At 40.6% G+C, this 288,358-nt stretch overlaps 1 protein-coding gene across 2 annotated transcripts; it reads right to left on the bottom strand.

The window, feature by feature from the left end:
• Nucleotides 1-74,808: 74,808 nt before the first annotated feature.
• ca10a (carbonic anhydrase Xa) lies at nt 74,809-273,769 on the bottom strand. 2 transcript variants are annotated; one of them, XM_056255503.1, is made up of 10 exons: nt 273,687-273,769; nt 272,964-273,360; nt 249,679-249,753; nt 179,212-179,354; nt 99,218-99,403; nt 94,330-94,425; nt 85,751-85,823; nt 82,897-83,051; nt 81,805-81,979; nt 74,809-75,611 (listed from the first exon to the last, which is right to left on the bottom strand). In XM_056255503.1, exons 2-10 carry the CDS (start codon nt 273,022-273,024, stop codon nt 75,589-75,591), a joined length of 987 nt encoding a protein of 328 aa, XP_056111478.1. In that variant the 5' UTR covers nt 273,025-273,360; nt 273,687-273,769; the 3' UTR covers nt 74,809-75,588. The 2 variants fall into 2 exon arrangements, with proteins under 2 accessions (XP_056111478.1, XP_056111477.1); XM_056255502.1 differs by lacking the exon at nt 273,687-273,769 and having other exon boundaries at nt 272,964-273,509.
• Nucleotides 273,770-288,358: the final 14,589 nt, after the last annotated feature.

Below are 288,358 nucleotides of genomic sequence, written 5' to 3'. Positions count from 1 at the left end.
AATTGTCATACAATTTATTAAGTAGGCATCCTATTCAGAAGTAATATGAGAAGTTTGGCAGATTTTGATATGAATTCAACCTCTAAGAAACACATAAAAAGAACAAGTATGTGCGTTATAGCTTCCTGCCACATCACAAATGGTGAATCTATAATTTCTTTCTTTATATTTAAAAAAATTCAGACCTTTTTTTCTAAAATAATTGAATGGATCCTATCTTTTGAACTCTTGGCATGAAAACAAACAGGTTTCTACCCTTCTTTCATGATTTTTCATGTTCATCACGAAATAAAGGTCTAAACACGCCTTAGGAGTATGAAAATATTATTGTTGCAAATTGATAAATTACGGCTCCTCTGTAATTTATTTTGAAAATCAATCACCAAATATGGAAACTAGAGATTGTAAGCTTTCAAATGATATATAGTTTGTCAAGATTAGTTTAGGTTTAATATAGGATATTACTGTTTTAAAAATGTAATGGATTTGGGCCCACCGGTGGGCCGGTGACACTTAAGAGTTTGTGGTTAAGAATCGTGTAGAAAAAAAATCCCTTATTTTGGAAATGGATTCCGGGAAATCTCCCTTATTTTCAATGTTCAATGTTGACAGCTATGGCGTACGCACGCTTGTAGGCCCCACTGCCCAGGTCTCTATAGCATTTTTCGACAAGTTAGCACGTTTCGATAGAGCAGGGTGCAGCGGGTGCACAGCTTTGTATTACAGAGGACAAATTACGGATGTGGACATGGGATGGAGTTCAATTGTCTGATTGACTTAAATATATGAGAATGATAGTCAAAATACCATAAAAGCGCATGATTTTATGTAAATTAATATGAAAAAAGTCTCAGCTGTGTTGGGGGCCCTGTCAAGATTCTTTTCATGGGGCCCAAAATCCTTAGCAGCGCCCCTGGTCACACAGGTCAGGCACAAATACAAAGTTCTGTCATGAAACTCAAGATGGTGGAGGCTAATAGGTCCTTAATTCAAACTGGTTGCAGTCGTATAATTCTCTATAGGGCACAACTGATTGGTTCCTGCTGTATGAGTAGCCAATGAACTCGTAGGCTCAACCTTCAAATACTTAGCATTTGCCTTAGCAGTGCAGCGCACTCTCAGAAACCCTCCACCTTCCCTAGTTCCACCTGTATAGACTTCCTATGGGTAATTCATGTAGGGCTGCACGATTAATCGAATTTTAATCACGATCACGATCACGATTTTGGCTTCCAACAATCAAATTCGCGTGATCGATCGATATTTAAAATGTGTCATTCCATTCACAGAACGCTCTGTATCAAAGTTTTTTTTTTTTCAAAGCCAATCTAGCGCTCCGTAAACCACTGTCTGATCACGTGCCTCCACGAGCCCCAGTGCACGAGAGAGACCGAGTGTGTCTGCGCGCGAGCGACAGAGCACGAGAGAGACCGAGTGTCCAAGAGCGCACTCGAAAGTGCGCGAGAGATACCGAGTGTGTCTGCGTGCGAGCGACAGCGCGCGAGAGATACCGATTGTGTCTGGGCGCGAGAGAGACCGAGTGACAGTGTGCGTGAGAGACCGAGTGTGAGCATTAGTAAATTGGTACATACTACATAGTAATATATAATTACTATATAAGAGGCATGAAAGTTCGATTAATGGACTCCAATAATCAGTACTACAGGGTTCCCGCGGATCCTTAAAAAGTCTTAAAAAGTCTTAAATTAGATTTTTAAAATTTAAGGCCATAAAAAGTCTTATAAAGTCTTATTTTTACTTATGAAAGGTCTTAAATTTTAGATGACACTTTGACTTAGACATATCTAAAAGCTTTCCAAATTAAAACCATCTAATTAGCGTACGTATTTTTATTTATTTATTATTCTATCTTTGTGGATTTGCTAGTTCACGTGACATTTCGCGTCACTCTCGAGTCGCGGCAGCATAACTGTCTCCTGCACGCGAGGGGAGAGAAGGAGAAGAAAGGTCGTAAATGTCAGTTCAGTTGTAAGTTCATTCTTTATGTGCGTATGGTGTGCGATGTGTATTGTCTTTTATGATATTGTAATCATTGTTTTAACAATGTAAGAGGCACTGCGAGCTGACATCGCATTTGTCTCTCGTGCTTTCACTGCGTGATGTGTGCAGTGTAACTGTTATGTCCCCAAGTTAGTTTTTGTCTTATATTTATATCATATTATGTTCTTATTAGAATATCACATCAGAAAGAGTGCCGTTTTCTCGTGCACGATTCCAAGTGTGATATTTATGTTATACAACAGTTAAATTAACAATACGTTAACATTGAGTTACTTTTTAGACACAATATTGTCAATATTGTTTGTTTTCCCTTTATTTCGCCGACTATAATTTCAAAATGAAACCGTAGCAGAGTCTCAATGCAACCGATAGCGATTATTTCTTGACTGAAATCCGCGTTTTGAACGAATCACTTGCTTCTTTCCCGAATGAATCAGCCGTTTGAACGAATCGGTTGAATGAATGACTCCCTCAACTCACTTATTAAGACAGTGATTTGCCGCTGCGGTTTCATATTTAAAGTACCCTTTAAATAAAATGTTAAAATTAGAAATCATTTCATATTTAAATATTGAATATTGATTTAAAAATATATATCTCATAGCTTTATTTATGCAGTTGTAAATGGAGTGTAAATAAATTAATGCCACTTCTGATGCCGCTTCTGTCACCTCTGCACTGCAAAGATGGATTTTGATTGAATGATTTAATTTGACTGTAACAGTGGTACTGTATGATTATTATATAATTAAATATTATTGTATAATTACTGTATAATTTAATTTGAATGATAGTATTTGACATTAAAGGTGATGCATAACTCTAAATAAGTTTAGAAAAAATTTCCATATATAGGTGAAAATGCCCCTGAAAAAATCATTTTAAGGTGGTAAATATTGCCCCTTAATTAAAATATTAATTTCTGTCACTGCTGTGAACTGACCACTGCATAGAATATGAAAAATATGAATATCTTTGTGAGTCAGCTGTCAACAACAGACCCCAACAGACCTAGACCTAAACAGACCAAACCTATAACACAATCAGTAAAATATCATCTAATTATTATCAACAAAACGTTGAAAATGTCAAGATATATTTTTGTCAATACTGCACAGCCCTAATGTACGGTATTAATTTTGATTTCTTCAGGTCTTAAAAAGGTCTTAAAAAGCCTTAAATTTGACTTTCAAAAGTGTGCAGGAACCCTGTACTACAAATGTCTTGTTTTGTTTAATAAATAGAAATAATTCGAGCACATAAACTTTCATATGGAGGATTAAATAGATAAAATTTATGCAGTAAGACTTCACAACTAATCACTAACACTGTACCACAACATTTTACATTTCTTAAGCGTCAAATAACAATGACTCTGAATTTCATCCATTAATCAAACTTCCATAGTGCATAGTTCTGCCTTGAAATGTTCTCATTTGGTTACATTTCTGTTATGGAATATTTGTTTTTTTATTGATTGTATATTTTGTGCGTTTTATTCACATCCATTATGCAGGTACAATGCAAGTTTATATTTTGCTTCCTAAAATATATTTACACAATGTAAAATAGTGCCCTGTTGAGTTTTGCAACATTTTCTTTATTGTTTTCTTTATTTTTCTTTATTCTTTAGGGAGATGCACTGAATTTTGGTGAATAAGAGGACCTGTTTTATTTTGATACACATAGTTGTACATTAGCAGGAATGTAGCACAATATGGATGGACAATTATAATTAGCCTTTGTGACAATAACATTTGTTTTGGTTAAAATCAACAAATAATCGTGATAATTAATCGTGATCTCAATATTGATCAAAATAATCGTGATTATCATTTTGGCCCAAATCGTGCAGCCCTAAATTCATGTATGCTATATTGTACAGCAGCAGCATTACTTGCTCACAGCAGCATGTCGTGTATTGGCAGTTGCAAGTCAGCAGTAGGAGCGTAGCAGATCTCTTCTGCCGAAACCAAATATATCACCATTGTCATATCCATCACCATGCGAAACACTGAGTTTTGGACAGAAATAAAATTTGTAATTGATGCGGTTTCAAGACAGGCTCCAGATCTTTTGGATTCACATTGAGAACATTTCTGTTGCTGCTAAAAGCAAGGTGACATGTAATAAAGCTTTCTATTCGCCAGCGTTTTTCAACGCGTTTTTTATGTTCACACCCAAGCGATTTTCGCTGACGTTGAGCCGAGTGAACATGCAAATTCATTCCCTGACATTAGATGGCGCTTAATGTAAAACAGAAATAGTCCTATTTTGTAGTTGCTGTCGCGTTTGTCATATGTCCCTCCAGAAAAACGTGATTATGCGATCGCTGAATTCAATGCATAATCAGCCAAAGTCCGCATATTTATGCAGGGGTCGCATTTTTTCAAATACTCCGCGCTGATTTCCGCGCAAAATATGCGGGGCTTGCATGATTTCATAATCCCCGCATTTTCTTCGCAAAAAAGTCACATATATCTTAGCAGAAAGTTGGAAAATGTTTTTCACACAAATGTTGTTGTTTTTTTTGCTTCACACAAGAGCAGCCACTTCCCCCTGTTGCCATATGGAGCTAATAATATGACAAAATGATTTGAATTTGAATTGTGTAAATTTGAATTATTTGCAAGTGTAATCTAACAAAATTGAATTTTAGGTGGTAGTTTAAATAGTTCTGAATTTGATTTTTTTAAACGAATATTGAACATTTGAAATTTAACAAATTGAAAGGTTTTTATGGCTGAATTTTATAGACATGTATTTTCAAACAGCTAGTTTTTTTGTTCTGAATTCAAATACTGCAAATATTCAGTTTAAAAAAATACAGATTCAAGTTTTCAAGATGAAGAAATTCGGAACTTCAAATTCAGTTTTCTAAAATTCAATCTCAAAAATTCAAACTCAAAAATTCAGGTCTTACAGAAAGTAGGTCACAGGTCATCCACAGGGAAGAGTAGATGATCTCAGAAAAGTCGAACAGAGCATTTTGGTCCATTAGGGACTGCAGAAGGTTTCTTAAACATGAATGATTTTGTGTTTGTTAGGTAGCGTTCTCATCACGTGAGACATTTGTCTAAGCAGTCTCTGGTGTTTGTTTTAAAGTATATTTTGAGTAAAATTGATTAGAACGCCACAGTGTCACCTACACAGACAAGACGCGAGCGGCGCGGCGCAGCGCGACGCAACACAGTGCTTGAAGCGACTGTTGCAAAGAGCTGAGACTAGGTCACAAATAGGATGGGGAATCCGTGTGCTGTTGGGGATTTCACGGGTCGCGTCGCTCCGCTCGCGTCCGGTCTAGACTGCATCGTACATGTAAGCATACGGTACGAGAGGGTGTGCTGTATCGTGAATACGACGCGAACCGGAGTGCTTGCAACCCCTTCACTGCCGTTTCACACCGCATGCGTGAGCAGCGCGTATTTTTTCGGCGTGCATGTTAATCAATGAGTGCATTCACAACGGGAGCAGGAGCAGCGCGTGAGCAGCGGTAAAGCGGGGGTTTCGGCGTCGAATCTGTTTTTGCTGCTCTTCTCCATGCTCAATTAAAGTGAATACACTTTTGATGGACAAAATTTCACACAAAAAGTGCCCAAAATGCACAGAATAAGCATGTCTAGTGAGTTTTAACAAGAACTTGAGTTGGCAAAAAAAGAAAGAAAATGAAGACTAAAAAATAGTTAGGCCTATAGAAGATTAGGCTACCCGTTTAAACTTGTTTTTAATTATTCAGTTTGGGTGAATATATATTATATAAATATATATTATATTTAAAATAAATATAATGGTGTATTATATTTATTATATATATATATATATATATATATATATATATATATATATATATATATATATATATATATATATATATATATTAATGGTGTATTATATAAAACTAGTGTTAACTAGCCAGAAAATATTATATATAATTTAAACTTTCTTTTAGTTTATGTAACACAGACAGCTAACCCAAATTAAACCCAAGTGTGCGGTTTTGTGTGTGCGTGTGTGTTTTGTAGTCTTGTAAACATATCGAAAGTATGACTGAAAAGAATATTGGAGCTGTTTTCTGGGTTGTTTTGTTGTTTAACATTTATATGTGAATGTTGTACACCTCCCCATAACAAACTTTCAAGACTATCAATTTTATAAATTACCAACTTCTAAAACTTCTTTATAAAGAATTGCTCGCTTATATATGTAGCTTTGGAGCCGAGCTGCTGTGACTGTACAAAAGCTTCCAGCGAGAATACTCTCGCGCGTCTGCGGCGATGTAGTTACGCTGACGCGCTGCTCAAGTGCCGCTCACGCATGCGGTGTGAAACGGCCGTGAAGGGGTTGCAAGCACTCCGGTTCGCGTCGTATTCACGATACAGCACACCCTCTCGTACCGTATGCTTACATGTACGATGCAGTCTAGACCGGACGCGAGCGGAGCGACGCGACCCGTGAAATCCCCAACAGCACACGGATTCCCCATCCTATTTGTGACGTGACCTAGTCTCAGCTCTTTGCAACAGTCGCTTCAAGCACTGTGTTGCGTCGCGCTGCGCCGCGCCGCTCGCGTCTTGTCTGTGTAGGTGACACTGTGGAGTTCTAATCAATTTTACACAAAATATACTTTAAAACAAACACCAGAGACTGCTTAGACAAATGTCTCACGTGATGAGAACGCTACCTAACAAACACAAAATCATTCATGTTTAAGAAACCTTCTGCAGTCCCTAATGGACCAAAATGCTCTGTTCGACTTTTCTGAGATCATCTACTCTTCCCTGTGGATGACCTGTGACCTACTTTCTGTAAGACCTGAATTTTTTAGTTTGAATTTTTGAGATTGAATTTTAGAAAAATTCGAATTTCTTCATCTTGAAAACTTGAATCTGTATTTTTTTAAACTGAATATTTGCAGTATTTGAATTCAGAACAAAAAAACTAGCTGTTTGAAAATACATGTCTATAAAATTCAGCCATAAAAACCTTTCAATTTGTTAAATTTCAAATGTTCAATATTCGTTTAAAAAAAATCAAATTCAGAACTATTTAAACTACCACCTAAAATTAAATTTTGTTAGATTACACTTGCAAATAATTCAAATTTACACAATTCAAATTCAAATCATTTTGTCATATTATTAGCTCCATATTGCCATGGGAACATTATGAAGTGACGTAATTACGCGACGTGAACATCATCGAAAAGCTGTAAAACAGGAGCACACTTTATTTTTAAATAATTTAATTTATTCATTTTTACTGAAGTTGTAGCATATTTCTCTAGTAAAGCTACAGAACTTGTTTGACTCATCAATGTTTTGTAAGTTTGATGTGTTTATTAAGGTCTTGTAACGCGTCGTGTCGGGAAGAAAAATAGGCATAGGTCACAGCTGAAGTTATTGCAGAGGCCAGACAGACTCACAGAAGCCCCTTTCACACAGAGATTCCGGAAAATACACGGATAAAGCGACCCGGGATTTGACCCGGGTTTGTTTGATTTTGCTTCATTCACACTGCCAGTGATTTGCCGGAATCAGAGAGCGCGTTCACACACAACCCGTGTATGTTCCGGAAAGACACGTGACATCGATGTGACATGTAATGTCTCAGCAACATATAGTTTGCTTATGAGCTGCGATTTCTCTCTGGAGAAACCACGCTTGTGCATTTTTTTCTCTGACTCGATCATAAACTAGCGCATTACGTACCGTTTCACTAGCCTGCTTTCACTTCACTTCAGCGTCATCATTACGACACGGCATTGGTTACGGCTTTTGTTCACACAGCGCGCGTTCCGGGTCTGAACACGGCAATGTTACTAGGTCCCCAATCCGGCATCGATCCCGGCATCAGTCCCGGGTCGTGTTTGCGTTCACACAGAAGGCACTCTGGCAATTTGCCGGCAATTTGCCGGGTTCAAAGCGCTGTGTGAAAGGGGCTAGAGGTGATTGGCATCTCACAACTCGCACTTTATTCCCAAATCGAACTCGTATAACTGTCTGTCACACGTTCTACCGTCCACATCGTTACTTAATAAACTAAATAAGATAAAAGAAGTAGCATCAAACAGAAATTACCCGCACACATGGGTTGTTCGAGGTGCTTGGCAGCTCTTAAAGGGGCCACACCTTATTTCCACTCATTACAGTCTGAAATAAAACAAGATGAGAAATTAAATATTTCCAGCACTTTCTGTGATGTAGTATGCTTGCTTATCATAGGAAGTAATAAGAAATGACACTCTACATTAAGGTAGTAGCCTAGTGTGAACAGTGTGTTGGGGGAATCACTTTTTTTTTCTCTTTTACATCAAACCGCAGTTTTTGCAAGTTCCCGCAATTTCATCGCATAAAATTGCATAAATATCCCGCATATTCCATCGCATTTTTAAAGAAAACGGGCCGCATAATCAAGGATTTTTGCCCGCAACAATCACAAAAAAACTCTGCGTTTTTCTGGAAGGACTACTTTATGTTCCGACACCAACGAGACCAGCAGCTCTACATTCATCTTGCCTCACATCTTCCTCGTCTTATTTCTTCCCGGCAGTGTAGACGCTACTTGGCGCATCTTCTTCGCCGTTACGTATGTGTGCTCGGCTAGACCGTTTTGTGTTTGAGCGCCCCCAAGTTGTGTTTTACTGTAACTTCAGAAGCTCCAGACACGTGAGCAAAAGCGCCAATCTCATTGGTCGGATAGTTTTTGACGCGGCGCGTCAAACCAAAAAAATGAACCCGAGGCGTTTTTTTTTTAAATGACGCTTTTACGAGTGCCGTTTTTCACGTCGGTGTGCACACTCACATTGGCGCCCTTTGTTTAGTCACGAGGCGTTAAACGTCGGCGAATATCGCGCGCGAAATTCCTCCCGGTGTGAACATGCCTTTAGGCTGAACCTAACAGCTTCTTGCAGTGGTGTAAAGTTTTTGAGTAAATGTAATTAGTCACTGTACTTAAGTATCTTTGTGGCTACGTACTTTGTAGTTTGACCGAGTATCAAAGATATTAGCAATTTTTACTCTCTACTAAACTACATTTTTGAATAAGTATACTGTACTCTTTACTCTAATATATTTGTGATGATGACTAGGGGTGTGACGATACCCTTAGCTCACGAGACAAAACACGATATTGTGTTCACGAGACAAGATGATATTTTAACACTATTTCTAAGAAATCTTTAATGACGAAATATATGACTGGAAAAAGTCTGTATTTGGCTGAAAGTCACGAAATGCAAAACAACGCAGGTGCATTTTGAAATGTTTTAACTAATCTAGGGCTGTCACTAATGATTATTTTGGTAATCGAGTAATTGATCGATTATTTTGATTGAGTAATCGGATAATATTTCTTTGTGGTAATAAAAATAGACCTAAGTGAACAACAGCGTTTAAAGTGATCTAAAAATATTTCACGAGTTTACATGTTAATGAAATCAGATGTAATATTATAATGCGTATTTGGCTTGCTGTCCGGGGGGAGGGCTCCGAGCTCAGAATTCGGCCCGACCCCAGAGTACTCCCCCCATAACCTTAGAGATCATAGGTAACTATGAGCGGACCCAGCCGAATGTGGGGTGAAGGGGTGGTGGTGGGATGCTGAGAAATTAGTCATGAGACAGGAGGTAAGGGAAGGCTTTATTTATACTGGCTTCTTCTTGCGCTGATTGGATGATTACCTGAACATGCTCCTCCCGAACTTTGTTTACATAAAACTTCATTTCACGAGTTTACATGTTAATGAAATCAGATGTAATATTATAATGCGTATTTGGCTTGCTGTCCGGGGGGAGGGCTCCGAGCTCAGAATTCGGCCTGACCCCAGAGTACTCCCCAAAATGCCAGATAAACGAAGGACAGCGAGCGTAGAATTTAACCCCCCAAAAAGTGAAGGGTATGTATTTACCAAGGAACGAGCTTGCCTGTTCGACTGGGAAGGCTCTCGCAACGACCGACGGGAACTTGGATGCTCACGGCATCGGACGGATAAGCCCATTCTGCAGTTGAACTGACAGCTCGCTGACGCAAGAATTATGCGAGCGTGAATTTGTGGACGAGTTTAACCGTTCACCCGGGAGGGCTCTCGCAGCGTCCGACGGGAACTTATATGCTCACGGCATCGGACGGGTAAGCCTCGCCAGGTTGGACGGAGGGCGCCCGCTGGACTCGGTCGGGAGGGCTCGACCGGCGCTTCGAAGGGGGGCTGGGGCACGGGAAAGACCCCTCACGTCCCGACGAATGGGGAGCCCGCCTGGCGACACGAGCGCGGTCGTCCGGCGACGACTAAGACGGGCAGACTCTCACTGCAATTCGAACGGGAGGTTCAACCAGCGTTTGGAAGGGGGACGGAACCCGGCCTTCGAACGGGTGAGTCATCGCTGCGTGCGAACGGGGGAGTCTGCATATGATTGAAAAACGTGCACTATGAATATTAAGCGAGCGTGCAAGCGGCGAGCCCAGATGTAATCGGAAGGTTTGGTGTAAACGGATGTAACTGAAATGAGGCGCAGCAGGTGATAATTATCATTAATTAATTAGTTAGGGCTTGGTGAGCATTTCTTATGAAAAACCGGCTAGACCTAATATAGGTTTTGAAGGCATTCGATGACCAGCGACCGAGGGTTTTGATTTGTTGTTGGGAGAGACCTTTTTGAGCGGCTGTGGTAGCTGCTCCGATGCGGAATGAGTGGCTAGAGAAATGCTCTGCTGAGACGCCGGATTTGATGAGGACTGCTTTAAGATGCTTTTGGAACCAGAATCTCGTCGCTGGATGATTGGAGTCGTTAGTGAAAAGAGGGTCGAGTGGGGATTTGGACGAGGAAAGTTTATACTGCAGGCAATTAAAAAGCGCATGGTACGGTTGGATGGGAGTTTGTAGATTGAAAATATAAACGAAGTGACCTCTTTTATCTCTGTCCGTTTTGCTTTGTTTAATGAAAAATGACATGGTTTCATTATCTACGATCTGGAGGTCTGAAATGGAGGGATGGATATTTGGGTCGAATAAGGAAGTAATGGTCAGTTCGGAACAGCGGAGGAAACCGAAGAATGCTAGGATGAACATAGCTTCTAATGTATATGCGGTGTTGATGGAGTGGTATCCAAGACGGAGTGATGAGATGCATCTGGTGAGTATATCGATTGTGATTGGTTGTCTGGTATCTGGGCGCGTGGGGCGGGATCTTTGGATTCCTTTAACTAGAAGGGACGTTTGGGAGTTATTTATTGCAGGTGTAGGTTTACCGTGGATTAATTTATGGAAGAATTGAATGCCGCTTAGATAGCTTTTAATGGATCCGGCTTGGAGACCTTTAATACTATGAAGATGAGATATGAATGAAGTAACTGTTAAAAGAGAAAATTCGGGAAACGACAGGTTGTGAGAGAGGTGGAATGATTTGAACGATTTCCATGCGGTGTAATAAGTTTGCAGGGTTCTGGGAGAGACGGCTTGGAGGATGGATTCGATGGACGTGTCCAGGAGGGATTTTAGCGGATGGTTTATGGGAAGATCAGCTGAAAATAAGGAGGTACTGGAGTTGGAGTGGGGTCTGCTTCTGGTGCCAGCATCCTGAACTTCTGAAAAGAGAAACGGGAGAGAGAGTCAGCGATTTGATTTTGAGCCCCTGGAACGTGATTTGCAGTTATTAAGAACTGGTCGCATGCGGAGATCCATATGAGGCGTCTGAGGAGTGGCATAAGCGCAGGTGAGCGAGAACGACCTTTGTTGATACAGTGTACAGTTGCTTCGTTGTCGCAATGGATTTGGATGCTTTTGGTTGACCATTCTTTCCCCCATAGGGAAGCTGCGACGACGATTGGGTAGAGCTCGAAAAGGGCAGAGGAGGCTGAAGCCTGGGGTGTGTCCAGGAGCTGAGGGGGCCAGGGAGACGCGAACCAGCGTCCTTGGTAATAGCCGCCGAAGCCGATCGAGGGAGCTGCGTCTGTGAACAGTTTGATATCGAGGGGGAGAGAGATAAAGTCGTCGTAAAAAAAAGTTAAGCCGTTCCACTGATTGAGGAAATTAATCCATAATTTTAGCTCGTTTTTTGACTCGTCGGAAAGGATGATCCGATCTTCCAGCCCATGAACAGATGAAGAGAGGGCTAGGAGATGCGCGATAAAGGGTCGGCCCTGTGGAATAGTGCGCATCGCATAATTTAGGTGGCCCAGCAGCGAGAGAAGTTCGCGTTTTGAACAATCTGTGCTGTCTGTAAAATTGGATGCGATTAAAATGATGCGATCGATTTTTTCCTTAGGCAGTGAGGCCTGGAATTTTGCTGAGTCCAGATTGATGCCCAAGAACTCGATGGATGTAGTTGGACCCGATGTTTTCTCGTGGGCTAACGGAATCCCTAGTTCGGCGAAAACTTTTTTCACTATGAGGAGGTGAGCCTCGGGGATGATGTCGTGAGGTGAAATTATTAGGAAATCGTCGAGCAGATGGAGAAAATGAGGAATTGCATAATTATTGGAAAGGATCCAACATATGGCTTCAGAGAGAGTGTCAAAGATTTTTGGGCTGCTTTTGCAGCCGAAAGTTAAGCGCACGGTGAAATAATACTTTTTCTGCCAGTTTACGCCGAATAAGTGCCATGAATCGGGGTGGATTGGCATTACTTTAAAAGCAGAGGAGATATCTACTTTTGCAAGCCATGCGCCTCGTCCAGCTATTTTAATCATGGTTATGGCTTGTTCGATATCATGATAGTTAAGAGAATACTCTTCGAGGGGGATGAGACTATTGATGCTCGGATATGGAGAATTATGGGGGGCTGAAAGGTCGATTATCAGCCGCTTTTTTCCGGAGAATTTCCTGGTAGCCACGCCTATGGGGCTGATGCGAAATTTGTCGAACGGGGGGGCCTCGAATGGACCGATCATGAAACCGGATTCAATTTCTTTTTTAATTAGCTTATCTACTACTCCGGGCTCTGCTAAGGCGGACTGAAGGTTAGCGCAGATAATATTTTGCGTGGGATGGCTTTCTACACCGGGTTTAAAGCCTTGATTGAGACCTGGCAGTAAATAATTAGTGAAGTTGGCATCTGGGTGGTGTGATAATTCTTCGGCTAGACGGAAAACATTCACAGGAGTCGAGAGATAGTTTTTAGCATTTTTATTGAAAGATTTTTTGACTGGGCATATCACGCGGGCGTGTGCGCCGCCGCAGAAATCGCAGACGTGGAGAAAACGCCAGCGTTGTCTTGGGCATCTCCCTTCGTTGAAGTTCCTACAAACTTGTCTATCGGGTGCCGAGTATGGTGCTCTGATTGAAAAATCTTCTCTTGCGTGACGCGGAACGTAACTTGTGGATTTTATGGCATTCTGCTCTGGGCAGGGAGGGATCGACGGGTTAATTTGTGGGCATGCCGTGGTGGCATGGATTGTGGATCTGCAGATTGCGCAGGAGATATTTCTGCACCCGAGGAAGACTCGGTTATGGAGATCGGTGTCCAACGCTCCCCAATAGGGACACTGATTCCATTGGGAAACGCGGACGGCGCATTTTGTGGAAAACAGCTTGTGGTACGTATAAAAATGACTACCCCCGTAAGACAACGCGAGCTCCGCTATGATAGACAGATAGTCGTTCAGCTCGCGCCGTCTATGGGGAAAAGACGAGCATATGATTTCTGTATAACGGCTGAAGGCAATACAGAATTCGGCTAGTGACAATGAACGTGATGTAACCTGTGAGTTATTTTTTAGAGTGACTGAAATGTCGCCGCAGTCTACTTGGCGATTGGACTCAGCCGGAGGAAACAAGAACAGGAGAGAACCCAAATCAACATCTGCACCTGCTAGGATTTGAGCTCTGATGTTGTTCGTCACTGGAGGAGGTTCAGATGCTACTGCATTCGGAGGGGCTGGTTGAGGAGTGGCTGAGAAGAGAGAGAAAGGAGAACGCACTTGGAGAGGGTTAAAGGGATGGGAAATCGGGGCTGTGGCCGTTTGCGGAGGCATCCTCACGCGGAGATCGGCCCCCGGGTTAGGTGGAGGAGGAGGAATAGGAAGAGCATAGTGTGGAAGGGGAAAGAAATGCGCCGGCGATTGACCGGCTAACGGAGGCATCCTCACGTTAGGGTAAGCACCTGACGCTTGGGAAGGAGGAAAACTGAAAGAAGTAGAAGGGAAGAAAAACGTTTGGGGATCGTGTAAGAAAGTAGAACTGCCGGGATCTAGAGTGTGAGATACCACGATGGGAGGGGCTGAGGAAGGGATTTGACCTGGAGGAGATTGGCGCCCATCCGTGACTGGTTCCGGGGCGCGGCCCAGGCTAGCGGAAGGTCTGTGACGCCGTGGCGCGGGGGCGGAGCCTAGCGCTGCCAGTGAGGAAGGAGGTACTGCGGGACGAGCGATCGGGGCCCGGCGAGCCTTGCTCGTTCGAGCCGAAGGAATTGGAGCTGAAACAGAAAGGTGAGAAGATTGTAAGGTGACATATAAATTAAATAATTCTGCTTTTTTCATCCTGCGGGAGAAATTTGCATCAGAATTAATTAGGGCTTGTCTTAGCCCCTTAACTGTCCACTTCCCTATGGGAGGGATGTTAGGGGGAGCTGGAAGGTGGGAAGGCGCGGAGGAAGACGATGATGAAGATGATGAGTTCCTCGCTGGCGGTGGTGAGGGGAGTCTTCGACGCCTTGGAGTATGTGGAGAGGATCTGGAGGGCCGACGTCCCCTGGTTGAGGATGGAGGCTCGATGTTGTCGTTGGCTGCTGGAGAAGGAAGGGTTGCTGGATCTGCGTTTTGCGGTTGAGATGACTCCGAGATGAAAGATTCATCGTCGGAGGGGAAGAGCTCTAACTCGGACATGACTGCACGGAGGCGGAGTCAGATGCTGAGAAATTAGTCATGAGACAGGAGGTAAGGTAAGGCTTTATTTATACTGGCTTCTTCTTGCGCTGATTGGATGATTACCTGAACATGCTCCTCCCGAACTTTGTTTACATAAAACTTCATATATAGAATAACAATGAAGCAAAAATAATTGGTTCAAATAAAGTATCAAAAGCAAGTAATTATATGGTTCTCTTACGAGAGGTTCTCTCGTATTGCGTAAGCTAGCTTACGCTAGAGTTGGGTCCGAGTCCACCTTTGTCGAGTCCGAGTCAAGTCCAAGTCCTTAACAATCGAGTCCAAGTCCGAGTCCAAAGAGGGCCGAGTCGGACTTGAGTCCGAGTCCTTATTATCCGAGTCCGAGTCGAGTCCGGCCGAGTCCACAAAGATTTAAATGATTTGAAATTGACCTTTCACAAAGATCCGCCCCTCTTAGTTACTGTTGCTACGTCCGATAAGCCATTCCGCTCTCACTTCACATGTTCTCACACAGTGAAAAATATATTGCGGAGCAAAGAGGACACTGAATATGCGCCAACATACAAGACAGAGCAGCCTACTTTTGGTATGAAATAAAAGTTAAATTATTTTAATAATAAACATTTTTTAAAAATTATTATGAAATTCAAACAATAAATACTGTTTTGTGGTGCTTTAATGTGTAGGCCTCAGTTCAAGCAGCACATGAACTGATAATCTCGTCTAGTTATAGCACAAATTAAACATGAATGAAAATCAGAACTGCAAAAAGAAATCAATACACACCATTTTTTGGTGGTCCACTGACTTTAATCTACTAACTGGTTTGGTTTGTTTGTCGGACAAAAACGGCGGGTGTCTGCATTATAATTGGTCAGATCGCCTGTCAATCAAAGTCCGGCAAAAGGTCTCACCACTGAGCTCTTAAATTAATATTTTAAACCTTATAAAATTATTGCAATGTATAGTCACAGTGATACGTTTACCTATTGTACATCTTTCAGAATCTGCAATGTAATACTCAAGAATGCAACACGATGCATTAAGAGCCAGGGGGTACAATTTTAGCAAGATGATGTGATGATTAAATTTTTCTAATATTGTTTTACATGCTATATCTTTTTTAGCCTCTGAAGGGCAGGACTAAATTCATTAATTTTTAAACAAAGTAAGAACAATTTACACCAATTTACATTGTTCAAAAGTTTACATCCCCTGGCTCTTAACAGATGCTTCCTTCTTGAGCATCACTAAATGTTTGCAGGGTTTGTAATAGTGTGTGAGTCCCTCAGTTGTCACCAGTGTGAAAAGATGGATCTCACAATCATAGCCACTGCTAGTAAGGAGTCAAATATGAAGAAGATGCTGGAAAAGCAAAGAATGTGCAGGAGCTGGAGGATTTTTCCTCATGAACAACCATTACAAAAACAAAAAAACACACACAAAAAAAAAAGAGTTGTGGATCATTCAGGTAATGACACACAATATAAAAATCAAGTAATTTGTCTTGTATTTTGTGTTTGTATTTTGTCTTGTGGACTAGGCTATTAAACATCTGTTATGTGAAAAAGCTTTTTCAGTGCAGTACTAAACAGAAACAATGTTTTTATGATCCTTTCTTATAAATAAATAAAAATTACACTTTGGAGATTCTGAAAGGTGTATGTAAACTAAAGTGTAAATGTAACAAAAATCATAAAACTATTAGAAGCCAAAATGTTGCTATGGTTACTATGTCAATCATCGCAACTTCATGACTCACATGACTAAAATTTTGCGGATTCACTCCCACATTTAAATACATTTATCACTCTTTATTATGTACTGTGTGAACGTAACCACTGGTCCTCTAGAAGCACGAAAAACAAAACTATTATTTAGATTGTCAATAGCGCTCCCTTTAAGCCATCACTTACTTACCGCGTTCTGCACTCTCCCTAAAACTCTCGTCATAAACACTGAAGTTGTCCGCACTGCACAGTGAATCTCTCATTTATATCGCGTCTAGACTTTGCGAAAGGATAAAGCTCGTGCTGATTCTGAACATACATTTTGAGCGAATTCTCCGCATGTTGACTAAAACGCCTCTAATTTGCCACTGTGTTCATGCGCTTAATATACATGTCTGTGATTGGCTACAATGCTCAACGCGGAAACAACACAAGTAGTTTCGTTTCGTTTTTGAATAATATTGTGTCCTCCAGTGCCCGGACTGGACTGGACATTTTTCCGAGTCTAAAATGTCCGAGTCCGTGTCAAGTCCGAGTACAAATTCATCCAAGTGCGTGACAAGTCCGAGTTCATTCAAAATTGGACTCGAGTCCGAGTTCGAGTACCCCAACTCTAGGAAAGATTCATCTTTTCTGAGAAATTGAAGCCAAAAAATTATCCTATAATTTTGTATACATTGTCAACGCAGTTCAGCTGCAGCAGACCATGAGCGGGCTAGCTAGCAGCTCATTGGTTCGCTCACAGAGAACGGCTTAAGCCTATGAGGAGACGCGAATGAACTCTCGGCCAATGAGAGTCTGACATGCTCTCATTGCGTCAGAGCCCGCCGAAACGGGCGTGGTCAGAGAGTATAAATTCGCCTCTCAGGCTGTAAACACCGATTTTCATCTCTTCAGCGAGGCTACACGCATCTGCTGATCCTGAGAGAAGCCGCCGTCGTCGAAAAGGCAACTCTAGCGAGCATCTGGGAGACTGAGGAAGCCGGCCGTCTTCGCCACCTTCAGCCGTCCTGCGAGCTAGCGCCATCCGACGGATTTGTATCCTTTTTACGAAAAAGCTTCCTGTATTGTATTGTATCTAAAAGAGCCGAGCGTCTTTGTAAAGATGTCTCGTAAATCTTCCTGCGGTTCTTGCCGCGCTCCCCTCGAGACTGGAGACCGCCACGTCATCTGCGCTCTCTGCCTCGTATTGGAGCACGCCGAGCTCGCCCTCGCCGATGGCGGCTGCGTTCTCTGCGAGGAGATGCCGTTGTCGACCCTGCGGGCTCGACTTCAGGCCACTAAAGTTGCTTCCGCGCCGCCTCTGACTTTGCCGCGGAAGAAGAAACGCTGCTCTCAGAGGCCGCCGGAACCCCAGCTGGAAGCGTTCATCCCGCCGGAGCCTGTCGCCTCCCGCTCTCCTTCTCCGCCGCTTCCGGACGTACAGTTGCCGCCGAGTGGCCGCTCTGTCGCCTCCGATGACGCCGCGGACATCAAGGAAACCTGTTCGCTTCTCGCTTCAGACAGTGAGGAATGGTCCGGTTCTCACGCCTCCTCGGCCCGAGAATCCTCTGGGACCCGCGCTGGAATCGAGGAGGAGTTAGTGCGCCTCCTCTCACAGGCCGTCGAACGCCTCGGGCTCGATTGGTCCCCTCCCCCGAGCAGACCATCAACCGTATGGACGGCAGCTACTTCCGCCAGCGCTCGACTACCGTCACTAAACGGGCCGCGCCCTTCCTGCCTGAACTGCTCGTGGAACTCACGAAGTCCTCGAATGCCCCGCTCTCTGCCAGAACTCGCTCTGACTCTTCCGCCCCGCTTCGCGTTGTGGACGGAGCCGCAGAAAAGGGCTATCTCTCCATTCCCCCTGTAGAGGACCTGGTCGCCGCACATTTATGCCCGCCTTCCACGAGATGGCGGTCATCACCTGTGCTTCCCTCTAAAGCCTGCAGAGCGATTTCGAGCTTTCACGCCCGCGCTTACTCAGCCGCCGGCCAAGCAGCCTCTGCACTCCACTCCATGTCCGTCCTTCAGATTCTACAGGGCGATTTACTTCGTGAATGGGACGAGAGCGGAAAAAAAATCCCCCCTCAGTCGCGGATTTGAGGAGCGCCACGGACATTGCCCTTCGCGCTACAAAATCTGCTGCTCAAGCCCTGGGGAAATGCATGGCCGCCATTTGTGTGTCTGAAAGACATTTGTGGCTCACACTCGCCGACATGGGAGATTCTGAGCGCGCCGCCTTTCTCAACGCCCCGCTCTCTCCATCCGGCCTCTTCGGATCTGCTGTCACGGGTATCGTTGACCATTTCTCCGAAGTGCAGAAAGCCTCCCAGGCCATGAATCTTTTTCTGCCTCGTCGCGCTAGCTCCTCTGCAGGCCGCTCACGTGACCAGCCTCCTGCACGAGCCCCGCCCCAGCGCCCAGCTCAGCACAGTCAGACTTCTCAGCGACGCCATGGCGGCCGCCCTCGTTCTCGCTCTGACAGCCGCCACAGACCGCCGCCTCCCCGGGGGCCTCGGCCCAGGATCACGCTGAAACCTGATCACTCGAAGTCTGCCTAGCACAGCTGAGGAAAAGACGGCGCTCTCCCGCCGCGGCCGGACCGCAGTCAAAGTTTCGCCCTTTGTTAGTCCCCGCTCACGCGGCTACTACAGCAGTGTACCCCGCCATTACCAAGCCAGTCCCCTTTCCCGCTTGCATGAGCACAAACGCCGTTTTCACGGCGACCCAGAGAAATCTCAAAAAGAGCATAAAAGCCTCATGTGTAGAAAATGTGCCCACAACACTGTGTTCACTCATACACAAAAGCATTTCAGTTCCCGTGTGTCTCACAGAACCCACTCTCATAAAGCGGTTCCAACCCGCTCGAGTTTCAGAGTGCATAAGCGCGCCCACGAGTCCGTGTGCGCGTCCCACCTCTGCTCACTCTGTTACACGGCCCTTAAACTCCTCTCTGAGTGCAAGTCCCGCTGTCATAAACACTATGAGCGCGCCCGCACAGCCTGCTATGTGCAGCAACGGGGACCATGTAGCCATTCACCCCTTAGCGTTACGCTTCAAAGCGTGGGAAGCTATTCCGGGAATTTCCCAGTGGGTGCTAAACACAATAAGGCTAGGCTATCGCTTACAGTTTCACCGCCGCCCTCCACGTTTCCGAGCGCGGCTAGAAACTATTGTGAACCCAGAAGCAGTGACTCTGCTCCGTTCAGAGATAGCAAAACTATTGCGCAAAAGGGCTATAGAGAGAGTTCCTCTATCTATGAGCGAGTCGGGGTTTTACGGCCGTTATTTTCTGGTTCCAAAGAAAGACGGCGGCCTCAGACCAATCTTAGACCTCAGATTTCTGAACAAAGTTCTCATGAAGAGACCGTTCAAAATGCTCACTATCAGAAAACTCCTCGTGCACGTGCGCCAGGGGGACTGGTTCATTTCACTAGATCTGAAAGATGCTTACTTTCAGATTCAGATAAATCCCCTTCACAGGCCATTCTTACGTTTCACCTTCGAAGGCCAGGTTTATCAATACACCGTCCTCCCGTTCGGCTTATCCCTAGCACCCCGCCCGTTCACGAAGTGCATGGATGCGGCGCTCGCCCCCCTGCGGAGTCAGGGGCTGCGAATACTGAACTATTTGGACGACTGGCTGATTTTGGCACAATCATAGAGAGAGCTACTGTCTCATCGTACAGTTCTCCTCGACTATCTGAAAGCTTTGGGCCTCTCTGTCAACTGGACAAAGAGCGCACTACAACCCAGTCAGACTATCTCCTTCTTGGGTATAGAGCTAGACTCGGTCACGATGACGGCTCGTCTGTCAACACAGCGCGCGCGCCGTGTTCAGCGTCTCGCCGCATCTTTTCGGATGAACAGACTCACACCTCTGAAAACTTTTCAGAAGGCATTGGGTTACATGGCCTCAGCCTCCGCGGTGCTCCAGCTGGGGTTACTGCGCATGCGCCCGCTTCAGCTCTGGTTGAAGAGCTGTGTGTCTCACCGCGCGTGGACCACGGGCCGCCAGCTGATAAAGGTAACGCAGACCTGTATCACAGCTCTGCAGCCATGGACCGTGGCAGAATGGTTTCAGCGGTGCGTTTCCATGGGGACCTTTTCTTGGGAGGGTCAGACTTGGTTTCCGGAGCTCACTCAGCTGTCACAGACAGCCCCGTGGCCCATTCCAGTCAGTCAGAGCAGATCTCCTCTCCCAAGCTCGCGGCACGATCTGGCATCCCCACCCAGAGCGCTGGGCGCTACATGCGTGGGTGATCAACGACTACCCGTCGGTTTGCCAGAGGGAGTGTTAAACACAATCACGCAGGGTAGGGCGGCTTCTACTAGAAGGCTCTATGCGTCTAAATGGTCTGTGTTCTCTAAATGGTGCACCGACAGAAATTTGGACCCACGGTCATGCGAGGTCCCTCCCTTGCTAGTTTTTCTCCAAGAGATGTTGGACAAGGGCAGGTCCCCGTCCACTCTCAAGGTGTATGTGGCAGCCGTCGCAGCGTTCGTTGAACCCCGGCGCGGCCAGTCACTGGGCAAAGAGGGCTTGGTCATCCGCTTCATCAGGGGAGCTAGAAGGATGAACCCCCCGCGCCCCCCTTCGGTGCCGATTTGGGACCTTTCCATAGTTCTCGAAGCTATGAAAGCCCCCCCATTCGAACCGCTAAACACCGTGGACCTCAAATACCTTTCGCTCAAAACCGTTTTTCTTCTCGCGCTCGCGTCAGTAAAACGTGTGGGAGACCTTCACGCGCTGTCCAGTAGCGCTTCCTGTCTCGAATTTGGGCCCAATGACTCCTTAGTCGTTCTCAAACCTAGACATGGTTATGTCCCAAAAGCGATTGGTACCCCGTTCAGGGCACAAGTTATTTCCCTATCGGCTCTGCCTGCTTCCGATAGCGAATCTGACTCTAATCTCCTGTGTCCGGTCAGGGCCCTGAGATTATACATTACTCGCACTGCTCCGGTCAGACGATCTGAGCAGCTTTTCGTTTCGTTCGGTGGGCGCACCAAGGGGTTGGCCGCCTCGAAACAGACTCTATCCAGATGGATAGTTGATGCCATTGCAGCCGCATACGCATCAAAAGACCTGCCATGCCCTCTGGGCATCAGGGCTCATTCCACTAGAGGCATGGCCTCATCGTGGGCATGGTCCAGCGGAATTTCCATTCATGACATTTGTGTGGCAGCGGGATGGGCTTCCCCCTCCACCTTTGTCAGATTTTACAATCTGGAAGTTCCCGCCTTGCAGGCTAAACTACTAGCAGTCTAGTAGGTTACAGCTCTTCTGGTTGAGCTGCACTATAGGGAATTATTCACTCAGACCGGTTTCGCTCTTTCGCTCTCTATCATGTGCTTATGTACTACACAATCTCCGGCCCGTTCTGCTGGCCTTTGTCACAGGTACATATATTTATTCCCACTCATAAGGGTTCCCCGGGGTCTCCCCTGGGACTCATAGTGGATGCTTAGCACGCACGGCGTTGACCAGGTGTTCCCGTAGCGTAAGCTAGCTTACGCAATACGAGAGAACCTCTCGTAAGAGAACGAATTCGTTACCTAACGTAACCTCGGTTCTCTCTAGATGAGGGAACGAGTATTGCGTTCCTGGCCGTGCTTGTGCTACTAGCGTTCTCGCTTCATTCTATGAAAACCAGTGTTTACAACCTGAGAGGCGAATTTATACTCTCTGACCACGCCCGTTTTGGCGGGCTCTGACACAATGAGAGCATGTCAGACTCTCATTGGCCGAGAGTTCATTCGCGTCTCCTCATAGGCTTAAGCAGTTCTCTGTGAGCGAACCAATGAGCTGCTAGCTAGCCCGCTCATGGTCTGCTGCAGCTGAACTGCGTTGACAATGTATACAAAATTATAGGATAATTTTTTGGCTTCAATTTCTCAGAAAAGATGAATCTTTCCCGTAGCGTAAGCTAGCTTACACAATACTCGTTCCCTCATCTAGAAAGAACCGAGGTTACGTTAGGTAACCGATTCGTTTTATTGAACAACACAGTTAAAATGGATAATTTATTATACATAAAACATAATCAACTTATGTAGTACATTACATATTATAATGAATGCCTGCATAGGGCGCCAACGGCCTGGTGATTTGCGGCCTTTATGATAGAAATGCTACTAGAATAATGAAAATGCTGTACTTATTCAAAGAACCAGTTTTTTATTTACCCTTGCACCACAAACAAGCAGAGACGGTCCCAAATTGTGCAGCAGTTCATTCACGATTGTGGCTTGAGGAGCTACTGTATGAGGTTTTGCTGACAGTTTGAGGATCCACTTGTTTAGTCACAAGCTGTAGTATAAAGCTATTTAGTATAAAGTTCTATTCAAGTTCTGGTATAAAGTATAGGCCAACAAGAAAGAAAAAAATACCACTTAGTAACATAATTTTTGAACAATCAAACCGTTTTCAGTAACCTGTATGAGAGGACATGGCTGCAGCTGAAACCAGCACATCCAGTGCAACTAGGCTTTGACTATTTATTTTAATGACTATTTTATTTATCTGTTATATTGAAGAGAACTTTTTGATAGATATTGGTTTACTTATGGCCTTTTTGAGCACTTGAGCTTAACTTATGCTTTAGTGTTTGTATATTCAGAGAAAAAATAACTATTGTCAAATAAAAATAAAGAAAATAAGAACAAATAATCAAACTACAAGCAGCAGCTCAAATAAATAGAGCAAAGATTCAAATAAAATAAACAGTGCTTTTCAGGTTTTTCAGGTATCAGTAGTTTTCAGGTACAGAAATTGAATAAAATATAATCAAATATAAAATAGCATTGCATATAATCTTCACTGTATACATTAAATAAATATGAATCATTATTGAAGTTACAAAAGTGATTCAGTTTAGAGCAGTGAGTCATTTTCTTGTCTTTTGTTGTTTGATTAATATTAAAAACACAGACAGCAGGAATATAGGCTTTATTCCCTTTAAGACAATGGGCCTCATTCATTAAACTTTTGTAAATATACGAGTAAATTCTGAGTAATTTGAGCGTAAAATGGACCTTCCTGAAAACTCTCTTCCGGATTCATAAATGCTTTGTAAACGTCCGATTTGATAGTTAAACGTGTGTTAGTGAATTCCGATCATTCATAAATAGGGCGCACGTGCAAGCTCATTCACAATTAGCATAATCCCCGCCCTTGAGTTACAACTACGTAAATTACGTGTCCAGGAACACTGTGGAATCTTCTGGACTCGCTTATCATGTTTGGCTCCAGTATATTGCATTAATGCTAAAGAGACTAATTGGCTATATGCCTAACAAAAAATATTCAATTAACGTGTGTCCAAAAATGCCAGATGCTCTTCTGAAAACGGCCAGCTGGTGGCACTTGAGAGCGCTTTGGAGGCTTAGCGTTTTTTCAGCTAAGACGCTTTTGTGATATGGAATATGCCTACGACAGCCATCTCTATCATGTGTCTTTAATGCGTGGTGACCAAGCGGCAACATTCTAATCTGAAAAATGAAGCCTACCCGGAAGTGCGAAAAACTGCAATACATCGAAAATCCGCTAGAGGGAGGTCCCAAAAGGGAGCAAATGTCCATAGACCCCATGTTAAAATGTCCGTTTTCACAGGATAAATTAATGTTTTTACAGGTTGGTCCCATGGACTTTTATTGTATTTTTCGATAGGTTCCGAGTGCCTGACAACTGTGAGGGGGGTGAATTTTTTTGTAACTCGTTAGTTTAGATCGTATTTAGATATAAAATGTATGACAAATAAGGGTGTGGTTAACTTTGATTGACAGCTTGATTGACAGCTGATAACGGGCTGCGGCGAGTGGAATTCCTGAAATTTGACGTCTCGGCCATGATCTGACACAACACATCATACCACCTCTGTATCCTTTCTGAACATTTGTATTGAAATATCGTACATAAAATGGGTTGCTCTGCTATAAACTGCACTAACCGACACTGTAGGAGTACTTCGCTCCATTTTTACGGTAAGTGACATTCCACTACTATTTCACGTAGTTAGCATTAAATCGCCTCAGATAAGTTAGCGTCCGAGGTAGGGACAGGTGGGGTTTTGGGGGGCTAATACAATGCTAAATCATAAATCAGATGTACCTATGTACAATAACATACCGATGTCCAGCAATCGATTTAAATAGTACATTGTGTTTAATTTGTCGTTTAATGAGATCTAATATGTCGTTGTTGGTGAGAATTTTCACGTGAAGAAATACATAAATCCGACAATTACATGTATGCACTTTAATGGTCCAGTGGCAGAACTTTTGCCAAGCGTGTCAGAGGTTCTGGGTTCTAATCCCCACTCATATAGTTTTTTGTTTTTTTCTCTCATTAAAATCTATTATGTTTATCAGTGGTTGTATATCAAGCAGGGACACGTTTGTGTGCATTTTACTTTGTGATTTCACCGGAACGGATAGAGAGTCTCCACAACGGATTAAAGCGCGCGTCCTTTTACCCATATATGGATTGGCCAGAAGGTAGGCGGGGTTAGGATTTCCCAAGATTTTCAGAAGATGGCGCCGCCCATACCCCCCATAAACGGCCTCAAAACCGTTATTCAGAAAGTCTATGGGTGATGTCACAGACGCTTTGTCCATTTTTTTTTTTTTACAGTCTATGGTGGTGACTCATTTGAAAAACAATTCAACAGCAGGGGTGTGCGATGAATCAAATTTTAGTTTCGGTTTCGATTTTGGCTTCCAACGGTTATGAAACCGTGATAATCAAAATAAAATGATAATTGTGGCGCATGCCGTTCCTTTCCTTTAAAGCGGTGTGCTTTCGCCCGTCCTTAAAAGCCTAAACTTAATGGCCAAATCATGTAACGTGAGTGACTGTCATAAGATGTAGTCTACTGCGGGACATGATTTATTTTAAAAGGAGTTATTAAAAAGCTCATTAAACTGCGAAAGAGACCAAAATATCAACACGCGCTTTCTGTGTGTGCACTGTGAGACGGAGTGGAACACGGATGAGCAAAGTATACTTGGGGTTTCAGGTACTCGCCTAAACTGTCAAATATACACAAAAATATGTCCGTCTTGGCGAGTATTTACATAAAGTCATTCTGTTATGTCTTAAGTAAATAGTTGGAAAATAAATTTTATCCGTTTCATTATATTAGACCCATGCATTCAGTCTTAAAGCCTAATGCCGAAAATAACCTAAAATCACACGTGAGGCGAGTTCTCGTGCGAGGCTAGATTTACAGTATTCCTGTTAAAAATGGTAGCCTGCAAGAAGCTTGCGATCCAAGATGTCTGTGAGAGAATGATTGCTTGCGAAAGCCATACTTGCTGATGAGTCGCATGCTAAATATCTCATAGGCATCGGCAAGACATGGGCACTTCTGTCAGATCGCGTCTTCACTTACTTGAATGAGCACTAATTTGCCTCTGATTTCGGGCATTTGTCTGCGATTTCCACAAAACTGTCTGTGAAAATCCGGGTGTTCGTTTACTCGCATAACTTGATTGTTTGAATCAGTTCAAACTTTTTCTTATTCAGTTCTTTTTGAATTGTATATGACCGAAAAGCTGATTTTCAACTCTGCCTGCAGGTGGTACTTCAGATGTGCATCTTGTGCCATCAACCCAGAACTAAAGTTTGATTCTGTGAAAAGTCTTGGCCGGATACTGGCTTAAAAGAACGATTTAAGAATCAAACATTACTATTAATTAGCAAAGAGTAAGTGTGACATCATTAATAATGACAGTCTTATATTGTTGAACCAATGTGCTTCAATTAACGGAGGTGTTACCATATTACTACGGTTTTTGAAAAGAGTTATTAGTAATTTTTTTCTAATGACCCATCACTATGTGGTTAAGCAGCAGATTTGTACATTAAATGCACGCCAGAGCCGTCTAAGCCCAGAAGGCAGGGTAGCTTTTAGCTTAATGTAGAGTAGTTAGAGGCTTAGCATGTTACATTAGAGTTGATTGACCAATGCTCCATTCCATAGGTTGCACTGGCTGTCTTGTCCAAGGGGAGAAATCCATACTGTCTATATTTACTGATGCTGTTGAGGCCCTTTGAAATAAAATTTGAAGCACATTTGATCTGAAACTTATGAAGGTAAGATGTGCGAGCAGCACTGCATGTGAAGTATTTGTGGCTCTGGTATGTTTTGTGCATTGCCCTTACTTCCCCTGGCTACTTTTTAATTGGATCTCCCTAGACATGTAAACATCACATTGAGTATGCAACAATGAACAACAGATAGGGGAAAATAAAGAGGGAGTGAGTTGCTTTGTTAGTGCATCAATTAGTTGGGACTCTCATTTATAAGGGCGGTCCACAGAGACACTCAGGAGTTTGTGCTAATATGTCTAAAGGAAATCAAGACATTTTTGTTAACAACAATTAGTAAGCTTTGCCCGTGGCCGTGAAGTTAGACACAGGTAAATGTGGCAGTAGACAGTTTGGCATTTTTCTGGTAGCATTTGACAGGTTTTCAAGGGGAATGTTTGCAGGGTTTCAGTTTTGCCACGTAAATTGACAGCATTTGAGAGCCTATTATAATATCACAACAAGCCAGTAGTATAAACATGGACAATATGTTAAGAAAGTGTTTTAATATCTTGTATGACCCACTAGCAGTTAGTCAAGGGGCAGTCAGTCTCACTTTTCGGTATCAAATTAGACCAATCTATGTTTTTTTTGTTACTGACTCAAAAAAAAGGTTGACTAACTTGTAAGACTAGTCTTGGTGGTTTTGGCTACCAGCCCCAGTGGCCATACTTGAAGCTCTGACCAACCTAATATGAATGACCTACACTCTGCTGTATAACAAAGGCCTGAATATTTATCAGATACCTGAGGAAAATGTCTGGCCTTTGAAAAATGGGCCAGCAACGGGCCTTTACTCAACAGTTAATTAATATTTATCATTTCACAGCATAGTTGAAAGAAAGATGTTTGTGTCCTCAGGAACTTCTTTTTTTGCTGACTATAGACTTTAAAGGCCAAACAATATTAGGGAAAAGTGAGGTGTTGCAGATAGTAGGTTGTCATGTTCTCCTAATTTTTATGAAGTTTGCATTTTTTATTCTGTCAGCAGCAGGTAGTTATACTTTTCAGAAAATGGCATATGGGTCAATGATGTATATGAATGTCAATGATAAAGAAAAATCTTTAAAAGTCTAGTTTAAAACGTGCGAAGTTAGAAATGTACTTTTTGAATTCATATTGGTTTCATATGGTTGAGTTTTTTTTATTATTTTTTATAAGAAAAGCTTCAATTTATGGTGTAAAACATAAATGAAACATATTAGATATAATGTTTGTGTGTGTAATATATATATATATATATATATGTATTACACACACACACACAGGGCCATAGCTAGGGAATTCTGGGTCCCCTGAAAAAACATTGATGTGGGCCCCCACCGCCCTCCACTCGTATCGTATAAGATATGGGCATAGAGACCCACATCTGGTGCCATGTAACCTAATAGGGATTTCTTACAAAATTACAAAACAGATAAACAAATAAATCAATGCAAATAAAGGTTTTTATTGGACAACATTGCTTTTGCCTGTCTTATATACAAAGTTGATATGATCAAAATGGCATTAAGTGATTAAGCAATCATCCAAGACAAACTAATAAAATAACAACAAAAGACAAGAAATTAATAAAATAACCCCCTTTTTAAAAAAAGTAGACATACCATCAAAATAATATAAAGGCCTGGTTTCACAAACCGGACTTAGATTAAGCCAGGATGAGCCATTAGTTCAATTAGGACATTTAAGTAGCTTTTTATAAACATTACTGGTGTGCATCTTGAGACAAAGCAATGGCACTGACATATTTTAAGATATGTTGCTTTCAGTTAAAACACCTCAAACATGCTGTTGTTACGGGTGTGGTGCAGGTTGAAGGAGAAGCAGCAGTCAACAGGTCCAATTCAAATATACTTTACTCAATATAACAAAACAAGGATCACGGGGGACAGTAACACACCATACACAAACGAGAACCGACAAGGAGTGAAGGAGAACACAGGGTTTACATACACAGAGAACAGATAGGGGAAACAAGGCACAGCTGGGGCAAATTAACTAGACACAGGTGAAGGAACTGAACACAAACGAGGAGCAGGAAAACGAACACAGGACTAAACCAAATACACAATGAACGGGGGGAAACTCAGGACACACATGTAACATAACGCCCCCTCCAAAAAGGCGCGTCCTCGCGCCGTATAACTTCAATAGGGGTGGGGGGGCGGGCGCCCTGGAGGCTGACGAGGGCGTGGCCTACCCTGAGCAGGAAGCCTCCAGGGCGGAGCAGGCTGGTCAGGGGACCATGGCGGAGTAGGAGACCACCCCTCGGGCAGTCCTAGCGGAGAATCCCCTTCGGGCGGCCATGGCGGAGAATCCCCTTCGGGCGGCCATGGCGGAGAATCCCCTTCGGGCGGCCATGGCGGAGAAACCCCTTCGGGCGGCCATGGCGGAGACGCACCTTCGGGCGGCCATGGCGGAGACGCACCTTCGGGCGGCCATGGCGGAGACGCACCTTCGGGCGGCCATGGCGGAGACGCACCTTCGGGCGGCCATGGCGGAGACGCACCTTCGGGCGGCCATGGCGGAGACGCACCTTCAGGTGGCCTATATCCCCCCCCCCCCCAAAACTTTCTTGGGGGGAATCACAGGCTCTGGGACAGGCTCTGGGACGTGGACAGTCTCTGGGTGGGCAGACGGGACTTGGAAAGTCTCTGGCTGGGCTAGCGGTGAAGGCCCGGCTATGCTGGATGGAACCGGTGGTGAAGGCTCAGAAGGGCTGGACGGCACCAGCGGTGAAGGCTCAGAAGGGCTGGACGGGACCAGCGGAGAAGGCTCTGAAGGGCTGGACGGGACCAGCGGAGAAGGCTCTGGCTCGGCCGGCGTGACGCGAAGCTCTGGCCCGGCAGGCGTGACGAGAAACTCTGGCTCGGCAGGCGTGCAGGTAAGCTCAGGCTCGGCAGGCGTGCAGGGAAGCTCAGGCTCGGCAGGCGTGCAGGGAAGCTCAGGCTCGGCAGGCGTGCAGGGAAGCTCAGGCTCGGCAGGCGTGCAGGGAAGCTCAGGCTCGGCAGGCGTGCAGGGAAGCTCAGGCTCGGCAGGCGTGCAGGGAAGCTCAGGCTCGGCAGGCGTGCAGGGAAGCTCAGGCTCGGCAGGCGTGCAGGGAAGCTCAGGCTCGGCAGGCGTGCAGGGAAGCTCAGGCTCGGCAGGCGTGCAGGGAAGCTCAGGCTCGGCAGGCGTGCAGGGAAGCTCAGGCTCGGCAGGGCTGCAGGGAAGCTCAGGCTCGGCAGGGCTGCAGGGAAGCTCAGGCTCGGCAGGGCTGCAGGGAAGCTCAGGCTCGGCAGGGCTGCAGGGAAGCTCAGGCTCGGCAGGGCTGCAGGGAAGCTCAGGCTCGGCAGGGCTGGACGGAACCAGCGGTGAAGGCTCTGTGGGACAAGACCCAGGCATGATGGTCTTCTTGGCCCTCCGCGTCGACATGAGCGGTGGGTCCATCACACTGGACATTAGTCTTGGGTGCCCCGAGACCGATCCGGTGATAGGCCTGATGGCTGCCGTGACTTGAAGCTCTGGCTGGACGTGGCTGACGTGAAGCTCTGGCTGGACGTGGCTGACGTGAAGCTCTGGCTGGACGTGGCTGACGTGAAGCTCTGGCTGGACGGTCTCTGGCTGGACGGTCTCTGGCTGGACGGTCTCTGGCTGGACGGTCTCTGGCTCGGTGGGGCCCACTGTGAGCGGCGATCCACAAGCCACCAGCACCCACTCTATGTACGCCGCGAAGTTCCCTCGAGGCCCATCTCCGGGCAGGCATGCTTTGGTCTCAGCGTTTAACGGAGGACTAAACCAAATACACAATGAACGGGGGGAAACTCAGGACACACATGTAACAGCTGTCACAAATGGTTGCAGGAAACAGACGATGACGATGAAAATCAGGTTTAAAGTCTTTAATAATCCACTCAGAAGGTTATTGAAAACAAGGCAAGAAAACGAACACAACCCCCATGTGTAAACGTGACCGGACAAATGGACACTGAAAGTACTTCAACTTAAATACACATGCAAACAAGGATAATTAATCACACACAGAATGAATAATCATCAGTAACCATTGTGACTGAAAATAAACAAACTAACCCCTGTTTTCACAGACAAGGCTTAGGCCTAGTTCCAGACTAAAATGCATGTTTGTTTTGTCTCAAGAGGCACACCAGTAATGCTTTTTTGTAAGACCCGTTTATAAAAGCAACTTAAATGCTCTAATTGAACTAAGGTCTAATCTTGGCTTAATCTAAGCCCTGTCTGTGAAACCGGGCCTAAAAGTCCAAACATAACATAACTGTGAAACAGTATTTTAGGGACTAGCTTAAGCCTTGTCTGTAAAACCAGGGAAAATGTCTTTCCAGTCAGTCTGGTGTCTAACAGCTGAGGTAAACATTCAGAAATTAAAAAGAATGCAGTCAAGAGTAAAATAAAACACTTAAATTTCTCATTGTCTTAATTATTGGTGAATATTAATGCTATTGCATAATATTTTATTAAATAAAGCTAATAATATATCTATCAAGAGCAGTGAAAAATATTCGAGTTTCCTTAACAGTATTGTTATCTTAAACATATCACATCAGCAAAAATGCTTGTGACACCCATATCCATTTTTCTGCATGTTATACAAACCAACAAACTACATAACGCAAAAAGATGGGGGCTTTGAGTGCGTAATCGTTTGGGCGGTGCGCGCTGCGCCGGTATACAGTAATGAGATGTACCGGCAGCAGGAAGGCGCGGGCGGCAGCTTAGATGTCCTATTCCTGTGAAAGTAAATCGGGCAGCAAAATAATCAGGGCACGGCATCTCTACACTGCACTAACCTGTCTTGTTAAAGAATGTTTTGATAAACTGATTAAGTAGTTCTCCTGGCCTCCCTTTCCTTCTTTTCATGATGTTACTGGTACCCAGATTTGTTTTCCTGTCATTTTTGGTCAGACTCACTTCCACAGTAACTTTACTTCTAACTTCAACTGTTCTCGGAGCAGCCTCAACTCTGATTGGTTCTGTTCACTAGCTGGGGGTGGGGTGGGGACTTGCGTTGGATGTTTGTGGTTAATTGGGCTTAAATAATAAATAACCATCAGACTAAACCATTTTTATGATATATAAATATTTAACAAATATATATAAATTTGGAAAACTTATTTAACTAAAGTGCATGTTTTTGTGGTTTTCATTTAAACTCTCAGCTGATGCTGTAATTGACTATAATGATTCACAAGAGCAGGGGGATATATAGGCCTATCACAACTACTGGATTTAGTGGGCCCCCAGGGCAGTCACCACCTTTCACCCCACTAGAGACATCTGTGCGCACACACACACACACACATATATCGAATATCACTTTTTTTGAATTTATGTATATTGATGAAAATAATTTTGTTTTTTTGACAAATGAATAGAAAGAAGTTGGTACAGTGGCACTCTCAGTGCAGTTATGTGTACATCGTTTCCCCTGTGCCATTTCACGCCATTCCTTTCCTGACATCACCTGAGATGAAGACTGAAATGGGACCTAAACAACTGTGACATTGATGGCAAACCTCAAACTTCCTCGAGTTGACCTCAATCATGTCCCCATTTACTAGTTTCAGCTTGATTCCTCTGGCTCAATCTCGTGAAGAGGTACTTTACCTGGATTTTGGCCAGCATCAATATTCTAATGGGCTGCAAGGGGATTATGCATGTGGATTAAACCTGGGCCAGATTATTCAGGTGAGTTATGTCTTTGCAAACCTGTATCACTTTAGAGAATTACAATAACAGGACAAAGAGCATCCCACTACAGGCCAAAATGGCAAGCATTTATGCAAATGCATCTTTATTTGTTTCTTTTTTGAGGCACATTAGTCACAATAAGAGCAGAGTCTCTGTGAGCTCAAGCAAAATGTTCTGCGTGGTTAGCTTGACTGGATTTGTGATGAAATGAAAGCTGTTCATGCGGACAGCTCTTGGATCAGAATTGACCTTTAATGGAGGAGTCAAACTAACCCAACTCAGAGACAGGCTTATTCTCTGTTTACTTGGCAGAAAAAAAAAACCTAACTTTTATTTAGACAAAGAATAAGGTAGGCTATTATTTTCTGTGCTGCAGTGGGGGTACACTCACCTTGAAATTATTTTTCACAGGTCCAATTGCATTGCAGGATAGAAATGGACTGAAGAACCTGAGCTCATTAGACACATGCACGCACGCACGCACACACGCAAAAGAATAGTTCAAACCCTAGAATTAAAATTATCATTATTATTGTCATTTATTTATTCACCCTCATGTTGTTTCGTGCTGTTATTTAATTTATTCACCCTCGTGTTGTTTTGTGCTGTTATTTTATTTATTCACCCTCATGTTGTTTCCTGTGTTGAATGATCCAAACGACGAAATGGCAAGGCACATAACTCCCGATTGCTCCCCCAAATGGCTGTGCTCGGCTCCAGTTGTGTGCACGGTTTGCAGTGTGTATGTGTTCACTACTCAGTGCTCCATGTGTGTGCACTAACTTGGATAGGTTAAATGCAGAGGACAAATTCTAAATATGGGTTATCAAACTTGGCCTTCCCATTTCGCTTTCACAGTTCTTGTAGTTCTTGCAGTCTCAGGAACACTGTAGTAACGGACTAGTTGTTCATATTAAACTGTAATTTTTAAAAAAAGATATGTGTATGTATGCTGCTTTTAAAAACACTGGAAAAAAAACTTTTAAATGTTTGTGAAATCCTTTCATGTAGTGTGTAACATAGCTCTAAGTGAATGAAAACATCCTGCAAAGTTTTAAATCTGAAAGTGCACCGTTTATAAAGTTATTGTCTTTCAAAAGTAAGAGTCGACTCTGAGTCAATGAAATTAATCGTTTTTCAAACGAGTCAGAAGCCGTTTCGTCGTGACGTCACAGATGAAACATTAGCATATTGCCCGCCCACGTATTGCGCACGCAGACACCAGGGAAAACTTGAACCTCAAACCGGCAGCTGATTCCTGTTGATACTGGACAGCATCATGTCGAAAAGAAGCTGTGCTGTACAATGTGACGGTAAAGACAGTATTTTTTTTCACTGACCAAGGACGAGCATGTGAAGAATCAGTGGTTAAAATGAATCTTTACCATGATATCACAGCAGTATAATCCTAAACTTTTGCGGTGTTCCCTTTATTTTACGATAATACTTATTAGACGACTGCTTCTCAAATCTCGGAGTTCAATGGAGGATTCGCAAACCGCTTGTTCTTGAAAGATGGTGTTCAAATACTTAGTTTTGAGTTTGATATTGTGTAACTTAGGTCTCCTGCTAACTGGCTAACTCACGTTTTCACTGTCTTACTGAAATTCTTCTACTCAGTTGTGGGCCACTATTACCTAAAACTGTGTCTATTAATGCAGATTGTCTGTCGTTCTCACTACTTTGAGGAAAGATTAAGCATGGAGCAAGATTTGTTTTACCAACGTTTGTTACATCAGTCATTCACGCTAGAGCTCGGCTAATGTATACATTGCATACATGCACTGTTATTGATACAGTTTCCACGTGTTCACCGCAATATATTAGAAAAATACTCTGTAAATAAATAAGTACAAGTAAAATAATCGGTTTGTTGATGGACATGCACTTGTTAATGCTGAGGATTAGGAATTACAGTTGCAATGTCACAGCGTACCTCAAACTGAGTTGCGTATCACTGAGAAACGTCATGCTCGAGTTGTCCTTGCGATGGAGGTTCGGGTTTAATGAATAGTTCTTCCAATGTTTCATCATCGGACTCGCGCTCGCATTGAAATGGTACAATCGACGTCATTGTTCGTTAGTCTGTTTAGTTTACGGTGTAGGAAGCCTCAGGACAAGCAGAGCTGATGTTCTTATGGCAATGGCCGTTTTTGTTTTCGGCGCACTGTGCGCAGTAAACCAATCACAACAGACTGAGCTGTCTGGCCAATCAGAGCAGAGTATTTTGCGGAAAGGTGGGATTTAGAGAGATTTATTCATCTGACGAGTCGTTTGAGAATCATTGGAAATGTGGTGATGTGCAAATGTATATTATGAGGAAATCACCTGAGACCCGCAGTGACAGCTGCTGTCAGACTCGCTAAAATGGAGAGCGACTGGAGTGACGCAAGTAGCTTTGCAACAGAGCGGTCATTTGAAGTCGGGGACTTTTTTCCCCCACCTTCACCTGAAGTGGAGGATGTTGAATTGTCTGTACAGCGACTGGCCGCCTCGTTTTAGATGGGCACCCGCTCACCTCTGAAAACTTTTCAGAGGATGCTGGGTTACATGGCCTCAGCCTCCGCTGTGCTTCAGCTGGGCCTTCTGCACATGCGTCCGCTTCAGCTTTGGTTAAACAGCCGTGTACCCCACCGCGCGTGGAACACGGGCCGCCAGCTGATCAGAGTTACGCAGACATGTCTCACAGCGCTGCAGCCATGGACAGTAGCAGAATGGTTTCGACAGGGCGTCACGATGGGGACCTTTTCCCGCCGAAAGGTCATCTCGACAGATGCATCCAACACGGGTTGGGGTGCAGTCTGCGAGGGCTCACCGGCCTTCGGCCATTGGTCGACACAGGAAAGCCCCCTACACATAAACTGTCTGGAAATGCTTGCGGTCGAGAACGCGCTTTCGCGCTTCCTCCCGCTCATTCGGGGACACCACGTCCTGATCCGCTCGGACAACATGGCTGTGGTCTCCTATCTCAACCGTCAGGGCGGTGTCAGGTCCAGGAATCTCTTCCTACTGACACACCGCATTTTAGTTTGGTCTCAGAGCCGCCTGCTCTCGCTCAGAGCGACGCATGTGCCGGGCCATCTGAACGACGGTCCAGACATACTGTCCAGAAACCTCATCTCCTCAGGAGAATGGTCCCTGAACACACAAACGGTCCAAATACTGTGGCGGCTATTCGGCAGAGCAGAGGTGGACCTCTTCGCGTCAGAAGAGAACGCTCACTGCCCAATATTTTTCTCAAGGAGCGAGGACGCGCTAGCCCAGGAATGGCCTCGCCGCCCTCTCTATGCATTCCCTCCGATCGCTCTGCTACCACAGGTAATTCAGAGGATCAGGGACACACGCCACTCGGTGCTCCTCATAGCCCCGCGTTGGGAGAGTCAGAATTGGGTTCCGGAGCTCACTCAGCTGTCGCAGACAGCCCCGTGGCCCATCCCAGTCAGAGCAGATCTCCTCTCTCAAGCTCGCGGCACGATCTGGCACCCCCATCCACGGCGCTGGGCGCTACATGCATGGGTGATCAACGACTATTCGTCGATTTGCCAGAAGGAGTAAGAAACACTATCATACAGGCTAGAGCACCTTCCACGAGAAGGCTCTATGCGTCTAAATGGTCTGTGTTCTCAAAATGGTGCACCGACAAACATCTGGACCCACGGTCATGCGAGGTGCCGTCTTTGCTTGTTTTCCTTCAAGAGATGCTGGACAAGGGCAGGTCCCCCTCCACTCTCAAGGTTTACGTGGCAGCCGTCGCGGCGTTCTCTGAACCCCGACGCGCTCAGTCCCTGGGCAAAGACGAGTTAGTCATCCGCTTCCTCAGGGGAGCTAAGAGGATGAACCCTCCGCGCCCCCCTTCGGTTCCTATCTGGGATCTTTCTATAGTTCTCAAAGCTATGAAAGCACCCCCGTTCGAACCGCTCGAGTCTGTGGACCTAAAATACCTCTCGCTCAAAACCGTTTTTCTGACGGCTCTGTCCTCAGTAAAACGCGTGGGGGATCTTCACGCGCTCTCATCCAGCGCCGCGTGTCTCGAGTTTGGTCCGAATGATTCTGTTGTCATTCTCAAACCTAGACATGGCTATGTCCCGAAGGCGATTGGTACCCCGTTCAGGGCTCAGATTATTTCCCTATCGGCTCTGCCTTCATCCGATAGTGAGCGCGACGCCAATCTCCTCTGCCCTGTGCGGGCTCTGAGATTGTACACTACGCGCGCTGCCGCGTTCAGACGCGCTTACGACGCTTACAGACGCAGCCTCTAAACAGACACTGTCTAGATGGATAGTAGACGCTATCGCCTCTGCTTACGCATCTAAATGCCTGCCCTGCCCTCTGGGCATCAGGGCGCACTCCACTAGAGGCATGGCCTCATCGTGGGCATGGTCCTGTGGAATTTCCATTCATGACATTTGTGTGGCCGCGGGATGGCCTCCCCGTCCACTTTTGTCAGATTTTACAACTTGGAAGTTCCCGCCTTGCAGGCAAAATTACTAGCTGTCTAACGACCAGCTCCCTAAGAAGCTGCATTACTGGGAGTCCCTCACACAACCGGTTCGCCCCTTGTGCTCTCCTTAAATGCTTATACACTTCATGTGCCCGCTCTGCCGGCCTCATAGATGCTTATGTATACACTTCATGTGCCCGCTCTGCCGGCCTCATAATACATTCACTCCACGTTAAAAATCCCCCGGTATCACCCTGGGATTCATGAGTGGATTCATAGCGCGCACGGCGTTGACCAGGTGTTCCCGCAGCGTAAGCTAGCTTACGCAATACGAGAGAACCTCTCGTAAGAGAACGAATCGGTTACCTAACGTAACCTCGGTTCTCTCTAGAAGAGGGAACGAGTATTGCGTTCCCGGCCGTGCTTGCGCTACTAGCGTTTCGCTTCACGCTGAAATAAATCAACATATAAGCCTGGGAGAGACTGTTATATACACCATAGCCACGCCCATTCTGGCGGGCCATGACGCAATGAGCGCGCGGGCGCCTCTCATTGGAAGCGGGTTCAGCCCCGCTCTCCCATAGGCTTAAGCAGTTCTCTCTGAGCGAACCAATGAGCTGCTAGCTAGCCTGCTCTAGGTCTGCCGCAGAGGAACTGCGTTGTCAATGGATACAAATTATGAAATAATTTTTTGGCTTCAATATCTCAGCAAAGATGAATCTTTCCCGCAGCGTAAGCTAGCTTACGCAATACTCGTTCCCTCTCCTAGAGAGAACCGAGGTTACGTTAGGTAACCGATTCGTTTTGACGGAACCAGATGCTTTTATACCAGGGGCTGCCAAGGGTGTGGTGAGCTCGCACCAAGGGCGTGACCTTTTACAGTCTATGGGCGTGACAGAGTGACGTCAGAGAGTACCCTACGTCACAGAGTACCCCTACTTCAGGAGCTTTCCGTTTAACCTGAAGAGGGCAGCACTCAGACGTTTTGTACACCATATATTTGAAAATTAAAACACTTTATACCCAAATGTCAAAAAATTTACTCGAATCAATTAACGGCATTTATGAAGCTCCATTCCTACAGATTATTAACTAAAAAAAGTTGTTTTAGTATTTAGTTAGTATTTAGTTAGTATTTAGGATCCTATTCCTAATCTTCACACAGGTTGGTTGCACTTATTTTACACTTTACACTTTTGCACTTACAGTGTACTTAGCCCCAATTTGTTTTCATTAACTGAAATAAAATAGAAATTTCAAAATAAATGAAAAGCTAAAACTAAACTAAAAGATGTCAGCTGAGGGAGTAGGGCATGGGTGATTAAGTTTTAAGTGGCTATTCAGACAGAATGCATTTTTGCATAAAAAAAAAGTCGAGGCAATAATTGGGAAATAATGCCAAGGTTATGAGACGCAAGTTAAACTTATATCTTGAGCGCTGCGTTTTTAGAATGGCGTTTCATGCATGAGACCCGTCTGTGAAGTGCATGTTATTGTTTACATAGAAAAATTTAATGTTTGCATGATGGTGACAGGCTGAAAAGTGCTGTTATTGTCTTTTTAATCAATATGATTATTATTATTATTATTATTATCCATGTGGATTCATTTCTCCAAAGTGTAGAAAGAAACTGTTTCTTGATTTACCAGTGGTCACACTGCTACATTGTACAGCTGTAAAAAAGTAAACTAGGCAAGTGAGTATAAATTAATAATTTTTCATTTTATACTTTTAAGTTGCATTTGTTTGGATCTTTTTCAATCACAAACAATTATTTAGTTTTTTTTATTAAGATGTTTTTACAAGAGTTAACTGTAAACTGTGCAAACATGAAACTTTTCTGAAATTAAATGTCTTTTTGGTTAACCCTGCTAAACTATAATTACTCAAACTGAAACTAAATATATAAAACCTAAATAGAAACTAAACTTAAACTAACAAAACTAACTCAAACGAAACTGAAATGCATAGGAAATTTGAAACCGATATTAAAATAAAGTAATTTTAAAAATGCAAAACTATAATCACCTTGTAAGTCAATAAGTGCTCCTCTGCTTTCATCTACTGGTTATTGTGGTAATTTCAAGTCTTTAAATAAAAGTGCTTGTTTGCCACAGTGTTAGGGGGCTTTTACACTGGGCTCGTTTGCTGCGGCCCGAGCGTTTTTGTTTTCGGCGCCCCCCGCAGCGTTGGTCTGGTTTCACACTCAACTTGATTCTATCGAACCCTGGTGCGTTTGCGTGCATCTTACGCCATCGCAAACGTGCACGGCGCATGATAGAAAACAGAACGCGGGTCAATATTGTGTTTTTTATTAATTCGCTGCTATTATGCGCAGTTTATTGAACAATACAGGTTTACTGTGCGTGTGTCACATAAGGTGGCCCACTGCTGCTTGCAAACGGACTCTTTTGAGGAGACAGAGGATTTCCAAATTTGGTGCCCTGATTTCACGCGCAATGCACGAATACACTGCAGGCTCACTCTCGCTCGTATCCAAGGTAAATCATCAAAACTATCATCCCTTACAAGTGTTTTATTTAACTGAATTCATCACAATAAGCTAAAACGCATGCGCAGGTCACTTTACTTCCTGAACAAGTGCGCACCCGAGTCCGTGCTGCTTTCACATTCACGCGAACCGCGGCACGGTTCGGGAGCAACCAAACTCAGACCACCTCCTCCAGGTAGTCTCGGGTTCGGTACCCCAGTGCGCACCTGGGTCCCATGACAGCGTTCACATTAGCGATTTTTCATGCGAACCGTGCCCCGTTCCGAACTAAACTGCCAGTGTGAAAGCCCCCTTAGTTTACCTACATCTTTAAACCAACACCAAGTAACTTTTCCTCTGCGGTCGCCCTACAGGTTGGAAGCGGAATTGTCTATTACCGCTGTCGTAAATAATTTAGCCTACCGCAGCCTATACTGTCGCACCGCACGCTCGTTGTTTATCCAGCACCGGCTTTGGAATGAACGATGTCCACAGACAAGGTAGAGTATGTTGCATGATTTCATGAAAGTATGATGTATTGCGAGTTGCGACATCAGAAACGAAGAAAAACAAAATTACTATTGTAACGCTTGATGTAAAGCAAGTCAAATTTGTAGTTTTCTTATGTCTCATTAGAACTACAGAAACTCAACCCGATCAGGCAATCTTACATAGTGTGGTTATAGCAGATATAGGACCGGAAAGCGGAGGCATAAGTGCCTTTCACCCTGTTACGACTTGATGAACCACTGAAACGATTTTGGAAACATTATTTTAAGGTAAAAAATCTTACTTAGTGTTGCTTTAAACCTTTTAGTTTTACAAATCATTAAAAATAACATTAAAATTGGATGGTATTTAGAGCTTTGAAGTGCTGGAAAAAGTGTGAAGCAATTGAAAGCCCTTTAAAAGTGCTGTATGAAAGGTTGTACAAAACCTGAGACGTATAATGTAAAACTCCATTCGACTATATGTAGCCACAATATCATGGTTACAGTTAGCGTTGCTACATTAAATCCATGGTGAATGTTGGATGAAAAACGGTCCGCACAGCTCAAACAAGTAGCGCGGTTTCATTCCACTTTCGTTTAATTTGCCATTTGATGTTTCTCATATGCAACAGAAATGGCAGCTCTTATCAGCTGGCCAATGTGGTAGTGGCACTAGTGCGACCTCTAACAAAATTTACACACACTGGCAGGAAAAAAGGTCGCAAAATGCAACCAAGTCTTGCAGGTTAAGTACCTTTCCCATTAGTTGTAATTAATCTTAAGTATAGTATGTACATTCGAAACAAGACTATGGAAAATATCTGTGGGTAGCACTTTACAAAGTGTTCATAGGCTTTCAGACTCCAAAACTGCTAAAATTCTCTATAATAGCATCTTAAAAGTAAAGATTATCAGTGAATAACGTCTGCTATCGTATGACTTCAGAAGGCTTGGAATACAGTATATGAGTCATAGACTTTTATTGTGCATTTTTTATGCCTTTTTTATTTTGAGCCTATATGGTTACTATGAATTGTTATTTTATAGAAAAGACATGTGAAGATGTTTAAAACTAGCCTGGTCCCACCAGACTCTCGTACATTTTATTTGTACAGAGAGTCTGGCCTCGCTCCATTGACAAGCATTAACTTCCTTGAAGGCGGGTAATCTGGGCAACTAGATCCAATAGTTTTAAACTTCAACAGAGCCACTCTGGATCTGCCATAACCAATCGCTGACGTTTGGTCATGACATATGACGACTCAAACCACTCAAACTAGCGCACAACATCAACGTCATTGTTCTCAGCCACTCCCTCTATTCGCTGATTGGACCGGTAAAAAATTGAGTACCGCCACAGTTGAGTAAAAAAATATAATTCTGTAAGTCATAATAATGAGAAAGTTTCTCATAATTATGACTTAGTTTCTCATTATATTGAGTAATTTTCTCATAGTAATGACTTAACATCTCATAATAATGAGACACTTTCTCGTAATAATGACTTAAAGGTCCCCTGACATGAAATTTTCACTTTCTGAGGTTTTTTTAACATTAATATTAGTTCCCCTAGCCTGTATTTGGTCCCCTCGTGTCTAGAATTTTCAATCGGTGTAAACCGAGCTTTGGCTATTTTTCACTTCTCTGCAGCTCAGACGCGCTGATCTTGAATCTCCTCGTTATGACGTCATAACAAGGAAAGGTTACCTCCCCTTTCTCTGCTTTGCCCGCCCGGAGAATATTTGGCCCGCCCATGAGAAAACGAGCTAGGAACAGGAAGTACGAACGTGCCGGCGCAATTTTTTGTTTTTCCTAGAGAAATAGCTTTGAGATTTGAGTTTTTCCTCGAGAGATATCATGGCTTGCAAACGAGCGAAGCATTGGCAGTTGATCAGTGTTCGGATGTACAAATGAACACAAAAGTATTTTTTAGTTCCTTCATCCGAGCCTCTGAAGAAACAATGGGTTAATTTTATTTTCTCTGGAAATGCGCCGACACAACTTCCCAAAGTTTTGTATGGTCCAAACATTTCACCGACGACTGTTTCCTCAACTTGGGCCAATACAGAGCTGGCCTCGATGAACGTCTGAAAATAAATCGATCGAGCTAACAAGCAACAATTTCTGATGTGTAGCCTAATTGTTGAAGTTCAGACAGGTAAGTTAATCTTTCTCTCAAAATCGTTCAATACTGTTTATGCATCAGTAAGTCAAGCCAGTGACTAAAATATCAACTTCACATCGTTTCTTTTAGTAGGATGAAAATAATCTTATTTAAATTCTGAGCAAATTATACAGAAAGCGATCAAAGAACAATCTTTCCACACAGCGCGAGTTTATCTGGACAACTCGTTATGAAATCAATGACGCACGTTACACTGCTCAACGAAGCTCTTACTGTATGTACATCATCGTGTTTGCATTGGTGAAAGCATTAGAGAGAGCAGAAACTGCGTTGCAAAGATAAGATCTTCATTCTCGCGATCAACAGACTGTCATCTGCTTGCTCAATGCTCATCACGGCAACATTTTATGTGATGGGAATAGATCTAAATACTTTAAAAACTTTTCACGATTCGTTAATCTCGATAGCTGTAATAGTAAAAACGTATAATAGCTGTAGTAAAAGTATTCAAGAGAGTTTCACATGTAATACATAGCTATTTCATATGCAAGCATGTCAGCCAATCACATCAGTGGCTGGCTACACTGAATCCCACAGCAGACACGCCCCTTCAAACAGAGAGTTCAAATCAGAGGCTAAAATCAGGCTAGGAAAAATGCCTTTTATTTCTAAATTGACTGTTTTTGATCTAAAAAACATACTAACATTATAAGGGCAACCCAGGAAACATTATAAAATAATAAAATAACCCCATGTCAGGGGACCTTTAACATCTCATAATAATGAGACACTTTCTCATAATAATGACTTAACATCTCATAATAATGAGACACTTTCTCATAATAATGACTTAACATCTCATAATAATGAGAAACTTTTTCATAATAATGACTTAACATCTCATAATAATGAGACACTTTCTCGTAATTATGACTTAGTATTTCATAATAATGAGAAACTTTCTCATAATAATGACTTAACATCTCATAATAATGAGAAACTTTCTCATAATAATGACTTAACATCTCATAATAATGAGACACTTTCTCATAATAATGACTTAACATCTCATAATAATGAAACACTTTCTCGTAATAATGACTTAACATCTCATAAGAATGAGAAATTTTCTCGTAATAATGACTTAACATCTCGTAATAATGGTTACTCGTAATAACTGTGGCGGAAACTGGCTTCCATAGATTTGTGCTTTTTGGAGTGCAATAAGAGAAACGCATCACTAACCTAAACGATTTCTTTACTGTCCAGATTTACAGCCCTTCCTGCTGCCTACTTCGATAGTTTTAATGTCATTGTGCTCTTGAACACCAGGCTTAACCTCATTTCCTCAAGGTGCACTGTAGTATGACTGGCGTTGTGCTCTGACCTCTCTCATGGTGTGTGGCTGTGCATGTTCAGGTACAAATCAAACCTCGCTCACTGTGATTAAATAAGTGACGTTAAACATCGTTTAAAGTTTAAAGGGGTCATATAATGGTACATGCACTTTTACAAGTTGATTGTACTGAAATGTGTGTTGGCAGTGCCTGTACACAACCATCATAAAATGATAAAAATCCATCCAGTGTTTTTGTTTTAATCTCCTTATGTTTTCCCCTGTCTCAAATCGAGCCGTTCGACCATGTGACGTCACACGGTCGGAAGCCCCTCCCACGATTGTTGATTGACAGCAGCGTTTCAACAGAGACCCGCCCTCGCTCGTGAGCGAGCTGTCAATCATAGTCTGCGCGGACCGGCGCGGTCATTGTTGATATGCTGGAGCACTGTCTATGAGCAGAATGGCGTCTAAGCGATTGTGGTGTTCTGTTCTTGGGTGTAATAACGAACACAGCAGTCATTTTAATGTTCCTAAATTCGAACCGCTGAAGACGCAGTCAGAGCCGTCGCAATGGGGTAGGCAAGGTAGGCAGCTGCCTAGGGCCCCCAGCTAAAGGGGGCCCCCGATGGCCGCAAGGTCGTTTGGGTTGTATCTGCCCTCGTCAAACAGTATCAACCACTGTAAACAAACCACCACTGTGAGACAGCGCTATCACTCTCCAGTACTGCTCCGTGAGTGAGAGGGCCCCCCAAACTAAAGGGATTCCCCCTATGCAACGACAAACACTATGAGAGCCCTAATCACTGTAATGTTGAAGTGACATCAACCGTCGCGCACCCCCCATCAGGTCCCCCACTAGCTGTCAGTGGAAGAGAAACCCCGCGTTTCCATTACCCTTCAAATTGCGCAAATTGAAATTGCGAATTGAAAATACGCTCAATGGAAACACGTCCATTTCGCAAAACCCCCCGTTTATCGCAAAAAAGTTTTTACACTCGCATGAGGAGGTTTTTCAGGCAATTCGAAAAAGGAATATTTCGCAAAACTGCAATGGAAACAGGTTTTGCGCATTTACAGTCACCTAACTTAGAAGACACGGTGTGTTTGGGGTCCGTGGTATACGCAAATAATAATAATAATTATCATCATTATTATAATAACATTTAGGCTATTAGGCTACATGTAGAAGACGCTTTTATCCAAAAAAGGAACAAAGCAATTCGTCACATCTCATTCATAATACAGGGCTAAGATTATCACAAATAAACAAGATTTTGACCCAGATCCAAGTGTTTCTGCGGAGAGTGGAGCGCGCACTGCATGGCAGGGGGGCGCGGGCGCGAACACTTGCATTTTCCTATCAACACTGGAAACAACTTAAAATACTAATTTCTGGTCATACAGAAAATAATAATACATTATTCGCAACTACTTTTTTTTTTTTACTTTCATGGTCTCTGTGAACTGAAGCGCAAGAACTGAAACAAAATATAGCCTAGCTAAAGCTTGAAATGTCCACTTTAAAACGAACAAATTCGAATCGAAAGCTAATACCTTCTGATTATGTAATCCGTATGAGAGGTGCATTTCTTTTCAAAGGTGCATCCTTACAGCGGAGATGGAGATGTTTTAGCCGACACCCATTTTTTATAATATTTTAATAAACTATTAAAATGCCTTGTTATTTTTTCAGACACATTTATGAATTATTATAGCCTATAACTCACCTCTAAATCACCTTTCTGTAGGCTGTGGTTATATGGCTCTTCTCATTCAGCACTGCGGGAAAAATATAATTTCCAGGTTCTAATTTAAATGTTTAATAAAGGGGCAAAAAGTCATAAACAAAAATCTGAAAATTCGGCGATATTTATTTTTTTGCGCAGCATTTGGTGTGTAGGTAGCCTACAGTTCAAATTAAAATTTTGGTGTTTAACTTTGCGTTTTAAAAATACAAACGTTCATTTTTCGTTTTGCAATTAGGCTACGGGTTAAATAAGGAAAAACGAATGGACACAAAAGTACACTGACCGTTTGGACATAATACGAGACAGAGTTATTTATTAAATTCATAAAAGAAACAATAATTACAGGAATACTGGATTCTAAACCTCAAAGAAATGCCACAATCAAGACTTCGGAGCAGAAATTAGGTATAAACACCCAGAAACTCCTGGGTATATGTGCCGTTCGCAGTATCTTTCCCTGCCAAGCTTGGATAACACACCACGTCTCCTTCCATTAATAATAATAATGTCTAGAGCGGTGGCTGTGATATAGGCTATAAACCTACCAACATCCGTTACCATGATTTTTGGAATGACTTATCGCGAGAGGAAAAAAAGACATTTTAGTCGCATAACATCGGTTAATGGAAACGCCGTTATTTCGAAATAGTTTTTTATCGACATTTTGAAAAAATCGCAAAAGTTTTGCGCAAATCTGTAATGGAAACGCGCAGCGCTACGCGGGCATTTACATTTAAAAATGCCATCATGATGAAGCACTCATTTCCTTCAGGATTGTCCAAAAGACAGAGAAAGAAAGAAGAAGAGGAAAAACGCCAAAGACACAGCGACAAGTAAACCATTATTATCTCCAAATACAACTGTCTGACGTTTTTTCACATCTCTGCGAACATAAACCTTGACATCAGTGACCAAACACAACGGTAGATGTGAGCGTTGTTAGAGGGTGAAAAAGTTCATCTAATTATTAGTCATACACAACTTTGTTCTGTTTGCAGAATTTAAGCATAACATACACACTAGACAACTTCTCGCCCCTTCTCTGTTGTTGTAGCTACAGCGTTCGAAAACTTCCTTTGAGCTAAATCCTCTTGATGCACGAGCCCAGATTACATCGCATGAGATTTTTTGCCATGCTAATGATAATAGAATAATAATAATAATATTATAATTATACTTTTTTTTTTACCTTGTTTTTGCCTTGTTGACAAAAATAAACATTAATCAAAATGTGTCATTCCCATCAACAATGCCTCATTGAAGACAATGTGACCTTTATGGTGGCCACTTTGTGTAGCGACTCTTAAAATGCACCAGAATACAAGAAATCCCATCTGAATTTTAAAATTTTTCCTGAGGGATGGGACCTCACTTCACTCTTGCCTAGGGCCCCCAAATATCTTGAAACGGCCCTGGACGCAGTGGCTGAGTTTGTTTTCGAAGGGAATATTCCCCACGAGCAACGTCAATGCTTTCATGTTTGCGCAATCATTTCTCACCAGACTGCTTTATAAACGAGGGTCAGTATAAAGCTGGTTTTGCTAAGAAGCTGCTCCTGAATAAAGGATCGGTACCAGCTATTCGTGTTCCTGCTGAACCTCTAGAACAACTGAAGTGAGTGTAACGTTTTATTAAACTTTATATTAATATTTATATTAATCTTTGCAAATCGCTAGCTTCACAATGAATGCGTCTAAGGTTTACACTTAGGGTACATTACGGCATGTTTTCTATGTATGATGTTCTCAATATAATTCATAATCCCACGTTTATACTGAACAATGCGTTATGGTTATTGTGTTATTGTGTTACAAACGGTGTACGCACAGAACAGAGAGGCGGGGTGAGCAAAGCTCATTATCATTTAAAGTCATATGCACTGAAACGGCGTGCTGAAAACAGAGCTGTTTTTGACCAAGTAAAATAAGTGTTTTCTTACAATACTAATGAGAATTTTTAATTAAAGTATATTACAAACTTTTAATTTAGACCCTAAAGAATCATACTAGCTTGTACAAAAATGTCATTATATGACCCCTTTAAATACTCCTATTTGATAGATGATTCATCCATGTAAAATTACTGTAATGATGGGGCAGGGTCAGAGGGCCAGATTCCATTTTCTGGAATTATAATTGTTTAATTCCTGCATCAGGTCAATCTGAGATTTGTTCAAAAAGCAGAGGGCTCTGGCTTAAAGCGTCTGTTCCAAACACTTGGATTAAGGTATTATTCTCGAACCAGTGCCTGTGGCCTCATTAGTAGATCAGGTAGGGTGTCAAAGCTTGCTTGCCCTTTGCTTTGAATAACACCTCATTCCTGGGTGTGAAGTTTTGGTCTGTGAAGTGTTGCTCTTCCAATAATTAAGAAATGTTCATTCAGTTTATAATGGATAATGAGCAACGTTCACTGTTCGAAATATTGTCTTGTCTGATGAATTGTGAGCACACTATTAATTAAATGAAGCTAAGAAATGTACTCTGCATAGGATTTCAAAGTCTCTGGGTTACAACCCAATATGAGTCGACCTGACCTAGAAATTTAAATTGCTAGTGATATATAAGAATAAACATGTTCATGTACAAATTCTAATAATGTATCTGGACACAGATGTTAATGGAAAGATCTGGTGTACAGAAGGCAGTGCATTTATTTGCCTGTTTAAAACAACAACAAAAAAAACAGATGGATAAGTAAATGAACATTTCTTGTCTCAAGGCTTGTGCTAGTCAGCTATGTGTACCTCTTGCTTTTGCTGTTGTTACTCTGCTGTTACTAAGCAACCATCTGCAAGAGAGCTACTGTCACTAGATGTGAATCTTATTAGTTTATTATAGTACTTTTTCTTTTTTTTAAGATCAAGGTCATAAATAAGCATTTACATTTCTGCATTTTTAAAGTGTGAACAAAAGTTCTTGGCCAGAACTAAAAGCGGAAGAGCGTAAAGCAGTAAGCAGCATAAATACACAGCTCAGTAAAGCTACAATGTTAGGCAGCCCGTGTGTTATTACAAGGTTCACATTTTATAGTGCGTTTAAAATAAGCTCAGCTGATTTCAAAGTTATTTTGATTTGGTACTGTAGCTTTACAAAAAGATCTCATTAGTTAAACAATTGTACTGCTACATTGATAATGCTAATGAATTATTTATTAATCATGGTTAACATTAATAAAAATACAATTGTTCATTGTTAGCTCATGTCAGCTGAGGTCCATTAAATAATATGAACAGATACAACTTTTGATTAATGATGTCAATGTTGAAATTAACATTTAAAGGGTTCATCCAAAAATGAAAATTGTCATAATTTACTCGCCTTCATATCATTCCAAACCCGTAAGACTTTTGTTTATCTTCGGAGCACAAATGACGATCTTTTAATGAAATCTGAGATATTTCTGTCCCTCCATGTCTATGCAACTACCACTTTGACACTTCAAATAGAGATTATAAAACTAATCCATATGAATCGAGCGGTTTAGTCCAAATTTTCTAAAGAGACATGATCACTTTATTTGATGAACAGATTTAATTTAGGGTTTTATTCACATAAGGTGCATTCACTGCACAACTGTACTGTAAAAAGCATTCACGTGCTTGTAGAACTTGTAATTCCAACATGTAAACTCGTAATTTTCTGAGAGCTGTACCACGTGGCCGCTGTACCACCTGACCACTGCAGATTTATGGTGTGTTGGATTGAAGTGCCGTTGTGCAGACCGATTGGTGTATGACATCAAAGCACAGCAAGAGCGATTCAAAAGCATATGGAGCTTTTTTCACGGTAATTACGACATGGCGTGAATGCAACACACACATCAGTTGTGCTAAACGGATGCTTAATCATGCTTGCTTGATGTGCAAGATCCAATGAGGTTCATTCTCGAGTTACGCAGCACATTTGAGCTTCCGCAAGAACCAATGAGGTTTTTGAAGAAAACCAATTGAGCGTCTTTTTATGTTAACTGATCAATGTTTATGTGAATAAAAGCCTTAATTCAATATGTTTATCATATAAAGCAAGTATGTCCCTTCAGAAAAATTGGACTAAACTGTAAAACTAATCCAGATGACGTATTGAGCAATCTCTTTATGAACTTATTGAAGCGTCAAAGTGGTAGTTTTGTGGACTGTCAATCGAGGGACATGAGGGTGAGTAAATGATGACAATCTTCATTTTTGGGTGAATTAACCCTTAATAAATGCTTTAGGACATGTTAACTAGTGTAGTTTAATAGTGTTATCAAATGGAATATTAGTGTAAAGTAAACTGTTGCCTGTAATATTATAATTGTAACTTCCAAATGTATACTTGTTTCTACATTTACTTAGGCTTGTGTATATAGTTAAGTAAATGCATAGTCAGTGTGACAAGAGGCTGGCCATTGTGACCAGGAGGTCATTGTTTAGCTAGTCTGAGCATCAGAGGTCACGGCCACAAACACCCACACACTGAACATAAGAGATGTTTTCACATGTTTACCTATGAGATTTCTGAGTAAAGTATTTGTTGTATGTTCTTTCAAATCTATACTGGAAGATTGTAAATACAGGTGAAGTACCTCACTGAAAATGAAATATCTGCAGCATATGCGGGAAAATAAAGCCACTCTGACATTGTAGCTGGCCAAATAATTATTAGATTCTGATAGCCAGAATTGCTTATAGGCACTTAAAAGTGAAGAGACGTGCTCCAAACAGATGTACTGTACACTGGGAGCGTCTGATTGAAATGGAAGTGCACAAATGCTTATTTGTTTAAGATGAATTAAAATTCTGAAAACAAATTTTACAGACATCTACAACTAATTTCTTAAGTGTTTTAATGTAGATTGTTGCACTGCTCTTTGTTTTAACTTATGCCAATCTTGAATGAATGACGTGTGGTTGTATGCTGGTCTGTTATTGTAGCGACATTTTCCCATCCCTAAACATGACATTAAACAAAACAAACTGGTATTGATCACTTTGCATGTCAGTCAGACGACCTCTTCATATGTAAATTCAATTGGCGGCTTTTGGGCAGTTGAAGCTGCTATCTGCTTCAATCAAGTTGTGGCCCAAGGAATACTGTTTCTAGGTCCAGGACATTGTATCGTGGAATTTACTTTATAACTGTCATGCTGCCAGTCCATGTGGTCTGTGATATTCCTGTGACTTTTATACTGTACTACTGCAAACATACATTTTATACTTGTATCGTTGGAGAATACTATCTCTGCAGCCATTTGTGAGCACCTTTTGCATGTACATTTATTCATTTAGCAGATGCTTTTATCCAAAGCGACTTACAAATGAGAACAATACTTTTATTATCACATATAAGACAAGCTTTTAAAAACTTGTGGTGTACACTATTAGGGATGGGAATTTTTCGAAAATTTTGTATTTGAATTTTTTGGCTCATAAAAATAGAATATTCGTATATTTAAATGACGTTTAACGAGAAAAAAGTCTAAATTTAAGTTTGTCACCATTTCTGAACATGTTTACGATTAGGCAATATACACAACAAGCTTACCTTATATCTTAAGGTTTTCTTTTAGTTGAAAACATTAAACGTGTAAATAAAACAATATAAAGAACAAAAGCATTTAAGCTCAAGCAGCGCAAACGGAAAAAAAGCGCTAATAAAGCAGACTGCGCCAATTATCGTATAGAACGTAGATATACACTCGAGTCAGGAAAATGTTATCATGTAGGCCTATATTGTTTCATGTTCATGTTGAGAAAAACAATCTCCACATGCTTGAGTGAGAACACGCTGCTCTGACAGACGTTGCAGAGACAGATAACGGTGTGCTAAGTGAAGTTTCTAACAGCGTTTTCTGTTCTTAAACCTGTCTCTCTCTCTACGAAAATTTAAAGAAAGCATATGTCTCAAAATCATATTTGCTATCTGATAAGGTAATGTATTATCTCGGATCACTCGTGGTACAGCTGCGCTTACCTACAGTCATGAATGCAGTGATGGACAGCTGTCTTTTCTCATTCGCCTTGTGTTTAGATTTCATGTGATTTCTAATTGTGGTGGTGATATTATGATAACTCAGTTTCATTCATTCATTTGATTAAAAGTAATTCCATTTTGTAATTTAACTCATAATCATTTTCATCTAAGTAATTCCAAACTTTGCGATGCAGACGACGACATTATGTGATCAAATACAATCCACTTGTTAATCCACCGGCACCGTCCAGTGCATTTAATTATAACTGCGAGTTAGTGCTTGGGATTTATCATGGATTCACTGCATTTATGGCCGTGAGTGTATTTAGCACCGTTTGTTTAGTTTTGGCACCTGCGTTTGGAGCCGGAGACAGTGTGATTTCAGACTTAAGCAGATAGAGCAGGCCTTATGCCGTCATTCAGGTCTGACTACACAAGACTAACAGACTTAGCCCCTGCTGGTAGATGGTGTAGTTACAACATGTGCAAAAAGCACTGCATGGCCATTCAAGATTAACCATATTTTCTGGCTAATTTTACTTGCAACATGACGCATTCTATAGCATATCATTTTTTCGTTGCCACTTTTTCCATTGGTGGAAAAAACAAACAAATTAACTGGCCAAATAATGTAAGAAAAGATTATTTACTCAACTGTATTGAACTTGTATAAATCCAGTATCATGCTCAGAAATGTGCTGTTGGATTAGAATATTCAGTAGCAATCTTACTCATGTCATGTTTATTTATGGTTTGTTCCTTTTAATCTAAAGATTTTCTACCTGGACACACACACAATATAGTGCACCGTCAGATGATAATCGTCATGTTCATGGGCACAATGACATTTCAATCTGCAGTGTGTGAATCACAGGATAGACTTGAATCATGTTCCAGATCTGGAAAATGACAAAATGGCTTTTGATTAGTTTACTACAGAAAAACAAATGTCTTTCTGTATGTGGAATCAAATATGTCAATTGCTCAGAGACTCTTCACTTTCATCCCAGATTCATTTAGTCACGTGCATGTTGTGCTGCTAAGATTAGAGACTTCAATGTGACCACCTAAATTGTAAATACAAATTTTCCTGTAGTGTGAAATCCAGGTGAGGGATCTGAGCTCTTACCCTGTAGTCTACTATGAACTTCCCAGTGAGACTAGAAGTGGGGCAGTTGGCAGGAGTGAAAACCTAATTAGGCAAAAATGACATGTTTCCACCACCCTCCCTCTGCATTATAACTTTTTCATTTGTCTGTCTGGGCAAAGGTTGCCCATTTCCTGGGGGCACATTCATCTTAAAAGCGATGCTAGGGGATTCTGAAGACACTCATTCTTTTTGAGTGCTGTGGAATTCACTTTATAACTGTCATGCTGCCAGTCCATCTGTGGTCTGTGGTATTCCTGTGGCTTTTATACTGTACTACTGCAAACATACATTTTATATTTCTTACAATATGTGTCATTTACAGATTTACACTCATTCCATTCAAACAATCGGTGTCATTCCTACTGCACAGTACATTTTTATATCACGTATTTCATATCACGAGTCTTAATTTATCAATCTATTTTTAAAGAATTCATATTACTTAGTTTTAATTTATCACAATAATGCAAGTCTGGATATTATAATTACCTTTAGTTTCAGTGGACGTCAGCCTTGTCTCCTGATTGTGAACGAATGTAAAGCTGCATTTTATATTTTTTATTGGTTAATTTTTTGTTTCTCTTATCAAAATGATTCAGTGTATAGTTTTAGCCCCCAGTTTTCAATTACATTTTCCATCCTGATAATCTTTTGTACGGATCCCCTAAAGGGACATAGGACAGAAAAAATATATTTCAGTGCTTTTGCATTTAAAGTGATCATGAACATTTTTTAACGATGTTTCCTGAGGTGCACTTATAATGTTAGTATAAGTGCACCTTAATCAAAAATGGTCATAATTTAGAAATAAAATGTGACAAAAGCTGTATTGGATACAGTCAAATTAGTTAATAATTCCCAAACTTCCTTACAAACAAGCACAAGTTTTTAACTCTTACAGTTAACATGATGCATTTCTGGTCTCAAATTGTAGCTTTTTTTTTTACTTAGAATTTATAATTTTTGAAATTTCTGTCATGATGCTTTTTCATAACATTGAATGTGGCAATAAAGAGTTGGTAATGCTTTTAACTTTATCCGTATGATGGGGAAAAATCACTTTGATAAAGCAAAGATACCTTGTACATATAGTAACAACATACAGTTACGTGACAAAAGAACTAACGACTCAAACCCGAAGACTCGAGAGGTAAACTAATCATTTCTTTATCCGGTACCGACTGCATATACAGTAGCTTCAGCCTATGGGGCTGTGACGTGATGAACGAACGACTCGGGAGATTAACTAATCAATTCTGTATCTGGTACCGACATCATTTCTGTTTCTCATAATTTGGCCTTGGTCTTGGATTGCTTTTTTTTTTTCTTACTCTAAATGTGATCAATGTCGTGTAAGTTGATGTGTTGGGGAATTTGGCTATTAACGTAACATTTTAATTAGATTCTGCTGAAATGAACGAAATGACTTGATAAAAGATTCACTCATTTTGATGAACGAGATTCAAAGATTCGAGTAAAATGATTGCCGCGATGGGCATTGTAGCCGATAACATCATGTCTGTTGAGCGCATGAATACAGTGACCTCATCATTGCAACTCGATTTCTGCGCTCTCTCGAATGCTTTATAGCTAACAGTGCAAACACAATGTAAATAAGGGATTCATTGTACAGTGTAGATATTAGACATTCATTATAATGGGAGTTTTGGCGAGAGTCCAGAATTCAGTCACTATTAAACTAGTGTTGTGTTATTGACAGTTCCAGCGATTATAAAGAGAGGGCTCTTTAATTGCTTTCTGTAGGCTATTGTATTTAATTTAATCACAATTTTCATGCTACTAAGAGAAACAATGTGAGGTTGACCATTTAGTCACTGGTTTGATTTACTGATGCATAAACAGCAACAAACGGGTTTGAGACAAAGAACGTCTGACTGTACACAAATCATTACATATCAGTAATCACTGATCACAGATTAGGCATTAGAATTAACAGTTACTTACATGTTGTGGCATTACTGTTGGGTCCATATCTTACAGTAAAAGTCTGTTTGCAAATCCTGCGCAAAATTTTTGACTTTTACCAAAGAATAATGCTCTACTGAGACATACACATAGTTGAAAAATAAATTACCTTCCAAAGGATCCTAATGCTAAGATAGTGGTTGTAGCGACCCAGGCAGGCTATTCCAGTCTGAAGGGGCTTTAAATTTAAAGGCACGTCTACCAGTCTCTTTGAAGATGTTTGGCCCAGTGAAGGAGGGATATTCAGTGTGTCTCAATCTATAGCTGGGTCTATATGGAATTAAATATTTCTTCAGGTAAGGAGGATAATCATGATACACACATTTAAAAATGACCTGATATCAGTGATACTGTCTTCTGGCTTTTGGTGATAATAAGTTCAGTGAGTCATACATTACACAGTGGTGAGTAATAAAAGGACATCTCTGCACAAATCTACATATATTATTGAAAGCAACATTTAATGCTTTCAAATTTGATTCTGATGTGTGTTTGATAGATAACATCCGCATAGTCTAATATGGGAAATATTCACTGTGACACAATTCTTGACCTAATCAGTTGAGTGAAAAAGTTCAGAATTGATATGACACCTAAAGGAGAGTTGTGAGTCAAGCCAAAGGCCCAAATATATAAGTTCATCAACTTGCAAGTGGAGTATTGTCTAGAAATTTGAGTGAAAGATTTTTATCTTGATTCAATGTGCTGATCTGGTGGGGAACAAAATGCTATATGACTTTTTCTTATTTAATAGAAGATGGTTGGATTGGAACCAAAGTTGAATAGCATTAAAGTTAGGTTGCAATGAGGATTGAATCTTAGAAACAGACACATTAGATGTGTAGATCACGGTGTCATCTGCATATAGATGAATACAACAGTCTGAGCAAATTAGAGGAAGATCATTGATAAATAAAGAAAATAGAAGAGGCCCTAAGGAAGAGCCTTGAGGGTCACCTTTCTCCATTATTAAGGACTGTGATACACACAACCATGAAAAGAGACACGCTGACGTCTACAGTGGAGATACGAATTAAACCAGAGAAGAGTGTGTTTAGAAAGGCCTATCACATATATAATTTGTCAAGAAGCATATAATGATCGACCATATCGAAGGCCTTAGTGAGATCTATAAATATTGCACCAGTCGACATGTTATTGTCTAGGGAAGATGAAACATCATTGGTAAATTTTAGAAGAGCAGTAGTTGTAGAAAAGTTTGGTCTGAAACCAGATAAATCATTAATATATTTGAATAATTGTTTACATATTAGTTTTTCAAACACTTTTGCTATACTACTGATGATGGAAATAGGTCTGTAGTTGTTGAGATCAAGTGCATCGCCACCCTTATGTATTGGTGTAACTCTGGCAGACTTCCACATTAATGGAACCACACATGTGAATAACGATAAATTAAATAAATCTGATAAAGGAAATGCCAGTACATGAGACTCTTAATAAACTTAATCTCCAGGCCATCAGGATCAGTACCATTACCTGACTTTAGTTCAGAGATTGCCTGCTGAACGTCAGTAGGATACAGATTTATTGTTGCAAATGAAAAGGTCATCTGCCAGACTAGAGTAGGAGAAATTAGAAAATTGTGAACTACAAATAGAGGAAAAGTGTTGGTTAAAAGCATTGGCAACCACGGAAGGATCTCTGATAATATCACTGTTAACTTTGATTTTGGTAGCAATGCTTTTAGTAGAATTGTTGAATAAAGAATTTATTTTTTTTCCCCAAACTTCTTAGGATTATTGAAGTTATTAGACTTATATCGAATTTTGATAACAATTCGATTCGGCATTTCTTGTTTTAGTAATACACACATTTCTTAATTGTTTATATACAGCCCCGTCTGCTGAGTCCTTTGACAGGCGGTACTTTTCCCATGCCTTATCTTTATTTAAAAATATGTATTAAATCAGCATCAATCTATGGTAAATGTCGGCCCTTAACCTTAACTGATATCCAAGGGGCATGTTTATCAATTACTTTAAGAACTTGCGTATAGAGAAAATTCCAAGCATCTTCAACAAAAGGAATAAGGTGAAACCTATTCCAATTTATGTCTAATAAATCTGGGATAAAAAACTCTGGGAGTTAAGATGCCTTTACCTCGCCTACCACCCAAGGTGATCAAGGGTATCTAATTTTCCATACACAGAAAACCATGGAATGATCACTAAAGCAATCGGGTAGAACACCAGATTCAGTAATTCTGTTAGAATGGGTGACCAAGATCCAGTCCAACAAAGATTTGGATCTGTGGTCAACCCGGGTAGGTTCTCTAATTGAGTCAGATTTAAGCTTTCAAAGACATTTCTGTCATTTAGAGATCAACGATCTAACCAGTTAATGTTAAAGTCAGCAAGGATAATCATCTCGTTTGAGCTACCCACAGATTTAATAGTAGTGTATCTATGCAGTGTATTGACTCTGTAGGGGAGTTTGGAGGTCTGTAGATGTTCCCTATAGTTATTTATGTGAAAACTAATTTTAACAAAAAGACATTCAAAGTATACAGGGTTTTCCTTAGGGGCTATAAACACAGATAATATAAAAACTTCCTCCACGAGTACCCCTATCAGCTCTATACAAAACATAACCACCCAGTCTGATTTCCTCATCTGATATATTATTGTTCAACCAGGTCTCAGACTGTGTGATAACACTAGGTTTATTATAGACAAGCCAGGCCCTTAAAAGGTCAATTTTATGTGGCAAGCTCCTAATGTTGAGGTGGATGAAAAATAAGCCTTTACCCATGTTGACTATTCAGGGACATGGAAGAAAAGGTTGACGGGGGTGAAGAGGGAGAGAGAGCAGCATACTCGCACGCACACGCGAGCACGCAAGCACGCACAATCACATACTGGCTAGGCCAAAACATAACAGAATAAAGATACCGTCTGCTAAGTTTCTCACTGGAATTGCTAACTATTACCCTAACATTGACCCTAGTCACCCTATTCTCAATTCGTGTGGCTTTTCATTTTTCCTCATGGATCTATGACAGACTGCCCTCACGCTGACCTCTCCTGTCACCTTGTCTTTCATTGACACTGTTAGGGAGAAAGATGAACATACATTTTGAAACTGTTTTATTTAGTAAAAAAGTCAAACATTTGTAAAAAAAAAAAAAAAAAAAAATTGTATATATATATCTATCTATATATCAAAAAATGAGATGCCTACTCTCAGATAAATGAGGCCTATGGTTAGTTAGAAGCAAAAATAAATATAAAACCAGTCCTAATTCAAAGAGAACAAGTTGACAAAAAGATTGACAAAAATAATGGCATTTTTTAATGTATCAGATTTGTCTAAATTTAAATAAACACAAATGAATAGAGATGAAAAATTAATATAGTAAGAAAAATAATTTTGCTATGGTTAAATAAATGTTCAGTGATATCTTACAACGATTTCTGAATTTTGGCGCATTTTTTTTCTCTATATAGTGCTGATATGACAACTAGTAAATACACTAAGTTTCGTCCATAGACAGTAAAAGAGGTTTCGTCATGCTGGCATGTGTGGAAGTATTTAAAACAAGTGTGTTACAACTAGCCCCACGTTACGTTGTGCCCCGCTCTCCCCTACGAAAATTGTCAAATTTTCATTTCATTTCAATTTCTCGCAAAAACATTTGAGAAGTAGTTATACCCTTTGTAAACAAAGTCGCTAAGTTTCAGTCCAATGCGATAACATTAACTAATTAAAATTTTCACCGGGTCAAAATGACCTACACAACCTGAGGGGTTAATATAGTAAGTACTTTAGCTACTTACCCTCATAATTGTCGATATAGCTCCCGATGTACATTTTAAATCCCTTTTCCCGCTTGCTGTTGGGAGCAGCACATGATTTTTTAATGAGTCGGTCTACATCATTTACCGTCAGACGAGGTAAGTCCTGAAGACAACGACTATAAAAGAGAGCCAAATCTGACTGTGTATAAACAGGAAGTTGAACCGGAAGTTGATAGCCTAGTACACGCGAACCCGGAACTGCGACGTGCATAGAGCCTATTGGCGCTGGGTCAAAAAAAAATGCGGGGGACAGAATCACCTGTTTCTAAAAGTGCGGGGGACGTGTCCCCCCCGTTCCCCCCCGGTTGCTACGCCCCTGCACGCAGAGAAAACCATCTCTCAGAGAGCGTGCGAGTACTGGATAGTTTAAAATTGAATAAGCTTGAATTTTAAACTGATAAGACTTGAAAGACGTGAAAATTATAAACTTTAGTTACGATGCACTGCTGGCCCGATTGTGGGACAATCCCGTAATTTCCTTACTCCCGAAACGCGTTAGTCTAGTATCGCACACTCACGCGGTTTGTGAAATTGCTTCTTGGAGAAAGTTTTAATATTATTGATTTTATTTTATTATCTGTGTGGATTCATTTAGGCTACTCATACAATCTACATGCTAAAGTGAATCAATGTTTGTGGGGGAATTTCCCGCATTATAAGTGGGAGACCTGCAGGAATAATTCACCTGCAACCTTGTGCCGAAATTCGAGCCCTGTGCTAGTATCTCTTCCTCGCTTACCTTCATAGCCTGGTTGTATTCGACAGTGTGTTTTTGCTTCAAGTTTCCACCTTTAGCGGTAACAGTTGTCTTGCATATTTTGCTAAATATTGTGCTTTGTTGGAGGTCTGACCTCTTGTAACCAAACCACTTCCATACTATTGAAGTAGCTCCCTTTTTAGGTACTAAATCGTCATCGGAGGCTGACATCCTGCTCTTTACTCTGACAGATGTTGTTGTTGTGCGCGCTAGGGAACGTAAATGCGCCATACGTAATTGCGTCACTATATCATTAATATTGTGATATGACACTTTTTTTTATAATGGAAAAATGTATACCGGTGTAATCGTGCACGGTATGATATGGCACACCCCTAAGGTACAGGTAACATGGAGAAAAGTACACATACTATCAACATTGTAAAAATACAAAGGTGTAAAAATCTCCAAACTTGCCCTTTAAATTACTGTAACATGTAAGCATATTCATTTTGTAACCGTTACAGAGTTCATAAAGTGCTGCATGTCAGCATTGACCCAGCACTGACCAGCACAGCCCTTTTTGAAGTAAATTTTAACTAGAGGTGAAATCGACTGCACAACCTCTCTTGATTCAGATCACACTCTCTTGTCAAACACTGTAGTATGGTTCTGATGTGTGCTCCATGTTGCCAGTAAGCATTATGGATCCAGCGTTTCCTGGGCAGTAGATGTTAATGTCTGCGTGTGGTGAGCTGACGTGTTGGGGCTGCGTTTCTTTAGAGAGGCTCCAGATGAATATGACCAGGATCAGCACATCTGGCAGAGCTGCGCCTTTCCCCCTGTTTAATATGTGCAGGAACCCGCATGGATCTGGTGTAAAAACTGGAATGAATAATTGATGTGCCGTGGTGCCACAAAGCACTTTCTTTCAGCTAATTGGATTTAAATAGAGAGGGATAAAATATTATCATTCAGCCTGTGTGCACTGAAATGGTCGGAGAGGTAGAGAATAATAGCATCTGCATCTCGCTCATTAATCCAGGTTGCCAACTTGTTAGAGGCTGAGTATTTGATGTTTTAAGGGGCACTGGCACAGTACATTCTGGCATAGATGTGAAACTCTGATGATTCTCTCACCACTGACCTCCTTTACATTTAGCTGCATCTTATTTTCTCAAACTCATGACTAATGCTGCATGTTTCCCAGTGATTTGTGTCACTCTCGGAGAGACATTGCGGTTTTGACGAGGAATCCGATGAGCAATGATCTCCAGAACATGGACAAAGCACTCATGTGTAATTCTTGGGAATTAAGTTTGTAACTATAATCACCCTAAAGAGGAGTACATCTCCACATAATCACATTTTGTTCGGACTGATTTGGCTAGAGTGGTGCAGTCTGGGTAAAATAATGAGACGCACAAAACAGAGGGATGTAAGTGGGTGGAGAGAGGGGGGAGATGGGAGAGTGTCAGAGGAAGCCAAAATGAGAGGAGAAACTCTGATATACAGCCCGACGGGCATCTTGTTTTTTCTATACGTTGAGGAGATAAACAGGCGAGCATACATTGTGAGCTCTGCTGGGCTGTGAAAATAAAATCCCAGCGGACAGGAGAGAACAATTTGCAGCTATGCTCTTGTGAAAGGTTTCTTCAACATATACTGGCAGGCAGGAGCATTCCATCTGTTGGCTAATAAAAAAGAAGGGCGAATAAGAATAGGACAACAGAGACATACCACACTAATAACACAGTATTACATCATGCATATTTTAGTTTAACTGTAAAACCCCTGTAAATTGGGTTTTAAGCAGTGGCGTTCATTCATAAAGATGTTTTTTTTTTTTTTTCATGCTCAGAAGCCCAGGAATTTTTAATCACTGCGTGAAGGCTCCTCTGATTAGTAAATTGACCAATCAGAATGGATATTAGAATGATGCGAATTGATTACACATGTTTCGTTCCTCCCTAATCCCCTTTTACGTTTAACACAAACACAACTCTAGCAGATGTCGTGATAATGGCTAGTATGGCAGTGCCACTTAATACGAGCCTGCACATATTCAGGACTTTTCAGCGACAGTATCAAAAACGGCCATGTCCATAACATCGGGAAGTTTTATCACAATTGACAGCGTGTTATTAAATAAACAAGTCCAATCGAGGTGTTAATTCATCCATCAGATATTTTAAACAACCAACAAGGAATTTAAAGGCAACCGAGTGCAGAAAGTACGTTTGAGCCGCACAGCTCACACTCACAGCCGCTGCAGCTTTGGAGGGTCTGCGGATGAACGTAATCATTTCTCCGTCTCCATGAGTAAACTAAACCTGTCATGATTATACAGTTCAGTGTGGCTCTCACATTATATGATGTGGTACTGGGGCAGACATCTAGTCCAGTGCGGTTCTGTTCATTCAGTGTGGGTTTGTTGAGCATGCGGTTGTAAGTCCTGAAAATGCGCAGGTGTCAGTTCGGTTATAGAATGGGGTTGTCACGCTCAAAAAACAATTGATTGCGTCAATGCGTCGTTCAAGTCCTGGATGCAATGACCAAAAAAAGATATAAAATTAACAAATCATTGTCAGGTGTAACCTTTCAAACCAATTAGCTTTCAGTATCACATTAGTGTGTCATCAAGCCTGCTTGTGGCTAAAAGGGTTAGTTCACCCAAAAATAAAATTTCTGTCATTAATTACTCACCCTTATGTCGTTCCAAACCCGTAAGACTTTCGTTCATCTTTAGAGCACAAATGAAGATCTTTCTGATGAAATCTGAGAGCTCTCTGTCCCTCTATAAACGGCCACGCAACTGACACTGACACTTCAATAAGTTAATAAAGAGATCGTAAAACTAATCCATATGAATTGAGCGGTTTAGTCCAGATTTTTTGAAGAGACATGATCACTTTACATGATGAACAGATACAATTTAGGCTTTTATTCAAATATAAACAATGATCAGCGAACATAAACAGAAGCTCAACCGAACCTGCTTGGCGGGTGAGACAACAAACCTCATTGGTTCTTGCAGAAGCTCAAACGTGCTGCATAACATGAGAACAAACCTCATTGGTTCTTGTGGAAGCTCAAACGTGCTGCGTAACACGAGAACAAACCTCATTGGTTCTTGTGGAAGCTCAAACGTGCTGCGTAACACGAGAACAAACCTCATTGGTTCTTGCGGAAGCTCAAACGTGCTGCGTAACACGAGAACAAACCTCATTGGTTCTTGCGGAAGCTCAAACGTGCTGCGTAACACGAGAACAAACCTCATTGGTTCTTGCGGAAGCTCAAACGTGCTGCGTAACACGAGAACAAACCTCATTGGTTCTTGTGGAAGCTCAAACGTGCTGCGTAACACGAGAACAAACCTCATTGTTTCTGGTGGAAGCTCAAACGTGCTGCGTAACACGAGAACAAACCTCATTGGTTCTGCAGGAAGCTCAAACGTGCTGCATAACATGAGAACAAACCTCATTGGTTCTTGTGGAAGCTCAAACGTGCTGCGTAACACGAGAACAAACCTCATTGGTTCTTGTGGAAGCTCAAACGTGCTGCGTAACACGAGAACAAACCTCATTTGTTCTTGCGGAAGCTCAAACGTGCTGCGTAACACGAGAACAAACCTCATTGGTTCATGCGGAAGCTCAAACGTGCTGCGTAACACGAGAACAAACCTCATTGGTTCTTGCAGAAGCTCAAACGTGCTGCGTAACACGAGAACAAACCTCATTGGTTCTTGTGGAAGCTCAAACGTGCTGCGTAACACGAGAACAAACCTCATTGGTTCTGGTGGAAGCTCAAACGTGCTGCGTAACACGAGAACAAACCTCATTGGTTCTTGTGGAAGCTCAAACGTGCTGCATAACATGAGAACAAACCTCATTGGTTCTTGTGGAAGCTCAAACGTGCTGCGTAACACGAGAACAAACCTCATTGGTTCTTGTGGAAGCTCAAACGTGCTGCGTAACACGAGAACAAACCTCATTGGTTCTTGCGGAAGCTCAAACGTGCTGCGTAACACGAGAACAAACCTCATTGGTTCTTGCGGAAGCTCAAACGTGCAACGTAACACGAGAACAAACCTCATTGGTTCTGCAGGAAGCTCAAACGTGCTGCGTAACACGAGAACAAACCTCATTGGTTCTTGTGGAAGCTCAAACGTGCTGCGTAACACGAGAACAAACCTCATTGGTTCTGGTGGAAGCTCAAACGTGCTGCGTAACACGAGAACAAACCTCATTGGTTCTTGCAGAAGCTCAAACGTGCTGCGTAACACGAGAACAAACCTCATTGGTTCTGCAGGAAGCTCAAACGTGCTGCATAACATGAGAACAAACCTCATTGGTTCTGGTGGAAGCGCAAACGTGCTGCGTAACACGAGAACAAACCTCATTGGTTCTTGCGGAAGCTCAAACGTGCTGCATAACATGAGAACAAACCTCATTGGTTCTTGCAGAAGCTCAAACGTGCTGCGTAACACGAGAACAAACCTCATTGGTTCTTGCGGAAGCTCAAACGTGCTGCGTAACACGGGAACAAATCTCATTGGTTCTTGCGGAAGCTCAAACGTGCTGCGTAACATGAGAACAAACCTCATTGGTTCTTGCGGAAGCTCAAACGTGCTGCGTAACACGAGAACAAACCTCATTGGTTCTTGCAGAAGCTCAAACGTGCTGCATAACACGAGAACAAACCTCATTGGTTCTTGCAGAAGCTCAAACGTGCTGCATAACACGAGAACAAACCTCATTGGTTCTTGCAGAAGCTCAAACGTGCTGCGTAACACGAGAACAAACCTCATTGGTTCTTGCAGAAGCTCAAACGTGCTGCGTAACACGAGAACAAACCTCATTGGTTCTTGCAGAAGCTCAAACGTGCTGCATAACACGAGAACAAACCTCATTGGTTCTTGCGGAAGCTCAAACGTGCTGCATAACACGAGAACAAACCTCATTGGTTCTTGCGGAAGCTCAAACGTGCTGCGTAACACGAGAACAAACCTCATTGGTTCTTGCGGAAGCTCAAACGTGCTGCGTAACACGAGAACAAACCTCATTGGTTCTTGCAGAAGCTCAAACGTGCTGCATAACACGGGAACAAACGTACTCGGTTACTAACGTAACCTCGGTTCTCTCTAGAGAGGGAACGAGTACTGCGTAATAGCTTTACGCTAGGGGAAAAACTCTTTTCCGCGAGATATTGAAGCCAAAAATTATCCTTTAATTTTTTATTAATGCAAAACGCTTTGCAGCAGCAAGCAAACATAGGCGAAACAGCTCGCGCGCCTATTGGTTGCTCTGCAGCAAATGCAGCAGCCTATCGAGAGAGACTCTGCGTGACGTAATGACCAATGGGGGCAATTCGCGCCCATATCGTCACGTCCCGCCAGAAGGGGCGTGGTCTCGCCCTATAAATATGCTCGTTAGGCTGATACAAGCTGGTTTTTATCGCTGAAGCGAACCAGAGCGTATTCCACGCACCACGGCAAGATACGCAGTACTCGTTCCCTCTCTAGAGAGAACCGAGGTTACGTTAGTAACCGAGTACGTTCTCTTACGAGAGTATCTCTCGTACTGCGTAATAGCTTTACGCTAGGGGAACACAATGCAACACGCCGTGCGTAAAGGGATCCAACACCAAAGTTCCAGGGGCCGAAGCCCAGGGCTCATGTAGTGCATAATCACCATAAACTCACATAGAGTAAAGGAAGAGAGGCTGGAAGCGTCATTCCCTATAAAAAAAGCACCCAGCGGGGCTATTATATGACCATCAAACGCGCAGCCAGGGTGAAAGCATTCAGCCTGATCTGGGCGGCCATACGTGAGTCAACACTCATGGGGCTGCAGTAAACTCAGCATCTGGGCCGCAGAGCGGGGCAGATAGCACTGAATTTAGACCGCCAAAAGCTTAGCTTGTAAGGCGGGTACCTCCAGGTTATAGTATTTTATAAATGTAGACGGCGAGGCCCAGCCTGCGGCCGTACAGATATCTTGCAGGGAAACCCCGCTAGACCATGCCCACGAAGAGGCCACGCCTCTCGTGGAATGCGCCCTGACACCCAAGGGGCACTGTAAGCCCTTCGCAGAGTAAGCGAGCGCGATGGCATCCACTATCCATCTGGATAGGCTCTGTTTTGAGGCGGCGAGTCCCTTGGAACGCCCGCCGAACAAAACAAAAAGCTGCTCCGTCTGTCTGAAAACAGACGAGCGTGCCACATAAGCTCTCAATGCCCTGACGGGGCAGAGGAGACTTGCATCCTCCTCCTCACTGAGAACCGGAAGGGCAGACAGGGAAATGACCTGGGCCCTGAACGGCGTGTTGAGGGATTTCGGGACATACCCGTGTTTCGGTTTGAGAATGACCTTTGAGTCATTAGGCCCAAACTCCATACACGACGCGCTTACTGAAAGCGTCTGTAGGTCCCCTATGCGCTTCACTGAAGCGAGAGCCATGAGAAACACTGTCTTGAACGACAGGTGTTTCATGTCCACCAGCTGGATTGGCTCGAACGGGGCGCCTTTCATGGCCTCCAAGACCGTGGAAAGGTCCCACGTCGGGACTGAAGGGGGCCTTGGAGGGTTCAGCCTCCGAGCTCCCCTAAGGAAACGCACGACTAAGTCGTTTTTCCCAAGCGACTGGCCAGACACCGGTTTTGCAAACGTTGCTATGGCCGCCACATATACTTTGAGCGTGGATGGGGTCCTGCCCTTATCCAGTAGCTCTTGAAGGAAGGAAAGCACTTCCGCAACCCCGCACTCCACAGGTGAAAGGCTCTGGGCCTGACACCATGTAGAGAAAACAGACCATTTCGAGGAGTAGAGCCGCCTGGTAGACGGAGCTCTAGCCTGCGCGATCGTGTTTAACACTCCCTCTGGGAGGCTAGCGGGTACCCGTTGATGGCCCATGCGTGCAGGGACCATAACTCCGGGCGAGGGTGCCAGATCGAGCCCTCCGCCTGAGAGAGGAGGTCTCTCCTCAATGGTACAGGCCATGGGGCAGTGCTGGTCAGCTGCATCAGGGCAGGGAACCACGTCTGGTTCGTCCAGAGCGGGGCTACAAGCAGCACTGGGCATCCGTTTTCCCTGATTCGTTCCAACACCTGAGGCAGGAGCGAGACAGGAGGAAAAGCATACAGGGGGCAGCGGGGCCAAACATGAGCCAGCGCGTCCTTGCTTTTCGAGAAAAACTCCGGGCAATGAGCGTTTTCTTGGGACGCGAATAGGTCCACCTGAGCTCTGCCGAACGTCTTCCACAGCAGCTGGACCGTCTGCGGGTGCAGCGACCATTCCCCTGCTGGAACGTTGTTCCTGGACAGTCTGTCTGGTCCCACGTTCAGGTGACCAGGCACGTGCGCCGCTCTCAGTGAGAGCAGGTTGTGCTGAGCCCAAACCAGGAGGCGTTCCGTCAACCTGTAAAGGTTTCGTGACCTGACGCCGCCCTGGCGATTTATGTATGCCACCACCGACATGTTGTCCGACCGGACCAAGACGTGGTGGCCTGTTATCTGGGGACAAAAACGCCGTAGCGCTTTGTCGACTGCTATCATCTCCAAGCAGTTTATGTGAAGGAGCTTTTCCCGTTCTGACCACAGGCCAGCTAGCGGTCTGCCCTCGAGCAGCGCTCCCCACCCCGAGGTGGAGGCGTCCGTAGACACCACCTTCACGCTCGAAGCGGTCCCCAGACTTACACCTGACTGATACCAGTCGGTTTCTCCCCAAGGTTTCAGAGCTGAAACGCACTGAAGGTCGACCCTGAGGCGAAACAGACCCGCTGTCCATGCCCTGGGTGGAACCCGCGTCTTCAGCCACATCTGCAGTGGGCGCATGCGGAGCAGGCCCAACTGGAGTACAGAGGCTGCTGAGGCCATCAGCCCCAGCATTTTCTGAAACCTTTTGAGCGGGACTATCGCGCCGTGGCGGAAGGATTTCACGCCGCGCTGAATATTTAGCACGCGCTCTGGTGACAGGCGTGCTGTCATGGACAGCGAGTCCAACACGGTTCCCAGAAAGGAAATTTTCTGACTGGGAGACAGTGAGCTCTTCGCCCAATTGACTGTGAGGCCCAGCTTCTCGAGGTGCTCGAGCAATGCGGCCCTGTGTTCTATGAGCTCCGATCGTGATCGAGCTAGAATCAGCCAATCGTCCAAGTAGTTCAGAACTCGCATGCCCTGAAGTCTCAGGGGCGCGAGCGCCGCGTCCATGCACTTCGTAAATGTACGAGGCGCTAGGGACAGGCCGAACGGCAGGACTGTGTATTGATATGCCTGGCCCTCGAAGGCGAATCTCAAAAATCGCCTGTGATGGGACGCTATTTGTATTTGGAAATAGGCGTCTTTCAGATCTATCGACATAAACCAGTCCCCGAAGCGCACCTGCGCGAGGATTTTCCTGGTCGTAAGCATTCTGAACTGGCGCTTCACAAGCACTCTGTTCAGCTGCCGCAGATCTAAAATGGGTCTGAGACCCCCATCCTTTTTCGGTACCAGAAAATATCTGCTGTATAGGCCCCCTTCGCTCTGAGCCTGAGATAAAGGTTCTATAGCCCCTTTGCTCAGTAGTTTCGCTATTTCGGCATGAAGTAGATGAGATACTTCGTTTTTCACCGTAGTTTCGACGCGCGCCGTATAACGGCGCGGGCGTCGAGCGAATTGTAGCGAATAGCCTCTCTTTATAGTGTTCAGCACCCATTCTGAAACCCCGGGAAGCTTTGACCACGCATCTGCGTGAATAGCTAGAGGCAGAATGAAATCCGGGCTCTGGCCGCGACAAAACGGCAGCTCGAGAGCCTGGGCATACTGGGAACACAACACCGTGTTTACAGCGTTCGAGGCGGGGGGCGCGCTGATCACAGCGGGCGACCTGGCCGCGCTCAGCTTTTTTATGGCAGATTGTGCAGAAAAAGCGAGCGGGGGAGATCCCGTGGGAATCGGCGTGTCTGTGAGAAAATGTGGGCGCGGGGCTGCGGGCACATTTAATACACTGAAAACACTGTCGTTCATGGCCGACTGAATGTGTGTTGGTTTCGTTTTTACAGAAACCAAGGGACACGCAGCATGTAGTGTGAGCGGGCATGGTGACATGGGCGCGTTTACTACATTGTTTGCACAATCGACCTGAGTCGAGTTTATTTGTGCTAGCCCTGCACCGTGGCAGGCTGTGTCTGGGTGTGGGAATGGGCACTGGGTGGGCATTCTTACAACACTCATAACACCATCGGCCGTGGCCGGATTGTTTGTGCGAGCCCTGCATTTTTGCGGGCTGTGTTTGTGTGTAGAAATGAGCCCTGGGTTGTAGGCATTTTCAATACACTCATAACACCATCGGCTGTGGCCGGAATATGAGAAAATACACCATTTATGTGATTTATCTGGGTCGCCGTGGGAACAGCATTAGTGTGCAGGCAAGCGGGCATGGTACTGGCTTGCTTACTGCAAAATACACTGGAACAGTCACATTTTCTGGAACTGAACGAGCGAAAATTTCAGTGGAAGTCTGGCCACGGCGAGACTGAAACACAGTCAATTTCCTAGGAGGCTAGGAAGACTTGTGTTGGTTTCGTTTTACAGAAACCGTGGTAGTGTATGTGGGCACTGGGTTGTGGGCACATTCACTACATTTAATGCACAATTGTGCGAGCACTGTACCGTGGCGGGCTGTGTTTGTGTGTAGAAATGAACACTGGGCTGTGAGCATTTTATTACACTTATAACACCATCGGCTGTGGCCGGAAAACCAGAAATACAATGATTTTTCTGGGTCGCCATGGAAACGGCCTTTATGTGCAGGCAAGCGGGCCGTGGTACCAGCTTGTTTACTGCAAAATACACTGGAACAGTCGCATTATCTGGAACTGAACGAGCGAAAAGTTTCGGTGGAAGTCTGGCCGCGGCGAGACTAAATTTTTATCTGCTGCGAGAGCCGGGATCGAACACGGGTCTCCCGCGTGAAAGCTTCAGGTTCCGCCACTGGGCCACAGGGAGAACTACACTAGCGCAAGCAGATAAGAGAGCGTCATCACAGTTTTGTGTGTGTCGGCGTTTGTATGCAGGTGTGCGTGTTATACAACAGGCTCATTGCTGCAATAATGACATTTTCAGCCGCTCAAACTAGGAGCTGAGAAATGTTTGAGAAATGGAGATTAATCCGGCCTCGGCGGGGACTAAAACACACTCTTTTCTCATTTGCCGGTGACGCACGCCCATAGAATGCTGGCCCGTTTCCTTGACGACTCGCGGACAGAAGGCGGAGGTCCACAGAGCTCGCCTGTTGCGCGGCGGTTGCGCGGGCGCTTCCCAATCGAGGCCGATGCTATCCACGGCCTGAGAGAGCAGACGCATCAGCCCAGTCTCAATGCCGGCTCTCTTACCAGTGGTCTGGCGGGAAACGCTAGCGGAGGGGAGGTCCACGGAGCTCGCCCAATCCTCGCTATCGGATGCCAGAAGAGAACACACCTCGGTGGGTTCGTCAAACTCGTGGATGGACGCGGCGGCAGGCGGCGGCCGTTGTCCGTCAGTGAGCGACTCGAGCGAAGCCGGCGAAGCAGGCGGGCGAACCGGCGAGCTTTGGCGGGCTGGAGATAGCTCGGGAGCGCGCTGGGCGCGGCGCTTTTTACGGCGCGGCGTCACGGCGGGCTGTGGTGAAGGCTCGGAGAATGATGCCAGGCGCGTCCTCAGAGTCACCATGGGCAAAAGCTCGCAATGAGGGCATCCGCCGTCAGCGAGCGCGATAGCCGCGTGATCCTCACCCAGACAGGAAACACAGATGAAGTGTCGATCTCCATCGCTGAGCGGGGCGCGGCACGAGCCACAGGAAGGCATCTTTAAAAAGACGCTGCTCTTTTTGTGAGAGAAGTGTAAGTCGCGTCAAGTAAGCGAACAAACACTTCTCAACAGAGAAATACACACAGAGTATTTGAAAGGATATATAACGCCGGAAAGCGCAGCAGGTACGGCAGATGAAGGCGGCGAGGCCAGCGACTCCAGAGCTCGTCCCGCTGAAAGGCTTGCTTCGACGGCGCGGCTTCTCACTCCGGATCCAGCGATGCGTGTGCTTCGCTGAAGAGGTAAAAATCAGCTTGTATCAGCCTAACGAGCATATTTATAGGGCGAGACCACGCCCCTTCTGGCGGGACGTGACGATATGGGCGCGAATTGCCCCCATTGGTCATTACGTCACGCAGAGTCTCTCTCGATAGGCTGCTGCATTTGCTGCAGAGCAACCAATAGGCGCGCGAGCTGTTTCGCCTATGTTTGCTTGCTGCTGCAAAGCGTTTTGCATTAATAAAAAATTAAAGGATAATTTTTGGCTTCAATATCTCGCGGAAAAGAGTTTTTCCCCTAGCGTAAAGCTATTACGCAGTACGAGAGATACTCTCGTAAGAGAACCTCATTGGTTCTTGCAGAAGCTCAAACGTGCTGCATAACACGAGAACAAACCTCATTGGTTCTTGCAGAAGCTCAAACGTGCTGCGTAACACGAGAACAAACCTCATTGGTTCTTGCAGAAGTTCAAACGTGCTGCGTAACACGAGAACAAACCTCTTTGGTTCTTGCAGAAGCTCAAAGGTGCTGCGTAATACGTGAACAAACCTCATTGGTTCTTGCGGAAGCTCAAACGTGCTGCGTAACACGAGAACAAACCTCATTGGTTCTTGCGGAAGATCAAACGTGCTGCATAACACGAGAACAAACCTCATTGGTTCTTGCAGAAGCTCAAACGTGCTGCGTAACACGAGAACAAACCTCATTGGTTCTTGCAGAAGCTCAAACGTGCTGCGTAACACGAGAACAAACCTCATTGGTTCTTGCAGAAGCTCAAACGTGCTGCATAACACGAGAACAAACCTCATTGGTTCTTGCAGAAGTTCAAAGTGCTGCGTAACACGAGAACAAACCTCATTGGTTCTTGCGGAAGCTTAAACGTGCTGCGTAACACGAGAACAAACCTCATTGGTTCTTTTTGAAGCTCAAACGTGCTGCGTAACACGAGAACAAACCTCATTGGTTCTTGCAGAAGCTTAAACGTGCTGCGTAACACGAGAACAAACCTCATTGGTTCTTGCGGAAGCTCAAACGTGCTGCGTAACACGAGAACAAACCTCATTGGTTCTTGCAGAAGCTCAAACGTGCTGCGTAACACGAGAACAAACCTCATTGGTTCTTGCAGAAGCTCAAACGTGCTGCGTAACACGAGAACAAACCTCATTGGTTCTTGCAGAAGCTCAAACGTGCTGCGTAACACGAGAACAACCCTCATTGGTTCTTGCAGAAGCTCAAACGTGCTGCGTAACACGAGAACAAACCTCATTGGTTCTTGCGGATGCTCAAACGTGCTGCGTAACACGAGAACAAACCTCATTGGTTCTTGCAGAAGCTCAAACGTGCTGCATAACACGAGAACAAACCTCATTGGTTCTTGCAGAAGCTCAAACGTGCTGCATAACACGAGAACAAACCTCATTGGTTCTTGCAGAAGCTCAAACGTGCTGCGTAACACGAGAACAAACCTCATTGGTTCTTGCAGAAGCTCAAACGTGCTGCGTAACACGAGAACAAACCTCATTGGTTCTTTTTGAAGCTCAAACGTGCTGCATAACACGAGAACAAACCTCATTGGTTCTTGCGGAAGCTCAAACGTGCTGCGTAACACGAGAACAAACCTCATTGGTTCTTTTTGAAGCTCAAACGTGCTGCGTAACACGAGAACAAACCTCATTGGTTCTTGCAGAAGCTCAAACGTGCTGCGTAACACGAGAACAAACCTCATTGGTTCTTGCAGAAGCTCAAACGTGCTGCGTAACACGAGAACAAACCTCATTGGTTCTTGCGGAAGCTCAAACGTGCTGCATAACACGAGAACAAACCTCATTGGTTCTTGCAGAAGCTCAAACGTGCTGCGTAACACGAGAACAAACCTCATTGGTTCTTGCGGAAGCTCAAACGTGCTGCGTAACACGAGAACAAACCTCATTGGTTCTTGCGGAAGCTCAAACGTGCTGCGTAACACGAGAACAAACCTCATTGGTTCTTGCGGAAGCTCAAACGTGCTGCGTAACACGAGAACAAACCTCATTGGTTCTTGCGGAAGCTCAAACGTGCTGCGTAACACGAGAACAAACCTCATTGGTTCTTGCAGAAGTTCAAAGTGCTGCGTAACACGAGAACAAACCTCATTGGTTCTTGCGGAAGCTCAAACTTGCTGCGTAACACGAGAACAAACCTCATTGGTTCTTGCGGAAGCTCAAACGTGCTGCGTAACACGAGAACAAACCTCATTGGTTCTTGCAGAAGTTCAAAGTGCTGCGTAACATGAGAACAAACCTCATTGGTTCTTGCGGAAGCTCAAACGTGATTCTCTGACATCAAGTGAACATGCTTGAGCTTCAGTTTACCACAACTGATGAATAAAAGCCTAAATTCAATCTGTTCATCTTGTAAAGCAATCGTTTCTTCAGAAAATTCAATTCATATGGGTTAGTTTTACGATCTCTTTATGAAGTGTCAAAGTGCTAGTTGCGTAGCTGTCTATGGAGGGACCGAAATCTCTCAGATTGTAGTAATTAATAACAGAATTTTTATTTTTGGGTGAACTAACCCTTTAATGCAGAAGGTGGAAAAATAAGAATAATAAAAATGACAAACAATGTTATAATATGCATAAATTAGTTATAAAGATAAAGAACAAGCAAAGGGTAGTTACTAAAGTTATGACAAAAGGCGTTTTCTTGTTTATGTTGATCATAGGCTGTAAACCACCAGTCGGCAACCATATGGGATGTGGAGGGATAATCACAGAAGCGTGCACCTCTAGTTTTGCGAACAATTGGTTGAATCTGCATGCTAACGCAGGCTAAATTCTCAGACTTTAATAGTATTTATTGCACCTATCTCAATAAAACAGGCTTGCCTCAAAATGTACATCCGTATGCAAGTTTGAGGGACTTTATTTAAATGAAGTACACCTCTTTAGCTGTTGTCACATGGCAGTTGATTATCCCTCTGTGTGCCATAGGTTGCCGACCCCTGCTGTAGACAAATTCTTGATATGTTGGGTTGGTGACTGGAAAGGTTACACCACAATGTTAATAATCTCAACTTTTTTAAATATATCAGGAAGAAATATCTGCCTTCCTGGGACAATTCCCTTACAGATCGCTAGTGTTAGATAAAAAGAGATTTAACAACAGAATAAAGGGCAGGGGCCACGAAAACAATCTGTTTGAACCTTCTTGACCATTAGCAAGAGAGGCAAAGAAATGCCCATGAAGCTCTTTAGAGCCAAACCTTTCAAGTTACTCTAATGCTATAGTACCAAAATGAAATTGTCAGGCAACACTTTTACATATTTATGAGGGGGAATGGCTGTGACTTTCTTGACCCTAATGCTTGTTTTCATTGGATTACAAAGCAGGGATGACTAGAAAAGTTTGTCTTCAGGTGAAGTTGAATGGCAACCATGAAGAGAGCACATTCTCTGAAAGACTGACAGATTTCAAAGAGTTTACCAGTCACCTGCAGGCTGTGGGAATCACAATGAGAATCTGGATGTCTTTTAGGATGAGATAAAACAAAAAGGAAGGAAAGGAAAGGGAGCACACAAAACAGCAAGAGTCACATAGAGGAATAAAATCATGACTGAATTACAGAAGAAAAACATACTTACTGGGTGAAAATCTCATAAGCACGTTCAGGTCACATTTAACTCAAACTAAAAAAAGATCAAAAATAAATTACATTTCCATGAAGTCAATTAAGCCTGTTTTGAAATGTGACGATGTTCCCACACATTCTCATTATTTTATTATTATTATTATTGTGAATCCCATTGGTAATTATTACATTTACATTACATTCTCATTACTGTAATATAATTTTATTGCACTATAAATAATGGAAGGATTTTCATATAATTAAATACACAAAAAGGCAGTACAAAATGCTAATGTATTTTATCATATAAAATATATAATTTTATAATTAATGTTTTGGATTACAATAAGAAGAATTCGATTTTTTTTCACATTAAAGTAATATGGATTGGGAGGCAAAGTCAACATCTAATAAAATATTGAAAAGGATTTTAATTTAAGCTTAAAAGGATCAAAATTTAAGCTTGATTTTATTTATCAAAAATATTTTTGTGTGTTCATGATTTTTGTGACTTAGATGTGCTATTGACAGGTTTTGTGTGATCCTAGGTGGACCTACCACGGTCAACCTACCACGGCTAGAACGAAAAAAAAAAAAAAAAACCTGGTTTCTTGTAGGCTGTCAACTTACGAAAGATCTAAAGTTTCTTAAGATGACCGTTATTGACATTCAAAGTGATTGTTATGGGTCGAGACTCGGAATAGATGTTTGTTGAGGAAATGCCGTCTGACCATAGCACTGAGCACATTCACCGTTCATTACGCATTCGAGCATCTGGACATCTTTGTCTCCCTGGACTTTTAATAAAAGTCTTACATCATTTCATGCTGCAGCTGCTGCACTTAAATTCCCTGAGAGCCAGAGACCTTTTCATTTCTTTATTAACGTAATATCATTAATATCCTCTGAACATCTGAGTGCCTCCTTTTCAGTTTTGGGATATTTATAGTCCTTAGCAGGAGCAGGTAGGTATCACAGAGAGGAAAAGTGAGTGTGCTCCACTGAGATATACTTTAGGCCGGGGGTGATTATTTGTCAGGAGTAAAACAGAGGGAGTATTTATCTATCAAAAGGTTCAATTCTGTTTCTTCCTCTCCAGGCCTGATAGAAAAATGGCCACAATAACCATGAGCGCTTGCTGTTGGAACTTTCTGCCTCTCGTTATCTTTTTATTAGCCATCTGTGAGGTACCAAGATAAAATACTAGAATCACAGGCTGTGTTTTTCTTCACACCAGGGTTAAAACAAGAGGTATGCTTCATTGATTGAGATATAATTAAACCAAAAGGTGGTGTGGGGAGGATCAATGGGGCTTTCACTCGCTGACGGCAACGAAGTCCACAGCAAATCAACACTGCAGTGTTCCTCGAACCGGCGTCAGCCTCATTAAACACGCATTAGAAATCATCTCGCCGACAAAAATGGGATGAGTTTTAAATCAGCTGATTCCAGTCAAAAATACAACCACACGCTCCACACCAAACGCTGATTAAATGTAAACATTTTTGAAAAGTTATCTGCTTGTGTAAAAGTGAAGACATTAAAAAATATTTACAAAAATTAACTTTCCAAACACATTTATTGGGCCAATAACATTACTCAAACACAGTGTATGACCATTGTAAACAATGAAACAGAAAAAAGGCATCAGCTCTGCTCCAGAAAGTGCGCCAAGCGTAAAATATTCAACTTTTTTCCCCCATTTATTTTCCCTCTGATATTACTTTTTTTAAATGTTTATTTGTATCTTTACATATTCATTTTCAGCATGAATAATTATATTTACAAGGCCAAGACACTTTTTTTTTTTTTACAGACAACATCACCCCATAGTCTTCTTTATGATGGTTTTTGTCTTGACAATAAACTTGCAAGGCTGCCTCTCCCTCCTCTCCACAGCGTGAACGAGAATAAAGATTGAGAATGCAGTTATGTTTCAAGGATGTCTTTGTATTGGTAGGGTGGTTCAATGTCCTGTCCCTTTTTCCAAGATTGTTAGCAAGTTGTCCATATGTACAAAGGCTAAAAACATTCAGTTCCATTTGTGAAGAGCCTATGAAATATATGTTGTTTTTTATAGTGTTTTCCCAAAAAAAGGTATCAAAACATTTGTGTAGTTATAACTGTATGTCACTAGCTTTGATTGGATGTATGAAATTGGATCGCTTTGCCAACAGTGCAAAGTCTCTTCTTGCTGGGGTTTTTCTTTTTTTTTCTTTACAATGCCATGACTTTATCTGGCAAGACACATGTCAGTCTTCATTCTGTACTTATCCATGAGCATTTCTCTTCATTCTCCTCCACGTAGTTAGTGTTCTTGGGCTGGTCCACATGCTGGATCTATTTCAGTAGCCATTCATTCACTGTATAGGGGAAAATAATAATTATTATGATATTCTTCACTCTTGATGATCACCCTTCATGTATAAGTCATCATAAAATCACATATTTTTCAAATAGCCCATATAAAGTGCCCTGTATTGTGTGAAATGACCTTTTCTGAACCTACAAGACACTCTTGGTTTGTGAAAGACATTTTACAAATAAAACATTATTATTATCTCTTTTCCCATCATTGATGGAAATTCCTGTCATTTGCGAGACCACGCTTCCGTCATTGACAGAAAATTCTGGCTTTCTATGTTTTCACTGTTATACGGTAGGGGGCGCTATTACTCATCTTCTGAAAGAGTACTGAATCTCCTGATCTCAAAACAGGTGAAGCAGGAGCAGAAACGAGCGATATGTACGTAGATGTAAAATGACGCAATCATCAACATTAAACATCATATAAATCAAAACTGCTTAATGTTACTGAATGAAATGTCGGCCCAGGACGAGCTAGGACTGTGCAAGCTTTAGGGGAGTTGATGGACTATCTAACCCATCTATGTTTTGATCAACAATCTGAATTCAATCTAGATCTAGTCTTTGACAAAAATGTGTTTTTCTCAGCTTTTTGTTATAAACGTTGCTTATTTTAAGGAACTTACCCACATTCAAGTGTTGATCAAAAAGGATGCATGCAGCTTGAATAAAATGTTGTTGTTTTTTTGGTTGTTTAAAAGCAAGAGGGTCTGTTGTTTCTTTTTATATATTGCATATATTTAGATATGCATACAACCAAATATGTTGTAATTCTGAGGGCCATGAAACCTTTGTGAAAATGATCAAATCTGCCAGTGGCTGGCAACTTAAAAAAAAAAAAAAACGCTGGCGGGGAAAGAATTCATATTTAACTAAATATATCATGTAGCCACTCTGAGTAACAACTCAATACGTTTTGAGCATGCAAAGAAAACCTTAAGGGCTATCAAAATAAATAGTGTAAATATATTTATTTAGACTATCACGATGAGCGCATCCGGGATCGTGGTTGATCAGTGATCCATTCGGACCAGACGCAACGGTTCGAAACGTAGGTGATTCGCTGATTATTTGTAAAGTTGAACCAATATACAGTAGAGTGAAAGTTTATTCGCGCAAGTCCTGTCAGTTCAAACATTCAAGTGAGGTTAAAGCATTCAAGTGCCAGAAGATGCGAAAGAGTACTCAATTCTGAACTTGTGCTTTCTGCACAGACAGAATGCAAACACTGAATTCAGTTCTCTTTCTCATCTTTCTGTGCTTGAACAGACGTACATGCAAAATGATGTCACAATGCCCTTCTCGGCCAGTATTGTTGTAAACACTGTCTTAAGTAAATGTAAAAAAAAAAAACAGATGCGCATAGATCCGTGCATTAAGTCTTAAAGTGACAACAGCCTATAAACCTGCTGCCGTGTGTCATTTATTTTAATCAAACAAAAGAAAAAGACAGTCACTTTTGTAGCTTTATCAACGATTAATTATATTTAATTTATACAGTTCAGACTTTGCAGTCTTATTTTACATAATTACATTTCTGTTAGACTTGAACAAAAACAGTGCTTTGTTTTTCAGGTATTTAACTATATACTTGTAATTTGATAATTTTCTATGCAGAGTCACTCTCCTACAAAATCACCCTAATTATTCTAGAATGGTTAATTTAGCAAAGAATAGAGTTATTCAATTCATCTGGTGAAATCGCAGAAAAACTAAATATCACGTTTTTTTCCAATATCATGCACCCAACAAAAAAGGCTAAACAATTGCTTTTTAATGAAATTAAAATCACTAAATAATGTTAACTGGTAAGAACACATTCACTAACCTGAACATTGTCCATTACATAGTCCCTTTACAGTTACTGCTCTCAAAAAATAAATGACATGTAGAGTTTTAAACCAATATATTTACACCGTACTGTTGGACTATATTTAATAACCACCATTAAATGTTTTAGCAAAATGTATATTTTAGTGATAATTATTATGCGTTCGTTCACTGAAGTCTGGTAAGTTTACAGGAGACTCGCTTGCTGTCAGCACAAGCCTTAATGCAGAATATAAATTCTTTCTGGCATTCACAAATAAGGATATAAGCGTAAGATGTAAGTTATGCGCCATGAAAACATCTCAATTGCACTGACAGGGCAAGATGTGTGCATTTTTTATGAGTTGGTTTGAAGCGGTTAATACAAAGCATATCTCACTTTTCCCTCTGCATCCTATTTTTTATGCAACAGTTTCAAACAGTGTTGTCTCGTCTTACATCGCATTTGAAAATATTCTCGATACTGTATCTTATGAAGTCAATATAACATCCAGGCACAACTGTCACAGTCCTGCAAATAGTCACTGATTAATATTAATAACTAAAGGTATGTGAAATTTTGAACAGAATCATTCAATTCAGTTATTTTGTCTTGTGGAATAAAGGTAAATGTTGTGCAGTACTAAACAACTTACAAAATGTCTTGCTATTTTTTCTAGTTCTAGCTCCTGTTCCGTAAGACTCCATAACATTGTGTGGTTTCCCAGAATGACAATTTTCTCTTGCACTCTGAATATCACCACCGTAAGCTAAAATTTAACATTCAATTAGCCTGCAGACACTTCACTGTGCGAGCTACAAAATATGTCTCCCTGGTTAAGATACATGACCTCAGATGCCTAACCAACACTAATTAAATGCTCCTCCAAGATATTTACATCTTTTAACAACTCAAATGTAATAAATGCAAGGAACCTTTTTTTGTATTGCTCATTTACCCACCGGGGAGGTAAATTCAACCTCTCAAACAAGTGCCGTACGACTCCGATTTATCAGTTCACTGCTGTATCAAGTAGCCTCATATTCTAGTCAGAATGTGAGTCTGATACTGCTCCATAGAGCTTTGATTATGAGGCGTGTCTTAACCGAACCAGGAAAAAAACAAAACTCTGCACTCAATTGGACAGACCTACAACCAATCAGAGCAACGCAGTAAGTGTTTTTTTTTATGAGCTACGCAAAGTTGTCAACAGAACCGAACAGAACTCAACTACACGCACGCTGGAAGAAGTAGTAAAATAGTGAGTGTTGATTCTTTTACTTGGTCCTCCATGAGTGCGACCAAAGGAAAAACCACACCGACCACAGGGTTTTCATTGCGTCCCATCTTCTTAGCGACCATCGGAGCCAGCTGATAAAATAAACTTTTGCCGAATCCCGTAGGAAGGACGGCAAACACATCTTTCCGATCGACAAATGCCTTGATTGCAGTTCTCTGTTCGTCTTTTAAAATTAATGCGCTGTCGATTTCTTTTACAACAGACGCGATAGCGGAATCTCTACATCTCAGTTCTCCAGCTGCAGTCATCTCTGAGGGAAACCAGTTCAACCCAAGCGCTCTTTGATAACGAGATGATTACGTAACTGCAGATCATCTGTCCATCATCGTATAAAGCCCGCCCTGGCAATTTGATTGGCCCAACTAATTCCGAACCGATCATAATTACTCCTCAATGGATCGAGTCCAGACCGAGCTTCCCGACCAAACAATGTTGTGGCATCCAGGCTAGTATCAAGAGTACAAGAGAATTCTCCATAGTGAAAGTTTGAGATAAGAGCAGGCTCAATAAAGATACTTTTTCTTTTTCTTGTTCATGATGCTTTAGTTCTGAAACAATATGCAAAACTATCTGGTAACGCTTCCTTTTACAGTACAGTACTTACTTGTACTTACAGTGTACTTACCTAGAAAGTACTGGCTAATATAAGGTAAGTACATGGGTTAGGGGTAGGTTCAGGGTTAGTACCTAGTTATTACCCAGTAATTATAGTTACTATAATAAGTACATAGTAAGTACATGGGTAACAGGACTGTAAAAGGAAGCGTTACCAACTATCTAAGGCATTCTGGTAGAAGCACAAAGACATCTTAAGATGCCTCTCCGAGCAGACTTGTGCTTTACTGAGACTTCTAAACCTCTTAAACAAGCTCAGTCAATAAATGATGCATGGTCAAGAGGAGATTGTCAGTAATTATCTGAACACTTTCAACAGGAGGACGGAGCAACCGGCGAGTTTATTTTATATATAACACACATTTTCTGTATACATGACACATTTAAGGAAATGCGTAATTATACGGTTGTTTTGAGGGTAAATATTTGCTTGTAAGCTACTGAATAATTCATTTCACTCATCTAATATCTTCAGAATGCTCGTTTATGTGCATGTGCTCATGTTTCTGAGTGTTGTATAACAACAAAACATACCTGAATCACACATTAGATTATTATTAAACCTGTTTGAGCTATGTGGTTGCCTACTAACAGCTTTATGAAGTAGTGTTCATTTTGACAGCTAATTTTTATTTAGTTTGTCAGTCTTTTTTTGACTAAAATGCCTTTTAGCTTTAGTCATATTTTAGTCATCTGAATTGTTTTACTTTTAGTCGACTAAAATCTAATGGGTTTATAAATTGTAATGCATCAATTAAGTATTTTTCTAAAATTTCCAATCTCATTATATAATCCTGGAGAAACATCTATTAGACTGTTAATATTAATGGTATTAAGGTTTAAACATGCAATAGACACAGCTTTAACTGCTGTGACATAAGATGTCTTTTTAAATCTTTTTTAAAATTAAATAAAACCACTTCTCATAAAGAAACAAGCACAGGGTCTTCTTTTTAATTAATGATATATGCATTCTTTATAACAACTTGCAACATTATTAATTCTTTCAAGCAGACATACCGGTATTTATTTGTATAAATTGAATAGAGATTAATCCTTATTGAAGCTATTAAAGTTATTCAGTCAAGAGCATTGAGGGACTTTCTCTATTTCTGTTTGATTAACATTAGGGACAGCAGCAGGTTTGTTAGACCGCTGTAACTTTAAGGCTGAATGCACATATCCAATACACTGATCCACTGACCCCTCGAAAACGAGATGTTTCATCTCAAGGGGTTATTCTCAACAATAAAATTCAAATTCAAATAAACTCCCAACTGTTTACATGAATACTTGCCAAAATGGACATTTTGACTTAATTTTGTGTATTTGTCCATTCAAGCATGGAAAGATGTAAAAGAATGATGGGTACTTTCCTGTTATCTGGACCCCACCATATAAAATTTCAAATACGTGCCAAAATCACTGTTTTCAACTCCCACCTAATTACTACCAACTAGCCATTCAACATGCAAAACCACCGTCATCTCAGACAGCTGGAGGGGCTACAAGACGCAGGAGCTCGAGGCGGCCGGGTTCGAGCATTTCAAGGTGAACCATCGCTACAACTTCGTGGATCCGGATACTGACGCGCACACCCAAACCGTAGAGAGAATATGGGGATCGGCCAAGTGGAGGAACAAGAAACACCGGGGCACTGATAGGCACTTCCTCAAGTCATACCTGGCGGAATTCATGTGGAGGAGCTCAATTGGAGAAGAGGACCCCTTCGATGCTATCCTGGAAGAAGTGAAGATCCATTGGCCACCACAAGTATTGTCATCTCACACTTTTTCAGTTTTATCCAAATGTCTCTTTTTTTTTTTATCCAAATGTCTCTTTTCTCTTTCTCCCAGACATTTACATTTTTGAATGTTTTATGAGACATGCAGCAAGACAAGCGTATGCCAACTTATGTCCTGGCGGATTGATAAGGCTGTTACAATTTAAATGTGCTCATCTACTACGCAGGACATCAGTTCTGACTGGATCTCTTTCCAAATTGTAACTCCCTCACATTTTTTTAAACGGAAATGTCAATGGATTTTGTCATTCAAAATGTTTTTTTATTTAGTTACTTATCGTCTCATTTTCATCAGGGAAAATGATGACAAATTATTCGTCAACAAAATGAACACTGTAATGAAGGTGTTGCAATTGTCTTTTAAATAAACAAACATATCTACTGCCTTTACCAACACAAAATGTCACAAATGTTTAAAGTGAGGTAATAACTGAGGAAAAGTCACTTCTGTTTGATGCACCTTTTCAATAGTGACCTGGAAACTAAACTAACTATTACCTTATAACTTTAATGAACTTGTTCATTATGACCAAAAATGTTTCTCTGCTTTGGAGTCGGTGTTGTTTTGGAGAAGTGATGAAATCTGTAGAAACGCTTTTAGTTTAGGGTCTAATTCAAAGCGCATTGAGAGATCACAAAGAGAAGCACAGAGACACTGACCTCGATACTGCAGCTTCTGTGCCCTGTTGTTGGGGCAGTCCTTGCCCTGCATGCTGAAGTTGATGTTGGTGCGGATACAGCGGTTGTTCAGAGGCTGTACTGGGCGTACATTGTCACTCATGCTGAGGAATATCTGCGAGGGCTGGTTCTGACTTAGCAGTCGCATGGAGTGCATCTGTAAGGATGACACAGACAGAGTACACGTTTTATTTCTACTCACTGATGGCAGGTCACACAATTATCAGTCAATCCAATCCCAACAGACCCGCATCAAAAAGCAACTAGGGAGCTACGTGAGAGTGTCATTCAAGAACAGATTATATTACATATCATCAAAACAGTGTATGTGCAGTGTCAAAAGTGACACATTCTGCCTTTAGGAAGCATGGCGTTAGCTGAGTCCTTAAAAAAAATATTTATATATTTATAGATCAAGTAAATAAGATTTACTTGATTATATTTTTGTTTACTTGCTATTTTGAAGTTCTGAGGACTTTTAGTAACTCAGCTAATGCATCTTGTTGCAACTTTTCTATTATAATAATCTGCTTTTTTTTAAGTCAAGAAGACTATAAGAGCCATGGATGACATGAATTAATGCTTTTTTATTTATTTAAATAAGCTTTACAGTGAAAAATGGTTTTCTTGTTAGGTCTCATTCGCCCTCTTCCCAGCATCCATTTGGACATGAATAATTAATGTTGCATTGTGTGATTGTTTGCCAGTTTTATTTACACTGTTGTTGTTTTGTGATGTCAAGATGAGTTTGTTCCTTTACTTAATGATCAGGTAGTTGTTACTTTTGTTGTGTTCCAAGTCTTGTATGTGTGGCATTTTAAGCTAAGTTTAAGAAAACACTTGATTTCTCTTGGAAAACATTAGATATTAGTTAGATTAGACATATTGAACAACCACGAAAAACTGAAATACTTCATACAACTTCTTAGAATGACTTGATCTAAATAGGTCATTGTTACGGTATGGCAGCAAAAGACATTCAGTCAAATTCTTAAATTTTTTCCTTCAAGTTTAACAAACACGATTTTAATGCCTCTTTTTTGTTTGTTTTTTTGACAGTGTATGTTGATTTACCTGCATCTTTGTGACGTAAATCGGCTTGTTCATCAGTATCCATGTTGCAGTCTCGTAGCACGGTGGGATTGTCATAGACCCTTCGTAAGTGATAAAACTAGCTGTCTCTGGATAGACCTCCTCGATGTTTAGCCCCGAGAGAAGGTATGCATCATCTACTCGCACACAAAGAAGGAACACATGCTAAAGTAGGCTATTGTTTCTTATCGATTAAAACCCATAGAGAGCCAATTCATAAACATGAATTTGTCATTTTAATAATATAAATGGTAAACTTTCCAGCCAAGTCTTCATCCAAACCTAAGATTCAATATATTAAGAAACAAAATAATGTCTTGAAATTGTCCAAACAACTAAAGCAAAGCATAAAGCAACAATGGTAACCAAAAAGTCTTTATCTTTGCTTGTCAACAATTCGTTTTAGTATTTATGCTTTGCCTTTGATTTGTTGGATGAATGGTGACAGCGCATGTTATTTTGACTTCACAATAGTGGGCCGACATGAGATAATGCGGCACTGAATTTATGACGAACAGCAATATTGAGCCCACCTTCCACTGACAACAGACAAGTAATAGGTTCCGACTCACGTCAGCCAGAGGAAATCATTCGTTATTCTCCCTCCATCCCATTGATTACCACTCTATCTCTTATCTCCCTACATGTTTGCAATTCCGCCAGCATCATTGCGCAGAACTTTGATAGCTTTGGTGGCATAAATAATTCCTTTTGGCTGTGGAGGAGGGGGATACGTTTGAAAAATACATGTGCTAGCTTCACAGCGAGGGCTGGTAGTAGTGCGTTTCCAAAGATTCAACGGGGAACGGAGCGGGAGAGTGGGGAGCTCTGACAGCTGTCAAAGCCCACGCTCCTCTGCCCTCCCCCGGCAGTGCTGTCGAGTCCTCCCTGAGTTCATGCGCCGCTGCGGCCTGGGAGACACGCACCAGCCACCAGGGGTCAGAACATTTTATCTATTCATCCGCTCTTTCCTCACCTCTATTAATTCAATTATGAAGGCCTTTTTTCAAAAGTCCCTCTGGTGAGTTAAAGGATAATGCCACGGAACATTTCCACTACACTGCAAGTCAGCATCGGCCATGAAATATTCCCAAACTAGAAAGTGGTCTGTGTTTTCGAGGCTGAATACATTTGTCTTGTGCCTTTAAACTGCTGCCGTCAATCAATAATTGGCATGAGGTTTTAGCATGAATCACAATTTCTAGAACAGTAGGCAAATAATCTCATGACTAAATTTCCAGGTACAAGCTATTTGTCTGTCCACAACACAGCCAAAATCACAGAAGAGTTTCTCTCCATTTGCACTTTCTTTCAGAATGAGCTACAGCTGAACAGCATAAAACTAAGAATGCATCTTATATTTTCTAACGTGAAAATATAACGTGATGCTTCACCAGGCAATGTGATTTTTATGGTTTTTCTAGAGGAATTTCTGGGATTTGTTAATTTGCGATTTAAAATATCAACAAACGAGTAATGAGGAATTATGTATCTTTAGCCCTATTTAAACGACATTTGAGTTACAATTCTTATCACTCGACGTCTGTGATTTTCATGTACCAATTTGGACGGGTTTAACATCTCTGTTTATTACAGAGGTGGTCGTGAGTGTTTTCTAGATTACAGAAGCTCAACTGCTGTGTTTGCATGACGTTATATGTCTTTTTAATTCATTATTTATTGATATCGTTTTAATTTATTATAAAAACCCTATTTAAGTAAATTTCACAAGTTTATATAATTGATGTTTATAATAAATTTGTTCAGACGGGCAGCAAAAGGTACTTTTTTTGGTGGATCGGACTCAAATGAGTTTATTTTTTGCAGTCTGAAGTTCTGCAAAAAAAAGATGTTTACAAATGCACCACTGCTCAGAAGTTTGTGGCAAGTTTTTTTTCTTTTCTATTAATACTTTTATTCAGCAAGGATGCATTAAATTGATCGAAAGTAACAGACTAAAGACTTATATTGCTTTAAAAAAATTCTCATTTTTAAATAAATGCTGTTTTTTTTTTTTTTTTTTTTTACTTTCTATTCAAAGAATCCTTGCATTTATCAAGGTTTCCAAAAAAAAAATATTAAGATGCTTTTTTCATACCAATAATACATGTAATAAAGGATCATGTGACAATGAAGACTTGAGGAATGATACTGAAAATTCAGCTTTGCCATCACAGGAATAAATAAAACTTTAAAAAACATTAAAATAGAAAGTTATTTTAAATTGCATTAATATTTCATAATATTACTGTTTCTGTATTTCTGATCAAATAAATACAGTCTGGTGAGCATAAGAGGCTTCGTTCAAAATCCAATCGACTCTAAACTTTTGATTGGTAGTGTATATGTGGTTTAAAATCAGATTATAATTGGTATTAGTCTGAATGGTCAGATCTAATTTTCAAGTACGGATGTGACATGAATGTAGCATCTGTGCACAAAATTGTGGCTGAATACATTAAAATGAACTCGTTCATTCCTATGTAATATTCACTGTGTAGCGAATAGCAAATAAGTCAGCAGTGTTGGGCACAGTATATGCATGAATGCGTAACATGCCTTTGTCGTTTATTGTCTCATGCGTCTCATGATTCAGCACCGCTGAAAGATGTCATGATAAACATAAGCAGAAGCAAAATCTCCAGGTTTCCCCACTGACATCTACTCTCAGATCACATGGTGATGCTTACATCATAACTCCAGCAACTGATAAAGATACACCTGATATTGACTACACTGCCTGAACAAACAAATTTGATTTCATCACTTGCAAAATGTCAGTACCATCGATCGGATTTAGTGTCAAATGGTCAACAAAATAATTTTTCCCACTTACTCTTATATGTTATTCTTGTAATGGTGTCTCTGTTCAACATCCGATTCAGAAATGAATTTGAAGTCTCTGATATCTGAAATGGAACAAATATCAAGAGAGGAAAGGGCAGAACAGTGAAAACAGATGAGAAGGACAGAGTGATGGACAGGAGAGGGGGAAAGTAAAGGGAAACATCATTAGTGACAACTTTATTTCCAAAGTGCAGACAACATGACACTTATTTCTAAACAAAGATCTCAGGGGAAGTGAATCTTCCAGTCGTTCAGTTTATAATGTAAAAGACTGAGGTGTTTGCATCACGTCTCTTGAAATTTACTCGATCCATTAAGGTGCTGAAACAGTTTTTACTGCATTCAAATGCATCAGGATGAACCCAACCGTGTTCTGTAATTAAATGACACCTGATAGAATCACTTATTACCAACTGACGTGTTTGCAATAAAACTACAGATGAGTTCTTCAAAAACTAAGAGCATCAACGGAGCCAACAAGAAACATGGTTACCATGCTTTTCTTTGACTCCACTTCAGTTGCTAATTTGAAATGCTTTCAATCTGAATGATTACAAGAAATGTGCCACAAATTGCTTCTCTTTTGACCTCCTCATTGAGTGAACAGCGAAGATTGAGGTTTAAAAGTCTTTGGCGCATCATTTCTAGACTTTCTGTGATATAACCTGGGGCTGGAGCTAGCCATTATCTCTTCCGAGAAATAATTAGGGTTGCCTACACAGCGTCTGGAGGAAGAAAAAAAGAATAGCTTTTGGGATCCCTCACGATGAATGTTTTTGCCTTGCTAGAGAATACTGCATTTGCTAACAACTTCACAATCCATACAAATAGCTGTTTATACCACAAGCAAAATGGCTGGCCTCTCCTCAGCCTCCTCCATTTTGTGTCTGTCCCTCCAAATGAAGTGTATTTTCTTGGGATTCTTTGCTTCAAACTATTAAGACTCATATGGGAGACCTTCCTGGAGGTGTGACGACAGAACAGGGAACACAGCATGGGGTACCTCAGAAAATGGCTTTGGGAATGACTCGCGTCACAGAGAAAATAGGAGTGAAGTCTTAATGTTCTCAGTCAGATCACTGAAAGCGGAGGACAATGACCGCAGTAGTGTATCTGAACTGCATTCAAGAGCTAGAAATATATATATAGTAACCATATTTTCCACCAAAATACCATACAATTATTATTATTATTTTTAACAATTGATGATAATCACTTAAACAAAACTCAAGCTTCTGCTGGCTTCATATATGGTTCATATCCCATATACATTTATCAGGGTTTTACTGAGTAACAATAACTTTAGAGATGCTACAGTATATTACCACAAAGATTTAAACTCTAACACTTTAATATGACAGATAATACCAATTCTTAAAACAAACATTTCATTTCCAAAACAATATTCATAAAAATGAACTTATAAATAAAAGGATAAACAAAAATATACATATCTTTAAATGAAATCTCTTTAAACGTATATAACGTCCTGACAGAATGAGAAAAATGTTCCTCTTTAATGGTTACACTACTGTATCTTTACTTTTTGTTAACACCATCAGGCAATCGTCTTCCAAATTGTGAAGAATGTATTTGAGGGTTTCATTTAACATAGTTATTAGCTACAAACACCAGCAAACCAAACATGTTTGGTATGCAAAAATATGGTTATTTTGACAACACTGTTAGCTGTTTTCTTCAATAGATAGAGCTGATAGTTAGTTTGAATGTGTTCTCAATTCATTCTTAATCCAAGTCAAATTTGTCATATCTATATTTTACATGACAGTAGGCCTACACAATTATTATTATTCTTTTTTTTTTGTATGTTCAGTTTTGGCATATAGTGTGTGATCCCAACACTAATGCATAATTGTATGTCCTCTACAATTATAAATATAATGCAATAAGTTATAATATATAATATAATTAATTCACAACATCTTACTGTTTCTGATTAGTATATAGAGACTGCCCATGTTGGTTTTTGATGTGGAGACTGTGTAGTATTCCTATAGAGTGAGTCAGTGAGCATAGGCACCAAACAGAAGAGGTGAGTGGACCCGGATCACGTCCAGGGCAGAGCAGACTAAGCCTGAGAGTGACTGGATGGGTTAATTATCTTAGCTTGAATTCTTGTCCTGAGGGAAAACGTCTCTGGTTACTGGTGTAACCTATGTTCTCTGAATAGGGAACGAGACGCTGCGTAGCTTAGGACGCAGTGGGAACGCCCTCTGGGTGTGCCGATTGTCTGAAGCCCTTATAGAATCACGCCAATTCATTGGCTGATGGCGCGCCCTGTCGTCACATTATATTACTGCGCGCGCGCCATCTGCTCCTCAGATTTCTCTGCCGAAAAAGGAGCTTGTCGGCAGCGCAAGGAGCTTGGCAGCGAACGCAGTGTCTCGTTCCCTATTCAGAGAACATAGGTTACACCAGTAACCAGAGACGTTCTATTTCATAGGTTCACTCAACGCTGCGTAGCTTAGGACGCAGTGGGAACGAAATACCAAACTCGCCAAGCTAAGCGCTGCCGTAACTAGTACAAAGACCAGATAACTCACACGACTGGTTCAAGCAGATAAAACTTGGGAACCTGGAGTCATGTCAAGATCCAAACTATAGAATCTGACAAAAGTGTGCGGAGAGGACCAGCCTGCCGCTACACAAATGTCTTCCAGGAGGGCACCTCTAAAAAGTGCTTGAGAGGAAGCCACGCCTCTGGTGGAATGTGCCCTGATGCTAAGAGGTGAAGGCAGACCGCGCACCTCATATGCCAGTGAAATAGCCTCTGTAACCCAGTGGGAAATTCTCTGCTTTGATGCGGCAAGCCCGCGGCGGCCAGCACCAAAACATACCAAGAGCTGGTTGGATTTTCTCCAACCGCCAGAGCGATCCACGTATAACTTCAATGCTCGGACAGGGCAGAGCAAATTAAGCTTCTTGTCCTCCTCAGAGACAAAAGGAGGAGGATGGAAAGAGTGAAGGTTAATAACCTGAGACCGGAATGCTGTTGACAATACTTTGGGCACATATTCCGGTTTCGGTCTCAAAGTCACCCTGACAAGACCAGGAGCGAAGTCTATACAAGTCTTGCTAACAGAAAGAGCTTGTAAATCCCCCACCCGCTTCAAAGAAGCCAAGGCTAACAAAAGAGTAACCTTGAGAGTCAGAATCCGCTCTGGAGCTGACTCTAAGGGCTCAAAGGGAGCTTCCGTTAAGCCCTCCAGGATGACCGACAGGTCCCAAGAGGGAATTCCAGGGGAGCGTACTGGTTTCAGGCGCCTAACCCCACGCATAAATGCTGAGACTAACCTCAATTTACCTAGGGGGATCTCATCCGACTCCCTATGAGCGGCAATAGCAGCAACATATACTCTCAGAGTAGTAGCGGCCGCTCCAGAAGCAAACTTCTCCTGTAGGAATTCCAGCACTGAACCGACTGGGCAGCTGACTGGGTCCGTAGCGTGTGTCGAACACCACGACTCAAAAACCCTCCACTTGGAGGAATATAACCTTCTCGTGGAAGGGGCTCGTCAGCGGGAAGACCAAAGCTCAAAGCTAGCGGCCTCTGATGGGCCATACGCATAACTTCCAAATTTCGGGGCGAGGATGCCATATCCTGCCCTGAAGCTGGGACAGCAGATCCTCCCTGACCGGAATCTCCCAAGGGGGAAGTTCCAGAAGAGGAACCAGCTCCGAGAACCACGGCTGGGAGGGCCAGAATGGGGCTATAAGTAGGAGACGGGCTCCGCTCTCCCTCACTCTGGACAGAACTGCCTGGATCAACTTGACAGGCGGGAATGCATAAAGTTTCTGCATTGGCCATGGGTGGGTGAACGCATCTATCCCCAATGGTGCTGGGGGGCTCAGGGAGAACCAAAGTGGGCATTGGGACGACTCCTGTGATGCAAAGAGGTCCACCTCTGCTTTTCCGAACACTTCCCAAATCAGGGCAACTGTTCGGCGGTTCAACATCCATTCCCCCGACCTGAGCTTCTGCCTCGACAGAAAATCTGCTGCGAGGTTCAGGATCCCAGGAACATGGACTGCCCTCAGTGAAAGGAACTTGCCCTGAGACCACAGGAGAAGGTGGCGCGCATGCCTGTCCAGGGTGCGCGACCGTGAACCCCCCTGTCGGTTTACATGAGACACCACCGCCATATTGTCTGTTCTGACAATGACATGGTGTCCTTCGAGAAAGGGGAGAAAGTGAAGAAGGGCCAGGGAAACAGCTCTCAGCTCCAAGCTGTTTATGTGCCAAGAGAGAGTCTCTCCAGTCCAGACCCCACATGCTGGCCTGCCCTCGAAAACCGCACCCCAGCCGGTCAGAGAGGCGTCCGTCGTAACCATTTGGCGACGGAAAACTGCACCCATGTCGACCCCTTTCCGAAGGAAGAGAGGGTCCCGCCAAATTGAAAGGGCGCGGAAGCAACTGCGCGACACCTTCAACAGGCGAAGAGCCGGTCCTGTGGACCAGGCACCTGAGAGTTTCATCCACCACAGAAACGGTCTCATGTGGAGCAACCCTAGGGGAAGCACAGGGGATGCTGCGGCCATGAGACCCAGAAGCCTGCGGCAAGTGCCCACAGAAACACGATGGCCGAGCGTGAAGCGAGCCAAACATGTCAAAAGACTGGAAATCCGGGCAGGAGCCAAACGGGCCTGCATCAGAACGGAATCCAGGCGCACCCCTAAGAAAACTGTGCTTTGAGTTGGGGTAAGAACACTCTTCTCCGTGTTCAACCTCAAGCCGAGAGACTGAATGTGACGGAGGACAATGTCCCTGTGGTGAGTCACTAATTACCTGGATTGGGCTAAAAGGAGCCAATCGTCCAGGTAGTTGAGTATACGGATGCCCTGGAGCCGCAACGGGGCCAGAGCAGCATCCATACACTTTGTGAACGTTCTCGGCGCTAGAACGAGACCAAAGGGAAGGACCCTGTACTGGTACGCCCTCTCTCCAAAGGCAAACCTGAGGAACCTCCTGTGTCGCCGTACGACCTGAATATGAAAATATGCATCCTTCAAGTCTACTGTCACGAACCAGTCCCCTGCTCGAATTTGAGATATGATAGCTTTCAGCGTCAGCATCTTGAATTTCCCTTTGTAAAGGGAGAAATTTAGCCGGCGCAGGTCCAGTATTGGTCGCAGACCTCCGCCCTTTTTCGGGACCAAGAAGTAACGGCTGAAGAAGCCTTGCTCGACTTCCTTCGGAGGAACCTCTTCTATTGCTCCCTTGAGGAGAAGGGACGAAATCTCCTGCTGTAGTACAGAAGCCTCTGAGGCGCTGTTGACTACAGTTGGAAAGACTCCGTTGAAGCAAGGGGGCGGGCGACAGAACTGAAGTGTGTAGCCGAGCCGAACCGTGCGGAGGATCCAAGGCGATACCCCTTGCAGACGCCTCCATTCTTGAAAGAAATGAGAGAGAGGAAGAGGAGTGTTGCAATGTGGCGGACATACCTGAGTTAGGGTGACGCGCTGACTCCTGTGGGGTGGCGTGGTCCAACGTGAAGGAGGGCACTTGACGTCCTGACACGTAGCGGGAGGTACCACTGCCTGTTTGATCAAGATCATAGGGTCTGCCTGCTCCTGAGAAAAACCGAAAGTGTCTCCGAGGACGCGAGCAGCAGGTATCAAACGCGTCGGAGGCAAGGGGAGAAAGCTGAACGCGTCTCCGTCCTCCTGCGCCGGACGGTTTGAACGAGGTCGAGTAGTAACTGCACTTCGAAACACGCCGGGTGGCGAAAGTGACAGGTTTAGAGAAGGAGAGCGAGTTAGAGGTGGGCAGAAACGCTTTCGCGGTCTGTCCCAACCTCGTAAATCGGGGGAAGCTCTCCTCTTTCTGACCTGCGGGTCAGGAACGATTCGAGGAGGCTGGAGCGAAGGGTTTGTTAGACCGCTTCAGCTCCAGACGCTTATGAGGTCGCTGGCGGGGGAACGGGCGACCGCGGGCTCCCCAAACCGTAGCAGGTGGGGGATGAACCGAGTCACTTCTCCTAGCAGCAAATTCCGGCCTATGAGACGAACGTTCTCTGGGTTGAGCCGGGGAGGGGTTAGAGGATTCCCTAGCCCTCATGGGCATAAACTGCCTGAGGGCAGCTGACTGGGATTTTGCGGCCCGAAACTTGTCAACCACAGTGTTGACCGCCTCCCCAAACAGTCCAGATTGAGAAACTGGGGCGTCCAAGAGGAAAACCTTCTCTTTGTCACGGATCTCCGTGAGATTAAGCCATAGGTGGCGCTCTGCAGCAATCGCCGCTGCCATAGAACGACCTATAGCGCGTGCGGTGTGTTTGGTGGCTCTTAAGGCCAGATCCGTGGCCTTACGAAGCTCTTTGACAGCTTCTGGCGTAATTCCTGTTCCCTCGTCCATCTCCTTCAAGACATCCGCCTGGTAGGCTTGGAGGATGGCCATAGTATGTAGGGCCATGCCTGCCTGACCAGCTGCCATGTAGGACTTTCCGATAAGGGCGGAAGTAGTCCTGTACGGTTTAGAGGGAAGGAGGGGGCGAGATTTCCACGACGGAGCAGACGACGGAAAAAGTTGAGTAGCCAACGTGTCCTCAACTGCTGGAATGGCGGAATAGCCCTGCTCCACAGAACCAACGAGGTTGGTGAAGTCAGCGGCTGCCGCGTTTGTTAGACGCGCGGAAAAAGGCTGCTTCCAGGATCTGGAGATCTCGTGATGCAGATCACTGAAGAAGGGCAGCTTTCTCCGCTCAGGCCTAGAATTAGGGCCACTTAAAAATCTCTCGTCGAGTTTAGACGATTGTGACTCGCGGGGCTCGTCGGGCCAGTCGATAGAGAGCTTCTCCGTAGCGCGCGAAAGCACGTCGATAAGCTCCGTGTAGGCCGCAGTAGGCCGCGCCTCCTGGCCGCTAGGCGGGAGACCGTCAGTAGCTAAAACAGGCCCGAAATCCTCAGAGTCGGACGCTGTAGTGTAAATAATATCTTCCAGGCCGAAAGAAACCGTCTCGCGCGCTCTCGGGCTGGGGCATAAATAATCATGCGAAAACTCGACTGGCCGAACACCGCGTGCGTGCTCGGGAGAGGGAGGGAGAGAAAGGGCCTGGCCCGTCTGCTCGTACTCTATATCCTCGAGCTCTACATCCGAACCCCAGGTCGCGGATTCCAACGAGGCCTCGGCAGCCTCGGGAGCGCGACGGGGGGGAACGAATGACTCCTTCTCAAAAACCGCGAGCCGAGAGCGGAGGGTTTTGAGAAGCAGGTTGTCACAAAACTTGCATTTAGACAAGCCTAAAACAGCCTCGCGCGCATGCGAAAAACCCATACATTTAACACACTTACTGTGAGGGTCGTCGTTCGCAATAAAGCGAACGCATGGCGGCGGGCAACGACGAAACTCCATGGCACTTCACCGCAAGGAGAACTGAGTTCCACTATTCGCAGTCGCTGAAGTGCAGATGAAGAATGCTGATGATAAATCCGAATTATTTGGGCCAGAAAAACCGAGACCGAAGGGCTAAGATGGCCGCTTTGTGAAGGCAGAGAAATCTGAGGAGCAGATGGCGCGCGCGCACTAATATAATGTGACGACGCAAGAGCGTCGGGGCGGCGCCCGCGCCATCAGCCAATGAATTGGCGTGATTCTATAAGGGCTTCAGACAATCGGCACACCCAGAGGGCGTTCCCACTGCGTCCTAAGCTACGCAGCGTTGAGTGAACCTATGAAAGAGAACATTAGATAAGGGTCTCCCCACAGTCCTCTGATAGAGCAGGGGAAAGTTATTTCATAACCTTGTCCTTCCAGAATGACTGGGAGATGCACACTTAGTTTGCCTGTTGTCTTCTAATTGCATGGCTAATTGACTCTCTTCCCTATCCATTCCTCCAACCGGCCATCCATCCATCAATTAAATGAATGTGCTGACTCAAATTGAGCAACAAATTGAGAAACAAATGCTGTTCTTTTGAACTTTCTATACATCAAAGAAACCTTAAAAAAGCATCACAGTTTCCACAAAAATATTAAGCAGCACAAATGTTCTGACAATTTTTTAAGATGAAAAAATGTTTCTTGAGCACTAAATCAGAATATTATAATGATTTCTGAAGGATCATATGTGACACTGAAGACTGGAGTAATGATGCTGAAAATTCAGCTTTGATCACATGAATAAATGACTTTTTCAAATATATTACAATAAAAAGCAGTTATTATAAATTGTAGTAATATTTCACAATATACTGTTTTACCATATCTTTGATTAAATAAATGCAGTCTGTGGGAGACCTCTTTCAAAAACGTAAAAAAAATCAAAAAGAATTTTTTTTAAACAATTGTATATATTATTATTATTATAAGCATCCTTAAAACAGAATAAATTGTGTATATAATTGTGCAAATATAGTGATTTGGATTTATTTATATTTGCTGTAATAAATAAAAAAAGTACTGAACCAAACATGTCGGTCTGTGTGTTCCAACTGTTGTGCGGTGGATAGTATGGAGATCAGCTGAGATTATGCAATGAAAATATTTAAGTTTAAAATACTTCAATTCTGTGCTTTAATTTGAGTGTTAAATGTATGATCATTACTCACCTTCATAAATATAGACACTATCACCAAGCCATTCGGACTCTTAGCAGCTTCTGTGTAGTTTGTGTACAGTTCATGGTTGTAATGTATAAGCTGCACCTGTATAATTAAAAGAAGACAAAATGGGCAATTATAAGGTTTTGATTGTTCATTGAAAGAAATGCTTCTCTATTTGCTCACTATGAAGGACAAAAGAGTGTCAGCATTAATACATGGCAAAAGGAAAGTACTGTTTTTTTGCTATTTTTCCCCCACAAAAAAATTTAATAAATAAAACAATTGTGTCCATGTCAACAGTCAGTGTCAGCTATGCAGGTCTTTAGTCCAACTTTCTCTTGGGTTTTATGAAATTAGAAGGCATTATTAGGAATAATTACTGATTGATAATACTTTGGATGGTAATTACTGAAAATCTAGTTTTCATAGTGCTGATTTAATCGTACAACCTATTTTCACCTCAAATAAATATGTGACAGTTTGAATGAGCTGAGAGTCCAAAAGTTTTTGACATTACAGATTGCTCTGAATCACAATCACAGGTAAACAGCTGCTTCGGTCTATGTTTGAACAATTTAAATTTGAATTCATTGTGAAGCACGGCTAATCTTCCACCGGTGAATCGCTTGAACGCACACTGTCCCTGTGAAAGAGCTTTAAAACTTAGGGAGTTTAGATTGGTGAAGAGGACACAATTTCTTCTCCGTGAACACCACAGAAAGGTAGCAGAGCCAACAAATGTAGAGATTACCTTGAGCAGAGAACAATGATTGTAAAATAACTTTTTCTAAATGGAAAAAATGGTCCCCTCCAAGGTCTTATTTAACTACAGAACACTGTAAACAATTTGAGGACCGTTTCTGGGAACAGCTTCGTACATCAGAAAAGTGATCAATTCTTTACCTGTTTAGCCTGCTGTGTGTTTTTTAAAGAAATAAATTAAAAACTGTGGCAGATAGTAATTATGAAATATGCAAAAGGGGGAGCCAGGGAGTGACAGATCGTCTATAAACGTAATCAAGTGTGGAGGAACACGATTACAGAATGAATGTTAATTTGATTCGATTTTTTTGGAGGTGGTTGGGGGGGGGGGGGGGGGGCTAGTTTAAAGGCTAGTCTGTTTAAAGAGTTTAAAGGCTAGTCTGAAGCGATTGAACGCCAAACTTTTATACACAGTCAGATGACATTATAGCCTTTCTAAGAAGTCCCATTATATGTGTGAAAAGCTGAGGTGCTCATCTCACTGCATCCGTTGGTTCTGTGAAATCTGCAGATGGTGGAGAGGTGTCGAACATTAGCAGGAAATGTTCAGTGCGTCTTTGCACACAGACGGATCTGTCAGAGCGAGAGAGGAGAGGTGTGTCTGCTTCGATGGGAGACAGCTTATGCCTCTGGTGGGCCCCCTGACAAGCTCTTTATTGTCTGATAGCTAGCTTAGGCCTACCATGGGCGAAATATGAAGACAGCAAGTCGATAGCAAAAAGAGGGGTGGACAGCGCTAACAGGGCAAATGAAAAGCAGTCGTCTAGAACCGCCATCCAATAGTGGATGCTCTCAAAGCAAATAAAAAACGGAAAGCCTGGCAGTACGGAGAACAATCCTTATTTAAGTACATTAAGATGTCCTGTGAAAGGAGCATGTAGCTGGTGAAACCTGACAGACTGGAGCTCAGCTAACTTTACCGGTAGCAATGTAGTGTTTTAGCATGGATTTTAATAGGATGGGAGGGACAGAGAGGGCCGTTATGCAATACAGTGAAATTAGTTTTGGTGGAAGTTTGATGGTTTCCAATTTTATGCGGCACTATTTAGATGGCCCTTTGCTATATTTAGGACATATGAAAATGCGATTTTAATGAGCAAATATACGGTGGCATCTAAGCACTGAACAGTGATGGTAATTTGTTATTTTGCTACCATTGATAATTAGAAATTAATGAAAGGGTGAGAGGGGGATCTAAAACAGAAGTCTGGGCTATTAGACAATTCTGCAAATCACCAAATATGGTGTTTGTTTATTAGCTCAATACAATACTATGTGGTAATAAAATGTATTACTGCATAATGTTATTTTATGCAATTGTGATGTATTTGGGAAGTTCACCCCAAAATTGAAATTTTCTCATAATTTACTAACCTGAAAGTAAGTGGGGTCCAAAACCATATCGGACTTCATTGGCTTTATTTTTTGTATCGACGCAAAAACACTGAGGCATTTTTCAAAATATCCACGTTTGTCTTCCACAGAAAATGAAACGGTTTGGAACAACATGAGAGTGAGTAAATGATGACAAAATAAAAATTTTTGGGTGAACTATCGATTTAATATATCTAAATGATGGCTAAAATGCTGAACACATGAATTCCCCCAGAATGATTACATGGTTTATTGAGAGTCACTGAAGCATGTGAAATGGAAACAGACAAACATTAAATCTTTGTGGAAAGCTTTCCAGTTGTTTGCATGCTAGTAAGTGTCTCTAAAATGCAGTACAAAACAAGTTGTTTTGTTTTTTCCAAGGGGAAATAAAGAATGGAGGGAAACAACCTATGCAGGTTTTTTTTTTAAGTGAAGTTTCTGAGCAACACCTTGAATATTTTAACACTCATTTCATCACTGGTGTTTCATTTTCAGCTTGTGAGTAAGACTGGCCATATTGGATCTGGGAGAATGAGGCATGTATTAACTCAAAGGTGTTGCAATGCATCTGCAGAGAAGCAACTTCCTTGTAGCTGCTGTGAGCATCAGTCAAACATAATCTTTTATTACTATAGAACAAATGAGAGAAGAGGAAGGCAGACGTGTTGAATGTTACAGAGACAGACATCCAAATAAAGCTTAAAATCTTGGCTGCATTTGAATGCAAAACAGTCACTGCTTGGGAAGGTGTTTGTCATTTTAAGATTCTTCCTCTCCATTCTCTTTTCAAGAACAGGCACGGGCTCATTTGGTTTAATTTACAATGTCAGACAGGTTTTTTTTTTTTAAACAGAGCTATTCCTAAGCATGAAGAAGAGTGTTCCCGAAGGCTCTTTCATAAACATGTCATTTTCTTGAGAATTTTTGTACACAACAACTACAAACCAAGCTGCACATTGAGAATGCTTGTTAAATTTCATTTCAATTTGAATTGTGGCAACAAACAGGGTCCGTGTACCTTCTGGTAATTTGATTTTCTACATGAAAAGAAATAAAGAGAAATGAGAAACAGTTTTTTTTTTTTTCGTTTTGTTTAAGAAACGGAAAAACGAGACTTAAGAGGTTTTTCGAATTTTTGGTTCATGGGTAAAACAATGTGTGTTTATGCTTTAATATTTGTTTCAAATTTGTAGGCAGCCCTGAAACGCTCCCCAGTCTTCTGTACTAGGCCTACATGGTATACGCAAGCGAGCCAAGCTTGTTCACGAGATTTCTGTGGCTTTGTCGTGTACAACTGCTAGCGCCACTTACAAGACAAAAAATCTAGATTTTCAAGGATGATGCATGTTATTGACAAATCGGTTTACTTTATTCATAACCAATAAAATGGCATTTGGCTTTATGCGATTAAAACAATATTGAGGAAAAATGTATTCGTTTTATTTTCAAAAGGCCTATTTAAGAAAAACCTCAGATCCAACATGTTTTCACTTGCTATTACAAACAGAATTAATATTTTTGAATAATAACTGTGTTTCATGGGAAAAACCCAACCCCACATAAAAATAACTAATATTATTCATAATAAAACTTTACTTAAGTTTTCATCGTAATAATTTGTCTACTGCAGTGTCTTAAAGCTAGCCTGGTTAAAACCAGACCATTCTCAGTTGTAACTGAGTTATGGTCTGGCAAAGCGTCATAGACAAATCATTTCCAGAGGGGCGGATGTCACCAACGGATGTCGCGGATAGACCTAAAACCAATCAGAGCGATGAAGGAGATGACGTATGCAGAGCGGTGGAGAAACATCTCCGAGTGTTGTTCTTTGCTCAGTTTTTAACAAAAAGGAAACGTTCAAATCGCTTAAAACAGACGCGATAGCTGATTCGAACGAGTGATGTTCGACGGCGGCATCCATCTTTGTAATGTAGGCTACAAAATCTGCTTCAAAATCCCAGCGCTGTCGTCATCGTGTAAAGCCCGCCCCAACGTTTCTGATTGGTTCCGATTTCGACGGATTGGAAATGGGCTTGAATGAGCTCTTTGCCAGACTAACTTTCAGAGCAAATCTAAATTTGCCGGAAGTTGTCTGGGTTTTCCCAGGCTATCTTAAGGCCCAATTGGGCTGTACTTTGAAATTATAATCATTAATTACTGAGGATTTGCCTGTCAAGCTCACTCTTAGTTTGTTGCCACACAAATCGTTGGTCTTATTACCCTCAAAGGGAAATGTCAGGACTTCACTGACGGGTGACTTTATCAAATGATGGAGGCCGCAGTGCAGTGCATGTTAAATGTACACAGCACGCGTAATTGAGATGCTTTTTTCCGTTGTTATGGCTCTGTTAATGGGAGACTAGTTATTGGAGAATGAGAACAGTAAGTCATCAGCAATACAGTTAGGACTATTTCTGCCAAAAATATTGATGTTTTTTAGTATGTTAAGATATATTGTTCAGCAGGGTGCAAACATTACTGTATCATAATCTGATGCAAACCATGTTAAACATTTCATGAAATGCGTGCTCCGAGGCACTCTTAACTATTTGTCGATGCATAAAAACCTACGCCATAGACTTTTGCTTTCAGCGTACACCCGCTGTTGACCTATGAGGCCTTCTGTCTTTACACGTTGCTCTTAGATTGTGACCTTAAAAGATCAATAGACTGCCAAATACTAGCAGCTACTGGCGCTTTACAGATGATCTGTATCCCACTCATGACGTAAGACACACAGAATTCAGAAGCTCACCTCCCCAGAGAAAGCCTGGCCGTTGAGGAGATGCTCAGAGCCCTGTCCATCCTCACTGCCAAAGTGCAACCTGATCTCCTCCAGACGATGGCTGTACGTCATTGGTCCACCCGAGATGTTCACCAGGTGCTCTTTGTCCAATCGGAGAGATACATGGCGACCAGTGTTGTACATCGTCCCTCCCACCTTTAGAAAAAAACAGATTCCAAAGAATTAAACCGAGAACTACTTATCAAATAAATGAAAAGAAAAGACCAATGTCATGTCCAGATTTTTTACTGAGGCTACGTGTCGTGTGGGGCACAGACTTATTCAAGGGTGGCTTCTCTGATTTATAATGTGCTTGTCTTAGAAAAGGTTATGTGCTAAATGAGCTAGAAAGGGTGCTAAGTTAAAGCCAGATGGCAACCAGCTGCACATTAACTGCTATTTGTTGGCTTTAGAAAAAATAATAACAACATGCTTTCCACTCTAATTAAACCAAAAAGACTGTATCTGGTTTAGGTCTGAAGGCCCAGCCTCTGATTTGGGAGATGGGATAAATTTAGGGAGAACCTGAGTTTGCTAATCAAATTTTAGGAGTGGCTAGAGCCCAGAATACCCATGAGGACACTTTACTAAGATTTCTGATACATATCCCAGGTGTTGATTTTTTATTAAAACTAACAGATTTCAACTATTTGTTATAAGAAGGGAACATTAAAATGTCTTAAACTTTTTATATATTTTTACACTATTTTTGATTTTTGACTGTATATACCCTTGTCCTAGACCCAGACATTCATTTTCAAAGTGCCTCTATTATGGATTTTTGAAAATGACCTTCCATGTAGTGTGTAACATAGCTCTAAGTGAATGAAAAAATCCTGCAAAGTTTTAAATCTGAAAGTGCACCGTATATAAAGTTATTGTCTTTCAAAAGTAAGAGTCGACTGAGTTTTTCAAATGAGTCATAAGCCGTTTCGTCGTGACGTCACAGATGAAACATTAGCACATTGCCCGCCCACTTATTGCGCACGCAGACACCAGGGAAAACTTGAACCTCAAACCGGCAGCTGATTCCTGTTGATACTGGACAGCATCATGTCGAGAAGACGCTGTGCTCTACAATGTGACGGTAAAGACAGTATTTTTTTTCACTGCCCAAGGACGAGCATGTGAAGAATTAGTGGTTAAAATGAATCTTTACCATGATATCACAGCAGTATAATCCTAAACTTTTGCTGTGTTCCCTTTATTTTACGATAATACTTATTAGACGACTGCTTCTCAAATCTCGGAGTTCAATGGAGGATTCGCAAACCGCTTGTTCTTGAAAGATGGTGTTCAAATACTTAGTTTTGAGTTTGATATTGTGTAACTTAGGTCTCCTGCTAACTGGCTAACTCACGTTTTCACTGTCTTACTGAAATTCTTCTACTCAGTTGTGGGCCACTATTACCTAAAACTGTGTCTATTAGTGCAGATTGTCTGTCGTTCTCACTACTTTGAGGAAAGATTAAGCATGGAGCAAGATTTGTTTTACCAACGTTTGTTACATCAGTCATTCACGCTAGAGCTCGGCTAATGTATACATTGCATACATGCACTGTTATTGATACAGTTTCCACGTGTTCACCGCAATATATTAGAAAAATACTCTGTAAATAAATAAGTACAATAGGGATGCACGATATATCGACCACATATCGATATCGGCCGATAAATGATCTTTTTTGATCTTATCGTTAACATCATATCAAAGCCGATAGATAGATTATTTACTTCAGTTGAGAGATGCGCGCTGTTCGCCATGATGGACCTGAATGATTGGATTCACTTCGAAAAGGAAGATACAGTTCAGTGCAACATGTGCAGCACAAATCTGTCACATAGGCTTCATAACATTATAATAAAAACACGCAAAAGAATGTTGTGAATTGTTGTTCGCCAGTGTTTCAGCGCGAAGAGTGCTTTGTGGCGGAAAGAGCGCGTCTATGGAGTTTAGCCTTCATGACAAGCACAGTCAAGTTCTCTTGAGCATTCGCAGCATTCTGCGCCATTGTAAGTTGTAATATGTTTATTTTGTGTATTTATATCTGATTAATCTAATATAGGATGCGTTTGGTTGAGTTAATGAATGATGCAGTAGCGCTTCATTGTACCGGTGATCATCTTTGCTGTGATCATCTTTGACCATTTTAGCGTTGCGCAGCTCAAACAGCAATGCACATTTATAACTATAATTGGGACTGTCATATACATGCCATTATAATGACAACACTATTGTAATAAAACGTTGTGAATTCTCTGTTTAGTTGCTGTTTCAGCGCGTTGTTGTGAGAATAGCGCGTCCAGAACAGGGATTAGCCTACACATTATGACCAGCACAAGTTCGATTATGCATTCACGTCATTTTGCGCAGATAAGTCGTAATATAAAGTTGATGTAATATAAATATCTGATTAATCTCACATATGATGCGTTTCGTTCGTGGATTTAAACAACCTGCTAGAAAAGTTCTTCAGTTTTTGCCGGTGCTCGTTCTCTTTAGCTTCAGCGCGCGCAGATTAAACAACAATGCAAAACATTAAAAGCTATGATTGGGATTGTCATGCAATTATAATTGTTTTCACTATTGTAATACATTTGTAAATTCTTTGGGTTTGCATTCTTCAGCAACCGTTGAGTTGAATAACCTTCTAGCAATCAACCTTCTCTTCAGCTTCAGCGTGCGCAGCTCACACAGCAATGTCATTTTGAAACAGTAACTAAGCTATTAAAGATGTTTACTATCAATGTAATATTAAAAATGTTTAATTTTTTTTAAAAACATTGCGTTATAATTAATAACTAACATTATGTTGTTCTCGTATTATTTTTATCAACGATATGGTTTGATTAAAATATTTTTTTCTTATTGTCCGTGCAGAGGCGATTCCATTTTATTGATCCATGGGACATGCATTTGGTTTCTTTATATGCAGCCCAATGTTATCCAATGACTTGTTTGCATTATTTATGTATTTTATTTTTTGTTAGGCAATAGATTTTTTGATAACACTTTACAATGAGGTCTCATTTGTTAATGCATTAACTAACAGAGAGCAATAGCCTTTGTTATTGTTAGTTAATAAAATATGTGCGTTCATGTTAGTTCACAGTGCACTGACTAATGTTAACAGATACAACTTTCTTAAAAATGTTTTATAAAATTGTTGGGTCATGCTAACTAATGCTAACAAAATTAAACCTTAATATAAAGTACCATTTTTGAATAAAGAAAGTTGTCCATATGAGTGTAAAATAAATTTTAAAAGATAAGGAATCTTACACTGGTTCAAACTAGGCTATACTGTATTGTATAGGTTTGATTTATGTTAAAAGTGTTTGAGACCAGGCTTTTAATGGTGAGCCTTTTGTTATACAGGCTATCAAAGTATATAAACATTTCAATTTAGATTTATCGGCCAATATATCGGTTATCGGCTTTCAAATGTAAAGAATTATCGGTTATCGGTATCGGCCAAAATGTTCATATCGGTGCATCCCTAAAGTACAAGTAAAATAATCGGTTTGTTGATGGACATGCACTTGTTAAAACTGATGGTGAGGAATTACAGTTGCAACATCTCATAATGTAATAATAATAATCTCAAACTGAGTAGTGTATCACTGAGAAACTTCCTTGGACGAGGCAGAGGACCGTGAGAGAGCGGCGCGAGGCCGGTGGCGCGATTAATGATGACCAACAATTTTGCCCATAAATCTTTCCCACAAAAGTTTGTTTACCCTTTTATGAAGCTAAATCATACTAATATTTTATTGTGTGTCATTTACAATTAACCTGTAGTGACAAAGTGAAAATATTATTTAATTGTGCATTTAAGATATAAAATGCAAGCTTTAAAGCTGCAGTCCGGCATTTTTCCTCTTTGTCGCCATCTCTGTTTGAAATCTGTAATTGCAGTTATTCGCAGAATTATTAACTTTGCGTGAGTTGCACATCGGCATGAAACAGCGCGGATGAACACAATGTTTTGAGACTGCGAGTCTGTCAGTCACCGCGCCGATGTGGAAACTGGCATTCAGAATCACACATTCTACTTTTGGAAGTAGGCCTACAGTATGACCATGACAACATACGAATTTTCATCGGAAAATGTCATCTGAACAAGTAAGTAACATCCACATCAACTAAGGGGGGAAAGCCTTGCAGTAAATCGTGCTGATTAAATATAACGATCGCGTCAAACCTTTCAAATTATACTTTGTTCTCAAATTATCAACATCAGCATTGTGACTACATTTAATGTGTATTATGATTACCCTGTAGTTCAGTTTCTATTTCTGTGCAGTCTAATTTCTAATTGTCATACCAATAAATTAATGTTTCTTTACTGGTTTTCTTTGAGAAAAAAGAAAAGAAAAAAAAACACGTATCTGTAATCCGATGCATATTTAAAACTATATATAATTTCGGAGGAGGCCGGTTTGGTTTGCTTGGAGTAGAGGTGAATTGCTCCCTCTCATAGCTAGCACAAAATATTTACCATAATAGCTAAACGAATAAAGACAGGAAACTCCGTAACTGTGTGAATTAAGCGAACAAGTGTGCTACTGTTACACGATTGAACTATTGAAATGTCTTACCTGTCCTAAAAGAAAAAAAGCCGTCTCTGCGTCCGTTTTGAACCAATGTGTATCCTTGTTTTCGCGTGGGCCAGTTGCAGTCTCTTTTTTCTCTAACGTTACCCACTCCGAAGTCCGAATTATTTGGGGTTTTACAAGTGGTGAATGTCCAGTTGTCACTGGTGATTGTCGTTTGAACCTTTCTGGATCCGCCATAAGTTTAATTATTTAATGCTGTGAGAAAAGGCTAAAAATGTCCACCTCCAACATCCTCACGCAATATAGCCGACTAGCCGGGACGCCTTCTTTATGTGTACAGATGTGACGTAATGACGTAATGACGCAAAGACATGCTCGAATTTCCCGCGGAAATCCACCAGTACCACTGGAATTAAAATCATTATTACAAGCTAACCGTTTTGAATCGGGCAAAAGCAAGCAGATATTTTTGAACACTGGCTGGTTATGTTTTTTTTAATTATTATTATTTTGGATAATTTTTAACCCAAAAAAGTTACGGACAGCAGCTTTAAAAATTGTAGTGTATAAGACAAATGAGTCTTCCATTTTATCCTACAAAGACATTTAAAATGTAATTTCCATCACATCATTTCCACTCCAGAATGCTAATGAAAGCATAAGTGTGTTTTAAGAGAAAAGTCTACAGGGCCAACAGTGCCTATAGCTGAAGAAACACCTCTACATCGAATCGTTTTACTGAAAAACAGATAGTGGTCTGTAATTAAATTATATTCTCGATGATACTGTAACATGTAAAAACTCAAGTGGAAGGAAAGAAGCTGGTGTGACAGAGGGAAGAAAGAAAACAAAAGAAGTGTGTCCTCAGAGCCGAAGAGAGTGAGAATCTTCTTGGAATCGATTAGATCTGAGGCCTTAAGAAGAGAGCATGGAGATACAACAACCACGGATCGTAATCTTTATCAGCGTATCTGCTTCTTTTTTTTTATATTCAGGAGTTGTTCCAAAGTGAGCCATTGCAATTCCAAACACAATGCTAGAAAGGCTTACATGGCTCTTCCCTTTTCCTTTTTGCCTCTCTCTTCCTCTTTCTTTCTTTCTTTCTGTCCGTCTCTTTTTCCTCACACGACTTTGCCTTCAAAATAATTTTCCCTCGCCAAATTCCCAAAGAAAGAGGCCTGCCCACACATCGTAAATATTTTATAGAACCTCTGAAAAATCAATGATTTGTGTAGGGTAGAAAGAAGAGGTGAGGAAGGAAGAGAGAGAGATAGAGAGAGTGTGGGGAAGGGGGGGGGGGGAACTGGGGAAAAAAAGAGTGGGAATGGGAGGAGCAAAGACCATACTTGAGAAAAAGGTGAGTAAAGACAGTATAGCCGCACTCAAAGAATCTGCACAGTTACCTCTGGGTGCTGTACTCGTCTGAGAAAAGGGCAAGACATTTGAAAAACCCTGAAGAGGTCATTTCTCAATGATTATTCATGAGCTAGAGATGGCAAAGGGAGAAGAACTAAAAAAAAAAAAAAACTCATTGTGCAGCTTCACTGAAAAAAATCCCTGCCTGTCGTACATGGCGAACTGAGATGTTTCTGCTACTATTTTTGTTCCCCCAAAATGGAACATTTGTCCATTATTGATGGCCAGTCTATGCTGACCATCTTTGTAACGCTATGAATATGGACGTTATATTTGCGAGATATATATGTGGGGGTTTATTTACTTCTTGCAATGTACTACCCAAATGATTGGAAATATCAGATGGAAAAACACTACACAGCTCCCATAGCAAGTCCAGTACAGATGTTACCGGAGGGTATAAAGATCCTCACATGGAACACGTACTCGACTTTCTTGACTTCATGCACTGCGATTCTCATAAACAGTAGTCTGTGTATTGTTTCATCTCGGCATTTTAATTTTCCCAAATGCATTGAGCTGTTTCACCTCATAATTTGTATTAATGTATTCAAAATCATGCTAGTAAATGCTCTGCTGCACTTTAATTTGTTGATCCGACAATTCTAGGAATGACACATCACATTGCTCTGACAACAACTGCAAAACACCACAGCATTTTGAATTAAACTTCAGTGGCATTATACCTGACAACCGTAGAAGTACCAACACAGGAATTAATTATATTTCAAAATGTATCAACATAGAAAACAGTACCTCTGTGTAATATTTTCATTTTACATTTATTAGTGTTTTTAATCAAATAAATGCAGTCTTGCTGAGCACGAGAAACTTCTTTCAAAATCTTACCAGTCTATGCGCGTGTGTACTGTATGCAAATATCAAATGACATAACAGCTCTAAAGCTTTCCTTCCTTCTGGACTGCTCTGCAGCAATAATTAACTATTCCAGGATGCTTATGTAAAGATCACGTAAGCATGGGTTGAATCTATGAAACATCGTTTCCAATAGCTTAAAGCCAAAAGGCCAGTTTTTAGATGCTGCTAATACTCTCTGGTCAGGTAATCATGATTGCATGCTTTGAAATTAAAATCATGAACACTATTATAATGTGCCAGTGAGACAGCAATGAAATAAAGAAATTAGAAAAGCACATGCTCTGTCAAGGGGATTGGCATTATGAGATTCTGTAAGGATTTGAAAGGCTGATATCAGGATGAAAAGGATGTAAACCAATTTATTTCACGGTCTCCAATGTACTGTACTGTTTGGTCAGTATAAGTGATCCTCATTGAACATTATACACCACTCAGTTCACTCAGGAGAAAATTGTCTTTCAGCAACACTGTAGAAATTACAGCATTAAAGGGAAGATATTTTAGCTATATTTTAATGACTTTATAAGTCTGGTAAAATTCTGTGTTTATTAATAATCATCTACTTTTTAATAAACCGTGAATTTTAACAAAATATTTGAACCATTTTAATTTGATTGTTTAATACTTATAAAAGGTAATAGAGGTATACCATAACATTTTTGGAATAATAATGAATTATCTAATGAATTATTATTTTTATTTTCATATTTTCTAATGCCAGTATTATGCCAGAAATAAACGCCCATAGTCACAAATGAAATCCTTGATCCAATCATTGGATGAACTCAAAATCCAACAAACCTCTTGAAGGCCATGAATCACGGTGTGAACCAAAAAAACAAGCTAACCACAACCTACTCAATTTCAAACAGTCACTACAGTAACAAAGTTACACTGAAAGTTAGCTACACAAGTTAATAATTCTAAAGTAGCTAACTATTTTACACTAACGATTCTGAATGATGAAATGAACACACATTTTGACAGACCTGCATTTTGATTCAGCCAAAACAAAATTCAATAAAATGAATTGGATGTCTCAATTCTATAAAGGTTAAAACAACACACATACTGTCAATAAGTGAGAGAGTAACATTCTAGAGTTTGTTTTCTCTCTTTTTATGTCGGCCCTTTATTTTGAACTTCTTGTTTTTAGCCCAGGGCTGTGTCCAAAACCTAAGCCAGCTACCTTTCTGCCCAGTCAGTCAATGCCTAACCAGACAGCTTCTAGACCAGCTTTACACGATAACATCATGTCTAATGATCTAGAACAATTTCAAGTGAGTGTTAATTACCAAGTGGACATTTAGTGGCTACAATGCTGCACTCCAGAAGTGGAGTCATAAGTGGATTTTTTTCTGTTGACATTTCTATATACATTTTCTCCTTTCTTCAGACACTGTTTTAATTGATTCCACCAATCAAGCATGCACAGGATTGTGGGATATCACAGGCAGCACACATTACATTCAAAACAGACCAGATAACAAGCACTGAATTCAGACAAGTCTTGTTGCCTTCCTACCGCAAGATACGCCAATGTCATGTGTAACGTTCACTGATCACTTGTTTAATCATTCGCTCTTTGTGTATTTCTACCCTCTCAGGGTTCTCTCGTCTAGCATAGCTTCACAATGTGTTCTGAGAGTTTTGGTGCCATTAGTCTTGCTTTGAATTCTTATCTGATTGTGTATCTTAGTATTATCTTGTGTTGGATCTAAATTTAGTACTGCAATCGGGTCCTTCCTCACAAGGTCACTCCCTGCACTGGATTGTTGTAAACTCCCAGCAGCTCTTGTGGTTTCAGTTGTAATGAGCAAATTGTAATGCTGTTTCTGGCACCCTGTGAAGAAAATCAGGCTAAAACCATAATGCATTTATTAAATGACAAGATTCTTTTCCCTTCATTAAGGTGAAAGACGCTATGCTGATAAAAAGAGGAAAAATATTACATATTTGAAAAAGAAAAATAAGTGCATTGTCAAATTAATCTCAACAGAACCTTTTAGTCAAATCAGTGAAGATGCTGTTTAGTGACACCACACTTTTGAAGCCTTTAAAAAAAAAAAAGGAGCACAGATTAAGGCAATAAAAGTTACACTGAGCCAGCTAAAAAACAACTATCATGAATATTTGCGAAAATAAGGGGCCTGTCTCAGTCTACTCTCTAGTTTAATAGTGAACTTGTCCATTTTTAGGACTGTCCCATTGGCAAAATCATTCCAGTGCACTGATCCCAAAATGTCATAAAATTAAAAATAAATAAATATCTTGCCAGAGATGTCATCATGATTTCTGAAGACTTTCAAATAATAAGAGTGCAAGTGTAAATGTCTTTTTTCTGTCTGATTTTATTGTGTTGCCACTAGTGTGCATGATTACATCAGGTGTTATAACAAGATAAAAAAAAAAAAAGTTCATTTATGCATGTCCTACAGTTTATTAAAAGAATGAAAGCTATGCATGTAAAAAAATGTAGGACAAGCACATATTGCATAACGGTGCTGTACTTTTGAAGCTAAAATGAAAACAAATACCAGCTATGTTTTAATGTGCAACAGCCCAATTGCAATTCTCATTGTCCCAGTGTTTAATGGCCCTTAATAGTCTCCAAATTTATGTTCACTGTATACTGAATTGACGTCATATAGGAAACTAGAGAGCGGAATGAGACAGTGAAAGATATCTGCATTGCTGTCTGCTGAATGTGCGTACGTGTGTATTACACACTTCCACACACATCCAGACAGAAATGCCAGGTCTTTCCGATGTCCTGCCTCAATTATTTCCATCGCAGAGATCCCTGCCTTCAAATCTGCACGAGCTAAAAGGAGTTTACAGTTTTCGCCCATGCATCCCTACACATTAATGCAAATTGACCTCTGAGACTCGTTTAAATTTAGAATTTATCAAGTTTCTCAAAATGGTCAGTAATGCCACTTCTCCTAGTTTTAATTGCCAACACGCTGCTAAACGATGGATTACACAGAAGACCCAGCATGCAACCCCATCGCATGTCGCAAAAATTGTTCCGAAATAATCCAGCTAGCACAATTAAATGTGCCTTAAAAGGATCTGCTAGCTGCACTGATTTACCAGACACATCTATCCCCCTTTTAAACAAGTTCCCTTACTTGTCCCTAGCATTTCAAGTCAACCGTATCTGCTCGCCCATTTATTCACTCGATTGTTCTCTTTTATGCTGTTTTGTATTAATTCACCATTAGTTTGCTCGTATGCTGACTGCCAGCTATAGTTACTGTTTTCTGCTACTAGTTTCGGTCCCACTAGAAAGCAATTTTTGTTCAGTCCAGAGGGGCTGGGTGTCTGAATTCTTCTGAGGATCGCGGTGATGATGATAGTGATGAATAGGGTCATTTTGTATCACAGGATTGCAGTTGTTTTACGGGGTAGCCTTTCATTCATTCTTGTTGATGTGTTTCGAGCAACAAGTTCATAGGCTTGATGGATATTACCGGTAACTTGTATTGTTCAGCCCATGGCTGTCACATCGTCACATTTTTTTTATGCTGCCAATAATAAGGGTCGCACACCGGACGAGAAGCGCCGCACCGCGTCTATGACAAACTCGAGGTATCGCACACCGGACGCGCACTTTGTCAGTTTATGATTGTACTGTACAATTAATTACAATCGTTGCTTAGTCTGCAGTCTGAATTCACTTTATCTCAGAGTGTCCGTTAACTGAATGAATTGAGAATATCACCTGAAAATCCGATAACATCAGCAATTTTCATTCAACCAGCTGATTTCTGTAAATTTTCAGTAAGCTGCTTTTGTTCACTATTTCACATTATCAAAGTGGGTAAAAAAAAGCACACGCAAAAATTTCCCTTCTGCTTTTGCCTCTGCAATGACTGCTTTTGTTCCAGAGCTGGTTCAAAGAGTTTAATAATGAGACCCTTCAGAGGAGGAAGAGGAGAGCGGGAAACAGACAAATAAGGGACATGAAGGTCTAGTGGCTGATCATAAGATGCTGATTCAATAAATAACTCAAAGCCAGGTGTTCCAGATTCAAGGTTCGGTTTGCTGACTATTATCATGCCAATACGAGTTGCTATAGAAATACACAGGGAAGAAAAACAAGGCACATGCTCACAAACAGCACATTTGTGCACTGCGTATACATCTGCACCCGGAGTACATTTATCATGCATTATTGTGTTCATGGCAAGGATATGTGGTGCAGAGGCGGGCATTGCAATTAGGCATCCATATATTGTGGCATATCACAAGGAATCGCCCTGAGGATGAAATCTTAAGCTCTCCAATGTCAAATTTATTTTAATTATAATATCAACCTAGATCTAGACATCCATATTAGGCTCAAATAGAGAAGTGAAAGCCTTCAAAGTTGGTGTTACAACCCCAAAAGGGCAGTTACAATGAAAACAATCAAGTGTACAAGTAACTAATAACTATGCAGGAAAATCACTGCAGGCTTGTATACAGTATCAAGGGAGGTAGATGGAGGCGTTGTGTGAACTGATCAAGGTCTGGTCATTTTTATTGAGGATATGGAACCCTATAGGACAAAGAGAAGCTTCTCTCACTTCAAAGAGTATTTTCTGGATTTTGACAATAAGAGATGAGAGGGAATATGGTGGTGCTCCAATAAAGCATACATTACAATTGTTTTATTACGGCAAGGGGTGTTCCTGTCCCTAAATCCATCTTAATATACATTTGATAAAATAGCAACAATACATTTATTTAATAAATGTATTTTTATAAATATGTATTCATATTATTAAAAATGTACCGGTATTCATAATAATTGGAATAAACAATTATTTTGTAATGGACATTTATGCCTGTTTTCCCCAAACATGAATACTTGTACATTTTTATATACAAACACATAGTTCATATGAAACTATTTGAATATTTGATTATGTGTATTAAAAAAAAAATAATTTGGTGTTTGAAAATGAGTGTTATACCAAATAATTAAAACGGTTAACAAGAGTCCATTGCCTTTAACCTTAGACACACAAAACTTCTCAAACGCAACAATTTAATATATATATATATATATGTCTTAAAACAAAGAAATATATGCATCAAATGTTGTTTATATATAAATACCAACTACACTAGCCTGAAATAGATATGTAACTTAGAAATAAAAAGTTTTTACATTTTAGCTTTTTTTTAATTGGTCTAGATATTTTTATTTCATTAAATACAAAATATTTGTATTATTTCCAAAAGAAAGAAGTTAGGTTAACAAAAAGCTACTGTAAATGTGTAATCAGAATTAGGCAAATGCAATTTGAAGAGTTGTCCTCAGACAGTGACAATGGCAGCATTTATGTGCACGATTAAGGAGCCACATCTGAACTCCATCTGTTCCTGCTGTGTGCCCGTCGCACCAATGCCAACACAGCCAACCGGACGCCACCCAAGCGCCGTTGACAAATTAACACTTAAACACACCCTTGGCTCACTTGCAACTGAAGAGAGCCAGAGGGGGAGGAGAGTGGGTGGAAGATTCAATTAAAGAGCAGAGAGGCACTTCGCAGGACTCGGACGAGTCGACACGAGAATCTTGGCCTTGCCGTTGACAGTGAAGCCAACTCATTAAGATGCAGGAGCAGAGGTGAGCTGTAAAACCGATGTCTTGCCACATATCATGGTGAGCCGGGACGGCAGGAACACATTTTCTCCGGGACGTTTACAGTTATAAGTTATTGTGTGCGGCTGTGAGGGGATCGAGGGATGGGATAAGGATGTAGCCTAAAGCTTTTGCTGTTCTGGTAAACCAGCACTCAGACTTCCCCTTGTGAATTCGCTGTCATCGCATGAATAAACAACGTACAGGTAACACTTCAGGGGACGTCAACGGGTAAATAACCAATGCTAAGTGGCACAGTCGCTGACTGCTTTCATATAGAGATTTTAACAGATGTCATTTCCCAAATATACACACAGTGTGAGATGTGGACAGGTGTGGATAGATTTAAAGTGTGTTTTTCACAGCCATGTTTCTCTCTCAGACAAGTCTCTGTCAAAACTCTTACTGCATTCTGAATACCAAAAAGAACAGATGTTTGGAAGAGATTCAATATATATATATGGGGGGAAAAAATCCCAACAGCTGTCAAGTTACCAAAAAAAAGTCAGAAAATCACAAGATTTGTATTCTGCATAAAACACATTTGGCACTGTAACATGCAATGAAATTAGAAACAGCGAAGATGGTTTCTGCAGTGCCTGTAGACTTTGTCTGCATTTTTTTCTTTTACATTTGATTTATTTATTTGCCTTGCTGTTCAGATGAGTTCATTCTTCAAGGAACTGCCATTCTTGGCCTGAGGGTCTTTTTTTTTTTTTTTTTAAGGCAGCAATATGTATCGGGGGCTGTTTTGAGTGGGAGAGAGTAGAAGATCTGGAGGGAATTCAGCAGAGGAACATAACAAAACCCATTGCTCTTTGAGCAACTAGCATTTCCTATATTTTCCAAGCTAGCAAAAACAATCAAAATACATCTTTAATCTGCCAGATGATAAATCCTATGGCTTGATGGTGAGAGTTATTAAAATGTATGTAAATATTAATTTTCAAGGCAAGGCAGGTAGCTCAACAAAACGATCCAGCATAGTGAATTCAGATTTCCTACCTGTGTTGACATATTTCCCAATTAAAACAGGAAGTTAGATATATAAAGCCCTTTTAAGCCAATAGTGTACATCACAGCCATGAACATGATTTGTTACTTGTTATTGGTAGTCAAGTAAGTTGTTTTAGGGGAAGGGACTTTCTATTTCTAGAGAGAATTTTACTGGACAATAATTTTGTGAGCGCGCAAGATGCTCACAAAATTATTCATTTTGAAAATTTCATTTTGAAGAGATCGTTTTGTCAGCGTAAAAACGGCCTCAAACAAGAATGGACAAAACCCATAAAACTGCGATTTTAAAACTGCGACTTTAAGCACAGATCTTAGATACTTAGTCGTGTCATATTTTACATATTTCTGTATGAAACAATATAAATATTAAATAACTTCCACTCAGGTTTATCACTTTTAAAGAGCTCAGAAAAGTTCACGAGTTCAGGTCTCAGTAGATCATGAATAATGAAGCAAACAACACATGCCAAAACTACTTGAGTCATTATCTGATTCTTAGTTGGACTTTTTTTTTTTTTTTACCCACAGTGCAGTGCTGCTGGCTGGATGAGGAGCACCTGCGAGATAAGAGAATAAACTCATGGTCTTTCTCTTTGTTGCGAGTGTGTGACTCACAAGCCTCTACATTATCTCTCTGAGATAAAGCGTCTTTTAATGGGTAGAATGTGCAGCACTTGTAATGTTCCAAACCCAGGCGATGTGAATAATATAAAGCAGAAGCTGGAATGAATAAATGTAATATAATAGGAGGGCACTGAGATTCACTGTCCTGAGAGAGCAAGAACAGTCAATATGCTTTACATCAATGCACAGTCTGCTGCTTTCATTATTGAAATTAATCACTAAATGTCTAATTGAAAGGGGCTAATGGTAGCATTACCTGAGATCGATGGATGATCGATAATGCCGAATTATGGGTGTAATCATGTTGGTGTTGAGCTCAGGGGTAATCTGGGTCAATATATGTTCGTGACATATGAATTGGAATTTGGCTCTGGACTGATGAATGTTTCATAGCTGACTCTGATAATGAATCTCATCCTGATCAATGTTCTGCAATGAGCTGGTGCAGCCATAAAGCAACAGCAAAGAAAAAATAAAACTGATAAGAGTGCTTTTATTTGGTGACATGTTTCGGTTTAGCCAATTGCTAGATCTGAGCTACTTCTTAAATTTTTTTTTTCTACACATGATAGTTCATAGTGGCCATGGGTTGTAGAAAAGCTCCAAAAATTGCATACTATATTTTAAGTTCTCTGAAGCCAAATAATAACTTGCATGATGAACGGATCGAAATGAAATGTTTCCAGTTGGACATCAATAACAACTAACATTATTGGTTCTGAAGTGCTTCACAACCAAACATTATCTTCATCAAAGGTGTCATTTAATTTGAGCCACAGTAAAAAATAACTTAAGTTTTACTTTTAGACTTATTTCAGAACTAATGGAAAGAAGAACAAATGAAAGTAAGCACTTTATTGAAAAAGAAGTGCGCTTAACTGAATTGAATGTGCACTTGAAGTCTTGAAAGTATAATTTTATTAATCATAGTTTACCATAAATGCGCGTTAGTATATTTGGCCGTATATTTTAACCCTATTTAAAAAAGACAATAGAAGTATGAAATTACATAAAAGTCCTCAAGTGGATCAAAAAAGCACTCTAAAGTTCAGGTAATTGAATTAAATATAAATTTAAACTATAATACATTTTCTTTTAATTTCGACTAACATGTAGTTAAGTTTCTGAAAACATTTCATTCAGTTTGGACTTATGTAAATAATATATTATTTCTGTAATAAATACTCTTGCTAAATAGTACTTCTGCTTCAAAAGGGGAATGCAAAAACTGTGATAGAATCATTGCTGTTTGAATGGCAAACAAAGGGTGATTTTCAAAGTATAAAACTTACAAATATACAACTATATAAAAAGCACAGCTGTTATGTATGCTTTTGGTGAATTATTTTGTGACACACTGCTACTGTAATTCATGCAGGTGCTATATTTTGTCACTGTCCGTCCATCGTAAGAACACGTCGATATTCTAGTAAGACATAACACCCAAGACTGAAATTATCTACAAAACAAAGCTTAAATGGAGCTAAACTAAGTACAGAAGATACTTCAGAACAAATCTCAAGTCATTATGTTTGAGGAATATCAATACATTGCTGTAATAGAAGAGAAATATCAATACAAAACTCTCCTCGCAAGCACTATAATAATGTTCTAAATCTGTCTATTTTAGAAAAAAATCTTCTTGTCATACCTTCCACTGCCTACAGAATGCACTTTGCGCTCTAGTTTCATTCTTTATGAAATAAAACATCAATGCAGTCCTTTGGGTGGGAGTCCACACCAGGGTTAAGGGTGTCTGAACTGATAAAACAGTCTTGTGAATTAGTCAAGAATCAATCCACCCACAACCCCCCATCTGCAAACCAATCCGCTGCCATATCCATCGACCATAACGGCACTAAAGTCAAGATGTGCTCAGCCACAGCCGAAAATTGTGAAAGAAATCATTAAACTGCAAACTGGATCAGGGTGCTGAGACCAGGATCCTGAGAATTACTTGCATACTTTACACAATTGTTACTCGAAGAAAAAAAAAGTGGGTCATGGGATGTCATCCTATCAGCCTTCTGGGAAATCTTCTCTTCCATTCTGTTGACATGATTCTCCTTGGCAATGTTTCTTCCACCACCAGAAGAAAGCACACTTATAGACGACACATGGCGCATAGGGGGAAGCTATCGTATAGGTACATCAGGTTTTGGGCATCCATTCTTTTCCAGAGAAGGTGAAAGATTAACTATCTGCTTCTCTTCTAGCACTCTGTGTCATGCTCCTGGGAGATAGTGACCCGCTGTTTTAGATGGATAAGCTATAGTTTATTCAATCTCAAATGCCAAGGGTAGACTGAACCTTTGAAAAGCTTGACTGAACCCGCTCCCCAGCATAGCAATAGGGAGTCAGGCTCTGTGGGAGAGCGGGGTATTTAAAATAGGTCGGGAATGTCAAGGAATAGCATTCAACAAAGTGGAAAAGGAGCCAATGTACAAAGGCTTAAGCTACAGTCACACACCCCAGCTGCCCATAGGCCTTATGTGATGGCAGACGGCAATCAATAGCATGTATGTGATCAGCCTACAACATCAAACTGTACATATGTCTCTGAACACAGTGTCCTGAAGAGCTGAGTGGCGGTGGTACTCTGATGGCAGCTTGGAAAGCTGGCAAAGGGCCGTATTAAATGTATAGGCTTCTTTGGCTCCCAGTTGTGGAGGTTTCATGAGCACAAGCCAGCTGTTCCTGTCGGCCCCCCATCTTTTCCAGATGCACACAGCTGTAGTGCCTTTCGCATGGCCTTCTCCAGAGACTCAGAGCTGTCACGTACCGCATAAACTGGGCCTCTGTGTCTGACACTGGTTAAACCCTCATTATAGAGACCAAATGCTTCTGAGATCTTTTGTCGGAGGACAAGTATTTGTTCCAAAGAAAAAGATGTAATCTCGGCTTTAAAAAAATGTTTCGGCTTTAATCTCGAAATGTTTCGGCTTTAATCTCGAAATGTTTCGACTTTATTCTCGAAATGTTTCGACTTTAATCTCGGAATGTTTCGACTTTAATCTCGGAATGTTTCGACTTTAATCTCAGAATGTTTCGACTTTAATCTTGGAATGTTTCGACTTTAATCATCTCGGAATGTTTCGACTTTAATCATCTCGGAATGTTTCGACTTTAATTATCTCGGAATGTTTCGACTTTAATCTCGGAATGTTTCGACTTTAATCTCGGAATGCTAGATTTTTTTTTTTTTTTTTTTTACCTTGCGGTTCAGGGCTTCCGTAATATATATACATATACACTCACCGGCCACTTTATTAGGTACCCCATGCTAGTAACGGGTTGGACCCCCTTTTGCCTTCAGAACTGCCTCAATTCTTCGTGGCATAGATTCAACAAGGTGCTGGAAGCATTCCTCAGGGAGTTTGGTCCATATTGACATGATGGCATCACACAGTTGCCGCAGATTTGTCGGCTGCACATCCATGATGCGAATCTCCCGTTCCACCACATCCCAAAGATGCTCTATTGGGTTGAGATCTGGTGACTGTGGAGGCCATTTTAGTACAGTGAACTCATTGTCATGTTCAAGAAACCAATTTGAAATGATTAGAGCTTTGTGACATGGTGGAAGTAGCCATCAGAGGATGGGTACATGGTGGCCATAAAGGGATGGACATGGTCAGAAACAATGCTCAGGTAGGCCGTGGCATTTAAACGATGCCCAATTGGCACTAAGGGGCCTAAAGTGTGCCAGGAAAACATCCCCCACACCATTACACCACCACCACCAGCCTGCACAGTGGTAACAAGGCATGATGGTTCTATGTTCTCATTCTGTTTACGCCAAATTCTGACTCTAACATCTGAATGTCTCAACAGAAATCGAGACTCATCAGACCAGGCAACATTTTTCCAGTCTTCAACTGTTCAATTTTGGTAAGCTCTTGCAAATTGTAGCCTCTTTTTCCTATTGTAAGTGGAGATGAGTGGTACCCGGTGGAGTCTTCTGCTGTTGTAGCCCATCCGCCTCAAGGTTGTGCGTGTTGTGGCTTCACAAATGCTTTGCTGCATACCTCGGTTGTAACGAGTGGTTATTTCAGTCACTGTTGCCCTTCTATCAGCTCGAACCAGTCTGCCATTCTCCTCTGACCTCTGGCATCAACAAGGCATTTCCGCCCACAGAACTGCCACTCACTGGATGTTTTTTCTTTTTCGGACCATTCTCTGTAAACCCTAGAGATGGTTGTGCGTGAAAATCCCAGTAGATTAGCAGTTTCTGAAATACTCAGACCAGCCCTTCTGGCACCAACAATCATGCCACGTTCAAAGTCACTCAAATCACCTTTCTTCCCCATACTGATGCTCGGTTTGAACTGCAGGAGATTGTCTTGACCATGTCTACATGCCTAAATGCACTGAGTTGCCGCCATGTGATTGGCTGCTTAGAAATTAAGTGTTAACGAGCAGTTGGACAGGTGTACCTAATAAAGTGGCCGGTGAGTGTATATATATATATATATATATATATATATATATATATATATATAACACACAATATATAATTAAAGTTCAATGATGTGTAAACTGGATGTAATTCAGTGAAGATGATACGTCACAAAAAAAACAGTCAAAGCAAAGCACCATCAGTATCATCATGAAGCTTTTTCATGTTCCTATTGAGTTGTCAGCACTATTACGACATCAAGATGACAACAGTAATTTTGGTGAATAGATGAGCATTTCTGCTAGCAGTCTGCCCGCCCCCTGAAGTGCACTAAGACCTAACCACTGGGAGTGAAGTATTAACAGTTATACTGTACAGTAGTAGAAAATGAGACCAGGGGGCATCATACGAGACTTCACATTTGGAACTGTCGTAAAAACTGCAATGAGAGTTGCTGCCAATAATTAGCCTGACTCCACACTCTGAGTGCATGTGATTTTAAAGCTTGATAACTTACTCCCACATTGTGCTCTGAGCTGTGGATATTTTTAGTTTCATAAGATCAAGTCTGAAACGCTTGGTAACTAGGAGCCTATAGCCAGGATTTCTTAGAGAAATGCTTGAAAAGAGACTACTATCCTATATTTTCCTACCGCACTCAGCAACATAAATAAACATACAATTTAAAAAAAAAATATTTGTACGTCTAAAGGTGCTTTGTGGTACATGAGCACCATAAATATTAGGGCACAGAAAGACTTAAAGGAACAATTCAGACAGAATTTTTTTCTTCTTCATGGCTATTTCCCTACAGAAGATTCTCAAAGGAGAAAATAATACCTAATTTCAAATGGCTGTTTCTGTTAGGTCAGAAACATGGGACAATTTCCGAGTACATTAAAGATTAAGCATTACAAATAAATTTTGATATTGCACCGAACAGTAAAGCATTAAGGAAATGTCCACAAAATAAACTATAATATGCTAATTCAGTGTGATGGCATGCCAGCCAAATTAATTTTAAGGTGCCAATGTCAATCTTTCATTACTATTTTTACAGGGAAAAGTTTGAGGGCGAGAAACATTCAGTTTTCAGCATTGTAATTAATTTTCCAATTTCCAAATGTAAGTAACCGGCCCTGTGAGTCAGGTTGGAAGGCACACGATAGCTCATGAATTAACAGTATTCATAAAAACACAAAGAGGTTGTGAAGCTTTTAGCAATGTGAAGTGAAAAAAAACACACACATATGCTATGCAATATTACCTGCATATTTATTCAGATTGAAGCCTTTTTTCTTGACCTTACATCAGTACGTGCCACTACATTATTCTACTCTCATAAAGTAAGGCATAACATAAAAGGCAGATTTAAGACTTTTATGAACATAAAACTCCCTGAGGAGGAAAGTGTTATTTTCAGCGATCAGCCGTGCTGGGGCTTCCATAACATCCTTGTGTTGCCGTAATGTCTGCATGCTACCTGGGCTAAAGTTTACAACCTTCATCTGTATGCTTGGCCCCACATGCCCTTGTGATAGATTTTCGATGAAGTAGAGATGCCACTGGGACTTTCCTTCCTAGCTGGACAGGAGGAGTGATCATCATTGTGTTGATTCCAAAAACACATTACATTAATGTCGGGTTCACCCTGGAGTTTTACCACATGGAAGGGTGGAGCAATGAAACAGGAAATGAAAACATCATCTATATAAAAAAGAAGAAGCTTAATTTAGAATTGAGGCCCTGGAGGTCTATCATCTCAGCAAACAAGGCCGTCTTTCCAAACGGTATGGTGAGAGCAGAATGAGCTGGAAAGATTGAGACAGGAAAAGACAGTGTGGAGAGGAATTGGAAAATTTGGTGAAGATAATTACTGAATAATGACTTGTTCTATAATTGTATACTATACATTTCATCCTGTTCCTGAAAGCTATCATGTGGCTTCAGAAGAATTGGGAAATAGCAAATATAGTGCTTCTTTAAAAAACAGTTGTGGTGCTTAATACTTTTGTGTAAACCATAATCATTTTTCTTAGGATTATTTGATGAACAGAAGGTATAGAAAATTTTAGTAACAATGAAAAAGCATTTACCGTCACCTTTGATCAATTGAATGCACTGTTGTGGAATAATAAAAAATTAAAAAAAAGTATTTAAAAACAAAATCTTGACCTTAAACTTTTAAATGGTTGTGTATATTCTTAAAAAAATATTTAGATTTTTGTTTAACTGGGAAAAAAGGAATGCAGATTTAGGGGCTGTTTACACGACACCGTTTTCAACTAAAAACGTAAAACTTTTTATGCGTTTTGGCCTTTCATGTACACAACAACAGCGTTTTGGGTGACTGAAAACGCAAACTTTTGAAAACGAGTTTCAAAGTGCAAGTTTTTGAAACCACTTCCGTGTAAACAACAAAAACGCCAATCTCTGAAAACGATGACGTCACACACATGCGTATTACGTGTTCAGTGTATAGTGATTCATCGCCGACTAATGGCCTGGCAGCAGAATACAGCGTTTTTAGTCCTTTTCGCGGATCCGTGTGAATGGGGATCGTTTTGACAATGGTGTCGTCTGTATGCAGAAGACTCAAAAGGAAAAACTACTCATATCATTGTGGTGTAAACCTACCCTTAGAAGTGAAAAAAAAAAAAAAAAAAAAAAAAAAAAACCCAAGCTGCAACACATTTACCAAGCGGGAAAACAATACACCCTAAATGCAAGGTGGCATAATCAGTAATTGAATTTGTTTCTATACAACTAAAGAGGAGATAAGCCAGAACGTCATGGCATCACAAACAGGTTGCAATTTGACACATAACCACATTGAATCCCTGTGTTAATAAAACACACAGGAAGATTTGCCACAGCCTTGAGCTCATAGCCAGGAGTGTGTTTTGACATTTCGTCAGCACGGGTCAAAATAGTCAGTGTGGATGACATTGACAGGCTGTGAAAGTTAAATGTAAAGTGGGATATGGTAACTCGGAGGGGTGGCCTCCGAACAAATTAGCATATTCATGAGATGGGACAGAGCAGTCCACGATGGCACGCCACAATCCTCGGCAGTCTTGTGTAGGAGATGATGTGTGACTTGGCATAGAGAAACTCTTCTTAAAGCCGCAGCCGTCTAATTAGCTATCTGGTGATTTTAGCGCCTCTATTCCTCTACTTATCCATGTTTTATTCTGTTATATTAAGAAGCCTTCAATAAACCCTGAAATATGGATATCTGAGGGTATGTCAATTAATAGACAAAAATGTAATATTTAATCTGCTCTAGTTTTACGATTGATTTAATTATTATGCTTCTTTTCTTCCTTTAATATGAAATGAATGACTTCCTTCATATCATTCCACAATGCTATGTTACTATAACAACAAATTGCCTTCAGAATGTAATGAATTTGCTTAATTGTCACAATTAAACATTCTGATATCACAGGCTTAATTTTTTGATAGTGGCTTACAAATTGGTTAATTGTATGTTTTGTGTTGGCTCTCAGTGGAAGGGAGCAGGCGAGCACAATGGTTGTTTTTGATTCCTTGTCCAGTGTCGGTAATGATGCCGCTGCCCGGCTTGCTGCAGTGCTGATTGAACTGAAGGGCGCTCGGAAAAAGGATGAGGAATCTAAGCCAACAGAAGCTATTGCAAAAATCACACAAGAAACTTAATGACACACAGTGACACTGGCGATGATGTGCGCAATGTCAAAAGGGAGCGGAGACACTTAATTCAGTTCTCTGTGACCACATTTGCAGGCACATACAGAGCCCAAATACACCAGCAGGCCTTCTGAGGATGGGATGAACTGATTAAAAGAGAATCTTCAAATCAGATAGGGCTCAGAGCTCAACAACAAATACTTTCTTTTCTGCTGGCCTGGTCGGAATAATAGCAGCAGATTTGTACTGCTGCTGCCAATATTTTTGCTGCTCAGCAAAAAATATATGACTTTTGTTTAGCAACATATTTTGTGTGAAAAATCGTATTTTTTATTTAATGTGAACTTTACATCAATTATAATTTTTTTTTTAAATAATTTAAAAACATCAAATATGAAAAATGTTATATAAATAAATATTTAAAAAACTATATATTAACCAGACAGTTATAAATTGCACACAAATTCATGCATTTTGTTTCCATCTTAATCTCCTTAAGGGAGGAAAAACACTATAAAACTTTCACTTTTGTGAGTTCACTTGACACTGCACTGTAGTTTGTGACATGCATTTGGTATGCACTCAGAGCTTGTTTGATTCTGGGGGGGGGGGGGGGGGGGGGGGGAGTCAGTGACCTACTTCTCATATCGCTTTAAGTATGTAACTGATGCAGTTTATGTGTTGCAAATTTAGGCATAGTCAATTTTAACACTCCAGAAACTTGAAAAAGTGTTAAAGTATTTATTTACTTTCCTGCCAACTTTCCAAAGAAAACCGCTTGCGGGAGATGCTGAAAAAGTTAAAATGCAATATAAACCCAAACTAATATATACAGATCTTATTCACACAGCATTATCTTTTTCTTTTCTTTCTTCATTTGGTTGCATCTATATTTAAACGCATCGTCTAAGCGGTTTATGAAACATTCTGACACGGCGATTATACGGCCTCTTTGTCTCTCCCTCCACAACAGGGTCATTCCCAAAGCGCCATCACACAAACAACAAACACAATGACTCTTAACAACAAAAAACAACTCTTAGGCGAGAAATCATGCAGCAATTAACAAGTAACAGTGTCAACTGGGAATAAAGCCACTGTTCTTCTTGATGGCTCTGTAAATGAGATTCTCTCTATTTTGAAATGGCCCACAAAGGAATGGAGATCACTAAAGCCATTGACAAAATAATTGTCTGTGATTTTCAACACCTGTTTGGATTCATTTTACATCTTTGCTTCCCTTAAAGTCCAGTGGTGAATGCACAGCTGGGAAAAAAACGAATCAACAGCGATTATTTCAAGCGCAGGCGGCTCTGAATAAAACGTTGGCTTTCATCTCATTTGGCTATTTTGCTGAACTTTTGCTGACATTTGCTGGCAGATTTTTGACATTAATCTGTCATTTTGATGTCTAAGCAAATAGTAAAGTATGTGTGGTCCTTTAAACGTATTTATTATGAGCTCCATTCAGGATTCTTATGTGAACAAAGATGGGAAACCCCCCGGGGGAGCGGAAGCATGTGGCTGCGGGCTGCATGCTTTAACAACAACATATTGGGGCAAAGGGCACCTTCTGTTCGACATGTATCCTCTGGATCATTCGAAGCTGCAACATCATTCTGAAACAAAACAAAACTACTGTAACATCTGACAACTGCCTTCCTAGGATCTGATAAATGACTATGTTAAAATTACCTTTAAATACTGAGCAGAGGAAAGGGATTATGGGAGATTTATACCCTTCTTACCCCCTCCTCCTGCTTTAGATTTTAATTCTGCTTGCTATTCCCTGGTGGAAACTTCTTTTGCTGTGGTGGCACAGAGAAAAAAGGAGTTCTTACTGTCGCCTGAACTGAGAAAAGGAGAGAAATAGCCTAAAGTGGATCTTGTGAAGGTTCTCAAGGGCAGCATTTCCTGTAGTGTATGAAGACACATGATACGGACATTGAGGAACTAACGAAGGCCCGAGTAACTTTGAAACGAGTTGTGGGAAAAGCCATGCAAATCCATGTGTGCCCGATAAAAATGGTCACGTCAAAGTATGGATACATTTTTAGAACAGATGTTGTGTGCAGAATTTAGGACGAATCCTGCCCAAGAGGCAAAACATAGGACAATACTGGAGAGGGTCAGAGAAAAACTTAATTACAAGAACATCATTTAAAAAATGATCTGAAATATGGTTTGTGGACAGAAAACCTAAAATGACACTCCTGATTGGAAATACTAGAGACCTTGTGTCAAAATGTATGGCTATCAATGTTAATCTGATCCATTCAAGGGGTTTACATTTCAGTCAAACATAAGAGATTTCATTACATTGGCACAGATGTGTCGCTTTTGTACTGACATTCAGCCAAACAGACCCTCTCTGGATTGCACACCGTGAAATGCAATGACACTACTTGCTGTCATCATATCTGTGAAAATGTGTAGCAGATAGGGTCTGCAGATTGATTTTGTTCGTCCATTCTTCCTCACAGTCCCCCTGCAGCTGCATATGAATAACAGATGGGATAAATTAGCTGGGAAATTGACGGTCTGTCAGATTTCTGATAACATGAACTAGCCCAGTATATTACAGTGTGCGGCTGTCAGATCACCTGGAAAAAACAATGTATCGCTCCACTGAAAATGAATGCTAAAACATCAGTGCCCACTGCCAGCCGATGACCAGCCTCATTAGCCATTTTTGCCTAAATTAAAGTGATTACATCTGAAAGGTCTATGCAACAAATCTTTACCTGAGCAATGAGGTATGAGAAGAATATCCTTGAATCTGGCAAACGCCTGCTTCTGTAACTCACCTGCCAAGTGTCACATAATGTGTTGTACATGATGATTTTGCTCACTTGTGGATGTGTTGCCAGAGAAGGGCTGTTTCATCAGGCACAGAGACATTTGAAGCTTGTAAAAGCATCATAGAGGAATTTACGGCAGCTGTCTGCAGAGGCTGGATTCAGGACCAGTACTAGGGATGTGTAAAACCATATTAAATCCACTAGGTGACTTAATCTGTCTTAAAGAAGCCCTGTATAATTAGGTTAAGTTTATGGTTCCCTGACCAGACAAGTTTCTTACAGGGCCTTTAAATAAGACACAAATAAACGCAGTTGTCTCGAGACATGTAAACGCGACATAACAGCCTAAGATCCGTCTGCATGTTTATGGCGTTAACAGTAGTGCTTTTTAATATTATCTGGCCTCATTTTATGGATACATGAAATAGAATACAGAAAATCAAGGTGAGAAAGAGAGGGGCAATTGAATGGGAACAAGATCTGGGACAGACTCTTTTCAGACCAACTTTTTAAAGAGGGTTTTACCGCGCAAACAGAAAATTCATAATACACATAACACATTCATTTTTAATAAAAAAAAAAAATTGAAGTAAAGAAACCTAAAAAAAGGTATCATGGTCTACACTTAAATATTAAGCAGCACAGCTGTTTTCACCTTTGATAATAAAAAAGAAATTCTAAGCTCAAAATCATATTTAGAATGATTTGAGAAGGATGATGTGACACTGAAGACTGAGATAAGTCTGTCTGTCTGTGCATCTGTCATTGTTGGATAACAAATGCTCTAACAATGTGCATAGAAAATGTTCTCATAACAACAGAATGAAATTAGCAAGATTGGCTAGTCCATGTGTGAATCCTGACCTGACGAGAGGGTGAACGAGTCTCCTAATCCAGCACATTGTTCTTCCATGGCCTCCTGAGAAGGTTGGAAAGCAATGCACGTTCCTCCAGCGTAATCCCTGGCCATGAACTGACCCCAGCAAGTACCATCACTGAATCACAACACACGTTGTTTTTAGCCTGTCCGGGCATCTCGTTGCCCCTAGAGGGCCAGAGGCAAAATCCCAAACAAAAGCCTTGCTGCACTCTCCCTCAGAAGAAAGACAGCTTACAGCTTGTTCTTTCCCAAGTGGATGACAGTTAGTACTGTAAAGAGACTATCTGACAAGGACCCTTTGTCAAGGACAAGTTCAAGAACATTCCAGAGCACGCTGAGCAAAACTAAAAGGAAAAGTTTAAGACCTTTTCTCTTTTTTGGGGGGATGTGTCACATAATCTAATGCTACACTGAGTCAGTGGTCAGGGAAGAGACTTATGGGGCAATTGAGCATGGTGGTCAAATAGCACTGGGAGGTTTCTTCAATCACTCTTAGCCTAGAGAGCTGAGGCGCAAAGGACCTTTGCCAAACAACTGCGAGAGGAGCAGACAAACTACCCCTGAGAGCTGAGCGCTGGATACACGGAGGAGCAGTTCGTCTGAGCATGTCAGTTAGTACAGCACACCAACTACAGTATATTGGCTTTCCAGACAGATCTGATGACCGCTGTCCGTGGTGCTGAAGACCACTGCAATGCATTTAAGCTGAGCTGGCGTCGCTGTCCAAGGTGCTGAACTGGGTAGATGACTGCATTAGCTCGATCATTAATCTATCTTTAATTACCTGCACCACAGAACTGCAGAATTTTTTAATGAATCTTAAAGAGTTTCATTTGACTAAAATGCTACTTTGCTATTCAATGGTCCAATCTTTTTTGCGACAGACCAGGTTTGGGGTTGTTAGCATCACTCAAGTGCAAAACGCTGCCATATTAGCAGTTCTTAAATGCTATTAAACTGGGGCCGACTGGCAAATTACAAAGTGGATGTGGAGGCCACAAAAGGGATGAAACAAAATAATTCTCGATTCTTCAGCCCCAAGGAAGCAGCTGCTTTGCCTCATTTAAGCTCTCTCTTTCACAAGACCCCTTGTTTTGTCTGATGGCTCGTCAAGGCGCTATCAGCATTTAACTACCTGCTGTTTAGTCCATCTGTCTGCTTTTTAAGGCAGCTCGGTGTGAGGGATGCCACGGTAGAGTGGGGAGAAAGAATTATAGCAAAAGAAACATTGTGAAAACAACTTGATGAGAGTGTGAAGGACTTTCAACTTATCCTCCTCAGTTTTTGCAGATACCACAAGGGGAGGAAGTGCAGCTGCCTGCATGTGAGCTCACACCTGGGAACTTCAAAAAGACACCCAGATGCTCATGTCTGCTCAGAGTAGGCCTGCGATGACAGACTATCAGAGACAGCCAGAGCTAATGCAGTGGATGAATTCATTGAAGAATAAACATAAAATGCTAACTTACATTTCAATAAAATAAATTAGGTTTCCTTCACAAGACACAACGGGAGAGGACAACAATAGTGCCATGCACTATCCCCTAAGTGTTTCTGAGAGTCAGTAAATCTAACTGATACTAGCAGTCAGCACGGGGAGCACTTGACCCCTCATTTTAATGACTCTATTAGAGTCTGACTGAGAATCCACCATAAACCCGTTGGAAATGCTGATTCACCCATCATTAGTGCCTCATTTCAGGTCTCTACTTACCAGTCAGGCACCGCTTGTTTGCCCCCAGGCCCCTCACACATACATTTGCTGACTGAGCCCCTATCATTTTTTCCTTTATTTCCCCCTGAGCAGCCAGCAGAGGGAGCGGGCAGACTAATAACTAAAAGGACCGCGACCTTGATCAAGCTGGCAGGAATAACAAAAAGCAGGAACAACATTCCTCAGAAAGGCACACAGACTGAACAGGCAGGTCCCATTTAAACGCTCTGATCTGTGAAATAATAGCAGCCTACCCCTGAATTGTCATTTCATTAAGTGTCAACTGATCAAATCCGGATCTTTTCTCACCTGTGAGCAAATACAAGGTTTTTTTTCTTCTTTTTTCTTGTTCCTCCCTTCCCTCACTGCCATCTGGCAAAGCTGGCTGCTCGCACAAGGACTTGGCTCCTTCATGAAGCTCATGTGTTTCTGTGGAGTGAGAAGGGAGAACAACAAGGGGAAGGTGTGGCAAAGTGTTTCTGGCAACTGTCTCTCTCGTGGCAGTCACCTATTGTGATGAGGGCAGACAGGACGGCTCCAAAAAGAGAAGGGAAGGTTGAGCAGGGTCGTTGAGGGGGGGGGGGGGGAGGGGGGGGGGGGGGCTTTAGTGAGGGGGTGGCTGGTGGGAGCCCTGCTGAATTTTACATGAAGCTGTCGATACGAAACAACGTCACTGCTTTTACACCGGGACCTCCTGGGAAGCCTGTAGCATCTAGTATGGTAAATTCTCTAAGGTTGGTTTTTAGATTAATTTTAATGATTAGCGTTACATTAACAAACTTTTAAATTCATTTAATTTAACCAAATGATAAAATAGTCTTTCATTAAAACGTCTTTTTAGATGTGCCAATAATTGTGCCTATATATTATTTTATTAATTATATTTTTATATAAAAAAAAATACTGACAAAACAATGTGTATCTTTAGATTAAAAGAACAACCAGACAATAATTACTGACATTTGTTGCAGAACAGTTGATGCTGAATGTATTTGATTCACTAAAAAATAATTAATTCAAAGTCATTCGTTTGATAATAGGATAACAACAGTGGTTGTGTGGTGTTTGATTAACTAAAAAGAGCCGACTCAGAATTAGAGTGGGAATCGGACAACACTGATCACGCTGTATGTGTTTGATTCACTATACTCATTAGAACCATTCATGTGGGAATCGGACTATACCATATGCACTGTATATTGTTGATTCTTAAAAAAAAACGGCTCATAGGAACCATTTGTTCTGTAATTGGACCGTACTAGTCGCACATAACTAGTCTGTTTTGTGCAGTAGATTCATTAGGGGTGTTGCTGAATACGTGTTGTAGGAAACTGTGTCAGAGTATTTTATCTCTATCGGCAGAAGAACGCACATGTAAGAACCGTTAACGTAACCGAATGCCATTCAGGACAAATTATAAGAAAGCTTGTGCTCTCTGGAAGCCATCAGGCTATCTTAGGAGATTTCAGCCACTGCTGGTAGATTTTCTAAGCTCTCTCAATCAGCGTTCAATAAATCTCTCTAATTTGGGCAGAGCGGAATTAAAAGGCCAGAGCTGAGAATATAGAGCACTGACAAACATGAGGCACATGGATGTGGCTCGAGTGTTTATGGCCTCTCTTTAACAGGCAGTACTTTGCGGATTTAATCCCACCGCCAGGCTCCAGTACTTCTTTCCATCGACAGATTTGTGGTGTCTCCCTTCTATTGATTTCTCTCCTTTCTTTATCACTCAGTGTTTACTGTAAGCGAGTTCTGTAGCTCTTTGTGTCTCAAGCTTTGTTGCCCTGCATTGGACATCTTAAACAGAACAGAAAGGCAGAGAGAGGCCAGTCTGGCTTGTGTTATGGAACATGTTAGGAAAAAGGTATTTAGCGGGAGAAAACGAACACTAAACATGTCTCTCTTCAAAGTTTACATTATGAGCACATTTTCAACTTTTAATGGCTTCTGCACTTCGCCTAGAATGGAATGCTGTTGGCGGCACTGAGATGCTTCTGTTTCAAGGGATTACTGCTATCAGCACTCAGAGGCAATTTGTCTGGGAAATGCATCTTTCCCGGGATAGAAATACACATTGGACAGGTCCGCTTTCCATAACTTTGACAAATTACCTCATTACTTCACCTAGCTATGGATGAAAGTGCAGGGAAGATTATGTTCATCAAGTCCCCCACCAACTATAGAGGCTAACATGAGGCCGTTTAGCAGTACAACAACATTGTCTGACCACACATCCTACCACAGATGATATCTCAATGTTCACAAACTCTGATATGAGTATCCTCTGTAGCCACATAGATAAAGTAAATAGCCCCTATAGGCATTCAAATTTCTCATGGTTCAGTTTGTATCAGTTTTGTGTTCATGATTTTGGTTCAGAAAATACACTGTAATAAAATCTTTATCCATGTAATTCTTTTGGGCAATTTATTGAGTTCAATTTATGTTGCATATTATTATAGTGCTATCAAATCGTTTAATCATGATTTATTGCATCTAACATAAAACATTTTTGTATATATAATATATGTGTGTATTTATTATATGTATGTGTATATCTATATTTACACGCACACACATGTAATATATATATATATATATATATATATTGCATTTCTCCACAGCCTGCGAAGTCCTCATATGTGATTTCAACGAAATGTATCCAGTAGGGATGCTCATTTCGGTTAATTTTCCCGACCGACAACCACCGCTCGTTAATCGATTATTAACCGTTAACTGATAAGATTATTGGCATTAAATAAAAATAAAATTTACGCGTTTGTCATCATCTGTCACCCGTTAAATATACAAATACAAATAAGATCAAATTTTCACGCACCTGCAGCATTTCTGACAGTGACAACAGAGAAAAACAGAATAAAATAATACAAATAAAAAACATAAAATTGGCCAACACTAAATATATTTTTTTAACTTAAATAATTAACAAATTAAGATGACAAAAAGAAAACACTGAATCCGTTTGAACGAAGCTTTCAAAAACCGGCAATTTTTTTCCGTTAGACTAAGATTTTTCGTTAAATAAAAATAGCAGCCCTACCTCAATCCACACCGAGATGTTTTTATCTCGATGCGGCGCGGACGCGTTTGGAAAAATTAGTCGCTTCCATTATGAGTGCGCATACCGCGCGCCTACATTTGAAATAACGAACTTCAGCGCGCAAAAGACGCGATGTGAACAGGCCCTTACGCGGCTTATGCGCATTGCAAGTTGTGGAGAGACACTGGGAAGTTTTGATTTTAAGTTGGCAGCTGCACAATTCAGCACTGCAAAACAGCGTAAAAAGTAGCCTAAAATGACGCGAGACAATGTTATAGGCCTAGTCATTTGTTTGTTCCAGTTCATTTGACAAGGAGTCATTTCACGGTGGCCAATTTAAATGTTACCAGCTAAATGAGACATACTGAGAGTGTATAATTAAGTTCGCTTGAGTAAAAACAATAGGCTACTATTCAGATATTTTATGTGGGGAAGGGGGATTGGTTTGTTAAACTATGAATGTGAAACCATAGTAAAAACAATTGGCGTTGATTGACTCCAATCGTACGTTCATGTTTTTTTTCCGTCTATTTTAAAGTTAGGCTAATAAACATGTTGCATTCTATACGGCCTATATATATATATATATATATATATATATATATATGAAATGAAATGAGACATTTCATGTTTACAGTATGTAGTGTAAAAAGTACAGTTTACATCAGGGGTGCCCAAAAGTACAGTTTACATCAGGGGTGCCCAATCCTGCTCCTGCCGATCGACTGTCCTGCACAGTTCATCTCCAACCCTAATCAAACACACCTAAAGCAACCAATTAAGGTCTTCAGGATCACTTGAAAATTAAAGGCAGGTGTGTTTGATTAGGGTTGGAGATGAACTGTGCAGGACAGTCGATCAGCAGGAGCAGGATTGGGCACCCCTGGTTTACATTATGTATATGTGTGTACTGTACAGTATATAGGGCCCTATCTTGCACCCAGCCCAATTGACTTTGTACACCGATGCATGTATCATTCCTATTTTGCACCCGATGCACAGCGGACTTTTCCCTCCACAGATGCACGTCGGTAAATTAGGGAATGAACTTGGCCTCCCGGGGCGGTTCAGTGAAAAGAGGAGCCGTGTTCCGGCGCAAACGTTCCCAGGTGCTATTTTGCAGTTTCAGAAAACAATTCCGCCACTGACCAGGAAAAACCTAGTCTAAAGTCAGTGGCGTGTTATTCAGTTGCTATTTTATGGGCGCATGCTTGGCCATAATGTAGCGTGTGCGAAACAACGCAAATACACTTTGCTTTTCTCATCTACACAGACGCAGCAGTTCCCATTTTTGCAAACCATACATAATTACAAGGAAAAGTATTACCACACGAGGGAAATCATTGTGGTGTCCATGAAGATGTGAAAAAAATAGGCACAAATATAGCTTACACATTTACCCAAATTATTATCGCCTGTTTAACCGAAGCTAATTTGGGTGGGTTTCTCCCATCCCCATACAATGTCACTTCTCTGTCTTTTACGGCCCTGACGAGAAAGTCGGTCTCCTCGGCTGTGAACCGCTCCTGGCGCGCGCCTGGCAAATCCACCATTATAACAGCAATCCGCCATGGAACAAGCGCGCCTGCTTTTAAAGGGAATGTGAGATGACGCTCTGATTGGTTTATTGCACGTTACGCCCAAACCACACCTATGAGTAATGTAGCTACTTCAGACTAACCCATTTTAGATCCGCCCACAAAGTTACTTGCGTTTCGCGTTTGATACTTGCGTTTCAGATTGTTAAAATAGGGCCGATAGTGTTTTTGGTCAGTTTATGTTTGTATGCATGTGTGTGCATATACTGTATGATATGTATGTATGCATGTATGTATGTTTATATACACACATGCATACATAAACTGTATATTTATACTGTATATTTAAATGTCTCATTAAATCCATTTCAGTTTTTCACCAAATAAAATGACATTACCGTTAACCAATCAACAGGTTTTTATAGTCTTACAGTCTTTTACGGTTATTAATTTTGGCTAATATATTAATATAAATGTCTATAAATGAGTAAAAAATATATGTACAAGTAAAAAGCAGCATATATATATATATATATATATATATATATATACACACTCACCTAAAGGATTATTAGGAACACCTGTTCAATTTCTCATTAATGCAATTATCTAATCAACCAATCACATGGCAGTTGCTTCAATGCATTTAGGGGTGTGGTCCTGGTCAAGACAATCTCCTGAACTCCAAACTGAATGTTAGAATGGGGAAGAAAGGTGATTTAAGCAATTTTGAGTGTGGGATGGTTGTTGGTGCCAGACGGGCCGGTCTGATTTTTTCGCAATCTGCTCAGTTACTGGGATTTTCACGCACAACCATTTCTAGGGTTTACAAAGAATGGTGTGAAAAGGGAAAAATATCCAGTATGCGGCAGTCGTGTGGGCGAAAATGCCTTGTTGATGCTAGAGGTCAGAGGAGAATGGGCCGACTGATTCAAGCTGATAGAAGAGCAACTTTGACTGAAATAACCACTCGTTACAACCGAGGTATGCAGCAAAGCATTTGTGAAGCCACAACACGCACAACCTTTAGGCGGATGGGCTACAACAGCAGAAGACCCCACCGGGTACCACTCATCTCCACTACAAATAGGAAAAAGAGGCTACAATTTGGAAGAGCTCACCAAAATTGGACAGTTGAAGACTGGAAAAATGTTGCCTGGTCTGATGAGTTTCGATTTCTGTTGAGACATTCAGATGGTAGAGTCAGAATTTGGCGTAAACAGAATGAGAACATGGACCCATCATGCCTTGTTACCACTGTGCAGGCTGGTGGTGGTGGTGTAATGGTGTGGGGGATGTTTTCTTGGCACACTTTAGGCCCCTTAGTGCCAATTGGGCATCGTTTAAATACCACGCCCTACCTGAGCATTGTTTCTGACCATGTCCATCCCTTTATGGCCACCATGTACCCATCCTCTGATGGCTATTTCCAGCAGGATAATGCACCATGTCACAAAGCTCGAATCATTTCAAATTGGTTTCTTGAACATGACAATGAGTTCACTGTACTAAAATGGCCCCCACAGTCACCAGATCTCAACCCAATAGAGCATCTTTGGGATGTGGTGGAACGGGAGCTTCGTGCCCTGGATGTGCATCCCACAAATCTCCATCAACTGCAAGATGCTATCCTATCAATATGGGCCAACATTTCTAAAGAATGCTTTCAGCACCTTGTTGAATCAATGCCACGTAGAATTAAGGCAGTTCTGAAGGCGAAAGGGGGTCAAACACAGTATTAGTATGGTGTTCCTAATAATCCTTTATATTAGGTGAGTGTATACACACACAAATGGGTTATTTATTTATATAAACCATATGCTTTATTAAAATGCACCACACTGAAATTACAGAAATCCACTTACATTTTGTAAGATGTCAACATTTATTGTTTAATAAATATTTGGAAAATAGATATTAGTTTTGTTGCAGTTGTCAAAGATGGGTCACTGTCAACTAAACATCATGAGTGTTCAACATCACAATGTTGATATTTTTGTTTATGTACAGTGAATACTAGCGCAACAAAAATGCTCCAGTGACAATTATTTGTTTACCATCTTTAGGGATTTTTTACTTAAATCATTAATAAATAAGCATTTGAAATAAGGCTCACTTTTTGCAGGATAAACAGTTTTTGCTCTTATTGCAACATACATAAGCAATTAATTTGTTGAGTACCATACTTAAATGGGTCTGACTAGTGCTGTAACTGTCTCTATCATAGCACAGTTCGACAGCATCAATTACACTCAGATTTATATTTGCATCTTTGTACATACATTTGCAGCTTGACCTGTACAGTCAAGTATGGTAATGACTCTTGAAATTGGACAGCTTACAATTCCAACACATTTAAAATGTATGTTTTCAGAGGTGTTGTTGAACACGGAGATGAACCTTGGCACGGAACCGTGGGTGGTGAACCGTGCAGTTCCAATTTTTGATGGGAACTTTTTCAGCCCTAATAGCCAGACATTCTAAAACATTTACAAAGCCCATTCACAAGCCACTTTACACATTTCTTTATGTGGCCTTGCAGGCTGAGGCTTGTTTTGTGGGCGGACAGACTAATGGGATTCAAAGGGGGAACAGATTGTTCACCAGAATTCAGTACACACTGAGCATCTCCGTAAAAATCATTATTGTTTTATAATTCTCTCCTCCGTCAGAGGTACAAACAGAGCCATTCCTTTCTAATAATTTCAGTTAATCTCGACCAGTCAATCTCACAGCCTCTGAAGAACTGGAAGGCTAGCTTCCATAAATCAAATAAGTAAAGCTGATCTAACAGTCAACCCCACCATGCACGTCAGTTCTTCCTCACTCTTCGGCTCTCCCGGGCCGGTCCGAGTGTCTGTTTACACTGGCCGCTTGGCATCTCCATCAATAGTAAAACAGTATTTGAGCTGGCTTCACTCAGCTGTCATTCAAACTGTGAGTGCCACTAATAACATGCCATAAACAATGCAAGGGGAAGCAATGAGAACAGCAAGAGGACAGACATGCACTTCTCCAAAGTAAACACAATGGAATGAGATGGCTTCATGTCTCCTCTGACACAACGGTTTCATCATCCAACCCTGTGCGCTTTCTTTGATGTGAACGGTTATATATATATTGAAGAGTAGAACAAACTGAGCTGCAATATTCTTTCTGTCAATAGTCAAGCATCAAAGTCGGGACAACCTCATATCCTTCAGCTTCTTGTTTGAGGTCAAGAGTCAATGCACAAAAAAAGAAAAGAAAAACAAAACGCCAAATGTCATTGCATGTGCCCATATACAAGAGCCCAATTGGATTTGAGCGTTTCTGACAGCTCTCAAATGGCAATGAACATTATGATGCTCAGCTTTATAATCAACGCAGTTTCTTGTTTCTGTATGCTTTCAATCTCGCTGCATTTGCTGGGTTAATAGTCAGTACTTGGTGCTAACAGCCTTGGACTCAGGGCTGAAAACAAAGCTATGTGTGGGTTCCTCAGAGTACAACCGGGCTAGAGAGATCAGCTTCATTCTCTAGCAGGTTTAAAAGAGCACTTGCAACATTAAATGCTGTACAATATAAAGGAAACATTTGCCCCTTTTATATTTTTCTTTCACAAGTTTATAGACACGTTCGTAGCATATGTATATATATATATATATATATATATATATATATATATATATATATATATATATATATATATATATATATAATTGTTGTCAAGCAAAAAGGAAACTCACTGGAGAATTTAGTTGAGGAAGGAAACAAATGAATGAATGTGGCCGTAATATGTAGTTTTATGTAGTATTTCCTTCAGTAGCTGTGTTGTGGGAATTCAGAACAGATAAACTTTGCCCCATAAACAAGGCTGCTTTTATAGCATTGCTAAGTCATCTGTTTGGGATAGTCAAGTTCACATTCCAACCTTTAGCAGGATTTAATGATGGAGAAGGGTCACCACACAGTGCTATTTGTGGGACACTCCTGGTTGCACCCTATCAGCGGTGTCAACAGATCAGTGAAGGCCAATGAAGGCTCAAAGGTCAAAGCTTTTAGCCGAACAAAAGGCCAATTCATCTATCCTCAATCTGTCATCTTCAACCCATCTATCCACAGTGTTCATATAAATTTGAGGTGACTGCTTTAGGAAATTGATTGCAGATCTAGAGAACAAGAGTAATGTTTATGGAATGAGGCAAAGAAATAATGTCTTAATTGATTTTATGAGCTGATTACTGGACACGTTCTTTGTGTTAATTGTTATTATTCAATTACATTAAGGCTTGAGAAAAATGGTCAGTGATGAGATGCTCATTTTGCTCATCCTATCAATTTATTTTAAAAAATACAGCATGTTTTTAATTTCTAAACATATAGTCATACACATTTCAGAAATAATATAATAATGAAAATAATTATATTCTTGAAACAAACCTAGTGTAGTTTGGCATACTATTGAAATAATATTTCTAAGACAAATTATTTAAAAAATGTTTGTATATTCTTAATATTATTACTTAATATACTTTTTTTCCCCCAAATCAAAATTATGGGATATGGATCCTAATGAAACCAACATTCAGATGAAATTATATCATGTCGTTAAAAAGAACTAAATATGTAACAAAAGAAATTCAAAGGTTACATTTCTAAGAACTTAGCAAGTGTTTAAACAGCATCGTTACCCAAAAATGTGACCAATAATTGTACAAACTAGAAGATCAATCTGTTCTGAGTAGTGTTATGTTGAAGGGGGGGGGGGGGGGGGGGGGGGTATTGAACTGGTTTAAATGAACCAAAATCCTAAAGTATACAATCCTATGATTTTTTTGCGTTTTTCAACTCATTCAGCTCTAGTTAGTCCAACAGTCTACACACTGAACATAAATTCAAAACATGAATGGTCTGCCAATGATTTCATAAATTGGGGGTTGTCTTTTGCTGCAAAGCATAAAAAGTATAGAAAAAAAACATATTGGAAATATAATAGTGATAAAAAAACAGGACCAAAGCACGGCAAAAATATGCTCAGGATTGGGTGCTCGACAAAGGAAATAATCAAAAACAGATTTCTGACGAAGAACCTGCTTAATCCGTAACGTAACTCGAATTGTAACCCGTGTGTGAGTCCACTATTCATTTTTTTGGTGCATATTTTTAAGCTTTGGTGTGCCGACTTTTTCGCTGTTTTTTAAATATAGCAGTAGTACTCGAGTCAATAGCAGTACACCGACAGCAGTTCTCTCGAGTTACTGGTTACTGGTTTTCAACAGTTCTCGAGTCTCCAGTACACTGAACTGAGGAAACAGTTTGGACTCGGACATGTCCGTGAAGAACCGATGAGCTGCTGATACAAGCATGCACAAACAAACAGTTGACTGAATGTGAAATGAATGTTTTTTTTATTGTTTCTCATGGTTTATGTAAGAAGTTGAGTTGATTAAGACATTTTTTTCTCAATTTATATGCTCTAGACATGTAAAACATCCACGTTTCACATCATTATAGGGTGCTTTAATAATAGAATTGCGTATATGTGACTTCCTTGTGCAATTACGTAAACAAACCGGCAAATCACTTTTTAAAACTGGTGAATTGAAAGGAACTGTCCGAAAGAACAAGTTTGCATCATTAGTTCTGAGCGCATAGAAAATTCGAGAAAAAAATTATCTTAGTCCTTTTTCATCAACTTTGATGTATTTTTTCTAATTCTACCAGACATCCTTGCTCTCAATTCAAAATGTCCATGTCTGGCTTGATCATTGAGCGTGCACTTAGTCCACACTCAGATAAAAGCTATCAAGAATGCACTTTGAGGCTCATATTGCAGCAATTCGTCAAGCCACAACATTTATGGCGAGCGGCCTGAGAAGGTTTACATTACAGTTTTGTGGGGTAGAGCCACTTAACAAGCAACGATACTGTATACCAAACAACACTACTATATTCAAAAGCCCCCAATATCGGCCATCATATCACATGCTCTCCTGTTTCTAAGATTATCTGATGGAATGTGAGTGAGAAACATAGCATACTTAGCAGATAACAGGAGAAGAAACTAAAATCTATTATTCATATTTCAACCATAAGCGGCTGATAAAGAATCGAAGGAGGGCCTGCTGCTTTTTTTTCTTTCTCTTTTCAAGGTCATGCGTATTAGAGATCACAGAAGACATTGAAAGTATGTGTGCTATAATACACTCTCTCTGCTCACAAACACACTCTCTAAAGTGCTCCAGTAGCATGTATCACCAGACTCCATCAGAGAAAGGTGTAAGAGGTATATGTTTCCAGGTAATGGAAGCTGGCAATTCCATTTAGATGCTGGAGTGTTTATGTGTAAACTTAACCCTGTTTTCTTCAGAATGCCAACTACGGCAAATCTGGGCGAGAGAGACAGGCAAGTTCAATAAGCACAGGAATACAAAGTGGTGGAAACCAAAGATAACACACATAGTTTTACACATTTAAACAACTAAAATAATTTTTCCACTAGCTCAAGCAGGTCTTTCGCAATCTGCTGCTTTCTAGAAACTTTCAGAAGAGCCTCATGTGCATAAGCACTATAGTTAACATCTGATGAGACACTTGGGCCAAATTCACTAAACAGCTGCACTTTAGCACACAGTATTCCAGCTCAAAAACCTGTCATATGCGGCTTCAAGTGCACTTCAAGTTGGGAAGCTGTTATTACGAATTGTCATGCATTCAAGATGGAAACAAATTGCCCAGGTAGCCAAACCGAAACAAATAAAGAAGAATGACTACAAAAACTGTTGAAACAGTAGATAAATATACAGTAATAGCATATATCTGCATAACTTTACTCAACCTATACAATTTATTTATACATGGTACCTAAGAAACTAATTGATTAAAAAAAGTGTAATTCTTTATAATCAAATAAAAAGTTAATATATTAACTAAATATTAAATATATTTAACAGCATTTTTACACATTTACCATTTTATTCATTCTGCTTTCTAAAGACTGGTGAGAAATCATGAGATTAATGTTGTTTTATTCAATTAACAGCCAAGTTTTAACAGTCAGGAAAAAAAACAGATTTTTAATCTATATTATATATTTATACCTCTTGCAGTAATACAGTAGCCTGGCTCTGCCCTCCTACGTACTTCCGCTCAATTTTCATTTTCCTTGGCTTCAGTACTACTTCTGGGTTTGTGGTGTATTCTTTGGTTCCCTTTCAAGGGAACTTCGAGCTGCGTTTGAGACGCGGTGGGAACGCTCTGCGTGATTGCGTCATGAAGCACGTGTAAAATCAGTCCAATGGAAGCCCGATACGTCATAGGTGACGTCATAGACCAGGAAACTATAAAGCACCCTTGAAAACAGACCGCGACAGCTTCTGTAGTCTTCAGCAAGCGCTCTCTGTGATTCTGTCCTTGTCTATTTATTGTTGTTTGTCAAGCCCAATATATATATCACTATCTATCATTATGGCGAGCAAAGCAATATTATAGACGTTGTGTTGTTCCCTGCCCTCGTTACATCACGGGTGGGGACACACATCAGCTTTTTGTTGCTGTTTGGGAGTGGAGCATGCAACAGTCATTTCTCGAGGGATCTGACTGTGCATTGCGAGAAGCTGTCCGTGAGGACGCTCCGCTCTCGCCGGGCGTTCTTCGAGGAGGACGGTTCGGTTCGCGTTCCCCGAGCGGGTCTCTCTGTTGCCGAGGCTCGGAGACGGCTCGTATTTCGGGGTTCGAAAACGGATCTGACAGCGGGGGTTGGGACGGGCTCCGCCCTTTCTCAGCTTTCACATGCCAGATCTAGTGTGCTGCGATTTCCAGTTCCGAGGAATTGGTATCGTTAGTGTTTTGTTTAAAAAGAAAGAAAACAAATACAAATCTTTTTAAAAAGGCAGATGTTTGAGTTTTCAATGAATAAATTTTCCAGCTCATAACTCTGTTGAATAAAGAGGAGCTTTTTTAAAGAAAAAAAAGGGAGGTTTTATCTAGTGCTGTTGCCAGTTAAATATTTACTGGCCAGCTGAACATTATGAGATTGAAAATAAAGAAGAGTTTGTTAGATGAACTGTATCTTAAAACAGGAAAACTCTGTATCTCAGCCTCCTCGTCGGGGACTGTGGTTTTTCCCTATCTCCACACTGAGGTGTCGAGATCGTGGAATAAACCGGTTTGTATTTTATGTGTTTAATCCCCAGATGTCTGACTATAGTAATGTTTGGGTATTAAGTATCATAGTATGACATTGCCTCGGGTTAAAGAGACGCTTGCGAGCTTTCTCTCTCCCGAGTCGGCGTTATCGTTATTAACCCCGACGTTACCCACCAGCCATCTTAATAATGAGTACATTTTTATTGGGCAGCGCTGGTGGGTAGAGTATATAAGGACATGGATGAATGTGAGGGGCGACTCTCTGAGGAGGGTCGCAGCGCTGCCAGTTCGGTTGTTTCCTGCTGGTGGCCGCAGAGTGATATATATGTATATATATATAAGTTTTTCTGATATAAAGATAAAGGAAAATAAAGATATAATTATGTCTGTTCTTCTGGACGCTCCGCTTTCAAGAAAACTAAGAAATAAACCATTCAGCGGCGTTCCAGAGGTTTCTTCCTCACCAATCTAATGTTCCTGAGAACTATTATGCTCCTCTCAGCACAAAGTGCAAAACAGAGCGTCGCCATTCGGGCTCCTCCGCAATTGAGGGGTACCTGGGTGGCGGTCGCAGTCTAGCCAGTTAGAGACATGCAAGATCTGAAGACTTTTTTATCTCTAAAATAGCTTTGACAAAGGAGAAGCCCTGACGCCGAGGCGATCTGGCTTCTAAGGGTGGTCCCCTCTGGGGTAGGGACGGTTTTGAGAAATCGTTTCTCCTCAGCACCCTTTGGGGTGCGACTCTCTGAGGAGGGTCGCAGTACTGCCAGTTCGGTTTCCCTGCCGGTTCGCCGTTTCAGGGCACCAAGGTGTCAGTGTCCCCAAACGAGCCTTCAAATAAAAGAAGAGCAGTCAGTTCGGTTTCCCTGCCGGTTCGCCGTTTCAGGGCGCCGAAGTGCCTGCTTTTTTCAACGATCCTCCGAGGAGGGTCGTAGGAACTAAGCTAGTTAGAGGTAGGCAAGATCTGAGGACTGTCATCATCTCTAATAAAGCTTAGACAAGAAGTCCTGTCGCAAGAAAACGAGGCTATCAGGCTTCTGAGGGCTCCTCCGGGGCAGGGACGGTTTTGAGAAATCGTTTCTCCTCGGCGACCTCTGGGGTGCGACTCTCTGAGGAGGGTCGCAGCGCTGCCAGTTCGGTTGTTCCCTGCCGGTTCGCCGTTCAGGGCACCGAGGTGTCAGCGTCCCCATACGATCCTCCGAGGAGGATCGTAGAGCGGTCAGTTCGGTTGTTCCCTGCCGGTTCGCCGCTTCAGGGCACCGTAGTGACTGTTCAACCAAGGGACGGTTTTGAGAAATCGTTTTTCCTCTGGGGTGCAACTCTTTGAGGAGGGTTGCAGCGCTGCCAGTTCGGTTGTTCCCTGCCGGTTCGCCGTTCAGGGCACCGAGGTGTCAGCATCCCCATACGATCCTCTGAGGAGGGTCGTAGAATGGTCAGTTCGGTTGTTCCCTGCCGGTTCGCCGCTTCAGGGCGCCGTAGTGACTGTTCAAACAAATCCAGAGGCCAGTCTTGAGAGACTGGTTCCCCTAGTAAATTTCTGGCAGCGTGGAAACTACTGCCACATATTTCTCAGTGGGTCCTGCACACTATAGAAAAGGGTTTCAGAATTCAGTTCGGTTCTCGTTCGCCCAGATTTCTAGGGGTCCTCCTCTCATTGGTGGACCCCGAGCAGGCTTTGGTTATGGAGCAGGAAGTACTGTCACTTCTGCAAAAGGAGCTGTAGAAGGGGTTCCTCCTCCCAGCAGACAGCCATTACTTCATTGTTTCCAAAAGAGGATAAGGGAGGTTCCCGAGGTTTGCTTTCGGGGGCGAAGCATACCATTATCGGGTTCTTCCATTCGGCCTAGGTTTATTACCCCACACCTTTACAGTATGCGTGGATGCAGCTCTGGCTCTTCTGAGACTCCAGGGCATTCGCGTATTATACTACATCAATGATTGGTTGTTCCTAGCTCATTCTGAGTTTATGGCAGTTCGGCATCGAGATGTCGTTCTGTCTCATTAAGGATGTTGGAGTTGCCTCTCAACGCCAAGAAGAGTGTGCTCTGAGGACCACTTTTCTAGGTGTAGCAATTCTTACAGCCGTAATGGGGTATATCTAGGCCAGTCACTCACTGTGAAACAGTTTCAGACGGGTGGGTCTCATGGCAGTTGCGTCCAACGTATTACTTTTGGCCTTCTGTTCATGAGACCCCTGCAGTGGTGGCTCAGGACCAAGGGGTTTTTCTCCGAGGGGAAATACGTTTTCGCATGATCAAAGTCACGCGGCTATGCCTTCGTGCTTCGGTCATGTTGAAGAACCTTGGTTCCTCGCCCAGGCCCAGTGTTGGGGGCTTCTTGTCGACGCATATTGCTATCGACGGATGCTTCCCTCACAAGTGGGGGCGATCATGAGTGGTTGCTCGGCGAATGGCGGACAACACACTGATGGTCTCGTATATCAGAGCAGATATCCTGTTGAGGCAGGGGCTGAGGCCCAGGGGATTGGAGACTTCACCCCGAGGTGGTGGAGCTTCTTAGGGAGAACTTTGGTCTAACTAAAGTCAAGTCGACCTTTCACATCGTTTGTACAACGCATTGCTCTATATGGTTCCCCCTCACGCAGCCAGCTCTTCTCAGACTGGATGCGATGGTGCAGGTGTGGCCGAGGCTGCACCTGTACGCATTTCCCCCGATATCTATGCTCCCGGAGGTTCTGGAGAGGGTTCGCCGGGAAGGGGCTCATCTGCTACTAGTAGCCCCGTACTGGCCGACTCGAGTTTGGTTCTCGGACTTTGTCTCTTCTGGACGGCTCTCCCATGGAGATTCCGTTCAGGAGGGACCTGCTGTCCCAGGCAGGGGGCACGATATTTCACCCTCGACCGGAGTTGTGGAAACTGTGGGCCTGGCCTCTGAGGGGGCCAGGCTCATAGAATCCAGTCTCTCGACTGAGGTCGTTGAGACATTCTCCATTCCAGAGCTCCTTCCACGAGAAGACTGTATGCACTGAAATGGAAATTATTCTCCACCTGGTGTGGTGAGCGTCAGTTAGATCCTGTTAACTGCCCTGTTGGTTCAGTTCTCGATTTTCTGCAAGACCGTTTCTCTGCTGGATTATCTCCTTCCACCTTAAAAGTTTATGTGGCGGCTATTTCGGCCTATCATACCCCTCTGGGGGGTACTTCTTTTGGGAGAGATCCTCTGATTACTCGTTTTCTCCGTGGTACATTGAGGTTGAGACCTGCACTGCACTCTAGAGCACCGGCTTGGGATTTAGCCATTGTACTTGAGGGTCTGGCTCTGGCTCCCTTCGAGCCTATTGAAGAGGTTTCAGAAAAATTCCTCACTTTGAAAGCTTTATTTCTCCTTGCTATTTCATCTATCAAGAGAATTGGAGATTTGCATGCCCTGTCGGTTGCTCCGTCATGTCTGGAATTTGCACCTGGTATGGTGAAAGCATTTCTATACCCTAGACCGGGTTATATTCCTAAGGTCCCAGTTAATGTTAGGGGCCCAATAGTGTTGCAGGCCTTTTATCCTCCACCTTTTAATACCCCAGATCAGGAACAACTGAACCTGTTATGTCCAGTTTGGGCATTGGATGCCTACGTTCACAGAGCTGCCCTGTGGCGTAAGTCAGAGCAGTTATTTGTATGTTTTGGGTCACTCAGAAGAGGGTGCCCTGCATCTAAACAGGTTATGAGCAAATGGATAGTTGAGGCTATATCATTGGCTTATGTAGCGGCCGGTCAGCCTTCACCTATGGCTGTACGGGCCCATTCTACAAGGAGTATGGCGGCCTCTACGGCCTTAATTTCGGGTGTTTCCCTTCTTGACATTTGTAATGCGGCAGGTTGGTCCTCTCCACATACATTTGTCAGGTTTTATGACCTTGACCTCTCCACTCCTGGGGCGAGGTTGCTTGCTTCTTAGTGTGCGCAAGGACTTCACACAGAACGGGCATTTGTCACTATGGCGTAGTGGGTATGGGGTTCCCACCGCGTCTCAAACGCAGCTCGAAGTTCCCTTGAAAGGGAACGTCTCAGGTTACGTATGTAACCCTGGTTCCCTGAGAGGGAACGAGACGCTGCGTTTGCCTGCCATACTTCCTGCATACCCTGATCGACTTACTTCAGACTTTTCAGAAGCTGTCGCGGTCTGTTTTCAAGGGTGCTTTATAGTTTCCTGGTCTATGACGTCACCTATGACGTATCGGGCTTCCATTGGACTGATTTTACACGTGCTTCATGACGCAATCACGCAGAGCGTTCCCACCGCGTCTCAAACGCAGCGTCTCGTTCCCTCTCAGGGAACCAGGGTTACATACGTAACCTGAGACGTTTTCTACGGTCAATTTTTTACCGGTCCAATCAGCGAACAGAAAAATCCTGCAGTTCGCCTACAGGACAAACAGGTCTGCAGATGATGCTGTTAACATCGGACTGCAATACATACTGCACCACCTCGACTCCCCAGGGACGTATGCTAGGATCCTGTTTGTTGACTTCTCCTCAGCGTTCAACACCATCATACCTGAACTCCTACATCAGAAGCTCACCCAGTTCTCAGTGCCTGCCTCCACCTGCCAGTGGATCACCAGTTTCTTGAGCGATAGGCAGCAGCATGTCAGATTGGGGAGCATTTCATCCAAACCCCGGTCCATCAGCACCGGCGCTCCACAGGGGTGTGTCCTCTCCCCACTGCTCTTTTCCCTCTATACCAATGACTGCACCTCAAAGGACCCGTCTGTGAAACTTTTGAAGTTTGCTGATGACACAACTATCATTGGTTTGATCCGGGATGGGGATGAGTCTGCCTACAGACAGGTGGTGGAGCAGCTTGTCCAATGGTGCAGTCAAAATCACCTGGAGTTAAATCCCAAGAAGACTGTGGAGATGACAGTGGATTTTAGGAGAGGGCACCCCCCCCACTACTCCCACTCATCATCCAGAATGACACAGTGTCCTCTGTGGACTCCTTTAGGTTCCTGGGCTCTACCATCTCACGGGACCTAAAGTGGTCCACCCACATTGACTGTGTCCTAAAAAAGGCGCAGCAGAGGTTATACTTCCTAAGACAGCTGAGGAAGTTTAACCTGCCTAAGGAGCTGCTGATCACATTCTATTCAGCCATCATTCAGTCTGTCATCTGCTCCTCTATCACTGTCTGGTTTGGGTCAGCCACCAAACGGGACAGGGCCAGACTGCAACGGACAATAAGGGCTGCGGAGAGGATCATTGGAGCAGACCTTCCCTCCATCCAGGACCTGCACCGGTCCAGGTTCAGGAAAAGGGTAGTAAAAATCTCTGCAGACTCTGCAGACTCGTGCGCTAGTTTTGAGTCATCAAATGTCACAACCAAACTTTAGCGATTGGTTATGGCAGAACCAAGAACCAGAGTGGCTCTGGGCAGATCCAATAGTTTTAAACTGCAACAGAGTACCCGCCTACAAGGGAGTTCATGCTTGTCAATGGAGAGTGCCCAGACTCTCTGTACAAACGAAATGTACGAGAGACTGGTGGTGCGACCAGGCTAGTAATACAGTAATGATAAAATATACACGGTCAACATACAAAATAAAAATCCATATAATATCTGAATACCCTAATACTTCAGTACTGTGACAATATAAAAGCCATTTATTAAATTTTAGAAACATGCTCTCTTTACAATGTCATGCTTAATATTTTCAGCCTATTTCTCACAAGTATGTTCATACATGAAAATATACAGATGTGTTATATTTTAGAAAGGAGATTCCTCACGTTTTGAAAGTTTGAAAACCATTATTACTACTGAAAAACAGCACTGTGGGGAGAGAAAAAAAAAATCACAAACCTTCACTGCCATCTACTGCAAACGTGCTGTCCACCATGTTTCATGTAGACATGCCACTTGGATATCACTGAGAAGTTTCCCACTCGTAAAAATAACTTGGCCATTGTGCATTTAAATCATAACTACAATATTTCTGACTCCATTTGAAGGGAGTATTATTCACTAACCTCTTAATTTAACTTGACCAGCGGCTATATTTGCTGCCTTCAGAGAAGATGTTAGTGTGCATTCTCTATAGATCCTGACAGCAGCAATTCATCAAAAAAATGCTCAAATGGTGAAGAAAAGCATTATAACTGCACAATACTGTTGCAGTTGCACACACATTCTGCATTTTAAATTCCCTCCATCTTCCACAACGCAAAACTTGACTGCAAGATGGAAAACAGAGTTGTGAAAATGGCATTCAGCACAGGTTGTTTTGGCAGCAATTGTGCTGTTACCCGATTTGCATAACTCCTGTAGTGAATCTGGTGCTAAAACAGCACATACTATACATTCCAAGTGAATTACATCCTTATGTTCTTGCTGTGCTTTATTATGTTTGGGTAAACTTTGACCGAATTACTTCAAGATTTCACTGATTTAGTCGGTTGTTGTTTCTCAATACAGTGCACAGCTTCAGGTCAGTACAAAAAAAAAAGTATTTTTACCAAACATCATTATTATTGTCACTAAGGACAAAGTTTGGAGTGGTAGTAGATCAAAGCATACACTAACAGTGGCCCTTGGTGCTTTCCGCACTGACTTGAAGAGGTGAAGGACACTTTCGCTGCAAGACCCAGGCTTTGTTCAGCTGTGCTTTGATGCAAACTTCATGTCCTAATTTCACTTGTCACACTTGGTTTCTCAGACTGCTGTTGCGTTTCTCCTCCATCGGAGTCCAAGTGTGTGGGTTTGAGTGTGCATGCATGCGACCGTGTGTGTGTGTGTGTGTGTGCAATATTTCCTTTTCTCTCAGCCTGTGAAGGACTTTTATGAGAGCTCCATTCATATTTCCTCTCAAGGCACTCTCTGTAAAGACTGCACAGGAGGAAGCAGAGCTTCAGCTATTGACATGAAAACACTTGAGAGTTTTCCTGCAGCCTGTGCCACGTGCTGCTCTTATTGCATGTTCTACGTGAGACTGAGGAAAGAAGGCACGACTCCATCAGAATACCTCATTTTGAACGGCTGTCAATGGCTAAATATGCTTTATGCAGTCAGATGGTGTAGTTGTGTCACCCACCAGAAGGGTCTAACAGAGCCATGCTGTAAGGACACTGTTACCTTAACTACAGTATGAGAAGGAAGATATAGGTCGTGTGGGTGCTTCAGGGGTGTCAAATACCCCCTAGTTAAGGCTTGAACCCCATGCAAAGGAAATCCTAATTTTAAAGGGCAATTTTATGAAAAGCGTACACTTTGGGACCCACTTCTTTCAATAAACAAGCCATGTTTTCCTAAAAAAATTAAACCATTAGCTAACATAAAATTAACCTAACATGACAAGCAGCTAGTTTTAAACGCATTAACTTTGTTATTCAAGTTAGGAATAGACCTTTTTTTTTTTTTTACTATTTAGACACCATATTTTAGTATTTGTAACAGAGTTACATGTGTTTTGTTTTGCTCAGAAAGTTTACAGATGATTGACGTTTAGCTAACTGTTTTATAGGGACACCAAATGACGGAGACTGACCTCAGTTTGCGCCCTGAAAATTTCCTACATAGACTTCTTTAAAACGGTCAACCCCCCCTAAAAGTCACTGTATAATTGGGTTTGATCAAGTCATTATATAACTACCTCATAGATGCCAATTAGGGAGGGAGAGACAAAGAGAAAGACTAGAGGTACAGTGTAAAAAAAGGAGATAAAAATAGTAGAAGAGAGAAAGGGATAGAGAGTGTGAGGAAGAGGCAGACGTTAGAAAGAGGAGAAAAAGAGAAAGCTAAGAGAAAGAGAAGCCTCCGCTGTCAATTTCTTAGCACAATCGATTCCTGACAGAGAGGCTTGTGGCAAGAAAGGGAATTAATAGCCCTCAGCGGAGTCCAAACAGTGCAGGCTCACTGACTCCAGAGAGTTTTCCTCTGACCCTACACAGGGAGATTAGTGAGCTGTGACTAGCATCCCCTGATCCTGAATCAGTTTAAGCACGTTGATAATCCAAAGCCTGGGGATTTGAGTCTCCCAACAATGCACAGGGGTCCTGCTGGGTGTGCTTGCTGCCTCTGATTTCCGTCGCTGGAGAGGTTTGGAGGGCGTTAGGACAAGCAACCAGCACTTAAAGGCCACATGAAACAGCATTCCTAACACATTCAACTTCAGTAATGTGAATTTAGGAGTGAAGCTAAGTATTCAGCTAACATATGGGTGGGACTTTGAAATAATTGAATCATGAAATGTTGGCTGCAGCAATACAATTTTTTTTTTCCTTGCCTAAAAGAAAGATAATACATTTAAATGAATAATAATGATTATGATAATGATGACAGAACAGTTTTCATTTTTTTCTGTAATAATGACTGAGTATGTTTACACAAAAAAGTCAAAGTGCAAAGACACATGGGATGATTTAAGATAAAAACCACCAAATTTCCTCACATTTTGAGAAGCATATGGGTGACGCACATCTACTGTATGTACGTTCTCTGTCAGATCTGAAAAAGCGCTTCTGATATTTCAGAGCATGCAGCCATAAGGAGTGAGAGACCTGGGATGAATGGATCTCGGTCAAAAGTTAGTTTGATGTAACGCGGTTTGGCAGGCAGAGATGCTGCTTTATGAAGACTGGTGAAAAATCCAGAAATTCAATTGCCCAAACCCACCCCTCCTGAATCTCCGTACACGTGAGAGAACTGAACTGAAACTGAAAATAACTAAATGAAAGTATGACTTAGACCTTTTCTGATTCATTCTGGCAACACCATCATGCAATATGTCAGCAATAATACTGTAAAAATAGATACTTTGACAGATAACTTACAGTTCTTCAGATTGCCAAAACCCTCTAGAGAACCTGGATGCAGGTGCTAAGATTGTCCCATTGTGAACTCAAGGAACTTCAATGTATAATTTAACTGCCTCGATTTCAATTTTATAGCTCTTCAGGGAACTGTACTTTCTAAAAATGTGCTTAGATGTTGTTCAAATGGTTCCACCAGTGTGGTGACATGATAACAAATAAACATTAATAAGCAAAATATTAATACATAATGCATTGAATAATTAACGTATTTTTTTTTAAAAATTATGTATTAGTAAATATTAATAAGCAAGCAATTTTGAATACATCTTTCTCGCTGTCATTTAACTGCATAACAGCTAGAAACCAATATCTAGTCTAGAAATCAATATCAGCATCAGCCAATCAACAACCCATACTGGTAGAACACTTGTGCTATTAGTATTAACCAAACAGTCTGTATTAAGCTGAAAACTTTTGTTGAACTTGTCTGCTGAGACACATGCTATATACAATGAATGTCATTCACTGTTTAAAGCTAAACGACAGCAATCATCATTCTCCAGTTCAAGTGAACGGTTCTACTGGCGCAAAACTCATACAACACAAACAGATGTCCAATTTCTCTTAACCTTGACCCATAAATGCTACATTCTTGAACCCCAATGTTCTCGGCAGAGTCGTTATTCTATTGCTTAGCTGTAGAACTCTACGTTCTCCGGCTAAGTGAGTCATATTCACTGGAGCGACAAAATAATTACCGTATTCAATGTTACTGCAGTAGTGGCTCCTGATAAGTAGAGAAGAGACATCAGGAATAGCTCACAATGCCAAATATGGCAGGGTCATCACAAATACTACAGTATCGCATGATAGATTCGATTTAGGGGAGAGTAGTCACATGGGGAAGTTCACAAGATTACATCCAGTACAACTGCACACATTCTTGCTTTCTTTAGCAGTGGTTTTATATTTTAGTTTCTAACATGCAGTTCAAAAGCATCTAAAAATTAAATATCAATTTTCATCCTCCAAACAAAAATGACTATCATTAAACAGCAAGTTTGCCATAGCGGTTTGGCAAATAACTGAACTGAACACAATAAAAATCACACTGACAGACATCAAAACAAGTAAAATACTATATATAATTAAGGTAGATTTAACTGAGTTCTCAGGACATTGATTTTGTTTTTTGTTTAAATTTTAAATTTAGCTGAAAATACTAAATTAGGCTGGTCAACACGTGTTAAATTAATCATGTATTTTTTCAATAATGATCTTTATGTTCAATAGTTACTTAGCCAAGACTTTAATGTCTAAACAGAAATTGGCTTTCAAAAATAAACAAACCTTTAGACATATTGGGTCTCATTCATGAAACATTCGTAAATATTCGAGTAAATATTCGAGTGATTTGCGCGTAAAGAGACCTTCCCGAAAACTCATCTCCTGATTCACAAATACTTCGTAAACGTCAGATGTGATAGTGAAATGTGTGTGTGTGTTAATGAATTCCAATCAGTCGTAAATAGGATGCACGTGCACGCTCATTCTCAATTACCATAAATCCCGCCCATTAAATCCGACTGACAACTATATATGGGCATCATATTATGACATGAATGCGAATGAAAAAAAAATTCTCAGATGAAGAAATTGACGTTTTATTATCAGAAGTTCATTCAAAACGCCACATTTTATTTTCAAGCGTAGGCCTACATAGTGGCGTATCAGGTCCTAAAAAAAAGGAAGCTTGGCAGCATATTACAGATGCAGTTAATGGAGTTTCATCTGTTAATCGAACATTCCCAGAAGTGAGAAGAAAATGGTTCGACATTAAGCTTGAGAGCAAAAAACGAATTAGTTCACTTCGGAAAAATAGTATTCAAACTGGAGAAGGACCACCATCGCAGATGCTATTACTGGCTCTCATAATAAGAAAAACCGTATGTAATTATTATATATAATATTTTTTCAAAATGCTGTGCAAACATGTACCCGATTAAGGTGAATTAAAATGCAGCCTTATTAATGAGCAAAACGTTCGGGTGTTAAGCGCACTATTTACGCGTGGCTGGGAGCAGGTGTAGATTTCTTGTGTACCAACTAACATTTGGAAAATACGAAAATTTTAATGAATCCGAAAATTTACGCCAGAACCACTTTACACACGATTTACACAAAAATTCGTTCTGCTCGTGTTTCATGAATGAGACCCATTGAGTTAAAAGTAAAAAGTGTAACAACTAGCCACAATATAATAGAAAGAAGAGCTGTTATGATGGACAAATAAGTGGGTCCCACAAATACAAACATTCTCTATACACATGCTTTTCATTGAACGTCATATCTCCAGTGTAGAAAGACAGCGGTACATACAGGGGGTTTATTCATGTGAAACTCCCCTGTAGCTCAGCTGTACAGTAAAATATAACCTCAGTGTTTTGCATGCAGTAGCTGTCTGAAAGAGACCAAATACCCCATGCTTTCCTGCTCAAATTCTGGTCATGTATCGCACTCCAGTGTTTTTGAGGTACAATGTATAATAAACGAGTCTGTGACAAAAATGACAGATTGTAGTGTAGTGCATCTGTGAAAGTCAGGATTTTGGATGCTTCCCAACTTAAAGGGGGGGGGGGGGGGGGGGGGTGAGAGAGAGAGAGAGAGAGAGAGAGAGAGAGAGAGAGAGGGGGGGAGTGTGTGTGAGAGAGAGATGGGGGGAGTGAGAGAGAGAGAGAGAGAGAGGGGGTGGGGGTTGAGAGATAGAGAGGTAATGAGATAGAGAGGAACCGGATGAAACGGGAAAGGAGAGGGAGGTGAAAGAGAAACGGGCAGTGAACAAGAGGGAGGGGGTAGAAGGAAAGTCGAGAAATAGAAACACGGGCATGCAGGAAAATGAGGAAGTGCCTCCAAACAGCGGAAACTTTGGGGAAGAATAAATGTCACTGTTCCAAAAAGACTGAAGCCATATTAATCTCCTGGATAGCCTTCAAGCCCACCGCACATTAGAGGAAATAGCCCAGCTAGACTGCCGACCCATTCAATCTTCCCTGCATTCCTCCGAGAATCTTTTGTACAGCCAAGGCCCAATGCAATAAAGAGTGATTGAACATCGCTTGAGAAACCACCCATGGAAGGAACAGGTTTACATTTTAATTATATCAAACAATAAAGCTGGAGAAAATCGGTAGAAGCAGGTAAAGGCCGCAATTTACTGCAAGGGAGAGCTATTTACCTCATCAGACTGTGATGGCTTTTTATTGATGTTAAGGGCACTGCTTTGGAGAGGAGTGCTGTATAATTATACAACATCAATCTCACTCGGACCGCACCATGGTATTTGGTGTAATTGAAATTATGGAAATTGTCAGGTGCCGTTTTAAAAGAAAGAGTATTCTAGTGTGTGTGTGTGTGTGTGTGTGACAAATAAAATGTGTAATTGACATTTATTGAATATAATGAATTGTAATGTGTAATTAATTTTTTCATTGCTGTGTTAATACATTTTTTTTTTTTTATGAAAAAAATCTGAATCTTTAATTAAATAATGTTCTGGAAAGTGACAATAACAGTAGTTTTCCTCTTTGTTTCTAATGGTATAAATCTCCTCTGAAGTGTAGGAGAAATGAATTCAACAATACGCTTTACTTCCAAGGATTTTTAATAAGCATGATAAATGAAGAGTTGTACATGTCGAAAAATATAAGCAACGCAAGAGAGAAGGACGGCAATTACGTAGCTACACTTTCTCGGGTATGAAATAAACAAAAGAGTGAAACAGCTTTTAAAAGGCTACATGTAGTTCCACTTTTTAATTATATTTTATGCTGATGCTAAATAAGCCCTGAGCATTTTTATTCTTGTGGCAGAACTAAGGTTATATGTCAAGAATAGGGATGAGCGAGAACTTGCCTCATTCTCGATTTTCCAGAAACAATTCTCTCGAGTTAGAACATCCTTATACGACATGCTGATTGGTTTACGGATTGGTGGCTGATGGGATTCTGGCTTGTTTGCCCTCTGCCCTTGTACATCTCAGAGGCATATATAGATCTCCGATCTCCCCAAGCGTGTGACACATTAGCGATACGGCTCTCTCGTGATACTAAATGACAGTGCTTTGAGCCGTTGATTATGCTAATTCAGTGCTATATCGTCGATAAACATCAGGGAAAGGAGGATGGAAGTGCATGTAGGCCTCTTTGAGAGGTTGTGGCCTTTAAGCCCCACTTCCAACACCACGGTGCTAAACATCCCCGGGAGTGAGTCTCGACCCCCCAGAGGTAGTCGTGTCAGGCTTCATTCTGACACAAGGCTAACCGCAGCAGGCACCGCCGGACAAAGGTCACGGTGCATATACAACACCTCCGCTCCTTGCTGATTTTCCTAGCGGGACAGAAGAGCCTCTGTAATATTCATTAGGATTGTGGGGCTTCCTGTAGTTGTGGGATTACACAAACCAAAAACATAGAATTGAACATGTTGTTTGTCAATTTGCCCAAATTCTTGACAGCTGAGGTAAAACAAACCACTGTGGGAATGTTTGATTGGATTTGATAGGATGCTCTGATTGGAAGTTAAGTAAAACAAATATCTAATGATGAAATGTGATTGGATGAGACAGAAGACCAGCTGATGCTTGTCTGGAGTGCATGTGTGCCTGACAGCACAATCTTAGGCCCCGTTTACACGAGAACGATTCCGGGTGAAAACGTAAAAATATTTTATCGGATGTGCCTTTCGTTTACACGGCAACGGCGTTTTGGGGACTTAAAAACGCAAAAAAGGTGAAACCACCCTCCAGAGTGGAAATCTTAAAAACGCTCCACCGTCGCGTTCCCGTCTAAACAGTAAAAACGCAAATCTGCTCACGGTGGCTCTCGTCGCGTATGCGTTTACGTCACATGCATGCGCCAGTACAGGAAAATAACAACCGACATGTCAGATTATTTCCATACGTCGGACCTTCAAATTGCCCTAGCAGCTCTGAAAAACATACAAGAGTCTTTTCAGCAGTTGTGCAAAATATTCTAAGATATTGGTGTTGTTGTGTGGGAGTGCTTCACATTGCCACCTAGCTGCCAGGAGTGCATACTACATCGAATTTCACACACTTTTGCGTCACCATATGCACGCGTATTTCCCAACCATAACGCTCGTCTAAACGCAGAATAAAAAGTGATAACGCAACGCCACTTTTGCATTTTCTCTTTAGAGAGTTTCCGTGTAAACATAGCCTTAGAAAGCAGCGTATCAAGAGTGCACTATGTAAACAGCTGAAAAATCAGATGTCATGAAAAATGTCATCCATCCAAAAATAAAATAAAATATGAAATCTTATTAGCAATTCTGCATACTGTTTGGATGTATACCTCAACTCAATTGATAAAAAAAATAAAAATAAAAGGAATTACTAAATAAAAGGAAAAAAAATTCTAATATGCAACAAGTTAGGCATCACAATATTATAAGATTAATTTTAGGTGAGCATTAGTTGACAGCAGAGGTAATCCAAATGCAAAAACGACGACAACGAGCATGCACAATTAAATATTAAAAGTAATTGCAATAAATAAATAAATAAATATTTAATACTGGCCTGCTATTATTGATATAATACCGACATGTTGTGCATCTTTACTGGTTACTGTGTCACAAAATAGAACAGACATAAAATAAGTATAAGTCACGTAGATGAAGGTGTTGTCAGTAAAGTTGACTGGTTCAAGCAACTGAAAGTCTGTGCTCCTCTGTGCTGTACACCTGATGTTAGGGGTAGTAATGGAGTCATTTACCTCAGCTGTCAGAACATACAGAATAACTGCCCTGCCCTGGATCCCCTGTGGTATCCGAGCTAAAAGATAGCATTGTGTTTGGCTGGCAATAAAGCCCTTCGAAGTTGCATCTAAACAACTGTGTGACATGATGAATGTCCAGGTCTGGTTTTTCTGCCTGGAGTTTTTCCTCACTCTGTCTACACTGTCATGTTCACACAAGTGTTACATCAGAAACTAATGCTGTGTTTCCTTCAAAATCAGATGTGGGATCTTCTTACTTGAATCTCTGCCTTTCAAACGTAAAATGCTCCGTTAAGACATTTGAACACCTTTCTCTCTATAAGTTTGGGTAAATGGGTGTCGCAAAAAACTTGCATGAAGTTCAATATAAGTTTTTATATAATAGAAATTATAATTTATAATAATAATAATAAAATACAATTTATATAAACTACCATGCAAAAGTTTGGGGCAAGATTTTTTATATTTTTGTTATGTTTTGCTCTTATACTCATCCAAGCTGCATTTACTTGCTCAAAATACAGTAAAACCATTAATATTGTGAAGTATTATTAATAATGTCAATATATTTTAATTTCTGTAATTGCAAAGCTGAATTTTCAGCAGCCATTCCTCCGGTCTTTAGAGTCAAATAAAGTAATTATCTAATTAACTAATCAATCTAAATCTTTTTGTGTGACACCACGCAGGTTGTCTATAAAATTGGGGTAGCAGATTTCCAAATGCCCTAGTTAGAAGTCCATCATCAAGTGTTGTTCAATTACATTTCTCCAAGTATGGACTGCAGCCAGTGCTCAAAGTGGGCTGGTACGCACTTCTATATTTTAATCTGCAGTGGACCCTCACTTTTTCATGCGCACCAGTGTTGTGCCGCATTCTGACCCCCGCCAGATTATTACCCAGTATAGGTAGGTTTAGGATTAGGTGAGGGGGTGGGGTTAGGATTAGGCCAGCAGGTAGCGGCCTCAACGAGGGGTGTAATGATATGGCAGGAAGTTAAAATTTGGTACAACATCTCACATGTTGTTGGTACTCCGACCGCCAACACCGAAACATAGAATCAAGCTATTAAAAAGAAACATGGATTGACACCAGAATGTATCATTTCACCATAAATGCATGTAAACTCTACGTGTTTCACAGTCAACAAATGGCTTTTTGCCCAGGTTAAAGCAAGGAGGAATATTAATATGGAAGTCAATGGATATCGTCAACTGTTTGATTACCAACACTCTTTAAAATATCTTCTTTTGTGTTCAACAGAAGAAAGAAACTCAGGTTTGGAGCAACTTGAGGGTGAGTAAGTGATTATTAGTGAGTAAGTGAACAATCCCTTTAACTAGGCTATTACTTTATTGCAGTTATGTTATCAACCAACTTTGCATGTGTAGATAATACCACAAAAGACCATTTTGATTAAATAAATTAAACAATCAATCAAATAAATCTCATGAGGGAACATGCATGCCCGGGCACCCCAGAAAATGGTTCACACTTCAACCAACCAATGTTCAAACCAAAAGTACGCCCTTGCAACCGAGTTTAAATAATCTGTGGACAGCAAAACAAGCCATGTGGTTAAAAATTGTTTAAGAAGTGACAGAAAGGTGGATCTGCCAACAAGACACTCAGTTGAGTGGACTGTGTGGCCAGTGAGCCTTTCCTATTTGATGTGTTGATAGCGCTGCGCACAGGAAGTGAAGCGTAAAGGGCAGAGTATGCAGTCTCTTGACAGGTTAGTGCTGGCATACCTTTTATCTTATGACTATTGCACCCAGACGCAGCACCTGGCACCTGCCTTTATAGCACAGAGTGACTGAAACTGACCCAGATAGATGTTTGATCATGGTTAAAACACAACCAAAGAACCTCTATTAGTCTACCATGGAGATTTACTTCACTACCATGAGAACTGAATTATATAGGAGTGAGGAGAAATCATAGCTGAAGTCAGATTGTGCAGTAACATCATTTACATTATTTGGTAACACTTTACAATAAGGTTAGTTAGTTAACATTAGTTAACTACATTAGTTAACATGAAGTAATAATGAACTGCACGTATGCAGCATTTATTAATCTTTAGGACAAGTTCGGAATTTTACACTTAAAGCCCTGTTTCAAGATCGTTTCTGATGAAATAGAACGGTTAAGATAAAAATTTGGACACATGCTGCTGTCCCGAGAAATTTCGGTTTCTGTGGTTGCTTTTTTGGTAGTTTTTGTCCAACTCCATTTGACTTGACTTGGACAAAAACTACGATAAAACCTGTTGGAAAGCATCTTTTGCAGCGATTTTTGTGTGAGCATATCAGTGAACACCCCTGACCACTCGGTGAGTTTAACGTCTTTGTAAACTAAAGTTTAATGCGTTTTAGGAAGGATTGTTTCTGTGCACCCATGCAACCATTGTGGGGGTGGGGGAGTGCGACCACAGAAACCGAAATTTCTCGGGACAGCAGCATGTGTCCACATTTTAATCTTAACCGTTCAATTTCATTAGAAACGATCTTGAAACGGGGCTTTAAGTGTAAAATACCGAACTTGTCCTTTAATGTTAATTTCAACATTTACTAATACTTTATTAAAATCTTGTTAACATTAGTTAATGCACTGTTAACTAACACGAACAGCTGTATTTATATTAACTAATGTTAACAAAGATTAACAAATACAGTAACAAATGTATTGCGGTTAGTTCATGGTAACTAGTTGTAGTTCATACATTAACTAATGTTAACTAATGAACCTTATTGTAAAGTGTTACCTATTATTTCAATCTGCAATGCGACTAACCAAGCATCATAGCACAACTCCAGCAGGTTATAAAAACGTAACCAGTCCGTACACACATAAGAAATTGTGCGTGGTTAGGTAGGCAGGGCCACAGGAAACTGTACCTTAAAGTGTTTCACATTTAAGACGTCTTTTAAAGCTCTTATAAGATGTTCTTTTGCACGAAGGTTGATCTTCATCATAAAGGTTTCTTAACCTGGCAGCTCTCAGCAGTCTTCCTAAGAACTGTCAAAACATCGATCGACACATAAAATGTGTAAAATGGTGCAAAGTTAATTACATTTAGATGAATGAATCATTTATTTTGTCATTTAGCAGCCACTTTTCATTTAACACGCCTCACAGTTCACACCTGGAGCCTATTGCCTATTGTTAAATGGGAAAGTATAAATGGTGAAACCCAGCAGTTCACAAAGATACAGATCACTGGGATTTAAACGTGGGTTATAATCCTGAGCTTTAACCCGGAATCTAGCTCAAAACTGACAACATTAAAAAAAAGAGGAACGGTTCTTGAGATACAGTAATTTTGCTTGTGGTAATATGAGTTCCTTGTGGAGACACCTGTCATTGGTAATGGTGTATTGGTATTGATAGGGTTCGTAGGATGAAATCTGGAATGGGGCTCAAAGATGCAGCTATGGTTTTGATATAAACACAAGATGGAATTACCAGCAGAAAACCAAATCACAGTGATACCTGACAGACAGCAGTGGAACATGAGGCTTTACTATTTACCTCAGGGGAGCACTTAACCGACCGTTCACCCAGCATGCACTTCCATCAGGCTTTCAGGTGATTTTGTGCCTTTACATCCATTGTGCTTTTACATTTAAAACCCCAGAAATCCACAAGTCAATCTGATTTCTTAATTATTATTATTTACCATTTCTTCAAAAACAATAAAAGATTCAAACATATTTCATGCACTACCATTCAAAAGTGTTGGGGTTGTTTTAATGTTTTTAAAAGTAGTGCTTACTAAGGCTGCAATTATTCGATTAAAAATACAGTAAAAATGGTAATATTGTGAAATATCATTACAATTTAAAATGACTGTTTTCTATTTGAATATATTTTAAAATGTAATTTATTCCTGTGTTAACAAAGCTGAATTTCAGCAGCCATTAGCCATTTTCAGGACTTTTTGTGGAACAAAGTTCAAAAGAACAGCATTTATTTGATATAGAACTGTTTTTGTTGTTATGGTCACTTTTGATCAATTTAATTCATCATTGCTGCATTAAAGTATTATTTTAAATTTGACCCCAAACTACAGTATTATTATGAATACCTTTTCAGACAATCACTCAACAAATCTGGTAGACTCTGCAAATGTAATGACGGTCACACCTGTAATTTAAATAAGCTATTATTAATATATGTCCCTCATATCATCATATATTTCAATTAATTTTAAGTTTGTTTATTCAGACTTGGATGGCAGAATGTGATATCTTATTTGGTGAGTCATTTTAGAAAACAAGAGTTCCTTTTCTGTAGAATTGATTTTTTTTTTTTTTATCATTAAATTCCTCAGGAAAAAAAAGTGTTTTCTGGCACATTCTGTCCAAGTTAGCTTAAGGCCTTGAAAACACATATCAATCGCCTTCGTATGAACCCAGTCTTTCTACATTTCTTAAAACATCCAATTAAACAACTTCAGACACATTGTCCTGTAAAAAAAGACTCAAGTTCACCTGAAGCAGAGAAAATATTCCATTTGAAAGGACATTTCCAGTGTGTTGCTCCATGATAATGATGAGGAAGGCATAATAATCATTCTATGTGGAACAAAGGGGAGATGATTTATACTCCTCTCTTCACCCATTTGCATTTTATTAAGTAACTGCCTGCCTGTAATGGCCAGACAGAAATTAAGGTACCGAAGATAAGAACTTTAGGTTAAGCATCATTACACCAAGAGAGATGAATTCTTTGATGAAGATGACAGCAAAGAAATCCATTGAGCGCACCTTCATCAAGGTCCGCATTGATCTTTTGGCACAGAGGAGCGGGGGATATGCATAAAAGTCCTGCAGTTATGGAACCTGGGAACAGAGCGGTTTCATCAAATACATGAGTTATGAGTTTACCTAAATATGTCATGGCACGTTTGGCTTCAATACAAGGTCACGTATCTCTCTGGATACACCACAACTCTCGGCTTTGTTTCGACTTTAAGGTTAGCTGTAGGCGTGTGCTAATTGTTTTTGGAAGATAATGCCCTCTTGATACTTCTTGAGATCAATACAGCTCACCTACACTGTCGAGGACAAATTATATGAGTGCTGCAGAAAGAGTGAAGAAACCATCAAAACAGGCTCTTCTAACCCCAATGGTGTGATTTCATATCTGTTTGTGAAACACCTCAATCCTACCTCTCTCCTCTGCCTTACAGTGCATCACTCCAAAAACTGGAGCTGAATCAATCATTTAAAAATTACAAGGTTCTTTTGAAGCCTCCTTTTGCTATCTTTTCATAAATGGAATGGAAATTATGTTTTAATAGTCGTCATCTTCACATTTGCAAGATGCTGCTCACAGGGCAACGGAATGTATTTTTAAAAAGTTGAAAGGAAAGCGTTTGATGATTTTAAATGCACAGTCGAAAGACACAATGGGAAAAGGCACAAACTGACAAGTTAAGAGGCTATTTCAGACACTGATACATCGGTTGCCTGACTCTCGCAAAAATACTGGATAGCAAAATGACAGGCGTAGAAATGAAAGATCCTTTTGAGGACTGCATGTGAAGAAAAGCTTATATGACTAATATTACAATGTGAAGACATTTTATATTAGATAAAAGGCCCCTTGCGTTACGTCACATACACTGAGGCAGGAAAGATGGGCATCTGAGACAGAATTTTTAGTCTCTGTAAAACATTATGACCATATGCATAATAAAGGATAGAAAGTGTAAATGTACCTCTGAAACTTATTAATGTTTCATTAAGCAATACCTCTGTAATATTAAACAGTTTATAGATAATATATGTCCTTATTCCTGTGAATTACTTGTTTGCTACAATTTACTAGTTCCAAACAATACAAATAGCAAACTAAATAACATAAAAAATAAATAGGCTGTGCTAATACTTGATGCTCATAATAGTAAACTGGGTGCTACAACACCACACACAGTATGTGAAAATAACCAATGCTAGTATAATGCAGTATACACTAATGAAAGCTGTGATGTAGTGTACATCACACTGTATGCTGAGACTTCATTTTTCAAGCAGGCCTCTTTGCATTCGGAACAATCAGTCATCCTGACAGCTGGCCAGAGGGCTCTTGCCCATGTGTCAATCAGCAGACAAGAGAGGCGTCACCATAAGACTCTTCAGCAAGCTAATAGAGATATTTTACATCTTGTCCTGTTGTCATATCTTCATCATTTTGCTCTCACGATTTGTTAATTTCATTGCTATAGTGATATGATCACCTCAGCAAACTCTCTGCTGCATCATTAATATTTTCATTAGGAATCGCAGGTGAAGATTGCGTATCATGGGCATCGATAACACTTAAGCATCATTACAGTTACACCAAGCATGATTTACTGATTATTCATACAATGTTATGAATCTATATGGGATATTTTTTTATTTAGATCAATGATGCAATATACAAGTTACTGAAATAATGAAATTATACACATACTGTATTTGAACCTGTGCGTTCTTCATTTGTATACATGTTAAATGCAGTATTGGAATTGTATTAATTTTTATGAGCATTCTAATTCTTTAGAAGAACCATTAAAAACATCATATGAAATTATGGGTTCATATTATAAAAGACTGCATGTGAATTAATTCCACTCATGGCCCTCCAGCTCAGGTGATATAAAACAACCAACACCACAACACTTCACTACATTGTTTGCTGATTTCAACTTGAGCTTTATGGAACAATACATCTCTGTATAATTATTATAATGTGCATTCACATAACAAATGGGTGGTTTTAATATACAGTCACTTACTGAGGCAAATACATTAGCGCTCATGCAGACACAGAGTCTGTTTGGGTGGAATACGGCACAGTTCATCTATAGGTACTACAAATGCTGAAATATACACAACTGGCTTATTTATATATGCTTGCACAGTATATCAAAACCTGTACTACAGGTTTCGAAAATGCACTTTTTTGGCAAATAGATCAATATTTGAAATATACAACTAATTGGAATGAATGGGGTCTTTTAGACACAAAGATTTCTGAATTGTGTGCTAACTGTTGCGATACGAAACTGGTGTAATGTGTTCATTTTAAATCAGGTTGTTCATTGACCTTATTAGAAACCAACGTCAACATGAGAACACACTATTCCCTCCACTGACTCACAGCTTAACTGCGTTTCCCCTTGTCACTATCGGTTATTTATGTCATTCTCTTTCATTGTCAGACTGTTGGCAAACATAAACGTGCAAAACATATGTTACATATCCTTGCTGATCACATCTGGTGGCTAATCTACAGCTAGCTATACCATGTCTATCTATTGTCTACCCAGAAAAATACTGCACAACTAAGAGCAGCTAGCAGATCACGTCATAAAACTTTGAGGTTTCAAACTAAGCATACATTTCACCCATCACGCAAAGTTAATATTGGGTCAGTTGTGTTCAGCATGCAGAGAATAGGAAGGGGCAGAGATATACAGCAGCAAAAAATATATACATTTTAATATTTATATCAAAAAGACTACATTTATATAAAAAAGACTACTCAAGGACCACTGAATCAGAGTTATAAATCAATTCACCAAAATGACAGTTTGAACCGATTCACAAAAATGAATCAAACTAATCAACTTGTTTTTGCTACATGATTTTAAACACAAGATGCTTTTAAAACATCTTAATGCTCTCATACTTGAGTCGACGCTAATGACATGGTCTTTAGGAAACTTAATGGCCAAATAAAAAGTGCATTAAAATCATTATGATATTCAAGATGTTGCTTAATGTGCCCCCATGCTTTTTCAAATATTACCTTTCAGGCAGTGTAATATAGCTGTTTGTGAATGTAAAATGTCTGCAAAGTTTTAAATATCAAAGCGAACGACAAATAAAGTTATTGTCTCTTAAAAGAAAGAATCGATTCTGAACTGCTGAAACGAGTCGTCAGCAATTCCAGTCTCACTTCCTGTTACAAACCTATTTAACACATTTGTATAATTCCAGCCTATGGTCTTCACTGGCTGCTCGCGAATAATGTCTACTTCAGGGTTTCCGCGGGGTCTTAAAAAGTCTAAAAAAGTCTAAAATTTCTAAATCACAATTTAAGGCCTTAAAAAGTCTTAAATTTGCTGAAGTATTGTGTTCTAGGTCTTAAATTGTTTTAAACAGGTCTTAATTTTCCTTACGTCCATGTAAATCTCATTGAATTGCTCCCGCAGCGCTTTGGGATGTTTTTTATCTGTATTACGACTACAAAATAGACCAACATGCAACAGCCAATCAGCTTTGAGCTTTCGTGTTATTAGCGCGCGTGTCAGATACCACAGACAGACGTAAAACGGATTTTATTCAGCTATGGGAAAGTGCAAGTTTAGCGATACTTGGCTTGAAAAATCTGAATTTCGTGCTTGGTTAAAGCCAGTTGCAAGAAAGCTATTAAAATGGGAACGTTGGGTGTACGTGCGCTGGAGTCACATGCAAAAAGTGATAAACATCTAACTGCTTTGAAGGGTCGCCAGCAAACGACAGTCTTGTTCTTCCAAGTGTCTGGCGGCTCCAGCACTACTTCTACACTGCCTAGGCGAGGCCCACACAGTAGCTATGCAACTCCCGCAATCAACCTCTGTGTTGCTTTTGGATCAGAGCCAACACTAAAAGCGGAGGTGCACTGGGTTCTCCACACGGTGACAAGACACCAGTCCTACAGTGCGAATGAGGAAATCGGGGAATAGTTTCAAACGATGTTTCCGGACTCTGACATCGCTAAATCCTTCAGGTGCGGGAAAGATAAAATTACCTACATTACGCGCTTTGGAATAGCGGATTTTATGAAAACAGAACTAATTTCCAAAATCACGGGACCGTTCGTGCTGATGTTCGATGAAAATACTATGTTCAGTTTTGAATAAATTAAATTACTTTGCAAGTAATTTTGAGACGCGTTTCCTTTGTACGTTATTTTTTATGTCGTGATATAGGTCTAAATTTCATTCATAATGGTCTTAAAAAGGTCTTAAAAAGTCTTAAATTTGACTTTGTGAAACCTGCAGAAACCCACTCTGACCCGCTCTCAAACGCTGTAGTTGTAGCTGAGGCCTGGAAGAGTTTGTTTTTTGTTGTCGATGTGTTTAGAAGACGCTGTTTTTAGCACCGTGAATACATTTTGCATGCATACAGGATGAGGACTTGTCCTGGAATTGATACAGAAAAACCGCTGAGGAAGCCTCTGGAGCTGAAATTCAGATTTCGTTTCAGACATGCGCTGTAAGCGGTAGACCAATCACAACAGACCTGGCCATCTGACCAATCAGAGCAGAGTATCGGCTCGCAGAAAGGAGGGGTTTAGAGACTGAATGTTCGAACAAACCGTGAGATTATGTGCAATGTATATTATGAGAAAGTGAAAGTGTTTTTTGCCCTTGGATGCATGTAAACCTATTACAGGTTGACCGTTTGATCGGTTTTGCTGATTAAAAAACACCCTCAAGCCCGACCCAAAGGTTTAATGTCACGATTGTTACCATCTATTTGCATTAGTTTAAATTCAGCTGGTCGTATTTATGCATTCGTTATCCAGTGAAGTTGCATATTTTAAGTGACCTAAAATAGAAGCTAATAAAGTGTGAGAGTATACAATTTACATGTGTCAAATTTCAATGTTACGGCCTTTGTGTAGATAATTAAAGACGGCCATCTTTAAGCATGACTGTTTGGATTTGTATGAAATGGTAACACTTTACAGTTAGAGTCCATTTGTAACAAAAGGTTAATAAAAGTATTGATAGATTTTTTACATTTTAAAAGTTAAGGTCATTACCTTAACATTAGGTAATGCACTGTGACCTAACATGAATAATTTTATAAGGTTTAATTAATATATTCATATTTTTCATATTTAAAAAGTACAGTATATTTTCATGGTACAGTACTTAAATTTTTTTTTATTAAAGTTCAGCACTACTTTGTGTTATGTTTGTTTTCATTCGGTATCTGTTTTAAAAACTATAGGTTGATTAATCGGTTATCGGCAAAATCCACTATCGGTCGACCTCTTACACCTACTGTAGGAGACCTCCAAAACAAAATTACAAACTTTAGAAACCTTTAAAATAGCATAATAGGGGAACTTTTATGGGCATTTTAAATGGGCACGAATCTATTTTCTTAGACAATCTGCTATTATCATGATAAGCAATTATCTCTGTAGTTAAAACATTATAACACAGCATGCCAGAGGGAAAGTGTTCAAAAGCATTGCATCCACAACAAATATTTCTATTTATTGAATATATATCTTTTTTGTAACTTCTCAGTAATGATTTCATGTAGTTTAAGTGTTTAACTCCAATGAGAATGGCATATTTAATCTAAATGTTTATATCAGAAGTAAAACATAGTTTAAATAATTATTAAACTGTTATTGTGAACATGCACTGTATTTATGATTAGGACTCATACTGAAGATTTACAGTTTTAGGTTTTACTTCATCTGCCGTTAGATAGGCTATGTGCGTCAGTTTCAAACGGGCCAACGCGCTCGCTGGCGCGGACATTTAAGAAGGGATGGATATTGCCTTCAAGTGATAGGCTTGGTGAGTGAAATTATTTTTGTAGGCTATTATCTTTCTGTATAGGCGATGTATAATTTTCTTTAGATTTTCGGTCTAAAAGTGACCAAAAAGACATTTAACTCCAGCTTTTCTTGCGCACCTGCAAAGTTTGTTTTTATAAATTACAATTTATGCGTCGGAAGTGGCGTACACTAGCCTGGATGCCAGCCCGAACCCCGCCCACAAAAATTTTTGGTCGGGAAGTTCGGTCTGGAATCGATCCATTGAGTAATTATGATCGGTTCGGAATTAGTCGGGCCAATCAAATTGCCAGGGCGGGCTTTATACGATGATGGACAGATGATCTGCAGTTACGTAATCATCACGTTATCAAAGAGCGCTTGGGTTGAACTGGTTTCCCTCAGAGATGACTGCAGCTGGAGAACTGAGATGTATAGATTCCGCTATCGCGTCTGTTGTAAAAGAAATCGACAGCGCATTCATTTTAAAAGACGAACAGAGAACTGCAATCAAGGCAGTTGTCGGTCGGAAAGATGTGTTTGCCGTCCTTCCTACGGGATTCGGCAAAAGTTTAATTTATCAGCTGGCTCCGATGGTCGCTAAGAAGATGGGACGCAATGAAAACCCTGTGGTCGTTGTGGTTTCTCCTTTGGTCGCACTCATGGAGGACCAAGTAAAGGAAGCAACATTCATTATTTTACTACTTCTTCCAGCGTGCGTGTCGTTGAGTTCTGTTAACTTTGCGTAGCTCATAAATAAACACTTACTGCGTTGCTCTGATTGGTTGTAGGTCTATCCAATTGAGTGCAGAGTTTTTTTTTTCCTGATTCGGTTAAGACACGCCTCATAATCAAAGCCCTATGGAGCAGTATCAGACTCACATTCTGACTAGAATATGAGTATGACGAAGTCAGGCTAGGCGTACGCCTCTTTCAGGGCTTGTTTTTTGCGTACGCAACAGTTATGAATGAGGCCCCAGGGCTAATGAAAAGTCAGACAGCAGACAGTACTGCTGATGCTACCCAATGTTACGTTCCTAATGACTTAGCATCTTTTAAACAAGATCAAGGAAGAGGTCTTAACTAGATTATCCCTGAGATAAAAGATTTAGTGTAGTAACAGCAGGATGTCCACAGCATGTTTACATATCTATTCCGTTCATTTATAGCCATTATAAGCCTCATAGACAAGAACACCTGCAGATACTGCAATTCTTAGATATCCTTGCTATGGAATGGAACAAAAAAATGTCTCTAGCTCAAAAACAAAGAAATATCTTAAAAAAAACCCATTTGATTAAAGGGGATGTCTAATGCTATTACACGCATTCTGACTTATTTACCCTGTTAAAGTGTTGGATTCTCATGCTAAACATGGCCAAAGTTTCAAAAAATGAGTTGGATGTATGATGGAGTATTTCTGTGCCAAATACACTCCTTCAGGATTCGTATAAGTTTCTGAAAGTTTTTTTTTTTTTTCGAGTATGGCCCTGTATGACGTCATAAAGGGGGGGGGGATTCTTTGTATGGGCACTTCTCCCGGAAGAGCGCACACACAAGACTCTGTACAGCGTATCTGTCTTTTATAAATCTGATAAAACTAAAGACTCTTCAGAGGATTTAAAACTACTGTATAGTTACCCAAGATTAACATGAGGTTGCACTGCGCATGTTATGTCCCCTTTAAACTACAGTTCAGTTGTGGTTGATTCATAGTAGTTGAGCAAAGTATGCCAGATCCCTGTAGTCTGCTGCATCCTCCACAACATAGTACTCAGAACGAGCACTTTGTGGCATGCAAATTGCATTCAGCACTGATTTTGTATGTTTGTGTGCCGTTATGTGATTTGCAAAATGTCATTAGTGAATAGGGCACTAAAGCAATGCATATACAATAGCAATTGCACAACACTGTCTCAAGGAGAACAAATGTAGGTGTTACAGGGAGAGGGTGGTCATGCATCTTTCAAGCCATACTAAATTTTATATTTAAACAGCACAACCTTTAAAAACCAGCCACTGCCCTGATCTCCATAATCTTTAGTTCAGTCATTAGCTTTGACCCAAAACCAAGTGATAATATCATAAGAACACTCCCAAAACCGGTTCCAAAAGAAGCAAAAGGCACCAATAAATAATAATAATAATAATAGTACAAAACAAAAGCGCAAAACATAAAAACGTAGCAAAAGCACAAAAATAAAACAAAAATAAAAATCCTTTAATGAATAATAAGTCTATTTGTTCTCAAATTATTTTATATACACTTTAAATAATACTATTGATAAAAAACAACAACAATCAAGCAAATAAAGTACTTTGAAATTGTAGCAAACAAGGACTACTGGGGGAAATAAACCGAATCTCACTGAAAGCCACAAAGCGATGTGAAGATTTCAATAAAATCTTGCTATCATAATGTTGTGGTAGGATGTGAACTGTACAGACATGAAGGCACACTCAGAATGTGGTGGAACATTCAGGCTTTGATCTGAGAATAGAGGAGAGGAGACTGCTGATCCATTCCCTCTTTCCCTGTGACCCATTTCCCTGTGACTCGTGCTACAGTGAGATTGCCTCGCAACCCCCGGACCCTACAAACACTCTTTCCTGAGGACGCAAGTGATTGAATCGAATTATTTCCTAATCCTTTTTTAGCTCCAAGTTTATACACCCACACAGATGGACGAGCCACGAACGGCCGCTTAGGTTGTGCATTCGGCTCGTCGTGTGCGAATCAGGGCTTCGAGCTCTCGCCATCCAGCAGTAATTAAATCCTGTGCCTTGACAAGCAAGAGGCCGCGGCGAGACAGACATAATTGCAGCTTTTGAGATATTCATACGCAAACTGCTTTGTATACTGTGACAGCTTAGCAGGTTCAGCCAACACAAACTTGAGTCTAATTAATTTGAATCAGTAATTTGCATAACTAAATCAATTCTCATAATCACGAGGCGTTTCACCCTCAGCAATAAACATCTGTGTCCTTTGTGGTTTATTACATTCACCATGAAAAACATAGCTGAGCTTTATGCATGTACGTGTGTATTTTGAGGCATCCTTTGCAAACGCTTTCTCTAATAAATATTTTACATTTGCACTTTTATTTTAAAAATATTTAACTCCATATTTTATGCTAATGTTCCCCCAGGTTTGCCAACACGAGAAGCTCGCTAAGGAATGAAGCAGTCGTGCCTGTAAGCGGCATGTTCTGCAGACTTGCAGAATTACACCGAATATAAATTCTTGTCTAGAAGCTACTTGGCATAATGTGTGGTGTTCATGAAATATAAACCACCAGCAACAAGGGTAAAGAAACGATTTAGTACATTGGCAACAAACAGTGAAAAGAGCTGAAACATTCAGGTACAAGGCCAACATAGAAGACACATGTGTGAGAAATGAAAGCTAGTGGGCTGAAAATGTAATGTGACACCCCCAGTGAGTTCCCCTGCAGATCACTACAGATGTCATCCCATGGCTCCATGTTTGCCGTTCCACCGTGTTCCCAGTGTAATTATACTGATTCAGTGCCGCTAGAGGAGCGTTCTCTCCCTGTGGCAGCAGAACTCCCCATCTGGTCATACTGTACATGCATCTTGCATGTTAAATGGTTTCAATCTCCTTCTCCCGCTGGCCAGATTACAGGAAAAATGACATCACTGATCCTTGAACTCAGAAGAACAGAGTATTTAACTGACACTGCCATCATCCCTTATTACATGGCTCCACTGAGCAAACAGATATTTTAAATGATGACTGCTATGATTTTCTTCTGTAGAACACACACACACACACACACACACACACACACACATAGGGGTTTCCATGTTTTATGTGGATATTTCATAGACAATGATTTTTATTCTGTACAAACTGTATTCTATCCCCTAACCCTACCACTTAACCTACCTATCACAGAAAACATCCTGCATTACACACACACACACACACACACACGGTATTTTGAAGAACATTGAGGCCAAACAATATTAGGACTCATTGGCTTTCATTGTATGGGCAAAAAACTACTCGGTTACTATCGTAACCTCAGTTCCCTGAGATAGGGAACGAGTATTGCGTAGCTATACGCAGTGGGGAAACTCCTTTTCCTCGATTTACTGAAGCCTATATGTAAAACGCATTTGCAGCTGCACAGCTAGCACACTGAGCGTCTGACCCGCTCATAGGCTGTGCTGCAGCAACTGCACATCCAATGGCACGGGCGAATCTGACGCACGACCAATGAGCTAGCCCAATGTCAGAGCCCGTCGAGGGGGCGTGGCCCAGCCTATATAGACCCCCGAATTCGCCATTATAGCAGGTTTATACGACTGAAGCGACAACTTCACTAGTTACCATAGTGCGGCCGGCTCCGCAATACTCGTTCCCTATCTCAGGGAACTGAGGTTACGATAGTAACCGAGTAGTTCCCTTTCGAACGGTCACTTCGTATTGCGTAGCTATACGCAGTGGGGACACCATGCAAAACGCCGCACCCTGAGTAACTGGTTGCCCTGCCACTCAGGACCCCTGAGCTAACAGAACAAGCCAGAACCCAATAACATATGCATATACATGTATATATAACAGACCAGACACAGTCGGGTCTGAATAATATATATATATATAAGTCAGTAACAACTAACAGAATATACTAACAAAACCAGACACCGTCGGGATTATTAGTATAACCTTACTACCGGCCGAAGCGGGTTTATATAATATGTATGTGATTATGCACAGTAATTTTTGTAGATAAGACCAGCCACTGTCAGGTCTCAATCATACCGAAAGCACCTTCGCCTGCAGGGAAGGTACCTCCATATTATAGAACTTCATAAATGTGGAAGGCGAGGACCAGCCGGCCGCATCACAAATATCTTGAATGGGAAAACCAGATGACCAAGCCCACGACGAGGCCATACCTCTGGTCGCATGGGCCTTGACACCTATGGGGCAAACCTGACCCACTGCGGTGTAAGCCAAAGAGATGGCATCCACTATCCATCTAGACAGTCTTTGCTTAGTGACTGGATCACCTTTAGATCGGCCCCCAAAGCAGACAAACAGCTGTTCTGATTGTCTAAAAGACGCAGAACGCTCCAAATAGATTCTCAACGCCCTGACAGGGCAGAGAAGATTAACCTCCCCATCCTCGGCAGAAGGGGGAAGGGCTAATAGCGTAATAACTTGTGCTCTAAACGGCGTTGAGAGCACCTTGGGTACATAACCATGCCTGGGTTTGAGAATGACTCTGGAGTCATCCAATCCAAACTCCAAACATGCAGGACTCACTGAGAGGGCCTGCAGATCTCCCACTCGCTTGATAGATGCCAATGCCAACAGGAGAGCAGTCTTTAGCGAAAGTGGTTTTAGATCAACCGACTGGAGCTGCTCAAAAGGTGGTCCCCTCAGGGCCCTAAGGACCGTGGAGAGGTCCCAAGGCGGCACCGAAGGGGGCCTGGAGGGGTTAATCCTCCTAGCACCCTTCAGAAACTTTACCACCAGGTCATTCCTTCCTAGTGATTGGCCAGCCACCAGAGCATGATGCGCTGCGATGGCTGCCACATACACTTTGAGCGTGGACGGGGTGCGGCCCGTGTCCAGTAGCTCCTGCAGGAAGGAGAGCACCACCGAAACCTCACATGACTCTGGGTCAATACGATTTCTCGAGCACCAGCTGGAAAAACCAGACCACTTTAAAGCATAAAGGCGCCGAGTAGACGGGGCCCTTGCTTCAGAGATAGTGCTTAAGACCCTGTCAGGAAGGTCCCCGGATACCCGTTTAGGGGCCACACATGGAGGGCCCATAAATCGGGTCGGGGATGCCACATCGTTCCGTTGGCCTGTGTGAGGAGATCCTTCCTCATCAGAACAGGCCAGGGGGTCGTGTCTGACAACTGAACCAGTTCCGGAAACCAAGGTCTGGATTTCCAGAGAGGAGCCACCAGAAGGACTGGGCATCCGCTCTCCCTGACCCGCTCGATAACCTGTGGGATCATCGAGACGGGGGGAAACGAGTAAAGGGGGCGGCTGGGCCAGAGATGAGCCAGCGCATCCCTGTTTTTCGAGAAAAACACCCTGCAGTGGGTGTTGGCTCTCGAGGCGAAAAGGTCGACTTCGGCCTCGCCGAACCTCTCCCATATTAGTCTGACCGTCTGAGGGTTCAGGGACCACTCGCCTAGGGGAGTGTTGCCCCTTGAGAGCATATCCGCGCCCACATTCTGGACGCCCGGGACATGCGCTGCTCTCAGAGAGCTCAGATTGGCTTGTGCCCACATGAGGAGGTCCCTCGCCATAGCGTACAGGTTGCCTGACCTGATGCCACCCTGGCGATTTATGTAGGCCACCACAGACACGTTGTCTGTACAGACCAAGACGTGGTGACCCCTGAGGTTTGACAGAAAAGCTTTCAGGGCCAAACCAACTGCTTTCATTTCCAGACAGTTGATATGTAAGCTCTGCTCCGTGCTCGACCAGAGGCCGGAGGCAGGCTTGCCCTCGTGCAGCGCTCCCCAACCCATGTTGGATGCATCTGTAAAAACCACTTTCCTCCTGGAAACTATCCCCATGGTCACCCCCTTGCGGTACCAGTCCTGAGCCCGCCAGGGAATCAGTGTTCTCAAACACCCCTGATTCACCATAATGCGCAGGCTGCCTGACTGCCATGCATGGGCTGGCACACGGCGTTTCAGCCAGTGCTGCAGCGGGCGCATGTGCAGTAATCCCATGTGGAGTACTGATGATGCAGCTGCCATTAGACCAAGCAGTCTCTGAAACCTCTTCAGAGGCGCGCGCTCGCGCGCCCTGAATGCGGCTGCCAGTGTCTGCACAGAGAGCGCGCGCTCTTGAGTGAGCCGCGCTTTCATTGTCACCGAGTCTAAAACCGTGCCCAGAAAGACCACAGTCTGGCTGGGGTTCAGTTCGCTTTTGGCAACATTGATTGTGAGACCCAGGCACTTTAAATGGCTGAGAATCAAATCCCTGTGAACTATTAGTTCGTCTCTCGACTGCGCTAGCACCAGCCAGTCGTCGAGATAATTCAGCACACGCACTCCCTGGCTTTTCAGCGGGGAGAGCGCTGCATCCATACATTTCGTGAATGTACGGGGTGCCAGAGCCAGACCGAACGGCAGAACGGTGTATTGATATGCCCTCCCCTCGAAGGCGAATCTCAAAAATGGCCTGTGACGAGGGTCGATCTGAATATGAAAGTATGCATCTTTCAGATCCATTGAAACAAACCAGTCCCCCGGGCGAACCTGCGCGAGAATTTGTTTGAGTGTTAACATTTTGAAAGGCCGTCTCATGAGAGCCCTGTTCAAACGCAATCTAGTATGGGTCTGAGCCCGCCGTCTTTCTTTGGAATTAGAAAATAGCGGCTGTAAAACCCCGAATACATTAGCGCGGGAGGGACTGACTCTATCGCTCCTTTTGCTAATAATTCCTGAACTTCGGTGCGAAGCACGTGATTCACGCCGCTTCTCACCGATGTCTCGATAACCGCCTGGAATTTCGGGGGTCTGCGAGCGAATTGGAGCGAGTAGCCTCGCTTTATAGTGTTTATGACCCAACTCGACACACCAGGGATGGCTTTCCAGGCCATCACTCGCGTGGCTAGTCTCCTGCGAACAGGACCGGTGATGGTGTTTGAGTCGGAGAAAGTGAAGCACGCGGGGACGCGGCCGGCGTGCGTTCACAAATCTCCATACCCTCCGGTTGCCGTTGGCTGCGACGCTTCTTCTTCGGAATGGAAAGCGTGGTTGAAGCGGCCTCGCCGTCCCGGGAGAGAGCTAGCCGATTGTGCAGCACGGAGATAGGCATGCTGTCGCAGGCCTCACATCCGCCGGCAGAGAGAGCATTCTCTGCGTGGTCGACACCCAGGCAGGAAATGCAGCTCGTGTGCTGGTCTGCCTCGTGCAGACGGCCTCCGCACGGGGCGCAGGATGAACGAGGCATACTGAAAAGAATTCACAAAATAATAATACAAAGGATATAGGATGTCGCCGGATAGCCACAGGTGAGACGGCGTCAGGAGACAATCGACGTGCAGGCGAAGTCTGCTGAAGAGAAGCTCGCTCAGGCTGAAAGGCTTGTTCGACGGCGAATACTACAGTAAAAAGCTCAGGGACATGTGTACTGTCGCTGAAGGAGTAAAATCTGCTATAATGGCGAATTCGGGGGTCTATATAGGCTGGGCCACGCCCCCTCGACGGGCTCTGACGTTGGGCTAGCTCATTGGTCGTGCGTCAGATTCGCCCGCGCCATTGGATGTGCAGTTGCTGCAGCACAGCCTATGAGCGGGTCAGATGCTCAATGTGCTTGCTGTGCAGCTGCAAATGCGTTTTACATATAGGCTTCAGTAAATCGAGGAAAAGGAGTTTCCCCACTGCGTATAGCTACGCAATACGAAGTGACCGTTCGAAAGCGAACAGAAACTTTTCCACAGGAGAAAAAAGGTCAGGTAAGACATGAGGTTGAGCAAATGATTGGGTGAACTATTCATTTAAGCTGACTTTCAACTAAAATAATAATAAATTATTTATTTTATTAATATTCATAATTAACCATTATTATTCTTATCAATATTTATTCTCCTACTTTCTCTAAAGCCAAACCGTTTTGACAAAAAAATATTTTCATGAAGTACCTCTTATAATAATACTAATAACAATAATAATGATGTTTTCATATTATTATGTTTAACAAAAAATATATTACTTTTTTTTTTAAACTACTAAAAAATTAAACAAAAAAACGCACATCAGTCTAAATCAAAGCCTTTTGCAATATGTTAAACACTAAGCTATATCGCACTCCTATTTATTTATTTGAATGATTAACATTTTTATGATTTCATTCATTATTAGCTTTTCTTCAACTCACAAACTCCCTGATTGGAAAACCCTGGCCTGTTTTAACTCAAATCGATATTCCACGCCCATATATTCACTTAAGCATGTAGCCATGTAAAGTGGAATAATGTACGTCATCCGATGCTTAAAAAACAAACAAACCCCAACAGGGTTTAACCCCTGTACAATCACATGATAATGACCGGCTTACTGTACATTACAAGATCCCCCAGAGAAAAATCATTTAAAAGAAGAAAAACTGGTGTCCATTTACACTTATCACCGTGAATCTCTTTTTGTGTGTACTGTATGTGTGTGTCCCAGTTCAAACATTGGCCTGTTTAAGCTGACTGATAGCCAAACTGATGCCATCAGTTTATACAGAGAATGTATCTCACACCGTCAACTACCCAAGCTAATGAAATCGCAATGACAAGGCTGACTCAGTGAGTAATCTAATATGAAATTCATGTAACTGAATAAAATCTGTGTGCAGATCGTATCTGTCATTGTTTGTCTCTGGGCGTGATTCCGTGCCGATTTACCAATGCTGACAAAGGAAGGTGACTCACAGTTAGACAATGTGCTATGTTTTACAGTACAACTACGCTATGCTAAATGGCATGTAGCCTGATTCGTTTTGGTAATTAGTCCTATCTCATATCTACAGTAGCCCAGAGGAGAAAAATATTTTCATGTGGCATCTTTTCATATTCATGTCTCAAATTCTCCACTTTGCTGATTGGAGATTTCAATAAGGGACACGATATTGTCATCTTCCTCCCTTGTCAGAGCGATTAAATTCATTAAAAGCTCTTCAAGTAATTGCGGCTCATCTACAGTAGAGCAAATATTCAATTAATACAGACAATTTAATAACTGTGATTCCCTGAATCCAAAGCACATAACCTTGATGCATGTCTGCTTTTGATTAATTGGTTTTCTATTCTGAGGTCATTTTAATTTCCGTTAACTATTCATTAGTCCATTTATCACGCCGTGGAGAGCCAGAAAATGTAAACTTCTCTCTGACAGAAACTCAAACACATATGGTGTGACTTCACACACACTCTGACTCTTCATCAAGGACTACAGACCATTGACAGGTTTGAACTGAAATTAAATAACAGTGAGAAGAAAGGAAAAGAAAGATTTATGTTCCAGCAAGTCAGAAGACAGGAGGAAATTTCTTAGCTGTTTGAAACAACCTATTCATACTTTGCACGTGACGTCACAAGTACTGGCTGGCGGGCAAGAACGTCGTTCTCCAGCAACGAAACCCAGTAAACTAATCAAGGATCTTGCCAGGACGTCGCCAGTTTTACTATACAAAAGTTGGTGTTTTGAGGTTTGTGATATCTATGGTTTTCAATGAGAACCAGAGATGACCCAACAGTAGAGCTAGATTATTTACGGAGGAATTATTACTGCTCGATTATCTTAAAAAACCTTGTCTGCTTTACACAATTTAGCTACCTTGGAGTTAATCCCATTTCTAGTCCATAGTTATGCAGCTAGCTCGCTAACAGACTTGATAGCTACTAAAAGCGCCATAAGACCTGGAACTACAGGACTCTACGTTGAAAATACCCGTTTGTTGCCCGCCAGGTATCCATGGTAGTCACGTGACTGCAAAGTATGAATAAAAAGTTCAAATCTTTCTCCTTAATCCATACATTTTAAATTAGCCCAAATTACTTTAGTAAATTGGTTGAAATGTGCCACTAAAATGCAATTAATCTTTCAGTTTTTTTTATTTAGAACAAACTCCTTCCAGTTGCTATTCATATAAATGACAAATAAAGAATCCAACTAATTATTTCATAAGACTTGGCATGTCAAGAGTGCTTTGGTCAAATTACCATGCAGTGGATTATTCTCCTTCTCTGTCTGATCGGGTCTAGTCATTGACTGATCTGTACGAGTACGAAACTCTGCCTCTAGTGTATGACCTCAGTTACCCACTGCTGATGCATTTGAAGAGAGAATTTATTAATATGCAAAACATGCCATCCTCTCACCATTGATAAACAAAGGATGGTTAGTTTATGCATAACATACCCATGGATTTTTTTCCAAATTAAAATGTACATGAACATTTCAATAAATGTATATGAATATATAACCTGTGAAATTTCTAAGAATACAGTATAACCAAATCAATTTCTATGAATATATAGCCAAAGAATTTTATATGGATATCCTAATAATTTTTTTGTGAATACATAAAGAGAAGTGTTTGAATATTGTTATGTCGGTGTCTTTCTTCTGCAGGTATGGTGTTTATTGGGGGTGTGGTTTTTCCAGCTGAGGCTCATACTTGGGGCTAGAGTAGGCGTAATTCTATGGGGGGACAGGGGGACACGTCCCCCCCAATATTCAAAGAAGGACAATTTGTCCCCCCCAATATTTGATCATACTGTATGATTATGCGGGCAATATCGATGTGATTGCAAATACTTCATTCTTTCCAGCTCCGAAAATATAAAATCCCGGCCGGTCCATTTCCCAAATCCATTCGACTTGCCTTACACTATACATTAACAAAACCTATTTCTCCTGAAATCCATGTCATGTTTTCCCTATACCTTTAGTAGCTCGTGCACCGTCAGTGAGTTAGGAAAAAACAAACAGAAGAAGAGTTAGGAGCGCGAAATCTGACAGACATTTGGCACATATCTATGAATGGTAAATATCCTGTATTTGGCTGACATAATCCCTTAGATAACGACCAGGTGAATTTCACTAGAATTTCGAATTGTAGAATTTGTGAATTTCGACTGTAATACTATACAGCTTGTATGAATGGGAGGGACTATTGACAAGCTAGCCGACAGCTAGCTAACGTTACTGTATACACGCTACTGCATTCAAAATAAAGATATAGCTCTACATAAAATATGCGCCCCCATTGGACCGTCACCAAAGGGCCTCTCTCGATAGGCTGCTGCAGTTGCCGCAGGACAGCCAATAGGCACGCAAGCCGCCTTTGCCTATGTCTGTATGCTGCCGCAACGCGTTTTACATTCATTCAAAATTAAGGTTAATTTTTCCCTATAAAAAAATAAACAGCATTTTCCCTCATTAGAACATAACAGTTTTACTATCATTGCTCAAGACTTGATATTAGAATATTGTTATCCTGTAATCAAAATGTTTAACCAAACATTTTGATTACAGGTCAAAATTTAATCAAAATGTTTATAGCCACTATATGTTTATAGAAGAATATAAGAGAGAGATCACTGGCCGCTTTGTTGTCAATTCAGGCATGTAATTGATGCCGATGCTGTAATCATTACAGGGTGAGTATACGTTGGTTTGACGATCAGATGTAATAAAATTCCTTGTTGTGTTATACAATTACAAACATTCGGACTCTGACTTTAATTTTATTTTGATAAAAAAAATGTGTGCATGCGCCAACACAAAAAGTCCCACAGCTGTCCCCCCCCCAATGTGTGATTGACAATTTCGCCCGCCAGCGCTGATCATTTCGAGGGGGCTACGATGTGACTGCGCTTGACTTAGCGGCTGATATTCTATTGTTTTTCGTTTGTTATATTTATTCCAGACCTTAAGCAATAGTCCTCTTTCATGCATGCTTCCACTAATACTGACTACAGATTGTTTTAAATACCTTTGTTAATTATGATATTTCATTGAATAAATTATTTTGTTCACTACATGCCTGTCTGCGTTGCCTCTCATTCATGTTGCAATTGTAAGCCGGTTGTAACATATGGGGGCTCGTCCGGGATCCCCCATATGTTTAAATTATTTTCCTCATACAAAATAATTTATTCAACGAAATATAATTAACAAAGTCAATCAGTGGTCAGTATTAGTGGAAGTCAGTAACGAAAGCGTGCATGAAAGAGGACTATTGTTTAAGGTCTGAAATAAATATAACAAACGAAAAACAATAGAATATCAGCCGCTCAGTCAAGCGCTGTCACATCGTAGCCTCGCGACGCTGCAGTTCTTACAGCCCAAAGAATGAGCCATACCTACAAACAATACAAAACAGAAGAAAAACACAGGCCCAGCACTAATGGGACATAACAATATAATGTATAGCCTATGAATATGTAAGGGATAATCTTTGGCTAGGTGTAGATTAACCCACTAGCATGGCCAGTTACCAGCATTGACAAGTTAAAGCTGTTATTTATGTTTGTAATGCAATAATTGACTGGAAGGGCAAAAAAATTACACTTGTTTTTGATAGTTATTATATGGCTACTATTCATTAGATCTAGCATTCTGCACGATTTAAATCAGACAGAGATAAAGGAGGGAGAGAGAGTGTATGTGAAATACCAATGTCTCTGCAGCCTGTCTCTACTAAAGTTTAATTCCTTCAAAAACAGAGGCATTACCTTGCTGACAAATATAATGTAGCAACTCAGTAGCCAATCTATTTTGTTAATAGAAGTCATGAGGCAGCATTGACAAGTTTCCATGCTTCTGAATGTTTACTGTATGCGCAGAACGATCTCTGATCTCTATGTGCAAGTAATGTGTGTGTGTGTGTGTGCTTCAATGTAGGCAACACATTACTATAAAACGGTGCTTAAACTGACTGGAACTACCTGTGCATTACATATTTGAAGTCACTTTCCAGCCAATCAGTACCATGGTATAAGAATATATAACTTATACAATTTCTATAAATACAGTATATAAACATATACATTTCTATGACTAGTATATAGCTAAAGAAGTGTGGTAAAACTTTTGTTTTTGGGGTTTGGGGACCAATTCTCACTATTAACTAGTTGCTTATTAGCTTGCATATTACTAGCATATTGGCTGTATATTATAAAGCACATATGAATGCCTTATTCTGCATGACATTCTACATCTCTTAATCCTACCCAGTACCTAAACTTAACCACAACAACAACTACCTTACTAACTATTAATATTCAGTAAATTAGGAGTTATTGAGGCAAATGTCTGTCAAACTAAAGTGTGACCAGAAATGTATATGAAAATCCTAAGAAATTATATATAACCAAAGAAATGTATAATAATTAACTAACCTAAGATATTTTATGAATATATACCCTGAGAAATATGAATATATAACCAAATAAATGTATATGAATATATAGCTTAAGAAATGTACATGACTAAATAACCTAAGGAATTCTTATTAATATGAATCCTACAAATAGCCTATAGTATATGCCATAACTATTAATGACTAGTTCATTTTTAAATGGTCCTGTAGTAGTGTGACAAACCATCTCAATTAATATGAGGTCAAAACTGCTTGGATAATAATTATAAAATTACCATTTTAAAATAGTGCTAAGTGGAGTATAGCATGTCAAACTGCAGGATATCAGGTACCTATATATACATGCACACTTTCAAACACAAGGCTATGAGTTTACAGTATGTGGTACTATCCAGAAACAATAGCAGCAAACAGGTCAAACTAAGCACCATTATTCATGGTCCTAACCGTTCTGTATCTAGCATAACCACTGACCTAGATACTGTACATTTTTTCACCAAAGTGGAATTTCCACAGTTGATCCTAGCACTTTGACACTGGAAACAATGTTTACTTTTCCCAAGCAGCTCAGCGCACTGATACTGTAGCTGTGCAGACATCAGATATAACATGGCTTACCTTTCGTCCACCAGTGTTGAGCCTCAGTGGTGTCAAGAAGGGATCAAATATCATATGACTCGTCTCAATGTTGACTGGAGACTGTCTCTTCCCCACAGAACACAGATTCCATGCAGAATTTACAAGCCCCCAGAACGATGGCACTGCAAAAACAGAAAGTACACGATGATACACAGTACATTCATCAAACCCACACACTCATCGTAAGAAGGAAAAACAGCTCATTTGTTCATGATTGATGAAATGAATTATTAAAACAATTATTCAATATTGCAATTATTAAACCACAAAGAAAAAAAAACCCTGATTCTTTCTGCCTCAAAACACAATTTAAAAGCATTACACTAGCCACTGTAATAAAAATAGTAGATATTCTAGACTTCATTTATAATAACAATAATAATAAGAGCCACAAGTTATCCATATTTAAATATTTCCATAAATATCAAAATTGAAGCTTTTTTAATTGTGTAATAATGGTGACGTCATTTCCTGCAATAACTTAGTTTTTGAAATGTAAAATTGGAGCAATATTGTTTTTGACTGAGTGTATAAATATGTCTGGATGTATGAATATGATAAATCAGACAGCAACCTCTATAATAATAATAATAATAATAATAATAATAATAATACAATTATGAGCAAAAGTAATTTATGGTGGTTTGATGTAATAAATAACAAAAAGGCACATGCAAATTTATAATTAGCATAACTTGTATAATGTATTCAAATTATGTAAACAATCAGTTTTTGATCATCTGATATATTAGTAAAATATATAGTCAATATACATTTTTTTAAATGTTGTAAGTGATTTCAAACAATTAAAATGTAGATACCACAGTGTCTTTTGCTTTAAAAATTCCTTACAGTTAAAAGAATTAACACAATATGGAAGTTAAAATTATTAAGTGATATTAATAGCTATTATAGCAATGATATTACTTGGAGGTATGCTCTTATTTTAGCTACAGTGTGTTAATATAATTACTAGCAATCACTGTTACAGCTTTAACACTCTGACTTCTATTAAATTACATTTTTATGATCTAGTCTTTCTTATTATAAGTCTATTAATAGCTACGGCTCACAGCTGTTTCAAATGTCTCTAATACCAAAAGATGGCAAGTAGATTTGTAGCAGTCTGTTATGAAGGAAAATGTAAAACGTTACAACTGACCCAGGTCTCCCTTGCTCATGACTCTTTTACTCATAAGAAAGTCGGTGCAACAATATCGCTTTATTCTTTAAAATAACTATTCAACATCAGAGTTCCACCAGCCCGTGACATTTTCAAGCAATTTAGGCGATTTATACAAAGTGTTCGCCTTGGCATTTTCACAGCGTTGTGCTACATGCACCTCCAGCTGACAACCATTACATGAGATGATTGGCAGCCAGCAAAACAGGATTTTTCTATCAATAATTTATGAGCAGTCAACCAACGGTGTGGTTAAGGATCTCAAAGCTTGCATCTTCTATCAGGTAAATTCCACTCCTGGAACTTTTTGGTTGGGTGACTTGACCCAGTTGGCTTAGCAGTAAAGTGACGACACATAACACAATTCATAATGTTTATCCCACCACAATGACAACAGCACTTCTGCCCTCGTTTCAGGCCTCCAAATAAGTAAAGACTATCATAAATCACTGTTCCCACTGTCCTGATGCTGAGAGAAGCAGGTGGTCTCCACACCATATTTTTCATGTTGCGAGTCGCCATAATTTGAGGCTGCATTTTTCTGAACAAGCACCACCTGCTGTTTTCTGTCATGTGAGCACTCAACAGTTCTCCTTGAGAAAAGAACTTGACAAAGTAGCAGCGTTTATACACACTTATGTACACGGAAAAACGAACAAACTCAGACGCATGTCGCACACACAAAGGATGTGTAATCTCTTCGACCCCCTAATGCTATGCTAAGAAGGCTTGCATATTGTTCAGGGACAATGCTTGATAAACAAAAGTGTGGCTCAACTGGGGCCACGACTGAGTAGCTTTCTGATTAATGAAAGTATGGCTGGTTGGTGTGGTCGGTCATGGCTTCAGCGGTCTTTGCTCAAAATTAACAGCCGGCTGCAATTCATATCTCATTTCTTGGCATAAAAACAATTGCTGCATTGGATAGTGCTGCAATAGAAAATGAAAATGGTTTCATGGGTAGGGGGACGTCAAGTCATATCTCATTTAGGAAAGCGTTGAATTAAGTCGTTATGTCCTCTAAGATGCAGGCAGAGGAATGACAAATAATTCAATGCTTCTACATCAGTCACTAAAATAACAGAAAATCCATAACCGGAATAGGGCTGCAGTGTATGAAATCGATCCGGTAAACATAGGTGACATGTCACAAATGGTAAATACTTATTACACATTGGTAGCTATAAAACAACAACCACAGTCAACAGTTTTGGCAATAAAAAAATCCATATATTCAAATTTAAGCTTCACTTTATGTGCATGTTAGTGTTAACGACATATGTAAAACATATTAACCTGTGTTTTGCATGTAAATAACACAGTTTCCTTTTGCACCCTTAAAGGATAGCAGTTGACATCTCACTGGAGTGGACGATTTTCATGGAGTAATGACTGATCATTTTAGTTTGTTCCTCGTAGAAATCTTTTGTATAGCTTTAGACAACGCATAATATTGTGTACTTATTCATATGGACTGCTTTTATCATACTTTTTGGTGTCTTGAAATCTCAAGTTTCCATAAAAAAAAATATCATTGCTTCGGGAAAAAATCCAAATACAAAATGGCTTTGGAATGACATGTGAGTGTGAGTAAATGTATTTTTGAGTGCATGGTTTAATTGCTTCTCTCTCAATGTGGCTGGACACATCAGAGCTAGTCTTTAAAAAGACAGAAGAGGTTGTTCTGTTTAATGACCTGTAAAAACTCACTTAAAATTCAAACATCCGCTTTAGAGCGAGGCTGCAAGCTTTTTATCTTTTAAGGCCTCAGGACCCATGAAAGCTACACTGGCGATTACAATAATAGACCATGCTTAATAATGAATTAAAAATAATAATAATTAAATTCAGAATTATTTCAATCGTATGTATTTGATAAGCATATATACACTCACCGGCCACTTTATTAGGTACACCTGTCCAACTGCTCGTTAACACTTAATTTCTAAGCAGCCAATCACATGGCGGCAACTCAGTGCATTTAGGCATGTAGACATGGTCAAGACAATCTCCTGCAGTTCAAACCAAGCATCAGTATGGGGAAGAAAGTTGATTTGAGTGACTTTGAACGTGGCATGATTGTTGGTGCCAGAAGGGCTGGTCTGAGTATTTCAGAAACTGCTAATCTACTGGGATTTTCACGCACAACCATCTCTAGGGTTTACAGAGAATGGTCCGAAAAAGAAAAAACATCCAGTGAGCGGCAGTTCTGTGGGCGGAAATGCCTTGTTGATGCCAGAGGTCAGAGGAGAATGGCCAGACTGGTTCGAGCTGATAGAAGGGCAACAGTGACTGAAATAACCACTCGTTACAACCGAGGTATGCAGCAAAGCATTTGTGAAGCCACAACACGCACAACCTTGAGGCGGATGGGCTACAACAGCAGAAGACTCCACCGGGTACCACTCATCTCCACTACAAATAGGAAAAAGAGGCTACAATTTGCAAGAGCTCACCAAAATTGAACAGTTGAAGACTGGAAAAATGTTGCCTGGTCTGATGAGTCTCGATTTCTGTTGAGACATTCAGATGTTAGAGTCAGAATTTGGCGTAAACAGAATGAGAACATGGAACCATCATGCCTTGTTACCACTGTGCAGGCTGGTGGTGGTGGTGTAATGGTGTGGGGGGTGTTTTCCTGGCACACTTTAGGCCCCTTAGTGCCAATTGGGCATCGTTTAAATGCCACGGCCTACCTGAGCATTGTTTCTGACCATGTCCATCCCTTTATGGCCACCATGTACCCATCCTCTGATGGCTACTTCCACCATGTCACAAAGCTCTAATCATTTCAAATTGGTTTCTTGAACATGACAATGAGTTCACTGTACTAAAATGGCCTCCACAGTCACCAGATCTCAACCCAATAGAGCATCTTTGGGATGTGGTGGAACGGGAGATTCGCATCATGGATGTGCAGCCGACAAATCTGCGGCAACTGTGTGATGCCATCATGTCAATATGGACCAAACTCCCTGAGGAATGCTTCCAGCACCTTGTTGAATCTATGCCACGAAGAATTGAGGCAGTTCTGAAGGCAAAAGGGGGTCCAACCCGTTACTAGCATGGGGTACCTAATAAAGTGGCCGGTGAGTGTAGATCCATCTCAGCTCAATATAATATCATACAACTCCATGAGTTATCTTTTAAAACCGTATTAATGATGTTGGTAACACTTTACAATAAGGTCCCATTAGTTAACGTTTGTTAAAGCAACACTAAGTAAGATTTTTTACCTTAAAATAATGTTTTCAAAATCGTTTCAGTGGTTCATCAAGTCGTGACATGGTGAAATGCACTTATGCCACCGTACGATTGCCAGATCGGGTCGCGTTTCTGTAGTCCGTATGAGACATAAGAAAACTACAAATTTGACTTGCTTTACGGCAAGCGTTACAATTGCCGATAGGTGGAGCGTACTCGACAGTAGACTACAACTACATGTAAGATACCTAGCAGCCGGGTAGCTTTTGAATTGTCATCATGGTTCCAAAGCCGGTGCTGGATAAACAGAGAGCATGTGCGTGCGTGCGTGCACGTGCGACAGTAGGATGCGGTAGGCTAAATTATTTACGACAGCAGTAATGGACAAATCCGCTTCCAACCTGTAGGGCGACCCCAGAGGAAAAGTTACTTGGTGTTGCTTTAATGCATTAACTATCATTACCTATCATACGCAATACATTTGTTACAGTATTTGCTCATCTTTTTTAATGTTATTCAATAAAAGTGCAACTGTTCATTGTTAATGTTAGCTTAGGTTCATTAAATAATATTAACAGATACAACTTTTGATTTTAATGATGTATCAGTAAACGTTGATATTAAAATAACTAAGAATACCAAATGCTTTAGAATTCGTTTTCATTGATAGTTCATGTTGATTAGTGTACTTAACTAATGTTAACAATCAAACCTTATTGTTAAGTGTTACCAAGATGTTGTCATATACTGTATGCTGGGCGGGCACATAGTGGCTTCTTTGCTTTCACTATCCAGGCCAACTTACCAATAATTTTTTTTTTCTAAAAAAAAATGTTAAGCACTGACAGAGAACTCTGACCACAAAGGTTGGATCTCATTCCTTGACATTAATATAAAATAAAAAAAAACTGACAAAGAAAAGACTAGATCTTTCAGAATAATCATTGCCTTCCCCTTTGTAATAACTAAAGCTTGTGTTCTGGCCACCCCCAAGGTTTATACAGTTCAGGGTCGAGTGAAGGCTAGGACTAAGAAGACACACTTGAACCAATTAAGACGCCCATTAATTACTTCTACTCCACATCTTGCCACAAAATCATAGAGCCTCTGCCCCAAGATGCTATTGACTGCTGGGGAGTAGCTATGTGCTTACCATTCAAATGAAAGGATGAAAAGTATTTCTTAAAAGGAAGAGAAAGGAACATGCAAGGAAAAGCAGTGAGTTTTGAAAACACAGGGTGCATCCAGATATATCCCATGGGTCTCTTGGACAAACATCAAAAACTGCCATTTGTTTTGGTGTGCTTAAGCATATCATAAGAATACACCAGGCAAACAAACAGATGGCCAATAAATACACAAGGAAAAGGCTGGAAATATATCTTAACACCAACACTGATGCTAAATGCTTGGAAGTTGCATTAAAATGTGTAACCTCCTCAAGTAATCCTTAAACTGAGAGGCGGCACTGAAACTTCAAAAACAGGACTACCACATGGGGAGGGGTTAATTTCTTGCCCCAGCATATGGTGGAACTAACTAACAAAAAAAAAAAAAAAATGGCTATCAGCTTTATATCTCAAAGAAGTAAACAAGAAACCAGAGGAAAGCCTTGAAAAAAGTATGACATGTTAAAGTCCCCCTGTGGTGAAAGTTTTTAATGTTGTTTATATGGTGTTTTTAATATGCTTAAAGATTCAGATTCAGAAAGAACTTTATTGCCAATTGTGCTTGCACACACAAGGTACTGAAGGTTTCTTGGTACTGAAGCTTCCAGTGCACATATACAAATACAACAAGAAACATAATAATCAAAATTATAAGAATAAAAATATGAAAATAGTATAAAAGTATAAGGTCAAAGTTGGGTTTAGTCAGAATAAACATTTACAGATTATGAACATATTTACAGCATTTTGAATAGTATGAATAAATATAAATACAAATATCACCTGTGTTTAGAAGATATTGCACTAAACAGGGAGTATTGCACTTACATGCATATGCCTTGGGAGGTATGTTAACTGTTCAGAAGGGAAATGGCCTTGGGAAGAAACTGTTCCTGTGCCCAGATGTTCTTGTGGCCAGTGATCTGAGTCGCCGTCTTGACGGTAACAGTTCAAACAGGTGGTGTCCAGGCTGAGTGGAGTCTGTGATGATTTTACCTGCTCTCTTCCTCACTCTGGAAGAGTACAGGTCCTGGAGGGTTGGCAGGGGGGCACCAATAATCCTCTCCGTAGTCAGGACTGTCCGTCGTAGTCTCCTGATGTCTGATTTGGTAGCTAAATAAAACCAGACAGTGATGGAAGTGCATAAAACAGACTCAATGACTGCTGAGTAGAACTGAATCAGTAGCTCCTCTGGCAGGTTGAACTTCCTCAGCTGGCGAAGGAAGTACAGTCTCTGCTGAGCCTTTTTCACAATGATTGTCCCACTTCAGGTCCTGAGAGATGGTAGTGTCCAGGAACCTGAATGGCTCCACTGCTTAAACAGTGCTGTTCATGATGGTGAGTGTGGGGAGTGCTGGGCTGTTCCTCCTGAAGTCCACTATCATCTCCCCTGTTTTGAGCGTGTTCAGCTCAAGATTGTTATAACTGCACCAGACAGCCAGATGTTCAACCTCCAGTCTGTAAGCAGACTCGTCACTGTTTTGGATGAGACCGATGACAGTGGTACTGTCGGCAAATTTTAGGAGCTTGACAGAGGGGTCTTTAGAAGTGCAGTCATTAGTGTACAGGGAGAAGAGCAGTGGGGAGAGAACGCACCCTTGGGGGGCGCCGGTGCTGATTGTGAGAGTCCTGGATGTGAGTTTCCCCAAGCTTCCTGGGCCTGAAGCTTTCCTAGTCTTATGTTTTTTGAAGACTCGGGTCACGTCCTCCACACAGACCTTAAGCTCAGGTTGGATGACAGGAGGGGGTGCAGGAGGTGATGGTGAATGTGTGAAGTGCAGATCAGAGCAGGTGTGTGGTGTGAGATTGGGCTTTTCAAACCTGCAGTAGAATGAATTTAAATCATCAGCAAGTTGTTGATTCTCCACAGATCGGGGGGATGTGACTTTTAGTTGGTGATGTTCCTCAGGTCTGTCCAGACTGATGCCGGGTCGTTGGCTGAAAACTGTTTTTTCAGCTTTTCAGAGTAGCTTATTTTAGCAACTCTGATCTCCTTTGTCAGTCTGTTTCTGGCCTGGTTACATAAGATTTTTCCCCCACTTCTGTAAGCATCCTCTTTGGCATGACAAAGCTGTTTGAGTTTCCCAGTAAACCATGGTTTATCAGTAGTGAATGAATGTCATGGTAGGAATGCATGTATCCTCACAGAAACTTGGATATGATGTAACAGTATCTGTGAGCTCATCCAGATCGGTTGTAGCAGCTTCAAAAACAGTCCAATCAGTGCAATTGAAGCAGGCCTGTAGATCCTGCTCTGCTTCATTAGTCCATCTTTTTACAGTCCTTTTTTGGTTTCAGTTTCTGCCTGTAGGTCGGTATAAGATGAACCAAACAGTGATCACAGAGCCCCAAAGCTGACCGTGGGATGGAGTGATACGCATTCTTTATTGTGGTGTAACAGTGGTCCAGTATATTACTGTCTCTGGTGGGACATGTAACGTGCTGTCTGTATTTAAGACAAACCATGTGCAAATTCATAAGTCAACATCATTGCTCAGTATTTTCTCTTTCTCTTTTTTACATCACAAACTACCTTGTATCCAATCCCGTCAACGTGCGGGCGGGCTTTAGCATATCATTAACTATGACCACTCTGAAGCAGGGGAGTCTCAAGAGAAGCCAGGTTATCCTGGTATGTTTTTCTGTTGATATGAAAAATTGTGTAAATTTAACAATATAGTATGATGTATATTACGATGTTATGATGAACTATATGCCTTTCTCCACTGAAGCTCTGCATTGTTCAAAGCGTTTCTAAGGATGCTGATTGTTAGAAGGCAGTTGTCTGACTATGAGGTGGCGAACGGGAAGATGGTTTGTGTAACATTAGCAACACATTATTAGCTGTTTGATAATGTTGTCAAGCAAAAGGCTAATCATATTAATTACCGTTATGTGTCCGACTTTGTAAAGAGAGATACCATTGTTCAGCGTATACCTCAGTAAAGTTGATCGACCGAGTGGATCTCTGAGATGGTGTGAGTGAGTGGAGGCGGGGCTAATTAGCATATTCAGGAATCTGTGTATACTAAATGAAGTAAGGGTGTAGAGTTACATTCAATCTATTTTAAGGCATGAATTTTTACAGGAAAAACGTTTACCTATCTCATTTTGACGATCAAAGAGTTTTAAAGGATAAAATGATTGACTACAGGGGGATTTAAAAAAAACTACAAACCATGTATTCATACAGGCTAATTACCAATAAGAGTCCCCACATTAAAGGAAAAACTGTTAAAAAGAAGTATGTCCTCTTCATGTTGATTTCACTTTAAATGAATGAATGAATGAGGCATTTATATAGCGCTTTCATATGTACTACTGTACATATGAAATTATTCATGAAATGATGACTCAATGCAAATACATGTGAGTGTATTGTTTTTCAATCATGAATTATTAATTCATACATATTCAATTTTCCAACAAAAGTTTTCAATTATTAATAAGTATTGAAACAACTGTGGTAAAATATTTTTCAAACAAATACAAAGCTCTGTCATTAAAACTAGATGATGCAGGCTGATAGGTCCTTAACGGAATCACATCATATTTCATTCTTTGAGACGTTTTTCTTCATTATGTTATCAGCACAGTTGTTTCAACCCAGCATTTTGTATTTTTAAAATATCAACATATATTTTCATATAGAAATTAAAGACATTCTCACCAAAGAAGAGGTGTATTCATTTTTAAATGAGCATAAGGTCAATTACCCATATTGCATATTTAAGTAATTTTGCAACTAGAAGGCATACAGCAATTTTGCTACAAATTCTTTCCACACAACTTGCAAAGGACAGCCATTTTGCGGTTGGAAAGCCAGAATGTCGTCTGAGTAATTCAGCTCCCTCTGTGTTAATTGGTGCAGTTTATCAAAGCAGTGCTTTATCAGGTGTAGCATTAGAGCAAACAGGAGTATCAACCCCCACGTAATGATTAGTGGCCAAGACCAGGAATCATTCACAAGCTATCATTGTCTAGATAAACAGTACCAGAGGTAAAGTGGTGTCAGTCGGGACAAGTGTGCAGTCTGTGTGTTTAAATGGCACAGGACAGCTGAACCTTTTTGGACGTGTCCTCTAATGCCAGTGTAATCTCAGCACCCTAGGCCGATGGGCCTCATTAGGCCGGACCATCCCAAGAACAATAAACATGTCAGTCAAGTTAACTCCTCCTGTCATTTGTTAATAGGCAGGGATATCTGACCTGGCGGCAAAGAGGGCTTCTCAAAGCAGAATACAAATGAGAATAAAATGCAGCGAGCACAGAGAAAGCGTCTGCGGCAGCGTGGTCACCACAAGCTCAGTGGTTTCTCCACAGGCGGCACACGTCTGCTGGCTCCTCCGCCACGGAACCATAAACAGCAAAACACTCAAGAGGACCTTCCTCTCGCTTGCTAATTGCCACTCGCCTGTTTAGGAAGCTTTGCATCTCAGAGGAGTCCTTCATCGCTGGCCTTCACATGATACGCTGAAGAGCTATAAAGCAGCTCTGCAGAAAACAGTGGTGCCGTCATCCAGCTCAATTCAGTTCAAGTTTTGTTCTCATCCAACAGTGTCAGTGTAGTCAAATCAATAATATTGCTGAATATTAAGAGTCCACATACTAAGCCAGCCAAAAACAAACTTTACACAGTTGAGCTGAATAATGACACTGTCTATTGTGGTCTGTAGAGCTGCTTTACAGCAACATTTGAATTTTGAAAGTTTGTATCATTGATTTTATATTTGTAAACAAAACAGATTATTTGAGTATGTTTTACAAGAAAATTTAAATTTCAGTCTTTCTGATTCAAAACTTCACATTTAATTCAATGTTTTACTAGCCTGTACTTTGTAATTGTGAAATTTCCAAGCAATTCTGAGTGCATTACACCAACTTTTTTCAGTGTAGTGGCATTCGATCTTTAATTCTCTGTAATAAAAAGCTATTCTACATTCTGTTTCACAAATGTGACATAAAATGGATAATGGAGCAATATGGATAATATTTGAATAAATGTGTGACAGAAGCAGGCTAGCAGGCTTGCTTTCATTCGGTGTGTTAACACTCATTTGAACAGGCAATCCCTAGCCTACTTCTCAACTGAACTGCTGTACACACTAGTAGAGTTCTCTTCTCTCTGTCCTGTTTTCTCCATCACTTAAGCTCTCTTTGGCTGTCTGTTAACCATGTCAGGCATGTTAGAGTGTGGATTTAGCCTAAACCTCTCACTGATTCTGAAAATAATCCCCAAGTCATCCTGCTGTTATCTTGGCCATGCTTGTCAGCAGAGAGAATTCCTGTGTCGTTGAAATCTAAATTGGTGCTCATTACATGTGTTTACCCCAAAACAACAGTGGCATAAAGATCTGTTGAATAAAATCTCTATAAATCCATGTTACAAAAGGTACCATGCATTCACAACACAATTAGCATACGTAATATGTATTTCTGAGTCAAACATAATATTCAATGGCCAATAATGTGGCTTGGGCCTTGATTTTGTCTATCAGGATTTGATTGAATCACACATTAAGTCATGATATTATTGGTTAATATACACTACTTTTAAAAAATGTGGGACTGGTTTTATGTTTTTGAAAGAAGTCTATTGCTCACCAAGGCTGCATTTATTTGATCAACAATACATTAGAGCTATAAATATTATGAAATATTATTGTGATCTAAAATAACTTGTGTATTTTAAAATGTAATTTATTGCATTACTCCAATCTTCAGTGTCACATGATCCTTCAGAAATCATTCTAACAGATTTGTTCCTCAAGAAACATTTATCAAGACGTGCTGCTTAATATTATTATGGAAAGATATGATAAGCATTTATTTGAATTGGAAATATTTTGTAAGGTTATAAATGTTAAATATAAATATATATACACACACACACACACACACACACACACACACACACACACACACACACACACACACACACACACACACACACACACACACACACACACACACACACACACACACACACACACACACACACACACACACACACACACACACACACACAGTTCTGTGCAAAAGTCTTAAACACTTTACTATTTTCACCAAAAAAAAAAAGGTTTTAAGCCAGTTATTTATATCTTTTGTGTAGTGTATTGTGTCAGTCAGTTCACATTTCCAAACATTCCTTTTGCCATTAATTTGAATAATCCAGTGAGATTTTTGCATCCACAAGGAGTCTGACAACAGCCGGTATAATACACGTGGAGATCTGATCTCTCCATCTTCAAGTCCATCTGTGATTACATGAAAAAAAAACTGAGACAGACTAAATCCAGAAGAACTGCAGCAACATCTCTAAGACACTTGAAGAAAGCTACCTGCAAAGCTACCTGAAAAACTATGTGCAACCTAGGACAAAAACTGGTCACACCAAATATTGATTTGATCTAGTTAATAGAAGTTAATTGACAAATAATCTATTTATGAAATAATTTTTTTAAAGCATCCTCACTTTACAGCATTTTTACTCAAGTGCTTAAAACTTTTCACAGTACTGTAGCTTTGCAGGGAGGTTTCTTCAAGTGTCTTGAAGACATCTCCACAGTTCTAATGACACACTCCGGCAAAAGATATAAATAACTGGCTTATAAGTGACTTTTTTTTGCACAGCTGTATAATGTACTATCTATATAATGAAAAATGAAAGCTTTGCAGCTTTTATTCCATGTGTTGCATTAAGATTATCTGTGCATTAAGTGTTATGTTAACTGTTAAAAAAATCCTTTTAGCAGAAATCTCTCATTGATATGTTTTTTATTTTTTATTTACAGTCTTTTTCTCCCAGGAAACAGCAAAAATATGACTAATTAGGACAAATACTTATGAGAATGCACCTCTCACTAATTCCACCTGTAACACACTGGAAAGTAGAAAATCGTGGTTCATCTACTAGATATTAAATAAAATAAAAAAATGTCAAAAACGTTCCAATTTCATATGCATCCTACAGCCCTATCTGTCCTTACCACAGCAGTAACTGCATAATCAGTCTTATGTCCTACAGACTAGTCTGAGTTGTCTCAAATATCTTCACATATAGTGAATCAAATATCTTCACAGCTGTTATCCAACCAGATGTCTTTGCTTTGTAACCCTACATAGTTAACTTTTACAACACTGAAGGGCATTTACAACACTGTGGGGAAATTTGGCTGTGGGTGGACACCTTAGTATAACTCAGGCAGTCAGGAAATATGTGATGGAAAAGGGAAGAGGCTACACAACCACAACTAGACTACAATGCAGGGGCTTTAACAGCAAAGAAAATGGATATAAAAAGAAAAGTTACTAAATGTGTCATTTGTAGGTTTGACGATGAATACCTGTCCTGAACTGATTTGATAACAATATCTCGATATCTACCCATCGTTCTTGCATTCTCTGTCGCCGTCATAGATAACCTGCCATTTTTGTGAGAAAAAACCCCTCCATCTTCAACATCCAAACCATCAACAACAACGGAACAACGCGACTATGATAAAGATGTGAAATGCGCAGCCTGACAGAGCACTGATGCTGGAAATATTGTGTTATTGAGCACTCTGGCCGAGCACCAGGGGGACAAATATTAATCAGGTCTTAACGACAAGGACAATTCTGGGCTTTATGCCGCAGCGCTGGGAGACAGATGTGCAGATTTGAGTTCTAAGAGCAATTCTGACAGCAGCCACAATGTTTGATACCGACACATCACCAGAGCTTGTCAGCTGTATGGAAGAAAGTATAAATATCCCAGATTATCATTACACTTGGTCACTTCATACATGTTGATTGCTTTGCGCCTGGTTATGCATACCTATTACATTTACACTTCGCCACATAAATGGGTCATCGCAAAACTGATAAAAACCCAATCACTCTAATGTATTATATGCTAACATTCAACAAGTTTACTTACGTGATACTAATGCCATTTTCTGACATATAGAAGCTCAGACCATGGCCATGTAGTTATGTTTATAAATGTTTAAATTATAATAAATAAATACATGTTTTATATTTTTATTTGTATAGTGTTGAACCAATCCGATAGTTCATGGCCATGTATTATTTATATTTATAATAAATGCTGTAAAAACATTTTGTTCCAGTTAAATTTGATGCAGTTCAATCAGTTGGGTCATTATTGCAAAACAAACCAGGTAAGTAGAAAAGGCCAAAACTTGATCAGGAACCAACCTAAATACAATAGTGAAATTGCTCAGAAACATGTCCAGAAAAAAAAAAGGTACAAAATCTGTAACTGGGGCGGTATCATTTCCAAAAGGTACACCCTAAATGATACATCTTAGTACCTTTTAAAAGGGTACTGCCTCAGTGACAGCTTCTAAGAGTGTGTGCTAACAACTTTCTCATTATTGATCATTGTCTAGCAAAATCAAAATTGGCTCTTTTCTAATTCCTTTATGGTGCCAGTAGGTTCACGTGCCAGAAAGCGTCTATAACCGCCTCTGCGATACACGTGCAACTGTCAATGTGTTTCTTGGACATATTGAATTATTCATCCAATGCTATGCGGACTGAACCAGGAAATGTCTGTGAATTAGGGAAACTCGCTGTGATGAGAAGTGGGTGAGGTATGGCTCAAGGTTGTCGGCTAGTTTCCTTTGTGTGCGTGTCCAAGGTATCACTTTTGGTGCCTTTCTTTATTTGTGCATGGTACTGGATGCTAGAGGGTTGCCCGAGGCTGCTTTCAGCAACGTCTATGTGCTAGGAATATGCAGTGGGGTGCGAGTACAGTGCTTATATTCACGGAGGCTGTAACGCATCAACATGCGCTCTGAACTTGATTAATATTTGAGTACGTTCGACCCAGCAGGAGAATGAGGAGACCATTTTATGAAAAGCAGTCTTTTGATGTACCTCCAGCCCTGACAGTTGTCTGCGCCGGTTGTAAGGAGAGAGTAACGTCTCTCAAAGGTGAACCGCGCTGATAAATGACTCACTTCGAAATGGATTAGGGTCATACGCAGAGCATTTTTATGGTTTAGTTTTATCCACCCGGTCCCGATTGCTCTGAGGAAACAAGCAGCAGAGGCACAAAAACACTGCGCAATCTACCATCTAACGCATGCGAATCAAAGAACCTTCAAATGCCGCAAACACAGCGTAAGAACGGAACATCTCTTTAATCCTTCCATCTAATCACGCAGATCTAAATAAAACTTAAGCGAATGACCTTATGAACATTGAAACGAAGGACTTCAATCAGCCGCAAGACCTCTGCCATATGTCATGATTCAACCCCATGTGACGCCGTGCGATTTAAAAAAACACTGCTTGTTTTGTCAGGAAAACAGCTGTGTGTGAGAGAAAATGCTGGTTTTATGCCTTGATTAGAATACTGATTATGTGCCTCAGCCATGAATCCTTTAAGCTCAGAAGCAATAAACAAGCATGTGGTTTCTGAAAGGATTTCAGAGGCAGCTCAACTGCAACCCAAGCTCTTTGTACTTATCACAGAAACTGTTTTACAGTGGCACAACTTCTAACAAGAAAGAGAGCAAAAGCGAGAGAAAGACAGCGCAATGAAGAAATCAATTCCCTTGGGCTGCGCTGACCATCCTCCACCATTTTGCCCTGTCCCAACCCCCCGAATGACCTGCTGTTCAAAGATGAAATGAAGATGCATGGCTATATGAATGAGACAATGCATAAATGGGTAAGTGGGCAAATTAAATGCCTTGATGAGTCATCTGCAATACATCATTTGCTCTTAAATCCTGAAACTCCATTAGCTGCAGCTACTTAATCAAATAATTCAATAGACCCCGCTGCTTTGTTGTCTTTGCTCTCATTAATTGCGGGGAAAAAAGAATGACACTGTGCCAAATGAGCAGGGCGTGACAGAGGACACAGCAATGCGTCTCACATTCAGCGGGTTTTAAAAGATGAAAGGGCGATAATAATGTTTACCTCCACAGCTGAAAAAAAAAATAAAAAATAAGCATTACGCCGAAGGTGGAGGTTGTGCCTGGCTGCCAGGACTAATCACAGGCAGACATCTCTCACATCTTTAATTTAATCTGATTGTGGGCTATGAGTTATGACGGATGGAGGTGTTACCAACCATCATAACTTTTGGAAATGTTTAAGTTTTTTGGAAAATACATTTAGTACAACTTTATTTTGACAACTGCATGGTGTAAGACTAAGCATAAGCTTCTGCCAACTGGTTGCATTGGACTCAATGACAATGAGTAATAGTAATCCTAACCAGCATCCACTTATCTACCCTTCAGCAAATCACTTTGGACAACTGGCCAAGCATTACATCACCCAATTAATATTCATGAGCCAGACTGATAAGGCTAATGATTATCAAAAATCTACAGATGATCTTCATGGCTACTATTCTAAAGGAGCTTCTTTTAATTAATTTGACAGAACTGGCTCGGTTTGTAATATTCGATTAAAAGAACGGTCTTAAAAGATACAGATCTAAGCTACGCAACACTGTTCAACACGTTTCTTCAGTCTGCAACAGATGTAAGGCAGAATCTCTTACTCCCTTATTTTGGATGTGAACTAAATTATAGGCTTACTGGAAGAGTGTATTTGACTTTCAAAACATTTAAAAAAAAAAAAACTAGTCTGCTGACGGCTATACTTGGCAAATCCAGCAATTTGTGGATGACTGACATGTACTGTATGAGAGACAAGCAATATCACTAGGCATTGTATGATAATTGCTAAGAAGCAGATTCTGCAAATGAGGAAAACGATTTGTGGTGTCTGGGTTTGAAATGTGGGCTAAAAGACTAGTAAACATACTTTCACTGGAGCAAACCCAGTGACAAACCCAGGGCATTTGCTGAAATATGGAGACTGCTTTAGGACAAACTTTAATTAAGAAAGAAAGTGCATTCTTGACCAGTTTTCAGTTGTAATGTACTGTATGACCACTAATTATTTGTAATGGCCAAATCATCATCAGAGAGCTGGAAATATTGAGGATAGTTAATACACTACCAGTAAAAATCCTGTTAAATACTGTATATACACTGAACAAAATTATAAATGCAACACTTTTGTTTTTGCCCAAAAACAAAAGTGTTGCGTTTATAATTTTGTTCAGTAGTTACGTAAAACACATACACACACACACACATACACACAAAGAAAATGTGTGGTGATATCCACCATAATAACACAGGTGGCAAAAGAGAAGGTGACATGATGAATTGCAGTCGGCATGAAATGGAAGTTGTGATAGTCGTTTCTTCCCAATTGTGACCTATATCCAAGTGAAACAAGAAATAATGTAGGACAGGACTTGATTTAGTCCATCGGGAATTGATTGGATCGTTGTCATTTGCTATTGCTCTGATACAGTTTGTCCCACAGTTGTGCCAAGTAAACACGTCAACAGAGAAGAGAAGATATGTTAAATCTCACAGATAAATAATTTATAATAAATGCTACAATATTCTTAAAAAAAAAAAGAATTTTAAACTAAAAATACTATAGTAAAAACCTATTAATAGGTTCAAGTAACCTTACACATAATGTGAAAAAACTGTAAATGGTTTAACATTAAAATCTATGAATTACCACATATTTTCTGGTGATACAAGTAAAAGGACATTCACAGATATATTTGAAACATCACATACAATTTTATTTTATATAAATGGTTTAATTTATTTGTATTATTATCAGTAATGTACATTAGGGTGTTTTGTGTTTCAATGTATATTATTTAGTTATTTTTATAGCATTATTTTAGTGTCATGTATGTTACCTTGATGGTGTTCTGTCTTTGTGCGCATGACCCTATGCACCCTCTATATGCGAGTAGTTTTATGGACAGGACACCTGTATTACCATGGTGGTTATCAGTATTTAAGGTAAAAGTTAAAATAGCTTAGAATATTAATATTAATTAACCTGATGAAATATACAGTTATATGTTGTAAAACATACAAGCACCAATGAAAATTGTCATCATGTTTTTATAGTGAATATTTGGAAACCACAGCTGCAGGTTTTGTTTGTTATTTTTCCCCAACAACCTTTTATTTTCAGTGTAAGTTCCAAATGATTTATTTATATTATATATATATTTAGGAGTGTCATTTGTAAAAGTAACAGAACTGAAATCACTCAGTTAAGCCATAACCCTGGACTGATCACCTATTTTCATAGGCAGTACAAAACGGATAAATTGTTTGGGTATTACACATTGAAAACCTTAGAAACATAGCAAAACAATGCGCTGAACGGTTTCAAGAAATGGAACAAAAACCTTACATAAAGGTGTAAAAGATATGATGGCAGCACTCCTACAAAGCATGTGAGGAGAGAATGTGTGGGAGAGAAAGATGGGAACGAGAGCTCTTCAGAAGATGTCTTGGAGATGAGACATGTGCTAAAGAGGAGAGCATTGAGTGAAGACTTTATCCAGATATTTTATCAGAATGAGATTCTGGCATTTAAAAAAAGAAGAAGAGGTAATTAATGTGAGAAAGGAATCTTGGGCAGAATTTCTGAGACCTATATATCTATCGGGGCTGATTTCAGAGTCATTTCATGAATGATATGAAAGGGGCCAGAGCACTGAGGACTGATGTATTAATAAAAGCTACGGAATACAAGCCTCTAGCATAATAATCATGGCCTTGGATTGCAGTGAAGCTACACCACAATATAATGCAAGTGATGTCTGACATCATCAGACTTATTTTATTCATACAAAACATGTTTTACAGGGGCACACTCCTGCAATTCACCTCCACACTCTGTGGGTAGAAAGGTTGAGATGGACCCAAACAATATTACTATTGCCTGAAATGAAAGGTATATGTGAAATCAATTTCTTTATAGCTTTTCCCCCAAGGAAGCAGCAAGATATCTTGAGTTCATTTCCTGTTTATGCTCTTCTTGAAGTATATGCTCTGTCTGCTGTCATAATCACGTTGAAGGGATCTGTATGAAAACATCGCTGAATAAATAGGACTGTATATAAGTGGAAAGTAGAAGATTTTGACTGAATACATGAATCCTCAGTATATTATAGAAGCTGTCATATGCACAACTGCTCAAAAGTTTGGGGCCTACATTATTTTTGAAAGTTTCTGAAAGAAGAATCTTATGCTCACCGGGGCTGCATTTATTTTTAATTATTCATAATATTACAATTTAAAATAACTAGTTTATTCTAATTTATTCTTGTGATGGTGAAGTTGAATTTTCAGCAGCCATTAATTCAGTGTTTCACATGATCTTTCATAAATCATTCCAATCATTCTTGGTCCTCAAGAAACATTTCTTCTTATTATCAACCTTTATTATTGAAAACAACTTAATATGTTTGTGGGTTTTTTTGCTTTGATGAATAGAAAGTTCAAATGAACAGCATTATTAGAACAATATTTAATTATTTGAAATGTTAAAGACCTCAATCTTTAACAACAATATGTATTGAGGATCCATCGATTCAATATGCATAATGGTGTTAAAGGTGTAGTTTCTCATCAGAATGAACTTTTGTAGATTTGTAATTTACTGTCATTGTTCTAAACCTATATGCCTTTTTTCCTTGGAACACAAGAACTGAATTATGTTCGCTTTATTTTCCACACAATTACAAAAACGGGGTGCTTCAAAAATAACTCAAAAACATCTATTTTTGTGTGATAGTAATTTTGTGTTATAAACAAGCTGAAAATAAAGTCATTATAAACTGACAATCATCCCCTCCAGTAGGTCGTTAACCACAGTGGCTGGCTGGTCACTGGATCAGTCTGGTTAAATGCCCGGTTTGATTTGATTTGATTTGATTTATTAGACAAAATAATAGTGAAAAATACACTCATTTGTCAAGGATAACACAATAAAGTTTAAACAAAACTTATTTCCATTGTGGTCCTTGATGTAAAGCACAACTTCACTCATAGAGACAGGTTACCTTAGCACTGCATACTGTTATACTTACAACACAACAATAAGAAAACACATTTCCAAAATATACATCACAACTAAACATCCACCCAAAAACATTAATACAAATGAATCACTAAAACAACTTATCTAATAGCCAACTTTTAACTTTCATACTAAAGCCAACCATATTTGACATACTCTTTACATCTAGAGGCAACTTATTCCATTCTGAGTATTCAAAAGACCTTCGACCGTACATTGTTTTGAAACGACATAATGTAATATCCATTAAACTCTGCCTATAGTATTATAACAATGTTTCTCACTTACCCTAGAAAAATACATATTAAAATATGAAGGAGCTCTTTTATTCATTATCTTGTGTACCATCTTTAATTTAAAGTGCACAACTCTGCTTTCTATAGGTACTTGAGATTTCTAAAATGGGAAGCATCAACATGTTTAACACTATTAAAACCTAAAACCAACCGTATCAATTTATTTTGAGATTTCTGTAACTTAACGAGCCATAAACGAGACAAATCTGACATCTATGCATGCGTACTCCAAATGACATAACACTAAACATGATGTAAGTATTTTAAAATTTTGCTCATCCAAAAACTAACATCTGGCTAGAAATTTTGTCCTAGCATTAACCTTCCCTAAAATTTTCATAGCCATACTTGCACCACTTAAATTATTGTCCAAAACACATCCAAGATAATTAACAGTGGTTCTATATGATATTACACACCTTGATAGATAAGTTAGGAGCTTTGTTCAGTTTACTTTTCGTCCCAAATAATATGGATTCAGTTTTACCTAAATGCAATAAAAGTTTATTATCAGAGAGCCAGTCTCTTATCCTACAAAGCTGCTCACCTAATATCACTTGTATTTTGAGAACATCCTTGTCCGAAACAAGTATAGAGCAGAGTCAACAAATTACAGTCACAAACAGCTTGCATGTCATTTATGTATAAGAGAAATAAAAGGGGGCCTATGACACTTCCCTGAGGAACTCCATTATTAATAATTGTCCTCGGAGAGTATCCCATCAATTTCTACACTTTGAATTCTCCCAGTTAAATAAGAGTTCAACCAGGCTATGACCATACTTGAAAAACCCATGACACTTAATTTATCTAGCGATATTGAATGATTCACTGTGTCGAAAGCTTTTTGAAGATCCATGAGTACCATTCCACACATTTTACCTCCATCAATCGGGTTTCTAATAAAATCTGTTAAATAAAGTAAAGTAGTATCAGTCGAATAAGATCTTCTAAAACCTGATTGAAAATCATAAATTAAACCATTCTTGCATAAAATCATAAATTAAACCATTCGTTCACACCAAGAAGGATGACTATAAAGACAACCTTAACGAGAACTAAATTAGCGTACACACCAACGAATGATAACGCTTGGTTTATTGCAAGCGCACGGATTGTCGTCTGCCACTTCAAATGTTTGAGCTCTAAAACGGAATGGATTCTAATTTGCTGTCAATGTTTTTATCTTTCAAAAATAAATTCTGAAAGGGATTCCAATGATTTTGTTTCTCTGTGCCTTTATTGTTATAGTCGTGGACTAATCTTTTATATATAGAACGATATTTTTTTTTATCTTTATCACTATCGTTGTAGTTATCCTTGGTGTGAACGGGCCTTTATGAACGAATTATTCAAACTGGTTTTGTGGTGAACTGGATTAATTGAAAAGATTTAACACAAAAACAATGATTCCTGAATCAGACATTGCTACATTGTTAATCATAAACACACCAAGGACAGTTTCCAATTAATAACATCTTGAAAATGTAAGTCACACAAAGCTATTGTATGACTTCAGAGGAGATGGAAAAAGCCATGTGGACAACTTTTCTGCTTCTTTTATTGAAAAGAGTGTATATTCTTAAAACAAAACAAAACATATTTCACAGAAGAAAGTCATTTGGTTGTATAGCACTAAAATAATGAGAATAGATGAGTCAAGATATTTAGGGGAAGAGGGAGAAAAACCTTGAGAGGAATCAGTTTAGCTTGGGGAGCACATCCGCCTCTGGCAAGGCACATATTAGAATAAATGTGCATACAAGTGAGCAAATTACACGGTTAAAACAAAGTTAAAAGCTTGTATACAAAATGTTCCATGTACAGACACGCTGCGTAAATCCTGTGACATAAATAACTTAAAGAACATTAGGAAAGAACAGAACAGAACCAGGATTTCCACTTACAGGAGTTCAATTAGAGATCCCCTCTGACCCACTCTAGGAAGCGTCGGTCATATTAAGCCTGATGCGTCATACAGATTCAGGAAGAGCAAACTAACCAAAACACCTATATGAATGTGCACACACACCAATACACACTCAGACCCATAAACAGCTTCAGGGTCGTACAGGTGTGTTGTGAAAACATAACCCTTCAATGCCCGCTCCCAGACATCTGGCCCCAAGGATCAGACAAAACAATATCAGTTCACGTGGAGTTTTGTAAACAATTGTTCTGTGCTTTTTCTGTTTTGTTTTATTTCTTTTTAAGCAGCTCTGTGCGGTATGCAGCGACCTGATAAGGTACAATCCAAACAGGATCTGTATTTAGTGCTCTAGTTTTCACATCACAACACATTGCTGGAGGAGTTCAGAGCAGGGGAAGTCTTGGCAGCACAGCAAAAAAATAAAAAAAAAATATAAAAAAAATCACACTTTACTCTAGGATCTCCACAAAGATGCCGCACGGTCCCATCTGCATGCTTCATCCAGTTTAAACATTTCCCTAGTTTAAGTAGGTCTGTTAACTGTCCAAATTTATCTGTTTTTCAAAAGTTTACAAACATTCTAAACACTATTATTTTAGTTCCCCTCAGTCCACAAAACTCCTTCAAATGTAATGATATGCTGGGAAAATAAGTATAAAACAAACAAAGGTACCACTTTATTTGACAGTGTCCTTGTTACATGTTAAATGTAGTATAGTATTTACTATAAACTGTTCATAATTACATGCAACTAGCCCTAAACCAAACCCTAACCATATAGTAAGTACATGGAGTTAATTATCATCACTTAAATGTTTAATTACACTGTAACATGAAGTGTAACCCAAACAAATTATAAAAATGCCATTCATATACCTGATCTATATCAGTTTTAAACTTTAAAGGATGGAAAATGTATTAAGCGGGAAAATAAACATTTATATAAATACATGCCCTGCCAAAAAGACCAAGGGTGAGACGTGATTGAGGATTTGGAAAGAGAAAAAAGAGATGCATGTGTAGTACAGTGGAATAACTGTTAATAAAAATATGAATAAATAAATAATACATTTTGTTAAATCATCGAAAAAAACAGGTGAGCAGAATACAACAGAATACAAATCTGACATATGGTATCTTTGTTTTGACATCTTTGGTAAACACAGGTTTGTACTTTATTTGTCCAAAATATCCGCATAAAACAGCAACCTTCACAAAAAAAGTACAAAAATGTGTGTTTAACTGCTTTGCAATTTAAATTGAGCCGTGCAACTTTGTTTGATGGACTACATTTTAGTTTGAAGGATTCAAAAAGATTTTTGTTCACCCTAAGATTTCTGTTCACCTTCAAATTTTAAATAAGTACAGTTCTTTCAGCAGTCTAACTTTTTTGATTTACCTTAATTATATACGGACCAGCTACAGTTAGAAAATATTAGAAAATGAAGGGGTTATCTCACGAGACTTTGACAGGGCTTACGGCAAAATCAAAACCACCACTAGTCGTTTAACTACACCAGTTAAGGGGTTAGTTGATCCAAAAATGAAAATTGTTATCATTTACTCACCCTCATGCCATTCTTAATTTTCTGTGGAACATAAAAGTTAATATTTTGCGAAATGTCTAAACAATCTTCAAAATTTCATTAAAAAAAGTCCCACAGGTTTGGAACGACACGGGGATGAGTAAATGGTAACTGCTTTTTGGGTGAACTATCCCTTTGATTTCTTGAACCAAATCATTACCATTTGCAAAAGTCTCTTTTAATATTTGAACTGATAGGCCTATTTATCATTTTTCTCCATTATAAAAACTGACCACATTATAGAGAGAGAGAGAGAGAGAGAGATTCAAACAAAATAATAAAGAGTAAAAGATTACAGTATTAAAGTGGTAAGAGTTGTTTATATTCTCTACATTGCACTGTGTCGAACTCACCAATAATGTATTTTTCATACAATTCTTCTACATTTTCATAATCACTGTTGCAAATACATCACTATTCCATGCAGGGAAAAGCTTTATGTTTTTCAAAAAACAACACAGAGGCTTTATAGGAAGCCAAAACAATGACACTGACTGTATTGTTTGTATATTCTGTTTAACTTACTGAAATAATCCTTAGGAACATCCCTGAACCAATATTTAGATGAATTTATCTGCATTTTTTAACCATCTTATCATAACAACATACCTGCCATTTATGGAAGTAAAATAATGACAAATCTTTTTGAAACAAAAAAGATTGTTGAATTGCACTACTTGTTAAAATATGCATTGCATTAACCCTGCTTGCATTTTAATGCATTGTATTTTTAGGACTTGCATTTTTATTAGGGATGTCCCGATCCGATCACGCGATCGGAAATCGGCCCCGATCACATGGTTTCAGACTCGATCGGAATCGGAGGTTACCTCCCGATCAGGACTCGGATATATGTAAATTAGGGGTGTAATAGTCTCAGCCTCAGACGTCACGCCCACGGAACGTCTGAAGGTCTGGTGTAACGGTAGGCTACATGTATTCGTAATTATTGAACCGTTTCGGTACGAGGCTTCCGGTTCGGTACGCATACAAACCGAACAATTCCTAGGACCATTTTTCCTGCAGACAAAATCCGCGCTGGCGCGATCACCACACCCTTGCGCAACATCAAATGGCAAACGTACTGAAAGCGGAACGAAACTGCGCTTCTCATACTCATTATATTGTGCTTAACGGACCATTATCAGTTCGGACCAGCAACATCTGTGCAGCGCGAGATCAAGCGACACTGTGCGAAGAGATCCAGTGAAGAAAACATTTGAATTCGCCACTGAAGTAGCCTAATAACATTGCTGCGAGATCTAGTGAGAAGCATTCAAATTTCTCCGTTATTAACCGTACAGCGCTGACATGGAAACCAGGAGAAACATTGTGCCGTGAATGAACATGGATTTAATGTTGCACTTCAAAACTCAAATATTATATAAATATATATTTAAATGTTATTTTTAATGTGATTACCAAAACATTATTTGTTCATCCTTCAAAGATTACCCCCATTTATAAACCTGAAAGTTTCAGTAGAAAATCTCAAACTTATTTAAAAATAGTTTTTCTTTTAATAAATAGGAAATTTCTCTGCCATTTCTTTCTTTTTGCTGTATAAACATTTTTATTTTTTGTTTACATGCCTGCCGGGTATTTTACGTTGAGGTGCTATTTGTTTTTATATTAGACTTTTTCTATATTTACTGTTGCACTAAAGTCCAAAGTGAAGATTTTATGTTATTTATTACTTGATTGTTCAAGCTACCTCACAGAAGTGCACTGTTTGTTAACAGAGTTGTTGAATGTTAAAATAAGGTGAATTAAATCAAAAATAAGGAACATCCTGGATCTGTTTTTTTCTCTCTTCTTTATTCTTTTTTTATGTATTATATAAGTATCGGATCGGGACTCGGTATCGGTAGATACTCAAAATCAAATGACTCGGACTCGGACTCGAGGGCAAAAAAACCTGATCTGGACATCCCTAATTTTTATGGGCTGAAATTCTACATCGTTGTATATTTAAGCTGTGAATATTTCAATTCGACACATTTCATACACGTTTTCATTATTAAAAATTCAATAATCCATATTCACCTTACAGATTTCACTTCCAAAATATTCACTCTGTTTAAAAATACAACCTATAATATTCGACAGGCACTTTATTTTTCTTTCAAAAAAAATTATAATGTTATTCTCCGATGCAAAACGTTAAATATGAGGTTACGAGGTAGTAGACATATTTCTCTCGGTTGTTTAGTTTTCTTAACCACCTCATGCGAGCGTAAAAACTTATTTGCGATAAACGGGAGTTTTTGCGAAATTGGAAAACGTGTTTCCATTGTGCGTATTTTCAATTCGCAATTTCAATTTGCGCAATTTGAAGGGTAATGGAAACGCGTTTCTAACTTCAATAGCATTTGAAGAGAAGGACTTGCAGTCATAAAACCAACTGTAAATTGTTCATAGGCCTAGGTGTCAGGCATGATGCACACTTTTTAGATGGTTAATATTAAAATAACATTCACTCGTTCATGGTACAGAAAGCTGCTTACATGTGCAAAACTAACCGTGAAGACTTAAATGTAAACAGCTTTTGTGCCTTTATCAGCTTTTCCATACTGGCCCTGATAATCATCACAAATACTTACTGGTAAATTTAATTTCGTTTTGCAAATTCGCTTCCACAAATTCAGTGGTTCAAATGCGACTGAAAATTCAACATTTGGCATCCGGGAACAGCAGGAATATCAGTAGATTGCCGATTGGAGATTATCAATCGGCAATCTACTGATATTCCTGCTGTTCCCGGATGCCAAATGTTGAATTTTCAGTCGCATTTGAACCACTGAATTTGTGGAAGCGAATTTGCAAAACGAAATTAAATTTACCAAAAATTGCCTGTCGAATATTAGTTGTATTTTTAAACTGAATGAATATTTTGGAAGTAAATATGTAAGGTGAATATGGATTATTGAATTTTTAATAATGAAAATGTGTGTGAAATGTGTTGAATTGAAACATTCACAGCTTAAATATACAACCATGTTGAATTTCAGCCCATAAAAATGCAAGCCCTAAAAATACAATGCATTCAAATGCAAGCAGGGTTAATGCAATGCATATTTTTTCAAGTGCAATTCAACAAGCTTTTTTGTTTCAAAAAGATTTGTCATTATTTTACTTCTATATGCCATACAGTATGAACGGAAAGACAAAAAGTAATGACCAAAGAAAACCACCACATGAATAACGGGTAAATATGTCATGTGCCATTCTTGTAAGAAAGTGTATTTAAATTTAAAGACACCTGAGATTACATATTTTCTGGAAATTAAGTCTCATCAGAATAGAACTCGCATCATGTCCAATATTTTCATTGTTGTAATATCACATTCTGTTATTACTTTCCGAATTAAATGTAAAATACTGATACATAAAATGAAATGTTTACAAGCATTCTAAACACGAAAAGAAATCCCCACAATTCACAAAAATCTTTCAAATTTAATGGTATACAAAAACAATAATTAACTATATAAGTATAAAACAATCAAAAATTATTCTTTTTTTTTAAAGTCATTCAGATATCTGATCTACAGCAGTTTTTAACTTTTCAAGGATGAGGGTATAGTGATTTAAAGTGAATGTAAGAAGGAAAATAAATATATAAATAAATGTCTTGCCAAAAATAAAGAGGGTGAGACGTGATTGAGTTTTGGAAAGAGAAACAAGAGTTCCATGTGTAGTTTAATGGAAAAACTTATAGAATAAAAAAAAAATTGAAAATCAGGGGAGCAGAAAGAATACAACAGAATACAAAGCAGACATATGGCTAAATCGAAATGTATGGGCTCACGTAGCCCTCTCATTCAGCACAAATCCAAATGTTTCCATATTCACAAAAGAACATTTGGGTGGCCATTTACATGACACAGTTTTAATTAAAAACGGAAAAAATTTGCGCTTTGGTCGTTCATTTACTCGACAATAGCGTTTGGAGGCCTGAAAATGTAAAACGGGTTTCAAAGTGCAAGTTTTTGAAAATGATAGCGTTATTGCCTCTGTGTAAACTACAAAAACACGAATTTGTGAAAAAGGTGACGTCATGCACATGCGTTTGATGGACTGCATTTTACTTTGATGATAAATAGGCTGTGATGCCAAGTTAGTGATGTTAGAACTGATACAGTATGTTGTGTGTGCATGCATATTTATGTGTCCTTTGCATGCTTGAATTTCATTAAGCCCCTTTGGAATATAAGTCACAGCAATAGGTTACAAAGAGTTCTTGTTAGTCTGATTCAAGAACATCCTAAGATGTGACTGCCACAATAGCCTACAGACAACATTACTCAGCTTAATGTACACGCTAAATTGAAATAATGCAGAATTATGCTTGTCCAGAACTTGTTAGTGTTACAAACGTTATTAAAGCGCTTCACTCTTGAAAACTTAGCAGCATTACAATACTCGAGGACACTTTTTAAAGAAACTTAAAATGAATATTTTACTAAAAAATTACAATTCATAAAAGACATGCTAATCCTCCGATCCTAGCAAGGCACAAGATATGGAATATTTAAAAATGCAGCTGTGACCTAGATAGAATAGTCTCATCTCGTGTAAATATAGTGCAAAAAGGCACCTCCCCTAATACATCAATTTCTAAATAGGGCTGTCAAAGTTGGCACGTTAACAAATTAAACTTCATTATAGAGTTAACAGCAATAATTTAAAACGCACATATATCAGTAATGCAGAGCTTCCCATTTATTCATAAATGGAGAAAGATCTAACAGATCTATATACAGATCTTTGATTTTATAAATAAATCAAATTTGGATGGGGCATTTCAACAAGGTCATTTGTACTCTTTTTTATTTATTTTATTTTTTTTATGGTGGAATTCAATTATCATCAAAGCTTAAGTATAAAATATCAGCTCCAAGTGAAATTCACCCTCAAAAGACCATCAGTGAACCGCAGGTGAACAGCAAAAAAAAACTTTAAGCACAATTAAGTCCATAAAGTGGGTGCATTTTCTGTGCATTTTAGAGCAGTTTATTTATTCACATCTAGTCTGCTGCAAATGGCATCTACACAAATTTAGTTTTCCTTTCTTAAAAATAATCAGAAATGTAAAAAAAAAAAGAGAAGAAAAAAAGATTAACTTGAATTTAATTATTAGATTGAATATTTTAAGATTAACTGACAGACGTCTATTAACTTCCCTTCATTAAGCAATTTTGGGTGAACATAGAACCTGAGTTGTTTCTCATTTTGAAGTTTTTCCATTTCGTACAGCAAAGTCTGTTTACATTTACCATTCTTGAGAATTAAATGAATATGAACTGTAATGTAATGGCCTTTCAGCACCCCAGAGGAAATGGAAAATGAATGAAGGCCCCCAAAAGGCGCACTTTGACAATCAGTGAGTCATTCAGAGTACGATGGATTCATTCTTCATTTCACCTGCAGTCATACAGGACGCCCCTTCCTCATGTCATTTTAACATTAAATATAATCAGAGAAGCAGAAAATATGGTTTTAAATCAGTGGCAAAAGGTAACAGACACTCAGCAACACAGGCCAGTGATTGGCCAAAGGTTTTGTGGAGGTAATCCTCTATCTACAGTAGTAAATTTATTGCACTGCAGCCTGCTATCACCAGATCCAACTGACTGCACATATAGAGCCTTGCAAACCCCCGTCAAAAATACTGCTGCTTATCAGGAACTTCACAACTTCAGTTCTCAAGTTTCTGTTTGGCAAAAATGTGTTGTGGGGTATGAGTGTTTTTTTGTGTTTTTTCCCAGTGCAAATTACATTACCAGTATAACAACTCAAGTGAAAAGTTGATTAAAAAAAAATTGTGTGAAATGTGCACTACTATTACAAACTTTGGGGTCAGAAAAAAATGTTTTTTGTGCACCAAATAAGCATATTAGACTGATTGCGGAACATCGTGACACTGAAGATCGGAGTAATGGCTGCTGAAAATTCATTGTCAATTCATGACAAATTCTTTGTCATCAAAGGAATAAAATTACAGTTAAAAGTATTATTAATATTTTGCAATTGTAATAATATTTCACATTATTACAGGTTTTACTGTGTTTTTGACGCAAAATATAAATGCACTCTTGATAAGCATACGAAATTTCGGTTGCACTTTATTTTACAGAACGTGTACTTTCAATGTACGTTCTTACATAAGAAAATACTGAGTAACATGAGTTAAGGTTAGATTCAGGCGTAGGTTCAGGGTTAATACCTAGTAACCCAGTTAGTGTCATTACTACAATTAGTACATAGAATGTACATGCGAAACAGGACTGAAAAATAAAGTCCTACTGAGAATTCTTTCAAAAACCAAAACAAATCTTACAGACCCCAAACTTTTGAACGTAGTATTTTATGTCCCCAAATTGTATTTGAGAAACAACCAAATGTCACAAATTTAATTATGGTGACCCATGAACAGCGCAGATTATCATATATTTACTTGTTTTTTAGAATTTTTTTTTTTTTTAACATTTCTGTTTGTTTCTAGGTTTAAGAACAATTTTTTTTCCAGATTTTCAAAGGAAAAGTGGAGAAGTATATTACAAACTTCTTGGTTGCATATCTGCTTTTCAATCTGGACAGATACGAAAAATAAAAATATAGATATAACTAGATGAATGGATCCGTATGCAGTTGTAATTGAAATTATATAACCCGCATTACAAATCAGGTTTATTGGCAAAATGTACAGACTTTCAGCTGTTTGCAATGAACAAATCAAACAAAAGTAATTGAAATAGCTCAACACAACAAATGTTTCAAGTTGTTTTTGAAAATACAACTGAAAATGCAACTTTTAATGACTTCTGCAGGCTCGAAAATATTCAACCCCCCGAATAGAATCCATCGCAACACCACAAATCTGCAAAACTGGTGTTTACTCAAGCACACATGACACAACTAAACAAGGGCTTCATTAGTTGCACCAGGTTTGCTTGAGCTAGAACACATGAATATCTGAACTGGCTTGTTGAGTGTCACGTTTGACTGCATGTTAGAAATATGGCTAAGTCAAAAGAATGGTCCAAAAAGTTAAGAGAAGATATCATCACCCTTCACAAAAAAAGTAAATGTTTTTTAAAGATAACGCTGGAAGCATAGTTCGCAAGTACAAATTTAAAAGAACAGTGGTTACAATACCTGGCCGGATCAGAAAAAGTAAGCTATCAACAGCTGCAACCAGATTTCTGAGAAGGCTGGTTCAGAAAAACCCTCAAGTGACTGCAAAAGACCTGCAGCAAGACCTGGTGGCAACAGACACTGAGGTTTCAGCTTGCACAGTAAGGCGCATACTAAGCACATGACAGAACTCCAAGACGTACACCACTACTGACCCAAAAAGCACAAAAAAAAAGTCAGCTCTAATTAGCTCAATCACATATATAAGCCACGGAGGTTTTGGGATTCTATTCTGTGGAGCGATGAAACAAAACTGGAACCTTTTGGCCCTATGGATCAGTGGTACACATGGAGGAAGAAAAATGAAGCATATTCTGAAAAAAACTCTCTGTCTACTCTATAGTTAAGCATGGTGGGGCTCGGTGATGCTCTGGGGCTGCTTTGCGTCCTCTGGCACTGGAAACCTGCAGCGCGTTGAAGGCAAGATGGATTCATTGAAGTATCAGAAAATCCTAGCTGGGGCGTCATTGGACCTTCCAACAGGACAATGATCCCAAGCATACCTCAAATTCCACCAATGCTTGGTTTCAGAAGAAGTCCTGGAAGATTCTACAGTGGCCATCACAGTCACCTGACTTGAACCCCATAGAAAATCTCTGGTGGGATTTGAAGAAGGTGGCTGCAACACGCAAACCCAAGAATATTACTGAACTGGAGCCCATTGCTCATGAGGAATGGGCTAAGATTCCTCAGAAACGCTGCCAGAAGCTGGTGTCTGGTTATACATCTCGTTTGCAGCAGGTCAAAACAGCAAAATTATGTTCTACTAAGTACCAAAGATGCTTGCCATAAAGGGGTTGAATCATTTTGTGACCGCAGAAGTCATTAAAAGTTGCATTTTCAGTTGAATTTGGGGAAACCACTATTTCAATTACTTTTGTTTGATTTGTTCATTGCAAACAGCTGAAAGTCAGTAAACTTTGCTATTTTCCACAATGAAATACAGGAGAGAAGTAAACCTTTTTGTCAATTTTGAGCAGATCATGTTTAGTATAGTGCCCCCACCCCCCCCCCCCCCAAAAAAATAAGTGTGCCATGTAATAGCCTACGTGAGTAGGAACGAGTGAGAGCTAACAGATAGAATAAGTGCAAAATTGTCGTTTATTAATACAATTAAACTACAGCTACTCCACCGTGATGAACCCCCCTAAAGAAACTATAAGCTCCATTGGAACAGCAATACCAGTGTTTCTCACAGGATTTTAGGTAAAACTGTGGTAGGTGGACCTCTGTTTCTCTAGGGGGGTTCGGGGGCATGCCCCCCGTAAGAAAATTTTGTGTTCTTTAATGTTAAATTCAGCAGTCTGGTGCACTTTGAGAGTTCAAAATTAAAAGCTCCAACCCATATTCAGTGTGCAAATTAAACAAAGAAAAATTCAAACCTCTTTTAGTTGGTGTCTGTCTACATTACACTACTACATAATAATAGTTATAATATTAATCCCATGATAGTAGCCATATATTGTAAAACAAATGCACTGAAAAATAAAGAAAACTTTGTTACTAATTTCTATATTGAAAGATATAAGCACATGATGACATGTTTCATGGGCCGGTGTGTCAGAAAAACACTAACGCTGACTTTTTTTGACCAATGCATTACACCGGCACTAACCCAGCGCCGGCAATTAAGCAAAAAAGAAAAAAAAAATGGGCCGCCGATGTACGAGTTTTATGGGCCGTTAAGAAAAAAAAGAAAAGAAAAAAAGTATGAGATGTATCGGCCGAAAAAGCACGTCGGCCCACCGGGAATCTCCCGGTAGTCCCGATGGCCACAGAGATAGCCTACATGCCTGGATGTCACACTTTAAATCCTACCTGTTGGCTTTCAGCATGCACTTATTTAGCTGCTGTCGCATCAATTGACATGTCATCTCCTTTTCCTTCTTTCTTTTTCTATTTTTAGCCCCCCAGCATTTTGTTTTATCCATCTTTTTCGACGACAACTCACTAGGTTACTCGTACCTGCTCGCTCAGCGCTCACAGCACCCCCGCCCGCTCGCGATATCACCCCGCCCCCCTTCTCCATGAGGGCGCCTACTCTAGCCTGTTAGTCCTCTAAAATTTTATATAACATTGAATAAATGCAGAAATGATTTAGAAACGCACAACAGCAGGTACATATAGAAAATACAATATATATATATCTTTTTTTAAATTAAATTTAAATTAATTTTTTTTTTTTTTTTTACCATCGCTTTGGCCGCATATATGCGCCGCATATAGCGCATACCCACTTTTTGTGCCACTGCGTTTTACTATTGACCGCATATTTATTTTTGGTCTCCCGTCTCAAACGGCTCACTGTAATTCACCTCCACACACCAGTCTGTGCGCTGTGCGCGCCCTGCTGGTTGATCTGGCATCCTCTTCCTTCCCCCTCCCCCGCCTTCACTGCTTTGATATGAAAAATTGCGGAGGCAGGTGACGGTGCTTTCACACTGGGCTCGTTGCGGTCCGAGCCCGGTTCCCGGCGCCCCCGCAGCGTTGGTCTGGTTTCACACTCAACTTAATTCTACCGAACCCTGGTGTGTTTGCGTGCATCTTACACCATCGCAAACATGCACGGCGCATGATAGAAAACAGAACGCGGGTCAATATATTTTTTTTTATTATTAAAGGGTCACTTCACCCATTTGCATTAAGGTTTGTATTGTTAGAAACCCAGTCATATATTATAATGATGGTGGAATTTTGCTTGTTTTTTTTCTGAGATGGGAGAAAAAAGGATTTAAGTGTTTTACTTCCGTCCTATCGTGACGTAAATATCGTCATTTTGCGTCACGATAGGACGGAAGATAAATTTCATTGCATATTAAGAAAACTACAGCCTTTAGCTCATTATTATTCAAGGGCGTGGGACCCACTCACCCCACCGGCCTATTACAGATCAGTGGGTGGGACTAAACCTGAAGAAACTAAACTATTAATCCGCCATCTTGCTTGGAAGACAGCAAGCTAAGCTAACAAGCGCTCAAGGAGTTAGATTTACCATAATGCCTGAATTTACGACACACGATATGGAAGACGAGGATTTTGAAAATCTTTTGCTCGAAACTGATGTTCGTGGCTATTTATACGAGCCACAATATAGCGAAGAGCAGCTGAGGCTGATGGAGGAACAAGAGGCGGCGGCGTCGGCAGCGGCCGCCGCAGGAGACCAGCCCGGCGCAGACGAGAAGCCCGGACTGGCTCGAGCTGGGCGGACTGCTGGTGCCTACATGTCGTGCTCTCGGCTCTCGCTGTGCGCTACGGACACAGATAGAGTCCGTCTGCTGCAGAGAATTTCAACGATCGCAATATCACCTGGACGAAACCTCTGAATCAGACGAGCACACGGACGTTTGTGTTGTGATCCATCCAAGTTTCGCACCGCATATGTTCTGACTGAACATCCAGGTAACTTTATCATCATCATGCAATAATTCACCATATAGAAAGAAATACAAACGAGGAGTAATTCACTAATGAGTTTGCCAATGTAACGGGGTTCGTTGTTGTGGGAAGAATGAGGCGGGAACCGGCAAACATTTAAACATTTTAATAGTAAAATAAACAAATACAAAACAAAAGTATAAGCGAGCAGCCCCTCACTGCTGGCCACACACAACAGAAACAAAACACAACATAAAATCAGGCCTGTTCCTCTCTCGATCTGCCCTGTCGTCGCTCCTCGTTTTATGCGTCCGCTCCTCGGTGAGAGACGCGAGAGAGACCGGTGCGTCTCACAGCTGTCGTTCATTATCACTCGCGCCACCGGCCTCGCGCTGTCCTATCACATCCCTCGCCCTCGTCCTGCTCGCCACAGCCAACTAACTAGAAATTTTGTGTGAAATGAATTTCTAACTCTGGTGGCAGCTAACGTTAGCCTTGTAGACGGAAAAGTGATTTCTCTGATGTTTGCGCTGTTCTGGATTAGTGGGAGTGGCTTGCGGAGCTGTGCAATGTGGTGCATTGTGGGAGTTGTTGTCTTGCATACAAATGCGCACTAAAGTTATTTTCTGTCTTTTCTCGGTCAAGAGGGCATCAAATTCAAAATTTCTTTTACATTTCGACTACATATATGACCCACTTTCAATAAAGATTAATGTTGAAATGGGTGAAGTGACCCTTTAATTCTGTGCTATTATGCGCAGCTGAGTGAACAACACAGGTGCGTGTGTCGCATAAGGTGGCCATCTGCTGCTTGCAAACGGACTCTTTTGAGGAGACTCTTTTCCAAATTTGTTGCCCTGATTCCACGCGCTAAGCGCGAATACACTGCAGACTCGCTCTCGCTCGTATCCAAGGTAAATCATCAACACTATCATCCCTTACATGTGTTTTATTTAACTAAATACATAATCAGCTAAAACGCACACCCGAGTCTGTGTTGCTTTCACATTCACGCGAACCGCGGCACGGGCCCGGGATGCACGCAAGTGTAAACGCAAGCTGCATAGCTGCGTGCCTGCCTGCTTTCGGCGCGATTCATTATAAGGCAGAGCTAAGCGTAGTAGGCTAGTCCAGACTTTTTCAATTCAATTCCAATTTATTTGTATAGCGCTTTTCAAAATACATATTGTTTCAAAGCAGCTTTACCTAAAATGCATGCATTGCATCTACTTTAGCCTACAATTCAGAGTGATGTTATCAGTTATGCATTTCAGAAATGTACATATAAAAATGTACAGTAAGCTAATATATTAATTTAAGGCAGAACAAAGAGCTAATTTAAGTAATGAATACATGCATGTTTGTTAATAGAGGATTAGATTAGGACTCTGACTAATGGTATAGCCTAATGGAAATGCAGATACTTATGCTTAGATTGTTAATACATAATGTTTTTCAACAGGTGACATTTTATATTTATATTTTTTTAAATTAGTCGTTTAGATTAGTCGACTAATCGAAAAATTAGTCGTTAGAAAATGAGTCGTTAGTGGCAGCACTAGTTTAGTGTTGCATCCCTCCTCTCCGTTTCCTCCTTTAACAAGCCAAGTTCTGTGCACTGAATTGAAGTTTGAAACCTCCAGCCTCCACAAAAACACAAAGCAACAGCGGACTGGCATCTGATGAGCGCATAAAAGATTCATTCAACAAACCGGTAAAGCCAGTGTTACATTAGCATGATTCATGGGTGCAGCAGCATCGATCAAGTGATCGTCTTCTACTGCCCTGATCTCTCGGGTATGCAAAAGAGTCTGTAGAACAAAGAAATGTGGCGTAACGGGTCAGTATTTGGTGCTGCAGCAAGAAAAAGCATATTCCTCATTACACGGCACTCTTTGGTGACAGGGCTATAAATGTAAGTGTGGGAGGAAGCAGGTTGTCAGATGCCTAGAGGGTGGTATGCAGCGACTGTCGGAGAGCAGAGCTGTAATTGTGGAAAAGACTGGCAGGCCCACGGTGGCACGCTCTGAGAGACCGAAACGGACCGGTTGAAGCATATGTTACATGACTATGGAGGTGGTCACCCTGGCTTTGATTGGTCAAGCTTTGCTGTGTTCTTGGAAGGCAACATCTAAGAATCCATTCTTAGAAGTTAAATGTGGAATATCTGCACCACTAAACAAAAATTTGCCTTTTCAAAATGGTTTCCCCCAAATACCTCTCCTCATCTTTCATTGGTTGGCCAAAAGGACAGTCCTGCCACAAAACGTTACCATGTCGGGTTGATTGGAATGCTCAAAAAAACAAAAATGTCATAGTGCCACTTTCGGAAGCCTACAAATGGTTGTCTCTACATATCAAGCTGAGATAGGAAGTACTTTAACATCGAAAAAATGACACTTCAGATTTAAAGTGTATGCTAAACCGAAGCTTGAACACTAGCTACAGCAGATGACAGAAAAAAAACCTGAATGGACTATTGTGAACCATAACTAAAGCTATATTGAAGAACAAAGCATTTAGTATTCAGCTGCAAAGAACAGTAGCATTGTAGCAGAGTCCATGTCTAAAAAATAACAAGCGGGTCCAATAATACTGTGACTATCAAGCTTTCAGAACGTGCAGGAGTGAAATGTGACAGTATGAAAGATTATGTCTTCATTAAAGTGAAGTTATGGACATGAACCACAGAAATAACACAAATAACCGTTCAAAACGTTGGGGTCAGTAAGATGTTTTTGAAAGAAGTCTCTTACGCTCACCAAGGCTGCATTTATTTGAACAAAAATACAGCAAAATATGTCATATGAAATATTACAATTTTAAATATATTAAAATAGAAAATGTATTTAAAAAGTAATTTATTCCTGTTATGGAAAAGCTGAATTTACTCTTCAGTGTAACATGATCCTTCAGAAATCATTCAAATATGCTGATTTGGTGCTTAAGAAACATTACTTTTTATTTATGTTGTGCTACTTAATATTTTTGTGGAAACCACAATATTTTATTTGTCAGGCTTCTTTGATGAATGGAAAGCTCAAAAGAACATTCATTTGAAATAGAAATCTTTTAAAACATTACAAATGTGGGGGGGGGGGGGTTTCAGACACTTGTTCATCCTTGCTGAATGTATGTATGTATGTGTATTTAAAAATTGTTTTTTTTTTTCGTAAAAAAAATAAATATGTTTGGAAATTTTATCCTAATTAAAAATTGCTGCTTTTGTCTTTCTTTCTTTTTTTTTAAACAAATGTAACAAATGTGTATGTGTTTAAATAAATTATATTATAATTAAGATTTTCTTAAGAATAAAAAAGCTAAAGGATTAGCTAATGCTGTAGTGTAAACGATATGGGGAGCCCTTAATTGCACATTACTATAAATGTTACAATTAACAACAGAGCCCAAATTATTAAATTTAGTTTCTATTTAATTTTAAATAATAATCAACACTCAAAAAAAAAAAAGTACTGTCAAGGATCTAATAAAGTTAATTTTATACTCCAGTTCATTTCTGAAATGTAATCATTTACACAGTGGCTGTCAAAACTGGTTTTCTTGACAAATTTATTTAAACATACATTAAGTAATCAAGACATTACTAACAGGTTAAGTAAATATAATGAATAGGCTAATATGCATACGAAATGCTTCTTTCTAGAGTTCATTTCTCTAGTGAACTAACCTGCTGTCGACACTAAATGCCTGAGGTAAATGTAATGCTACGTGAGATATTATTCTCAAGCTGTTTTATTTATATCTTTCCCAAGTTGAAACACTGGATGAGAGGTGCAAACTAAAGCAATAAGCCCCGCGAAGCAGTGTTTTACAGTTAATTTAGAACAGCTAAGGGACGGTTAGGCACGACGCGGAGCGGATTCACTGTAAAACATGGCTTCAAGGGGCTTATTGCTTTTATAAAACGGTTACTCCATAAAAATATTCATTGTAATATTTATTTTATTCATGAAATAAACACCAGCAACAAAAAAATATAACGTTATAAGACATGTATTCCTCCGCCAAGCAATGTAGTTCCAAAGAGGTTGCCAAGCAACACATGCAGCAACAAAGAATCACAAACGGCAGTTGCGCAGTAATACTAATGTAATGCGGTCACAGGTGTATGTTTGTTGAGTAATTTACAACGGCTTCAAACGCGGCTCAACCAATCAGAATCAAGGACCGGAACTATGGCTGCGTCCGAAATCGCGTACTAAGTGAGTAGGTACTACATTTAAATAAGAACATACTTCGCGACCGTTAAAAAAGTACGTTCTATATAGTATGAATACGTGTAGTATGAATGGAGTCCGGACGCACTACATGCGCCATGTTGTTATTGTCACGTGACATACGCTGTCATTACAGCGCGAAAATTTAAAGAGGCCATTCCACTGACTGCACCAACGTCGCGCTATGTTTTTAGTTCTGCTTTCAGTTTTCATCTGCGTTTTTAAATAATAATAATAACTTTTAACAAGTCAATCGTTTACTTATATGATGTTAAACAAATACAATTTAACCACAAAGAAACAAAAAATGTTTTCTAAAGTACTTAACTTACACTTGAAAACAGCTGCGTCTCCGGTTTCCGCCATCTTTCAAATATAACGACAAACACTCCTATCCCGTGGCATCATGGGATAGTAAAGTGTCCATCGTATGTGCACTTCAGAATCTCGCCGGAAGTAGTAGGTCATCCGGGTACTTTTCGCCTACTGTTTTTCGAATTCTATGATTTCGGACATACTAATCTGCTCGCGTACTGTTTTTCGCATACTATATAGTATGGAAGTACGCGATTTCAGACGCAGCCTATCAGTTTTTTTAAATAGAGCGATCGTCTCTTCTTCAGCATTTTTTACTGGTAGAAAACAGTGTTGCATTTCCGCACACTCCCCCTTCTGGATTGGAGTGTGGATCACCTGATCTGGATGTATTGGTCGTGTGACTGCATGCACCGAACCGTGACGTGACGTCCTTCCCGTACGGTTCGGGACGAATACAATGTGCCGTTACAGCCCTACCCACATGCCATTTCAAACCAGTAGTTATATAGATACATAAGTAGATCATCTGTTATAGGTCTGTAAATCAGAGATATATGCTGTTATATGCATTCATATCTGGGAAGCGACTCACAGCTTATTAGAATGTGTAGTGTGTATCCAAATCTGGAGCCAGAGGCAGACGTGCCTGGCCCTCTCTTGGGGTTTCTGGTTGTTTGGCAGCAGTTAAAAGGGAAGATAAAGCCCAAAGAGAATCAAACACTGCTGGTATGCAGTTAAAAGACATGTTCTGATAGCATTCCGTGTCTCTCTCATGTATTACCATTTAAAAGAGATCTCAGAAAATGGACCAAAAAAAAAAACTAGAGCATATTTCCTCCAGCAGTGTTACTGAGTGTGGGTTTAGATTTTTCTCCTATCCCAACAGGCTTTGCTGATTCTAGCAGACTTGGGATACTTTATTGTACTTATTGTATGATAACTATGACCTTTTTGGTTGACTATCATTTGGGGACCTTAGAATGTTATCTTCGCAGAAAAGCTGCATAGTGAAACAAGTTGTGAAGCAGATCAGCTATTTCAATCTGACAGTGAGCAACAACACTGCAACATGGGGCAGAGTCCATGGTGGTGCAACTGAAAAATCGCTGCATATGAGAAAAGCAAAAGCTAAACACAGTAATCAGTAGTTGGTGATGCTCACAACATTGTTGAACTTGTACTGGCTTTCCACTGCACACACACACAAAAACACCCCCCCCCCCCCACCCCCCACAAATGTTTTGGAAATGCTTTCTTAAGCTGCCACAAACATCTAGATACAGCCCCACTTGGCAATGCGCCATCAATATTATCAACTATCACTGGCTTTGACACCCTCATCTTTCATCTGAACAAGATAATTATCTTCAGATTATATTGATCTAATGGCAGTTTTTACAACATAGCTTTATAGAAATGCTCATTTTCAGATCAATCATTTCTCAAATTCTTAAAACTTTTTCTTTTTGATGTCCATGGTTACTTTTAAATATTTAACCATTGATTCTTGCAAATATATATGACAGGATGACAACCTAATCACATCCAGGACAGGCAGAAATTCTGAAAACTATACCAGATAAATCCTCGGTAACACTTAAGAATAATTGTCCGTCATTAATAGGTAATGCAGGAAGTAATGCAGGACTAAGGAGTAGTACTACATTAAGACTTCTGCTAGTACTATTAACGAATATGGAAACAAGTTTAACTAATCAGTAAGTAATATCGAATTTAGGACTAAGATAGTTCATTATTAGGTAATCAATAATTACTTAATAAGATTGGCATCATTAAGAACTAACAGGTAATTATGACAAATTATAAAGCATTACTAATTAATTACTAATCACAACATTAATGTGTCTGAGACGTTAGCAATTGTCTTTTTTTTACTCTCAACGTGGTCATAAACTGCATCACTAATTACTCAAGTGTTACCTAGTCACTATGCAGGAACTACTAGTGATTTGGACCATTATTTTAATGGACCATATCACTAGTAGTTCCTGCATAGTGACTAGGTAACACTTTGAGTAATTAGTGATGCAGTTTATGACTATATTCTGAGTAAAAATGATGACTGATTACGTCATTAAATCATTAAAATGATCTCAGACACACGCTAATCTTCTTTATAATTTGTCAGTTAGTTAATAGTTATTAATGAGGCTAATCTCATTAAGTAATTATTGATTAGCTACCTAATACGGAACTATCTCCTAAATTTGATATTACTTATTAGTTAAGCTTGTTTCTATATTAGTTAATAGTTGTAGATGAAGTGTTACTGTAGTACTACTCCTTAGTCCTGCATTACTTCCTGCATAGTTTCTTATTAATGACGGACCATTATTCTAAAGTGTTACCAAATCCTCATATAAACGGCATGTAAAAGGAGTGTGCTTCTGGGTCTGAATAATCTGAAAACTAGACCAGATGTTGTTGAAAGTCAAAAGTTTGGCTACACTTAGTCTCATCCTGAGACGTCACACCCACGCACTGAACGTCTGATGTATATGGCACAAATAACTGGAAACACCTCAGGATTTTCGAAGTCGTCATCTGATTGGTTGAATTCTACAGGATGTCCGGGAGACGTGTCTGTTGCGTTCTTTAAAGGCCCATCTGGAAATTAAGCCGTTGTGATACCAAACCCCCTCATGGAAGAAGAAAGCAGTGGTATTTACAACTGTAACAATGAGCTAAAAAAAACTTATTTTTTGTTCAACTTAAAATCATCTAAACGCTGGATTTTCAAATGTATGTGAAACTCACCGCTCCATTGTTGCAGTAAAATTGCACAACGTTCTTGAATGAATAATATATTAGATGCACGTCGGTCTGTTATCATAGGGACATCAACTTTACATGTTAACGCCCCTAAACATGACGCGGGACAAAACAAACTGTGATTGGTTGCGTTATGTGTCTGTCAAACATCCTCTTGCATGGGCTGCCCTTGGCTAATGAAAGCTGAGATGGAGCCCACACCTTCTGCCATCAGTCTGAAAGTCTGGCTACGCGAAACTATGATACACTAGAGTATTTGGCCGTCTGGTCATCTTAAAGTTGAGACAGTTTCAAGTTTACAGTCCATGTCCCCTGTCCCAGTTACAGTCATGACACCATTTGTATAATTATTCTTAGCTTTAGTTTGATTGAGGTGGACTATCTAGCACCACAACCCATCACTGTATTGATATAATGGTAAATATTAAATAAAGAACTACTTACTGTCTCCTCAGAATAGCATGTGAACTATCCTCCAGGCCACATGGCTTTTTTCCCCTGTAGTCTTATGGTCACCCAATTCACATCCAGTAAATAATGTTCATTCTTCCATCATTTATCAGAATTTTACATGCTCTTGCTTTTCACACCTTCAAGATATCCGCTCACACCCTCAAATAAAATGGCACAAATCGATACAATCTTTGCAGCCATCTTTGCCTTTTTCCTAGACATCAGATCACAGAAACCTTACTTTCTCATATAACTTCAGAAAAACGAAACAGAGTATATTTAAAAAGGTTCTGACATGAGTCCTGTCCCAAGCAAAGGGTAATCTACTGTGCTTAAAAAAAAATCTATATAAATGTTTTAGTACTCAAAAGCCTCACTGTTGATGAAAGTCAAAACAACATTGGACCCCACTGACTTTCATTGAATTAACAAAAACAGTTTACATTCTTCAAAATATCTTCTTTTGTGTTCTACCGAAGAAACTAAGCCATATACATTTGGAATGACATGAGGGTGAGTAAATGATGACAATTGTAATTTTCGGGTGAACTACACCTTTAAGTTGCCCACTTTCTGGAACATCCTTCTCATTGGAAGCATGTCTATTATGCAAATTTGACTAAAATGAAGATGAAAGTTTCTGATCTTTCACTCTAGGAATCGGTTTGCCCTTTATAATCTCTTATTATCTAAAGAGATTGAATCGCATTCATATTGATAAACAACTTGTTAAAAACATGTTGTGACACGTCCACATCCATTTGTCATCTTTTAGAAAGATTGATTTTTCTTTATATGGGATTTAAATTGTTCTATCCCGCTTGGCCATGCAGAGGAAAGAAAAGGTCAAGCAAAGGCTACCACACACACACAAAAAAAATATTGTACTGAAGCTAGCTAACACAAACGTCTCAGTCTCAGTCAATTTCTCATCTCGACACTAAACCCACTTTCAATTCACATTTCCAAGACTTTCTATTTATACACACCTTCCCTGTGTGTCATCCCCATGTATTACCCAGCTAGGCATGACCGCCATCGAGCAGTACAAGAACAACTGAATTCAATTGCCATTATCACCATGGTGAGTCAAAGCCAATAACTTTATTCATACAAAGCTATCATCTTGTTTTTCTAAGATGTTCCTGGAAGATTTTCTGAGCAGTAGGGGTCATTTCTCATAATAGGACTAAGAGCTTTTTAGCATTCATGTCTAGGGGATGCCCAACTGGAGAGGAACGTTCACTTCTAGATCCCAACGGAGCAGCTTAGAGAGCAAGCTTTATCAACATTAATAGGCCTTCTATGGTGCACTACTAAATATAATCATTCTGATATATTTACCCAAGGTTACGACTCAATGTTAGACAAGGGCACTGTGGACAAGATGGCAAAGGTGTTCCTAAAAGCAGCCTTAGAGATGAATGTGCACAGCATGGCTAGTCAAATGGTAACAACATTACACTTAAGAAAAATATAAATATCTCAGGTACGGTCTATACAGGTACAATCAGTACATTTAAAAAATAAATACAAAACCTGTCCTAATTAAAAGAAAACAAGTTGACAAAAGATTGAATCCATTATATAGTGATAATATAGCGTAACAAGTTTTTTTTGTTTCATTTTTTGTAGGCCGGTCATTTTTGACTGGGAACACCACAAGAGTGACTTTGTTCCATGTTGTACTAAATGAAAGCATTTCAAAATAAACTAGAGAGTTGCGACGTACACACTGCAGCTCAATACAGTTGTCACTATTCTTAAGTGCTACATCGAATTCCACTATTTACGGGACCCAAAGCCACAATCCACTCCCAAATGAATGTCAAAAACTTTACAGTGTGTATTTGGTTATAGTTAATTGTCAGATATTCTCAATAATGTTCAGAGGTCTCATAAATGTTCAGAGGTGCTCAACATCAAGCATCTTCTAAGTCAAATACTGAAAGTGTCAAAAGTGTCCTATGGTAAAAGAGTCATAGATGGTGAATAAAAGACTTTTGTCGCAGTTCCCAGTGATCATATTTTGGATGGGAATTAAAGAGATAGTTCAACCAAAGATGAGAACTCTGTCATCATTTGCTCACCCTTGTTCCAAACCAGGGGTCACATTAGTCTTTCTCATTGTCCGTCATTTTGATGGACAGGGTAGTAAAAATTTTGTCATCTCTTATTATTACCAGTCATTTTAATTTTAATATTTGAATGATAAGACTTTTAATAGTTTTTGTTTTAGACACATTATTATTTTTAAACATGCACTTACTGGATGAGCAGCATATAGGCTAGATTAAGCATTTATTTATTTATGAAGAGAACAGATGAACCGAGACTGTGCATTACTTTTCATGTTCACAACACCACACTTTTTCCTGCTGGTGCGACTAAGCAGCATTCAAATTCAGCACATAATTCTGTTATAAACCATATCAGACCAACCAGCGCTGACATGGAAACCAGATGAAACATTATGCCATGAACGAACAAGTTATAGAAGGCATTTCAATCCACAAATAACCAACATTCACCATGGATTTAATGTAGCAGAAATATTTTAATTTTATTATTATTATTTTACGTTATTCATCTCAAGGGTAGTATAACCTTTTGAGTGAAATTCAAGCACTTTTCAAGGGCTTTCAATTGCTTCACACTTTTTCCAGCTCTACAAAGCTCTAAATATCAACATACAAACTAAATTTTGTAAAACAGAAAGTTTAAAGATGTAGGAAAACATCTCGTATAGCAAACAAACACTTAGGCCTATTTAAAAAAAATACAAAATTACCACTTTAACCAGTAGATGGGGCACTTATTGACTTATTTGCCATTTCCACCCTCTAATATATGTCTTTAGAATATATATATATATATATATATATATATAAATATATATTCTAGAGACATATATTAGAGGGTGGAAATGGCAAATAAGTCAATAAGTGCCCCATCCCATAATGAAAGTCAATAGGGCCCAAAACAACATGGACCCCTCTGACTTTCATTGTATAGGCCTACATAAAAAACATTTTTACACCTTTTCTCACAAAATAAAGAAAAGTTTAGTGTGAGATAAGCACATTTTATCTTTTTCTTTCAACCGTCATTTTAAGTTACCAAAAAAAAAAAAAAAAACAGTATTCATAAATTGGGAATTGTCTCTTATGTAGTAGGGGAATTGCATCACGTTCCAATGTAAAACAATTATAATCTGAACAGATTTCATCTACCATCCAAGACTGAAACATCTTGGTTCATTTTCATTTAAAGCCCTGCCTTTTTTTTAACCAATCATTTATACGGGAGGTACATAAAATCTTTATAGAAGCTATAACATTAGCCCTTCTTTTGCTTTTAGGGCATCTCTAAAGAGCCTTGTTTGAACTGCACATGTAAAAATATGGAACGGCAGCATTTTAATATAATCTGTAAGACTTCGCAGCACACCCCTGAGACTTCAACCTCTCTGTATTTCTCTTAAATGAGGGTGGCGTCAGAAAATCACTTACATCTTTCTTCACCCCCTGGAGTGAAATTGGTTTGATCTGGAGCATAGTGCTGACGTACATGCTGAATAGTAAATGTTTCATATTTTCAGTAAAATCTACCACCTGTGAACCAGACATGAAAGTTCGGTTCAAATGACGGTGGTGAAGACATCTGAGAAATTGAAATGAATAGCACATTTATCTTCACTAACGAGGGCTCATTCAGCACCAGCTCTCGTATGCAAATGAATTGCGTTTATTTTGCAAATTTAGGATGGTCCACAATACATCACAGATATTTCAAACAACCTAATATATAAATGTCATTTAAAGCTTTCAAGTTTTTTAGCCACACCAGGAGTCTTTCTGCTTCCTGGTGGTGTTCTGACTGATGGATGATAACAGACCATTCAGGCTTGAGTGACAGGAAGGAGCGACTATAGTTTCTCTCCCGAGATGTCCAGAGCAGTCTCGCACACATTCCGAACCATTCCAGTCCTCTCCTGCAGACCTTATCGTGCTCATACTCATCCCTGTCAGTCAAGCGCCAGTAAATAAAGAGCAGGTTATGAGAGTCTTCCTCCCTACACCCCATCCATCAGCCAGTCCCTTAATACCTACAGCTGTCATCATTTCTGAGGGGAACTGCCGTGTGATGTATTTCACCACCGAGGAGAAAATTAGCTGCTCTGGATATGTTTTGCCGCCTAAACTTAGCATTCCTGCATGCCTTCAGGAAAAAGCAGGGATGACTGTCAATGAGATGAATTACCATTCAGCTGTGTTGGGGATTTTTGTTGTCGGACCTCTTGCACCCAGAGATTGAGGCGGCAGCATAATGCGTTTCCTCTATGGTTCACTCACACACAAAAGGCAAGAACTGCGCTGCTTGTGTGTTTTGCTTTAATTACTATACTGTGTCATGCTTGATGGCTGGATATTTTAGATCATTTGATGCTGTGGAGACTGAGGTGAGAAGTTAACTAAACATTGGCGCCAACAGACGTTTTTTTTTTTTTTTTTTGTTATGAAGATCACACTAAAACGGTTTTGTACTGTATTAATACTTCTAAATAACAATTTGAAATGGTTTTGGGGACTTCCAAAACAGATATAGGCCTAATGGTGGTATTGGATTTACAATGTAAATTTTTACATTAAATTTAACATTTAATTGAATATTCAACAATAATATTGATCTGCCTGCATTGACACTATTATACAAGAACTGAACTGGATGATGACATCACAGTTTACTCCAGAGCGGCTATATATATATATATATATATAAATTAACTAAATTAATAACTTTTTTTAAAACAAAAATTAAACATCACTGAACTTACTTAAGCTGGACTGTGATGCTTTCTTCTGGAAACAATCTTTTTTGCATTATTTTCCTGTTATCTCTGTAAAGCTGCTTTGAAACAATCTGTATTGTAAAAAGTGCTATATAAATAAATGTGACTTGACCTATTGGTGTGGATAAAGTGTCAAGCAAGTAATATGCTTATATGTTGCTGTAGAAATACCTTATTCACAGACGTTTAGTATCAAATTTTCATTTGATTACATTGTAAGAGGTTAATGAAATAGTTAGTTTTACAAATTGATTTGATCACCACCATTTTTAAAGGAAATTTGTATTTGTCATTATTTTGTTTTTATATTCTATATACTTCTGACACTATAACTTACTGTATATAAAGTCCAGTCACGAAAAAAAAAAAAATCTGTGATATACAGTGAAACCACCAGAATCTTAAAAACAAGACTTAAGATGTTTTGCCATACCACCCATCACTGCCATGAGGGGATTTCATCCTTATGTAGAACAAAACATTTTGTTCAACAAGTTTTCTATGACACTGAAATGACTGGAGTCGTCATTTCATGTGAATGTGCATCATTTCTGTCTGGAAAGGTGCTCGTATCCCTCTTTTTCTGAATAATAAAGATTTTTTTTACTCAATTATTTGTTTGTTTGAGAACTATGAAATACTGTAAAAGTGTAAGCATTTCAGCAAATACCAAACGCATTTTAAAGCTTCTTTAACGTGTTGAATACCCCTCTACCTCCTGAAGAACAATGTGCGCAAGAATACTCATTCATCAGTCAGAGGAGAGGAGACACTGCTCATTTATTCATACATGGGATTATTAGGAGGCCATGATCAAACAGACCACAGTGAAAATGGGGCCAGGATAGCTGGGGCAACACCATTACCCTTTGAAAGCAGTTCTGGGTACATAATGATCACATACATCTCGGCTGATGTTCTGTATACTGTAGGTTATTAATATATTTTCATATGTCTGAAACTAACTACATTATATGAAGGTCACACTAAAATTGTTTTACCCTTGTCACAGACTTGCAATCTTAAACGATTAAAATCCATCATTAAAAAAGTATTAAATTCTTAAATGTATAATGATAATTTAAAAAAAATCAAAGAATCCTGAAAAATATGCATCACGGTTTGCATAAAAAATATTAAGCAGCACAACCGTTTCCAACAATGAAGACACTGTGAAGACTGGAGTAATTGATCCTGAAAAATCATTTTATTTTAAAATATTAAAATAGGAAAAAGTTATTTTAAATTGTAATTATATTTTACAATATTACTGTGTATGCTGTATTACGAATCAGATAATTACAGTCTTGGCAAACATAAGAGACTTATTTCAAAAACATCAGAAAAAAAATCTTGAAAAAGTGTCAAAAAACCTCAGAGACTGCATATAAATATGTAGTATTATACCTGTGATAGTAACAATAGCAACAACCCAATTTTCATATCCTGATGGTCATTCCTGCCTAAAGTGAATGGAGACTGGGCCATTTAGTGCCCAATGATGTATGTGCTGAAGGGAATCGATGTCTGAGGACTGGCTAATTGACATAATGCTTGTTAGTAGTATATCAAAGCTGTCTACAACTAATCTGTCATGAAAAGCAAATGTCTTGATTATAAAATCATCTACAAGCCATTTGCTTTGAAATGACAGAAACATCACTACTACTTTTTTATTTTTTTACTTATGGTGCACACAGGTTCTCCCATTAAAATTTCTCCTATCAGACTGTTGTATCACAGTAATTTTCCAGTGGCGTCAACATTCACGAACCAAACACTGTATCAGCTATAAAATCTGTGTTGATCAGGACTGACTCAGACAGATTTATATGAAAATGTGCAGATATTCTTCAGTAATTCACAGAGAGAGAAAGATGCTTAGCACGACTTCCTCCATCTGCACCCTCTTTTTTTTCTGGCAATGAACAGAATTTGTTTTGGCTGCCTTGAAAGTTGTGACAACTGCAGATTTGACAAGCCATGTGCATGATGTGTGATGCAAGAGAGGGCTCAAAAGCACTGTGAGATGCATAAAATCATTTAAGATGACATCCATGGGACTTATTGCAGCATAAAACAATTCCACATGTCAGCTGATAAATGTCAAAGCACATGAAGAGAAATTAAATAAGTTTTCAGTACAGTCCAACATATTTCTAGTGGGCACACATGCTCTGTTTCAGACACAGCTCAACTAGAGCTCCAATGGCTATTTTTCTCTGTTCTTAATTACTTTTCGACCAGTGGCTGTCAATCCGTAAACCGCTTCTAAGTGCTTGAAATGCAGGATCTACCTGCCTATTAGCATCCTTTATTGATTTTATGTAGCTTAACCACAGCTTAAATGAAAGCTTTTGGTGACTCTCTAACATTACACACACGTGTGATGTGTGACAGGACAAACAGCGTCAAAACAATCGTTGAAAGCTTCTTTACATAGTACTGTACATGTAAATCCATGCTATGATATGTCCATCTGACACCTGTTAATTTGTTCAAGTGTTTTAATTTGATCAAACATAGTAAAAGTTATTTGTGAAATATTAAAGTGCCCCTATTAGGTTTTTTCAAATATGAACTTTCAAGCAGTGTGTAGTATAGTCTGTGAATGTAAACGGTCGGCAAAGTTGTAAAGTCGAAAGTGCACTTAAAATAAAGTTATCACCTCCCAAAAGAAAGAATCGACTCTGAACCGCCTAAACGTGTCGTCGGGAATTCCAGCCTCACTTCCGTGACCTGCAAACGTAACACATTTGCATAATGCCCGTCTATGGTCTTCATTGCCTGCCCGCAAACAACGTCTACTTCGACCTGCCCTCAAACACTGCAGCTGGTTTGTGTGTGTACATGTCGAGAAGACACTGTTTTCTGATCTGCAAAAGCAAATTCTCTTTGTAAACACTTCCAAAGGATGAGAATGTGAAGAGTCAGTGGTTAAAATTACCACAGCGATGCAACAGCAGTATAACCTTTTGATTGCTTCTCAAATCTCCGTGAGGTCTAAATGGGATTTACAAAAGGCTTATTCATTAAAAATGGGACAGTACCCACTTTATTTGAACCAACTTGCTCCTCAGAATCACAACCTGTGAATATGATTAATTATTGATGCATATATTTTCTACCGGGTGTTCAAAATACGTCTCCGGCTAACCTCTTTGCTAATCAGCTGTGGGCCCACTAAAATTGTGTCCATTAATGCAGATTGTCTGTTGTTCTTATTCCTTTAAGTAATGATAAAGGATGGAGAAAGATTTGTTTTTCAAACTTTGTTACAGTACATCAGATATTCACATTAGTCCTCGGCTAACGCATGTGCTGTTATTGATACAGTTAATGACAGATCGCACATGTGCAATAAACACATGGGTTTGTTGATAGACATCCAACTTGCTGATGGTGAGGAAATAGGACGCAACATCTCAACGCATCACTGAGAAACATCCTGCTCAAAGTAGTCCTTGTGATGAAGGTTCGAGGTTGAATTACAAGTTTTTCCAGTATTTCATTTTCGTTTCCGACACGCACAGTAAGCGGTAGACCAATCCCAAAAGAATGGGCCATCTGGCCAATCAGAGTAGAGTAGGCTCGTGGAAAAGGAGGGATTTAGAGAGCCTGAAGCTCAGACTAGTCATTTGAGAATCATTGAGACATGTGGTGATGTGCAATGTATATTATGAGAAAATGAATGTATTTATTGACCTTGGATGAATAATCCATTGTAGGAGACCTCCAAAACAAAATTTGGAACCTTTAAAATAACATAATTGGGGCAATTTAATACAACTTCAAACTTTTGAGCAGTAGTTTATATTCATCTTGATGTTAGTATGCACAATTAAATATCCAATATCGACCGATACTGACAAATTAAATAAATAAATACAAACTCTAATAAAGACTTAACCAATATATATTGTGTGCAACCCTGGTTATATTTTATGAAGCTGTCTCCAATGGAGGCTCACGATTTTCTGCTCTGTGTCAGATTTATTTATTTTATCGTGCTGCAAATATAATGGTACTGTAAGCTATATAACATCATGCCACACTTCCACTCTGATTTGGAGATGGTTCTGTGACCGGGTGTAAACCAGTCTTCATTTATCACTATCTTTTACCACAAAAATCAGCCAAGAGTTGAAAATGTTCTAGCTCATCAACCACCAACGGTCAGGGGCACCATGCATTCCACAGCCCCACAGGCAAACACAGATCGCACTGATACCAGATACAGTACAGCAACGGTGGGACTCACAGATAACAGGCACTTTAGTTTGCCGGGCACAGAGCATTTAACAATCATCAAAATACAGCTGTCCCTTCCCCAACACGAAGTCCTTCCCACACCTCTGGTGAATAAACAGGAACCAGATTGCCAATCCGACACCCCTCCCAGCAGCTCAAGATGGTGTGCATCTACGCCCAGCGTGATATTCCACAGGATGTGACTCGGACTCAAAGACAAAGGTTTAAAACCTTTCTCCAGCTTTACCTCTTTAAACCCTTCTTTGTGCCCTCCCTTATAGCATTGAACAGTGTAATCCTCTAAAAAAGGATCAAAGAGCACATAAAAGCACAAACATAAATAAGGTATCATAAACTATGAGCTTGTATGTCTGGCTTGCTCATGTTATGTAGGCTGATGCCCCTTTTCTGACCCCAACAGCCCCTCATTACACCACTATTCCATAGAAAGGTTTATAGTTTACAGAGAGAGACAGAAAAAAACAACTGGTGATACATTTCATCTGCATAGAATAACACAAGACGCATCACTCGTATTGTTTTGAATAGGGGAAAAAATGCAATGCTCGTCCCACCTTCAAAAACAAGAGTCAATCGCTGATTGATAAAGTCATTGTGTCACTGCAGCTGTCGTTAGAAGCTCCGGTTCCTATAGAAACAATCAGACGCGCGCATGAGCTTGATCCAGCCTGCACAATTTTGTTTTTCAATTCATTGGTGATTTCAAATATGAAATTTAATCGTAAGCTTTGCGAACAGTTTTGGAGAATTTGATGTTTCCCCATTCAAATAGATTGGAGCTGCACTTGCATGCCCGAGAGGCGTTTCAAAGATGGCCGCCAAGTGAAATGACTTGCCTCAAAGGGACTTTGATAATTATATATGAATTAATAACATTTTAAAACATTAAAAAGAAAAGATGGATTTTAAATTGTAACATTCCACAATATTACTGTTTTATGTCGTAGAAGCTCACACACAAGCTATTTTTTCCCATCTGACAAAAAAAAAATGTGTATGGTTGAATCTCACATCGTGTGAGAGCAATTGGGAGCCGAGCCGAGGATCTGAGTGCCTCTCAAGTTCCCCATAATTTTTAAATGTGTTGCAAAATATAAGGGAGTTGGCCTGAATTGGACCATACAGGCTCTCCCCTATTAAATATGACATATACAATACAACCACATCACATACAGTAGGCTACTAGCAACCCTATAGAATGTGCATACACTGACACACACTAGTTTTTGCTGAACAAAATGACCATGCTGTTCTTTTTCCTTGTTTGGTGTCAAATCTCACATGATTGCCGCCATCTTGCCATGCGGTATACGGTCGCGCTGTGTAATAGCTGCTTGTACATGTTATGAGTCAGTTAATATCATAACTGTCAAAGGGCTCTCGAATGTCTAAACTAGGGGTGTGCACGAATATTCGATCTGTAATTATTATTCGAAAAATAAAATACTATGCGAATTTTACTTAGTTGCTTTGCTGGCCGTTAATGCAGTGAATCCATGATAAATCCCAAGCACTAACTCGCAATTATAATTAAATGCACTGGGTGGCGCTGTGGAGCGTGTTTAACAAGTTGTTTGTATTTGGTCACATAATGTTGTCGTCTGCCTCGCGAAGTTTGGAATGAGGCTACTCAGATGAAAATTATTTTACTAAATGATCTTCCAAAATGTAATTACTTTTGATCAAATTAATGAATTAATCTGAGTTATCATAATATCACCACCATGAGAAATCACATGAAATCCAAACACCAGTCGACTGAGGAAAGACAGCTGTCCATCACTGCATCACAACTGCAGGTAAAGCACAGCTGTATACCCCGAGTGATCCGAGATGATAACTTATCTTATAGCTTAAAGGCACAATATGTATTTTTTTTTTCGCCACAAGAGGGCGCAGTTTCCATCAATAACAAAGGCGTAGGTTTATGACGCAGTGATGAGCTGAATGATGGGACTTGCTGTCAAGCTGATGGATCTAATAATGTTTATGGATGAGTGCAAACATTCATGTTTTTTAACATTACAGTGGTATGAAGCAGGTCGCGATTGCTAAAGAGACAGAAATCACACGCGAGTCCCGCGGATATAAAGGAATAAGGACATTTAATTCTACCGAACTACCCGCAAGTGCTGGATTACTCACACAGGTCAGTTTCAGTGGCGTAACTATCGGTAAGCAGGGTACGCGGTTGCTTACGGGCCCGGACCAATCAGGGGCCCGCTTGACTGGAAGATATTGATTGACAGCCGGGGCCCCCTATCGCATTATTACTACTTTTAGTTTGATCTCATTTGACTTTATCACGATTTTGTTTTAAATAAATAATGACAACAACATATTTTACAGATCATTAAATACATGTGTGAAACGAACAATCATGGATTTTGGTGTAATTTATTTTGAGCTGGGACTGGGGAATCCCCGGGTCGGCTGTTTACACGCGCGCGCCACTTCATGCGTTTTCTCAGATCGGATAGCTACTGATTTATCAAAACGATTCCATTTACAGCTGGTCACATAAATGTGTTTTTGCAAAACAGATATAAATCCGATCTTCAATTTCCGCGCTATATGCAGATTTAATAGAGTTCACGTCACCGAAAGCGATAAGCTGCATTTTATTGATCATCAGCTAAAATTTCTAAATCGAAGACCGCAATTAGAGAGAGCGGCAACAGTACTGGTAAGATCATTTCGTTTCTTTTAATGAAGATGATTGTGTGTTAAGCGAGCGTCTGCGACTTACTTTCACTTTGATTTGAGATATAGTTTGTGCGTTGGCTTGATGATGGATGCTCATCTGCGGTGATGCGTGTTGTTGCAGAAGCGTCGTCATATCTGACTATGACATATAGCCTATAACACGCTCTCACACGTTTATTTTTTTTAGCATTTTTAGAGGAGTAAAATTGACATGTGGTTTCAACAACCAGATGCATTTACACTTGTCCAGTGTCGTCTGGAATGCGGCCCAGACCACCTCCTGAAGTGGTTTGAGCGACCGGATTCAAATCCGTCTCGAATGCGTTTCGAAGGGAATTTACATCTGGTCTTTTCACGATCGGATAGCTATACGATATACGATATATCACAGAAAAAGCATGAAGTGGCCAGGTGTAAACAGTTCCTTGCGTATTGCATGCAAAAGCCTACTCGTGGACATTGCGTCATCACGTGTTGTAGTAGGGGGCCGCCTTGATAATCCTGCATAAGGGCCCGGTGTTGGCTCGTTACGCCACTGGTCAGTTTATTAGACGAATTAAACTTGTGAGGTAACGCAGCGCTGCTCCACTTGGTCTAACGTTACACTATCACACTAAACGGCATTTAAATGTGCGTTGAAAGTTATAATGTTATACTACGTGTTAGTTCGTTTGCTATACGAAACTAGCAGTAAGCTAGATCAACATTAGAATATCATACTGACCATATTCTAACATTTCATCATGTTGAGCTAACATTATATAACATTGATTTGTTTGCTCACCTGTCTAATAAAGCTGTCAAGTCATGACTCATAAAGCTCTGTCAAGTCCAAGTTATTCGCGGACCCGGAGCTCTCGGCATCTCAAAAACGCCACGCTGATATTGATGCTCATTTTAGTTCTCCTTGTTTGTCCCAAAGTCTGCTTGCCATGGTCTGTTTGAAAGAAACAAGAACTGCGTGCCGCTAAACGTTACGCACTACGCAGTTGTCCACGTCTGTCGCCATGGTTACTCAGTATGAACGGAAAGTGAGGATAGCGCGGATATTGCGTCATTGACAGGCGACATTTTTTTCCGGGACGGCCACTTATTTAAAATTGGAATTTCTCTGAAATAAAAAATCTTTGGAGACTTTTGGGATATTGTAAGTACACAACTGCAGGAAATATATCACACTGTGCAAGTGATTTTTGGATATTTTATTACAAAATTCTTACATATTGTACCTTTAATGATTTTGAGACATATGCTTCCTATAAATTTCGTTTAGGGGAGACAGGTTTAAGAATAGAAAACACAAAGTGCTGTTAGAAACATCGCTTACCGTTATCTTTGTCTCTGCAACGTCTGTCAGCGCAGCATGTTTTCTCACTCGAGCATGTGGATATTACTGTTTACTCAACATGAACGTGAAACAATATAAACACGATAACCATATTCTGACTCGGCCTATACGATAACTGGCGTAGTCTGCTTTATTAGCGTGTTTTTTCTCCGTTAGCCTGCTTGAGCTTAAATGCTTTTGTTCTTTATATTTGTTGTTTACTCGTATTGTTTAATGTTTTCAACTAAAAGAAAGCCTTAAGATATATTTTAAGCTTGTTGTGTATATTGCCTAATCATAAGCTTGTTCAGAAATGGTGACAAAAACGTAAAAAAAAAAAAAAAACGTCTTTTTCGTTAAACATCATTTAAAGGTGCATTCCGCACCTCTCTGAGTTTTTGCAGAACTATGCCCCCCTCTGGCGACAAGCGAAACTGCCTTACTGTCTTTGTCTTGCGTGGAGTTTGCGTTGGGGTTTATGAACTACAAGCCGGTCTCTTTGAATCCATCTTCTACTTTTGTCGAAAGTTGACTGAAGTTTTGTCGCTCAAGTTGTCTTCGCTAATACGGAGAATGGCGGCGAATACACAAACCTGCCAGACATAGCCAGGGGAGCGTGAACGCGCATGACGTCACGCCCAGTCTCATGTTCCGGACCGAATCCCTCATATTTATTTTACTGTACAGCAGGGGTCACCAAACTAAGGCCCGCGGGCCAACTCAACCCCCCTTTGACTGGCCCCCCAGCCCCTCTGCCCCCCACTACTTAACCCAACAACGCACGCGCAGGCAACAGCAAAATGTCTAGCGTTAAACGAAAAGTTGATAGAGAGTGCAGAGTTTTCAAAGAACAGTGGACCAACGATTATTTTTTTGTTCAGTGTAAGGACCAAGGATGTAGTGGAGGCTAAACGCACGTAAACGCCGTTTATGCACCTCCCAATATTCGGAAATAGCGTTTACCCACCTCCAAAGTGCGTTTATCCACCTCTAAATAGCTATAAATTAAGCTTATGTCGTTTTAGTTTCATATTGTTAATTATTAGTTTCATAGGTTGTTAAACCTAAGACGAACTCTTTCATATTGCGCTGCATTACTGTCAGTGTTGTTGACTATTACTGACGGTAAGGTTGCGCTGCTGACGCTCGCGCAGCCTCTCGAGGAGAAATCTACACAAATGAGCGCACACACACAGTCAGTTTTTATATTTTTAACATATTATTTTTTATCAGGATTATTTTTCCTGAACACCATCACGATTGAAAATGTGACATTGATTTCCTACAACAGTTAGATAAACACATAAAATTAAGTCACTTACATTTTAGATGCAATATTGGCTGTTTCTGTTCTGTTTCAGCAGCGAAACAGCAGAACCACGGCACATCTCACAGGAACACTCAACCTGTTTTCATTACTGAATGATTCAGCATTTTGAACGAATCGATTGAGTCAAAGATTCAATGACCCATTCATTAACATCTGTCTCAATTTTGAATGAATCAGCCGTTTGAACAAATCGTTTGAATGAATGAATCAATGACTCACTCATTATGATGGTCGCCTGCCGCCACCTACTGGCGGTTTGTGTTATGTTTAAAAGTAGATCATTCTTTCCAACATTTCTTATTTGTAAATTTAAATCAATTTCATAACATAATTTTATGCAATTGTAATTTTTCAGTGTAAATGATTTAATTTGATCCGCCCTATAGTGTCTTATTATTCGAAATAATTGAATTTATTGATCAAATTTAGGAATTTAAAATGAAAGATGAAGCATACATTTAATAATATTGGGGGAGGGGATGCCCTTTAAAGGTGCAAATATTGCAATATGCCGATTTAAATATCAAAGCTAATTGAACACTGATGAGAATATTGTTTCAGAATAAATTAACACACAAAAAAAAAAAAAATAATCCGGACGAGAAACTTTTTTACTCGGACAACAGATTTACTTTTCCGAAGGACAAGCGTATGAAAAGGCTTAATGTCGAGCCCTGCCTATAGCAATGTCATCAGGATACACATAGACCGGTAGGCAGTGGCCCACCTTACTGGGTGACCACGTCGTGGTCCACCAGAATTTATAGTTTAACTTACCCACCTCTTTTTTTACCACTACACCTCTGGTAAGGACTATGCAGTTTGTATTATTTGTAAAGAAAGTGTGACGGTTTTCAAAGAATATAATCTGCATCGTCACCACGAAACCCGCCACAAAGAGTATGCTAGCTTGCGAGGGCAAGCAAGAGAAGACAGGATTCGGAGGACGATAGGCGGACTGGCTGCACAACAGAATGTATTCCTTCGCCAAACTCGGAATCAAGTGTTGATATAGTAGTGTGGATATAGTAGTGGGGATGGCTGTGCCAGGCTAGTAATCTCTACTACACAATGAGGCCTGCTGGTGGTCATTTTTGTCTGGGTCATACAATTCTATGTTATATAGCTGACCCGGCCCCCCCATCACAGTCAGGAACGATAATGTGGCCCCCAGAGAAAAAAGTTTGGTGACCCCTGCTGTACAGGATTATAGAGGCAATCGCAGTGATCAGAGAAGGGCTCATTCAGCCCATCAGGCAATTGTTTAAGCATGTGGGTTAGAAAAACGGGTATTTTTAACATGAAATGTTGCGCAATGCACCTTTTAAATAAACGAATATTCGATTTTTATGAGCCTGAATATTCGAATGCAATATTTTTGAAAAATGCCCATCCAGTCTAAACTCACAGTGTCCGCCTGGCTTTTACTTTTTTGGATCAAATTAAAAAAAATATTATTTCAAAACATGTAAAATAATGTTTCTGACCCAAATCTTTTGCATGGTACACTGTAGCATACGGATGTGGTTAAAATGCTTGATTGTGCTTGAGGCGTAATAAAAACCTTTCCCTTTTATTCAAACTTGATTACTGGCCCCAGCCCTAAATAATTGCAAAGCAACTTCTCTTCACAGGCTGTTATCACCTCTGCTCCCCTGGCCTACCCTAGCGGAGACGGTGTCTGGAACTCTCCTCAAGCTTCAAAGACAGCACAGGAGAGAAGAGGGTGATGTCTGATGACCCCCATCATCAGAAATCACCAGCCATAGAGACTACTACAAAAATTGCATTACACACAGGAAAGGACATTGACTCCATTTTATCCACAACCAAACTATATATAGTATTTTCCCGTGTTTAATGCATGTCCCTATGCCATATTAACTTAGATATATCTCTGTAGTTGTTGTAGTGAAACTCCAAATGCTTATATCCAAATATGTATCACTGTTTTCAATGTTTGCAGAGCCTATCTGTTTGGTATTGAAATAATCATCTTCTTGTGTCTTAATTAATGGTGTATGGTATGTTACTATAAATGCATGTCTTAAGTGATGGTGTAGTTACTATAAAATGAATCATACTATTTTTACCATACTGTGGTTTAAAGCTGCACAAATTCTTCAGACCACCATAAACATGCAAATAAGGTGTGAAGGGAGAACAAATACTTTCTCCTGGTCATCTCTGATTGGTAACCACACCAAAAATGGGTGTGACAGATAAGGCTTTAACAGCTCCCTATAGAAACATCAATCAATCTCTTTTGAGATACAATGCTTCCTGACTTTTTCCGGGCAACTTACCTTTGAATTAACTTTGTTGGATTCAACGTGTCGTGGACCATCCAGAAAAACCCAACGAATGCTTCAGCACAATCCTAGCAAAATCATCAAAAATCTCCAGACTCTACCACATCTAGACTTGTTCAGCAAACAAAGTCAATAGGCTACAAGTAACAGCTTTGCAGCCATTAGATGCATTTCTAAGTTTTTGCTCCTATTAAAGGTGATTCTGATTATTTGATGATTCTCATAGACTGTGGTTAACTAATTCTATAATCTGTATAGTTTTTGCTTAGTTGTATGTAGTCTACCCGTAGTTTCATTTATTAAACCCATTATATCCACGCTTGATTGCCTCTGTGTTTGCTGCTCACTGATCAAAGTCACTTAAATGTTTGATTGTGCTACATGCTTTTGCACTGTTAGCATTATATAGAAGAAAGTTATTCTTCTTGGCCAGAAGAATAATCTTTAAGAGTTGAAAGAAGATTGTACTGTCGTGTATGTGTGTGTATTTCCCTTTTAAGCTGATTTAAATATTTATAAACAATCATAATATATTAGGGGTGTCACGATTCTCCAAATCTTCGATTCAATTGAATTTTCGATTCTAAGGTCACGGTTCGATTCGATTCTCGATTTTTACATTTTTTTTTTTTTAAAGCACAGGTTGCTATGCCATTTTTAGAATATACTTTTATGCAATATAATATCTGACCTTTGTTCGCAATGTACCACACTACATTGTCAAATTTAAAACATTTATTAACAACAAAGTGCTTATAATATAATATAATACCTTATATCTTTAGTCAATTGGAAACTTAAACAAAATAACCTGCCATACGCAGATTATAAAATCAAATCAGTCATTTTAAACTGTCTGCGAAATGCAATTTCACAAACAGCGTGAGTGTTCAGCGGTGCCGCGTCTTCTCTCTCTCTGTCTCTCAAAATGGGTTGCACAAGGCAATCGTCAAGCGCGCTGCTCTCACGTTTCGGGAATCGTGACATGACTGAATTGTCACTTGCATAATCGGGCCAGCATTGCATCGTGAGTAACTAAAGTTTACCATTTGCACATATTTTTAAGTCTCACCAGTTTGAACATTCAAACGATTTTAAACTATTCAGTACTCGCGCGCTCTCTGAGAGATGGTTTTCTTCGCACACATACATAAAGCCGCCTCGCAAACAGGCAGATGACGACATTCAAGTTCACAAAACAAACAAACAGTTGTTGATTTAACAGATAAATCTATGTTTTTGTGGAGATGCCCTGCCATGTTAGTCGTGCTGCCAGTGGAAGAATATGGTACACGCACATATCAGAGCTTGCAAACTGTGGCTTTTTTGAAGCGCGAACGCTGACAACATAACTCACTGGAAATCCAAATTACTTCCACACCGGTGACTTCAATGAAAGAGTAGACGGTTGAAGTTCTGTCGATGGGTCTCCTGCATCTGCAGTTGCCATGCTATCTTTTGACTGGCTGTAGCTAAGTTAGAGGAGGTTGACTCGCAGCACTTCAACACGCGTGTTTTTTTTTCCGTGACATGGGGGCGTGGCAGCATCGACGATTCCATTTTTTAATTCGAAGTTCGAGATTGTGACTTAATTTCGATCGATATAATATATATAGATATATTAGGGCTGTCAGTTAAACGCGTTATTAACGCCGTTAACGCAAACCCATTTTAACGGCGTTAATTTTTTTATCGCGAGATTAACGGTATTTTTGGCCTAGCAAACTTTGCAGTTTTTTTCACATGCTTTTGCAACAGGACGCGGCATGCGTGTCGTTTTGTTGCTTCGTCGACCAAAGTGCAAGCGGATCTAGCTAGACCGGATACAAAACAACAGGCACGACGCCATACACACTTGTTTGGGCTTGCGAGCCGGCCAAATAGTTGGTTAACGTTACGTTTTGAATGGATGACGAGCGCGAGACTCCGAAATGGATGCCAATAAGATTCTGAATGGAAAGTTTACTTTTAAAAAGTTGCCAAATGGTTCCATTGACAAGACCAAAGTGATCTGTGTGTGTTTTGTCATTGTGAACTGAGCTATCATCATCGCAGCACGTCCAGTCTGAAATACCACTTGATGGCCAAGCACACACACACACACACAGCTGATGCGAATTCTCCGTGCCCTCGTCAATATCAGGACCTCATCAGTATTTCTTTCACCCTTTTATTGATGGACAGTGTTACATTGTGTGAGAGATTATTTTGCTCCAAGTGAGAATGTTAGTGTGAAATTGAACACAGTATGTCAATGTTGTATTCAATAAAAAAAACATTTGCACAAAGCAAGCCGATCCACTTTTCCATTTTGATAAGAGCATTAAAATTAGAAAAAATAATGGGACAAAAAGAAATCAAGAGACATTTAGAATAGATAAAAATGTGCGATTAATTGTGATTAATCGCGAGTTATATGACATTAATGCGATTAATCGCGATTAAATATTGTAATCGTTTGACAGCACTAATATATATATATATATATATATATATATATATATATATATATATATATATATATATACATACTCACACAGGGCTCGACATTAACACTTGTACGCTTGTCCGGGACAAGTGGATTTTTTGAAGGGACAAGTAAAAGAGAATTTTACTTGCCCAAGTAGCCTGATTAGAACGTCAATAAAAAAAAAATACTAGAGAAAAAAAAAAAAAAAATGACTAGGGAATCACTAAACCGAGAGAATGATTCTGATTTTATTACATTATTGTGAGTTGCGATCGATTGTGGATAATAAATGTATCACTGACGGTAACAAGGTTGCGCTGGTGAGGCACACGCAGCCTCTCGAGGAGAAATCTAAAAAAGCAGCACACACAAAGAAACTCAGTTAACAACATACTGCCTATAACAATGCAAAATGTGGAGTTTTATATTTTTAACATGTTAAGCAACCTCACACGACGAGTGCTGTTTTCCTGAATACCATCACGATTGAAAATGTGACATTGATTTCCTACAACAGTTCAATAAACAGTTAAAATTAAGCCACTTACATTTTAGATGCAATATTGGCTGTTTTTTGTTCTGTTTCAACCGCGAAAATAGTTCCAAACAAAGATTACAGGAGGTTGATCATCTCACAGCAACACTCAACCGTGTTTTCATTACTGAATGACTTAGCATTTTGACCGAACCGGTTGAGTCAAAGATTCACTGACTCATTCATAAACATCTGTCTCATTTTTGAATGAATCAGCCATTTGAATCGTTTGAATGAATGAATCAAACGAGTCACTCATTAAGACGGTCGCCTGCCGCCACCTACTGGCGATATAGTGTTATGTTTAAAAGTATCATTCATTCCAACGTTTCTTATTTGTATATTTAAAACAATCTCGTAACATTATTTAATGCAATTTAAATAATTTAATTAGCCCTACCAAGGGTAACAGCCCTATAGTGTCTTATTCAAAATAATTGGGGGGGGGGGGGGGGGGGGGGTTGCCCTTTAAAGGTGCAGACATTACAATGGATATTACAATATGCAGATATTTAAATATAACAAAGCTGATTAAACACTGATGAGAATATTGCTTCAGAATAAATTATATTTACAACACACACACACACACAAAAAAAAATTTCCGGACAAGCAACTTTTTACTCGGACAAGTGAATGACAGATTTACTTGTCCGAAGGACAAACACATGAAAAGGCTAATGTTAATGTCAATACTGTTTATATGTGTGTATATATATATACACACATTTCCCTTTTGAGCTCATTAGGTACAGTACGGAGGCCTTTGCAAAAAAAAATTAAATACAGACTTTCGCGTGCGCACAGGAATTTTTTGCGGGCTTTTTACAATTTCCAGTTTATGTATACCATAAGTCAATAACCCATTTCATTTGTGCATCACTGCCATTTTACTATAAAGAAAGGGAGAGTATAGATGCACATGAATTAATCAAGCTGTATTTGCTCAATTTGGGTTGCGTTAGGGCATAGGCTATTACTAATATCATGGCATTATGTCCGCATTAACCCATCCTCTGTGACGGCCGAGAAACCACACACAATACAGCGGTGTGCATTGTCCTATTTGTCAAGTTCAAGGGTCCATAAAGACAAGTTCAAGGGTCCAGTATACCTCTAATATAACGGCCTTATGTCCCCTTTAACGCATAGATGGCGGCTGTGAAATGGGCTGATGATGACGCAATATAGCTGTGTGCACTGGGCTAATAAAAATCTTGGATTTCGTTAGAGGAGGTCGGCTAGTACGAGGATGAATCCAGCTTTATTCGTTTGTCTTTTTTTTTTTTTTTAAGAGTTTATATCCTTTATATCTAAAGTCCTTTATGTCTATGGCTCTACCTGCAATAAGTCCTGTTAGAACTGAATCAAGAAAATAAGCATTTCTCCGCCACCAGGATGCGTTAAATCAAACATAGTGGTTTAATAAAGGGGGTTTTGATCTTGTGAAATACAAAAGTTTAGTACATTTTACTGTTCCAATATTTTTTAATGGGACAATATAAATACACTGCCCAAACAAAATCCAAATTTCTTTTTTTTTTTTACAATGTTTTTTTTTTCATGAACCATCCAGAGTTAAATTTGTTCAAGTTGACATAAGGCCTTGAAATATGACCCATTGCCCTAACGAAAGCCAAATGCATGCGCATCCATTCTTTAAGAATTTTCTTCATAGTAACATGGCAGTGATGCACAGAGGAAATATAGAGACAGTACACACACAACGGAAAAAGGTTTCTCGTGCGCAAGCAAAAGTCTGTATATTTAATATATTTGCTAAGGTCCCTTTAGGGCAGCGGTTCTCAAAGTGTGGGGCGCGCCCCACTGGTGGGGAATAGAGACGTGACAGGTGGGGCGCGCCAAACGGGAGGAAATTTTCCTTTTTATGCCTTTATATCTTTATCCAGACATCCCAAATGTTCCGGGAGTCTCCCGCATATTGATAGCGGCTCCTTGACGCCCGCAAATGAGATCCAATTTCCCGGAATCTGGAGCAAGACCGCGCACTAGAGTAGAGAGCAGGGGCGGACTGGCCATCTGTGTGATCTGGAGAATCACAGAACGGCCGGTACTCCAGGACGGCCGGTGGGCCGGCCCACCACCCGCCACACACGCAGTCACAGACATCCCAAGTCTCCCGGAAGTTCCCCGCATATTTATAGCGGCTCACTGATGCCCGCAAATTAGTTAAAATCTCTCGGAATCTAGAGCGAATAAGAGTGCGCATGCGTAGCGCGCGCACGGCAGAAAGAGGGAGCGAGCTAGAGACCTTGCGTGTGTGTGCTAGTGTGCGCGTGTGCCTCACGAAGCGCATGTAAGGACCCAACCAATCAAGTGCGGGCGGGCTTTTATCTCTACTACTGCATACCTGTCAAGTATCCCGTTTTGGCCGGGAAAGTCCCGTATTTAACCCTTCTTTCCCGCCGTCCTCCCGTATTAGGATTTTCCCGTAAATCTCCCGTATTTTTGCATTATTGAAAAATAATAATACCGCGGGCGGAGTAAAAAAAAAAAAAAAAAAAAAAAAATCCAATCTGAGCTGTCACTAGCCTCGCGATAACTAACGTTCCAGGTACTGTAGGTGGCAGTTGTCGCGATGTTAGTGTGTGAGGTCAGATGATGAGTGACAACGCGGAAAAAAAAAAAAAAAAAAAAAAAACAGAGACGGATGATGGACGCCATGACAGAGCAAGGTACTCTTGCCAAAAAAACAAAACCCTCATGTACTAAATACCGCGATCGATCAATGGGATAGCGAATTTACTTTTCTGAAGAGGAGCAGGGTAGGGGACAGTCACGCGTTTTGTAAGTTTTGTAACTGCGACTTTAGTATCTCACACGGGGAAGGAATGATGTATGTCAACACGAGAAAGGGTGATTTAGCATGGTACGAAAGATTGTTACACAGAATAGGATGACGTTAGACAACAGAACTGTTTGCTCTACTCTCATGTAAAATTAACCACTCTGGCCCAGCCCACAAATACACTCCTTCCAAAACAGGTAATTACAAAGTCTGCAACAATTTTTTTTTCAATAACTCACTAAAAGAGTAAAGAAAAGTTATGTGAAATGAAAAGAAAAACTGCAAATGAAAAGAAAAACTGTAAAAGAAAAGCAATATGAAATGAAAATGTGTGGAATGAAAATAAAATGTAAATGTAAAGACAAGCAATGTTAAATGAACAGAAAATATGCAAATAATCCTTTAAATAAATGCTCTTACCCTATAACGTTACCATACATAGGCCTATTAAGACAGGTGTTATAGCCTAAATGAAAAAACACACACACACACACACACACACACATATATATATATATATGTGTGTGTGTGTGTGTTTTCATTTAGGCTATAACACCTGTCTTAAAATGTAAGGGATACTGGAGCTTGGTTGGGGTGGTGGGACTGCTCGCGGTGGGCGCCGGAAAATTTCCCTTATTTTCAAATCTAAAACTTGACAGGTATGCTACTGACGAACCGAATTAATCAGAAATTACTTTGCAAGTTACTTGCTAGGGATGATGTTAGGAAGTGATATTCAGCTTGCTACATTTTTAATGATTACAGTAGTTAAAACAGCTAAACTTCAACATTTTAGCTGTAAAATGCCACATGCAGTAGCTAATATTAAGAAATATGTTGTGCTTTTACTTTTAAAAATGTTGGTAACGTTACAGTTAATGCTTACAAACTTTGAAGATTTTGAATACAGAAGTTACATTTGTAATGGTGTAGCCTATTTTCATTTAGATGTGGTATTATTATTTGTGCAGTAGCTAAGATTAATTACTGCATAAATTAATTAAGATTATTAAGTAATAAATTCATTTTAAGACAGCATGGAATAAATTGTATAATTTGCTGTTAGCTAGGTATAGTATTATGAGCCACAATTAAAGTCTTGTGACACTCATGCCAGGCAGCAGGCGTTATTGTTGTTGTTGTCGAGTTTCCGCGCGCCGATTGCTTTGGGCCGGGCCTAGTCAAAGTCCAGGGCCGTTTTTTAGTCCCAGTCCGTCCCTGGTAGAGAGTGACTGAGCGCGCGCGCGCGTGTGTGTGTGTGTGTGTGACTATTAATGCAGCGCGTGTGAGAGCAAACCGTCCTTATAGCTGTGTGTTGCCGCTTATTAGACCGGTTCACCCCCGGGGGCGACAACAAGTAACAGGAATTCCCCACCCCCAAAATAATGATTGACGTGACGTGACGTCGGCATATTAATTGTAGCGGAACAAACTTTTGCGCCCATAGATATGTAGCCTATGTTTCGCGCCGATGGCCAGGCGCGTTGGAAGCTGTTTCATGCGTAAGTGGGGGCTGAGGGCTGGGTTGGAAAATATGTGACGTCATTATGTTGTGGCTTACGACAAGACATGAAATTTCTCTGAACATTGAACATGATTTGAGAGTGGCAGTATCAAGCCTGCAACCCTGTTTTGAGAAATTGTGCAATGCAAAACAGGCTCATTGCGGTCACTAATGCAGGGATAAATAGACCTGTCTTGCCAAATGGATTTCTCTTCTTTTCTTTTTTTTAACAGATTGCAAAGTGGCACTTTTATTTCTTTTCTATTTTTGAGGCACTTTTATTTTCTCTATTTTTGAATTTCATGCAAGTTATGACACAGATGCACTTTATTCTCTGTATTTTTGAACTTGCTGTTATTTGATGTAGATAGTTAGTTTGTATTTAGATACAACGTGTTACTATACTGATACTACTTGTTACTTCAATAAATTGGAACATTTTAAGCTTGTTAGGCCTACGTATTTCATTAGCATTGTGTCGGGGCGATGGGGGCAGGTGGGGCTTGAAAATTCCCCCTTGTCCAAAGTGGGGAATGACCGAAAAAGTTTGAGAACCACTGCTTTAGGGGCTTCGTACTGCATTTAAAAATTTTAGAACCAACTGATACTGCGCACACACACAAATTATATATATATATATATATATATATATATATATATAATTTGTGTGTGTGCGCAGTATCAGTTGGTTCTAAAATTTTTAAATGCAGTACGAAGCCCCTAAAGGGACCTTAGCAAATATATTAAATATACAGACTTTTGTATGTATGTATATATGTATGTATATATATGTATGTATATAAACACAGTAATTTTTCAAGTCATCATTTAAATATCATGACCTTAAATATTCACTTTTTAGAAGCCTTGCCCCTAGGATATACGACATGGAGAAACGTAACCTGGCCAAGAAGAGGAAGTAATCACATGAAAGAGAAATTGATCTTACTCCAAGAAAGAACACCCATTAACCTCGTAATTGCAAAAAAATTACATTCTAAACACTATAGCCTATTTCCCCTCACTCCACAAAAAAAAATCCTTTAAATTTAAAGGCACACTGTGGAACTTTTCAACCTTTATAATATATTACCAAAACCCATTGAGATGGTACATCGACTTGCAATAGGTTGAATGACACGTCTGCCGTAGCCTGAAGGTGTCTGTATCGCTTTTCCTAGCACTATGTAACTTCGGGTTTCGGGTAGGAACCCGAGCACAAAAAGAACTACAAAATTCAACCGCTTTACGGCATACGTCACTTCCCCCACCACCCACAACTTCCTCAAATTCTGACGTGAGTGCTCAACTCGCGTTTGATTGCCGTCTGTATGTTTTCGTCATGGCCGAACCAACAGCTACAAGGAAGAAGGCAAAGGTTTTGTCAGAGGACACTAAAAGGAAAAGGCATAGTGACAAATGAAAAGCCAGGACGAGGATCACCATTGGTCCAGCGTTCGCTCGCTGGCGTGAGCTACAGGAGGAGGAGGGGTGCCCGACCGATGCTGACGCTTGCCTGCACACAAATGCCGTTTCCAAGGTGACCCAGATAAATCATATAAGTAGTATTTTCTGGTATTCCGGCCACAGCCGATGGTGTTATGAGTGTAATAAAGTGCGCCACAGTGCAAGGCTCGCACAAGTAAAGTCGACTCATGTCAAATGTACATTAAATGTAGTGAACGTGCCCACGACTCAGTGCCCACAAACACTACACACAACATGTCCCACGGTTTCTGTAAAACGAAACCAACACACATACGTTACAGTCAGCTCAGGCCGACGGTGTTTTTAGTGCAGTAAATGTGCCCGCCGTCCCGCGCCCACATTCACTCACAGACATGTTAGCACTAAGCCCCACGGGGCTCGCCCCGCTCACTCAGCAGACTGCTATAAAGGGAATCGAGCGCGGCCAGGCTGCCCGCCTCAAACACTGCAAGCACACACAATCTAAAGACACGGGAGGCTGACCCACTGTCTATGGGCTGACCGGTTGACTGTTTGTTGACTTTTGCAACAGTGCTGCGGAGCTTGTGGCCTCTAGGGACGCTAGACGTGAAAGTTACAGGTCAAGCGCCACTAGTGGCCAAAAGTTCCGCGGTGTGCCTTTAATGGTATTCAGAACAGAACAAGAATTTAAAAAGTAGTTATAAATGATATATTAAATTATAAAATAAAACACAAATTAGGCTATAAACATTATAAACAACATCAAGCCAAAATGAATTGTGACCCGTGCTGGCAAAATGAGTCGGAATGTGCACGGGCTGAGCAACAGGCAAAACAAGTGAAATGTAAATTTTGGTAGAATTTGAGGTTTTCGCAAAAGAATTATCATTAAGCCCTCGTCTAGCGATCCTAATGTTGCAAATAGCAAATAAACATCTAAAATGATCTTTAATTGTATGTATTCTGAGAGGAGTACCTTTCCTTTGCTGGTGCTTCCCCTCAGCACAAGTTTGTTGTAAAGCGCAGCATTCCAACTTTGTGAATATTCATAGTGAATTCTTGATGGCATGAGTCTGAACCAATGAAATGTGATTTTCATACCCATGCTGGTGTAAACAAAACCTGCGTGTTGCTAACCAGTCGCAATAACACCTTCTGTGATTAATAAAAACACCCAGCGTGGTGGCGCATTGTGGTATCGTGGAAGTGTCCATCCTCTGAAAACACGACAGAAATTAAATTTTTTCAAGCTGTTAAGTCAATATTCTGTCGATATATGTCTGTTTTGTAGCAGATATGGATGATAGTGAGATTTTGCTTATTAATGACTACTTCAGTGCTAATGTGCCACCACCAAAACAAGATGATTGTGGACATTAATGTAGCAAATCTTGATAAATGGTTGGTTGGGCATGGACACAATATGAAGACCGTATTAAAATTAACTTTTCTACTGCAGTGTTGATCACTATTAATCTTTCCACACATCCATGCAGTAAAAAAATCATGAACATTCTTTAACAGAATTTAGTTTTTTTTATAAACTTGTTAACATGAGATGGGTAATTTGTTATTTAGGCCTATTGTTATTATTGGCATGATTGCTACATGGGTAACCCTTAACCAGTGACACGCTTCTCAAACTGACAATCAGTTAGGTAACAATGTTAAATATAAAAAAGGAAATCGTGGGTAACGCAGGTATGGCGTCACTGAAAGGCGACATATTGACACGGTCCGTGTCCTGGTTAAAATTCCTTATTTCTCTGGATTTAAACATTCTTGGAAACATCTGGGATAATGCAAGTACACAAGTCAACAAAATATATAAGACGGTTTTAGTGGTTTTTGGATATTTTAATCCAAAAATCTTACATATTGTCCCTTTAATTATTTAAGTGAGATATTTCATGTAGCCCTATTTAGGCCTTTTTTATAGTTCATTTTATCTGTTTTGCTCTGCTGCAGGTGCGAAATGTGACTAAGTGTGAACCCTCATGTTCTGTTGTTTATGCTGCTATGTGCATGTAAAGCTAAACCATTTAAACATGTGTGGTATTAATGGGTCACATACACCCATCTATTCTATTTTAATTAAATTTTAATTTGCCATTCTAATCTAGTCGTTTAACGGCTAATGATTGTTCAGTTGTCAGACTCGGTCAGGAAAATCAACAAAATGCTCTCATTACAATTCTCCACCCGATTTATATGCTGCACGCAAATTCATGCTAACTTATAAACTTACACAAGCTGAGACCTGACGTGAAATTTGATCGTAGCCACCGCTCACGTCCATATTGATAAATGCTAAGTTTTGCATGGAAACGACTGTACTCCCGGTTTTCTGTCGTACGTTTGTTTCATAAATGAGGCCCAATGTCTCTGAGACCTGTATAAATGTGGCAAACATTTATTGATTTTTAAAATCCGCATTTTAACAGATTCAAATCTCTCACACTAAATTATTGCTTCAAAGCTAATTAAAAAGGATAGATAGAAAACCCTTCTGCAGATGTTACAATCCTCTTAAAAACAGAATTTACAAAACTGGCATCCTCACTTCCCTATTACTGAAGTCAGAACATCTTGGAAAAATTGGACAGATTCTTGAGCTTGTAAACCATTCAGAAGAACCCTTAATCTGAACAATGAAAAATATAATATTTTTACAAAAATAGAGGAAACTTAAATCTTTCACACATTTCACCATGTCTGGCATTTTAATTTATGCTGTGAACTCTTCCACTTTCTTTCGGGAGCTCTAATCCTGCATCATGCTGTCAATGAGAAGTACAAAACTGTTTTTTTAATGTCACACTGTATGCACGCAGCTTTACTGCCAGGTAAGCGAAAGGTAATTAATCAATCTCCAACTATCTCTACAGGAATTAAAGAAGAATTAAAGAATCAAAGTCAGAATCATTCCAGTGAATTGGTTCATGCTGGTGGTTTTTGTAAATAAACAAAAAGGAAAACACGCTTCACTGATTCCAACACTGGTAATGAACTTATGGAAATTAATACAAATAAAGTTGTTAGTGAGATAATATTTATTTCGATAAAAAAAAGTGATTTTATGTCACAAAGCAATAATTGCTCTGTAATTAGAACTAATGTTCAATCCATGTGAGCATAGGGAACACCATTTGTGAACTGATAAAAAGCTGTTGTAAAATGATTACCTGGAACAAAGCTCCCCTGAACAACTTCTTTGTAAGCCCACCATCCCTCATGGATTTTGGGTGGATTTGGCTGAGCTGTGAGGAAAGAAGAGGAAAATTAGAGTGATTTAGCATTAATTATAGAAAAACATTTTTATTGAATTTGACCGTTCATTGTTTTCTCTGTCATTTCTCCATTCAAAAATGATTTCTGGCAAACAGCCCTGCAAGAGAGGCACGAAGCAAACAAAATTGGAATTAAAAACCTCCACTTTTGTTCTTCAAGCATTAGAATGGAGAGGCATTCTGGATGGACCTGACAAGAGATCCGATTGAACCAGGGCTGTAGTTTATAATTGAAGTGACCAAGTAAAGATCCTGCTGCTAAAGGAGTTCAAGGCCTGTAATTACGAGGCAAGATTTTAGGATATTGCATTTTTACACCTACACTTTCTTGTCCTTGCTGCCACTGAAAAACATGACTGTTGGGCCAGAGGTGGCAAGGCTGCCTTTTAATGGAACTCGAGGAGGGTTAATCCTTCCATCAAGGACAAGAACTAATGCAGGAGAGTGGTTCAATTTCACACAAAAAAGGTTGTGGGTAGAGAGGTGAAAATGCTTCCTCCTCTTAGGGGATCTACTGGGAAAAAAAATAAATAAACACCACAATGAAGCTAACGATTTCACTGAGTGCTACTTTAACATACACAGTTGAAAGTCCAAAATTAAAGTTGACTGCAATTGCTACACTGCTTTATTAAAGATCCCCATGAATGAGGATCACTAGATATGGACAGATTTTTCAGACGGAATTAATACTTCCGAATAGCAATTTTGAATGGTTTTGGTCTAGTTCTCAGATGTCTTCCAAAATAGCAGATAATGGTGGTATTGGATTTACAGTGACACCTACAGGAAAGGATGCAGCATCATGCAAATAAAAAGGTTTGCTTACCGATGTCAATGTAGACATACATGTACCCTTTTCACAGATATGTTATTGTCACACAGTTAATTTATTCTCCAATCATGTTTCCAATAATAGACCAAGATCAAATAAGCAGTATTCGACTGGTCATGTGATTAACATATACTGTAGCAGACACCTTATGAAGAATTTTCCAACAGCTTTTCCTTGGACAGTGAAATGACTCGAGTCATCATCTCATGTAAACATACATAATTTCCTGGTTATAAAGATGCATGCATCCCTCTCTTCTGATTTTTTAATCCATATTATATTGCTTCTCGGTGTAACAAAAAAAAATACTTTAATCATATAATTATTTTTATAAACCACGGTGCATTAAATCACATTACTAATGTATGCAATACATATTTCTTTAGCCCGTGCGAAACGTACAGACCGCCCTAAGGATGGCCATGTCCATCATGCTGGAAAATGCACAGATGATCACCAAATTGCTCCTGGATCATTGGGAGAAGTTGCTCTTGCAGGACGTTTTGATACCAGTCTTTATTCATGGCAGTGTTTTTGGGCAGAATTGTAAGGGAGCCCACTCCCATGAATGAAAAGCAACCACACATGGATGGTCTCAGGATGCTTCACTGTTGGCACACCACATGACTCATGGTAGCGTTCACCTTTTCTTCTCCGGACAATCGATATTCCAGATGTCTCAAACAGTTGAAAGGTGGCTTCATCAGAGAAAATAACTTCGCAAAATAACTGTCCAATCCTTGTACTTCCTGAAGAATTTCAGTCAGAAAAGCGGCTTCTTTGCTGCCCTTCTTGACATCAGGCTATTGTCAAAAAGTCTTGTCCTTGCACTGTGTGTGCGTAACTGCAGATGCACTCACACCCCCCTGCGGCCAATATTGAGCAAACTCTGCACTGGTGGTGACACGAATCCATAGCTGACTCAGGAGGAGACGGTCCAGGCACTTTCTGGATACTCTGGAACGTCCTAAAGCCTTCTTTACTGCAGTTAAACCTTTCTCCTTTAAGTTGTTGATGATTCGGTAAATGAAATGATGTTAGCTGGCCAATGAATATTTTTGCAACTATTTAAAATGCATCTGATCACAGCACAATATTTTAGAAACAATGTAAATCAACGCAAGCAGCAAAACACAACATTTGTGTCACTGCCGATACATTTGGCCATGGCTTTAGGGATCAAGTTTGGTCATAGGGTTCCAAGTCTCACACCCAGCCAATAGCAAATTAAACAGCATACAGTAGCAACTGTTTAAATGTGTCAAAACTATGAAAACTTCAAAATCTTTATATCTCACCACCAATTGATGAAAGTCACAAATCTCTCTCCCTCTCTATCTCAGGTATCTTGTCAGGATCTATCTTCAAGCAGAAGTTAGTATGGAGTGAGAGGCAATAACAATTCATCAGCCATGTTCTCCTGAGGGACACTGGCGTAATAATACAGGGGAGCTTTAGTGGAAGCTCCAGGACAAGCATCAGACACTGCATCTCTCTCCCTCTCAGTCGGGAAAACAATGCTCCCATCCCTGCAGCTCAAAGCTGCCGTCATTATCGGGATGGAGACTGGATAGGAAAACATACCGCCAATTGATCATTTCTGAAAGCAAAAGACGGAAGCACTCCAGACTTGATGCGAAAAAAGCTTTCCATAGAACCTCCAAGGAAGAAGTTTTATGTCTATTGTGATTAAAATGAGAGTTTTGATGGCTTTTATGCAAGTGTATACGGCTGTGAGCTTACAGGGACTAAAGAACTGTTGTGGTTGAATGTAATTCGTTGCACTCAGATCTTATGTGTGTCCCAGTTGAATGTGCAGGGCTGCATGAAAATGAGACATCACATATTTCATTATGACAGCAGTTTGAGCAAAGCAGCTAAGTTCTATTCCATTTCCCACACAGCTTGGCGGTGCCCCAATAACATATTTACTGGCTTTAGCAGAAAGAAATACCTCAAACCTATAAAGCGAAAACTCAAACGGAATTTAAAGCTGTTCATTTCAACATGTCCCGTCCAAATAACTACATTTAATTGGCGGTGTGCTGGAGGTCCAGAGTCAGGATGTTTGCAGGTTCATCTGCATCGCTTTGCTGTCACAACTAATCAAAGGGAGGGACAAACAATGGCCCCACCCTCAGTGGAAGACAATACATAAAGGCCAGATTAAGTATGAACTGGCTCTAAGGGACAGTATCAACTCAGATCCAACAGGGTTGACATTTTATGCTTTAATAATGGGATTCAAGTGATTGGTTTAATAATATCATTCAAATGATTGAATGCTGCTGGCATTGCCTTTTCAGCATTTTACAAATGGTGCCGCTTTCCCAGCAGCTGATTTGCTCATGCATTATTCAGAGTTGGGTAATCAAATGAATAGATGAGGGCGGTTGCAGCACAGAGGTAACAAACCTATTGAATGTCTGCAGAGTTAGTGTCAATAGATCAAAAAGTAATTAACACTAATTTTCTGATCCCTGTTCCCAATGGGGAGACCCCCCTGCTTGGCAAAGGATTTTCAAAGAGGCACTTCACAACAGTTAAACACAGAGGAAAATTTGTCTACATTTGTCACTACTAGAGATTAGGGGTGTGTACGAGTAATTAAAGGGTTAGTTCACCCCAAAATGAAAATTCTGTCAGTATTTACTCACCCTCATGTTGTTCCAACCCCGTAAGACCTTCGTTCATCTTCGGAACACGTATTAAGATATTTTTGATGAAATCTGACAGCTGGATCACTCCTCCATACTAGTCCATAGGCTTCTTCAGGGATTGAACTTGCCGGCCTCGAAAAGTTATTAAAGACATCGTTAAAATAGTCCAAGTGACTACAGTGGCTCAATCTTAAGTTTATCAAGCGACGAGAATACTTTTTGTGCGAAATTTTTTTAAAAAATAACGACTTTATTTAAACTATTCATGTCCTTCTCTTTGGGCCTCTAGTCAGTTAACGTAGTGTGATTCCGTAGAGCTACGTCACACGTAGGCTCACTATTGGCCGACGCTGGTCATGTGCGTGATGCGTGTGACGTACAACAACAGAAGCTTACGCTATTACACTAGTGAACTGACTCGAGGCCCAAGGAGATGGACATGAATAGTTGAAATAAAGTCGTTATTTTTGTTTGTTTTTGCACACAAAAAGTATTCTCGTCGCTTGATAAACTTAAGATTGAGCCACTGTAGTCACTCGGACTATTTTAACAATGTCTTTAATAACTTTTCGAGGCCGGCAAGTTCAATCCCTGAAGAAGCCTATGGAGGAGTGATCCAGCTCTCAGATTTCATCAAAAATATCTTAATTCGTGTTCCGAAGATGAACGAAGGTCTTACGGGGTTGGAACAACATGAGGGTGAGTAATTACTGACAGAATTTTCATTTTGGGGTGAACTAACCCTTTAAGTAGTAGAGTACTTGTTCTGCACCAACTACAGTTGTTGACTAACACACACATTTGCCTGTTGTAGGCATGAAATGTACTTTCCCATCAAATGTCTCACCTAAATCTCTAAATGCTTTCTGGTGCATCCAAGTGCAGCTATATTCGTCATGCACCCCTGTGATCCCATCAGAGATGATGATCTGCTATTAGTGCTACAACAGACTTCATATAGGCCTACAGTGTGTGTTTATAACACACACAAAAGTACTCGTTTACTCAAGTTTCACAAGAACATAACTCAAAATACTCATCCATTGTAGAAAGAAATGAGATGAAGAGCAACATTATTCGTCCTAACGGTATTTTAGAACTTATTTAGTGTGGAAGTTCTATTTTTGGACAGATATGAGTCATCCCTGATATTATTAGCATCTATCTGGCATGCGGGACTCTTCAATGTGTATATTAGAAATCATACAAACTATAACATTCACACAGCTGCAGACAGAACTGGACCTGTGGGAGCACATGCAATTGTGCCCCAGAAAATAAGGCACTAGCATTTCGGTGCAAGGTATGCATTTTCCTGCCACATTTAGCTTCCCTTAATTACAGCATATTTAGAGGCTGCATACGAAATATATAGTACTATATAAATACTACTATATAGTAGGCAAAAAAAACATTGTGTGACAAACGTAGTATGTCCAAATTCACAGTACTCATAAAAGAGTATAGGAAAAAAGTACCCGGCTGACCTACTTCTTCCGGCGTGATTCTGAAGTGTGCATACGATGGACACTTTACTATCCCGTGAGGCCACAGGAGAGGATGATAATGACAACATGGCGAATGTAGTATGTCCAGATTACATTCATACTAACTACACAAACATTCATACTATATAGAACATACTTTTTTAATAGTCGTGAGGTAATTACTTATTCGAAATAAGTACCTACTCAAGAGAGTATGCGATTTCGGACGCAGCCCCAGAGCAGCTGAATAGAGACATACAAGTCTTAAAACACAGTTTTAACATATGGATGTCCCTAGTTTGATTTACAGTTTTTCACCAGTTTACCCTGATGTTTAATGCTTCTTGACTAAATTATGCTTTATTCAGGGTATAAAATGGACATCTACACTATCACTATGGTAAGCCTATAATACTTATCTATTTTAGAGCTGGCGGGACAGATTGTGCAGCAAATGCTATTTCCATTATTCATCCGCGCTTTACGTCATATATGTAACTAAAAGAAGGTCAGGCTACTATATGCAGTGGAAGGTGGTGTTGTAATAGTTGAGGCAACAACAAATGAATCTCAGACTGAAATGAGTTTTCAGACAAAAGGCAAAGCAACAGTGCTCGTAATAAATCACAAATCAACATTGGATTGGCTCTTTAGAAATACCGGTACGTATAATCTGCATAGCATCACATTTGCTGTACATTGACAAGGTTCACAAAACAGAGTTTATCTCTAAACCAGTTACTACTTTAGTCTAGTTGCCTTAAAGCCTACTAGCCAAGTTAGTTTACAATGTTTTACCTTATCCAAGTACCACTTGATGAACAAAACAAAATGCGCGTAAACAAACACAGCATCAGCTCACATGCGAGTTTGCTCCCAAGCATACGTCAGGAAGCTCGCACTCCAGAACCTTTTGCCCGAGGCTGTGGATTACAGGTAATAATGTTGTTTGCACATACCGATCGTTTCGCTTCATAAGACCTCAATGAATCAGGGGCCACAGGTATTAATTTGTTTTGCCTGTATTTGTTTTACAGTTTCAGCTAAAAAATATTTTTTACATTTCTACTGAAGAAAAAAAAGACCCCTACATCTTGGTTGGCCCGAGGGCGAGTAAATTAACAGCAAATTAATTTAACTAGGGATAGTTCCCCCACAAATTTTAATTGACGTTTACTCACCCTCATATTTCAAATCTGTACGCATTTCTTTCTTCTGCAGAGCACAAAAGGTATTTTGAATAACGTTGGTAACCAAACAGATTTGGTGCCCATTGACCTCCATTGTACGGATGAAAAAAAAAGAGACATTTCTCATATTTTCTTTTGTGTTCCACAAAAAAAAGAAAAAAAAAGTTTTGCAACGCCATCGCAATTTTTATTTTTGGGTGAACTATCCTTTTAAGGCAATACACCTTGAGACTCACTTTTGCTACTGTCCAATTACTGATCGTGAAGGTAAACTATGTTTTGTTGCCTAGGGCTCTGACACGGTTTCACATATTGTGATTTGGTTTAAGATTCTGCTCCAACCCACAGTATCTTATTAAGCATTTGGTTAAATCCAAATCCAAAACAAACGCTCAGGTGTGAAACCATCCTAATACTCTACAACTGCATACATTTATATCCCTGATCCCCCTAAAGAGCATTTCAAAACCAAGTGATAAACTACCTACACATGGCACTTCCAGAAGTCTCAGAGAAACTAGGTGATGTTGTAAATAAACACTTCATCAGAAACTAATTGTCAGACGCGACCATTAGTATTCATCATGGAACAGAGGCAGTCCCGGGCCTCATCCATGCAGGGTGAAAAGAGAAAGAGGCGCAAATGCCGCCCATAAATGAAACTTGACCTTGCCGACAGCTGTGCTTACTGACTTATGAGATAATTGTCTTTCACCCTGCCCGTTTGTGGCACCAAATTATGGATCCAGCTGCACCAGTGTAATGTTGCAGGGCTCATCCCCTGTGGACTCCTTCAATCAAGCCCAAGTATCCTGAACCGTTTATCAATATAAAAAGGCCAGGCAATATGCTGTATGTGTAATCACCCTTGATACGTTTCATCATTCCTCTGTGCCACTGATCGGACCTCTGAACAGGCTTCTTCAAAGCCATGGCGTAATCGCTTTAGGAGTAATACAAAGATTTAGCAGCAGCAATGACATACTTTGCATTAGGATTAGTTGATTATTCTAACGATTATTTTTACGATTAATCAATGAGATTTTTCATATTAGCCGATTAATATAGCAATAATATTTTACAGGTAATCTATTGCTTATTTTCTAATTAGTCAATAAACCCTTTAGTTACTTACAAATAAAGTACTTACACAAACGGTAACTTCTGCCAGGAGAAACTTCATTTAGCAGATTAAAGTAGCTGCTTGGATACAAATCTGTATGAACGAACAGCAGACACAACCGTATTCTAACAAGGTATATATAGTGACAGTAACAAAGAAGGGCGATTTCCATAACACCGGGAAATTTTATAGCAATTGACAGAGTGTTATATAATAAATGAATCCAATCGAGTGCCATGAGATCATCCATCTTCAGATGAACGCAACTCATTTCTCCTCCTCCGTGAGTAAACAAACCCCTCATGATTAACACAATTACACAGTGCAGTATGGCTCACACATTATATGACAAGGCAGACAACTAGCTGCCCAGTGCGATCCCATTCATACAGTGCAAGATGTCAGAGATTGCGAAAAATGTGCTGAAAAATTTGTCAACTCAGTTACACAACGCTGTTGTCATGCATGTAAAAAAAAAAAAAAAAGCTGAATAAATGTAAACATTGGGTCTCATTCATGAAACACGAGCAGAACGAATTTGTGTGTAAATCGTGTGTAACGTGGTTCTGGCGTAAATTTTCGGATTCATTAAAATGTTCGTATTTACCAAATGTTAGTTGGTACGAAAGAAATCGATACTCGGTTACTAACGTAACCTCGGTTCTCTCTAGAGAGGGAACGAGTATTGCGTAAGTTTAGCTTACGCTACGGGAAAGATTCAACTTCTCGAGATATTGAAGCCAAAAAAATTATCCTTAATTTTGTATTCATTGTCAACGCAGTGCAGCAGCTAACAGACCTAGAGCAGGCCATATCGCGTGCTCATTGGCTGCCCTGCTGGCATCTGCTGCAGCCTACCAGTGAGCCCCGCGTGACATCACGCCCAATGAAGGGCGCTCGCGCCTTCATAGCGTCACAGCCCGCCAGAATGGGCGTGGCTTAGCGTATAAAAGAAGGGGCTGTAGGCTGACTTCCCTGGTTTTTCGACAACTGAAGCGAAGTCGCTCGTGGCGCGAGCACGGCCGGTTACGCAATACTCGTTCCCTCTCTAGAGAGAACCGAGGTTACGTTAGTAACCGAGTATCGTTCTCTTACGAGAGGTTCTCTCGTATTGCGTAAGTTTAGCTTACGCTACGGGAACACTTTGTCAACGCCGTGCGCGCCAAGCATCCACCATGAGACCCCGAACTTTCAGGGGAACCCTGTAAGGTGGAGAATAAGGTGGCCAGCCACGCGGGCCATCACTTGTACATACGCACACATAGGGAATACAGAGCAGCGCGCCGGTCTGTATAGGCACATGGCACATACCCTACTTAGTGCAGCTCAACCAGGAGAGCTGAGTCATGTGAGAGTGATCTGGGCAGGAGGTCTGGGCAGAATACACCTCTCTTTTAACTGACAACAGTTTAGCCTGCAAGGCAGGAACTTCTAGGTTATAAAACCTGACAGAGGTAGACGGGGAGCTCCAGCCCGCCGCTACACATATGTCAAGGATAGAAATTCCACTGGACCATGCCCACGAAGAGGCCACGCCTCTCGTGGAATGAGCCCTGATGCCCAGAGGGCATTGCAGACCTTTTGACGCATAAGCGGCTGCTACAGCGTCCACTATTCATCTGGACAGGCTCTGTTTCAAGGAGGCGAGACCCTTGGTGCGCCCACCGAATGAAACAAACAGCTGTTCCGAACGCCTGAATAAGGCGGAGCGCATAATGTAAAACCTCAGCACTCTGACAGGGCAGAGGAGGTTCACATCACTTTCGCTGTCAGATGCTGGCAGAGCTGACAACGAGATAACTTGCGCTCTGAACGGAGTGCCCATCACTTTAGGAACGTAGCCATGTCTAGGTCTGAGGATGACTTTAGAGTCATACGGCCCGAACTCAAGACACGATGCGCTGACAGACAGCGCATGCAGGTCCCCCACACGTTTTACTGACGACAGTGCAGTCAGAAAGACGGTTTTCAGTGATAGATATTTCAACCCCACGGAGTTTAGTGGCTCGAAGGGAAAAGCTTCCAGGGCCTCTAGGACCAGTGTAAGATCCCACATGGGAACCGACGGGGGGCGCGGCGGGTTCATCCTCCTAGCTCCTCTAAGGAAGCGGATGACCAACTCATGTCTTCCTAATGACTGGCCGTGCGTCGATTCTGCGAACGTTGCCACGGCCGCCACGTATACTTTGAGTGTGGATGGGGACCTTCCCTTATCCACCAGCTCTTGTAGGAAGGAGAGCAGATGCGCCACCCCGCATGTCCGCGGGTCCAGACCTCTGTCGGTGCACCATCCAGAGAACACCGACCATTTAGACGCGTAGAGCCTTCTCGTGGAAGGGGCTCTAGACTGCGCGATCGTGTTCATTACTCCTTCTGGCAGGGCAACGAGTACCCGTTGATCAACCATGCGTGCAGAGACCAGCGCTCTGGATGGGGATGCCAGATCGTGCCGCGAGCCTGAGAGAGGAGATCTGCCCTCACCGGAATCGGCCACAGAGCTGTATGTGACAGCCGTGCTAGCTCCGGGAACCAAATCTGATTCTCCCAACGCGGGGCTATGAGGAGCACCGAGTGGCGCGTTTCCCTGATTCTCTTGATCACCTGTGGTAACAGAGAGACCGGAGGGAAAGCATATAGCCGGAGGCTGGGCCAAACCTGGGCCAGCGCGTCCTCGTCCTTCGAGAAGAACGTCGGGCATTGAGCGTTGTCTTTTGACGCAAATAGGTCGACTTCCGCCCTGCCGAATAGGCGCCACAGTTTCTGGACCGTTTGGGGGCCCAGGGACCATTCCCCTGGGGGAACGTTGTCCCTGGACAGTTTGTCTGGGCCGTCGTTCAAATGGCCAGGCACATGCGCCGCCCTCAGCGAGCGCAGGTGCATCTGAGACCAAATAAGGAGGCGTTCCGTCAGATTGCAGAGATTTCTGGATCTGACACCGCCCTGACGGTTTACATAGGATACCACAGACATGTTGTCCGAGCGGACAAGAACATGTTGGTCCTGTATGAACGGGAGGAAGCGCTTCAGCGCATTCTCGACCGCTATCATCTCCAGACAGTTTATGTGAAAACACCTCTCTTGGTCTGACCACTGGCTGAAGACCGGTCTGCCCTCGAACAGCGCGCCCCAACCCCAGTTGGACGCGTCTGTCGAAATGACTTTCCGATAAGAGATGGTTCCCATCATCACTCCCAGCTGGTACCAGTCGGCCACTAACCAGGGCTGCAGAGCCGCTATGCAGGTCTGAGTCACTCTGATTTTCTGACCGCCAGAAACCCAAGCTCTGCGGGACGGGCGAGCATTCAACCAGCGTTGGAGCGGGCGCATGCCCAGTAGGCCCAGCTGGAGCACCGCTGCAGCTGATGCCATACAGCCCAGCATCCTTTAAAATGTTTTCAAAGGGAGAAAGCTGTCCTTCTGGAAAGACGCGGCTAGGTGGCGAACACGGAGCGCGCGCTGTGCCGATAGACGAGCCGACATGGTCACCGAGTCCAGTTCTATTCCTAAAAAGGAAATTGACTGGCTGGGTAGTAATGAGCTCTTGGTCCAGTTGACCGTGAGACCCAAGCTTTCCAGGTGACTGAGAAGCACTGTTCTGTGAGATAGCAGCTCTGTCTCTGACTGTGCCAAAATCAGCCAATCGTCCAGATAGTTCATTATTCGCAGCCCCTGACTTCTCAGGGGGGCGAGCGCCGCGTCCATGCACTTCGTAAATGCACGGGGTGCTAGAGACAGGCCGAACGGCAGGACGGTGTATTGATATACCTGACCGTCGAAGGCGAATCTCAAAAATTGCCTGTGACGGGCTATTATCTGAATCTGAAAATAGGCATCCTTCAGATCTAGAGAAATAAACCAGTCCCTCGGGCGAACGTGCGCGAGGTTTTTCCTGGTCGTAAGCATTTTGAACAGTCTTTTCACAAGCACTTTGTTCAAATGTCTCAGATCTAGGATAGGTCTGAAGGCTCCGTCCTTCTTGGGTACGAGAAAATAATGGCTGTAAAAGCCTGACTCGCTCAGAGAAGGCGGCACCTTTTCTATAGCCCCTTTGCACAGCAGCTTTGCTATTTCTGCGTGAAGTAGGTGTGCTACTTCCGCATTCACTATCGCCGCGGTCCGGGCTCGAAAGCGCTGGGGACGGCGAATAAATTGAAGTGTAAACCCCTGCTTATTGTGCTCAGAACCCATTCTGAAATCCCTGGGATAGTTTCCCACGCAGCTATGTGAGCCGCTAGGGGGCGAATGGCCTCCGGGTTCAGATCGCCGCCATTTGCGGGCTTGTGAAACTGAGCCGGAGCCGAAAGCGCGGCGCGCGCGCTCTCGGTTCTGGGCAATGGCTGCTCGCTGAAAGCCGAGACCGTCTGATTTATGTGAGGTGTCCCAATCATAAGGGATGGGGAGCATTTTATTGTCACTTTTTGACGCGCAAGCAGCGCTTTGGGTGGAAAAGCTTTCTGTAAGCGTGAGCGCGTGTGCGCGGGCACGAGACTTACAAGTGTATTTGACGCCCCGATCATAACGGATGGGGAGCGTCTTATCAATGCCCTGCGTTTTGTGATAACATTTAAACGCGCGGGCGGCGCCCGGGGGGAGGTGTGTGTCAGTAAGCGTGAACGCTCTCCGGCGGGCACGAGACTTACATTCATAACCTGTTTTATTGACCGTGTAACAGAGCGGGCAGATAGTGGGCACAGACCTGTGGACACATTCCTTATATTCAACACTCGAGCGGCCTTTCTGCGCTTTATGAGAGTGTGCTCTGTGAGTGACACGAGATTTGATGTGCTTGTGTGTAGGGGTGAACACTGGGGCGTGGGCACTTTCACTACACTTAAAACACCAACGGCGTGAGCCGGACCAGACATTATACTCTTTTGAGATTTTCTCTGGGTCGCCGTGAAAACGGCGTATGTGTGCAGGCGAGAGGGCAAATGAGCCGGCTCGTTGGCTGCTAAATGGACCACTGCAGTAGCCTGATTGAAGGGGACTGACAGGGAAATAAACTTGAATACGGCGGCTTGCTGAGGAGAGCCGCATAAATTTTATCTGCTGCGGGAGCCGGAATCGAACACGGGTCTCCGGGGCAAAAGCTTGAGGTTTAGCCCCTGAGCCACAGGGGAAACAACATAAGCTTTAGTTGGCGCGATCAGATAAAAGAGAGAGCGTCATCACAGTTCTCGTGTGCGTGTCGGCATTGTCTGCAGGCGTGCATGTTATAACAGGCTCTCTACTGCAGTATAGACATTACCAGCCGCTCGAACTAGGAGGAGCTGGAAAATGTTTGAGAAAAAAAGAGGGGGTTTGTCAGGCCTTGGCGGGACAAAAAACCACACTCCCTCCTTCTTTCGCCGGTGACGCATGCGCTCGGGGGCGCGCGCTCGCTCTCTGTACGTAAGAAAGCTGGTCGCGAGCTCAGAGAGGAGAGCTGCATAATTTATTTATTTTCTCTGCTGCGAGAGCCGGGAATCGAACACGGGTCTCTGGCGCGAAAGCTTAGGGTTTAGCCAGTGAGCCACAGGGGAAACATCATAAGCTTTAGTTGGCGCGAGCAGATAAGAGAGAGAGCGTCATCACAGTTTTCGTGTGCGTGTCGGCATTGTCTGCAGGCGTGCGTGTTATAACAGGCTCTCTACTGCAGTATAGACATTACCAGCCGCTCGAACTAGGAGGAGCTGGAAAATGTTTGAGAAAAAGAGGGGGTTTGTCAGGCCTCGGCGGGACAAAAAACCACACTCTCTCCTTCCTTCGCCGGTGACGCATGCGCTCGGGGGTGCGCGCTCGCTTTCTGTACGTAAGAAAGCTGGTCGCGAGCTCATAGAGGAGAGCTGCATATTTTTTTTCTGCTGCGAGAGCCGGGATCGAACACGGGTCTCTGGCGCGAAAGCTTTGAGTTTAGCCACTGAGCCACGGGGAAACTACGAAAGCTTAAGTAGCGCGAGCAGATAAGATCGCGCGCGGCAGCTTCCTTGTAACGTAAAGGAAGCTAGCTGCGGTTAGAACAGCAGTCCATAGCGTGTCGCTCGACCTCATCCTCAGACGCGACGGCAGTGAGGCTCGTGAGCGGCAGCTGCGCGTCGGTGAAGGGAGGCGGGGAAGGTGAAAAGCGAGGCTCGAGGGAGGCTTTCCGGCGAGCGCGTCGCTGTGGCTACAGGCTCCGGCTGCCTTTGGGAACGGCGCTTATCACTGCGCGGTCCCACAAAGGGCGGAGTGACTGCTTCTATGGTGGGCGCGATAGCTTCCTTGTAACGTAAAGGAAGCTAGCCGCAGTTAGAACAGCAGTCCCTTGTGGCGTGTCCCTCAACCTCATCCTCAGACGCGACGGCAGTGAGGCTCGTGAGCGGCAGCTGCGCGTCGGTGAAGAGAGGCGGGGAAGGCGAGAGCGAGGCTCGAGGGAGATTCTCCGGCAAGCGCGTCGCAGTGGCCACAGGTTCCGGCTGTCTCCGGGGCCCTACACGAGCCGCAGGAAATGCGAGGCATCTTTAAAAAGACACTCGCGCTCTTTTTGGAGTAAGCTAGAAGAGAATACAACAGAGTAAAAAAGGATACGTCGCCGGATAGCGTAGCTCGCACGGATGGCTGAAGGTGGCGAAGACGGCCGGCTTCCTCAGCGCTGTCCTAAGCTGGCTGTTCGCTGTTCGACGGCGGCGGTGGCTTCTCTCTGATCCAGCGATGCGGAGAGCTCGCTGAAGAGTCGAAAAATCAGGGAAGTCAGCCTACAGCCCCTTCTTTTATACGCTAAGCCACGCCCATTCTGGCGGGCTGTGACGCTATGAAGGCGCGAGCGCCCTTCATTGGGCGTGACGTCACGCGGGGCTCACTAGTAGGCTGCAGCAGATGCCAGCAGGGCAACCAATGAGCACGCGAGATGGCCTGCTCTAGGTCTGTTAGCTGCTGCACTGCGTTGACAATGAATGCAAAATTAAGGATAATTTTTTTGGCTTCAATATCTCGAGAAGATGAATCTTTCCCGTAGCGTAAGCTAAACTTACGCAATACGAGAGAACCTCTCGTAAGAGAACTACACCTGCTCACAGCCACGCGTAAATAGTGAGTTTAACATCCGAACGTTTTGCTCATTAATAACTAAGGCTGCATTTTAATTCACCTTAATCGGGTACATATTTACACAACATTTTGAGAAAAAAAACGGTTTTTCTTTTTACTTGACTGTTTGATTAACAGATGAAACTCCATTAACTGCATCTGTAATACAGTATGCTGCCAAGCTTGCCTTTTTTTTGGACCTGATTCGCCACTATGTAGCCTATGCTTGAAAATAAAATGTGGTGTTTTGAATGACCTTCTGATAATAAAACTTCGATTTCTACATCTGAGAAATTTTTCTTTTTCATTCGTTTTTGAGAAGACATGTTGAAATCCTTCGTTTGGTGTCATAATATGATGCTCATATATAGTTGTCAGTCGGATTTAATGGGCGGGATTTATGGTAATTGAGAATGAGCGTGCACGCGCGTCCCATTTACGACTGATTGGAATTCATTAACACACACACACACACATTTCACTATCACATCTGACGTTTACAAAGTATTTGTGAATCAGGAGATGAGTTTTCGGGAAGGTCTCTTTATGCGCAAATCACTCATATTTACTCGAATATTTACGAATGTTTCATGAATGAGACCCATTAAGCGCCACTGGCCCGCTGCTATACTAGCAAGCAATTAACACCTGCTCTAGGGCGTCTTTTTCTGCATCTGAAATCATATACGTCTACTATATTGCAAGGGCATGGGGTCCATATAAGCTGCGAATGCTTTCATACCCAAGCCATTCGGGGTCTCGCTAATAAACATTAACTATAAATTACTACAAATTCCCATGTTTGGGGTGTACCATAAAGCTTATAAAACGTTGTAACCATCCGTCATTTATGTATTTGCCAAACGACGATAATTTTCTTCAAATTTGCCAGTCATGGATGGTTTCGGATAAGCGGATCCACAGCAGCTTTGGCACCTATGCTCTGTTGTTATGTATCGTCATCATTGTCCCACATTCTCATTGATTTGCTGGCAAATGGTGGATCTCATGCGCAGGGAAAGCTGTCAGCGAATCGCTTGCCCAAGTGATAAATGTGCTGTTACTGCCAGATCTTGATCAACGAAAATCCCATTTTATTTGATACAAAACTAAATAGACTACTAAATCAAGTAAAAAAAATAAAAAAAAAGTCATAACTGAAACTATTTTCATAGTATTTTGTTTTCTCCATAAGGAAATTTATTTTTAATGAAAACGTATAAACCGTTAAAGCCACTGCTATATTGTAGTAGGTGCAAAACTGTATGCCCGAATTCACCGAAATAAGGCAGTTGGTGAAAAGTACCTAGCGAGATTCTGAAGTGCACATCTGATGGACACTTTACTATCCCACGAGGCCATGAGAAATGATTTGTTAGTAGCTGGTAGCTCACATGGATGTAGTACATCCTTATATTCATACTACACACATTCACACACTATATAGAACATATTTTTAATGGGTGCAAAGTAATTATTTATTCAAAAGTATGGTACGTACACAGTACGCAATTTCAGATGTAGCCTTGTTTTGTGAAACAGGACCATCATTGACGTCATCGATTCAGTCGAGATGTCATTTTAGCCTATTAGAATTTTTACGTTGACTACACTGAAGCTCCAGCCCACTCCACCAGCGTCGGTCTACACAGTAAGCTAAGGGCCTGTATCCTTTGCGGATCAACACTAGATTTAATACTGGAGGGTTTTTTTTTTTAGCTCTGATGGCCTTACTATGACCCCAGCAGCACCAAAGTCTTAAAAAAGGTTATTCTACAATAAATAAATTATATGACAGATGGCATGGTATGAAATGCACACCCACTGCCTTGACCAGCAAAAACAACATGGAGAACTTAGCACTTCCCTCGGGAAATGCATCGAGGCAAATGCGAGAGTGGAAGTTTTACTACCAGATATAAACTTTATCAGTATTACTGGAGCATTTGCAGCGATTTCCCTCAGAGACACTTTTATCGACAAGAACACAAACTGCTTCTGTATTATGCATTCAGGTTCTCTTAGAACAATTCATTTGGCAATTTACATAATATCTAAACGTTTTGAACTGTGACATAAGCCCCTCATTCTGGAAGGGAAAGGATAAACAACCAAATCACGTAAGGAGGATGCTGACAATCTTGCAACTCTCTCCCTCCCACCCTCTCTCTCTCTCTCTGTCCACATGCACAGATGCAAACTTACTCACAGACACATCTGCATGGGATTATCAGATTAGTCGGCTGAGACAGTGTTGCCCAGTGTGTGCGTGCAGGATCACCCAGCCACAGCGAAAGCCTCTGTACTATCCTGTAGATATCAATGCTTAATGTTCCGGCCTTCATCCGTGGCATTGCCCACACATTAAAAACACCTTCTCGCAGTCACATGCGTGGAAGTGGCGAGGCCTCCCTCATAAAGAGAGCCGAGATCACTGTCAAGCTGCGGCGAGTGTCGCTTGTTGAGCTAAGAGTGGCCAGGTGCGCATTGTGGATGATGTGCCACAGGGCACCTGAGAGCTAGTGCAAACATGTCATGGTGTCTTGCTTCTGTGGGTTTGTGACAAGATTCATGGCTGTGTTTTTTACAAATGGCTATGCCCGTTGCATGTGACAGTCAATAGTGTTAGCTACACCCACCCATCAGGGAAGACATAGCTAAACACAGCTGCTCCTGACTAGCGGCTGATTTAGAAGTTCAGCAAGTCTTTAGCCTTTCAGTGTTTTAAAATATGGCTTGTGTCTGGTTTTACTGAATCAAATGCTTAATTAAATTAAATGCTTCTTCGGGCTAATTAAAAATTCACACTAAAATTCTCAGGATTCAGGGAAAGTGGGAGTAATTTTATAAAGAGCATGAGATTAGAAACATAAGCATGGTTATTAATGAAAAACATTACTCCAATTGTATCTAATTATAGTTGTATCATACATTCTCTAATTTGAGCTATAAAAATAGGTTACATTTTCTGCATGGGACCAAAATGAAAAACAAAAAAAACATTAATTGAAAGCATTCATTTGAATATTCCACAATCATTCACAAACATGTTGTGCCCACAACTGCTTAATGAGTTCAAAGAACCATGCAAAAAGTTACAACAACCATGCAAACTAGGATTTGATAAATTACAACATTTAGCCACCATGGATGAAAGTGCACGCAACCTCTTCAAGTCTTAAAAATGCCACCGTAAATGCCTCACTCTCAATAAGCAAGAGATGCTCTGGAATTGGAGACAGTATTCAGCTCTGATTAATCCAGTCCTCCAAGACTAAAGGACTAACTTTTTTTCATTTCCAAGAGGTTTGAAGGAAATGTATGTGAATGGTTACATAAAACTACAATCCACAAAATTAGCATATGCTGCTATCAATGATCATATAGATCAGCCCAAGTCCAAATGCTTTTGACTGGACTTGATCTCACATTCTTCCAATTACCTGGATGAATGCAGACCCTCATGTTGTCATAACAACATTTACTGTCCTCAGAAAATAACTTAACATACAGACATTATTGTCAAAATAGCTGGCAACAAAAGTGAGTACAGTACACCCTAACTGATAATAGCTGTACGTCGTTTAACCATGCAAAGCCACATGTCCTATTCATCATTTTCATGTTTTTGTCTGCTTGACAGGACCATTGTGTATCTTGTATTAGAGCACTTAAAATTTGTGCTTTGAGTACAATTCTCTCATACTGACCACTGGATGTTTAACATGGCACCTCATGGCAAATAACTCTCTAACTCTTGAGAATTTGAATTGTTGCTCTCCACAAAGATGGCCTAGGCAATAAGAAGATTGGTAACACCCTGAAACTGAGTTACAGTACAGGCCAGGGTCATACAGAGGTTTTCCAAGACGGGTTCCATTTGGAACAAGCCTCGCGAGGGTCAATCAAAGAAGTTGAGTCCTCGTGCTATGCGTCAGGTGCAGAAGCTGGCTTAAAAAAACAGACGCATGAGTGCTGCCAGCATTGCTTTAGAGCAGGGATAGGCAACGTCGATCCTGGAGTGCCGCTGTCCTGCAGAGTTTAGCTCCAACCCTGATATAAACTCGCCTGCCTTTAGCATTAGTAATCCTGAAGACATTGATTAGCTTGCTCAGGTGTGTTTGATTAGGGTTGGAGCTAAACTCTGCAGGACAGTGGCACTCCAGGATCGACGTTGCCTATCCTTGCTTTAGAGGTTGCAGAAGCGGAAGGTCAGCTTCTCAGTGCTCAGACAATGCGCCACACATTGCAACAAGTCAGTTTGCATGGCCGTCTTCCCAGAAGGAAGCCTCTTCTGAAGCTGGCTCACAATAAAGCCAGCAAACAGTTCGCTGAAAGCAACCTGTCCAAGAACATGAATTACTGGAACCATGTCCTGTGGCCTGATGAGACTAAGATGAACTTGTTTGGCTCAAATGGTGTCCAGAATGTGACGACACCCTGGTGAGGAATACCAAGAAAATTGTGTCTTGCCTACTGTCAAGCATGGTGGTGGTAGCATCATTGTCTGGGGCTGCATGAGTGCTGCTGGTACTGGGCTAGCTGAGCTTCATTGAGGGAAACATGGATTCCAACATGTACTGTGACATTCTGAAGCAGAACATGATGCCCTCCCTTCAGAAACTGTGCCGAACGGCATGATAACGACCCCAAACACACCGCCAAGATGACAACTGCCTTGCTGAGGAAGCTGAAGGTGAAGGTGATGGACTGGCCAAGTATGTCTCCAGACCTGAACCCTATTGAGCACCTGTGGGGCATCCTCAAGCGGAAGGTGGAGAAGCGCCATGTGTCTAACATCCAGCAGCTCCGTGATGTCATTATGGAGGACTGGAAGAGGATCCCAGCAACAACCTGTGCAGCTCTGGTGAATTCCATGCCCAGGACAATTAAGGCAGTGTTAGATAACAATGGTACTCACACAAAATATTGACACTTTGGACACAGTTTTGACATGTTCACTTAGGGTGTACTCACTTTTGTTGCCAGCTATTTTGACAATAATAGCTGTATGTTGAGTTATTTTCTGAGGACAGTAAATATATACTGCTATACAAGCAGCACATTGACTACTCTAAAATATATCCAAGTTTCATTTCTATAGAATTGTCCCTTGAAAAGATATACTAAAATGTTTGCTGAAATGTGAGGAGTGTACTCACTTTTGTGATATATATATATATATATATATATATATATTTTATATGTATGTGCGTATATACTGTACACACACACACACACACGTATATAAACTAGGGCTGCACAATTAATCGCAATTAACATGAAATCACGCTTTAACCAATTTCGCTTAGTGTGATTATGAAAATCGGAAAAGCTGCGATTATTTTTTATACGCAGCTTGTCAGTGAAGCACAGCTCTGTGATCAGTAGTAAATACTGCTCCATCTAATAGCACTGTGAGTTTGAGTCACTTATAACGTGCATTTGAAAAAGCAACACACGTCAAACATCTTTCCACACATTAGAAATATGAACCTTTTTGAACATTTAATAACATGTTTTTACTCCAAACTCACTTCATAATGTCAGTTGAGTGTTTGAAAACATACTTCTGGGAGATGATGTGGCTTCTTACACAGAATAAGGTACACAACATATTTCACAGTATTCTGTACAGTGATAAAGGCTATGTCGATTTGAAGTATACAGTAAATATAATTTATTATCATGAAAATACCGAGAATGCTTGAAGAACTCAGGTAAACCATATATTGTCATAGTGTGTCATGTGTTTATTAATCATGTTTAATCAAAGTGTTTCAATCTTCTGTTTATTCAGCTACAGCGATAGATAGTATGATGCCAATAGGGATTTCCTGGAACGATGTGCGTTATTCTGCAGGCCATATTTGCAGTGTCTGCATGAGAGCGCCCTCTGGCTTTCAGATGGAGCAGAATTTACTACCGATCACAGAACGGTGCTTCACTGACAAGATGCGTATTTATATATATATATATATATATTTGCAGCCTTTGCCAAATCATGTGCAGTTTATTTAGATTATTTGCGCAGCCCTAATATAACACACACACACACTAATATATATATATATATATATACACACACACATTTTATTTTTTATTTATTTATTTATTTTATTCAGAGCATAGGGAGGCTGACTCGATTACGTCATTTGCAGTGCTTCATGGGAGTGGACGAAGCTAAAGAGCCCTTTTGGTGCAGTTTGCTTGTTTCGACTCTCTGATTGGTGGAATTTTCTGTACAGCATCATGGGTAGTGTAATTTTTCCACTACAGTTTCCACTGTTAAACAATTATTTTAAAAAGGAACCCAGCTTTTGCACTCCATTACCATTACACAGAGTTAAATGTGAGATACATATATAATACATATACCAAAACAATACCAAATATCCAGTGAGGTTCAAAAATCCAACACTGAAAACTCTGTACATCACTGTCTATCCTAAAGAGTATGATCATTAAATGAACTAGAAAGAGCACAGAATAAATCAGTCCCAATAAGAATCTCATACAGTATCATAATTAATAGAACTATAATATGATTTTATATCAACAGTCCCTCTAAAACTGCAGTATCTTTGCACATTGACACAAGGAGATGGTCTGCACTTTTTGAGAATCTTGGTTCATGAGGCGATCCCTGTGCCGCTGGATCCAAAGCGGCATCAAAGCAAATGTTAACTGCCATAACTAAACAAATGCTCATGCTCTGCAAATGTCAGCTAAAATCTATGATGTTCCGGTAAGAATGCCTGAAAACCAAAGGGCTAGGGAAGTTGGGACTCGTTACAGTCCAATTACGACTGTAGTGGGGACAAAATGGAATCTTTGATCTTTGGGAGTATGATGTTGCGACAAACAAAAAAAAAACATTGAGAGCTTCCTTGTTATACCAAAAAAGAGAGACCTTCCAAAAAAGATAATATAAAGGTTTAAACAGCAAAATGGAGTGTTTTCCATCTGTCAAAACAATGCAACTGCTTACAACAGACAAGTCATCAAGAATACTGCTGGGGAAAACAGTGTTGACAGTAAATAAGGGGGCTTTGCTATTTGAGGATTGATGGCTGTGGAACAAATTGGAAATGCTTTGAAAATGATAATAATGATGCACCATAGCTACACCAGAAAATATCTGAAAGTCAATGTAAATTCAAAATGTACCCTATTTTCTTTTTAAAAAGCACATTCCTGCTCTTATTATGAATGATTTATAGTGCACGTTATTCCAAAGGGAAGAAAGGCCATCATCATAATCATTAATCAAAATTTTAAAAACCTGCTCTTCCTCTGAAACAACCTTTTCCATTGACGTCACTTGGGCTGTGTGGGCTCTACTGGGTAATGTTATCCCAATGCCAAATAGCAAACTTACATTTATTCTGGCTCTGCTTTGATACAGTGTGTAATGCCCAGTTTTCACAATCCAATCAATTCCTGATGGCTAAAGACCTGTATTACCAAATTATATAACGTTATAGAAGTCAAATGAGTGCACAACAATTCACGTTGACTAAGTGGAAGAGGGAGACAAAACTGGCACCAGATTTAAGGGCACTACTAAACATATAACCAAAATGCTCGTTGCAACTGATATCATGATCATATTTTGCTAAGCAAAACACAGGAGATATTTATAAGAATCCTTGCAATCACATTATAAACACTGCTAGTATTTCACATACATAAAAACACATTAAAAGCAAACCACTCACACATATAACAACCACATTGTTCCTACGTAATGTAAAAATTAATATTTCAAAGTAATAACAGTCTGAATTTCCATATAAGTAGCCTCATGTAAAATGTTCACCATCGTGGAAATGTACATGAGGTTACTAAAAAGGAAAGCTCTCAGAGGCCATACACTGGTCAAGGACGTTTACGTTGCCTGTCCTACGCATCATGAGAAAGACTGATGTGTTGCGCGCTGAGTTGCCATCAATGTCCAGTTCTCGCGTGGGCGACACTGCTGGACGCGTTCCATAACCCTCTCGCGAGGAGCTTTAAAGTTGAACCAGAACTGACTTGATTTGTTTAGTCATTTAATAACATTCGTGGCTTTTATTTGGACGGCTTTTGGCAGTCATTTATAGACTTCTGCCCACTGAATAAGTTATTTCCGTGGGTGTTCTGGTTTTTAACACTATAATGTCTGAGAGGACAGCATATAATCGACCTCACACGAGCTCCGCATTAGACTGACTAAGTGATAGTAACTGGTAAAATGGTAACAGTTCGAGTAGACCAGTTCGTGCTGCAATTCAGGTTTCCATTGCAGAATTAGTCTTTGCAGTGATGAACGCCTCCAAAAATCAATATTTCACATTTAAATAACCAGTGGCTGAAAAACTCAGCCTATTACTAATTTAATGTAATTAAATTTTTAATGTAATTTACGCTTCACTTACTGTATGCCAAGCCAGCCCTACAACACATAGCCTACCCGAATGAGTTAGTATGGCAAATTGACCATCAAATATAACAGCCACACAGTATTAAGCAAAATATCTTATTAACTTAAATTATTTGAATTAACGAAGGAATAGTAGCCTAATTAATATAAAATAGCGTGGCTATATGAACGTTGAAGGCAACATAAAAAAATAAGTGATTTTTATATAATCAAAAATTGGATTTCGATGGAATTCCGCGCCTTCTGAAGGATTTGACTTAATAATATTATATTATTTGAATAATAGGGGAAAAACTACGTATATAGTGAATGATTTTGTAATACATGTTTTATGGTTAACGCAACTCAAGCTATAACACGAATATCAAAGCACTTCTTGTAAAGATTTTTTTTTAAATCATAATGTACAATCTTACCTGAAGTGCAAACAATGAGATTGACTTGAATGATAATAAATATTTCCCAGATTATATCCATGTTTTGTCTTCATTCCAAGTCCATTGCGCTCAGAAAACGGGGATCAGTTGCAGATGAGTCCACCCAGTCTCTTTCCCACTGGACACCTTCCACAAGATCCTCTCCAAATCACACACATAGCACATTTATCTCGAGGACATAACGCCACATTTCAAACAGGCTGAAATCCAAACAAGACTATGTCCCGAACTAAAGGGGATCTGGAGTGATATCCTCAGTGCGAATACTTTAATAGATGTTTTTTCGTTGCGTCCCACAAGCCTCCATAAAATGACTCAAGCGTTCCAGAAGTGCTTCTGTTATGCCACGCAGACGCTGGACTCCGTTGATATGACCCTGCGAAAAGAGAGAGTACAACTGTGATTTGACGTGTCCTCGTAGTGGGCAAGGTCGGAGCTCTGCGCGAGTTTTAACTAGGTTTAACGGGTAAGTCACGGGACCGCGCACTTGCTGTAAGTGGGCGTGCTTCCCTCGTTCACGACATGCCGTTACACTTACCAGCGCACGCGAGCACTGATTCATTTATCCATCTGCTTTCATAAAGTGTCATTAAAGAGAGGAAAGTTGTAAATATAAGCAAACCTGTGGCGTTTTGTTGGAACACTTACTAACACTCACGGGAGTTGACAGTTTCTGTGACAGTACAAAACAAACAAGTTTACCAGCGGAGTTATGAAATACTGCAGAGGAAATGTCAGTAAACAATCCACAACAACACTGCAGGCGAGATAGTCTGCGCGCCGCTTACCTGTTACTTTTATATAACGGGACAGTTGAAAAATGTAAAAAAAAAAACTTAAAAACAACAACTAAAATTCAAATCCAGTTGTCCATGAGATAAACAGGTACTGATATTTCCTGAGGTTCACGAGGTAAACGACTGTATACCAGCCTCCTGTGCGCAGCGGGTACGCGGACCACTAAAACAGAGAGCGCGCTCCCGCTATTAATTGCGTGATCACCTCAGGTGGATGGGGCAGAGCATCAGCACAGCAGAGAGAGAGAGAGAGAGAGAGAGAGAGAGAGAGAGAGAGAGAGAGAGAGAGAGAGAGAGAGAGAGAGAGAGAGAGATAGAGAGAATGGGCGGGTACATCAGAGATACGCCAAGAAGATTGTGCGTTATTGGTTGCGTATATGGACCATAGGTTTTCAAAACTTTCAGACCGTCACCACAGTTCACATCATTTTCTTATTGCTTTGCAACAAAATACGTTCACTAAGTGACAATATGCATATATATAAACTATTATGTTTAATGGATAGTTTATGTACTCTAGGAACATACAGTTGTAAAGATACCGAGACTTACCTTTTTCAATGTAGCCTACTATATTAAGTTAAAATGACGTTAGGCAGGTTAAATCATAATATCTGATGCTATTCAATGATTGTCATGGAAGAAAAAAAAACAATATTTTTTTGGGGAAAAAAGCCCCTCATAGTTGCAAGTCAAACAAATAAATCCTTTCTAGTTACATTTACATTTATTCATTTAGCAGACACTTTTATCCAAAGCGACTTACAAATGAGAACAATAGAAACAGTTAAACTAAAAGGACGACATGCAAGTGCTATGACCCTTCTCAGTTTAATCTAACGCAGTACATGCAAAAAATATAACTTTTTGTTAGTTGTCTTCATGATTTACCAGTCCCTGGTTTTCTCATTGCAGGTTTACATTAAGTTGAGATCTTTAGACTAATCAAGTTGATTTCTGTAAATACAGTATCAGTACTCATATTCAAAGATACTCATGTTTAAATATAACCTACTGAGAACACTGTGCTCGGTACTGTCACGGATCACAGAGGAATCAGACAAGATGGTAAGTTATCAGTGTTTATTTTGCAGAAGGATTGCGGTCGGAGATAACAGGTGAGAAGAAGTAACATAGAAAGTTCAATGAAGCTTAGCTGTGGTTTTAAGTCTCTCTCTTTCTTTCCCTCTCTTGCAGGTGGCGTGGCGATGGCTGGTACGAATGGGTTGATCCAAGATGAGTGAAGCGACGGTAAGTAGAAGGTAAGTGATCGGGAAGTCTGTGAGCCATGGAATGACGAGACCAGACAAGTGACTGCAGTGAAGGTGAGTGTTTTATAGTCCATATGGTTGATGGGACACAGGTGACGGTGATTAGTACTCAGGGGATAATGAACGGGGAAAAGTCTGGTTGGGTGAAAGGGAACGAGTGGGCGGAGATGGTGATCTGGATGATGATGTAACCCTGACAGTACCCCCCCCCCCCTCCCGAGGCGGCTCTTGACGCCTGAGACGGGCGCTGCCGGCGGCGAGGTCGACCACGACCCCTGGGAGCCGGACGATCCGGATGATCACTGTGGAACTGGGTGAGTAGCGTTGGATCCAAGATGTCATCTCGCAGGACCCAGGAACGTTCCTCTGGTCCGTAGTCCTCCCAGTCCACCAGGTACTCCAGCCGAGGACCTCGCCGCCGAGAATCCAAGATAGAGCGGACTCGATAAATGGGCTCCTCTTCAACGGGAACGGGAGGAGGTACGTCAGTGGGAAGGTTATCTGAGGGAACAGGGGTGACAGGGTCAGTGAAGGGTTTAAGCAAGGAAACATGGAATGAAGGAGCAATCCTGAAATGAGGGGGAAGATTGAGCCTGTAGGTCACTTCGTTCAACTGCCTCTGGATGGTGAATGGTCCGATGAATCGAGGACTCAGCTTACGGCAAGGTAGACGGAGACGGATGTCTCGAGTCGACAACCACACCTTTTGACCTGGCTGATACTGAGGGGTGTCGAGTCGGTGACGGTCCGCTTGTTCCTTGTGTCTCCGTACTGCCTGCTGTAGATGCACATGAGCTGAGTCCCATACCCCCTCGCTCTGATGGAACCAGAAGTCGACAGCTGGAACCTCCGAGGGCTCACCCGACCAAGGAAAGAGTGGAGGCTGGTAACCAAGGATACACTGGAAGGGGGTGAGCCCGGTGGTGTTCTGCCGCAGAGAGTTTTGGGCATACTCTGCCCATGGGAGGTAACGGTTCCAGCTGTCCTGGTACTGATGGCAGTACGTCCGCAGGTAACGTCCAACCTCCTGAATCTTCCGCTCAGTCTGGCCGTTAGTCTGCGAATGGTAGCCTGAGGAAAGGCTGATGGTGACCCCGAGGAGTTTGAAGAAGGCTTGCCATACTCTTGAGATGAACTGAGGTCCCCGATCCGAGACGATATCCTCTGGGAGGCCTAAGTTCCTAAAGACGTTGTGGAATAGAGCTTCAGCTGCTTGTAACGCAGTGGGAAGACCAGGTAAGGGAATCAGCTTACAACCTTTAGAGAACCTGTCCACAACAACGAATACGCAGGTAAAGCCTTCTGAATTGGGTAGATCAGTCATGAAATCGACACCAATGTGTGACCATGGTCGCCTGGGAAGAGGTAACGGCACGAGCTTGCCTTCTGGGACTCTCCTCGGGGTGTTGGTGATGGCACAGACTGAACAACCGCGGATGAACCTGGAGACATCTCTGGAGATGGACGGCCACCAGTACCGTTGACTGAGGAGCGAGAGGGTACGCTTGCTACCCGGATGTCCAGAGCCCGGAACGGAGTGAGCGGAGTCCAGAAGGGGAGTACGTAGATGTGGAGGTACGAAAATACGCCCTTCTGGACCTCCCGGCGGAGCGGGTTGACGTGTCAGTTCCTGGGCGATCTGTTGGTCAACCTCCCAGACGATTGGACTGAGGATTACGGCTGGAGGGAGGATAGGTTCGGGATGAAGATCTTCAACAGAGGTGTGATGGAGTCGTGAAAGTGCATCAGCCTTGCAATTCTTACTCCCGGGACGATATGATACCACGAAGTTGAAGCGTGTGAAGAATAGAGCCCAGCGGGCTTGTCTAGGGTTCAGTCTTTTAGCCTCCCTTAAGTACTCCAAGTTGCGATGATCGGTGATTACTGTGAATTGATGGTTAGCTCCCTCCAGCCAGTGCCTCCACTCCTCAAGGGCCAGTTTGATGGCCAGCAGCTCTCGGTTACCGTCATAGTTCCGCTCCGCCGGGGCTAATTTCTTGGAAAAGAATGCGCATGGAAGGAGTTTGGGTGGCTCACCCTGCCGCTGAGAGAGAACTGCTCCTACTCCAGTAGATGAGGCATCTACCTCTACCACAAACGGAAGGTCCGGGTTTGGATGAATGAGGATGGGAGCAGTGATGAATGTTTCCTTTAAACGCTGGAAGGCCTGTACTGCGGTGGGAGATAGGGACAGAGACTTGGGCCGTCCCTTGAGGGAAGAAGTGAGAGGAGCACTGATATGACTGTAGTTCCGGATGAATCGTCTATAGAAGTTCGCGAACCCCAGGAATCGTTGCAGTTCCTTTACGGAGGAGGGTTGTGGCCAGTTCTGGATAGTTTCCACCTTCCTCTGGTCCATTTGGATGCCCTGTTGGTTGATGACATAACCCAGGAAGTGAACGGTAGAGGTGTGAAATTCGCACTTCTCCAGCTTCAGATATAACCTGTGTGCTCTCAGCTTCTCGAGGACCTGGATGACATGTTGATGGTGCTCAGACATAGAAGACGAGTATATGAGTATATCATCAATGTAGACGATTACAAAACGGTTGAGGAACTCTCGAAGGACTTCATTCATATGACCTTGGAAGACGGCAGGAGCGTTGGACAGTCCGAAAGGCATGACCTGATACTCGTAGTGGCCCGAGGGGGTCACAAAGGCAGTTTTCCACTCATCTCCATGCCGGATTCGGATCAGATTATACGCACTTCTAAGGTCCAGTTTGGAGAAAATGCGTGCACCACGCAGCTGTTCCAGGGCGGCAGGTACCAGAGGAAGGGGATAGCTGAATTTGACAGTCTGAGAGTTAAGATGACGGTAATCGATACAGGGCCGCAAGCCTCCGTCCTTTTTGGCCACAAAGAAGAAGCTCGAAGCGGCAGGGGAGGTAGATGGTCGAATAAACTGCTGATGTAAAGCTTCCTTCACATACTCCTCCATGGCCTTCTGTTCCGGGATGGACAGAGGATATATACGACCTTTGCGAAGGGTGGCTCCGGGTAGCAAGTCGATGGCGCAGTCCCATGGCCGGTGTGGAGGTAGTTTGGTTGCCAGTTCCTTACTGAATACGTCCTGGAACGCCTGGTACTCCACTGGGATTTCGCCTTGAACTTGGACTTCAGGGCTTTCCACCGAAGTAGAACAGACAGGAACTCTAGTTTCCCCCGCAGGTGACTTGGAACGGGACGAAGAATGAACCTTCTGGATGGAACTGAGGCAGGATCTATGGCAATCTTCACCCCAACGGAGTACCTCCCCAGTTCCCCAGTGGAGTTCCGGCTGATGTTGTACTAACCAGGGACGTCCCAGGATGATATCCGCGGTGGACTCCTCCAGCACCATAAGAGAGATTTCCTCAGAGTGTAAACAGCCGATACGAAGAGTTAGAGTGGGTGTATAATGGCGAATTCGACCACGACCTAATGGCTTGCCTTGTATGGTTTGGACGGGAAGATCTCGGCACAGACGGCGTCGCCGAATATTCAACTTTTGGAGAAACTGGGTGGATATGAAGTTCCCCGCAGACCCGGAGTCAATGAGGGCTTGCGCTGGGAGACAAACACAGGAGGTTAATACATGTACTCTGGTACGTTTGAGAGGCTCAATCTTCGGGGAGAGTTGAATGGCACTTACCGCCTGTCGCGGAGGTCGTACAGGGCAAGAACTGAGGAGATGCTTGTCGGAGGCACAGTATAGACAGAGGGAATGTTGAAATCTGCGCTGGCGTTCAGCTGTAGAAAGGTGGGTGGAGTCTACTTCCATTGGAACTGGTGCTGGAGGAGTGACTGAAGGCGCCGGAGGCGGAGAACTTACAGTGGGTACAAACCTATCACAAGCGGTGAGACGCTGGGCTGTACGGATTGTCTGCTGGATCAGATTCTCTAACCCCATGCTGTCCTCATACACCACCAACAGCTGGCGGACGTTGGAATTCAAACCATGACGAAAGGCGGTGATCAGGGCGGTTTCATTCCAGCCGCTAGCTGCGGCTAGAGTGCGGAACTGAAGCGTATACGAACTTACTGAAGAATTTCCTTGACGGAGGTTATAGAGTTGGTCGTGAATGGACAGTTCTGATATTGTTTGCCCAAAAACCTCTTTAAAGTGCTGTTTAAAACTTGAGAAGGATTTGACCACCGGGGCATCTGAATCCCACAATGACTGTGCCCATCGAAGTGCTTGACCAGATAACAGTGAGATAATGAAAGCCACCCGGGCGGTATCACTACGGAACTGATGCTCATTCATGGAGATATACAAGGATACCTGGAGAAGAAACCCACTGCAGTTTTCCGCCTCACCAGAGTAGGGCGCTGGCCGGGCCATGGGACTCGCAGAGGCAGTGAACGAAGCAGCGGGAGGTTGCGGAAGTGGAGGTTGTGGAATGAGTGCCGCGGCGACCGGAGGATTAGCCGCTGAGGAATCCTCTTCTAAATCCGACTGATTCTGCATAATTCCTCCTTTCTGTGGTCTGGTCTTCTGTCACGGATCACAGAGGAATCAGACAAGATGGTAAGTTATCAGTGTTTATTTTGCAGAAGGATTGCGGTCGGAGATAACAGGTGAGAAGAAGTAACATAGAAAGTTCAATGAAGCTTAGCTGTGGTTTTAAGTCTCTCTCTTTCTTTCCCTCTCTTGCAGGTGGCGTGGCGATGGCTGGTACGGATGGGTTGATCCAAGATGAGTGAAGCGATGGTAAGTAGAAGGTAAGTGATCGGGAAGTCTGTGAGCCATGGAATGACGAGACCAGACAAGTGACTGCAGTGAAGGTGAGTGTTTTATAGTCCATATGGTTGATGGGACACAGGTGACGGTGATTAGTACTCAGGGGATAATGAACGGGGAAAAGTCTGGTTGGGTGAAAGGGAACGAGTGGGCGGAGATGGTGATCTGGATGATGATGTAACCCTGACAGGTACGTTTTTTGTCTTCAAACCAAACTTGGGCCTTCAGCCAACAAATTTTATATCCCCTCTGTCTAGCGTGCTTCCTATAATGTTTTAATTGTTAGGTCAGTAGGTGGTATTAGGCTGTTCAAATGCATTTGATCACATGAGCATTTACACTACCACAGCGATCCGGTCTAATGCATTTTCAACTACCTCTGGAAGTGGTCGAATGTGGACAAGCTCAAAATGTTTTAGACCCTGTTTACACCTGTATTCAGTGTCGACCAAAACACATCCAGGCCGGTTGCATAAACATAGCTATTATGACAGTGTCTTAAGTTCAAGTATAGAACTTAGCAGTTAACCACTAGCAGTTAGTCAGGGGCAGTCAGTCTTAGTTTTCGGATCAAATTGGGCTAATCTACATTTTTATGTAACTGATTTAAAAAAGATATGAACAGTCTTAAAGAAAATAAATTGATGTCTAACTTGTAAGACCAGTCTTAGAGGTTTATGCAACCGGACCCAGGTGTAAGGCTTGCAGGGAATCTGATCAGTTTTATGATGATGTGATTTTGGTGCACATTAACATTCAAATGTGATAACTGTATCATTATTCATCAGTGTTCATTTAATGTGCTCAGATGTTTGTATGGTCATGTCCTCATGATATAATAAAAAAAACTATCTCCTTTCAATTTTGAGAACAATACCACAATGCAGTCGCTAATGCTGACTCATTGCTTCCTTTCGTTTTTTTTATTTTTAATTTTTTTTGTGGCTTATTCAGTACAATACAGGATATGGCAGAAGGGGATAAGACATTCTGTAGAGTCTTACTTTTATAAAGAAGATTATCTGTATAAAAAGCCATAGCAATAATCAGACGCACTTCACTCACGTCATTCATAGTCAGTGTTGGGGGTAACGAGTTACAAAGTAACGGATTACAGTAACGATATTACTTTTTTGGGTAACGAAGTAAAGTAACGCATTACACTAAAAATATCGGTAACTACACTACTTTACTATACTATAGGAACGCGCTTTCCTGCGTTACCCAAGCCGTGTTTGCTTGTGTGTAAAGTTCTGTCTAGTGGTGCGTGCGCACCGTTGCCATAGAGATCGATTTGAGTGACATAGCTGCCGGTGCGAAGGAGAGAGGGAAATGGAGACGGAGACGGAGACAGGGGGTCTCTGCAGCGCGAGTCTCCGCTGACTGCACGCGCACCTCCCCAAACGGACGAGGCGTTTATACTCGACGCGCTCGCCATTGTACTATTCTGTGAAACGACGGGGCGACTCGAGTAATTGTCCTCTTAACCATCAGGAATCAACGGTGAGAAGAAGAAAGGTCCACACGTGACGATGTTTATTTTAGTAGGCTACATCACCACCAATAACACTACAAAAAGAATCGTGTACGTAAAATCCAGTAAACCCTGAGATTATTACTTGTGACATTAGAACAAAATGTGGATATAAAAACATGTATGTAGACTATAGAACTAAATCAACGATCTCTTAAATGGTTTCTAATTTCACTAAACATTTCATTAAGTTTCGTGGACATTTGATAAAACATGGATCTTTCTATTAAAAATGCTTATTATGCTATTGTAGGCTCATTTTGTAAACATAAGCAACTGATTTAGACACGCAAACTGTGTGCCGATGCGGTCACGGTGAGACGTAGGCTACATGCTCGGGCAGATTCGGCTTCTTGAAGTCGTTCATCCTCGGATTCGGCGCCGCGCACGCTGTTACAAAAACTCTTCTCAAGTCTTGGAGCACAGCAGGTAACACAAAACAAAATGAACAGGCTTGTTGCAGGGTTCATTGTAGAGGAATGCTTCCCCTGCCGACTATTGAATCGCCAAGAAAAATGCATTTTAAATTAAGATCAAAAATGTAAAAGTGACCTTTATTTTATTATTTTTCATTGACCACTTCATTTTTTATTTTTATTGCCATGAGTCGAATAAAAAGCTTGTTTTGTTCTCAGGAGAAGAGTTTATTCTCATGTTTCCCAAAGCCTGTGTTTTAAAACTTGTGTGTTGACCCCATTTTAAAATGACCGCACCATAGCCTCCTTTATCCTGTTGTTTGTGGATTTTACAGTGAGATATATTTCCTTGTGCAGACAGGGATATTGTTCTTTCATATGGTTTTACATGCCATTTTGTATATATTTATACAATAAACACTATGTAGACAGGCAAAGTGATGATAGGGCTATGATATTTGTCCATAAATTAAGAAACGGGAAAGTAAAGTAATAAGTAGTGAAGTTACTTTTCAAACGCAGTAACTAGTAAAGTAATCTCATTACAATTTACAGAAGTAACTAGTAACTAGTAACTAATTACCTTTTTTGAGTAACTACCCCAACACTGTTCATAGTCTGGAATTTCAAGAATTGTAAATGACAATTCAGAACATCTGAGTATAAAATAAATATAATGTAAATAAACAAATTTGATTCTCAAAAATATTTGAAATGCAGCTTTCATAAAGTCTGCGATATGAAATATTTTACTTTATTTTTGGCAGACTCTCACAGTTAAGTCATGATTTCCCCTTTATCAAGGGTAATCAAATGGCAGGGATTCCGAGAAATGGAGTATGATCTGTATGTTGGACATTTTAAACACTGCATTAACCCTGTTTATTGGGTAAATGTGAACCAGCCAAAAATGATGTGCATATATTGTCTTCTATTCAGATTATTAACCAGCTACATTTCTATTTTTATGTGTGTATCAAAGGAAAATGAAATTTCAAATGCATACAGCACAGATATGCCCATAGCACATGAAACTATAAAGAGTGACCAAAAAAGGGAAAATATATTTTGAAGAGTGGCAATCAGGATATTGTGAGAAAGCGGAGGTGCAGTGTGAAATAAGGAAGATGTTCATGCATCCGTTATGAGGTCAATAGCTGTTTGACTGCGGGGGTTTGCACTTTGCAGGGGTTATAATCCAAGCGTGCGGGTATCTCCCTTCGCTGCGGGCCAGGCCATGCCCTAATCGATTGGAAGTCAACCTTAATTCTCCCATTACCATCAAGGGACTCGTGTTGGGAGGTTGTTCCAAAGCCAGGACACATTAGCCCTGCAAATGGAAAGCGACATACACAAGCAGGTTTAATGCAGTCAGGGTTCAAAAACCATCTCTGGCTTGTAACTCAGATCAGTGTTGTAAAGCGGTGCAGGTAGTGCCAATCAGCATGGGATCAATGCTCTACTGGTTCAATTGACTGCAATAATGCAAATGGAAGACACTAATTATGATCATGCCAGCGTGAATGCCAAAACGACTGGCCTGCTAATGGAAAAATCAAAACACATTAGGACTGCCAAATGATTTGATTTCTACTTCAGCCATTCCGATGCAAAGGGACATTGTATGCCAGCTGTAGGACAGTCATAAAAGGAGCACCAACCAAACCACACAACCAAAACTTCTCAAAAAGACTTGTATGTAATTAATCAAGACAGAGTTTGAATTAATTCAGCAGCCTTATTTGTAAAACACAACATTTATGGGTAACACTTTATTTTGATGATCCCGTTTGAATACTACATGTCAACTATATCTCATTAGAGTACTGGTAGACTGTCTGCTTAATATCTGATAACTCTTTATTGTGATGGTCCTCCAACAGACATTCTACTGACTATAAGTAACTTTGCAACTACATGTAAACTTATTCTAATCCTAACCCTACCAGTCTACTAATACTCTACTAACACTCTAATGAGAGAAAGTAGACATGTAGGCGCAACGTTACTTATAGTCAACAGAATGTGTTAAAGAGACTATCAAAATAAAGTTTATGATATATGCATAAACACCTACAAGGTGACTCGCATACATTTTTTCGTCCTAGCGTTAATCCCGCTCGTCTGCTTTTTTTGCAAAGCTTTCTCTATTTGGCACAGTTGAGGGTGACCTCCGGGGCAGCATTGATGATCTTCATGTCTTCCTTAAGTCGGTCAAGCCACCGCAACTGGCGCCATTTCATCCATACCGCATTGACCTGTGCTTTAGCGTCGGGGAAGGTGCGGCCGTCACTAGTGATGACGGATCCAAGGTATTTGTAGTCCATGGCCTTCAGTTATTCGCAATCGATGCTGGTGGTGCCGTCGGTTTTGGGGCTGCATTCCAGGTATTCTGACTTTTTGATGTTTAATCACATGCCATGGTCTGCCAAGCATTGCTTGCACATCTTCGCGTGTTTTGCTCGTGAGGAAGACGTCATTGGCATAATGGAGTGACCATGGATGAGGCTCTTGATAGACCTTAGTGATTGTGTCCATACACAGGACAAACAGGAGAGGTGAGAGGAGCGAGCCTTGTTGGACACCGATGGTAATTGGAAGTGCAGTGATGTTTCGACAGGGCAGCGGACGGTGCTGGTGACACTGGTGTAGGGGGACTTGATCCAAGTCTCGTTGGCTTCAGTGACAACGTGAGCCCAAAGGGTATGTCAGATGAGGTTGTGGGGTAGCTATACAAGCTGTACACAAGGAATGCCATGTGTACAGCTTGTTCTTCTCACAGTGCCTCTTCAGGTTCAGGAGTAGCCAGGCAACATGGACTGCATCAGTGGTGCTGCATTGGTTCTGTGAAATGGAGACTGAAGCCGGCCTTTGATAACTCGCTCGGAGATCTTTATTGCGCGGCATAGGAGGCATCATCATTTTGTCTTTCTCGTGTCGTTCCAAACCAAACTTTATTTATTTTGTGAAACACAAAAATATATTTTTTTTTAAAGTCTCAAGATGCATCCGAAATCGCATACTGTGTAGTAGTACTACATTTGGTTTGAAACTTACTTTGTGGCCGTTAAAAAGGTACGGTCTATATAGTATGAATGTGTGTAGTATGAATGAAATTTTGACGTATACTACAGTACATCCACCATGTTGTCACTGTCATGTGACCCACTGTGTCAGTTGCGTCACTTCACTGCCATTCACAACTCCTCTCTATGGCCTCATGGAATAGTAAAGTGTCCATCGACTTCAGAATCTCAATGGGAATTAGTAGGTCATCCTGGTACTTTCTGGATACTGTTTTTCGAATACTATGCCCTTGGACATACTACTCTGTTGGCGTACTGTTTTTCGCATAGTACTGTATAGTACTACTGTATATATTTCTGCAGCATCATTGTTTTTTGTCTATACAATGAAAGTGAATGTGGTCCAATGTTTTCCACTCTCATTGCATTGAAAAATAGTTGAAATACTATTCAAAATCGTTTTGTGATCCACAGAATAAAGCCACAGGTTTGGAATGACGAGGGTAAGAATTTTCTTTTCGGGTGCTTTCCATAGTTATATCAAGGGAACACGTGAAACACAATTAGTTTTTCGTGTTTGTTTAAACTTATCTACAGTTCTCCAAAATGAGTCCATGTTCCATTTTGTTTCATATTTTCTCAGCAAACCCAAGACCTTATGTGTCACTCACTCTTAGCTCCTCATCTCCCATGTTACTCACAATAATGGGATGTATTTGCATTCATTTGACCATGCCTATTTGCTGGAGAGGAAGTTATAAACAAGACATACGTGACCAGACTGCAAATGACAAATATAGTGCACTGTTACTATTTGTTATGCTTTCAATAATAAACAGTGTGGGTTGAATTTGTAGGGACAGCTCTCTTGGGTTGACAGGTATTTAGAATTAAATGATATAATGAAAGTAATTTTTCTTCCTCTGAAGAGAGAGTGGCAAAATTAATCTCAAGGCACAAGAAGTTTGTATTCTTGATTGCACTCCTCGACCTCATTGACTTGTACTCAGGATAAACTTTACTATTTTCAAATTGCAAAATTATAATTTCCCTCAAACTTTTAAATACACTACATTGCAGGTCTTAAAAGTGATGGCCAGTCTGTTTGTTTGCCCTCTCTGGAGTAGCTGTGTTTGTAGTGTTTATGAAAAAGCTTTTAATAAATCATGACTTTTCCAACAATCAACAAATTGCAATGTGTTTAAAAAAAAAAAAAAAAAAAAACCTTGTGGCCCTAATACCCATCAGATTAACAGCACTAATGGGAATTGTTTCATCCACACAAATGGCTCATTTGTTTTATGTGATTTTTGATTTAGTGATAGTTGATGCTAACCAGAGGTAGAGCATGTGGTACTCAATTATACGGTTGGTTGATGTTCAGATGTTGATTGTCCTTAATTACAGCTATATAGTTATTTGCTTTTAATCACCCCAACCACCACCCCGACCTTACACAATGCATCACTTGATTTATTGATAATCCCAAAATGCATGATTAAATTAGGATTCTTTAAGGATAGGTTTAAGACTTGTCCCAGACTACAATGCATGTTTGAGCTGTTTTAACTGAAAGCAACTTGCACTGACACATCTTAAAATATGTCACTGCCATTGTTTTGTCTCAAGATGCCCACCAGTAATGTTTTTTTTATTTCTAGGGCACGTTTATAAAAGGAACATATATGTCCTAATCATAGCTTAATATATGCCCTGTCTGTAAAACCAGGCCTTTATGTTTAGTATAAACCATCAGGACATATTCAAAAAGTTATTGTTTGCTTGAAATAATTTACACAACAATTTAAAAGTTATAGAGGTCATATAACTTTTAACATATAGATTAATTATTCCAATGATGGAAAAGCAGATTTTTTTCTTCAGTGTCACACGATCCTTCAGAAATCACTCAAATATGCTGATTTGCTGCTCAACGTTTCTTATTATTATCAACGTTGAAAACAGATGTGCTGCATAATATTTTTGTGGAAATTGCAATAGTGTTTTTTTAGTGTTAATATTTTGAAATATTCTAAATGTCTGTACTGTAATTTTTGATAATTTCATCCTTGCTGAATAAAAGTATAAATTTCAATATATATATATAAAAAAACACATAATGACCCCAAACCTTTGAATGGTAGTGTGTTTTTAAATGAAATAATATATTTAACATTTTGTACAAAAAAGTTATACTTTTTCCACGAACAATCCCCATACAAATAAAGGGTCTGTTTTTTTCTGCTGTGACCAGAAAAATTCTATTTTCACCTTTGAAACAGTTATGACTCAATAAATTGCAGAAGTTCAAAATAAGCCATATTACTGCTTTAATTTTAGTTTTTTTGACCTGCGGCGGTTTTGGGAAAGTTACAGTGAGTTTCCATAGTAGACCTACATGAAGCTCTTCTATCTCAAAAGAGCATGAAAAATATGATTCCTCGTGGTTCTGTAATCCTGTGGAAACAAAATCTGGACACTGAGTATGTTCAGCATGTTCCTTTCTGAGCATGTTTTTGATATAACAAAATATAAAAAATATACTTCTTGCAAGCTTGGAGCTTAGCTGATAGCATTACAGACTCCATGGAAACTGTGTTCAGTTTCATTGACCGAATAAGTTACTTAACTCTGCTGGACTCCTGACGTTCATAGCTTTTTAGAGAAATATAACACCTACAGTCAAAAATGTGCTTCACCCACACACCATTTGGTCTCGGAAAAACAAGAAGCACAAATATCGCCATTAAAGCGTGATGTACATTGGTCCACCTTTATTTATGTTTTCAAGATTTTGTCAGTGACACGCACAAACACAAATGGCTCAAACATTATGAATGCCTGCTCAAAAGCTTTTTATATGTTTTATTTTAAACCAAAAAAGAGGACTTTTTATATGCCCACTAAAGCTCTGTTTTGGGTTATGTGGCAAGGATGGCACTGTCCCATTTCCAGTCTCATTCTCCATCCCTAATCCAGGACACCTGTCGTAATGATAAACATTTTGACTGATTAAACAATGAGTGCAGATTATCTGTCCCTTCCAGTGCACACAATGGACCCAGAGAGGATTACTACTAACTGCATGCAACAAATTAAAAACACATCTCAATGTTTATAGTTAAATGAATGCTATAAATGCATGATGCAGACAATCTGTTATAATAGTGGATATAAATTACAAGAATTATATATGGGAGACATATCAAATTATCAGGGCCCGGTTCCTCAAAACGTTCTTATCGCTAAGTAGTTCTTAACCTATTCCTTAACCTCTCTCTTAACTTTATGGCACGATTCCCGACACGTTCGTACGCTAAGTATATCTTCTGTAAGTCACACTTTCGTAAGGTTGGTCTGGACCATTCGTAAGCTCTCTCTTAGCGTTGTTTGAGCTCAAGACGCTAGTCGCCGCCAATGCAGCAGTCTTTAGAAATCAGCGCAGCGCAGTACAAGTCAAACTATGGTATGTTGACAATGTTGTGGCTCAACAATGATTTTATGTTATGGACATTTTAAGACTAATAATAAAATATGTTCGCAATGGATACAGGCCTATTTATGAAGTTGACTTTATTTGGTATCAGAACTAATATGGTGGTAA

Source organism: Rhinichthys klamathensis, unplaced genomic scaffold, assembly GCF_029890125.1.
Source record: "Rhinichthys klamathensis goyatoka isolate OS25496 unplaced genomic scaffold, OSU_Roscu_1.1 h1tg000121l_1, whole genome shotgun sequence".
NCBI classification, from domain to species: Eukaryota; Metazoa; Chordata; class Actinopteri; order Cypriniformes; family Leuciscidae; genus Rhinichthys; species Rhinichthys klamathensis.
This window is presented reverse-complemented; position numbering and strand designations above follow the sequence as displayed.

Coding starts and splice junctions, on each gene's coding strand:
- ca10a (XM_056255503.1), bottom strand. CDS start 273,024: ATGGATATAATCTGGGAAATATTTATTATCATTCAAGTCAATCTCATT. Junction 249,754..272,963: donor TCTCATTGTTTGCACTTCAG/GTAAGATTGTAC, acceptor CTTTCCTCACAG/CTCAGCCAAATCCACCCAAA. Junction 85,824..94,329: donor TAGTGTCTATATTTATGAAG/GTGAGTAATGAT, acceptor GTTCCATTTCAG/ATATCAGAGACTTCAAATTC.